Below are 243,793 nucleotides of genomic sequence, written 5' to 3'. Positions count from 1 at the left end.
AGTCATTTTGACCCAAATCCAGCATAAACAGCTTTTCACCAATTCCTACTTAAGACAACTAAAATTTACAATCATGTGGCAGTATAAATTTTTAAATTACAATTCGTACAACTTGACAATCAATGTAAGTCTGAAGTACAAAAAGTAAATTGCCCTTTGGCTGAATTACCTTTTAAAACTATTAGGCCTGCTAATGTAATCTAAATTAAACAAAACAAAACAAAACCCCCAAGCCCCCTATTTCCAGGTGTTCTTTAAATATCGCTGTGGATGCCACCTGCCAGTAAACGGCATACGCAGGTTCCTAAGAAGAATTTCCCAGCTACTCAGGACATTCAACAGAGCTCTTCCGAAGGAAATGGTAAGGAAACCCCAACAGGTTCTGTAGGACGTGCTGACTTTTGCATGGGTGTGTTTTTCCCTTTGTTTCAGATATGAGGCACAGACTTCTGAATTTAAGCTCTGTAAGGCATAGTATAAACTTCCAATTTACAAAGAGGAATTGTCTGTGGGTGGGGACTGCCGCATCACACACAGAAGGGAGACATCATCTGTAAACGGCACACTGCGATGTGCTGAGTGACTCATGAGATGGCTGCTTGCCTTGGTATGCTGAGGAAAGGTGTCTGCGGTCTGTGTTTTGCTTCTGAATAAGACATACCCAAGTCACCAGAACACTCACCACAAGCCTCCATTATCTAGATAGAGCATCAGCAACAGAAGTCAGCGGCACAGCTTAGAACGCTTGCAATCACAATAGAAGAGAAAGCAAGAGTAAACTTTGTTTTTGTACAAAACTGAGAAGCCCTTCCCGCCCCTCACCCCTTCAATAAAACCCCAAACAAGAAAACAACAGAAGTATTTTTAGCTTCGTTGACTAGTGTGGATACAATTGGGTATCTAGGCATCACTGTGGCTAGGGTGATCAATGTTTTCCTCTCTCAAAAGAAGGGATCCTGTCATGCACCCCAGGATGCACAGTGAAGCCACAAACTTCAATTCTGCATAGCAAGTTCCATCCTCAAGTCATAAAGACAATGTGGTGACCTCTCCCTGCCTTGCTCAGCAGCTCTGAGCTTGAGAACAGGATGACTCAACTACGTCTACTACAGCTCTATTAAATAGAATAGCTCGGTTCCTTAGGATTCTTAACACTTATAATCCTGTGATGAGGTTTTCTCTATACATTGTAGGCCATCAAATGTTACTTTTTTCTTCTTTTTTTGTCTTTTTCTTTTTTTTTTTTTTCCTTTTTTTTGTTTGTTTTTGTTTTTTTTTTTTTTGTTGTTTTGCTGCACCAAATTTAAGGTCGCCCTTTCAGGCGAGCAGTGGTCTCTAGCTGATAAAACATTTCCTTAGTGGGTCACAATAGCTTCTAAAACTGCCTTTCTAATAAAGGCCACCAGAGAGGTAATGCTAAACTGTGCATTTGCCAAATAAGAATATGAATCGTATAAAAGCTCATATTCCAACCCCAGATCAAATGGCAAAAGGTCTACAAAGTTGGTCTCCGTGTTTGTATAAAAGCTCTGACAGATGTTGTGTATTTGCTATGAAATTACCTTTGGGTCTTAGGTCAGCACACCTCTACTCAGGAATGTGCAAATGATTTTAGACAGCACGATGCTAGTACCGCTCTGTACGATAGTAAGGGTTTTTTTTTTTCTCTTCTTTTCTAAATGGAAAAAAAATATCCCTAGTCAGAAATAAACTGACAAATTTACATTCTCCTCTCTTAAAAAAGTAAATAAAATAACATTATTCAAAAATGTGAATTAGCTATAAGACATACAATACAATTACATAGATACATATCAATACAGCACATTCAATCTGCCAAAAAATTAATGATTACAAAGCCAGTATGGATGCTGCAATATCAAGAGAGATGTATGTACAACGATCAGAGCATTCATAATTGCACTATACCTACAGGCAGTCTGTTAATTAAATTACAGGTGTTTTCGAGAGCAAGGGATAAAAAAGTAAGCTGTGTTGTCTGAGGCCAGGAGAGGAAAGCGTGAGAACACTTCATTACGAGTCAGTGACTGCAGCACTCACATGGCGAGCTGTTCACTCTCCACCTCCTCTGTTACTCAGCCTAGTCCCAAGCACTAATGAGACTAGCATTGTGGACTAACTTCCCGGCAGCCTTACAGCAATCACCCTCTACTTAAGTCACACATGATGCAGGCTGCTCAGCGGGCTCACTCACACACGGTCGGCATTGTTTGCCTCTGCTGACAGACTGCACATGAGAATTCCAAACATCTCTCCTAGTATGATCACCACTTAAGTACATGCTTGACAGAGCGCTAAGCGGTGACTTCTGAGTAAGCCCACACATCTTCCTTAAGTTCAAGTGACCAGTTCAAGAAGGTCCTGGAGGAGGTAAAGCCAGCTCACTTGTGTTTTTTTCCAAATCAAAGGTTTCAGGATTAATACTATCAGCCAGTGTTCTTGGCAGGCTCACTTGAACTTAAAGAACATAACACTGGTACCAGTAAAGAGAGATGGACAGATCTCACACACCACACAGGGCACTTTTCTACACTGCTCATCTGGACACTGGCACTGACTTTAAGGGCAAAGAAAAGAACGGACCATGAGAAGCGGTTCAGTTAGCAACTGTTTGGCAATGTGTATTTCCGGTTCACACCCAAGCTGTCACCCCCTCACTGTCTTAATGCTTACATTGTGAGACGCTGGCTTTTACTGTTTAAATTCTTAATTTATTTTGTCTTATAAAAATCTGGCTTTGGCAACACATATCCATAATAAAAATTATTTTAAAATTATGGCCCAAACGCAAAGTGGGGAAGGAAGTGGGAAACAGAGAGAAGACGAAGAAGCTACCGAGGGCTCTGGCAGCGGCTGCTGGGGAACTGTAGTGTCTGTTGGCAGATCATTTGGCATCTGTGGCTTAAAGAGAGGGTGAAAAACCTAAAGAGAAATAAAAAGAAGCCAAGAAGAGAAGAAGGACGTGGCCCATGAGGTGGAGAAGCGAGGACCCCTTCACAGCCTGTGCCCCCGTACTTGGACTTGCATACATTTCTCTGAACAAGCAGCTATGGCTGAAGGTCTGCACCCAAAACATGCCTCTTAACCATCAATGGGCACCCCCTGTCCTGGTCCCAGTGAGACAAGACAATATATATATATATATTATATATTATACATATGTGTGTATGCATGTGCTGAGAAAGAAATACTAGATGTGATGTGAACCATAGTAGTAATGCACACACGCCTTCATCAGAAGCACTGCGACATGAAGCTTACGTACGATGGCGTCAAGCACATGACACTGTCCTGACTGTATCACCCGAGAGAGAAACTTGACCAAAAAAGGAACTATGGTAAAGACCATTGTCATATGAGGAAAAATGAAATCAGCAGGGAGGTATGGAAGAAGAAGAAGAAGAAGAAGAAGAAGAAGAAGAAGAAGAAGAAGAAGAAAGAAGAAGAAGAAGAAGAAGAGAAGAAGAAGAGAAGAAGAAGAAGAAGAAAAGAAGAAGAAGAAGAAGAAGAAGAAGAAGACGAGAAGAAAGAAGAAGAAAGAAGAAGAAGAAGAAGAAGAAGAAGAAGAAGAAGAAGAAGAAGAAGAAGAAGAAGAAGAAGAAGAAGAAGAAGAAGAAGAAGAAGGAAATTCAGCTTTGTTTTGGTCAATAAGAAAGGGGAGGAGAGAGAAGGGAAAGACTGGGAGAGGAATGGGGACCAGAGAGGAGGGGAGGGGAGGGGAGGGGAGGGGAGAGAGAGAGAACACAGATGACAGGAGTGCTTTTGTATTATGAGTGAATGACCGAAAATTTAAAACACACCGAGTCGCAAGGTTTGCCTAAAACAAAAACAAAAACAAAAACAAAAAAAAAAAAAAAAAAACAAAAAAAAAAAAAAAAAGAAAAGAAAAGAAAAAGAGGAAATGTGCTGGGACCGTACTTCAGCATCCTGCTTCCTCTGAATAGTTTAAATAAAATCATAATATTTACTACAGCTCTGTGGACACACTCACAGAGTCCAGGACGGCAATAAATTAGTATTATGCAAATTGTTTTCCACAGAAATACAGTCCCTCTTGTTTATATCTTCAACAGCCCACAAGGAAAGGAGGAACGGTTTCTGGAGGCACGGTCAGACCAGATTGTACTCCTTCAGGTTCAGCTGCAGGATGGTGTCCTTGACGGCGGCGAAGACGAAGCGGATGTTCTCGGTGTCTGTGGCGCACGTGAAGTGGGAGTAGATGATCTTGTCACTGTCAGGGTTCAGGTCCACGAACATCTTCAAGATGAATTCTCGAGCTGCCTGGGCATCTCTCTGGGGTCCTGTTTGCCAAGCGAGAGGAGAAGCAACATTTGTTTTGTGATTCACTACATGTTTGTTTGTCTGTTCAATCAGCACATGTTGTGTCACGGTGTCACGCCCTATGAAGACTAATCTACATCCCATATCTGTGTTAAATTCACTATGTGAAGATATGCAGTGGTTTGCATTTTCTTGTACTTCTTGCATGGTGTTATTTATACCTCATATGCTGTCCCAAGATATATTTTATTTGGCACAATTAGAAACTGGTGATGGTTCAGTTTTAAATGTCAAGTTGCCACGGTCTAGAATCACCTGAGAAAGGAGTCTCAGTTGAGGGGTCATCTAGATCTGGGTAGCCGGCAGGTGTGTCTGTGGAGGATTGGTAACTGATGTAGGGGGACCCAGCCCATTGTTGGGGCACCATTCCTTAGGCGGGGGATCCTGAGCTATGTCCCAAAGAACGTGCGATGCAGCAAGCAAGGATGCATGAATTCTTTTGAGCCTTGCCTGTGGGTGCAATGTGACTATCCGCCTGAGCTCCTGTACCGATTTCCCCCAGAGGTGAACTGTAACCTGGGACTTGGAAGCAAAACAACCAGTTTTCTGTCCACAGTGTGCTGGGCCCTGTGTCAATCATTCATCAAGAAAATGTCCTCCGAGCTTGCCTACCAATGCCATTCTGATGGAGGCATTTCCTCAACTGAGGGCCCCCTTTTCAAGATGACCCTAGCATGTGTTAAGATGACAAAAAAACTAACAGGCATACTTGCATAATCATCCTGTAGTTGATGCTTAGATACAACCGCAACGCACAAGCAGTAAAAGAAAAAGCTGAACTTATCAGAACTGAAAAACTTTTGCTGCTAGGCATGGTGGCACATGCCTGTAATCCCAGCACTCAGGGAGGCAGGGGCAGGCGGATCTCTTTGAGTTTGAAGCCAGCCTGGTCTATAAAGTGAGTGTGAGTCCAGGACAGCTAAGGCAACACAGAGAAGCTCTGTTTCAAAAAGCCAAACTAAACCAAAACTTCTGTTATCAAAGTACATTATCAAATGAAAAATCAATAAAATTCATATACATGATAAGGATTTAGCACCTAGAATATATAAAGATCATACACACACACACACACACACACAAACAAAAAAGTAAACTGATTAAAATTGGACAAAAGACTTGAAATGCTTTTCAAAAGAAGGTATACAAATACCAATGAGCATACAAGACGGGAATGCCAAGTAAAATCATGAGTGCTCTTCCCACCTATTGGCCTGATATCATTTAAAAAGGGATAAAACAACCCTTGGCAACAGGTGATGTGTGCACCTGTGTCGGCCAGTGGTACATGCACAATGGTATAGCAACTATTAAAAACAGTTCAGTGGTTCCTCTGAAAGCTAAGATAAAATTCCCATATAACCTAGCAATTCATCTAGTAGGCCAGGGTACTCCAACTGAATTGAAAGAAGGGCCTTTTATGGGGAAGGCACAGTGTCATTTGTCACAACAGCTAGTAGGACATATATATAAACACTGTGATGTGACTTTCAGGCTGTAATTGCTTAGCTGGAGTGGTGGAAACATAGGTATTAGGTGCAGAGTATCATAAATGTAATTAATATCATGAGATTACATGTTTAAATTATAATTTAAATGTTCTGTATGACAGTTTAATGTGACATGCCCTGGGCCAGTACTAACTGTGTGCAGGGTCAATCAAGAGGTTTAACACTTACACAGATTCTGGCAAGTGTGAACTTGGAACTTCTAAATTACTAGCATCAACACAGCGCCACGTTTCAGGTACTGAGCAGGTGTACTGTGCACTGTGCCACGGCATGCCTGCTTCTCTCACTACTGCAAGCTAGCTCTAGCCCAGTAAAGGGATGAATTGCTTACTCTCTCCTGGGCAAGACCTCCCAGGATTCACAATGTGGGTTTGTTCTATGCCAGAGAACACTGATGAGGCCTAACCAATTCCAAGGACATTCATCCTCAGTCCCAGGCAGACGCCTTGGAAACTTTCACAGACCTGGCCTCATCCCTACATCCCACAGTGCCAGAAGCTGCAGGAAGGAGTATGAAGCACAGTCTTCTCATTTGTGCAAGTAATAGCAGGAATACTTTGAGCCAGTGACTAAGGCTGCCAGCGTGAAAAATCAAAGTGTGCCATTATTAAGGTGTTACATTCAGGGAACAGTGCTCTGTCTTTAGCAGTGTTAACTTACTGGGTCTTGTGTGGCACCAAACACTTGAAAGGAAGACTAAGAGACTGGCAGTGTGTGATAAGCCCGTCATTTGCTTAACTATTATTCTTACTCTGTTTGGGAAGGAAAAGACTCCAACTTTCTATGTGTGTATTTGTTTTATAGATTATCAGAAATGGATTTGAGTTCTCTGAAGCGCACTTGAAGTATGCTATGTTTTAAGCATAAATTATGTTATTTGAACACCCAGGACTACAAAGAAACCAGTACAGCCATCACAGCAGGCACAGACTTCCAAGGTCTCTAGGAACAATTTGCAGTTCCAGTCCATGTGGACATAGTAATTTCCTTTCCTTAAGAGAAAACACAGAGATGATTAAGCCCTCGAAAGGAAGGCATGTGCAGCCGTGGACTGCTAATACTATAAATAATCTTATTACCAAAGCTATCAGTATAGCTGACTAAGAGTTTTCTCAGTCTTAGCTCATCTTCCAAGGGCTTTGGAGTTCAGGAAATGACAACTTTGTTTTCTTGAGAACAAAACCGTTGCCTTGTTAACTTAGCTGTGGACATATTTCCTTTGGACATCTTATGTACATTTACAATAAGCTCCTGTTGGAAGGAAATCTTTAGAGTTACAAGGGCTCAGGAAGATACTGTAGAAAGCGGCAGTTGTGCAAAGACCTGTCCCAGAACACCTTGAAATGCAGTGCGGCCAGCCATCACGTGGCGGCAGATGAGTAGCTTGCTCAGGGGCTTCTACTCTGTGGCTGCACACTGCTGTCTGTCTGTATGGAAGCAGGAAAACAGGGCCCCTGCTGTGTGTGGCATAGTCATTTTCTGTTCACTGTCCACAGGCTCTGACCAACTCTGGAGAGAATCACAGGCTTTCTGGGTGTACAAGCGAGAACGCATGCTTAGGTCTGTGGCAGGTGGTTCTTGTTCCTGTTCTCAGACTGCGTGCTTACAGGCTCGGCCTGCTATTGAGGGGGGAGCAGGTACACCTTATATACTCATTTCCTTCCACAGCTTCCTCAGGAGCACTGAGGCATTTACCATTTGCTTCTGAGTTAGTGAGAAAATGAAGGAGCAAAGAGAAATTACTGTTTAGGTTTAGACAGTATTTTCTCTCTTAAAACAGTCAAAAAACCAGGAAAATTTACTTGGAGAGATGTGAACATGCTGAAAAAACAAAACAAAGACAAAAACAACAACAAAAACAAAAGCAAAGTCCCTGTCTGGCTGCACACCCAACTGTACATATGTATTTGAGATGCAAACCTCAGCTGTCCACCATGCCACATTTCCCTTCCTTGAGCCAGCACCACACCTAAAGCATACAGAGCAAAAAGGCACCTGAGGCTTCAGGGAAAGAAAGTAACCCTCGATGTCCAAGGAGGTACTTTTCTTAGGGAGTTTTTGAAGGGACAAAACTACTTAGATCTCCTTTGTTGATGATGTCATTTTGTAGTTGTTACATTCACCCTATAAGCATTTTGGGATGAGGCCCTACTTTGTGGTGGGTGATATGCTAAGTCATTTACCCACAATTCCATCAGTCCTTATGAATGGAGGAATACTGTCTAGACTATGGCTTGGTCAGCTTGGTAAAGGTCCAGAGACTAAGCATTTAGGCTTAGCAGGTCATTTAATGTCTGTCAACACTACTCCTGTTGTGGTGGGGAGAACACAGGCCTAAGAAAATGTATGGTTGCAATGATCACTTCATAACAGCAGGAGGCAGCCTCGGGTCAGTCTGCCCACTGCCCATTAAGCTTTACAGAGCACTGGGGCCTTTGAGACCCTGGGAGGCAGGCTGTGGATACAATTAGTCAGCAAGGTTTCCTTAGCATGGTGATATCCTACTCCTCAGGGCTACACAGCACAGCTGGAAGAGCCACTTTTTAATGGTGAAAACAGTGCAAATCCATGCTCAAGAGAGTGCTGCAGCAAGTGTACTTAAAGAAGTCACCATCACTAAGGGCTGTGGGCCTTCCCTCTCCCAGCTATGGTGGTCCATTTAGATAAACACCAGTGAACTTCTCCCACAGTAAATGCTGTAAGTAGCACACTGGTCACACATTTGTTTTCTATTACCCTATAAAGCAGATCTCATAGCTCTGGCTTGAAGGACCAGGAAAATCAAGTGACTCTAAATGTAATTGGAAGGCCTGGACTAGAACTTGAACCTCAGTGTATGCAGTGGCTTGAAGGAGAACAGCCTTCATAGACAGATATTTCAACTATGGCCCCCAATTGGTGGTGCTGGCTAGGGGAGCTTCGGAGTTGTGGCTTGTGGAGAAACTGAGTCACAGGGGGTGGGCTTTGAGCATTTGTAGTCAGTCTTACCTCACGTCTGGTTCTTTCTGCTTTGGCACGCACTTTAAAGATGTGATCTCTCAGCCCCCCCTCTGGCCACCACGCCTGAAGCTGGCTGCCATGCCTCCCACCATGGTGGACTCTTTCCCCCTCTGGAACTATACTCTGCATTCTCTAAGGTCGTCAGTCATGGCCAACAACAGACAGTAAATCTTCAGTAACCAACGTCAGAGAGAGACAGAGTGGGTAACAACACGAAAGGGAGAGAAGCTGGAAATTACAATGGCTGGTGGAAAATCTACTAAATTATTCTCTGAGCTGGCTATTCTGAAACATTGGAGAACTTGTTGCTTTCCCCATAACTGTTAACATTAGGTATAAAATGTTTTATGTCATTACAAGCCAGGGAACAGTAACTTGTACTCTAGCATGCATGCCCTCATGAACCCTGGGGCTCCAGGCATTGCACCATGCTGTCCTTAGCCCCCCTAGGCTCATGGTTCGAGGCATGCACCATGCTGCCCTTAGCCCCATAAACTCACGGCTCCAGGCACTACACCATGCTGCTCTTAGCCCCCATAGACTCATGGCTCCGGGCACTGCACTGTGCTGCCTCCTGCACTAGTGCTAACAGCACAAGTCTTTCTTAGCTGCGAGGCTGGCAGAAAGTACCCACTTACCATCATATTCTGGGAAGTAGTCGACTAGATGGGAATACATAATTTTCTCCTCTAGAAGATCTTTCTTGTTTAAGAACAGAATAACAGAGGAGTTCTGGAACCAGGGATATGTGATAATTGTTCTAAAGAGTGCTTTGCTCTCCTCCATTCGGTTCTGGGGAAAAAGAAAAATCAGAAAAAGAAGGAGTGAATTACTGATTATATACTTGCTGAACTGGCTTTAGGCCCAATTCATCTTCTGTGTGCTTTCGACTTTTAAAGCCTGAGTTGTCAGGACGGCGCACATCGATTGTTTTCATTATGCCAACTGTCAGGTCAGAGAGCAGAAGGTACAGTAATAAAAATACCTGCTGAAATAACTTCTTAGGTTTGAAAAGAAAGTAATCAGGGCCTGGACGAGGTTATCTGACATACTGTAATACATTCCCACAAAAAATATTCATTTGTAACCAAATACTTAAGATATGAGTGAAACACAAAATGCCAGGCTTCACTTTGTATTTTCTAAACTACATTTCTTTGGTGCTTCACTATGTTTTAAGCATGCAAATCAAAGTTACACAGCTGCCCCTAAGCATATCTATAATGCCCTGTGTCAGTAGGTCCCTGGGGTCACCAGTGTGCTCTCTGGTTCACTCTTTCTCTTTGGTTCACTGTATGCACACCTGCACTATGGATAAAACAAGGCAACAACTTGGAGATAAAATTCTAGCTTTTGCTTGTTTTAAAGACATGGTCTCACTGTGCAACCCTGGCTGGCCTGGAAGTTATTATGTAGACTGCACTGGCCTCAAACTCATAGAGATCTACCTGCTTTTGTTTCCCTAGTGTTGGATTTAAAGGTGTGCATCACCCTGCCTGGCAAAACATACTTCGTCCTCAGCACTTGTAAGTGTGCTTACCCAGGGCAAGACTTTCAGGCTTACTCTGGTGGCAGAAAACCCTATAGTGTCTCAAGATATTAAGCTAGCATATTTTCATACATGAAGATGCTAATTGAGGGCACATCTAAGTCAAGTTTCTCCTAATACTCAGCAGCAAAACAGCAGAGCCCACAGCTTCTTCCTCAGTGTGTGTGTGTGTGTGTGTGTGTGTGTGTGTGTGTGTGTGTGTGTGTGCGCGTGCTCACGTTCACATGCTATAGCACAGCATAGTCAGAGAATGACTCTTTACGTCATGCGGTGGAAAGGCTTGGTGGCAAACACCCTTTATCCTCTGAGCTGTCTCATCAGCCCACCTAATAAGTAAATTAATTTAGGGTTTCCTCCCCCTCCTCCTTTTTTTTGTTTTTTTTTCCTTTTAAGGAAAGGGTCTCTCTACTATGTTGGCCTGAAACATAAGTAGAACAGACTGATCTCGAACTCAGAGCTCCACCTGACTCCATGATCCTGGAGCTGAGGTTAAAGGAATGCAGCAGCCGGGCGTGGTGGCACACACCTTAAATCCTAGCACTTGGGAGGCAGAGGCAGGCGGATCCCTGTGAATTTGAAGCTAGCCTGGTCCACAAAGTGAGTTCAGGACAGCCAAGGCTACACAAAGAACCCCTGTCTTGAAAAACCAAAAACCAAAACCAAACAAACAAAAAGAATACAGTACCATAGCCAACCAAATTAAACAATTTTAGAAACATTACCTTACAGCTCAAGCAAGAGAGTTTATTTCACCACACACATTTTCTCTTTCACATAAATGACATGCATGCATGCCTTTAAATGCATTTTATTGTCTACATGCCTTTTACTATTTAACACTGCCAGTTGTAAATTTTATTTTGTTATTTTCTAGAGAGGCTTGCTGTGAAGTACAGGCTGGCCTCAAACGCAGGATCCTCCTGCTTCAGCGTCCTCAGTGCTGGGACTGCAAGCATACACCACTGCGCTGGCTTAAATTTTAATAGCTGAGGTTATATTCTGAGACATGAGGACTTTCCTGAAGCTTCAGATTCTATAGACTGAGAATCTCAAGACTGGAGAAAAGTAGCCCCAAGCACTGAAAGGGCAGAGAAGAGACTACACAGGGCTGAGGAGTGAGCAGTGCCTAGATGTGAGATTATCTGTAGAAAAGCCCTAAGACGCTGTATGTGGCTTTTAAAGGTTTAACCACCACCACCACCACCACCACCACCAACAACAACAACAACAACAAAAAGGTAAAGGTTTAACCACCATTCTAAAGCATGGTAAGAGCCCAGAGAGTGGATTAAGCTCATTTGTTAGACAAACTCACTTCCGTCTGCAGAAGGGGCTGCTGAGATCCTAGAGAAGAGCATGTCTTTTCCACTTAGCATCCCTTAGAGACAGGTAGATAGACTTTGGGCAGACAGGAAGCACAAGGTGCCTCCTGCCTCTGTGGTTAAATTCAAGTGTGAATTGAACCTCCGGGTTCCAGTGGGATCTCTGGGGAGAGAGTCCCATACCAAACCTACAGGAGGGCTGTCAGGACAAGCGTTCCCAAGCCCAGCACCGGGTCCCCAACATGACCTACTTAGTAGAGCTGCCACTGTAATCAGGTCTACTGCTGCTGGGCCACACTGATGGCAGTGACTGCTGGAGAACTGTCCTTCTGAGCCTCTAGCAGGGGAGACCATTTGTGACTGATCTAGCTTGAACAGTGGGAGGGTAGCCCCTGACAACAGAGGAAGGAACACTGTGCTGACTCACGATTAGAAAAGAGCTGTACCACACTTTCACTACATGTGCCTGTCAATAATAGTCCAACTGTCTAGCTCTATTCTTCTTCTCTTCCCCAAGAGGTAAGGGGTTTAATTTCAGGATTTTACTCCTCAAGGAAAATTCCTACACATCTGGTCACCAGGAGAAAAGTATTTACAAACCAATGTGCTTTGTCGTGAAGCAGAGCTAAATCCTACGCGCACTGCTGCCATTCTCACAAGCCTCCCTCGCAAGGCAGGACAGGTGCAGTGTGAGGAACAGTCAGTTGGCTTTGCTCAGAAACCGAGCTTGGAGGAAACAGTAATGTCTGAGGAGGCATGTCTCTGGGTCTTACTCCCTTTTCCATCTGGTACAATTTGTGCCTGTGACACAGCCCCTGCTCCTGGAGTTGAAGAAGACAACTTGCTTTCTGTAGTTTGTAAGGACAGGAAGGATCAAGGAGAAAAAGAAAAGGTGTGACCAATGATGGAAATGTTGACTTTTTGTTCACTCTGAAGACAAGGCAGCCTGTGGGGAGGCATAATCTCACAGCCCTCTTTTCTTAGGTCTTTAATAGAAAATATCCAAGAGGCTCAGGGAGGATCCAGTAGAGGCTTCATCATGCCAGGCAGCAGCATTCTACGGACTGGCTGAACTGCCTCCATCTAGCCACAAGGAACTTCTGCATTGCTTGTAACTCAACTACTACATTTGAACCCAGGCATGTAGCTTTGAATGCTGTAATGGGGCAGAAGAGATGGAAGGTGCCTGCTAGGGTGGGGTCTGCCTGGTCCGTTCTTCCTTTTCAGGTCACAGAGAAAGGCCATGTGTTCAACCACAGGTCTCTAGGCTCTATGAAGCCACCACGTACATGGAAAATGAGCTTTCCCAGCTCACACTGTAGTATTCAGCTGCCCAGGCCCTGGCTGTTTGTAATTGTAGCAGGATAGTATGACCAGGAGTCTCTCTCCTTCCTGTGTTTGAGCCCTGTTGAAGGACACAGGAGAGTTCTTACCCCTCATCATTTCTCTAATTGTACTGCTTTGTAATGCAATCTCCTAATACACAACTGGCTAATGCTAGCTACAGGCTAAAGCACTTACCAGTTGGAGCCTGGTTCATACCTTGACGATGTCTGATTCACATATATTCCCAATCTGAGCTTCTCCACAAATGCTCTCCTCCATATAACAAGATCCTATGTCACTGTCAGCACACAGGGTGACTGCACTTTCTTGACTCAAGACCCATAGCAGCTCCAACTCCTAATCCTTCAGGCCCAGGTCATATGGCCTTCCCCACACCATCTTTCTGTGTCTCTGGGTCTTACTCCCTTTTCTGCCTGGTACAATTGTGCCGGTGACACAGCCCCTGCTCCTGGAGTTGAAGAAGACAACTGTACTACTGCAGGACTCATGATCCACATGAAAGATGAAGTCACATGGGAAGGAAGGGTGTGATGGGAGTGAGTCAGAGCAGTATCAAGGACAAAGCTGTTTTGAGTTGATGCTTGACAGGATAAAAGACTGTAAAGAGCAAAAGTGAGGTGAGGAAAATGCAAGCTCAGAAGTATGAAGGGGTGTGCTGTGATCGAACCATTCCCCAGGGCTTCTGACTTCAGGAACTTGTGCATTAAATAAGAAAACTCTCTGTTTTGGGTACAGGAGATATTTCCTCCTTATCTGCATTGAGTACTGTGGTAAGGATGGCACAGATGTAGTAGGTTCTATGAAGAACACACAATTCTCTAAGGCTGTGACTGTAGCCTGCATGGCTCCAACACTGGGGATGCCATGCAACCAATTAGGCGCAGCGCATCAGGAAGCCTTCCTTTGACTTGGGTGCAGACACCCTTCTTTACCCAGGAAAACGCTAGGGCATGTTCACAGGGCCCCAGGCTCCACTTGGAAGCCAGTTCTCTGCAGGTTGGAGTCTGGTCCAAGTCTGCATAGAAAGTTATTGAAGGGCGTAACATGATATATAATGTCTGTCCAGGTTGTGGCTCCACTGCTCATACCAAAGGCTGAATATTCCTATTCCTCTTCAACAAGTTGGTTCTTCTCTCTGTCCAGTCAACATAACTAAAGGTTTGAACAATTTCAATAGACTTTCCACCTCATTGTTCTGTCAGTTATTCAACAGAACAAAACAAAACAGAACAAAACAAAACAAAAAAAACTAAAACCAAAGGACTAGTTGACAAAAAGATCCTTAACTCTTTTACATGACAAAACTCTGAGGGAAGAGACTATAGTTCAGAGTGAATGTGTGTTGACATGGGCCATGCCAAGGACCCCAATGACTACTCTCTATGGTAGTGGCAAAGTCTTCCTCATCTCAGAGGGATGACAATGACAGTTCCTTCCTTGGATCTTAGGGAGAATGTTGACAGCATGTGGAGAAAATGCCCACCTTAGCTTTCTCCTCCTGGATGTTTGCCTCAAGACAGCTCCTACAAAGATTAGCTAAACTCGCCTCCTTGTTCAGCTGCATGCAATAACCCAAGCGCCCGGTTCAACTGTGTATCATAAACAGAGCTGCTGGGCATCAGTCACTCCCGTATCACTGGATTCATGAATTCTAGCTTTTCTGTGTATCTCTGTGTTTACCTTTCCTTCCTTTCCTTGCAGCCCCAGTCAGGTCAAACCTAAATAAAGCTTCTAGGATACACCGATGCTCCCACACTATCTGGAAACCATGGAGGGTAAGTGGTCCACAGTGTCACCTCCTGATGCCAGAAGCACATGGATAACTGTTTCCTGTGCTTTTCCTTATAAAAGAACACCAGGGCCTTCTAAAAGAACAAGGGCAGACAGACAAGCAGATGTACAGACAGAGAACCCACACAGGAAGGTGCTCACAAAGCAGACTGAGCATAGCACAAGGGTAAGGCAGCTTATGATGCTTTACAGAATTTGTTAACTCAGACCTTCAGAGGCTAAAAAATTCGCCAGCCACATACGCACACTCACTGTCTGCTTGGCTATGGGTGTCCTACATGAACAGAACATAATAGAAAAGCCACACAAGGTACCATTTTAAGTTTGAGCCAGTCTATTTAAGAAATTGGAAAAACTCATCAAAATAAACATGATTTGGTCACTCATGTCCCAGTGGCCCTCAGCCTCAGTCACAGCCTGACCTTGCTCCTTGACTTGGCAAAAATGTCCAGGCCTAGAGACTGAGCGGTACATCGAATCCCTGATTGCTCATTTCCAAAGTACAGTGGGAAGGATGGCAACAGCTGTCAACTCTCCAAAACTGAGTTCTATGTCTTCATGGACACAGAGCTGGCCGCCTTCACGAAGAACCAGAAGGACCTTGACCACATGATGAGGAAGCTGGACCTCAACAGTGATGGGCAGCTAGATTTCCAAGAGTTTCCCACCTTTATTGGCGTCTTAGCTATAGCATGCCATGAGTCCTTCCTTCAGGCTTCTCAGGAGTGTATCTAACCATCTCATTTGCCTTCCAGCCACCAAGTCATCAGTTCCTCCACCATCTGCACCTGCACTGAGCCCACCACACCCACCACATGGAGCCCACACCTGCTGGCAGAAACAAAACAATACCATTTTTCAAAAATGTAAAAAAAAAAAAAATTAAAAAAGAGAATTTTATGAGCCGGGTGGTGGTGGCGCACAGCTTTAATCCCAGCACTCAGGAGACAGAGGCAGGTGGATCACTGCGAGTTCGAGGCCAGCTTGGTCTACAAAACAAGTCCAGGACAGCCAAGGCAAAACAGAGAGACCCTGTTTCGAAAAACCAAGAAAGGATTTTATGCTTTGGAATCCAAGACAACACTGTAAGCACTGTTAACTTCTAATTGCTTCCACAGGCTTAGTTCTTTCTTTTCATACATACTGAAGAATTCCTCATAAATTTTATTCATTCATTCAATTATTCATTCATTTATTTATTCTTTGAGGATTTGATGCAAATTTTTTTTATTATATTCCCTCTCTATTCTTCCCAACTCCTTCCAGATCCCCCTGCATTTTTCTACCTATCCCTCCTTCCCTCACCCCTGCCCCCAACATCTCTGTTTTTGTTTTCAAAATAATTCAGCAAGCCCAGTTTGTGCTGCCCATGTCCGCATGGCTGTGGCCATTCCCTGCAGTGCAGTGGACTTACTGGAGCCAAAGCCTTCAGGAAAGCTAACAAGGCTTATTATTTTCAAAGAGAAGAACTAAATTATTTACTTCTCCTTACTTACTGTATGTAATAACTCAGGATAATATAAATTCTGAACCAAGATTGCTATCATTTGCAGCACATCAAACAGCGAATAATTTAAGAACTCAATTCTCCAACAAGGAACCATGAGGTCACCCGTTTGGTATTTGTTTCATTTCAAACATCTACCGTCTAGTCTACTACATCAACTCAAAAGACCATTCAAAGCCGCATAAATGCGACCTGCCGGAGAGATCTGTGCATTTCTTTCCTCCCCTGATTACTGAGGCTAAAGCTTGGCTGTTTGATGACGACGCATCTCCAGCAGAGCCACACTGTTGGGGATGGAGCAGGAAACCGTCCAGGAATTCCTAAGAATTTGCAGATTGCTGAGGCAGCACTGAAAGGGCAGGACGGGGAGCTGTGTCCTTTGGTTTAAGAATGACTCTGTTGCAAATATTCTACACAGTTTTCGCCTATTTCCTGGAGTTTGTGAGTATAAATGAGGTGTAGGACCTAGCTGTGATCCAGTCACACAGGCAGCCATGATACTGTCAACCTCATGGTGAGCCATTTATTTACCTTAACTGCTTGGCTCAAAAGGAGCCAGTGAGATCTTTCCATTCTCTAGACCTGTGCATGCTTATCTACCTGTGAACCTGGATCCAGGCACACGGGACTGCTAAGAATTGGAAATCACCTGTACGTCTTACCACTGAGCCCAGACAGAGAAAGGATGGTTTTCAGACTCTCCACATGTTAAAGTGGGTATCTTCAAAATCTCAGAGAATGCTCAACTCCCAAACCAGACAAAACCAAGAAGACAACAGATGCAGGACTTCAGTGAATACATCAGGACAAAAGAATAATTACTTCCTTAGTCACGCCCCTTTCTGCTACCCAAATCAGAAAAGAGGAATAGAAAGGACAGGAACACCAAACCCAGCTGGACACACATTGCTTCCTCAATGATTTCCCTGGTCTTTGCAAATCCCTGTAAGCAACTATTTGAGATCAAATTAGGTATGCAATCCAAGCCTGAAGACAGCTCCAGAAAGTTTTCATACGATGGCTTTGTATACATGTCAGCACATTCTGCTGCCCAGGATGTGTAGAGAGGCAATGGGACGGGACACATTTGCCTATTACCCCAAGGTCTAAGGTTTTAGGCCGAGATGAGGTCACAGATGGGGCCCCCATGAAGGGTAGCACGCCAGTGTAGAACAGAAGCAGGGGGAGGAAGGGTAAGAGGAAGGAGCTGGGGGAGACAGACAGGTCAAGGAGGGACAAAAGAGAGCAGAAGGACATGACAGAAAAAAACAGAAAACACAACACTTTCTCTGATATAGACGTGCAGTCCTGGAACTTGGAGGCCGAGACCACTTCTTTTACTATTTTCTGGAATTCTAGTTCAGTCACATGATCAAACAACAGCCTCTTTTCAAAGTCTATTTTACAACACATTGTTCTTTCAATTTAGCAATCATATATCCAACTATTTAGGCTGACATGTCAGTGAGCTACAGCCTATCTTTAATTTCTATACGAAACTCCCCTCTTCTCAGAACACTCTTTACTTGAGCAGGTGGCTTCAGACCTTGACATCCCTCCTAACCATGCTACTGGCTTTTCAATTCATCGACCTTCCCTCTAGTCATCCTGTTTTCCACCCAACCTACTGTTCTGTGCCACCATCTTGGGACAATTTCATTGGCAATTACAGAGGGACCACTCCTTCCTTTATCTCTAATGTAGTTGTGTTTCATAACCCAAACAACTATCCCCTACTACCTTTAAAACACCCTTTTGTCATGCTTCAAATTTAAATCCTGGGTACTATCTCATCAGTGTAATGTTTTTATTCCACTACATATGCAGGAGCCTGTCGTCTCCTGACCAGTACTGGGTGCTTCTTTTATTCTACTTTTAATGATGGCCACAGTGTTCTATTTTCAAGCCCCTGAGCTGACAGCCATAGTTTCTGTTCCCAGGAGCACTAATGTAGACAGACAGACCTCCAGAGTTTAGTCAACATTCCAACCTCCCTGAAATTCCTTGGGTCTCTCTTCATATAGGATACTTCAGCAAGTGCCTAAGGATGCTACACTGAGCCAGTCAAGAACCAAAGGGACAACTATGGACCTGCACAATGAGGTCACTTGAAGAGGTGGACTCTAATCTTGGAGCACAGTAGACCCATTAGTACTGACGGTGCCACGAGACCACAGGCTGATGTGGCTGAAAAGTAGCCACTGCCATTTCATCCTAGAGCACTGGTTCTCAATCTAGGGGTTGTAACTCCTTTGGGTGTCGACCCCTTTTTACAGGGATCACATATCAGATATTTATGATGTAACAGTAGAAAAATTACAATTATGAAATAGCAATGAAAATAATCTTATGGTTGGGGTTGCCACAATATGAGGCTTTGTATTAAAGAGGTTGGCAGAGTTAGGAAGGTTGAGATTCACTGTCTCAGAGGACCTGTCTGAAAAGCATCTCACTTGCTGTACCTCTTTGCTAGATTTAGATCGCGCCATACTGAAATGAACTCAAAACAGACAACAAGGAAGAAAATACAGGTCTCTGGAGATTTCATGAACATGAGGGAGACAAAATGCAGGCACCAGGGCACCAGCCAGCGACACACCCCGCTGACGGCCCACCCCACTGGAACTGTGCCGAACAACAAGCAGAGGAACTGACAGAGTGGCAGGTTTAAACTGAAATAAATGACTATTAAACTACAACAGCACATCTCCAAGCTCTTGATTAGGACTACTCATGGCTTTCTCCAAGAGGTAAAGCAGCTTACATGCCCTAGGCATGTGCAAGCATGTTCAGTGCACCAACTCCTCTAGGACTTCCAGCCAATCTGTCCTTTCCAAATCTTTTTCCTGTCAAAGTATACTTGGTGTGCAATGCCACAGCAGGCGACACGCACAGTGAAAACCCAACAACTCGCTGTGCATTTCAGAATTTCTTTCAGCAACAGCCAGGTTTACGGCTCTAACAGACTGGCTCACCTGCAGGCCTGTCTTTTTGCGAACTGTCTGCTAAGCTCTGCGGGTTTTGCTCTTTTTGCTGGATCTAGCATTACTAGTTTGCTAGAGTCACCCTACTTTTCTTATTAGTTCCTCATTTGCATGTTAGGTATTACATTATTTAGAGAAGTCTTAAAAGTAAGATTGAAGCACGTAACCTCAGCATTGCTAGGCCCTCTAACTAGAAAGCAGCCCTACTTTATAGTAAAACTTTCTGTTTGCTAATGGGTCTCCCTCAAAGTCAGCTCAGTTTCCTCTCCTGGTTAGCTTGGGTACCCAGCCAGGGCAGACTAACAGATTGTGCAGCTGTGATCCCTGCATGGGTGCTGTCGGCCAGGAGTAATGTGCACCAGCTTCACCGCTTTGGTTTTTTTTGTTTTTGTTTTTTGTTTTTTTGCTGATTCTATAGGTGATGAACAGTAATTTGGCTAAATTGAGACTTTGCACGGAGGGAGATAGAAACAGGCTTTGGGAATATGCAAACAAAGGATTAGAGAGAACAGGCTTGAGCCAGAAATTCTGGGTACCCTGAAAAGGACAACCATAAGTAAGTATCAGAACTTCAGACTGAACCTGACACTTTTTTTTTTTTTTTACATTCCTGGTTTACTGGCCTGGGACAGTCTAAGTCAGGGGGAAAAAAGGCTGGAAGTAATTTAGTACAGTATTTGTTTTATTGTCTCAAAATGCTTTTATGAATAGGTCATGGTTCAGAAATGTGGCTGGCTGGTTCTTTTGCTAACAGGATGGGGTGATATCAGTGGGGTGAGAATTTCACTTGCCTTGTGTCCAAAGAGATAAATCTTAAGAATTTATATGATGACATCTTTGTGTGTATGCACATTCCTGTGTGTGAATGTGGGTGTACGTGTGGCAGTCGGGGGACAACCTTGGGGGAGTCAGCCATTGCCTAGGGGGCTCTCCTGTCTCTGCCTCCCATTTCCCTTTAGGAGTGCTGAGATTACAGACAGGAGCTGCCACATCCAGCTTTATGTGGGCCTGGCATTTGAACCCTTCCACATGCTGTTGCAGCACATACCCTATCTAATAAGCATTCCCTGGGGCTGTGAGTAACATTTTTTGACCCCTGCTCACTCAGGTAGCACTGGGCCAGGTTCTTGAAGTCCTCTCTGTTCACTCTGGCCCCGCTTGCTCTTTCTTATACTCTGACACACCGCATGACTGCAACTTCCACTGAAGAACAGATAGTAAGTAAAAAATGATACATAAGGTAAGGAATGAGAATAAATTTGGCATTGAAATTTGGGGGTCTGGGGCAGATAAATAGATCAAACAAGAGCACTAAGAAAGGAGGTCGTATAACCTATTGGCTTACAAGGTTTTTCAAAAGAATAAATAAAATATGCTAACTATAAGTCTTTTTAAATGAGTTTGACATGTTATAGTCCTAAGGCTATATTTATGCATAATAATGACTTGATGTAATAGGATCCATACAATTATGGGTGGGGCTGGATTTGTCCTGGAGGGTGGGGCATAGACCACTAACCCTTGTTATATACGTAACAACAGGGAATTTCCCTTTTAAAGATTTATTTGCTTTGATGTTTTATATATATATATATATATATATATATATATATATATGGCTGTTTTGCCTGAATGTGTATCTGTGCACTACATGCATGCAGTGCCTGGTTAGTCCTCTGGGACTGGGGCTACAGAGAGCTGTAAACTGCCATGCAGGTACTGGGAACTGACCCTGGGTCCTCTACTAGAGCAACCAACACTCTGAACTGTGAAGCCGTATCTCTCCAGCCTGAATGAAGTGCCATGAATGTTCACACTAATTTTCCTGGTGAAAAGACAGATAAAGAGCAAATTAAGAAATACCTATTGGGCCAGAGAAATGGCTTAATGGGTAATGAGCTTGCTGCTAAGCCTGACATCCTGAATTTGATCCCAAGCATCCACATGATGGAGAAAGAAAAATGACTCCTACAAGTTGTCATTGACCTCCACACACTTGTCATGATCCACTTGAGCATGGTAAATAAACAAATATGAAAAGAGACAAACATGCTTAGTAGAAAAGTATTTTCTGGTCATATTAATTTGGAATTATTTACTGACAATTCATGCTTAGAAGGTTTATGATGAGTAACAAAGCACAGGCAGATAGAAAAAAGCTAAAATAAAGCCTCTGTATACACGTCACAAAACTTCTGAGCTTAAACTTTACTGTCTTTTGTCTTACAATTCTCCCACAGAGTTTCTAATTTTCTTTTTCTTTGAGGGGGAAAAAAAGCTTCTATTTTCTTTAGAAGAGTTTTAAATCATTTGTTTAATATTTAATCTCAGGGCACTGTATTTATTCAGGTGTTGCAGACACATAAAAAAAAAAAAAAAGCTTTCCAGTTGTGTTAACCCACACCTGTGGCATTAAAATCAATAAAAGTACTGTGAAACAGTCCTTCTATAAAGATGGAGACATACTTTTCATGTCACCTGAGGCTACTTTTAAAAAGTTATGCTTGGGTTGGAGTGGGTAAAGTGCCTGCCATGGACATGTGAAGACCTGAGTTCAAAATCCCAGAACCCATGGGAAGCTAGGCATGGTCTCACCATTCTGTGCATGATGCCATATAGCCCACATACATACACACACCACATGCTCTCACATGCACACAGCAACTCCACACCCTTCTCAGTTAATGGGAGGCTGACTAGTAATAATCTATGTGCGACTCACTCTGTCCCCACTCAACTTCCCTATTTCTGATCCACTGGCCAACAGAATCAAGGGGCCAGGGAAACCTTACAACTCAAGCCACTTAGTGTGACTGGAGTCCTGCAGCGCCCGCTGACCTGCAGCGATTTCCACCCAACTCTGTCAGTGTTGTTATTCTGACAGTGCCAAGGCCTGGCATTAGTAACCACACTCACCAACTGTCTAAAAAGTCAGGCTCTTTAACTTCACTTATGTGCAGCTTTAAAAAAACATTATCCGAAAACTCCAGTGTTCCACTACGTTCTGCATTAACAAACTTTGAGAAGCAGTGCACATTTTCTTTAAATTCCAGATAATATATAATGTCCACATGGCAGTAATTAATATGAAAGGTGGAAACGGTATTACAAATGTTATGAGACAAATACACCCACAAAAAGTTAAGAGCTTACTATAAAGTGTTACTTTTTATAATTTAAATATTTTTTCAGAGTTGCTTTTACTTTTTTATCATGAGAAAAATTTACTCAGTGATTATTTTTCAAGATTTTAAATAAAATAGTTTATTTTATTTAGTAGTAAGGCTAAAGGGCCTTATTACTCAAATTGGGCAGTCAGACAAAAATGAAACAAAGTAAAAGCAACAATAAGACCCAACAAATCTAGAATATTAATGCTCTACTTGGCACAAGACATGTGCTCTGGATGATCCAAAGGAGTGAAGAGCTTTGTGAAGCTAGGAGGTCCAAGATAATGCACTGCAAATAGCACCGGTAGATATAGCCAACAGACACAAAAAACTGCACAAAACCAGGTCCTCCAGCCCTGGAATGGAGGAGCAGGTATCATGAAGAAAGGTTTGAGGGAAAGCATCAGTACACAAGCAAACACCAGTGATTTACCTGGGAAACACCTGGGCAAAAGATCAGAGGGGGCAGTTAGCTCAGTGACAGCTTGTACAGGCCCTGGCTGCAATCAGTATCAGTGTACAACACACACACACACACACACACACACACACACACACACACACCTCTCGACACCAAAACCAAACCAAAACAAAAGCCAATGTACAGATGGGCGTGGTGGTACACACCTTTAATCCCAGTACTCGGGAGGCAGAGTCAGGCGGATTGCTGTGAGTTCTAGGCCAGCCTGGTCTACAAAGCCAGTTCAAGACAGACAGGGCTACACAGAGAGACCCTGGTTTCGAAAAAACAAAACAAAACAAAAGCCAATGTACAATCTCTGACCATATTAAGCACCATTACAGGTAGCCAGTAAGTGCATGGTTTAATAGCTATGCAAGAACCTATAAGATTGTAAATCTCTGGGGCTAGGGCTGAGGAAATGGCTCAGCATTTCAGAGCATTTGCTGCTTTTGCAGAGATCTGAGATGTTGCTTTCCATTACTCAGGTCTGACAACTCACAACTGCCTGTAACTCCAGCTCCAGGGATTCAACATCCTCTCTTGGCCTGTCTGAGTACCAGCATTCCCCACCCCCATGGGATAAAGTAACTGTGAAGGTCTGCAGACAATATAAATGGGTGGAGAAATATCTTAACTTGTAATTATGGATATGCTAGAAACTATAGTATTTCTACAATAGGGCTAAATGATCAAGAAAACATATAGCAGAAGTTCCAAAGAAATATTAAATGAAACTTTCTTATAATTAAATCTTTATGCTGAAGTTGCCATGATTGTTGGCGTTGTGTATATGTTTCAGTGCGTTTGAGGGAGTGGTAGTGGTGGGAGATCGGCTGTGTCACAAACTATCATTCTTTGTCAGAATTACCAGATTAAATAACATCGCAAAACCTTCCACAGAAAACAAGCCCGGTATAGTGAACAGAAGAACCATGAATCCTGAAATGCCTTCATAATGTCTTATATCTGAAAATGCTATACCCAACCTAACTATCAACTAAGTGTGAGGACAGAATATATATGGTTACACATGGATGGGATTTCAAAGCTTGCAAAGGCCTTTTGGAACTTTCTTTGCTCAGGAAACTACAGGATACAACAAGACTGAAATGAAAACATTAAATAAAAAAGAGTAATAATATAGGATCCAAGAATTGTGAACTCAACACAGGAAAAAGGTTGAATGAATTTTAAGGATGATGATGAAGTGATGGCTCAGGATGACAGCTTGTAGGGTGGAGCCTTAGGTCTGAAATTACATAGCTTTAAAGTCAATATTATTTTTTCCCTCTACTTAGCCATGGTGACGGTATCAACCCTCAAAGGATTAAGAAAATGTTACCATTCAAAATATAGGGAGTAAGTGAAGACCAGAGTGAATGTGTGTTGACAGAAGCATGGTCTCAGTGCCGTTAAAGTGGCAAAACCTTGCCCAGGTGAGGCTCAGAGGGATGGCACAGCCTTTCTCTGGTCCAAGTGGGTATGTTGAAACTGTGTGCAAAAAGTGACCACCTCAGCTATCTTCCTCAGCTATTCAAGGTTAATGAAGACTGCTCCTCTCCAGAGCCTGCTCTTACCTTGATTAGCTAAACCTGCCTCCTTGTTCAGGTGCATAAAGTAACAGTACATTCCTGCTGAACTATACCTAATAAAAAACTGAGCTTCTGGGGTTGTGGCTTCTCCAGCCCAGAGCCCAGATCACCAGATTCAATATTTTCTGTGGGCCTGGGTGTTTGTCTTTATTTTCTTGCTACCCTGTCATGTTCTTGAGGCACAAAATATGCAATGCTAGTGAGCATGCCTTAAGCTTAGATGGAGCAGGACCACGTGGCACAATGAAAGGCGCTTAGGGACATCCTGGTTGTTAATCTTTCCTGATTAAGAGTCTCATTCCACTTCACTATAAGATGAAAGACAATCCAGTGACAGATGGACTAACAAGAGTCAGTGTCTTCAGCTGTGTTTTTTTAACAGAATAATTCAGTACTCACCTTTTCACTCAAACCTGCAACTCACTGCGACTGAAGTCGCTTTTTTTTTTTTTTTTCTCTAAAGCTGTCATTTCAAGGGACTGACGATCTAAATCTTAGGCAATGAAAACACAGTCAACGGCTCAGGCTTTCCTAAACTGACCGTGAATGTGCTCATGGATTCACCATTGTTCTGGGAAATGGAGATAGCATTTTAATGCTCACTCTCCCAGTGAGCTTTTAAGGGAGAGATGGAAGTTTGGAGAGCCTTATTCCTAAAGTATGCCCTACAGTAAATGTGAGGCATAAACTGCTTCCCATTAAAACATCATAGAGGGTGACAGGAGAGAGCTATGAAGGATGAGGCATTTCACCGCAGGCATTCCTGGCTACAAACTCCCTTTCTGGGTAATGGAGCACTTTTGGAGTAAACAGGATCTCTTTTTTCATTGTTTAGTATCTTCCAGGAAGGTACCAAGATCTGTGAATGCTCGGAACTAGATAAAATGCTGCAATAGCTTTCATCTAGCCTGCACATCCACACATTTGAAATAGTCCCTAGAACAACTGTATCAGTTAATACAACACAAATGCTGAGCAGTCACTGAAGGAATAACAGCAACAACAGGCTTGTGTGCGAAGACCCTTTTCATTACTAAACATTTTCCATCTGGGCTGGGTGATTGTGGCTAAGAAACCTGGGGTATAGAAGGCTGAATGTATTTACATGGTAAATGATAATATTTTTCTTTTGTCACTGGGACAGGTCTTCTAGGCCAACAGCTGTTGGTGCAACTGCACTGAATACAATCCAAACACATGCATTGGCAACTCTCTAAAATAGTGTTTTCCAAACAACTGATTATAGTAAAACAACAGTTTAGATAGCAACCTGGACTAGTCACTGACAGAAACAAACCAGCACACAAATGGAATTAGTTTCACAAAAACAATACTTGTCTGCACAATATGATACACATTCTATTCTACTCAACGTCTTTTGTTCCCCACAGATAATCCAGCCTTCTGCACGGAAAGGCTTATTTAGCAAGATTCATTAAATTGACCTCAAGCCAGGGATGGTGGTACATGACTTTAATCCCAGTCCTGAGAAGGCTGAGGCAGAACGACAGGGCAAGGTCAGTCTAGGCCACAGTCTACATGTAGCAAGCCCTAGCAGGGCAAAAAAAACAAAAACAAACCTGTCAATTCTTTCTTTTCTATCCACTTAAAAAGAGCCCCAACAACCTCAATTACACTGGCTCTTGTATTTATTATAAGATTAAATGAAATATGGATTTGATACGCAACCTTTTAAACCTATAAAATATAAAAACCAACGAAGCAAACTTAATCTGCCTTTTTCCTGAAGTTTTAATCCTAGTTCAATTTTAACTTAACTAGTATATGGAGAAGTCATAATAAGAAAAAAAAAATCATCAAGAGAGCTTGGCCATTACAGTACAACCTTGTAGTCATTTTCATGCTACCATCTTTAGATAAAGAAACTATGAATCAGTCAGTCCAGGTCATTTCCAAGAGGGCATAAAAAACTAACCCCATCACCCTTATTCTGCCTGAGAATGTCTGTAATTTTCTTTATTGTCTCTACCTTTCTTGAAGCCTTCCCAGGCACCAAGCTGGAACAACAATCCGTTCCTCCTCTGAAATGCTGACCATGACAGCCCTCGTAACATTAGCCTCTATGCAGGGGTCCTTGGCGTGTGAGTTAGTTCTCTTACTTATGACTCCCAGCACCCAATCAGCCTTGTGGTGGAGTGAAGAATATTTTTTTGGCTGAGTGAATAAACACTTTCAGAAGGGGAAATGGACATGTATCTAAATAACCGGAGGTGTTGCGGCTCTTGCTTGCACAGTGATTCAGCAGTGGCCTGAGTGGAGCTTTCACAGTGCTTTGGCTGTGCACATTCTTCTTGCTTACTGCACTCCTTTTTGATGGTTTTAAGAGGGATGCCTGTGTATAGACAATAGAGTCTTGCTTAGTGATCGCAAGTGAGCCAGCAGTATCGCCAGTATCAGCCTAGCACGGGGTCAGTGACAGCCTACTTTCCTCAAACTTCTGCTAACACTGTACTTCTGGAAGACCTCCCTAGCTCTCTGTGGTTTGGTCCATAATATGCACTAGTTTCTCATCTTATGTCAACATCAGAAATGCCCTAGGCTGGTGTGGTGATTTGGCTGAGTGGAGTCCCCGCAGGTACATATATTTGAATACTTGGTCCCCAGTGGGTGAAACTGTTTGGGAAGTATAGTAAGGTGGCTTTGCTAGGGGGAGGGTTCTGTCACTGGGGGTGGGCTTTGGGGTTTTAAAAGTTGACCACAATCCCAGTGTCTCCCTATCTCCTGCTTGTGGGTCAGATGTGAGAGCCCAGCTTGCTGCCATGCTTTCCCCACAGTGATGACTCTCAACTCTTTGGAATCCTCAGCCAAATAAACTTTTCCTTCTGTAAGTTGTCTTAGCCGTGGTGTTTGACCACAGCAATAGGAAAGTGAGGCCATTCTGCTACACTAACAGACTGTGCTCAGTAGATGGAAACAAGTAGAGAAACTCACAACTAGACAACGTGTGATGCCACCATCACATCCCTCAGGGATGAGGGACCTGTGTGGAAGACGAGGCAGAAAGATTGTAAGAGAGAGAGAGGGAATGGAGGGCACCAAGGAAACAAGGCCTTCTGAATATATGAATGTATTCATGGAGACTAGGGCCTGCACAGGGTCCCAATGTTGAGAGGGGGGAGTGGATACAAGCCCACTCTAACTCAGAAGCTATCTCCAATTGATAACCTAATGGTTTTTTCCAATGGAATCTTACTGGGTACAAGCCATACTTAAAGGTAGGGCTCATACCCCGTAATAGATGGCCAACACAAAATGAACTCAATGGTATTTTGCAGGTTTTCTATTTCAAAATGCTTTGTCTGGAAAACAACAACAACAACAACAACAACAACACCTGCAGATCTTTTGCTTTTATAGTATGGTCTTTGGTTTTGTGTTTTTATGGGATTTTTGTGTGGGCGAAACTGCATGTTTCTACATCTATGTCTTTCATGTGCTTTCAATTTGTCTTTTTTCCTTTTTGTTTGTTTTGTCATCTATCTATCTATCTATCTATCTATCTATCTATCTATCTATCAATCATTAGAGATGCCTATTTTCTAATGAGAGACAGAAAAGGTGCAGAACTGGGTGGACGGGGAGGTAGGAAGGATCTAGGAGGAATTATGGGAGGGAGAAACCATGTTCAGAATATATTATATGAAAAAATCTTTGATAAAGTAACTACGATATGAAAACTCAACATATGTCCGTTGTGTAAATAGTAAAATGAAAAAGTAGGTGTTATAATCCTATGTAAGCAGCACACATGCTTAAGATAGCTGAGTCTGTTTCAGAGAATGCAGTGAAGAAATGACCTGAGTAACTGGTTAGCCAGGATAGGCAGAAAGTTATCATGGGAGTAGCAGGCATTTGGGGGTGGTCAAGCTGAGGCAGCCCGCAAAGCTCTGCTGCCCCCCTGTGGACACAAGCAGTAGACTCTGTATGGGATGGCAGCTTGGTAATAATAATAAAAAAGACCTTTTACTTCCTGCAATTTCAGGTTGATGGCTGTTGCTAGGACAACTAAGCAATACAGCAAGGAACAGGGGCTTCAGAAGAAATCCTCCAACCAATCGACAACAACAACAGCAGCAGCAGCCCAGATCCCCTAGCTAAATTTATTATATCCACTCTGTCAGAACCTGTGTTCTGCCAAGGGAAATGCACAAATTAATGTGAAAGGAGGAACCCAGTCCTTAACGTGCTGGCTGCAGTGTTCAGGCTGAAATAGACCCATCTCCTACAGAAAGCTTGGCAATGCCATCCTGGAAACTGCCTGACCAAAGGACCAAAGTCTCAGAATACACGAAGAAATACAAACACCAATTAAACAAACAACCCACTCACACAACCAACCAACCAACCAAACAAGCAAACAAAACCCGAATCCAATGCCTGTGTGTCAGCCTGGTAGGTATTTCTGTGTGGAGCTGACTTGTCAAGCAGCTAACAAAGACGAACATGGAAAGGTCTCTGGGTGAGACTACAGCTAAGGTCCTGGGTACAGAGGGCAAGAGCACTCAAATTTCCCCTCATAAGGAAAGCCTGATGGTCTGAGGAGATTCAGGTGAGACCCTGAGGGTCTCTAACCATCAAGGAGCACTCATTCCTGTCTGGATGGAGCCACAGACACTCGGTAAATACTAACTAAATGATTGCAGATGCCAGGTTGGGAGGGTTTCACGCAACTGACCTAACAGAGCTATTGGTTCCCAGCCAAGCACCTAGGGTTGGAGCTGGCTGGAAGGCTGAGTGTGCACAGATGTAACCTGTTCGCAGCAAACCCACCTGCAGCCTGCAGAGGCCATAGCAGAGCTCGCTCCCAAACCCACATGGGTGTTTGGTGACGCTAAAGCTAGAACTCAGTTTCTCTCCCTGGCGCTTAGGCTTTTTGTTTCCTTGTTATGTTGTATCTGTTGTCTCTCATTAGCCCTATAGTTCTGACATACTTCTGGAAACTCACTGAATTTTGTCTTTTAAATTAAAGGTGATTTAAAGTTTTGGCATATTTTAATATTTGCATTCTTTTAGGGGAGGAGTTGGTTGTTTTGATGGAGGGCTTTTGTAGATGAGTAGTTGAGACCACGTGATCTTGAAGTCATACTGCTCAGGTATATTCTAGTTTTTCTGTACAGCTGCGGTTGCTACACTATCGCCCACAACATACACATCTGTCGGGAGCCGCTCCGCCATTCTTCACAAAAGCCCTTATGGCCAGTGCGCATGCGCAAGCACGTTACGCAGGCGGTATGCTAATTAGGTATTCTCTAGAGCACCAATCACGAGAAGACACGTCCCTCCACGCCTCCATAGTTCCTATATAAGCCGGGGATTTTACGGGGAGAGGGTCCTTCCCCATCTGCTATCAAGAAGAGCTGTAACAATAAAAATCGCTGCCAGAAGAATCCTGAGTTGCCGCGTCTCCTTTATCGGCGAAAGGTGCGCGCGACAAGTGGTGCCGAAACCCGGGACCTGCCGACCCCTGGGTGAAGGAACGACTTGAAGGACCCCTGACTGCTCGTCGGAAGAGGATTCAGAACTGACGGCGTGAGAAGCCTAGGCACTTTTCTGCAAGGTATGATTTCTTTTGTGTGGTACGGTCCGCTCTTGCTGTGTTGCCTTTGTCTTATAAAAGATGAAAGATACAGAGAGACAGTTAGCGAGGGACAAAAGGCTTTGGCCGACCACCAAGGTAGTCTATCAGAAGCAGAAAAGGAAAGAGGTTTAAAGAAAAGGAAGAAACCTCAATCAAAAAGATCCGAATTAAAAGGGAAACTGAAGGAGGGAGAGAAAGAGAAAGCCAGTGGGCTGTATCCCGTCTTAGATGAATTTAAAAATCTTAAAGTAGAATCTTCCGCCTCTGAGGAGACGTCTTCAGAGGACGGGGACTTGGGATCTGCCTCAGAGGAGGACGAGTTAGATCCTGAGGAGCAAATAGAACTGGATGAGGAGGCTGCTAAATATGAGTCAGAGAGATATGGGGTTGATCCGCCATTCGCCCCTAGGTGTAGACCATCAGCACCTCCTCTAGAGGAGAAGGTGATGTTGGTAGAAAATAAAAGGATGACAACGAGACCTAAGACAGCTAGCTCCTTGATTCCAATGGAAAGATGTAATTGATAACAAATGGAAAGGCCCGGATCCAATATTAATAAGATCCGGGGGAGCTGTTTGTGTTTTTCCACAGGACCAAGAAAATCCAATTTGGGTGCCGGTGCGGCTGACCAGGATAGTGAAGAAGGACGAGAAGGATGGAGACCCCGCTGCTGGTTCTTCTGAATCTGCTGATACTGAGCCCGGTGTTGAAGACACAAGAGATCCGATGGGGAATCTTGTCAGTCTTTCCCGTACCGTTGCCAGTGAGAATGGGAACCTTCTTTAATCCCAATTTGATACAATTATGAGAAATTTGAGACTTTCCATAATTCATGTCAATTCCACCCGCATAGACCCTTCACTAGCCAATAATCTTTCTTCTTGGTTGAATAGAGCTGTATCTTTTGTTAAAGAATGGATGGGGATGGGGTCATTTGGCCTTATGTTGGCGGCGGGACTAGTTTTCTGTCTTTGGTTGCTCTGCAAATTTAGAAAACAACAACAACGTGACAGAGTTGTGCTTGCGCAGGCTATGCTTGCTGTAAAACAAGGGGCATCTCCCCAGATTTGGCTTAACATGCTCAAACACTGAGACACTATCTTGGTTCTAGCATTCCTGACGGGCACAGGTTCCCATTGCACCAGGATGCTACAGGATAGACCTGTACACCTCCCAGGGCTCGAGTTCCCATTGCACGGGACTTCAGGTGTACAGGGTCTCCGTCCATGTGCCCACCTTGATCGCTCCCTACTGATGAAGTGGAGAGCTGGATCGGTCAATTCATGGCTTCAGTTTGGCATTTTAATTTGAAAATTAAGGGGGAGATGTCGGGAGCCGCTCCGCCATTCTTCACAAAAGCCCTTATGGCCAGTGCGCATGCGCAAGCACGTTACGCAGGCGGTATGCTAATTAGGTATTCTCTAGAGCACCAATCACGAGAAGACACGTCCCTCCACGCCTCCATAGTTCCTATATAAGCCGGGGATTTTACGGGGAGAGGGTCCTTCCCCATCTGCTATCAAGAAGAGCTGTAACAATAAAAATCGCTGCCAGAAGAATCCTGAGTTGCCGCGTCTCCTTTATCGGCGAAAGGTGCGCGCGACACACATCCACTGAGACAGACACCCGCACACATGTACACATTTACACCCTGTATAATGTCAACAACAGAAGGCATGATAGACATTATTGAAACATCAATGTAACCGAATGATTAGAAAACTCATCAGACAGTGAGATTTTTAACAATATTAAATTGCCTTGCAGACTTACTGAATGGAGCTACAATTTCCTAATTTGAAGCAACAAAATTAAAAAAAAAAAAACTTAAAAACTCTTGTCATGATTTTACCTTAAAAATCACCTTCTTCTTAGCTATTGGGATTTAATGTCAGAGTGAAGGAAAATTTTTCTTTTGAAAGCAAACTCTTATCTTTTCCTGAGACCCCAATGGATACAGAATTGTGGATTGGCCAAGTTAAAGGGGGCATTCATTCAGGAGAGAATGCTAGCGGCTTGCTGCTAGGGGTGGAGCCTGGACAGCTGGCTGTTTTTCAGCATTGACCTTACTGCTATGGAAATGCTTTACTGACCAGGGCAGTCAGTTACCAAGTGTCTCTCTGAGGGAGCCAGAGCTTCTCCAGGGTGGGGTGGTGCCTCATGCATGGAGCGTGACATTTGACAGCCAACAGTCCCCGGGGTTGCTCCTGCCATGGTTCTTGGAATAACAGGTGTTTCGCATGAAATCAGCTCATCTAATACTCGAAATCCTCTCAACTTTTAGCCACGTGTTTCTTTTAACGATCCCAGTAAGAAGAGCAAAAAGGCTGAGCTGCTCCTGTGCGCCTTCAAAATTGCGCTGCCAGCCGTGTAACACATTAGCAAGATTTTGGTGGCAGATACAACATGGTCTGGATCCAGGGGCAAAAGAGCTCTTTACAGGAAAATGTGGACAACACACTGTAGAGTTTTGAGAAGCTGAACTTAGATGGCAACCTGGAAAGAATTCTCACTAACCTCCATAGCGGGCTATTCACTGTCTAAATGTGTTAATCCCCCGGTATATAACACAACAGTCATTTTTGACCTGTTCTAAGAAGTTCCTTGATGTCTTAATCCTCACACAGTACAAACCCTGTAGAACCTCTCCCTCAAAGAAACTGTGTAATTCTTAATTAGAAAAAGTGAAATCTGAAATGATTCAAATTATGAAACACTGAGTATTGACATAATCGGAAAATTCCACTTATGACCTCTTGAGAAACATTGTAGTCAAAATTTAATAGATAGGTTGTATCAAATTGACTTTATGCTAAGTATATATGCGTATACACTGTAAATAAAATTCATGATTAGGTTTGGATCTTATTTTCAGATATCTTATATATAAGCAAATATTCTAAAGTCCTTAAAAACAGTAACTGCTAACCGAGTGCCAGAAGTAGCACAGTGGCAGACAGAGCATTTGCAGGCACAGAGCTCCCGGCTGGGTCCCAGTGCTGCAACAACAAAACAAAAAACCTAAGGACCACTGCCAACAAAATCCAAAATGGGGACTAGAGACTTGGCTCAGCAGTTAAAAGCACCTGTTGCTTTTGCAGAAGACCCAGGTTCAATTCCCAGCACCCACATGGTGCTGAGGGCACTGCATATACACAGTGCACATGCATACACGCAGGCAAAAGTACTCCCCCGCATGAAATAAATCCAAGAAAGAATTAAAAATAAACCTCAAACAGACAAGACTAAGATTCCTGAAATGTAAGACCCTGATAGCCCCAGCACTTGTGATAAGGAACACCCAACCTGCACGTATGCAACAATGCTAATATACAACTTATAGACCCCACCGAGTGAGACATTAAAGAGAACAATAGGTTAACAGAATGACTGTGGCAACAACCTAACTAAAACATGAGTTGCTTTATTTATGAAGAGTCTTTTTTTTTTTTTTTTTTTTTTTTTTTTTTTGCACCACAGATAAGAGCAAGTAACTAAAACCCGAGAAAGAAAATCACTGCTAAAAGAGAGTCGCTATCATGGATCCTCCAGGTGTCATTTGGAAACACTCTGGAGAGGCTTCGGATCAGCTGATGGTGCTTTTACCAATGCAGGACGAGCTGCATGCAGCCAAGACCAAGGGAAAGGGGAGCAGGGAAGTGATGCCGAGGCCCAGTGCTTCCTTAAGAGAGAAGCCATTCCCAGCTCTTCAAGGAGCTCTGCTTTGGGATTCATGGTTCTAGCAGCCGAACTTTCCTTCCCAGGTAATAAATCCTCCAAGGAAAACTCTGCTCAGGAAGGGGAAGGGATGATGGCCTCATTTCCACTCTACAGTTCTGAACTTCAAGGTTCCCTATCTGTGCAAAGAGACAGGGAACTGAAACCCTGACTCTCTCGCTCAGCTTTACTCTCCTTCCCAAGAGATCTATGCAGCTCTACCCTCATGAGCACGCCATTTCCGCTGGTTCACGCTGTGCCCTCTCAAAGCTACTCCCCCCATAGCTTGCCGCTTTCTGACGGCAGCTGGCTAACTGCTTTGGTCTCTTCACCAACCAGAGGTTAAAGACTAAGATGTAAGTGCTGAGCGCATGCCTGCAAACTCATGTGCCAGCCTGAGTTGACTGGAATTTGAGAAAACAGAGAGTCGCCATACGACTAACTGTTCCTGTGAAATGCAACCTAAGAGTTAAGACTTGTCAGCACTTCAGCAAGCACACTGGGAATACGCTACACTCTTCCTTCAGCAGGCGAGGATCTCTCATCACAGGCACAAGAAACAAGGTGTTAGCTCTTCTTATTTTTATTTCTTAATTTACTTGTTCTTCAAAGTGGATTTAAATGTCCACTACTGTGGCACACATTTAAGGTCTCAGGCTCAGTTCTGTTCCCCTGCCATCGCTGACACCTGCGGCCAGCATGGCCACTCTTCCCATCACTGGCTAGTGCTTCAAGTCCAGAACAAGCCGACTGGACTCACGCACACCCCTCCTTCAGTACCCCGCCCAGGAAACCATGCCCTTAGCCGCAGGACGACTGCGCAAAGGCCAGGCATTTTGTTGATACCAGAAGACTGAAACGGAGGAAAGGTGAGTGTCAGAGGCACTGGCTGGACGGGTGCAGGAGGACACGACCAGCAGAGCTCAGACTGCAGTGTGTGTGTGCTGAGTTGGGGAGCTCAGAAAAGGGAAGTGGGGCTTTGGCCTGCGCTGTCTTTCTTAATTACCATGCACTGTGGTAACAGCATACTCGTGAGTCTTCAGTTGCCTATACCCCAGGTCCTCTCCTGTGAGACCATGCCTTTCCTTGTGACTATGCTAACCGACACACTTTCTAGGAGGGCGAGAGATTACCATAGTAGGACCAAACATGGAAAGATGCCAGTTACATGCAGTGCAAGCTGGTTGACTTTTACAGAGTTCTCACCTGTCTCCCCTAACTCAGCTGCACTCCATCCCCAGGGTTATTCCTTTCACCCACTAGATCTGTCTGTGTGTTGGACCATAACTAGGTCCTGTTCAGTTTCATTTGCTGTGCACTAGTTTCCATCTATTTTATGATTAAAAAAAAAAAAAAAAAAAAAAAGGAAATAGAGGATACTCCGAAACACGATAGGCTGAGGTGAGTCAAGTTTCAAGCTTTAGGCAGGAGTTCATATTTAATGTGTCATTCCAACATTAACGGGAAACTTGTTGAAAACTTGATTTCCTAATCTGTATTTAATGATCTTTCAAAACGGCGGCCATAGGGTGAGCACCCTGCATGTGTCTGCAGCTTCCTTTCTCGAGAGACAGTGCTACCTCATGTCTGCAGTGTCCCCAGACTCGCCAGCAGTGGCAGCATGGGTAGGTGCCAGAAGCACGGATCAGGTGCCAGAAGGAAGCAAAAGCCTTGGCCAGACTACTATCAGCAGTGGGAGGACAGAAAGAGACAGCAGCTCACAGCCTCAGGGGCAATTTCTACACATGTGTCTACTCTGCTCAAATAAACATAACTGGCTTATCTGTTTGAATCAGTTTTGGAGGAGGGTGGGGGTGGAACAGGCATGGAATTTATCTTTAGAGTTTTATGATACCATTTGATGCTGCAGTTAGAGCACCACCTAGTGGACATTTGTGTGACCTAACTAATGGCCGGGTAGTAAGAGGTTACCATCACAGGCGTGGCCATTTATTAAAAAGAAGCAAAACCCAAAGGTCACTTCATACGGTGTTTTTTTTTTTTTTTTTTCTTTCTTTTTAACTGTATCTGATAGCTGCTAAGTCTACTGGCTGCTCCCCTGTAAAGCTGGTGTATTTTCACAGTGGAGTAGGATTCAATTTCACACCGGAGTGAGATGCAAACGCAGATACAGCGTACATAGTCTATGCATACCATGAGTCGTGAACAAACCGTGAAGTAAAATAAGCCAGTCAGAAGAACAGTCCTGAAACTCGGGATAGTCACATGCACAGATAAAGAGGGAAGGTGAACTCATGGTGAATGCCTGTAGGGGTTCGGTGTGGGAAGATGCAGAAGACCTAGATAGTGGTGGCAACAGCCAACAGCAACGGGCATGCTCACCACACTCCTGACCTCCACACTACAAGCCAAAGTGGACAGAAGAGTAAGTTTCACTTGTGCGAACTGTAAAGATACTTAGCAGTGTGAAGCCTTTCTCTTAAGTTTGTGTGTGTGCTTGTGTGAGGTATGGGCACATGTGTACAGAGGCTGGAGGTTGATGGTAGATGCCATCTTCTATCTTTCTCAGTGTTTTCTAGTTCACATGCATCATTAGTTTATATATAAGACACACAACTCAGAGTACATTGCTCTTGGTAACTACGGAGGTGCCCTCAAAGGGCTAATGTCTACTTACAAGAAGCGTGGAGAAAATAAGTAACACTGTGGTCCTTCGCAGTTTTACACTAATAAGGTACATGTGGTGGTGGTGGGCACAGTCTGCTTTCCTTTGAGTCTCTCATCTCCAGATGAGAGAAATGTGCTGATTTCTTATGCAAAAGCCCAGCTTGGTGGGCTGTGGATATGAATGCTAAGATGTTCAGATGCTGGGATGGTTATAAATTGCTCTGTGGCCACCAGCAGTTGCCCAAGTACGTCTCACAAAATAACACCCGGAAATGTCATACACAGAGGGAGAGAAATGAGTTATTGCTTCAAGTAAGTGCACTTTGCTCTTGTTTGCAGCAAGTTACACATCAAGTCCCTCTGAGGGTCTACAGGAGGCATGGCTCAGCAACCGAGAGTAACACAGCTACTCTGTCCTGCCCAGTGCCCTTCTTTTCCAAAGGCTCTCTGCTCTCAAGCCCTATAGAAAGTTTAATGTTCAAAAATCTAATTTTTAGTTTTCTCCATGAGGCTTGTAGTACAGCCTGCTAAAATTGGATGAGAATATTGACATGTCAAGCAAAGCATTTCTTTTCTGTTTTTAATATAAAAAGAAAAATCCAAGATGACATAGTTGCCTAAAGGTGAAGGAACAATTTCTATGACAAAGTGGTCTGTTTTCATCGAGTTTTCTTTATGTTTTAGCGTAGCCTAATACCCATGAAGTCATTTGGTCCACTTACTGTACCGTCTCTCCCTCCTGCATGGGACCCTGGACAGAATTCCTACCTGTGGGAATCCACTGAGTTCTAATGCTTTAAAGTTGGGGTTGTATGTTTGGGTTCTGGATAAACAGCATAATTGCAGTTATCTCTAACTGCAGTTGCAGGGGACCTGATCTCCTCTTACGGCTTCCACAGACAATGCATGCACATGGTATACACATACGCATGCAGGTAAAACACCCATACACATGAAAATAAATAAAATCACAAAAATATATTTAAAAAGAAGTAGCAAACATTTTATTAATGAGTAGTTGCATCTTAATAGTCATGTTGTTTTTAATAGTTTCTATTTTTTTTTTTTTTTGTATTTTTGTACCTTCTCTCCTGTTAGCTTGAAAGGAATTTTCTGAGATGAACGCTTTCATGTTTTCAGCCTCCATACTGCTTCTCATACTTGAATCTTATTTAATAAACAATGATTAAATCTATTCGATTGAGAGCTCTCTTTCTCTTTCTCTCTCTCTCTTTTTTCCTTTTGGTTTTTCGAGACAGGGTCTCTCTGTGTAGCCTTGGCTGTCCTGGACTCACTTTGTAGACCAGGCTGACCTCGAACTCACAGAGATCTGTCTGCCTCTGCCTCCCGAGTGCTGGGATTAAAGGCATGAGGCACCATGCCCGGCAAGAGGGCTTTCTTAAAACCAAACTAGCAAGCCATGTTTTCGGATGGAAGTTATATTTACTTGATATTTGTGTGTTCTAGGCAGTTCACACATTATCCATCTCAGATTCCTCACAATACCAACAACATGGCTGCTCCCCTCACAGGTTCATGTTTTGAATTCCCAGCTGCCAGCTTGTGATCCTATTTTGAAGAGAGTGGGCATTTAAGAAGTGAGGTCTGAAGCTGGGTGTGGTGGCACACGCCTTTAATCCCAGCACTTGAGAGGCAGAGGCAGGCGGATCACTGTGAGTTTGAGGCCAGCTTGATCTACAAACTGAGTCCAGGACAGCCAAGGCCATACAGAGAAACCCTATCTTGAAAAAACAAAACAAAGGAGAGAGATCTGGGTGGTGGAAGTGAACCTCTGCATCCTGTTCCTGCCTACTTCTGTTTCTCTGGTCTGGTGCCATATGGAGTCTGCCACATGTTCCCCCCACCCGAATATGAACCCCACTACACCTTCTGCCCTCTGAAACCACGAGGCCTCCAAAAACCTCCATCCTTTAGTTGTTTTTGCAATGCATTCTTTCCCAGAAATGAGAAAAATACCCAATAGTTTAAGCATTTACGTTAAAAGGGTTGGCACCCCGCGACAGCAACTGTGCAAGATCACTCAGCTTGTGGGTGGGCCTGCGACTCAAGCAGGGCAGCTGGCTTCATTCTACTTCATTGTTTCTTAGGGACAGCTCAGAAACATGACGTCATAACTGTCCAATATTCCAGGAAATAAATTCTTGTCTTACTGGTGTGTGTGTGTGTGCGCGTGCGCGCGTGCGCGCTGCATGCACGTGAGTGTACAGGTGTGGTGACCCAATGGCACATGTGGAAGTTAGAGCAGGATGTGCAGAATCTCCGTCATTTTTTCCCTACTGCCCTGTGACAGCGTCTGTCACTGCATGCTCACTGTTTAGACCAGGCTGATGGCAGGAGTGCTGACCCCCACACACCGCCATTACAGGTATGCACACCCACACCTGGGCTTTGTTTGTAGATGCTGGTGAGCTGAACTCAGGTCTTCATGCTCACGGCTCTCGTGCTTGCTCTCACCTACTGAGCCGTCTCCTTCATTATTCCTTAATATGTGTGTGTTTTTAAGTGACACCTCAGATTGTATTATTTAGAAATAAAAAGCAAAACCCATAACCCTGTTACTTTCCTTTATAGATAATGTTATTGTAGCATATTCAATCAAGGTGACAGAAGAAACCCTAAAAACGGCAGTTACGTCATACAGGCCTGTGTCACCCAGTCTCTGAGGGGGGCACTTCAGGCAGCCTGGACATACACACACATGTGCTATTGTTGTAGAGAAGGGAATAAGCAGCAGCTTTACGTTTTATAGAATATGGATTTCCTGTTATAAGTTCTTCTTTCAAACAAAAGGGAGAAGCAGATGGTACTGAAGACTCCATCTGGTAATCTAGATTCCGGCAGGTTGGGACCCGTAGCATTTCATTGGGAAATCTGTACTACTGGGCTGAAACTCTTTGAACTTGTCCCACCTAAGATGGACAAACAAGTGCTGGGAGAAATCCTGCACTCATCAAACTGTCTCTCTACTCCAAACAACTCCTCAGTAGGCATCATTTTACTTGTTTATTCATTTATTTATATATGGGTATAGCTGTTTTGCCTGCATATGTGTGTGCGCGCCGCATGTGTACAGTGCCGTGGAAGGCCAGAAGGCACTGGATCCCAAGCACCGGATCCCCTGAGACTAGAATTACAGACCACCAAGTTGTAAGCCACCATGGCTGCTTGGACTTGAACCCGGGTCCTCTAGAAGAGAAGTCGGTGCTCTTAACTGCTGAACCATCTCTCCAGCCCCATTATTTTTAAGGTGTTTTGAAGACAATTCCATATACTCAGCTTCAACCAGATATCTGTATTACTTTCCACATTCATGTGTATCTCTGTGTTTTCTTGTTGAAAACAATTAGAAAAACTCAAAACTGCCTTACAGGATTATTTTTATTTAACCATTTTAATGGATAACTCTAAAAATATTTCAATTTAAAAATTTCAATCATATGGTTAATCTATGCAGTGTATTTTTCATAGAAAATTATAAATGTAAATGAGAAAAATGAATAAAACATAAAACAAAAAATAACCAAACTCCAGCTACTCAGAGATAATACCTGTTAATAATTTTGAATCTTCAATATCATCTATAATACAGAGCATACATATCAATTCTATATAATAAATACCTGCAATCAGGGTTGTGGCTCTTCCTGCTTAGGAGATGGCAGGGAAAATCATTATGAATTACCTCAGGTGTTGTTGAGAACTAAACCATCAGAACTTAAAACTACTGAGGCTTTATCAGGGCCTAATCGGCCTGGGGTGGACGATGAAAACCAGCTTCGCCCAGCTCCAGCCTTCCATGTGGACAGAGAGAAGTGGTTATGGGTGATTTTATGGAGTGAATGCAGTCTGACAACTGTCTGGCTAGGCAATTTCTGTGTTGTACAATCAACAGCATACACCTCCATGAACCTGGATGGCACAGTCTACCACATACACCTGCTGTGGGGGACAGCACAGCTAGCTCTGAGAGTATAAAGCCAGCATTTAACTGTAGACTATGGGGAGATTAACACTATGACAACTATTTGTCTATCTAAACACAGAAAAATACTAGGTGACAAGAATTTTTCAGCATCATTAGCAATAGTATTGGAATATCGTCGTATGTTCAGTTTTCTCCTGGTGGTAGAGTGTGAAGCAAGGGCCATGCCTGTGTCAGACAAATGTTCGACCACTGGCTATATCCCTAGCCCCACAAGAAATATTAAGATGTTCTTTCCCCCTTTCTTTTATATATAAAAATGTATTCTTAGCTAGGCATGGTGGTGCACACTGGGAACCCAAGCACTTGGGAGGCAGAGGTAGGAGACTCACTACAAGCTAGGGGCCACCTGATCTACATAGTGATCTTTGTAGTCTGTATATGTGTGTATATTCTACATTTAAATAAGCAAAAATAAGTTAGTGGATAAATGATACAAGTCTAGGCCTCTGGCTCAAGGTCATATAAACAGTGACCAGAAATGTCTTTCTAGGTTGGGCATGCTGCTCGGTGGTAAACGCTGGCTGGCACAAGGCTCTGGGTTCTGCTTATTAAAAAAAGAGAAGCAAGAACAGAGATTGAGAGGGAGAACAAAAATGAGGAAATAGAAAAGCTCAGAAGTTGAAGGGGTGGAGAATGAGGATAAACAACAGACAAGAGACTAAAAATGACAAAAAATGAGAGCTGTGAGGTTTGACACTAGAAGTGATGCACCTTTCAGGAATACCCTTGTTTCTCAGTTATGAATCAAGCTCAGTGAACAAAGCACATGATCTTATTAAGAAAAAAAAAAAAAAAAAAGCTGGGCATGGTGGCACAGGCCTGTAATCCCAACACTTGCGGGGGCAGAGGCAGGTGGAGCGCTGTGAGTTGGAGGCCAGCCTGGTCTCCAAAGTGAGTCTAGGACAGTCAAAGCTACACAAAGAAACCCTGTCTCAAAAAACAAACAAAACAAAAAAACCAAACAACAACAAAAACAAAACAAAACAAAAAAACAATAAAAAGGTTAAAACCACCAACCTAATTTGTGAGACCATACTTTTAAACACTTCTAAGTCTTTCCTTCATGTCTTTCCTCTAGAATTAGGATTTCTTTTGAATATTTAGTCACTATTTCCTACAAAGCAAAGTGTCATTTGAAAATTACCAAAAACCTATTCAGAATATTCAGAGAAGGAAAAAAAAGTATAATGTTCACACACACACACACACACACACACACACACACACACACACACACACACACAAACCAAATGCATATCCTTGATTGTTTAAGAGTTCAAGATCTAATGAACATAGAAACATTCTGAATTGTTGGGGCAGGTCCTGTGTTTGCCCAGCATTGTCTATGAAGGTGACGAGAGCTCAGAGGTCCAGGGGAGGTAGTTCAATGTCTTGACAGGAGAAGTTTCACTCTGCTTCCATGCTCTTCGCAGTGACAGGCCTTTTGCTCTTTCTTTGTGTTGTAAACCCAGAGGGGGGTGTCTTGGCCAGAGTCATAATCCTTGTCATAATGCACCCTAGGTAACAGCTTTTAAAGAGGGATGAATGTAATTGTATTAAAATAATCTGCTCTGTCTTTTTCCTTATCAACTGACAAGTGCAGAGTCAGCTTGAAGGATTAGTGTCTATGAGGACCAATGCTGGGAAATCCATCTTGAACAAAGGAAGGCCTGGGTTGGGTGGGGTTACCTTGATACTAAAAACAAAATAAAACAGTTTAAAATAACTTGTCATGACCAAGTCAGAAGGACTAATCAGTTGGACGTGCACATTAAGAAGAATCGTGGAAGCTGGGAGTGGTACAACACGCCTGTAATCCCAGCACTCAGGGAGGCAGAGGCAGGCAGGTCTCTTTGAGTTTGAGGCCAGTCTGGTCTACCAAGTAAGTCCAGGACAGCCAAAACTACACACAGAGAAACCCTGTCTCGAAAAACAAACAAACAAACAAACAAACACAAAACAAAAAAGAAGGCTAACGGAGAAGGCAGCATGCTCATTCATGGACCAGAAAGCTAGAGATACAAGACTGAAAGCCTCGTTTGAACACACAATGACACAACTGGCTACCTTCTTGTTCTGGGCTTTTAGGGGCTCTGAAACAGTGTGTCTCTGAAAGGATTACAGCAGAATAGTTGGCTGCATGCTGGTATGTTAACACGGGGAAAATAGGAGAGAAAAGAGGAGGCAGAAAGCAGTGCAGCACTACAACCTTGGTGTCTAGCCCTCTGGTTCATGTTTATTTCCTTATATGGAGACAACGGAGAAGAGGAGAAGACATTTATTCGCCAAACAATAGGAAGGCTGAGTCTCTGCACAGACAAAAACAGATCTGTGTAAAATTGCAGAGATTAATACACAATGTTTGCAAATAACTAAAATACAACTAAAAGGAAATCATCTGGAACATTTCTCTGTGTGTGCTCCTGTATTTGTATGTATTTGTGCCTTTGCCATCTAGCTTTTTTTTTTTTTTTTTTTGAGGGGGAGATAGGTTCTCTCACAGGCCTAGAGCTTGCCAAATAGCCTTGGCTGGCTGGCTAGAAAGCCCCAGGGATCTGCTGGTGTCTACTTTCTCAGAATTGGGATTACAAGCATGTGTTACCATGCCCATCTTTATACATGGGTTCTCGGGACTGAACTGAGGTCTTCATTAGCTCCCCAGCCTCTACAATGTCTTAGCTGCTTAACTTGTGGTCTACAGTACATTTTCCAAAGTTCTGCAGGATAGAAAGAAAGGCTATCAGAATTTACTCCCAGGTTTCTCTCAAATATATACCAAGGGAGGCACAATCAAGTCTGCTTTGAATTACAGTTATAAGCATCACACTTTAAGCCCAAGAGCACACTGTTGGGAGTTTATTTTTGTTTTGTCTCACCCAAACCAGGAAGCTTGAATTCCAGAATTCTGTAGTTCTGAATTACTTTAGTGGTTTAAAAAGCTGGAGGCAATGACATTGCATGTCTTACTACAACTGAAAATAAAATAGATCACTCCAACATGAGCACATGTTTCTAGGAATGTGCCCTACTCAAGGGGGCTGGCTATGGGCAGTGCTGTTACACTTGAGGATCAGCTCCAATGCTACCAGCAGACTTGATGAAGGGCTGGGGAAAAGCTCCGAAGTGGGTGTAACTTACCTCACAGAATTAAGAGCTCTAAAAGAGAAATGGACAACGTGTGCAGGTTACATTTTTGTCAACTTGACACAAGCTCTGATCATCTGGGAAAAGGGAATTTCCACTGAGAAAATGCCTTCATCATATTGGCCTGTGGGCACTTTCTTGATTAATGATTGATGTGGGAAGGCACAGCCCACCGTGGGTGATTCCACCCCTGGGTAGGCGGTCCTCAGTGGCTTAGGAAAGCAGGCTGAGCAAGCCACAGAGGAGGACAAGTCAGTAAGCAGCCAGCCACAGAGGAGGACAAGTCAGTAAGCAGCCAGCCACAGAGGAGGACAAGTCAGTAAGCAGCGCCCCTCCACAGTCTCTGCTTCAGCTCCCGACCGCAAGCTCAGGCCCTGGCTCCCTTTCATGATGGACTATCAACTGTAACATGAAATAAACTCTTTCTTCCCCAAGTTGCTGGTGGTTGTAGTGTTTGTCATAGCAATAGAAAGCAACCAAGGACACAGTTTTATCATCTTAATCTGTGGTATCACCTTATGAACCAAAGCCATGCTTTTGCAGTGAACACCTACCTACATACTGAATGACAACTTACTGGTAGAAATTTGAGGATGTTTGATGAAAAATGTCACTGAACTAATATACTTTTATACCAACCAACCAATAAGTACAGATTTCTATTATAACATCAGGTGAAATCTGTAATGACCAAATAAACAAAAAGCCTGCCTGTTGTGCTAGATTCAGTGGGCAAGTTAAAAGTGGCAAGTTGATTGTCATTACATTATAACATGCAGTCCTTTATAGATAGAAGATATTTATTGGACATAAAATCTGCATTGGTAGGTATTTATTTTACCCTTGCTAGTATGTAAGCATAAGTACAAAATTACATGTTTTTTTCTATCTTCTGTGTTGGCGACATTTGTAAAATTTATTTTAGTGGATAACAAACTGATTATAAGAAATAAAGATCCACATAGCAAAAGTCTCACTGTCTTTGATCCATGTGCCTTATTCTGACAAAAAATAAAAAATAAAAAGCAAGTGTACTTTTTAAGCTTCTTTAGGGCAAAGTTAATTTTTTTCCAATTTTGTATCTGCTTTGTTATGCTGGTACCTACAACATAGTCATGAAACCATAGGCATTTTATGATGTCAAAAGTATGCAATCTATTCAAATTTAGTTGCCAAGAACCACAGACCAATACATGGGCACAAGTACAGATTATGAAAGATAAACAGATATAATAGTAACAATTCCCAATGCAATTGCCAGCTCACATTTTGATAGTTGATGGTTATATATTTTACCATGCCTGTAGCCACTCTGCATTTCAGCTCAGGGGCCAGTGGCTGACTAATAGGCCTCAGCTCACTGGTTAATGAAAACCCCTGCATACTGGGTAGAAACTGTACTGAGAGTATTAACACCAGCCAAAAGATAAGCTATCTTTAAAAAGACCAAGAAACCAGGAATTCTTATATACCTTAAAAAAAAAAAAAATGCTAAAGTACATTCTGACGTGCCAGCTATTAGTTTAAGCAACTGTTGGGGATTTCTCTCTTCCTTCTACCTTTGCTCAACAGTCGCTGGCCTAGCCACCTATCAGCTCTGACAGGATTATTAATGGAATCTCCATTCAGACACAAATACTTTGAACTCAACGGCTCAAAGACTGTCTCCTACACCCCTTAATTATCCTCCCTACAGTCAACTCTGATTCATCAAATCCATATTTGCACCCATTAACTTTCCCTGCAGCACAGAAGAGGTCATGATTCAAAACCAGCTCTCCAGACAGAGGTATGGGGTACAGCTGCCCAATCGCTCCCTGCTTAGTAGACTAAATTACACAACAGCGAAACAGTAGCAGCAGACCGGTTGTGTTACCAAGGCACTACATGGCTCCACAGTGAACTGATTTTGAACCCAGCTACAAAGTTATTCATACCTGCCAAGCGAAGAAGGTTCTGCATATCCACCCGTCATGCAGACAGTGTTTTAAACAAAGGGAAAGCAAAACAAAACAGGCTGATTCACTCAGCACTCCCAGGTCTATCTGCAAGGGAGGCTATGAAAGGATCCTGTGATTGGCCTAGGGGTTTCCATATTTTCATTTTCAGAGCCTCTGCATAATGTGAAAAAGCATCAAACTGGCTCTAATTAGACCCGAGCACACTGACCTCTTCATATTCCTGAAAGAAAAGCCTGCCATTGTGAGTGTACTATGGGTTGGTTTTACAGGGCTATTTATGATTATTTAAAATCATCCAGATCAGTAAGGTAGCTTGGTGAGTGGAGGGGCTTGGAGGCAAGCTTTAGAACCTGAGTGCCATCCCGAGGACCCACTCCACAGGCTGTCCTCTGATGTCCACATGTGCAGCACTGTTATGTGTATGCACACACAAAGTTTAAATGCATTCATGAATTATGAGCTAAAGACACGAGTTAAAAAAAAAAAAAGATCCTGAAATAGTGGTAAAGAAAGTAATGACGTCAACTCACTTCGTCATTTCTATCAGGTAATAAAATGATAAATCACTGTCTATCCAAAGAGCACTTACCTCATTGTCTGACTCCACAAGAACTTGATCGTATTCGCTAAGCGCTACTAGAAACATGATCGAGGTGACATTTTCAAAGCAGTGTATCCATTTTCTTCTCTCTGACCTTTGGCCCCCTACATCGACCATTCTGTAAAGTTAACAATATTCATATTAACAACACAAAGAAAAACATAAGGATGTCAATATAAATATTACTTACAAACTAGGGAAAATTAACTACTTGAAAGACAATGGCATCCGACCTAATTAGTGCTTACTATCTACTAATTCTCTGATATCTGAAAGAAATACGGCATGGTAGGTGATAAACCACTGTGGTTACTGGGAAGTTACTAGAGATGTATGAAAAAGTTCCTTATCTGTGCCAAGCCAAGCAAAATAATATTTTATTAAATTACACACTGCAAAAGCAAACGCAGTGTTTTTATGTGAAGCCCAACTAACAGACAATAAATTTCACTTTCATTTCCTAGATGTCAGAGTGAAGGCCCTCATATGTTACTTGAGGATGCCTGGAATAATCATGGATACATTTAAAGGGTACAAGACGCCACACATTTACATACAAGGAGGGCACTGAATGTAAACATGGCCCCGCTTATGCTTCCTCCTGTAGGGTAAGAATTTGAGCCTTTTTCCTCTCTTTTAATATCGGCAATAATTCAGAACATGACTAATGTTATCAGGTAACAACGGAGCAAAAGCCTTGTACTCGAACCAGCTGGCCACCTTGCTAGACATTAAGTGTGGTAAAGCCATCAAAATGCTATGCACTGCCACACAGGGCCATCATCTGAGCCATTTCCTGGGTCCGTTCTTAATGTCCACTCTGTACTTGGCCGTCCTCAGATGCCAGTGCTGGCACCAAGAACGCAGTGGAGATGTGTTTATGCACGTATCTAGCAGCTCTTCCAAATGTTTGAACCCAAATCTTGACTAATGCACCCAACATTCAGATGAAAGAAGTCTCAGAAAATGAGAAAATTTGGTATGAAAGGAAGAGCAGTGCTCTTTAAGAATACCGTGCCTCACTTGTTGTTTTCCTGATTCTCCACATTAAATCTATAGGAAAAACTTGAACTTCTGCTTTTTGTTTTTTTATGTGTTTCTGTGTGTGCATATATAGGGTGTGTGTGTGTGTGTGTGTGTGTGTGTGTGTGTGTGTGTGTGTGTGTGTGTGTGTGTGTGTGTAGGACAGAGAGAAATGGCCATCAGGAGTCTCCCTCTGGTCCTTTTTACCTTGTTTTTTGAGATAAAGTCTCTCACTGAACCTGAAGCTCATCAACTGGCTGCACTAGATGCCCCCAAAGCCCCGGAGGCCTTTCTGTCTTTGCCCCTTCTACTCTCTGTACCTTAGGCTAAGGGCACGTGACACCATACCTGGGTTTTTATGTGGATCATGGGGATCCACAGGGAAAGTGCTTGATTGACTGAGCCACCTCTCCAGCCCAGAAATCAAGGATCATTCTCACTCCTACTTCTACATGGCTTAAAAGGTACAGAAGTAAGGTCAAAGGGCAAAAAAGTGGGCCTGCGAGATCTGTTAGCTTAGGGCATCGAAGGTGTAGCTTTTAGGAGTCAAAGGTATTCGGATGCTGGCTCTGCCTCAGGGCCACTGTGTGGAAATGTGCTACTCATTTACATGGACCTTCTGCTCCAAGGACCCAGGGCTATGCATCTGAAGACAACAGGAAACTAGACAATGAAGTCATTCTTCCATTGTAGTGGCAAAAGTATCCTTCAATACTAGTGGAGAAAGTGTTGTCAAGAATAAAACGAAATACTGATCAGTTTTTGAAATTTTTCTGTAAGATGATTATAAAAGTAAGTCTGGACATCCAGATGTTGTAAACTCAAAATACAGAATGCTGTCCCCAGGACTTTGGTGATTGTTTACCCTACCCACTATAGATTAAAAAGCCAGAGGCTCACAAGTATTTTCAAAGTCGTACCTACTTCACAGCTATGTGCTTTTGAGCAGTATGTGGTGGTAGGATTACACCACAGGTGCAGAGAATGAATAGAGTTTAAAAGAAAAAGTGGTGCTTTGGCAAGAAACAGCATAGCACATGTGAAGCTGAGCCTCACAGCAGAGGCATGAGGCAGGGGGCACATGAAGGCACAGCCCGTCCTGAGTGAGTGGGCTCCCTGGATAGTCAGCTCAATGCTCCAGGCAGAGACATCCAAAGCTCCAAGTGGCTCGCACTCCAACTAAAAGTGCAATTAAGTGACTGTGAAACAGTAAAGTGAAAATGTACCACTGCGGCTTTTCTCATCTTAAAAAGTGTTTCAGCTGATGTATTAATACAAACAGCAGCAGTGAACAGGGAAATAATAAATTTCCACTCTGCCTTGCCTATTAATTTATATGAAGTTAATTACCCTACTTTTAAAATCATAAATTCTAAAAACTCTTAAGCATTTTATCGTATAAAACAAAACAGCACACCTTTTTATTGCTGCTGAGACATTCTGCATTGGTACCAGACAACATGGAGAAATTATCACTATGGAAGTTCTCAATAGCAGGCATGATGGTTCCTGCCTATAATCCCAGCAACTGGAAGGCTAAGACAGGAGGACTCCAAGGCCAGTCTGGGATACAGAGTGAGACCCTTTCCCTTTCTCAAAAAACAAAACAAGTTTCTAAAAAAAAAAAAATATATATATATATATATAATTGCTATTACTGATAGAATTATATGACCATTTGTATCTTACAAAATTCTAAAAATACATTCAGTGTCCTCAGATAAAATTGTGTGTGTGTGTTTATGTATGTATTGAAGACCATTGTTTGAGTAACTGTGTCTTACCACCAGCAACTAAGATTTCACTAACTGTTGGGAGATTTACACTGAAATGAAAGTTCCAGACTATGGTTTTTTTTTTGCTTCTTTTTCATTGATACATTATTTTAGTTGTGTATCCAATGATGATGATCCATACATAGCTGCCTGCGTTAAAGCCCTGTATGAAGGTGTTAATGGATTCAGTTACTACCTGAAAATGACACTTTGTAAGTCAAAAGGGTATTCGATGATCCCTGTGGTGGGGACTCGAACTCTAAGCACATCTTGCTGTGTAGGCAGATAGGAAGGGTCGGCTACACGGTCCAAGTCATTCAGATAGCTAGAAGAGGAAGACACGAGAATGTCAGTTACCATCACTCCAAACCCACGGAAGGGAAAGGGTAAAATGAGCCACAGGGAAAATATATCAGAGTCAGGCTAGGAACCAGATAAGGTCAAGCTCCTCACCCACTGTTGCCTACTCACCGTAGACCCACTTCCTCATCAGCTGGAACCCACACAAAAGTAAGGAAGTGCTGGTAAAAAATTCAAGTTAGTCTCCTACCCTCTATTTGTTTAGTAGGCTTGGCTGGTGAATCAAAAGTTAAAGAATGTTTTAAATTATTTATACAAAGTAAATTTGCATAAGCAACCATATAATCAAGCTGAGTGTAAGGTCAGGGTTCATCCTCTCCTCTCTCTGCAGAACATCAGTTTTTTCCTGGAATGAAGCATCCTCATGCCCTGAGGGAGGACAGGCAACATCACGCCATGTCTTTAATTATGCCAAGCCCAGGTCATGTTATTTATGCAAAGCCATGAGGCTTTAGGTTATAATGACAATAGAGCCACCACCCAAACTGCCAATGTATCTTGCCATGATGCCTACACAAGCAAACATTCAGAAGAAACTTCAATTTATCACAGAGAATTTCTTGTATAAACCCTTTCTCTTAATGATAGAATCCTATGTATCTGTATTATATTAACAAAATCAGAAATCTGACCTTATCAAAATCAGAATACTCATGATATTATTTATAAAAATACAGACCTTAGTTATATGTACACATATCTTGCATGTGAGTGTGCATGTTTGTGGTACATACTCTATGAGATTTTGCCACATATAGATATCTGTGTAGTCACCACGACACTCAGGGCACGGAACTTTCCACAAGTTTTTATCAGTGCTGGCTCTAGCCCCTGGCAATTCTACACATTCAGTATGCGTATGGTTCTATTCCATTCACTTTCTTACCCTCTTAAAGTGTAGGACATAAGTTGTAATGTCACAAATGACATAATTTGACTGAACTGATGACAGCCAGATGGAAATGACTGTTCTGAGAAGCACTGTTATGATTTCCAAGAGAACTAAACTCTCCTCTGCCCTGGAAATGATGAGACAGAAAAATGGCTTCAAAATACATGGCTACAAACTGTATGCACAAAGAGACTAACCTTTGAGTAAGAGGCAGAAAAAGTTGGAGCCATTAACAGAACAGGAAGGAGCCAGATCTTCGGCTATAATGACCTCAACAAGGTACAGTGCACTCGAATGTTTGCTGTCCACGGGAGTTACAGCTTAGCAATTACAGAAAAACAGGTCTCAAGACACCTTTACTTCTGCTTTTGTGCCAAGAAAGCAGACTGAGCCACTCTTTGTTGGATGGATGGGCTTCGTATACAAAGTCTTAGTCTGAACACTAAAGCTTTTAGCGTTTAATTCTTATTCCTGGAGTTTCTTTATGAGTGAAATGCAAATATGAAACTGACTGCTACAAGGAAACAGTATGCTGAAGTCTGTACAATGGACTCACAGCAGCAGTGAAGTCTGACTTTAATAAAGAAGTAAAGTCACTGTCTCATTGGAAGCGTATCCGTCTTTCAAGGCAAGAGCAGCCCAGAATTCCTACAGCAGAGCAGCTAGTTCATACTCCAGGGCCTTATTCCAGACACATCAACGCCTTTGTAGCCAGCCATTAGCTCTCTGCTGACTAGTAAGAGCTCGCTTCATACCCCTAATTACTGTAAACCTGGCTAGAGGACAAAGCAGGGTGCTGAGAGAGCATAAACGTAAAGCTATACGTTAGTGGATCTTGGCATAGCCCAGGAGACCCCTGATGGGATTAATAAGTCCATGTTCTGGGAACTGACTGTATCTCATCTACAGAGGAAGTGGCTCATATCAGACAAAAAAGCAACAAGCTACTCTGTGCAAATACAACTTTCTAATTTACCAGATTCTTGATTTCAAAATTTCAAGCATACATGCTAAGATCTACATGATCACCATTTATATACAAGAACTCGAAAATTTCAGAGAAATCAAGGAACTGTCACTCTAGTTCTCTCTCTCTCTCTCTCTCTCTCTCTCTCTCTCTCTCACACACACACACACACACACACACACACACATACACAGGCACACACAGGTTACAACAATGGACTGTTAATTCTTGTGTGCATGGTGTTGCAGCAGTCCAGAGGGGAAGCGAAACTGTGGTTTTGTTTCCTAAAGATGAACCAAGAGTACCCAATGCTGCTAGCACCATTTTCAAGCACAGATTTGTTTGCCAGGGATGACATTTAAGAATCAGTACACGAAGTGGGAATTTATCTGTCCAACTCTGCTGCAGGAATGCTAACAGCATCTCTCCAATCAGGAAAAGTGCACTGAGCTACCTAAAATAATGTGTGTGACCTGGAGTCAGGGAACATACCTGCAACAGCTCAGCAGCCATCCTACAAAAATGTCAGAGGCATATCTCTGTGTATGTAGGGTACCACTAAGCTGTCTCCAGACACACTGTGAGGACTCTCTTTCCTCTTCATCCTTCCTACAGCTCGTGTAGAGTAACAACCACTCACACTGTCTCCATCATGACAAGGAAACAGTCTTAAAATGTCCCATACAGACTACAGACAATGATAAGGCAGAGGATTGGGTTCAGTTCTCAGCACCCACACAGCAGCTCACAACTACCTTAACTCCTGTTCCAGAGGAGCCAATGCCCTCTTCTGGCCTCTGTCATCGCCAGGCATGTACGTGGTACACAGATATACAGGCAGACAAAACGCTCCTACATTTAAAAAAAAAATGTTCCACAGATTTTTGATTAAGTTAAAAGTAAGGACAGTCTTGCTGGACAGTCTTGCTTTGCCTCCACTGGATGGTGTAGGGAAAGGCTCACTTCATTTGGGGCAGAAAAGCTACATCAGTGTAGTTTAGCAAAAGGCTGAACAGTTTCAACATACACCACCTGATGCACCCTCAAATAAACAAACAAGAACCAAAACAACCTCAACGGCCAAGCAAAAGATGTGCAATCTGTCTATATAATGAACTTTCTACTGAGTGGCCCTGAAAGTACAAAACTGAAGACACAATCTGTGGAGCGGAAAAGGAAAGGCAACCAAGAACTGCATCTCCCACCAGCCTGTCCCTGCAGCGCCCCAGCTCTCCTGCCCTACCATGGCCCGGCAAGCAGGCCTCAGAGGGAAAACCTCACAGCATGCTCTGCATTTCACCTTAGCTTCAGAGGGAAAAGTTACTTTGTATCCCTAGAAGTGGGTTCTGCTGTATTAAGTATATCCTCCTCAGTTATGCCTGCCACATTTTGAGAGGATGCAATACAGTAATCTCTAGTCTCTATATTTTCCATTGAAATATTTCATATTCTCAGCAAAACTGATGGAAAAGGGGGTGGGTTCCTGTTGTATTAGTCCATCCATTTAACCTTTTCAAAAGAAACACCAGGGCCTGAACAAATTTATATTACAGAGTAAATTCAGAGAGTTAATTATAGCCATAATTTGTTTTGTAAGGCTGATTCTGAGTGGCTGCTGAGGTCATTCTCAGTGTTGCTATGGTGACGGCACAGGTACACTGCCAAGGCAATGCATGTGTAAAGGGTAGCTAGCAGAAGCTCTTTCCTTGATGTCAGGGGAGGAAGAAGTCATGGTATACATGGGACTAAATTATCTGGGAGATAAACCACACCAAAGAGTGTTTTAGAAAAAGTAGGTTTGGCTGTTTAAGTTCTCTTTACTCCCATCCATTATAGGCCTTCAATGACTTTCTGTTACACTGAGATACTGAATAGTTTGATACTTGTTAATTTAAAATATTTAGTCTTCTTCCACATACTTCCAAAGTCAGTGGTCAGGGTCCATGACTGGGTTGGCCGTGGCTGTATTACCAACACTTGGCTGAGAGCCTGGGTCACCTAACAGATGCTCAATGTGTCACTCAAATTAAAATGATTCTATGGGAAATGTTGCAATAGTTGGGCAAATTTTACTCCTTAGGAAGAAGCATAGGAGCCAGAGGGCTGTTAGCTACCCACCTGCAGGTAATTATATTTCTGGGATATGGCTGGCCTGTACTATGTAAAAACTAAATTCTGAATTAAAATGCCTCTGACAAGTTTACAGCAGAGGAAGGAAGGGCACCATTGGTTTAACTTCATTTAGGAGATATGCTTCCTGCGCTTAAGTCCTGGCCACTGGATGACGTAATTGGCTTAAGCACACTCATCTGTGTACAGCTTACAGGCTTTTGAATTCTACCCAATCCAGTGAAAATGGAGGAGACTGAATCTATCAGCAGGCATGTCTGACATAGTGTCTTTAACTGAACAAAATTCTACAGATTTTTGTTGGTTTTCAGTAAAAAGTGTGGCAGCATAAGAGGTATGCTTAGTAATCCAACAGTTCCTTTACCACAGCAAAGCTACCTGGAGTTTGACATCATACTGGGCTTGTAGCATTATGGCAGAAGCTAAGGACATGAAAATTCTTGGATGAAATTCATGGGCTATGCATACAAGGAGCTTGCCTAGGGTTTTTATTTGGATTCAGTCATCTTCTGGGAACCTGTCACAAAATTTCAAGTGATAACCCATAAACACCTTCCTACAGTATGTGTGAAGCCCACGGAAGCATGAGGGCAGCCATGTCCGTTAGTTTCTTAGTGACCACTGCATTCTTTTCACAATTAACCTACGGATCATCTCTGGCTGCATTAAGTTTGGAAAAAAGGCAATATAACAATACTTTGAATTATTAAAAGAGTAAAGCTGAAACATCACTAAAATAACATGACCAAATTAAATTTCATAAGTTTTTTTTTTTTTTTTTTTCTGTTTGGGATATGATTCTAACTGATCATTAAACCAGAAGGGTAACTTTAAACAACAACAAAACCTCAAGTGCCCTCCCCCTTTAAATGTAAGCAGCCCAGAATAAGATTTGGCGATACATGAGTAAAGTATATCAAGATAGTTGGTATTTTTTAAAAATAAAAGTTGGAGACATACAAACCCTACCAATTATACTACTGAGAAAAAAAAAAACAATCTGTGGGTAATACGGATGCAAAGAAGTTTCTGCATGTGGTGCAAACCCAGCTAAACACAATAAACCAGATTAAACACTGTCATGGACCACTGACAGCATGCTCTTAGGTGTGTTTGGGACTGGGGTTTTGACCCTTCTAAGTGTCTCCATTGCATGGCTGCCAAGTAACATATTTGTACTTCAATTTCCATATGAAGTTAGAACTGTGGCACAGAAAAGTGATTCTGGGTAGGTTTTATGTTTTTAATTATTAAAAAGAAGGTTACAAAAACTAGGTCGCCTTCATTAAAAAAAAATTAACAAGACCTCATTGTGAGAGGATCAGTCTTTTGGGAGTAGAAAGCTAGATCACTGTCAAAAAGGAGTGAAGGCGAGGGAGAACCACACAGCTCTGTGCAGAACACAAAATTCCAGAGAAAGGGAGGTTAAAAAAACAAAACACCAAAATATTGTTAGAGTGACCATTTAAAAAATGGCTCAGTGACAGTTCTGAAAACCACTACCCTGAGTAAAGGTTCAAAGGGAGGCTTGGGGCCAGCTCCTACAAGGCCCCTCCCTCTTCTGGTCTGAGTTGGCCAGGAGTCTGGTTCAGCCTGTCAGCTGACTGAGGTTACTCATTGCACAAGCGTGTCCATCTCTGATGAGCTCACTGGGTAGAAGGAAAACTAACATTCCTCATGGTTAGTGTTCAGTGACGGGTAGCATTTATGACAGGTTGTTGTGTGCAGGGTTATGACCCAGGTCCTTGAGAACTTATCTCAAGGAAGGGTACTCTCTGCAGCAAAGAGAAACCAGAGGGCTAATACACCCTGACTTTCTTTAACCAAAGAGTTACAACAGTTCACAAGTATCTTTTTTTCCCCTTAAAAGAGTCTTGAGTATGCTGAAAAGAAAACTTATCACTGCATCTAGGAAAGAGATTCAGATTCTTAATTTTATATAATCAGACAGCTGTTCAAAATGGTTATTAAAAAGAGACTCCCAATGAACAGCGAGACCAAGCAACTCTGTGTGTGCCAGGCAGACTCCAGTTTCACTGCCAGGACGTGGCCAACAGCAATAGATTCACAACTATATTGCACAAGCGAACAGATAAGGCTTGTAATTTAGACATACACACAGCCAGGTGAAACAGTGCATACCTTACAGCCCTCACTACTCAGGAGCCTGGGTAGGACTGTTTGCTCTAAGGCGCCAGAGGCAGCTGTGCAACACAAGCATACTGTCTCTTAAATGTGAAACAAAAGGAAACAACAAAATCCAAAGAAAGAGACAAAGGAAGGCAAAAAACGCCAGTCTCAATCTGCATATTGGGTTTTTCTAATTTATTTCCTTCTAAGTCAGCTTTCAAGAGTCTTATTAATTCTGACACAATTCTGAAACACGAAGAAATATTAGGAGGATGCTTCTTGATCTGACTTGCTGTGCAACTGCAGTGCTTAATTCAGATAATATATACCTGTTTAATGAGAATCTATTACATCAAATTCTAATTCAGTATGGGTTTGATGGGGATGGGGGTGGAGGGCTGGCACAAGGAGCTGGTATGAAGATACGTTAAAATATATTTTTTTCCCTTAGGGATGTCAGACTACCTGGGAAGCAAAGATAGTACAGATGAATCAATTAAGAAACAATTAAGTGCCAAATTGTAAGCTGCTAACTAAGAATGCAATAAGAAAGGATAGATGATTAGGAACGTCAGTCCCTAAAGAATAATGTGCAAGGGAAAAAAAAAAAAAAAAAGGCTGGGGGATGCTATAGGCAGAAAAGAGAGTGAATAAGAGTGAAGAAATCAGAAATGGCACAGAATTTTCTTAGTCTTTAAAGTAGTACCTTTTAATGAAAGTCCACAGTAAACCAGACAGTAACTTCAACAGCGGGACTGAGGCGAAAGGTAAAAGACCCAAATCCTCTCCTGAACGGGGTGGTGCTCGAGCAATGACGACTGCAGCTGTACTGCAGGTAACACTGATGATGCGGACACGTGGACCTTAGGCTTGTTCTGTAGCACAAGGCCCAGACATTCAAATACAATGATCATGTCTGGAGATTGAGGGAGCATCCTAATTTGACTTAACATACCACAGGACAACATTAAACCTATTACTTTATCCATTTTATGTATAAGTGTTTTGCCTGTGCACCAGGAGAGGGCACTGGATCCCCAGGGCCTGAAGTTACACGCTGTTGTGAGCCACCACATGGGAAACTTAACCTGGGTCCTCCGCAAGAGCTCTAAGTGCTGTTAACCACTGAACAATGCCACTAGCCTTTAAACTTATTGTTTTAAAACTGAAAAGGTAAAGCGATAACAACCAGCCAGTCAGGTCCAAAGGCTGCTCAATAGGCAGTAAGCCAAAAAGGACGGAGGGTGGGGGGTGGGTGGGGGGAGAGGCCCAAAGTCTTAAAGAAAGCAAGGCTCCTGGGCTCATCTGTGGCTGGAGGTGAGGCTGTCACTAGTTGGGGACAAGTTTTAATCTGGCCCCTGTCTTTTCTACTGAATGTTAATTAGTTAGTCTTCCCAGGCACCTTCAGCCAAGCACTAGGCATAAAGATGGAACAGAAAATAGTTCTCCTTCTCAGAGGCCAAATAAACTGCTGAACACTTCTGGTCTTTTGCATCACCTTTAGCACTGGATGCTCTGTGCTGCTGGTACAGGCATTGCTGGGGGCAGGGGTGGGGCATTCAATTCGGAGCTCCGTGACTCACTCTGATCAGGCCTTGGGGTGCCATGCAATGTTTCCGGACAAAGATGAAGGAACGAAAGCCAACTATTTTCGCAACACTCTAAAGCTTCTTTCTGTGTCAGTTCAGAATACCAGCCTTCAGCAACACTTCTTCTGCTGGCTATCCATCAACATTCACTGATCTATAGGAGGAATTTCAAACTATGTGTGGATATGTGAGCACTTTGGGCTTTGTGATCCATATGGCCAGTGTTTTAATGACCTGACTCTGCCAATTGGGTACCAAAGCAAATGCATACATGAATGTGTACAGCTGAGCTCCAATCAAACTATAAAAATAGAAAGTCAGATGAGTTTTACCGTGGGCTGTTCATCCCCATTGTACAGTGGCAACACTAAGATATTAGCTAAGAACATCATCTTTCTGAGTAAAAAAAATCTATGGAGGAGACGGTGTGTAAATGCAGCTATTTAAGAGGCAGTGAAGTGAGAGCAAGTAGCCAGTCTGCAGTGTAATAGAATCAAAGACACTCAAATATTAAAATGAATTTAAGCATTGAATATCACCTACCATGCCCAAGGAGAGTGAGGCTTAACTTACTACTTCATGCTCCAGAAGTGACGAGCAATGGTCGGAACTGCATCTACAGGTGGATGTTTGCCCAAGAGTCACATCATACCATGTTGTTTCCTATTTCTGAAATTCCTTTTGCATTGTAAAATCAACATAATAGCATGTGATGTGTTGGTTCAGGGTCACAATCAAAGCAAATTCCAATGCTGATGAGTGTCAAAGAGGGCGCTTCTTTATGTACATATGGCTCTGGACTACATGGCAGCTTTCAAAGTTGTCTGTCCTCTGTGGAGGGGAGGTATACCCTGTCTCTACAATTAAGGCAAACCCAGATACCACAGTCTTCAGCCTAAGGCCGTAGCACAGGGGCTTTTTTTTCACTGTACTTCAGTGTGAATGAGATCTGTGTTTTGTGGCTAGTGTCAGGGACTTTTGGTACTGTAGGCAATGAACTCATTTGACCTGACGTCTCACTATTAAAGCAGATGGTGAACACCAGAAAAAAGAAAAAATAAAAAAAAGAAAGAAGAAAAACGTACAGCCATCTGTTTATTGTGTTCATTTTCTCTTTAGAAAAAGAGCCTTCAGCCTTTTAAATCAATAATGAAAAAGTCAGTAAAATAATCTATAAAATTCTTCAGAATCTTAGAGTGCTTTTAATTGTCTTGTTCTATAGAACTGAAGAATGCCCCAAGTTAATGCCATTTGCAACCCTATCTAAAGTGTTTGCATTTTCTGAATTTCCTCACCTCTTCATTCCTCCAACTGCTATTTGTCCTTGGAGCTGTAACTGTTTACTATGATAACTTTTATGGCATGCTTAATCAGCTCCTGTAAAAGTGATTGAGAGGGATGGAAGATGAGGTCTGAGGAAAGGGGTTAAGAGTGTAGACTAAGCCAGCGGTGGTGGTACATGCCTTTAATCCCAGCACTCAGGAAGCAGAGGAAGCTGTCTGAGCTCAAGGCCAGACTGGTTTATAGAAAGAGTTCTGGGAAAGCCATATTTACACAGAGGAATTGTTAAAAACAAAACAAAACAAAACAAAGAACCCACCAACAAAGAGTGTAATTAAAACTTATACCTAATCTTTCTGAATTATCCCTAACTCAGACTTAGTCCATGCTAGCATGAACAAGTGCTTAGTGAAACATGACTCTGTTTTAATGATAATGACCCAAATCCTCAGGGTTCATTTTCTAGTAAGTTTGATGCATTTCTTCCTATTATGAAACTACTTGAGACATCAATAAACATCAATAATTTGTATCACACGGAGTGACTTTAACACCCAAAGATACTTATCTAGTAGCATAGGAACTCTACATGTGCCTAATTGAACAAGGGTCGAGTGCCTGTCTGTACACTATCTTCCACGCATCCTTCCACCCATCCCCTGTGAAGCTGTATTTCATAATGGCTCTGTGCTACGGAACAAGCAAATCTGATTTCAACTCTGGTTCCTACCATTTATTACAGTGTGACCCTTAGCAGGTTTCTCAGTCTTCCTAGGACCTCAGTTTTTTCTTTATAAGAATACAATAAGAAATACCTGTAACTTCACTGTGGGCAGCTTTGAGGACTAGACGGAACAATATACATGAAAGAACTAAGCACAGGGGTTACAGACCAAGTGTCTAGTAAACAGTAGCTACTGCTGTTTTAATCAGAGCCTTTGAGGTCTTAGAACTTGAAAAACAACAAGGGAAAAAAAAAAAAAAGACATGTCTTTAGCCCTTAATCTTCTAAGTCCACCAGTAATTGCCAGAGAGAGCATTAAAGTAGTTAAAAACAAAAATTGTACATCTATATTTTCATGGAGCAATCAGCTGTGATGGCCAAACATTAGCAGTCACTATTAGGTACTGGAAATACAGGTGGATGTTCTAAGAAACACAGAAATATGTACAGCGTGCTAAGACAGATGACATGGTGACTATCTTTGGTATTGGGTCAGACGTTCAGAATCAGTGACTCCTAATTGGGTCTTCTAGGGTGGATATATGAGTTCATCAGACAGAAAAAAGAAGAGTCATGCTTAGCTTCTGCTTCCAGTATTTTTGGCATGTGGCTCGCATGGTGTCTCACATGCAGCAGGACTCTATGAGGAAGGTGGTTAGGTCCCAGCCTCTAAGCAAATGTTTCTGACAGATCCTAATTCCTCACATAACTTGAAATCTGAGATCTACTTATCTTCTAACAGAAGAATGGCCAATATACAGATAAAAGCAAAAGCCCACCTAAAGGAAAAGGAGGCAAGATCCAGGAGAAACATACACCAAAGAAGAAAAAGGGAATGGCGACCTCAAGTACAGAAGAAGACAGGGGGCTTCTTAGATTCTATGGAAAGAAGTTCACAGCAGAGTATTAGGGAGAATACTGTATGGGACCTGCAACCTTGTGGGTGCTAGCACAACACCATGATGTGGTGTTTAACAGCCTATCTCTTTTAGAAAGGTTACCTGACTAAAAAAAAGAAGAGGGGGAAAAAAAGGAAAAAAAAAAAAAAAAAAAGAAAAAGAAAAAAGGGGAAAATTGTCCAGACATAGATGAAGAAAAAGTTGGCATGAAATCCCACTACCCGCCCCCCAGGCAGGATGAGGCAGATCACCCAGCTACCTAGATACTGGTCCAGCAATAATCCTACAATACAATACAAGATTAGAACACACAGCTTTCCATTATGAAATATATTTCATAGTAACCAAAAGCATCAGTTGAGTAGAAAAGAAACCTCAGAGAAGAAGACCAACACAGAGCAAGTGACACATGTAGTAAGTAGGCTAGGCATGGTAACACATGACTTTAACCCCAAGAGGAAGAGGAAGGCTAATCTCTAAGAGCTGGAGACCAGCCTGATCTGTAGAGGAAGATCCAAGCCAACCAGAACCTGCCTCAACAATAACAACTTCCGTTACTGTTACTGTTGTTACTACCACTACATTATAAATTATACTGAGATTATTTATCAACAAGAGTTATACACTGAAATAAAAGGATTAAGTGAAAAGCTGACAGGGTGAGAATACAATATAATTTAAAACACATTTTAGGCACACTGCTCACCTTGAATCTAAGTCTTAACTTCCAGTGTATAATAAATCCTTGTGAGAAAGAAGCAAGCTAAATTGCACAAAGGCTCAATCAGGAAATCAGGCCACTTTCTTCAGCATACCAGTGAAATATAAAACAGGTCTCTCTACCAGGGTAGAAGAGTCTTAAGAGACAGAGCTGCCAGATGCAATGTGTGCTTCTAAAATTAACCACATCTGAAAGACATTTTAGAAGAACCCAAGGAATCTGAACACGAACTTATTATTGGCTTTAGGTATAATTCATACTCCATTATTAACTATATAGAAAAATATCCATTTTTACAAAGATATACACAATAAAATGTCTAAGAGTATACAAGATGCTATAATTTCTATATTATTTCCACAGAAACATCGTCTAAAAGAACTAGGTATATGCACTCACATAAATGCAACTTATCCCCAAACTCACTATAGAAAAGTAGCAACATGTGAAGATTAACCAGTTAGGGGACTAAATCAGCTTGTGCCAGGGAGCCCATATCAGTATCAGCTCTGTCCAACCAGCAGGTCATTTTCTATGCTCGACTCAGCTTATACTGGCAGAGTACTGAGGTGGAGAAAACTGCCCAGGACAGCTCTTTGGCCTACAACAAACATTACAGCAATATGCAAATCCCCCAATAAGTAATGGGTACAAGTCTCAAAATCTACAAAGCTCACTGGGAAAGTATCATGAGAGAGTTTATCTATGGATATCAACAGTTCATGCAAAAGGAACATTTTCAGTGGTCTACCCCAGGGGAGAGGGCAAACAGTCATGACCCTGGTGGACACATAACTATCAGATACAGAACTTCTAACTCCCTGGTAGCAAGACCTCTCTATAGGCAGAATATTTATAGGTGATGGGTGAGTAAAAAAAGAGGTATAATATAAAGTAAGCATAAGCAGAGGTTGGCTTGGGCTCAGTAGTAGGGCACTTGTTGAGCATGCAGAAGGTTCTAGGTTCAATCTGTAGTACTGGAAAAGGAAAGGAGGAAGGAGAAGAGGGAGGGAAAGAGGAGAGAGGACAGGGAGGAGTCATGGAGCATTACTTGGAGACAGGATCCTGCTAGCAGAGTGAGGCCAGAAGGGAGTTAGGGAGAAGCAGGGAATCAGAATGAGGGTGGAGGAGTAAACAACAGGAGGGTGAGACATGCTGAACAGGACAGGGGAGGGTGGGTAAACACAGCAGCAACACAGGGAGGCTGGCGATATTTGAAATGGCGAAGGAAACAGAAGGACAGAGGAGGCAGGAAGTAAAAGACAGCTGGTCAAAGGTAGAATGTGGAACAACAAGAAAGGGAAGCATGCTTTCTGTCTGTGCGGTCAACTCACAGAAACTCGCACAATGGGAACAAAGAGGGCAGAGCAGGTGGAAGGGTGAGGAGAGGTCGGCAGAAAGTAACAGACCCAGGACCCGAAGGGTGGCGTGGAAGGACAGACAGGAACAGCACAAGTCAGAGGAGTGCATGTTAAACAGGGCAGACAGGATGCTGCTGTCAGTCTAGAATTACATGACTCAAACTGAGCAGATAATATGAACGTACTTTATTTGGGTGTCATTTCTATGTCTGATGTGGACCATAACTTATGCAAGTATCTGGAAAGGCAGAAATGTAACTTCATTGTAAAAAGAATGTGTAACCCCTGGGCCTTCCAAGCACTGCTGAGGGGCATCAATCAGCCACCTGGGCCCCTCAGTTTGCTCTAATGCCTACTCTTATCCACTGGGTCACTCTATAACAGAGACTAGCTTAAGGCTGGAATATTTCCTACTCTTTCTGTGCCTAACCAGAACAAAAATAAGAGGGGAATGGCATATTAACATAATTAATGTAGACAGAAACTACATTAGATAACTAAAAGAAATCCAAAACCAACAACCCACATTTTCCCCCTGGATCTTAGCTATCCAGATTGCTGGCTATGTTGATTATATTAACCTCATGCTGAACTTCATTTCTGTTATGCACATTTGAAGACTGAGAATTAAGAGGTCTCTCCTGGATGCAAATCTTTCCCAGGACACATGAAATTGACTGGCACATTCTAGAATGTCTGCAAGATTAAAAACTCACTCAGTTTTCCTGAAAGAGAGAACCCAATCAATAATAGTTCTTTAAAAGCAGGGTCTGAGAATTGGAAACTACAAAGTCTTATGTTTTGGGAAGCCATGATCAGACACATTTTTATTTATAACTTCTAATTTATTCAAGTGTTCTGTTGCCCAATACTAAGATCAGAATTTTTATTTAGAAAAAATATTGCAAGATTTCAAGACACAATGTGTCTTTGTTTGTGTTCTACTGCTGTCATAATGACCATGGCCAAAATGCAACTTGAGAGGGAAAGGGCTTATTTCATCTTACATTTTCAGGTTAATAGTCCCTCACTGAGTGGTGGAAACTCAAGCAATGCAGGAACCTGGGGGCAGGAAGTATATCAAGGCAACAGAGGAACACTGCTTACTGGGTTGTTCTCCACAGCTTGCTCACCCTGCCTTCCTTTAGCACCGAAAACCACCGTTCCAGGGGTGGCACTGCCTATATGGGCTGGGCCCTCCCACATCAGCCACTAATTAAGAAAATGCTTTTTCATAGGGTTCCCTATAGGCCAATGCAATGGAGGTGTTTACGTAGTTGAAGTACCCAGGCTTGTGTCAAGTTGGCTCCCCTCCCCCAGATCTACCCAAGGCACAATGGTGCATAGATCTGTGGGTCATTGGCTTGCAATTTGTGGGAGAAAACAGAGTAATGAAAATCAGATCGCTAGGGTCTTCCTTTTATTTTGTTTTGTTCTTGTTGTTTTTAAGTAAGACTCAGTGAAAGAAATACTCTTAGATCTAAGGATGTAGAGCTCAATTGGTAGAATACTTGCCTACCATGAATGAAGTTCTAAGTCTGAGCCTTAGGATATCTTAATTGGCATGGTGACACACACCTATAGTTCCAGTACTCCAGAGTTGAAGATAGGAGTGCTGGGAGTTCAAAGCCAGCCTGAGCTCCTTGAGACTTGTCTCCAAAAAAGAAGCAAAACAAAACAAACCCAAAACGCCAGAACTATTGTCCCTCATATGACCTCAGTACTTTATGATTAAGCCTACATTTAGGAGTCTGACACTCAAATATGAGCCTAATGTCTATACCACATAGGTTCAATTACCACACACACACACACAGCACAGACTGCACTGTCACAAATATCACAGAGCAGATTCTTCTAAGGTAAAGCAGCAGGAGGTTTCTCAGGGCCCACAGTGCAGATACTCACTATTTGGTAGAGTCAGACAACTGGTATTCCCGCCGTCTGTCGTAGCACTCCTGGACTCCAGGGTCATTCCACAAGCTCTTTATTGCATCGACATACGGATTCTCAAAGGCAGACACCTTTTCCACATCGACCTCTCGAACCAGCTGTGCATGAGCCTGTCGAGGAAACCAAACAGCCACAGTCTGAACACTCGCCATTGCTCTACTTAGTCCTGATTCACACTTGATTCCCAAACAATTTTAGAGAGATTTTCCATAGACTGACTTTCCAATGGCTCATAATAATGTATCTTCATACTTTCTTCCTTAGAGAGAATTTAGCCCCAAACCATCACCTCTGGAAGAAACCTCAAGCTAAAGTTAATTAGAAGGAACAGGACACCAGGACAGCAGGGGTGCCCTCTATAGAGGCCAGTGTGTTAAGTGATTATCACAACCCCAAAGCAGCTGACAGTTACTACACATCCACCCTCACAATTTGTTCTAGGCACATGCATGTTGCCCTCTAAGAACTGTTACCAGCAGCAGCTCAGAGCCCTCAGTAACACTGGTCCCTACAGGTCACTTTCAAATGGGGCATAAAAATCACCAAAAGAACAGTTTACTGCTTTAACTGCAGTGCTTCTTCTCCAGCCCAGCATTCCCCACCTTCCAAAATACTGCTATCTGCCATCTCTACATTATCCAGTTGAGGAACCCGTTCTAGTTTTCTAACAACCAAGTAGAACTTTGCTTTTTTCATTATAGTACACCTAGCAAGAAAAAGACAGAAATTTAAAAATTTCAACACTGTTAAGTAACAGTTCTATATTTCAATTACAAATTCATTTGTTTTCAAAGCAGCCAGAACACTACTGTTTAAGAACACCAATCAAAATAGGCTTCACTAAATATGATATGTGCAAATTAGACATACATAACAATTACACAAACAAATATAATAACTAATTTGGAAATTGGATAATTATTGAAACAATTCTGATTTTGTACAAAAAAAAAATCTAAAAACGGTTAGTAAATGGCTGTCATGATTACATCATGGCCAATTAATTATTCCTTTCATCTGGTATTAGGCACGAACAATGTTAAGAAATGCAATCCATGTTGTGCCCTGTCTGAACCTGAGCCTTCACGTAGGAAAAGCTTTTTTTTTTTTCTATGCTTAATTTTGACCTAAGATCTTACGAAGTTCAGCAAAGACCTAAATGCCCTTTGTTATCAGCTCGCTTTGACCAAAACAACTGGATCTAGTCACTGAAAAGCCCTAGCTCCAGTGTGTCTCTCAGCTGTGGAAATGGATCTCTGCAGTTCAGTTTCTATCTTCCGCCCCTGTTTAGGCAATCTGCCTTGTAAACTACCAGCGCCTTCATCAGCTTGGGTTCCTGAGCCTGAATCCGATCCCAGGTGGAGCCCGCCTCACCCAGATCCTTCCTGGGGCTCATCTTTCTATCTAGAAGGCCCTTCTGACTCATCTCTGAACTTGTAAACAAGAGCATGTGATCAGGGGCTGTGCCACATGCCATCACTTACAGCAGTGGTTCTCAATCTTCCTAAGGCCGCGACCTCATGCTGTGGTGACCCACAACCAGGAAATTAGTTTGTTATGACTTCATAAGTGTAATGTTGCTGCTGTTATCAAGTGCAACGTAAATGTCTGTGTTTTCTGATGGTCTTAGGCTGACCCCTGTGAGAGGGGTAGCAATCTACAGGTTGAGAACCACTGACTTTACGGGGTGGCCATTCTGAGTTTCGTCTCCAAACACTGTGGGTTTTGTGTACTTTGACCCCTGGACTTTCATCACTTTGCTCCACGCTGAGTGTCATGCCTTAGCTTATCTTAACTCTAGACTACATAGTAACGAAAGGAACTGTGACCGTAAAGATCTCATTCCTCCAGGGCTCAGCACGGAATGAACAGACAATAAATATTTAATTGCATTTAGTATGCATAGTCACACACACACACACACACACACACACACACAAAAGCCATAATTTCAAGGCAATCTGCCATCCTCACCCAGTTTCTCAGAATGATAACACGGTACAGTTAGTATGAGTGTTAGTATCTTTTCCGCATAAAATAAAAAGTCAAATCACAGACAGGCTCGGCACTGTAGTGTCACAGCTCGCTAGGGTGCTGATGCTTAGTAGAAGTCCTAGAAGTACTTACTTGCCCATTGAACTAACACATGGATGCGCAGGAGAGCAGAAATTAAATAGTGCTGCAAATCAAAACAGGTAACTTCTGGCTCTAGCTTTAGTCACAGGACCCTACCCGCAGCAGAAACTACTTTTGCCCTTTAAAACTAATCTTCCTTGTCCATAAGGCAAGACAATTCGGCCACATCAACAAGGGTCTCCTCTAGGCATGAACAGTATGACTATAAATATACCATAACACATAAACATTAAAGGATTGACACTGACCCTGTTTAAAAAAAAAATACTATATTTACTTTATGTTATGTGTAAGGGTATTTTGTTTACATCTTGGTTGTATCACATGCATACCTGCTGTTCACATAGGCTAGAAGATGGTATTGAATCCCCTGGCACTGAAGTTACAGGCAACCATGAGCCATTAGTGGGTTCTCTTAAGAGCAGCAGAAGTTTTCAACTGTTGAGCCATCTCTTCAGCCCCAACACTGTCCCTTTTTTAGCATAACCGTCAGTAAAACAGAGTTTACTATTTTAACCAACAACCGAAGGAAGTCTGTACATGAGCAAGGAAATGCAGTGTGGACAGAGAGGACAAAGGAGGTATCAAAGAGATGAGCGGTGTCTGTTGGCAGGAGAAGGTGAAGCATGTGGTATCTGAGGAGGAAGGTGAACAAAAGCCTAACAGATAAAACATGTCTCTTTCAACTGCAGAAACAGATCCATTCAAACAAATCTCTATCTGGAAAGTCTTGAGACTTGTCGCCATCATGAACCCACAAACTCAGAAGTCACTTTGCAACATTTTCAAAAGAATATCACCTCCAAACACACACCAATCCCCATGCTGCCTTCATGAAGAATAGGATTTCTAAGTTACTTTATTGTATTCCAAGTTCAGAATTCTATCCTTGCTGCTTTAGAAAATGATTAAAATATAATCAAGTATAATTTGCATTTATGTAAAAGTTTGTGATGAAAGTTTTCTAAGTTATTTAAAAGTATGATGACATTTTACAAATTACACATAGAATTAAAATTGTTGATATAGATGTTCCATTGCAAATGTAATCCTCATTATTTTTTTAATTCAACATAGGGATGTTTTTACTATGTTACAACAGAAAGATAAGTTTGAACCTTTATTCTATTTGCCCATGTAAAATAGTAAAAACTGTAAATAATGATGCTAAATTAAACAATTATTAATTTTAAAAGGCTATTATGAAAAGGAAAGAAGTCACTTAATAATAATATAATAAACAAGAAGTTAAATTAGAGTTGACGTGTCTATTTTGAAAACTGCATAGAAAAGAAAAGTCAGTTCACTTATGTAAACAAAATGTAAGATTCAATCTGTTATATTTTAAGATAGAGTTGAGCACACTGAGTGGAAATGTTTAAGAATGGATGTTAGTGTTCAGATTCTTAGCAGGCTGGTGGCAAGTGTGAGCAGCACACTGTGAGAAGCAGTTAGCTACTTTCAGGGCCCATGGCAGAATTCTAGGCAACCACAAGATGCTCAGGCAAATCTTGTGTGTTGACATTTCTCTGGTTTGTCTGCAGAGGTAAAGTGGAACTGAGGACCCACCACAGTAGGTCTCACTCTACCCACTGAAGGCAAGTGTTCAGATTAAATAAATAGGGTCTCGTGCTCAATGCTGGAAGGATTTTCAAAAAGTCATTCTGAGTGCCAGAGAGCCTCAGAGTATCCTAGTTCCTATACTCCAGGAGTGGAAAATCAAAAGGTAACTTCCACATTTGCTGAGAGCCTTCAGACACAAATATTGAGGTTTGTTTGAAGAGACTCCCACTACAAATAGGTACTCTGAATCACAAATAGCAGGACCTCAGTCAAACAGAGTCCACTTTAATTCTCAACTGAGGCTCACACAGCCTTCATTTCCCCCTTGTTGATGATTTCCTTTGGCATTTCAGCCTTTAAAGCACATGCACAACACACCTGCAAACAAAATGTGTCCTGGTGATGTCTTGGTTGTTTAGTTTTTCTGCTCAAAGGAAACAGTATCATGACAGCTTATGCTACTGGGTACCAGTTGAGAATGACCTTGTACAAGCTGCTAAACATCTTCCAACCCTGCTTCCAGATCCCCCAGTCTCCATGACGCTACTCAGGAATAATGTTCCCAGCTGCTGCTCTAAAGGCTAAAGAGTCATAGAACTCTCGGGCAAGGCTCTCGCCTGAAGCTACTAAGTGAATTCCAAGGTTAAAGGAAAGGAAATGTAGGATCAACACCATGAACCATGGCACATGCATGTCCATGAGCCTCTGTGACCTCAGGTCAAGACATTTAAGTCTCATTTGGCTCAGATGAAAACCGTTCTTGAAGCTCACTGCATACTAGGTCTCTGAGGGCTCAACGTTTGCAAACACCCTGAAGAAAGCCTGGCTGCAAGTTCATTATCAAGAAGCTTCACCTTCTGGCTGTGCAGCTACAGAGCTGACCGTCTTTAGGGAGTGCTGCACATACAACTGCTGCTGCGTCTTTTTAGGAGTATTACTAGTCCAGTGACAGAAAAGTCACCCTGAGCCACTGCTGGCTAAGGTCATGCCATGAATGACTCATTCACATAGAACCACTTCCCTGTGCTTTAGATTCAACTATCGGCCCAGCAAAACTACAAGTTACTGTAAGACCAGGCTCTTGAAGCACCCAGTGAAGGTTATAGACCCCTAGTGTGAAATCCTTCTGTGGCAGATTACCTGCTCTTCTAAGCACAGCTACTGCGCCCTTCCTAACCTTGATATTAGGTGCAGACTACTGAGTATCTCCCCAGAGTGTTTAAGGATCAACAGTAGCAAAAAGAAAGAACATGAGTAACACCCCGAGATCAAACTGGGCTGCAACATATCTCTTTCAAATACAGCCTTATGCCCAAGGGTAGGTAGGTTACTCAACCTTCCTCAAGTCTAGTGCTCTCATCTATAATGGGGCGATTTGCTCTGGGGCTATCAGAAAAAGAGGTGTCATGAAATAAGATGCCTGCTACAAGTATTAGAATGGTTATGAAATGTTACAACACTTAAAAACTATCACTAACAATTATTTTTTTTTCAATATATATTTGTCTCTCACATGTCAGTCAACGTACTAAGGACTGGTAGAGTGGAAAATTTATGCTGTATGTTATACAAATGTTCTGACAATGCTATGGCACACGCATTATGAACACTACCTTCAGAGTTTACACAAAGCCACAGAAATAAAGAAGTTGGAAAAGGAAACTTTTGAGGATAAGTACATTCATTAAGATTCAAAATAATTAGGCTATGGCTATATGGTTGCTTTTAAAGAATATTCATGAACAATACTTGCTGGAGTTTTAACAACTACCTGACAAATGTATTCTGAAGTGAGGAAGAGTGCTAGTCATGGTCACTGGAAGCTGAGCAGAATTTGTGACACAAAACTTACAAACTCCACGGAATTAACACTTTTGCAAATTCAGTGTTTAAGGTTTGGAGATACGGCACGCTTCCCAATTTGGATTGGCTGGAGATGTTCTTCTTCCTTCAGGTTACTGACAGGCTGCAGCACTAGTGGTTCACACCTGGAAGGCAGGGACTGGTGACAACCCCTCAAGAAGGAAGTGGGAACACTTTTACACAGATGAACAGCCCCTCCCTGTTTGGGCATAGAGGCTAGTGCTGCTTCAGGATGTACACCTTGTCATTCCCAAGATTACATATGACATGCGGTTCATTTCTTAAATATTAGGTTTTTTAAAAATCTAATCACTTTAGCCATTGTAATGTTTGTGTTCCTAAAATCTTATTAGCCAGCCAAGCATGTTATTGTTGGCTTGGGAATCTTATTTTCTTGACAACAGAAAGAAAAAACAGACAAAAAAAAATATTCCCCTGAACAAAGCCTCCCCTATTAAAACACAAACAAACAAACAAACAACAAAGCTGGAAACAATGAAAACCTTACTGAACCCCTGTCTCACCCCCCAAGGATCCTAAACCCCTGTGGAGGGTCTAGAATGTTTTTTTAAATTTTCCATGTGAAATACGGCCATTGATTTCAGTTAAGAAACTATTTGAAGAACTGAAAGTGGATGGCTCACTCTCGCAGATCTGGGCAAAGAAGAAGCCATTTGGAACAGAGTGTTCCTCGTGGCCCACTAGCTGGAAGAACAAGACACTGCTCCATCAGTGAACATGTGACGAGAAACAAGGAGCCTGCGCGTCTCTGCCGCACAGAGAGCGATGAGTCTGAGCAGCAAGAAGGAAATCAGGGAACTCTCACTTCACCCCAGCACGTTTTAAACACAAGTGAGTTACACAACCTGTCACTCTAAGAATCCAAATTTCAAAAACATTAGTGAAGAGTCAGCTGTTAGAAGCTACTCTACTCTTCTATAGAGAATATGGTGATAGTTTATCGTCTATACTGTGACACTTGAGTGGTATATAGCTGGAGGATTTACTGACTGATTGACCAAAAGGTAACTTTTATTTTACTAATATGATTTAAGAAAAATGCATATACTTGAAGAAATATTCAAATCAGGCCATGTCTTTAAAAGTACAAGTCCCGTCCCCCTCCCCCCCCCCCCGTAATGGCTAATCTTCACAGGGAGCTTGATTGGATTAATAAATATCACTTTGTAAAATATCAAAAGAGAGGGAAGACGATGAGGCAGCAAGGCTGTGTTAAGATCTACTGAGCAAAGTACACTTAACTCTGGTAAATAACACAGCATCCTAAACTGCACACAACATCAAAGGATCCCTCTCTCTCCAGAGGGTTACCGGCAAAGGACAGGACATACTATTGCACCTTTCCTTAGGAGTTAATCCAAACAAGCCTATCCATGGCTTGGAAGGAAAATGCCTTGCAGGAATGCGGTTTGTTGTAGAGACTAGAAGAGAAAAAAAATGCATCAAGTCTGTCTCAACATGTGGGATAGCAGAGTGGTCTCTCTGGCCATTGTCTCCATTCAGTGTGTGAGAGTGCTGTCATCTGCAACAGCACCTCTGGTCACTGTCCACTCTCATCTTACCATTCTGAAAGAAAACTCTGTCCTATACACTGTTGTACCATCTCACTGGGAGAATACACTGACTGGAGAGCTGACAGGAGCCAAAGCAAAAGCCTGGCATTGCTTTAACTACTTGATCACGTGGTTCTTAGGTCTTGTTTGACTTGCTTGTGGGAAAACATGCAACATCTGGAGCTGAGTATAGCAGAGAAGCCCTAGAATGTTCCAAGCAGAGCTTAGGGGCCATTCTGATGGGAGCGTGGAAGAACTGAATGCTGATAGAGATGCAGACATTAAAGGCCCAGTTACAATGTTTCAGAAGGGAACAAGGTCTATACCATGAACTAGACTATAGGTGATGGTAACTGGCTACTAGATTTAGACAGATTTACAGTGAGAAAGAGCTAAAACAAGGGGGAAATGTGCTCGTTGGGGAGGAAGGACTGTGAAGCTGGCCAGCTAACGTTGTGGTGTCAGAAAGTGACTATTTGTTAAGCTTAGACTTGGCACTGAGACAACGGGAAGGTTCTCTGAGAATAAGACACCCCTTCATCCGTGGTCACAATGCAAATCCATTTGGAGAGGAGAATGCCTAAGAAGGCAGAGCCTGCTGGAAAATGGTGCCTAGGAAGGTGCTTTCCCAATCACAGTCACAAAGGCACACAGAATACAGTGGAATTGCGGTCCAAGGAGCCCAGACTGTAGCCGGTATCAGAATTTGGCAGTGTTATATACTTGGCGCTTATTTTGCAGGCATACAAGTTACAGGAGTAAGAGAGTTATGGATGCTTGTGCCAAGGTTCCAGAAAGCTGCTGAGGCAAGCAATGTGAAACAGAATTGGAATCCTAGTAAGGAGACTCCAAGAGGTCCCCTGCATGGAGCTAGGATGTAAAAGCTCAGTGGAGACCCTAGGATATTAGAGATCATAGGACTGTGGAAGGCATGCCAAGAAAATCTGCGAGCACATCTAAGGAATGCTTCATTAAAAATGAAAAACTAGGACTAACTATCTGTACAGCAGCAAATGGGGACTTATCAACCTGTGTATGGAGGACTCGGGCTGGGCAACCAGAAACCTAGAAGGGAAAGTACAAATACTTGAGCTACAGTTTTTAAATCATCAACATCTAAAATTCAGGGCTTTTATAGGAACATTCCCCAACCACACCCATAAAAAAGATGCAATATTAATAAACTCCAAGACTCAATAACACTTCGTATTCCAAGAGGATAAGGGGCTGTTTGTATGGTATGCTAAACCAAGAACAATGGGAGAAGACACAGAAACAAAACAAACCAAAACCAAACCAAAACAAAACAAAATGTTGTACACAAACTGACCAGTTTCAGGTCACTTCCTTAACCCCTGTCTAATTGCCAGCCCCCCTGCTGGGCTGGTATAATTTTTGTCTTCTTTGTGTGATAAGTAAGCTTGTGTGCACTCCAGAATCTTGGCCCTGGCTCCTGCTAAGAGACATTTTCTGTTTTTTTGGTACACATACATGTTTGCCTGTTTTTTTATGCTCAATTCTCATTTGAAAGTTCATAAGATAATTAAGTGCCATTGGTAGTTACTTTAGTTAGACTTATTTTTTTTAACTGAAGCTTCTTGATTTACAGTGAACCCCCCCCCAAAAAAGGGGGGAAATAGGTGTTTTTCTTTTCTACAGAAAAGTACAAAGCTTACTGGTAGGATTCATGCTTTCAAAACACACAAAGCCTCCAGCACAGTCAACACCTGTTGAAGACCCCAGATAGAGGCTCATGAAGTCTTAGAGGTATTACACACAGGTGCTCTTTGCCTTCAATTCTATGAGCTTCCATGGAAAGCTAAAGTGATTGGTGATGCAGCCCTGATCATGAAGGACAACAGTTATACCTACCTGCATGAGACTCCAACAACGGACTGAAGGACACAGATACTTCATGCGCTCTATGTTTGTTTTTGAAAAGATTACAGGGCAATTTAGCTCCTTCCTAAAAAGCAGCTGATCTTCCTACCATGCTGCCTGTCTGCCACGTGTTTCTGGTGGCATTCCATCCTCACTGCAATGAGCCCAGATAGAAACTGTTCTCAGTAAGGCTTGATAACCTACAGCGTATAAAGGACAGCACATAAGCAGGGCTTCTTGCCCTTCTCCAGGTCCTAAGGGCATAATTTACATGCATTTTAAATATTTTTAATTCCCTTGGCTTGGTGGTAGTAAAATACCAGCCTTCCTATACACCATCAACTTCTGGTATTAAGCCAGTCTCTTTTAGAAAACAGCAGAAAATGGAATAAATTAATCTCTTTTGACAAAGACAGAAGACTCAGGAAAAAAAGAAAAACAAGAATAAAGAGTAAGGACAGCATTATTAAGTGAGTATGAGGCTTAAAACTGCATCATAAAGATAAAATTCCCAGCTGCTGACCTAGGTTATTTCCATTCTATGAAAAAACTCTTCCCTTTAATTTCCCATTCACGGACTTAAGATTTAGGACAGATTAATTGTATAGAGATTTTTTTTTTTAATGAAGGCAAAAATGTCAATATATTTAAAGATTCAGAAAGAAACATCCTTCTACCTCACTGTTCATGTTTGTCTGTGCAGATTTCAACCATGCTGAAAAATTCTTTAGGACAGAGACTATTTAATATGCCCTGTATTTGGGGACAATGTGTGTGTGTGTGTGTGTGTGTGTGTGTGTGTGTGTGTGTGTTTACAACAAAACTGAAGTGTCTACTTTTCTGATCTAGTTGTCAAAAAAATGTCATCTAACAAGACTGAAGAAGCTACAATGGTGAGTGCCAGACAGAAGGAAATATTCCTGACCCAGAAATGGAGCCTGCTAGGCTGCTAGTGCCATGTGAAGCTAGTCTCACAACGTCCCAGGCTGAGCTGACGTTTATAACTTGGTAACTGAGTTCAATAGTGGCTGAGCATTAAAGCATATGTCAGAGTAAAATGCTAACTGACGGTAGGCACAGGCGTGAAAGACATACATCAGACACACACTGGGTTTTCATCCAGTGATTTCAGGAACCCTGATCCTATTCAAAAAATATGGGGCAGCGGCTACGAGAATGCAATTTTGATTTTGAAAAGAAAAATTAACATTGGTATTATATCATTAATTCCTAAATGCTAAATACCAACTCATCCTATATGTAGTAATTAGTAGTCATAAAGCTATTAATCCTTATCAAAAGGTATTGTACCTACATGGATGTCAAAAACTGCAACAGAGTTGAGAGATAAGACATGGTAGAAATTCTCACCCATACTACCAATTGAATAGTCCTTGTGAGGTCTTTTCTTTTGAGGTGGCTATTTTGTATCTGGGATTCTCCACTTCAGTGTTAGTTCATCTTACATGAAGAGCCCCAAATACTCTTAATGTTTCCAGTTTTGATCAATAAGCATTAAGGCCAAGAGCACATCTAACTTCTGTCTTCATTTCAGCAAAAAATTTTCCCTACCATGCAAAGAAGTACCTGGAATTTGTAGCCCTCTCAATACAGCTGAAGCTCCATATCCCACGAGCAACCTGGAGTCCAACAGAAATAGCAGAGAGGAGCGATGTCTCAATGAAGTCAGATGGTGAAGGCCACTGTTGGCAGGCTCCTCAGGCTCACTAACAGGGCAGTTAGGCTTCACACTATGGCCAGTGGATGGGGACTTCCAGTTAACAAAATGGCCAGTGATCTATATGGACACTGATATTCAGGAAAGGCAATGGTGCGTGAACAAATGCCAGAGACATCATACCTTTGGAGATTTTTAAATTAAGTGTCATATGACATGATTAATACAAATTTGTTCCTTTGATACAAGGTCTTACTATATAGCTTTGGGTGCCCCAGAGCTTACTACATAGACTAGGCTGGCATCTAACACAGAGATTGCCTGCCTCTGCTTCCCAAGTGCTGGGGTGCAAGTGTGCATCAACATGCCCTGCACCTCAACACTGTAATGCTCTCCTAGTGATCTACACATAGACTTGATGACTAGATCCATGCTGAGCAGCAAAAAGCAATTTAAGAAAAAAAAAATCTATGTGTTTTATTTTCAAATGAGAAAAAATATTAAATATTGTCCCATTTAGTATGTGGAACAGCTATGGCATGATTACCGCTTGACAGCTTGATGCCAGCCAGGATCCAGTGGGAAGAGCAGCAGAGTCCTCCCAGCTAGGGGACACACGGAATCTACTACCTAACACCATGCCTCCTGGTGTCGGGTGGTGACTGGAAGGAAAGGCATCCCACACACAGTGAGGCAACAAGCTTTCCAGTCACGAAACAAACAACTTCTAGCCTAGAATAACATGTTCCAAACACACTGGCCTCTCTGCACACGTGTGCTGAGACAAGGTGCTGAGAAACAGCCTGTGTAAAGGTAGATGGACGTTCAATCCCTTCAAGACCAAACTTGAAGTCTGAAAAGGGGTTTGAAAGGTACTTGAATGTTTCCCTTGTGATGGGATTTTGCTGTCGAAACTGCAGGAAAGGATAGTAGGGGGAAAACCAAGCCAGCTATAAAAATGTGGACAGTAAATCCTTTGGCAACGTTTTAACCCATGTAACACACACAAGGCAACACCTTTCAATGAGTTGAAGGGACAGGCTCATCATCATGAGCAGCAACGACAGAACTTTATTACAAGTTTGAATTAAAAACCTGAGCAGGGTCTGCAGGGACCCAGGCAGCTCACAATCATCCGTTATTTTATTTCTAGGGGATCTGGTGCCTTCTTCTGGCCTCCTCGTGCACCCGACACGCACATGGTGCACAGGCATACATGCAGATGAGACACCCATACATATAAACTAATAACTTAAAAACATATTATATGTTATTTGTAAAGAAACCTGTGTGCAAATGGTGACAGAATAAACAGGAGTAACAGTATTTAGTAGGCACAGCCAACTGACATGGTTCTGTCCTTCCTGTTTCGTCTCAGCTATGTATCTCCTGTGAGGTCCTTTTATTATATATTAAATTGTCTTAAGCTGAACCAGACTACATAATTACTTTCATAGGAATTAATAATTTAGTCAGTACAGTGCTTACCTTGATAGCACAAGACCTAATCAATCCTCAGAAGCCATTAAAAAAACAAAAAAAAACAAAAAAACAAAAACCAAAAAAACGGTTGGAGTAGTAGTGTCAATATCCTGGCTGGGAAGGTAGAGTCAGGCACTGCAGGCACTGGCTAGCCTAGACTACTTGGGAAGTTCTAGGCCACTGAGTTCTAGGCCACTTCAGTACATCTCTCCCACCTGCCACCTGCCACCTGCCACATACAGACACTCTTTTTTTTTTTTAAGAAGGCTGCTGGCTTAGCTGTAATTTGAGGGTCTGGGCAGTGGGAAAAGGACAAGCTGAATAGCTAGACTAGGTGACTCTTTGTGCTTTAGGCTCAGCAGGAGTCCCTGCCTCAGGAAATAAAGTAGAAAGCAACTGATAAAGACTCAATAAGTCCAGCTTTAGCTTCCACAGGCATGGGCAGAAAAATCTGCATAGATGCATATGCATGCAGCCACACGCATACATATGCAGAGACACTTATAATCAAAACAGCGCTTATCACAAAGACTGAAAAATTTATCAGACATACTTAAGGACATTTATGAATGTGCACATGATTTAAAGAAAGTCCGGACTATTCCTCGTTGACAGTCTACCCAGGCAGCCAGGAGACTTGGCAGTATGCCACTCTAAAGTCAGAAATCAATTGAGAGGAGAAGAAATTGTTCTCCTTACGGTTGGTAAGAGATGAGGTAGTGGTCTGTAAGGGGCAAGTAAGGAAAAATTGGGAATTCTGTTTTTAGGGAGTTATGAAGAACCTTCTGGAATTCTCACATAGAGATTTTCATGGAAATCAAAAGCATCAAGGTTTAATTGCTTTAGTAGTCAAGTAGATATTTCAACAATTCAAAGAGCAAAGGGAGATATTTCACCTCAAGTTTTTAATTCTCCTCTCTCTCTCTCTCATACTGCAGTCCTTACACAGAAGCCACAAAAGACACGTAATCAAAGCCCAGCACAATCTCTGTACTCTATCAGCGGTATATATTAGCAGGACCCACTTTCACTAACGGAGTATAGAGTCACACATGTGTCTTTGATAATGCTTCCCAATATGATATCTATTCTGTTCAGTCACCAGGAAGTGGAAAAATATTAATTGATGTCACTGTATTATAAAAAGCCTCGGTCAAAAATAGCACAGTGGAAAACTACTAAACAATGTTCTAGGCACCAGAAGACACCCACTCACAATATGTGAGAATTACAGACTCTCAGATCATGATTACTATATGATTTTGTTGCTGAAGTTGAACACCTTGATTTTCATGGGCCTATGGAAATACTTGTGTGAGAGTGGGAATCAGTATAGGAGATGACATTTGATGGCAGGAACAGTACCAACTCTTAAAGGCAAAACTTCAAGGAAACGAGTTGTAGGTGATGCATATTCTCGACATCTTTACCAATACCTTTGCTCTAGCTTTCAAAGACTGTCAGGGTCTCATGTGACTTAAACTAGTTGTATGTAATTGCTCTCGCCAGCTCATCTCTCAGAATGCATTATCCAGCAAAAGAATTCTCCCCTGGCTCCAGATCACGTGCTCTCCAACCTGCGGTGCCTCTGCTCAGGGTAAGTGAGGATAGAGCACATGTAGGTCAGAGCCATCCTCTGGAGACTTCAACTCACCCCACGCCTGGGTAGCGGTTAGAGTACTTTTACTCCCCTACCCTCAGGCAGATGATCACCTATAATACCTTGCCACTTTTTATATATGCGGCACAAAATTTTGAATTAAAATTCAAAAAAGTAAAAGGCCAAAGGTTCTCTAGGCCATATTTCTTTCATACAATTGTTGGACTCAGTTTACTGCTGTCTTGTTTCCTGCTTGCTGAATAGCAATAAACAAACAAAGTAAGCCGGCCAGCCAGCCAGGCAGTCCAGGTTAATACACACAGACCAGCATATTTTAATTTTCTTTAAATCCAGATGACCAGGCGCAAAGCTCTTGCTTCAATTACTCATAAAGTGATGTGCTTTGAAGTCATAGCACAGACCAGCTTTCTACCTCTGCAGGGCTATGTATACTATCCTAGGGCGCTGCTCCACTGGGTGGGGAAAAGTTGGCATGGTACACCCAGAACAATTAGGAGGGCCTACTTGAAGTCAGAGTATGTGGTAGCATAGGATGGACCACAAACACTAATGTGTGTCTTCAGATGCAGCTATCTTTAAAATGTGTATCCAGAAAATCATGAGCGCATACAGCATGCTCTTGAAAGGACAACAGTCAAACTGTCCTAGATCCACTTTATGTTAATATTGACTATGTAGAGACTAGTTTTCTTCTGTTATTTCTACTATCATTTGTTGAATGTTGTGTGTAAAATACTTGATACTAATCCACATCTACCTAAGCACAGTACTGTGACATGCAGATTAGGAGACATATTCATATGCAAGTAGTTAAAATACAGTGAGAGACAAAGAAAGAGACAGACAGACAGACAGACAGACACACACACACACACACACACACACACACACACACTGGGCATGATGGTACAATCCTGCAATTTCAGAACTCAGCAGGCTGAGGCAGAAGGATCATTTCTGAGTTGAAAGAAAATACTGAAATAAGGCCAGTCTTTGCTACACAGAAAGACCGTGTCTGAAACAACAGAACACCATTACAAATATAACAAAAGGAAGGACCGTGGAGAACAGGTCGAAGAAGGTATCCTAAAGTACAAATACATACAAATTTCCTTGGGAGCTAGTTACATGTCCATTAAACAGTTAAATCCCAGATACGAAAATTGGGTGAGATTGCCTTGTACAGTACTGGTTATGCCCTGCATTAGGAGAATAGGGACTGAGTCCTGGCTGCCAGCCAGGCACAAGGCATACAAGACTGTTGTATGCACTGCCAGGATGGCTTTCTGTTTTCAGACACAGGCAGTGTGCAGAGTAGGCAGGGTCTGCCCAAAATGCACCAAGAGAATCATTTCAGAGACATAGCCTGCTCTGAGCAGTATTTGCTATACTGCAGGACGGTTAATGATTTACCTAAAAAAAAAAAAAAAAAAATCTGCTAAGAGATAGTAAGTCCCCCCCCCCTCCCTGGAGCACTTCAATTCCCAATAGGACCCCACTTGTTGGTTCTCAAGTCCTACATTTCTTTCAGTTCAGAAGTACAAAGCCAGTAACTGGCGGGGTGATACCTGGCCGCCATACCACAACAATAAAAAACAAAGCTGTGAGGTGTTCAATCTTCAGTCAATTCAGAAAAGAGCTACTAATAAATCTGGTACCTATTAAATATTAGTATGCATTTAGACTTACATATACAGTTTACATATGCTCCTACTATAAATTTTATGTTTGAACTAATTGTAAACTCTTTATAGAATAAAAAATTGCAGAAATTATGTTTCTAGAATGCATTGTTATTCATTCTAATTACTTAAAAATAATACTAACTTCACACTGAGAAAACAGATAAAGGACAGAAAACTCCTAAAATATTTTTGATGTTCTATTTTTCATGTCAGTAAATAAGTAGATGGAGTTGCAAATTAAAATGCATAAACTTGAGGAATTACAGTCTCGAAGCAATATTTTCTATGATCATTTACTTTTAGTTGTAGGAAAACATGTTAAGAACTAAGCTCTTTGGTGGAAAAGTAGACACATCTAGGACACAGCCTTTTCTTTAGTATCTCCTTACCTACTTCCCCTACTCGAGGGAACACAGTAGGACAGGTAGCTTCTGTAAAGACAAGTGTCATTTTTACCCCCCTGTTCATCTGCAGCGACGCTCACTAAGTGGTGGTGACAGGATTCTACGGGGCTTCCAAGATTTGTTTGTAATGACTAACTTCTTTTTATGTATCATTTTTTTAAATGAGTAAAACCATTATATTGAAAAATCTTTTAATTTCCACATAATTAGTGACATGAAAAGATACTAAAAGTTAAACATTGGACTCAAAACATTAGTTCTAAATCAATATCATTTAAAAATTTTTAAATGTATATTCATAGGCTAAATTCCTCTCAAAATCAGCAAAATAGTTTGATTCTAAATAGCCAAAGCCATCTTAATCAAACCAATAACAACAAAAAACCCAAACAACAACAACAACAACAACAACAACTGTTGTTACAACAGAAAAAACAAAAAACAGGAGAGAGCCAGGCATGCCATCACCTGTATCATTAAATAAATGCTATACTTAGTGAAATATTAGTATGTTTAATTTTTTTTGTAATGTTTAATTTTTAAGATGAGTTTTGTCTGGGTCAAAATTTTACCATATAGCCCAGGGTGACCTAGAACTCAACAGTCCCCCTGACTCAGCCTCTAGAATAACATGGTAACATCTGTGCATCAGCATACCCAACTCTTCTAAATTGATCTTTTCTAGCATTTTCTGACTCATCTCCAAAGTGCTGCATTACTTGTATAATTTAAAATCAATCAATAAAAACGCATGTTGAAAACAGAACCCCCAAATTTTACTGGGATAAAGCTGAGACTTAATGGAAATTCTCCATGAACATATCCTGAGACAGCACACTGGAAGTCAGTACAAAGGTTTCTCTAAGAACAGACAAGAGAAGCCATATATGACCCAAGCATAGCATCTTGGGTATATATACTTGAAGAACTGTAAATCTGAATACTACAGAGACACTACACATGTCCATGTTTACTGCTGTTCTAGTCACAGCAGCTAACAAATGGAACTGGCCTAGACATATGTCAATGAATGGGTGAATAAACAATATGTGGTATAAATACATGATGAAATTTTATGCAGCCATCAAGAAAAATGAAGTCAAGTATTTTTAGGAAGATAGAATTGGAAATCACCATGTTAAGCCAAACAGATGCATAAAGGCAAAGCCCCACTTTCTCCCATCTGCAGAATATAGCTTCAAAATCACATAACCTTATCATATAGCAATATATGTATAAAATATGTATATGTACACATTAACATATATACATATATATATTCATGAAACCAGAAAAATAGATCACAAGATGGGTAGAAACAATCGTTAAGAGGTGAACAGGCACAGTTGGGAGCATGGTAGGAGAGGTGAACATATGTATGAAAATGCAGATCAAAACTCATTACTTTGTATGTTAAATTTTTTAAAGTAAGAGAATTATACTAAAATTACAGTGCACCCTCTCCCAAGATAGACATGGGTTGCACACTGCTCCTTTCCTTTCCTAAGATGCACAATGCTCCCTGTACTCCTCTGCTGCTCCAAAGCCTTCATTTCTAGTTGTGGGGCTATCCACTTTTTTCTTGCAAGACCCCTGGAGATCAGCAGTATTGTACTAGCTTCTAGGACAGCTCACAAATAACAACAGGTCTTTTTGAGCCATGTGTTAAGCACAAGCAGAAGTCAGGCTTGACTGATCATTTTTATAGTAACACAGTGCTTTATTTCACATAATCCTTCATTAGCACAGAAGGGCTGCTGTGTTAGTGAGAGTCTTTTCACTACAGCAAGTTGCCCACGAAAAACAAATTTTAATTTTGCTTCTTAAGGTTTGAGAGAGCCCATGGTGGGATGGCCCCTTGCTGAAGAAGGAAGAGGAGGGTCATAAATCCCACAGCCCCCTTTGTCCCACGGCCTCCCACTGCTACCCTGGCCTTGAGACACACTGAAGATCCTAGTTACAGTTAATGTAATAATTTCTGTCCAACTTTATCCAGAGGGAATGAGCTACCAGGTGCACAAAGTCCTGGGCAAGCATGCAAGAGAGAGAAGGACAAAGAACGAGATAGTTTAAAACTACAGTTTAAGCTACTTTGGTTCAAAATTCTTTACTTCAGCCTGGTATGTGGGCACATGCCTTTAATCCTAGCACTGAGGAGACAGAGGCAGGAAGATCTCTATGACTTCTTGAGACTAGCCTAGTCTACATAGGGAATTCCAGGACAGCCAGAACTACATCGTTGAGACCCTGTTTGAAAGAAGAAACAAAACAAACAGACATTCTTCACAGAATTTATCCATTCTTCATATGTATCCCATACCCACAGGCAAATTTAAACAAAAATTTAATTTTATGGCATGAGGAAAATAAATGAAACCAGAGATCATCATGTTGGACATGATGTTGGACAAGCCAGTCTGAGAAAGACAAATATTCTGTGTCTTTTTCATCATGCTATCTACATTTAAATACATATGTATCCATGGAGATGAAAGCAGAAGGGGGACTGTTACGGGGAAGCGTCTAAGGGGGAACAAAAAGGCAATATGAAAAAAGAAATAGAAAACATTACAAATTTTCTCTCACATGTGGAATCTAAATTTAATTATTATATAAGGTACGAGTGCAGAACGTGGCTAATGGGGATGGGGCAAGAGGGGAAGAGACAGGGAATGAAAAGGGTGTGAGCAAAGGAAAATATCATTTACCATGCTAACTAAACATTAGTAAAGCGAAATAAAGACACTTAGTTAAAGAGGTTTATGATATGAAAATTTTACACTTGTGACTCTTTGTTAATACTCATAAAATTTCATATTTCAGAGCATTTTGGATTTCAGTTCTCTGGATTACCGGTTTTCCTAAAGGGGTCACACTTTACTTCCCACTGCCTGCTGCCCTGGGATGCAGTAACACAGCACACTCCTACGTGCCCCACCCAAAGCGTCTTTACTTCTGCTCCAACTTGAGAGAAGCTCCATGAGCTGGAGAGACCCACGCGGTAGTGAGACACGGTGCGGGTGGCTAGGCGGTGCTACTTACTTGTGGGAAAGGCGTGGTTAGATGTGGAAGTAGCACTTTACTATTTAAGAATAACTACTGCTGGTTGTAGCGGTAAATAACTTTAATCCCAGTACTTGGGAGACAGATAGGGAGAAACTGTTATTTGGGGCCAACCTTAGCTACAGAATGAGACATGGGCCAGCCTGGACTATATAGTTATGCTCTAAGTCAAATCAAAAGCAACCAAAACGTTCCTTGTTGTAGAATGGTTAAAAACTTAGCTTTCTGGTAAGATGGCTAAAAAAGACAGAAGCTCTCTCAGGAGCTCACTGCCTCTCAGAGCCCACAGCTACAGTGGCAGTCTGTGTCCCGACACAGAGATCTCTGAGAAGGCCAACTTTGCCTTTTATTTTCTTCACCAGCAACTGGAGAGTATAACCTTTCCAAATGACTCAGCGACTCATCTTTAATTCATTTTTCCTGTCTGGGAATGTGGACAGTTTTCTCTGCAAATGCTCAAATGATCTACGCTGCATTTTTTTTTTTTTTTTAATTCTACATTTATCCATGAGCTATTCTGGATATACTAGTGCACTCAGGAATGGGTTCTGAAAAATTACTTTAAAAGACAGACTGTAGAGGTATAAAAGAATTCATATTAATACACAGAATTCCTTTCTTTTAAGAAGGAAGTCAGCATGTAAGTAGGTAAGTGGGTACACACGATTGACTATGCTTTAATTTTTGGATGCATGTTCAGTGCAGATAATGTACTGACATTGAGATAGTCTTATGTATGAGTGACAAAACTCTGAAGCTGAGATGTAGCTCACTGCACTCGGGAGGCTGAGCGAGAGGAACTGTTGTAATTCTTAGGACAGCCTCGGTTAGTCCATTCCAGGCTACCTGAACTATAAAGTTGGGTGCATTTCAGTGTTCATCACTTAAGAAGATTAAAAAGGTAAATTACTAGCCTTCCACCAGTGACTTTACAGCCTACCTAGCAAATGTCCTAGGCTTTAGGGCATATGTTATCTGGACTGACCTTAGAGTTGGCACAGACACTTTCTTTGTCTTTTAGCTCTAGGTCATAATTCATATTCTTCCTTTCCCTCTATGGAAAGCACCAGAGAGAACATGAGGAAAGCAGGAAAGGAGCAGACTGGATACTGAGCACATTAGCATAAACTGCTCTGGGGAGAGAGGAGGACAGGTCTCCTTCTGTCAGTGGCTAGGCCTATAGCACTGCATATAGGCCCAGGCAACATGCTTCCTGCACTCATACCTTAACACATGCATGTGCATGCACACAGACACACACAGGCACACACACACACGGCCAGTAATATTTTCCCCCTGTGGGAGTTGATATGCTGGCTTATAAGGAAAAATAAATTGAGGGAGGGGCAAACCACAACTTTACAACACAGCACACAGCTTAGAGAACCTTGACTCCTCTGGGATGAGAGGCTGGCATTAAAGAAGATGCTGGATGCCTTCAAATAAAAAATTACCCAACACCTCAGTCAGTCAGATTCTGCACTGACATGCCCTGCTAGGGGAAATGGGAAGAAAGACGAAGGCTCTCAACTTATATTTAAAACAGCATGGTCACACTAAAGTGACTGGCAACAGAACAATAATCTTTCTGCAATTTTCACACACAAAACGTGGCAAAATCACTGCAATTTGCTATAAATGTTCCTTTGAGGTATATTTCCTGGAGTAGGCATTATGTTTTATTCTAACATCTTTGCCCTCTTTGCCTGCAACTTAGTTGCATGCTTACACTCCAGAGTCTATAATAGTCATTACACTTCTTTGCTCTAGACATATGAAGGTTGTGCCCATTGATGAATTAGTATTTTAAAAAATTAAACATATAAACAAAATAAGTGAAATAAATAATATGTAAACGGTGCTATCTTTTAAAAGGAGCTTGGCATTTCTTCTGACACATGTCACAACTTTTATTATATGAAACACTCTGACCCGCACTATCCTATACACAAGGGCAAACTGAGTCATTAGTAAACTTCTGGCAGGAATGCTCAGTGCTTTCTTGGTCAGGCAAAAAGTACTCAGTGTCTTTTCAAGTTGGCAGTGCCCTCTACTGCCACGGCCTGTCCTGTTATCAGAAGCTCTGTCTAAAATGCCATGTTGCTAACAGGAGAATGTCCTTCTCTCCAATCTGCTGCTGTATAGTGCAGAGTCATTCAGCAGCTATGTGGCCTGGAGGGTTTAACTTTCAATAAACCACACTCCCCTCACAAGACATTGTACTGAGCTGAGCTTCTGTTGTCTTCCTAGTCATGGAGAGGTGTCATACCACTAAGTACCCCAGATATCCTCAGTTCTACCCACAGTTGTTTTTAGGGAGATAGCAAAAATCTTTACTCTCCTTGCTGGGGGACAGGATTTGCAGCCCACACTACAGGCTCTAACAGCTGGGAGAGCTGAGCTGAGCCATCAGTGAACCCCCTTTCCAATCCCTGTAGTCTGATACAATCATAAAGAACAGGATCAACACATAACACTCCTGGACTGAGAAAATGAATCCAGTTTTCATGAAACCAGGTTAGGCGGGCTTCTGGGTAGAGTGCAGAAGGAACCCCAGAGAATATTAGTGGATAGAAGTAAGCTTTCAGAGAAAAGAGATATGTTAATTCTTATTTCTCATGGTTGTTTTGGAGGATGCTTTGCTGAACTTCATGGAGAGACCAAAGATTAACAGAAGACACCACATATAGCAATGTGCTTTCTGAGGCTCTGTGTCTCAGAGTTTTCTGTCTTGGCAGGACAGCCCTTCTCCAGCACTGAAGACCTCTGGACACACAGCCCCAGGCTGAGCTGGCTTTTGGAATCCTGGGATGCTCTCATGAGTATCCACACCTTCAGTTTTCCCAGAATTCCAGGTAAAAGTACAATTCATTACCAGTGGTTTCATTCTGACCTTTGACCCCACTCCTTCCAATCCTAGCCCTCCACTCCTACTGAATGAGGTCAACTAACAGACCCTGAAATATCCAAGTGCAAAACTTTTACTATGGATATCTGCAGAAAGAAATATGCAAAATAAAACACACAGTATGTGTGATACACTTATATTTTTCTACGCTACTGGAATTTTAATAATACAACTCAAAAGAGTTAAAAACTGGCTTTTACTAATGTTCGATTCATATTACCCAAGATCAATATAACTCTACCCTTAAACATCAGCGTGGCAATGAAACAACACATGAGATCCTTTTCCCTCTCTCAAGCGGGAGGAGAGTTACTGATATCTGGGGGAGTGGTGTTCTAAGGAAGACAGACGGAGCATCAGGAGGGAGGGGGACAAGACTGTTCTAGGAACAGAGGAGAAGAGGCTATGGAGGCTGGAGCCAAATACTGGAGCTTTAGGCTGAGAGCTACAGGCCCTAACACAGCTAGCTCAGTTTCACTGTGATTTCAAAGCCATTTAAATGGTGTTTGTTTTCCTTATGGGGATCCAACCCACTGATTCCCAAGTAACCGAGTGGTGGTTTAACTGTTGAGAGGAAACTGCTCTAAATCGTGCTAGAAATGGCTCAGAGGGGGCTGTTGAGCTGAGCAGTGTGGGGTGGAGATGGACCTTTGGCCTGTGGCCATCTGCTCCATCTGCTCTGTGAGGTCAAAGCACATCCTGACGTTGATAGCTTGTGGTATCTTGACATTGGTTTTCCCAAGTGCAAGATGAAGATGGTCTATAAGGACCTCACAGTATTCTGAGTAGATACTGAACACACACTGTACAGATGAACTTCCAGGCCACAGTGTAGATTCTTTTCCACACAGACTGAACAGCCATTTATGGACATGCTTCATGAATAAGGCTGTGCAATGGCTTAGTCACCAGACTGAAGCCACCTAACACCCAGAACTCTTTGTTCACAGCTTCACCTCAGACCCATTACCTGAGGGTCTAGATGACTCTGTGGTGATGGGCTCTCTGGGTGTGGCTTCTTTATCACACCAGGCCCAGTCTCCATAGCCTCCTCTCTGTGCCTGGAACAGTTAAGCCACTCTCCCCTACCAGATGCTCTGCCTGTCTTCCTTGGACCACCATTCCCCCAGATAACTGCAACTCTCACTCGTTCTTTTGCTTCAAGGGGGAAAGTGATTTCATGATTTGTTTCAGTGCTGCACCAATGTTTAAGGATAAGGTTATATTGATCTTAGACAATAGGATTGAACGTTATCACAAAAGGACCATCCCATAACTTAAAAACAAAAAGTAAAGCAACAACAACAACAACAAAAACCCCTTGTACTTTATGTCAAATACAACTGGTTCCAAATCATTCTTGAAACCTACCCCCAAAGCACACCAACTGCAGGCTACTGTAGTGGCCTATCCCTAAGGATGTCATGTGTACTGAGAGCATCCTTACAGCTACGAGTGGCAGGGAATAATGCCAAGTAGCCAAAGCTGACCCTCTAAGACTGTGACCTCACTGCTGGGCAAAAGGATACAATGAAAGACAATAAAGGGACTCCCTGTTCTTCTGGACCACCCCAACCACGGTAGAGCATTAAAGCCAAACATATAGGTTAAAAAGTGCATCTTCAACTAAATGGATCTATCATGTTTTGTAGTATGTACTTTATATGATAAACAGATCCCTCATATTCAGAAAATCACAAATTGTGGGAAAAATTAGAAATGGGAGATGTGCATTAGAATGTGAATATACCACATTATTTGTGTAACCTTGGATATGCTATTTAATACTGTTGAATATTTATTCTAAGGTATAAAGAGTTTCGAAACTTATTTCTTAATATTATTAATATGCGATATAATAATACTGCTATATAAGAAAATATTTCTGAACTGTAAGGAACTTTTCTAACATAGAACTACAGTCTTCAGATTTGGGGGGGGGGGCAAGAGTTCTTGGTTCCATTATTTGTCAAAAGATCTGAAGTGGTGTTTCATTTCCCCTTCTCCTGTTAATGTCTGGCTGGTATGTGTCAGAGCAATTGCTGAACATAAGCTCACATTAGGACTTTCTTTTTTAAAACAAAACTCCCAGGTGAGTTCTTTCAGTGTACTGTTTCATTATAAACTTGAGATAGAAGAGTGAAATTTCCTTAAATCCATCTGACATCATGAAGAAATGCAAGCTAGGGTGGTAATACATAAAGATGTTTAGAAGCCTATGAATTCCTGTGTCTTTAAAACCCAATATCCTCTGAGTTGGGCTACATCCTCACATGACCCCTCAAAGTGATGAGAAAGGGGATAATTTCAAATCCACTGGGTAATTGTATGTGTTATATCCATCCCACTTGCATAGCCTCATTGTCATATATTAAGGCTGAGATGGACCAACTACTCAACCAGAAACACTAGAAGAAACCCGACACCTATTGTATGGTTTTACAAGGTATGAGTAACTTGGAATAAAGGGTGAGTGAGTAGCAACATGGAGAGCCTGGCTGGCACAAGGATCCTGAGAGGAGTAAAGCTCTAAACTGGTTTAGATAAGAGGGTCCTAAAATGTCCCTGTCCGCTAAAAAGTGAGCTGTGTGCTTGGAGGAAGATCTCTGTTAGGGCAGATAAATGGGGGCGGGGCATGTGGTTTAGTGACACTACAGAGCAGAGCAGGACAGGAACATCCCTACATCAGTGGAGCACTACATGGGTGTGCACCCTGCTTCAGGACACCATCTGAAGGACCAGCTGCGCTACCAAACGCCTTTTGGCAATACTTTATTCCTCGAGTATTATTTCAAAAATAATGAAGTAACTTCCAATACTAAATGGGAGTATTTCCTATTAAAATTTTTATCTGTGGTTTCTCCTGAAAACAACAACAACAACAACAACACTAAATCAGGAGACACAGGACAAATCACCCCTCGCAGGTGAAAGCTGACAGGACCAATGACAGCAACCCTCTGCCCAGGGACACACACCCTCTAGTCTGTTGCACGTCCATCATTCCTTTGTGCTGATCTAGACTGTTTTTACCCAGGAAGAAGAGCAAACTTTCTATGAAAAGTTGAGAGGTGAGTATGAGCACGCAGGAGCAAATCTGCACAGTGATGAGGTGAGAAGCTGCAGGTGTGCAAAATGTCCAAAGCAGCCCAGGCAGCTCTGGACAGGCAGAGGAAACCTCTAAAAGTATCACACAATGATGTAAAGGGCACGAACAGGGCAGGAAAAGAGGTAAAGTGTTTATCACCTTGTTTTCTCCCTTTAGGGGGAAAGGCTGAAGCAAAACAAAAGTATGTGCCTTTCAACCTAAGTGAACAAGATTTTCCCCCACTTGGTTAAGCCTCACAAGGAGAATGGCATCCTTACAGCCTAATTACTATAAATAACATTTTCATGACGTTTTCAACTTATGCATATGTTCTTTCATCTAACCCTCAACCACAGTTCTATAAGCAAGTCCACTTTCTCTTAGGTTCAGAAGCTGAGGCCAAGGAACACTGAAGGAATGGAATTCAGACAGGACTAGACTTGATCTTGCCAGTGTAATCTGTGGCCTCTCCACCCCTCAGCAAGGACCTACCCTGCCTTGAAACGATGTCACATGGCTTCGGCCTTCTTGATACCAACAGTGCCAGACTAGTGACTTAGAAGCTTTTCTACCTTACTAGGATAGTACTTTCCTGAGCAAATTATGCTGAAAGCCTCAGGCAGCCAGGCATTTGCTCAGCCTGAGAGGCTGTGGTCAGTTTTGTCTATAAACTCCCTTATTTGTTCACGAAAGCCCTGCAAATATTTTGGCAAATAAATGCAGAAAGCCGGAAACACTAATTATTAAGCAGAGACAAACCCACAGTAATAAAATAAACAACAAAGTGCCTTTTCAGCGCAGCTATTCAATGTGTCTTCCTGTTACCAGTGCCATGAAAAACAAGACGGGAATGGCCTGCAGGAGACAGGAGGAAATGACTCCCTTACAGACCACGTCCTGTGGGCAGAGTGTGGCTTAGGATCTGCTACAACAGATATCTAAAAGGAAGGGTGGGCAATGAAATTTGCAGGGAGAAACAAGTGATTAGGAAAAAATGGAGTTCCTTAGAACACTGTTAAGGCTGGGCACTTGCAATTAGTTTTTTAATCATCAACTTAAAAAAAAAAAAGAAAAATGCCAAGATTTTTAAACGGTGGTGGTGGTTTACTGAACTAGTTGCCAGGACCTGTAAACTTACTAGTCCACTCACAAGACAAACACTTGTGTGGGTTTGAGCCTCCATGTGTGGCTGCGTATTTTGTGCCTTGTATAAAAGGTATGTGCATACTGGAGTTCACCCCCGGGACCTGCGACAGTGTCAGCATTCTGCATACCAAGCTCATCAGGTAGGGAGGAGTCATGTTTGTGTAACTTGCCTGCCCATGAGCCTGAGATGCCTCTTCTTTACCTGCACAAAGGCACTCTCTGTGCTAATAGCAGTCCAGAACTAAGAAGGTTGTGGTGTCTAGCACTTCAAGCTGTGCCACTGTATGCATGGGGGTAAATGTGGCTAAGCTTACTGCCCGAGATTTGAGAGCCAGCCATGTAGGACTCAGGCAAATCAATGGATTTTCTAGTTCACTTGGTCTTTAACAATGAGAACAGCCCATCTGCCTGTCCATCTCCTTGCAGCCATTAGATGCCACTGCCAAAAAGTCTGGTCATGATTCTTCCTCTGATGTGATTTCGGTACTTTCTGCAATGCCTTCATGTACATTAACAACACATTCTTCTTGTTTGTGTAAGCTGAAGGTAAAGGATAAAGATTATGAATGTCAGGGACAAGCTAAGAGGTCAAGCATTTCCCAAACAAGTGTACGCACTTTCCTGTGTCTGATCCACTCTCATGGATCACTGAGCCATTTGACTGCAGGCTTACAGGGCAACTAGCTTAGCAAGCGGCTGAGTGCTGGCCTCTCTGAGGCAGCATTTCAAACCCCAAATTGGTTTGTTTCCTCTGACAGACTGCTAGGATGCAGATTCCTAGTCAACTGCAGAAAAGCTGGCAGCTCTTTACCTTGTCCAGAGTCAGTATGGCCAGGGCAATGGCAGAGCAACTAGTCCCCCTGCCTTCTAGGGTGACAGTTAGTGGGAGAACAAGGAGCACTCTATCCAACAGTGAGCCGATCCTTTGCTCTCTGAGGTTGCGGCAGAGCCGGTGCCTGCACCACAAACTGCACTGGGAATGGCTTCTGGCTTTCCTTAGCAGTCTGGACAGAGTCTGAGGGAAAAGACCTTCCAAGGGCTTTAATGGGGGAAAAAAAGAACTCAGCAACTTTAATGAGCCAGCAGGAAATGAGATGATCAACAGTAAAACTCATTGATGATGGGAGTTCTAGGCATAATACAAGAAGGAAGAAGGCATGCTTCATTGAGAAGTGTCTCCAAGCATGGCACAGAGAGAAATGTGTGGTAACAGAAATCCAACCCCATTGATGAAAATTCAAGCTTAGTGACATGTCCAGTGTGCTTTATTGGGTACAAGTGCCGAGCGCACTGCTTCACATAGTGTGAACGAGAACTCATGAGTCACAGGACAGCGCCTCCCTCTCTCTAGCTGACAGCAAAAGACACCACTTAACTGCAGGAGAGATGACTGATGGCTCCTAAAGTTTTTCCAGAAGAGAAAATAATATCTCACTGCAGGAATAGGTGAATTAAAACATGATGCTCAAAACAAACATCCTAAAACTGGTCTAGGAATTTGTCTGTCGGGGCTGGAGAGATGGCTCAGTGGTTAAGAGTATTCACTGCTCTGCCGAAGGTCCTGAGTTCAATTCCCAGCACCGACATGGCAGCTCACAACTGTCTGATGACATATTCTTGTGTGTAGGTGTTTATGTAGACAAAGTATCCACATACATGAAATTATTAATTAATTAATCTTTTTTAAAAAAAGAGTATGTCTGTCAAAGATTACATGTACTCCATAATATGCCACTTCTCTCCGGCTACAAGTACAGTCTTAATATGGCAGTTGGCCAGAGTCTTAGTTTCTCTCTGTGCCCTAACTAGGAACCATTCTTCCACTGCCTACTTGCCCTTGTCTCACTGTTTCCCTACTGTCTTCTTGGCCATTGCTTTCAACCTTGGAACTCTTACTACTATGTAGATGGCAGCAACAGATTCTATAATCATTATCTTGCAGCAAGAAAATCTTTCAAATCTGTTCTCCACGCTGCCACAGGATGATTTCCACTGAACATAAATCGAATCATCTGTAAAAGCCGTCCCAATGCTCCCTGATCCACAGGATAGTATCTCTGACACGAACCTCTTGGCTGGCTCCCAACTCGCTCCTCACTTCTTGGGTTTAAACTTCCTTTCAGTTCTACAGACTGGTTAAGCCTATTCAGATTTCCGTGCTTTTGGTCTCCAAGGTTCTCTTTATCTTGCAAAGGCCCTCAGAGCAGCCACACGTTCTTCATGACCCAACTCAATAGCTTCGGAGTCACCTCGTCCCCTTCTCAGACACGGTCATTCATGTCTCTCTCTCCCCCACAGCACCCTGGGCATCTTCAGTCCCACATCCACCTCATTAGAGCCCATGACTTCGCTGGGAACAGGGATCACTAGTTTTCTTTTCTCTCTTCTCAAGCCCCCTACTCAAGTTGCTTAGCACCTCGTAAATAATAAATGTTTAAATGGGACGGAAACAGAAGATGTCATCTTGGCCTTGGTCATCACAGACACGTACAACTTCATATTCTGTCTTTCAAGTATGCTTATCCATTATGTACCTATTTAATCGAGCAAAAGCATGTATGTCTACAGCATGGAAGGAGAATTATTCTTTATGTACAACTGCCCTACAATCATAAGAGGAGACTGAGAGTGCTGGGTTGTTCATCATGTACGATGTGTCTTCTTCCCCTACCACGGAACTGAAAATGTTAGATCTTAAGTCTGATGTTGGTCATTTATCAGATTCTGGTAAATGTTTGAGAAGACAGTCTGTAGGTCTCTAGAAAACAGAGGTGGAATCAGGTGGGGTGACAATAAATTTATTAGCTCAGCACTGACAGCCCAAGGCAGAAGGGCAGGAAGACAATTCAAGGCCAGTCTGGGCTACTCAAGAAAGCAGGAAGGAAGTAAAAAGGGAAGGAGAGAGGGGCTGGACTCAAATTCCATGCTATAGGTAAACGGCATGAAGAGTGTTTTAGTACCACCCTCCTATTATTCTACCTAGTCAGTTATGACTTCTCTAGTAACTAAGTCCTTGCTGGGCCCTGCCTGGTCCACCCTGGCCCTGCTGACAAATGCTGAGCGCTGCATGGTGGGAAGTGTGCTCTGTCTGCTTCCTTCTGCGGCTCTGTTCTAACTGCTCTAATCACACCTTTCTCCCAGCTCCTTCAATGTGCAGCCTTCTGTAATGTGCACTCCAGCACCAACGGAGCCAGAATCTCTGCTTCAATGGATTCTTTCAGAGGACACTGCCCCCCTCCCTTTTCTTGAAAGGTTTTTCTCTCCCAGCTTGTTTTTTTTTTTTTTTAAAGGCAGATTAGACTCCTGTTCTTATCAACTGAGTACTTAAGGAAGCAGAGCACTGTCAAAGTCAATGGAATACAGAAAACAAGATTTTGTTGTAGATGTCTGAAATGGGGATTGACTACTGACAGAGCCAGAAGTTTACATTTTGAAAGAGAATATGAAAGAAGAAGGTGTCCGAATGCCCAAACTTGGGAGCAGGGATGGCTTGCCTACATCCAAGTAGTAAGGTGACAGGAACAGTCGTGCTGTGTCAGCTACCACAACTCTATTCTGCCCCTCACCAGTGCACCCACAGTCCCTTCCTGGCCTAAATGCAAGAGTTGTCAGGTACAAGTGCTTCAGCAAAGCAAGCAGCAAGAGGATAGAGCCAGAGGTGGTGGGAGAACCATCAGACAACGCACACACTGTCTGTTTTGCCTGCCCAGACTCCAGAGTGCCAGATCTGCAGCAAAGCCTTTCACAGCCTGAAGGACTAACACTGGCTATAGTAAGAGTTAAAAGGTGGTTCCCAACCTGCCCATCCCCCTATTTCCAGATCACGTGGCCTAACTACGGGGTGCTGGGGTGACCCCTAGTAAAGTGCACTTTCTTAGGCTCTTCACTTTTGTGGCTTGAAAAATGATTTGATGCTACATAGGAAAATCAGCATCTGGTGAGATAGTCTCATCATTTTTATTTGCCACATTACCCCTGGTCTCATACTTAAAACTTTTGGGGTGAGAGGGAGGACGCAGTCAGCAGAGTGACTGATGCATGAGCATGGGGACCTGAGTTTGGATGCCCAGCACCCACACAAAGCCCTGCGTGTGGCAGTATGCTGGCAAGCCCAGCACATGGGTATGCAGAGACAGGATGATCCTGGAGCTCGCTGTCCACATACTCCAGCAAATCAGTGAGATCCAGGCTCAGCGTAAAACCCTGTTTTAAAAATAAGGTGTGAAGAGAGAGGAAGAAACATCTGACATGGATCTCTGGCCTCCACAATCACACATACACATGTGCACCCAGGGGTGTGTGTGTGTGTGTCTTACACACACACACACACACACACACACACTTCTTTCTCTAAGGAGATGAAATACTTGACACAAATACCCCATTAGTACTTGGATGGCAGGGCACAGATAACTTCATTTTACCACTGAGAAAAAAGACTAAGGTTGAGAAACCATGGCAGTCTGAGGCAAGACACACTGCCCAAGAGTCACTACTGTAACACACTTTCAAGCTTGGACAGATGAATTAAAGATAGTTGATATCATCTTTATTCTCCCTATAAAAGTAAAAGGATAGTTTTGAAAAGGAAAGTAGACAAATGTGGATTAAAAACTGTTTTCACCAACACCATGTCAAGGGCTGGTGAGAGACCTCAGTGAGTAAAGACACTCGCAGCTTAGCCCAAAAATGTGAGTTTAATCCCACAATCCCGAATCCTGAGTTTCTTATGACCCACACATGTACTGTGGCAGGGATAACTGATTGAAAACACACACACACACACACACACACACACACACACACACACACACACTTTGTCAAATAGGGAAAAAAGTTCAGAAAGAGTATGCTATATGTCAATTTCCTGTTTTCTGCATCTTTCAATAAAGGGTCAGATCTGAGCTAGTCTTACATACGTGACTCTTGGGAACTATTATGAGATTCTAAGTCCTTGCCTGAAAATGGAGAATTAATAGTTGTCATCTGAAGGGTTCGGTTGGTACTGACAGGACCTAGTGAAAGGCAAATGTCTCCGTGTCTGACAGCACGCTTGACACTCTGGCCTCATGTCAATGTTCAGCTTCTGGCTTTGGGTTCTGCATATTTTTTATTTCCAAAACCATTTATCATGAGAATAACCACAGAAACCATGCTCTTCCTTAAGAACAACACAGCCTTCCTAAGACTACCAACAAATCAACAGCATCATAGTAATTCTTGGTTTTGTGCAAGCCCTGAGCAATCTTTTCATCAAAAAAGAAGTGGAAAAGTAAACTATGATGTAAATCCACTGTTCAGAGCCACAGACACAGTGGGCATAATACAGAACAATGGAGTCCTACGTGTTCATTAGTCCATTAAATTTTAATTTAGGACTTTTTAAAATTACTCTGAAAGAAAAAAGCAATTACCTTATATCCACTCTGTCCTATTTCTAAGAATCTTTCCGTTATTACATAAACCACCCAAATGAACTTTAGAACGCCTGCAGGCAAGAGGACAGAGTTACTACACCTGTTGGCATGATTAGAAGAAGCCACTGATACATAAAAGGTGAGTACAGCTTTCTACAGCTGTTATTAAAGGGAAAAATGATTTATGAGTTCAAAAGATACTTGAAATTTCTTGAAGCCTCAAATGTATGACTATTATTTTGCACACGTTACGTCTTTCTTGGATCTTGTATATTTTTATAACTTTAAAATGCACTCATAGGGCTGGAGAGATGGCTTAGCTGTTAAAAGCACCGACTGTTCTTCCAGAGGACCCAGGTTCAATTCCCAGTGCCCATATGGCCGCTTAAAACTGTCTATAACTCTAGTTCTAGAGGATCAGACACCCTCACACAGACACACATGCAGGCAAAACAACAATGCACATGAAGTCAAAATAAATAAATAAATAAATAAATAAATAAATAAATAAATAAATAAATAAATGTTCTCATGGTGCAAAGTACAGAGGATTGTGGAGTTTGCGACTTAAAAGTCCCAAGTTCCATATTTTTCCAGTTACTTTTAGTGCGGAGATTGATAATGGCTAATGCTTAATGTCTCTTCATCTCATGTCCCTTAATACCATGGTAACGAATGAACACTACACGTCACAGCCCCTGATAAAAGGGCCAGTGAACACTCCTTTGTGCCCCTTGATATAGCAGCCAATGAATACTGCCTCAAAAGGAATAAGAACTGATCAGCTTCAGGGTGAGACTGACATTCCAACTTCTACTTGTTTCTTGTGGTTACACACACACACACACACACACACACACACACACACACACACACACACACACGTCTACTTATAAACACGTGGAAGCCAGGGCAACCTCACTTGCTTCTCAGAAACCTTACACCTTGTCTGTTGAGACAGGGTCTCTTGCTGGCCTGGAGCTCAAAGATTAGGCACGACTGGCTGGCAGCAAACCCCAGGGACCTGCCCATCTCTCTATACCTCAGCCCTGGGGTTACATGTGCAGACTACAAGTAGCTTTTATGTGGGCAATGGGGATAAAATGTATCCAGCACTTTACTGACTGAGTCATCTCCCAAGAGTTCACCAACTTCTTAAAAACTGAAGATCACATCCTCTTTTGAAACACATGCTAATAAAATTCTCAGAAATAGGACGAGCATTGTATCACATGCCTTTAATCCCTGCTTTTATGAGGCACAGGCAGGTGGATGAGGCCAGCCTGGTGAGAAACCCTGCTTCAAAAACAACAACAACAATAACACTATCTATCTTTTATTAATTAATTAATTAACCAATCTATTAGTTAATTGAAACAGGTGTGAGAGCAGGCCACACTGAGCTAAGTGCAGGCTAAGTGGCATTGCTGTACATGCTGGTGCAGCTATCTGCTCATTAAGTTCTTCCGGCTTCATTTGCTGGTGCTTACTTTTTCCTTTTAAATGGCCCCTGAAAACGAAACCAACCAACACACTGTGAAGACGTCCATTTCTCGGCACCACAACTAATACAATAAGTCACAAAATTGAAACTCTGCTGGAGTAATATGCCCAGTAGTTGTGTGCCATGGACAGCAGTGGTTCTCAACCTGTGGGTCGCAACCCCGGAATGACCTAAAAGACCTTTCTACGGGAGTCATATATTAGACAAAACTGTATATCAGATATTTTTATTATGATTCATAACAGTAGAAAAATTACAGTTATGAAGTAGCAACAAAATAACTTTATGATTGGAGTTAGCACAACATGAGCAACTGTGTCAAAGGGTCACAGCCTTAGGCAGGCTGAGAACTGCTGATCTGCAGTGACTAGGCACAGACAGTTAAAGTCACAGCTTAGTGTGGTAGACAAGACCATGCTCTGCTAGTCAGAGAACGTAAGCGCATATCTAGAATTTGCTGTGTGGTACACAGAAAAGACTACTTTTATAGAGACTCCCTACGTTTTCATGAAACATTTCTCCTCCCAGTCTTTCTGGGAAATGGGCCGCGTGTGGTAGCGCTCTCCTTTAATCCCAGCACTTGGGAGGCAGAGGCAGGCGGATCACTGTGAGTTCTAGGTCAGCCTGGTCTACAAAGTGAGTCCAGGACAGCCAAGGGTAACACAGAGGAAACTCTGTCTCGAAAAACAACAACAACAACAACAACAACAACAGAAGAAAATGTTTGCTAATGTTTTGTTCATAGCTTTTTTGATTGGTGGCTATTTTCTTTGTCTCAGAAATGACTTCAGTGGCATGTGAAAATATCAGTGCCCTGTATCAGTGTAAAGAAATCACACTATTTGCTATTACAAGAACGGCCAGGTGGTATTCCAACACACAATTTACCTAAAGACATATTAGAATATTAGAAAGAACCAAAAGAGGAAAATTGGTGTAATGTAGGAAAACGGAGACAAGGTGGAATAATGTAAAATGAAAGCAACTACAGAAGACACAATCAATCACAAGAAAAAGATCCTAACGATCAATGAATGATTTTTAACTTAAAAAAAAAAAACTCTCAGTTTTATAATGGACAAACAACCATCAATAAAGGTGAACAGCTGTATCCATGGCTCCCTGATAGAATATAAGACATATTTTTATGGCACAACTCCCTCAAAGAATAACTTCTCAGGCTCACCCTATGAGTAAATCTATTCTACTAGATCATTAGCTCATTCTTTTTTTTTTTTTTTTTTAATCTCTTTGAGCTCTCTCAATGATGCTGTCTTCAGAAACACACAGATCATATCTATCATCAGTGGATATGAATGTGATTAATCAGGTGAAGGAAATGTGTATACAGGAAGAACATAGGCTATGTGTAACAATACTACCAACAAATAAATATATTATTAGCTTAACCTCTCTCTTAACAAGCTGGGGAAATCTGGAATTTGTTTCCCGGAGTAAGTAAATACTATTGGTATTTCAGAAAGAACTTTCTAATGAAGAACAACTTAGAGATTCTAGAATTCATGTTATTTTTACCCAGACTTCAGAAACACAAACTAACCTCTTTGAACATGACAAGAGAAAAGGTGGGAAACAATTAGCTCCCAAATTTAAAGATACAGTTTGATGTAATTGCTTTTAAAGCTACCCTTGTGACGTATGACCTTTGTAGTCCCTAAATGAGTTTGCTCAACAGGCATTAAGAATTACTTTAGGAACTAGTCACACGCATATCCATGTCACACGCATACCCATGTCACACCCATGCAGCCTGCCTTACCTTTTCATGGTTTAACCTTGCAAGAACAATGACATGCCACACACGACTAAGTAAACACGGCCCCATTTCAGCAGTCCTTTCCAATATTCCTTTGTAGTTCAAAGGCTGCTTTCTTTGTGAAGGGTGGAAACAGTCTGCAGAATTGGAGGCGTTAGTACTGACTGAACCCTCCTCCCTTCCAAAGCGCCATGGCTGTGCCCTGGCCTCCTCCTGACGGAAAGCCAGAGCTGACCTTGTGTGTCACCACCTCCAACACCACAGGAAAGCCTTACGTCCAGCAGTACATGCTGAGCAAGAAAGGGAAGGGCTATTCTGGCTCATTAGAGCTCAAGCCATGAACACAAAACAAAACAAACAAACAAACAAAACATAGAATTCACAGGACAGTTTTCTTGACACTGGCATCAGCATCCTGCTACCTCAGGCCCTCTTCTTTACCAAACATGGAATGTTCTGTTGAGAAACTCAGTCACTTTCAAAAGACATCTGCAGTTTGCCCCCTCATTTTTTGGTGTTGTAAAGTTGATGGTATACAGTTAAAGCCTAAAATATTGCAATTCTCATACAGATCCCTGTAACCTGCGTGGACCCAGACGATGAGTATCAGCCAGAGGGAAAGATGGGAGAGGACTGAGGGAGAAAGCATAAGGCTGCTGCTACCCAAATCTCTGCCCTGAATGTTAATAATGAAAAACAAAGTCCTGTACGCTCTAAAAATCCACTTTCTTTCCTTCTGTTTAGCTTAGTGAGAAAACAATTTACAGGTAGAGCATGCCGAGATGACAATAAAGGTTCTTTAAGCCAAGTTTTGAAACGAGGTTACATGTTTCACATAGCGCTGGGTTTCGTTTTATTTCCTTACAAATTCCTCCAAAGCTTTTTTAAACAGAGCTGTCAGCTCTGTTTGTCCCAGGTCCTGATTTACAAAGAGCCTGTGAATGGGAGAAAGTAGCAAGTAGGAAAGTTACTGCATTTTCATTACAAACCTGCTTTCACTTCAGCCTTCAGGCGCTCAGTGGCTGAGCTCTCGGCTCACTTCAGCCCATGCAGGGCTGGAAAGTGTGGGACTGAAGGCCCAGCTGGCAGTGGAGATAGTTTTTTAGCTCTGGCCCAAGCATGAGGCTGAGCCTCCTGCCAAAGCAGAGGTGTGGGTAGTTTTATCTTTCAATACTGGGATTCTCGACCCAGAGGCAGAACTCAGGACTGTATAACCCAGAGATACATTCACTACACAGCACAGGCCTGCTGGGGACCATTGCCCTATACCCAGAGGAGAGAGAGAGAGAGAGAGAGAGAGAGAGAGAGAGAGAGAGAGAGAGAGAGAGAGAGAGAGAGAGAGAGAGAGAGAGAGAGTTAGTTAAAGAAAGCTCCCTCAGCCATTTGGGACTATCACTGCCCTCCTTCTACTAGCAGATGGGAGGCTGACATCTTAACTGCTGAAGCAGCTCTTGGGTGGGCACAGACCCTCCTGGGCATTTTTCTGAGTCTTCACCTCCTGCCATACATGAGTCACTTCTTTCTTAAAGGAGAACTGCTTGGTTCTCCTCCAGCCACTCCAGCTGTGCCTCTTCCTTTCCCTTGGCTCATCCCTCCCTCCCTCTCTCTCCCTCTCTCTCTCTCTCTCTCTCTCTCTGAACCTCTTTCTGCAATCATTCCTCCAGGGCTGTGTGTCTCTTCTTTAACACCCTGGCTGCTCTCTGAGCTGCAGCTAATGCTGAATGCATGTAACAATTGAGTCTCCTGCTCCTCTGGCCCACTCCCTCCTCAAAGCGTCTGAATCCGCTCTGTATGACTCTGTGGGCACTGCAAGGCTATGTTCTGTTGGCCTCCTCCTGGCTTCTCTATTTCTGTTACTGTCTTTCCTTCTCTGTAGTTTGGTTCCAGCAACCAGCCATGTGTCTCCACTCCATTTTTTTTTTCCATTTGTCCTATACAACTACCATAGCAGCACAGTCCTAGCTCAAAAAATTTTGAATAGAGTCTCAAAAATGGTTCCCCATAGTGATGTCACTGCTGTGGGCACTAATACCTGCCTGAACACACTAAAAATTCTCATTTGAACCAGGCATCCCTCTCCTGCCACTGCAGCATGGTCATATGCATCACTGATACATAACAGAATGAACCCGGGAAGTTAAAAAGCTAATGAATATGCATGCCTGCAGCATGTTTAAAAGCATCTCTCCACTTACTCCCTTAATATGTCTTCATTTTGGTTTCCTAGAAGGTAGAATGAATGATAAGCTGATGTACTGATTAGCTTCATTAGATCAGCACCATATCTTGACAGATGCCTATCAAGTTTATTAAGCCATTAGTACAAAACCTGAAAACACGATTTAAATAATTCACCCCATCTATGCGAGTCTTTTCTTTGATGTGGAGAAACAGCCGTGACCTTTAAACACAAGGATGCAAACTCTCAGACCTGCAAATAAGCACAGGCACAAATACAGAGAACCCACAGCCCCACAAACATCCTCTCCATTTGGTGTCCATTTGCATGTGGATAATCTGTGCAACAGTACTTATTAACCGAAGTCCTAGGTTATAAGTGCCCTCTGCAGCTAGACCCAGTCACAGAGTCTGAGCAGGAGGAAGAATAATCCCAGGAACCTGCTTTGCAGCTATCTGAGGCTTTTAAAGAAGAAAGCTTGCACTGGCCTCCGCACACTATTTGTGAGCGAGCAAAATTTAACTTTCTGTTCTGGATTTAGTTTTTTTTTTAAAAAGGTATTATTAGAAACATCTAACTTTCTGAGCGGAGAAAAACTAAACAAATGTAAAAGCATCTATCAGGAATTACAGAAAAATAGTAAGTGTACACAATTTTTCAAAGGAAGCGAACTTTCTAGTTTTGCCCGTTTGACAGGAGATCAAGGCTTCCTACAAAGGCTCCCCTAGCACAGGGCCAGTATTCTCAGTAGCACAGTCCAGGGAGACTGCAGGCCAGGTATGTGGGGTTACAGGCAGGGCATGTGGTGAGGCAAAAAGCTACGGCAACTCCATTGAAAGGTCCCTATCAAAGAACCTGTGCTGTGATGTTTCTGGATGCATGTCAACATAAGAGAAGGCACTGCCTGGAGAAACCTTTGGGGGTTTCATTAAGCAACTCCATCACGCAGGCTGGGGAGAGGTGGAGACAGTGGGAAAACTTGAGGAAACACTGCTGTCCGTGTGAGCAAATTTAAACGTTTTCATAATGAGCAGTATGTAGGTAACAAATGTAGTCATTTAAGAAATGCTTTACTAAATACAAAAAGGAGGACGAATGCACGTTGAAATGTGAAACAAGAGTATGCTTCTCTTGTCCTGCTTTTGGACTCAGTTATGAACAGCCCACCTGCACTGACACTCAGAAACAACGTACTGAGTCCTGTGGTCTTCAGAGAGTCAAGATTTTCAACGGAGGTAGGTGTCACAGTGTATCTTTAATCCCAGCACTCTAAGGACTAAGGCAAGAGAGCCGGATCTCCAAAGCCCACAGACTGGCTACAGTCTCTTCCTGTGTGTGATAAATTCAGCATGCTCCTGCTGGTCCCTTCTCCTCCCTCTTTTGGAAGCTCAAGGCTGTCTGTTGTGCGCTCCTCTTGGGAGACCGAGACACTTAGCACGGTGTGCTCCCTTGCAGTTTCACTTTCTGTGCTTTTGGTTAGTTAATAACCATAGTCCAACAGGTTAAAGCTTTATTCACAAGTTTCCCCTCTGTTCTAAGCATCGTAACAGAATACAGCCCCATCCTGCCTGGAATGAGCACTGTCTCTTTGCCTTGTGTATCCACGCTGTATACACTACCTGCCCACATTGACTCTGGTACTCCAGTCCCCAGGCACCTAGGAAAGAACAGTCAATGCACGGTGCAATAGTGCCTCTGCTTCGGGGATCCACTAGACATCTTAGAACAAACCGTCTTTGAATTCAGAAAGATGACTGTTATTTCTCTGGCTCCTTCCATGTGACACCACCTCAGGCTGTCATGTCCCTAACTGCAGCTGTGGCTCTGCTTAATGCAAGAGAATATTCATCTCTTACTGTGGTAGGCAGACAGTGGCCCCTCAAAGACATCCAAGTTCAAAGAACCTGTCTAACAAGTTACTTTATAAGGCAAGGAAAATTAGGTTTTAAAACTGGGAGATGACCCTGGGTCAGCTGGTGGCCCTAATGTAACCAGGAAGGTTCTCACAGCTGAAAGGATAGGAGGAAGAGGCTGGAGTGATGCAGTGTGAGAACCTGACCCTTGACCTCTACTGCCACCTGTGAAGGAAGGATCAAAAGTTGGGGTATAAACCTGATTTTCTGGCACAGCCTGCAGAGGAATGCAGCCCTGTTGGCACCATGGACTGGTCGGTCTGACCCAGTTCAGTCCTGTGACTACCAGAAGTCCCAGTGTGGCTTTAACCTCCTGGGTTTGTGGTTACTCGGATTCGGATTCATATCAGCAACAGAGATTACACTCTTTTCCAGCTCTGCTAATGGTCCCAATGCAGGGAGAGGGGAGACAACAGAATCTGTTACTCCCACCTGGCTAAGTCATCTTGCTGGTTCCTCTGGGCCAATATCCTTTGGGCCACTATCCTTGTAAGTGGTTTTTATATATAAACACTGCTACTGGGAGGCACTTGGAGTACCCTCGCTGGAACTCAGAATCACATATCCCCTACCACCCCCACCTTATTATTCATCTTCTTTTTCCCCTAGTGAGAGAAAACTCTTTTTACGCAAAGCTGCAAATGTAAAGTTTATGTAAACACCTTCACGTTTGTCAGCAATCTGGTAATGTGCTTCTTTTAACTGCTATCCCATTCCTTTCAGTACCTCAAAGGTCACTGGGGTTGTTAATCAAGAGTCAGAACAGGGGCTAAGAGTGGAGAGGACCATCGTACAGCCAGGCCAGTATGACAGTTCCAAAATAACATTCAGTACATAACCTCTCAAAATGTCCTTCCAAGGTGCTGGGAATAACTAACTCATGATATCATGAAATAAAAGATCATTTCTCTCATCCTCACCTACATGTTTTTGTAAAACTATTGAACTTGGGAAGGTTTTCATCATATGACCTGCAGTGTGAAACTTCAAAAACATTCTAGCCACATTAGATGTCAGCTCTGGCATTCCAGAGCAACCCAGTGAGATGTTGTAAGTACTAAGGAGCCAAAGCTAGACATGTTTAAAGTAGCATGACCAACCACATGACACACAAACTGTGGGAGAGATGGCTGAATGCGTGCTACAGGCAGTTGCAAGGGAGCTTATGGGAACAAGGTGTCTAGCCCTGCCAGCTGCTAGCTTTGTGTTCTTAAACAACTCACTTCCCTCTCAGATCTCAACTCAGGCAGGGCATTGTCTTGTTGCTGACTGGTTCAGACTGGAACACGGTTTTTGTATATTAAAGAGCTGGTGGCCGAGGTCTGGGCAGGAAGGGGCAGAAAATACAGGGAGTGGGGGGGGGGCGGCAGGGGAGGGACACTTCTGGGCAGAAAGTGAAAATAGGCAGGAGAATCCAAAAGATGGCAGAGAGAGAGACACACACACAGAGAAGCAGCATAAGGGATAGAACGCAGCTGTAAGCAGGTAGTGAGAACCATGCAGGGAGAGGAGATGGTGGAGACGTTAGGATAAGTGTAGATAAGGCAGCTGAGTGACTGGCCCAGCTAAAGGCCAACAGCTTTGAACTACACAGAAGTCCTGTGACGTATTTAAACCGCAAGCGGGTCCCTGAAAACTCCACAATATGAAAGAATAGTATGCATCCTGAATTTACTTCCTAATTAATACACTCTTTAAAATACATTGTGATTATGTATCAATAAAATAAAAGTCACCCACTGCACTTTACCTTAAACTAAAATTTAAGAGATTTCTGTGTGAGTTTTAAACATGTAACTTATAAAGCTTGGAGAACAGCCCAGTAGAGCTCAGTGCAGGAGAGAGAGGACTCGGTTACTCTCAGTGTGAGAGAAAGGAACAAAAGGAAAGAAAGAAGGGGGAAGTTCTTAGTGAAAACAGTGTGCTTGGGAGCCTTGTCCTCTTCTCTCACCTGTGCAGACATTAACCCTTCCATACCACCCCATGCAGGTCCAGTTCAAGTCCTACTACCTCTTTGGTAACCTATGATCTGAGCCTTGTCATTCCAGGAAACTAGTCTAGGCTTAGAGGGCACTTGTCATCTGGGCCAGCCACATCAGGATGTCTGCCCACCATTTAATTACTCATTTCTACTTCTTTAACTAATTGAAAAGCTCCACAGAAGTCAGCACCAACTTCAAAACTGTTTGCATCATGAGTATTGTTTTCTTTTTCTAACCTCTGGAACAACTTGCAGGAACAAAAGGCTGGTGCTACAGGCTTAAGGCACTGATCAGCAATACAAAGAAAGCATCTCTATGTGCAATCAGCAGAGCCAATTTCACTTGAGGGTGGAAACCAGTTACGCAGGACCAGTGCACAGACCTCCTCCTTAGTCACGGTGTGGTGAGGAGGATCATCAGCAGGTACCATTAGGATGTTCTTGGACTTCATCAGCATCACATACAATATATGAACATAGCACATCTGTGTGCACAGTAGAAGTAGGCTCAATAATAGAAAAGATAGCAACTCATGTAACAGACTTAGCCTGATGACACGAAAGGTCTATAGCTACACATTTTCAAAATAGACTGTGTTCAAACCAAACATTCTTGGCGCTTAATGTTGGTGGCCACATTTGTACACCTGCAAAACGCTTTTTAGACAAAAGTAAACCCTCCTTGAAATAGAACAAAACTAACAAATTATGAGTCTGAGGAGAGGTAAACTATATCCTTAATGATGGTAAGTCTATTGATCAAAAGAGATCACAGATCACAGGGTTTCATCTTGCATCATGACATTTCCCAAATACTGGTACTAAACACCAGGAGACAGGCTGTACTCACAGACCTGATCCATATATTTTATATTATGAACAACAATTTCCACTGTCTCCTTACTGCCGCTGTTAATAGTTCTTAATGTAAATGAATACTGTTTCTAAATAAATTAGTGTATGAACAATTATTCACTATCATTTCAAATGGGAAAATAAAACAGACAAGTGACATTCTGGAGAGGAAATTTAGTTACGTAATTTGTAGGACAAACTTGATTAAATAAATTCAGAAAAGAATGTTTCCTACTCCTCAATGTGAAAGCATGTTTGTTTACAGTAGGGAAAGACTAGTCCCAATCTCTGATCCCCTAAGATGGTAACACCGAAGAACAAAGGATACAACTAATAGGCCATAGTTTTCTGGGCTTATTTCAACATTTCAGAGATAGCTAAAATTCTCACAAAGTGTGATCAGCTTACAGAGAATTCTGTATTACTCTTTCTTGGGATAATTTAGTCAACTGATAAACAATCATATTTGCTAAATATAAATGCAAAAATAAAGGCAGGAACGAAGGCTTAGATACCATTCTATTGTGTATGTCCGTTTGGGCATGTGCGTACACATGTGCATGTATATATATGCCTGTATGTAGAAGCCAAATGTCAATACTATGTATCGTTCTCTGTTGTTCTCCATTGTTTCTTTCCTATGAGAAGAAAGAAAGAGAGGCTGTCTCTGGCTAGCCAGTGCGCTCCAGGGACCTGCTGTCTCCAGCCCAGTGCTAGAGTTACATGTGTGTCACTATGCTCGTCTGTTATGTGTGCTGGGGAGGCAAACTCAAGTCTTCACGCTTGCACAGCAGCCATCTTGCAAACTGAACCATCTCCATAGCTCCTTCAGATACTATTCAAGAACGTCACTGCTCTGGCGAAACATTTGTAATAGCTTCCAAGTGCTTCTGGGAAGAATCCAAACTTCAGAATGTCACCTACAGAACATTGCTGAATTTGGCCACTCCCTACTGTGTCTTTTGAGGCCTTTGTATCACCTACAATTAAAAATTAAGTAGAAGAACTAGATAAGTACATTTCCTGAATGTGGTTCTTTTCCAACAGTCTATTTAAAGTATCTTGCTACTATAAGAGTTTTAAGGGCAGAATGAAAAATAAATAAATGAAATCAACTTAGAGTTAGGATAGATGAGTTGAGTTTAATCAGCTACTGAGGCTTATTTTGATCATTTCCTTTGCGGATAATCAAACTGTGTGATATTGACAAACACATTTGCTTTACATATGTGAGGTCAGAGATGAGTTTACATCTTTTCTAGGTGCTAGTATTCTTGTACTCTGGCGATGCTCCCTGGAGAGAAACACTGCCAAAAATTACAAGAAAAATGTCATAATGAAGCCCACTGTTTTATACAATTAATATATGCCAATTAAAAAAAAACATGAATTCAAATGCCCACCAAAAGCTGAATGAGCAAATTCTATTATACACTAAACAGAAAACTAAGATACAACCAAAAAGTATGTGTATGGGAGAAACCCACCGATACACATGAGCATGCAGAAAACCCCTGGAGAATTTTAATGTCACACATTAATCATAAATGATGGTGTTAATGTAGAAGACTAAACATAAATGATACATATAGCAAAATTCTATTCCCAAGGAATCCAAGAATAGATAAAATGATTCTAGTCACAGAAGCCAAAAGTAGTTGTCAAGGAGGAAGGAGACTAATGCCATAGCCAGGGGACACAGAGACGGAAATGTTCACACATTGATGGCATGGGTGGGCACACTGCATAACCATTGGCCTTAATACTACACTATGTACAAGGGATATGAGGACATGTATTTAACAGCACATTATTTCTTCAATAAATTATGTTTAAAAACATTTTCAATTTTAGCTGTGACTCTGTCGGCAACATATGCTGAAAGCTAAAGAGAATAGCTAAAGAACTAAATGCTAGTTAACAAAGAATTCTGTTTTTTTTTTCCATAATATTGGTTTATTAAGGCAGCCCTAAATGGCATCACACTCTTTACCAACCTCTGAATTCACAACTTTTATTTACTATCTATATAAGTTATACACTTAAAATCCAAAAGCCTTAAATCTGAAGTGCTCAAAATCTGAAAACTTCCAGCATGCACATCATAGTGGGAAATGCCACAACATGAAACATCATTTCATGAGGAAACATTGTTTTTAAAGTTAAAATATCTTCAGAGTGTGTGTGTGTGTGTCTAAGATACACATAAGCATAAATAAATTTTTATATAAACTTGGGCCTCATCCCAGGATAACTCACGTATATGTAAACATTTCAAAATCTGGAAAAAAAAAAAAAAAAAAAAAGATCCAAAATGTGGTCCCTGAGCAGCAGTTCATATATAGGATATTCTCTATGAATCCCATTTGTGTATTAGGGATGAACATAACCATCTCTATGATTAGATGGGTTAAATGTTCAGTTCAGAAATGCCACTGGGGGGGTGGGGCGTTAAATGGCTCAGCACAGGCATTTGCCACTAAGCCTCCAACCCAGATGGAGATAGTAGAAGGAGAAGTGCAGTTTTATTCTGCATGTGCACCTTGACAGGTACACACACGCACACAACTCATACTCACACATAAAACAAAAATGTAATTATTTTTAAAACAGCTAGGTGACTTACTTCTCTGCTTCTGACAATTACAAATGGGGTTTGTGCTTTGTTTTGTTTTGTTGGGGGAGGGGCTAGATTACTCTACGATGGAATCTCAGAGGGGTCTTCAACAGCCATGGGCATTGCCTTTTAGTGTCTTCTTAGGCAAGGTATTCAAGTGATGCTTCTCATCCATTCTCTGCCCGTATCAAGAGAAGGACACGTCAGCTGGTCAGTTTGTTATAAATTTACTCGTCTTGATGCTGTCTATTCAGACAACTTTACAACTGCACGACTGTGGCCAAATATGAAACTAATGGTACCTAAAACACAGAGATCAACTGACATAGAGGAAAAGATTCTTCTATAGGATAACAAGTTTTGGGTCTTTTTTTTTTTTTTTTTTTTTCCTTCCAACCTAAGCAGTGCTGAGCTTTCCCCAGGGTGTTATGTGCATTGCCATAAATGGCCATATGCAAGAGAGCAACTGGAACCTTGGACAAAACATTGCCTATGCCCCAAATGATCTCATGTACACTGAGTTTAGTGCTTATTTTATTCCAGGACTAATAAGGAACAAGTTTTAGTAATTCATTCAAATCAAAATAATAGGTGACATGGATATCCAAGATTTCCTGAGTAGTGAACACTATTATTTGTTTGTCAATCTTTAAATTCCTGCTCGACTTCAGATTAAGGCTTCTCAAGCGCCCACTCAGCACCAAGTGGAGTGACTCCAACTTCAGGACATGGAAAGAAATCAGACTACGGTATAGCTTTAAATCCAGTACCCAGAAATTACATATGGTCAACATTATCCATAAAAATTCCCAAAACCACTGTCAAATTACCATGAAATTACTAGGATCTCTGTGAAGCTTAAGAACTTTGTTTCATGTCAGTATTTCAGCTGCAACTTGACTTGCCTGGAGGAGTACAAGCCAAGACTTAGCTTCAGAGGGAACATCATGTGTATAAATGGAATCTGCCATATGCTAAATGTGCATACGACACAGCTCTACCCATAGAAGAAGCTGTTCTTCATTTTAGGAAACTCATACTGCAAACACATAATTTGTTATGAGGTATAGAATAAGCTGATTTTAATATTTTTGACACATTTAGTTTTTGACGACAAATATGTTTGAGTGGCAGATTATCTAACTATCCACTGTTGCACGAACAGGAACACCACACCAAAGCCGAGAGGAAGAGCGACAATGGCCAAGATAGCACTCAAAAAGATTGTTAAGGGGGTTGGAGAGATGGTTCAGGGCTTTAGAGCACTTGTTAATCTTGCAGAGCAGCCAGGTTTGATTCCCAGCGCCCACACGGAGGCTTACAACCATCTGTTAATCCAGTTCTAGGGGACCTAACACCTCCTTCTGACCTCTACAGCATTAGGCACTCACGTGGTACATGCTGGAGAAACATGGATGCCTATAAAATAAGTCTAAACCGCGGAGAAGTGCTTTTAAAAGACTTACGGTTTGGGGAGCTATTTTAAACAGCAACCTGCCTCTGTAGAGATTCATTCAATACATGGATTCGTGTGAGAGGGAATTTAGGAATAAGACCAGGTGACACTATACTTGAAAGGTTTGCAGACTGACTACATTCTCTCAGGGGCGAAGGCTAACATGAAAAGAACAGAGACTCTAAGGTGGAGTCTGCAGAGGGAAGATGTGGAAGAGGATATTCCAGGTCATGAGGACATTCTCGTAAAGACACTGGAAGGAGGGACCAGCTAGCGGAATCTGCCCCCAGGGAAGACGATGTGTATTGGAAAGTGCAACAGAGCAGGGTTTGTACTCTTCCCGCCAGTTTAATCTTGAGAATGTTGCAAACCCCACTGAGGCCAGCCAGTTAAAGGACAGGAACAATTTCAACATGAACTATCTACTTGTTTTCATAGTCAAGGCATAGCAGCTAATACTTCCAGGGTAGATGGGCTCCTCAAGGAAAAAACCTTATTGCACTAATTATCCTTTTTGGAGGTTGGCTTTAACACTAAGGGAAATAATATTATGTATTCCTTAACAGGGTTAATAGCAGAAATGCACATTTATTTTATATTAATTTGTAGTGACCCTAGGAGTTAAAACACTTCACCCAAATGAAAGCAATGTTGGATATAATTGTTAAGTTACTTAGTGCAAACAAGAGTTTAGAGCTAATTTGTTGGCAGGCATTTTTGTTTCAGGAGCATTGCAGACTCCTGAGAGTAAAGATGGGTGGAGGCTGGGAGAGGGGTAAGAAGAAATAACGTGTACAGAATGACAGTGGACATCAGCCACAAGGCTGCTTTTGGCCCTGATGCCAAAAGAAAGCCAGATATCTAAAGCAGAGCTGTGGCTAGACACTAAGTAAACTAGGGACATAAACCAACATTTTTTGTATTTATGCCCGCAGCTCATGATCACAGTGGTTATCATGAAATACCTAGTGCCATCTGCCATGCTTTTTTTTTTTTTTTTCTCCTCAAAAATAGCAAACAGCCATGCTGCGAGGGGCACTTGACACAGCCATCAGTCTCTGACTGGCCTCAGGTAAGTTGACAAACAAGGTGAAAAATGAGTCTTTCTACCTGGTCTACTTTCTCTGAAATCTACCACCTGCTGTTGTTTTGGGTGAGAGACAATGGCTCAGGTTCCAGGACATTCTCACGCTATCTTCTCCTACTTTCTACCCCATCTCTACATACGGCTCTTTATCCCACCAGCCTGGAGGTGTGAGGATAATAAAATTAAATGTTGGGTATGTTAAAATAAAGAGACAGTGCTTAAGAGCAGTGGCTTCTCTTCCAAAAGGTTCAGGCTCAATTTCCAGCACGCACATAGGAGCTCTTGATAATCTGTAACTCCAATTCCAGGGGATATGACGCCCTCTTCTGGCCGCCTTGGATACTACACACATGTGATACATATAGACACATGCAGGCAACATGCCCACACAATAAAATACTGTTTTCCCCTTTTTGAGGCAAGAAAAAGGGACTGTTTATTTCAACCGGTGTTGAGAGAGCCAATGAAGTATATGCCTTTATCCTTGAACATGAGTTATACTTCTTTAGACGTGCATGGTAGGGGTGCTAAGCAATACATCTAAACTCTAAAATAACCTCATTGGAAAATGTAAAACAACCATGGGAGAAGAAGGGAAAACGACACAGTTGGTTCCATATGATCATCTGACCCAGTGAGGTGGGTGACGAAACATTTAATTTTCTGCTCGAGCTGGAGTAAATTGCTCACTACTGCCAAGGAGAGACGGAATGGCTTTCCTGTTGCTCTGTAAGTAACTTCTTCACATTCTGAGATACATAAATGCTCTGTACCCTACTAGATGCTGCCAGATTGCACCTTCTCCACAGCACAGCCTATGAGTCCAGAAAGAAGTACACATAATTATAACCCAAGTCTACACGAGGCACAGCCACAGCCCACTGAGTCCACTGTCCCCACAGACCTCTGACAGAAGCCACCACCCAGGCAGATAAACTGCTAAGCGGAGAGCCTGGATGGGCTCCACAGCAGTTCACTGACTCATCTGCTAATTACTTTATGGGTTTGTATCCCTCAAATATGACCTCCATGGAGCTTGGGAACAGGCAAACACCTTGGGAAACACTCACCCTTACAGACCAGAGCCGAGTATGATGCAGAGAAAGAGCTTCAGAAGCTGTGCTCAGAAACCAGCCTACTTCCCCCAGAAGCCAGGAGACTCAGAGAAGCCACATACTGAATGGCACTCCTCAGCCTTGCACATGATGAAACCTCTCAAGAGGAAGCCCTTGCTGAATGCCAGAGTGGATGGGAGTTAGCGCAAAGTCGGAGCTGGTATACTCACGTCAGCTCACTGTTGGTGCTCTTCAGCAGAGGAGAAGAGGAAGCAGAGGCCTACACATTGAGCAGAACACAGTATGCAGCAGGATTTCTGAACATCCAGTTAACCACAGGCCAGCTGCCACCTCAAGATCACTGTTTTGTGGTTTTAAAACTTCAGGTGGTATGGCTAGAAATATAAAACAAATACTTGCCCTCTGTGCCTATCAATAAACATCAAACAGTAACTACTGGTTTCTGTTTTTATTTTGTTTCATTTTTACTGCCCTTGAAATATTAGGGACACTGGGATGAGGACTTGGCAGGAAGGTTGGGGCCTTTCCGGTTCCTTCGGAAGAAGAACCTGCTCTTCCCCTGGGAGCAGGAAAGCAGGCAGTGTGCAGAGCTTCTTTTCCTACAGGGAGTGACAGGACTGACTAAGAAGCCAACTTTCTCCAATCAGGAACTGAAGGTATTGTGCTGAACCCCTCTAGCAGAATGACAACGCAGGTTCCCTTTTTATAGTTGTAAAACACTAGTGAAATAAAGTGCTTAGAACTTTAACTGAGCCAATAAAAGAGGTCTATCATAACTGCCATAGCTGCTGTTATAGATCTAAATGATGGTTAAACAAACATACTGTACCTCCTCTCTAAGACTGCCTTGAACCCACTCCTCTACACACTGGTTTCCAGCCAGTGTTTCTGAAGGGCTTTGCTAACTGGGTGTGAGCCTTTATGCTAAGTACTGGCTATTAACTCTTGCTTGATCTTTATCTCTTAAGAGTTTCCCAATAACCCAATAAGGCAAGTATTATTAGTTTTTCTACTTCACTGAAGAAGTGGGGCTTGCCCCAGGTCATTCAGTCATAAATCAATGAGCTGGCTTTAACTTCTGTCTCTAAAAAAGCAATTAAAGACTGAGAAGCAGCAAGCACGTGAGCTGCTATCACAGCCTTACTCTCTACCTGACTTTCACCACTTCTTAACCACAAAGCAGAACCTTACAAGGAAAAAATTCTCCATACAGAGTAATTGAGGGAGGGGGGCAGGGGAGATCAATTACCACAGAATTTTTCACAATATAGTAAATGTTACAAGTCTTTTCAACTAGATTAACTTTTTACATGTGAGCCCAAAAGCTCATATTAAAAGCAGAGGAGACGGCCAGGGATCAACACTGACATTCCAAACAGGCAAGTCCCACAAGCAAGTAGGTAGCTGCAATTACGCAGCACCATGTCACACAGCTCAGGCTTTCTCTAACGAGTGCGGCCTAGTCTGCGCCCTTGTACAAGGGTCTTATACTTCTTGAATACTACATGGCCTGACAATGTAATGGTTTTTATCACTACTGGGTACACATGAAATTAGCATCACAAATGCCATACATAACGGTCTCAGAAACAGCCATGTTAGTGTCCTATATGGTGGGCAGAGCAGGGAAAGACCATCAGTTCCTTTTCACGGGACATGGGACACTGGGACAGAACTGTTAGCTGGCAAGTTCATGTATTCCCACTTACTAGGGCTGCTGCATTATTTTCAAGTTGGGGGACTGGCCAAGTAGGGAAAAGATAAATAGGTATTCTATGTTTCCTTTTTCTCAAATAAAGTTGGAATTTTAGAAGAGGTGACAAAACTATAATACTTTAATAATTTTCACACAGAACTATTATGATTCTGCTCCGTACTTAAAACAGCAACATGGTGAGATTACGATTGGTTCCTCTGCTCTCTTATTGGGTATAGTTAACAGAAATAACCTGCTTTTATTGAGAAGAAGGTAAAAAAAAAAAAGGGTTTAGTTACATCTCACTACAAACAGCACAGGCTCAGTAGGGTGCGGTGGTCTATAGTTATCCCAGTTCTTGGAAGTCAGGGGCACATGGGTTACCACAAGTGTGAGTCTAACCTGGTCTATTTAGTGAGGTTTGGACTAAAAAGAGCTAAATTGGGAAAACTATGCAATAAGCAACAACAAAGGGCATCTGCAATGCCCATTTCCTTCGTTACTCAGATTATTTCCTACTCCAAGTTTAAGGCCTCCAGTGTAATCCCAATGCATTTTTAGTGCATTCTCTGCCAAAGCTTAATTCTGACCCCCCTTCTTCCTTACTCACTTGTCCATCACACCTTTCACCCCCTTGCGCTTTCTTTCCACCAGCCTGTCTATCCATGATAGAAGCAAGTTGACACTGATCCTGCAGCTTACTTCAGCACTCTTTTAGAAGTGCTAGGTTTAAAAAGTAACTGGGCTCTCACTGGCTGTGGCACTCTGGAGAGCAGGCCCCATCTCTCACTGGCTGCAGCACTTGGGAGAGTGGGACCTGCACACAGTAGAGCTGTGGCATGGGTGGGGGTGAGCCGGCCCCAAGGGTATGCTATGGCATTCCTCTGCCTCAAGGACCTCTCTAGCACATCGTGCCAGGTTTGTCACAGGGGGCATCCTGCTTTACTATCTTCTCCTGGAAGTTTTGGCCCAAATATTAATCATGTCAGAGAGATAAAAATATTCTTTCTCTTCATATCTAAAACATCCCATTCCTTTTATGTTTCTATTATGTTCCCACAACATGTGTTTTTTCCTAAGATACTATACAAATTATTGTTAGTATGGAGCCCTCTCTTCATTTGCTCATACACACCTACACAGAAGTACACACAATGGATAGGGCTGCTCTCCGACCTCCCCACTGGCATGTAGTGGGGGCTCAAACACTGCTGGGTGGATGCATTTACGGCATCTGTGTAACTGACACTTTTGTTTAAACTGCTGGCTGACCCTCTTGGTCACAGCCTGGGTATTGTCTAATTATTGTTTGCACTGGGTTTTTGGACAGTAATCAAAGGTGTAGAGTGGACTCGTGCTGTCAAAACTGCTGCTGACAATCAGTTACCAAGAATTCTCTTAAGGGGTATTGTGGGTTTACTGCCAAGTTTTTACACTTCATACCACACATTTTTAAAAAGCCTAGTGAGAATGAGTCATTTTAGGTTTATTTTTTCTTTTTTAGAGTATTGGGGGGGGGGGACACAAAAACTAGAAGAGAACTGCTGTTCAGATCATAGAGTCTTAAACAGAACTAGAAGCCTAGAGGAAGAACCCATACCAAGGGCAGTATGGTCAAAGTTTTGACCCAACAAATGATACTTCCAAGCAACTTATTTAAAGTATAGAAAGGTAGCACTCAAACGAGGGCACAAGGTTTTCCAGAATGTCACTGAAGCACTGCTTATACATTTGACACCAGAAATCATCCAAATGCCAACAGGCTGGTCTGCCTAGACAAGCTGCCAGACCATGGTGAGGCCCACAGAGCTAGTGGATGCAGCCGGATGGCACGACAAGGTGTTCCACATGGGTGTTCATGAAAATGATGTGCTGAGACCCAACGTAGGGTGAGACAGAGACAGTTTCTGTGGTACTTCACACTGCAATGATCCTATCAGTGGGTGACACTTAATGGAAATTCTCCTTCCTCTTTGCCTGTCTGTATTTTAATACATACCAAAAAAAATAAAAATAAAAAAAGGCAACTTTTAAAGTGCCTTTGCATAGGAGATGCCAGGAATGTGATACAGACTTAGAGTGAAATTACCCAAAGACTTAATTCCACACCAGTGAGTCTATTGTTCTTGGCATGAAACTACCATGTGCTGAGTACCTGAGGGAAAAAAACAAAAAACAAATAAACCAATGAGTTCTTAAATTAAGAAGGCAAACATTTCACTTCAGACCTTACAAACCCAAGACACTATTTTACACAAGAACAGTAATGATCAGTACAATAACTTATTTTTTAAAGTGCCTAGAAAAACAAAGTAGCCAGAATATAAGGAGGGACACATCTTTCCCTTCAGAATTCTGTTAGATAAAACACAATTATTATCCTTATCCCTACCTATCTCTTCAGTAAATCACTTAGTCTTTACCCTATTATTTCCACAATTATACCCCCAGCCAGCCAAGCCTCTGCCACAGGTCCAGGAACATCATGCTATGAGGAGGCTAGAGTAATTACAGCAACACTCCCCAAGATGTGGACACCTCACTTCCCAGGCACGCTCACTGCCTGGTACAAGGGAACAAAAGGCTGGGCAGAGTGTTTTTCTAGGTAGGCAGCAGAAGACTAATTGCTCTCAGATTGGGGGTAAAAAAGGAAACCATTCTGTTCGAAGCTTGGTGTGTACATATCTTTTTCCAGGGGTGGATTCATGGGATATCTTGTCCTGGCTGACCTCAAACTTGAGCTCAGGTAATTTTCCTCCTCAGCCTTCTGAGTAGCTAGAACTATCACACTACTCGTGGTTATGATTTGGGTTTTAATATTTCTGCTTCTGGACTGAGTCCTGGGCAACTTGTGGACCAGGAACAGAATAGTTTACGAAAACACTGCTTGCTTCCTCCATTAACTCTTACGTCAACTTGCCCAGTTTTGCTCTCTACCTGCCCCCTCCAAAATAATTACATCAAAGTAGCTACAGCAGTGATTAGCAAACTAAATGAGGATGCCGTGGTTCCGAGCAATAAGGTAAGATGCTATGTTCAAAACTGAATCTGAATAGTACTTGAGTGATAATCTTTGAAAACTATAAAGTTCTCTGAAACTGTCAGGTTTTTTTTAGATTCTCCTCTAGTTCTCTGTGACTGCAGGAGACTCTAAGATCCTCAACGTTTTGGTGCTGACAGAAATGTCAGTAAGTGAAAATATCTCTTTGGCCTAGCAATGTGCTCTCTGAGAGACGTGGACTGCAATCTGCTGACACAGCTCTGAATGGTAGCTGCTCCCAGTAAGCTGCCTATGTAGCCAGGGAACGAAGGAGCATCATCAAACGGCATCCCTTCAGCTTCAGAAACACTGCCTAGGCGGGAACATTCCCTCTGCTAACTGTGTAGGTGACTCCGCTAGCACTTGTTTCTGGCAAGTCCTATGGGGTGTGAAGCCTTTTTCACATCCAATCTGCCTTGGAGTGAGCTGCCTGTGGACAGCTCTGTGCCAGCTACGCTTGTCAGTCTGCTGGCCATTTTGCTCAAGTTCTCTATTCTGCTCTATCTCGGAAGAAGAAGAAAGACAAATGATTAGGGAGCTCCAGGGTCTGTCTTCAAGTGGAGAGGACAGAATGAGAGAAAATAATGAATGCTGTTGTCCTTGTGGTGAATAAGTAGTTAAGAACATGAGTTCTCCCTTCTGAGATGCAGAACATGTCATGTTCCTCAGACCATCTCCCCAGCCAACCTGAGGCTGCAATCCTAGCCCAGAGCTACAGTTCTGATCTCTCTGACCCTCAGCCCAAACAGCCATGGCTTCCGACAGCACCTCAGGAACATCCTTGCTTGCTAGGAAAGTGCCACAACCTCAAAGGCACTGAAGTTACGACCAGGGTCAGAAATTCCTAGCAGAGCTTCTGCTTCTGTTTTTGGGGTGATTGCTTTTGAAGAGGACGGCTGCTCTGTTGTTTGTGACTGTTCTGAAATGCAGTTCTTAAAGAATGATGACTACGAAGATTCCTCAAAATTAGAGCCAGAAATAGCCTCTGCCTCTTAACACTGGCTGCAGTTTCTTCTATCTTTTGGTTCTAGTTTCTTTAAGGGCAAAAGACTGCAGTTGCTATCTGTTCCCTATGTTGCTTAGGGGGTGGGGGTGGGGTGGGGAACCAACTCTTTCTAGGAAGAAAGTTTTCTAAATTCAAGGAATTCAATAAAGTTTTCTGTCCAAGTGTTTTAGCTTTGAATTCTCTGAAGGTCTGCACTCGGACACCACACTCAAGCTAAACACGCTCAGAAGGGAGAGGAAGAAGACAAATGGGCTGTTTCTCTATAAGAAAAAGATGCTACATTCACTAGTGAGAGATGAATGCAGTGATGTCAAAGCCTCGAGTTTTACAAGTTGGCCTTTAATTACCAAGGTCGTCAGCTGCACCTAGTCACATGCCTGGAGATCTTCGCCTGTACCTAGCCACATGACTAGAGGAAAGTGTTCCATTCCTTAGGACATTAGCTCTCCAGATTGCTGTAGCAATTAGATCGCTTCCTGAAGGGCTTGAGGACTCCCATTCCTCAGTGTTCCAGTCAACAGCGGCATACAAAATCCTGGAAGGATAATTTGGAAAGCATTGCTACAGTGCAGCTTCAAACACTGGCCCCATCTACCTTAACCATACACCATTAAAGCAGAATCGGCAGGTGACGTGTGAAAGAGCCTGCTCTTATCTAATCAGAAACACACCTGGCAGATGACATTTAGGTTCTGGCAAGGAAAAGCTTCTTCACTGACCATCCTTGACATCTTGCAAGTAACCTCTGATCCAGAAGTACAGCTGCAAACCAGGATCACACAGCTGTAGGACAGATACTCTCCCACTCACACCAGCTGTAGGAGAGATCTGTCCTACTCACACCAGCTGTAGGAGAGGTTCTGTCCCACTCACACCAGCTGTAGATGTTCTGTCCCACTCACACCAGCTGGAGAGGTTCTGTCCTACCCACACCAGCTGTAGGAGAGATTCTGTCCTACTCACACCAGCTGTAGGAGAGGTTCTGTCCCACTCACACCAGCTGTAGGAGATGTTCTGTCCCACTCACACCAGCTGGAGGAGAGGTTCTGTCCTACCCACACCAGCTGTAGGAGAGATCTGTCCTACTCACACCAGCTGTAGGAGAGGTTCTGTCCCACTCACACCAGCTGTAGGAGATGTTCTGTCCCACTCACACCAGCTGTAGGAGAGGTTCTGTCCTACTCACACCAGCTGTGGGAGAGGTTCTGTCCTACTCGCACCAGCTGTAGGAGAGGTCCTGTCCTACTCACACCAGCTGTGGGAGAAGTTCTGTCCTACTCACACCAGCTGTAGGAGAAGTTCTGTCCTATTCACACCAGCTGTAGAAGAGGTTCTGTCCTACTCACACCAGCTGTAGGAGAGGTTCTGTCCTACTCACACCAGCTGTAGGAGAGGTTCTGTCCTACTCACACTAGCTGTAGGAAAGGTTCTGTCCTACCCACACCAGCTGTAGGAGAGGTTCTGTCCTACTCACACCAGCTGTAGAAGAGGTTCTGTCCTACTCACACCAGCTGTAGGAGAGGTTCTGTCCTACTCATACCAGCTGTAGGAGAGGTTCTGTCCTACTCATACCAGCTTGAGAAGAGGCTCTGTCCTACTCACACCAGCTGTAGGAGAGGTTCTGTCCTACTCACACCAGCTGGAGGAGAGGTTCTGTCCTACCCACACCAGCTGTAGGAGAGATCTGTCCTACTCACACCAGCTGTAGGAGAGGTTCTGTCCCACTCACACCAGCTGTAGGAGATGTTCTGTCCCACTCACACCAGCTGTAGGAGAGGTTCTGTCCTACTCACACCAGCTGTGGGAGAGGTTCTGTCCTACTCGCACCAGCTGTAGGAGAGGTCCTGTCCTACTCACACCAGCTGTGGGAGAAGTTCTGTCCCACTCACACCAGCTGTAGGAGAGGTTCTGTCCTACTCACACCAGCTGTGGGAGAGGTTCTGTCCTACTCGCACCAGCTGTAGGAGAGGTCCTGTCCTACTCACACCAGCTGTGGGAGAAGTTCTGTCCTACTCACACCAGCTGTAGGAGAAGTTCTGTCCTATTCACACCAGCTGTAGAAGAGGTTCTGTCCTACTCACACCAGCTGTAGGAGAGGTTCTGTCCTACTCACACCAGCTGTAGGAGAGGTTCTGTCCTACTCACACTAGCTGTAGGAAAGGTTCTGTCCTACCCACACCAGCTGTAGGAGAGGTTCTGTCCTACTCACACCAGCTGTAGAAGAGGTTCTGTCCTACTCACACCAGCTGTAGGAGAGGTTCTGTCCTACTCATACCAGCTGTAGGAGAGGTTCTGTCCTACTCATACCAGCTTGAGAAGAGGCTCTGTCCTACTCACACCAGCTGTAGGAGAGGTTCTGTCCTACTCACACCAGCTGTAGGAGAGATTTTGTCCCGCTCACTCCTGTTCTCCATTCTTTCTTTTTCCCTAACTAAGCTCTCAAATGTTGAAATCTCTTCCTGGAAAACAGATTGAAAGCTTTAAAACAGGCAAATTTTGATTAGAATCTCTCTCCACCATTTACCAGCACTGCTTCTTAGACAAGCTTATTTACCTGTGAGGTTTGACTTCTTTAATTACAAAACTGATAGAGTAATATTCTGTAATAGACGTTTTGTGCATAAAATAACTGGCTTGCTACTTAGCATAAGACAAACCCTAATAGAGACACTGGCCATCTAACTTTCCCTTTTCCTTGGAGGGACTGGTGAAGAACTTGATCCTCCAATAATGTGGTAGCTATAGGACAACCTGGTCGCTGGAAAGCTAAATCTCAAACCAGAGGCCTTGATACTTGTGTCCGGGCGCATTTAATATCCTGTTTTTCTAAACACAATGCCTCAGTTGGCCTTCTCCTGACAATCTTTGTTTTACTGTGATGTCCAGAAGCAAGTCCCTCAGGGTAAGTATGAAAGAGGAAGTAAGTCTAATGTTGAGAATAAATTAATTCAATAAATGCTGGCATTCAAAGATCATAAAAATCTTATCCGCCAAGGTTTGTTTTGATAGAATTCGGTAGTCTATCAAAGTGCTTGAAACAATATTTTCAAGATTCAAGAAGACTGGTGACACCATTTGCTAATTTGTAAAATAAAGCTGAAGATTCAAAAAAATACTTTTTACAAAACCGTATTAAAAGTTGGAATTTTTAAATGGTGACTATGTGTTTCATAAAAAAAAGCAAAATGCATTTGACTGGCTGATCTACATTCTAACCATTTCTCTCAGAAAGCCGAAGCATGAATTGCTACAGCTTAGGAAATGTCCCAGAGGCTCTTAAATTCTTTTTAAGAAATGGATTCTACTGGATGAAAACAAAGAACCAAACAAAACAAAACAAAACACCACCTCCAATTAGTGGAACACTCACATTCCTATCATCTCATGATTACAACCTGATTTTTGTCTGTAGCTTAACAGCACACACACACACACACACACTACACAACTGCTAGAAACCTGACTTAATCTAGGGATAAAGTTTGGGGGAATCAGATATTTTCAAAAGACACAAAGAAGGACGAGTGCTAGGAAAGCTGAGTGAGATGTCATACATTTTGGAAAAACTCCCAAAAAGTGTATTTGCCTAACTGGAGGACTCCATCTTGCCCACCAGCGACCATGCAGTGTTGGTCTTCATACACGCCATCGGACCACTCAACTGCTTGATTTATTCTCAAAGGAAATAGAAAGAGTCTTCAGTACCACATAAAGTTTTGTGCCCATGGACATTAATAAGGAACACCAGCTAACTGGGGAACATTTTGATGAATTATATGGCTTGTCTATTTCTACATGCCAAACCTAGAGATCAGAAAATACTAATCATGAAACCCTAAATGCTCTTATTCTTCTTTACATTATATATATTCTTAATAACATTGATATACAATAAAACTACAAAGTGGTACAATATTTAGTCACTATGAATATCTTCACAATCTTACTATATAAATATAAACTATACACATTTATAATTTAGCATAATTTCTGTAAATACATAATAGTATAATATAGTAATACACTACTATAGGCATTATATAACTATGCCTCATATGTACATATATATATATATATATGCTCTGTGTATATCTGTTTATTAAAATACAACATATACATATTTGATATTATTGCCCAGGACTTATCATTTCAGCCACACCCTTTTAAAAGTACTTATTAAATGTACTGTTCATGTAACAATCCTATTTCCTAGCTATTACTCTCCATTAGGAGTTTTGAAGGTGAGATGGATTGTCCCTGGGGACTGCCAAAAGCTTTACGAGGCTGTGGGTATCCCGTTTACTTTCAAACTAAGATATCCTAAGCCACTGTCGTAGCATCGTGGTGATGCAGGAGCTTTCTACAGACTCCGTGTGATGATGCCATGGTTCTGAAAGGCTTCTGAAATGGATACTTGTTTACGACTGTTTTGGTGAAGTTTCCATTTTAATTCTAATATATAGACATGGTCCACATGAACAAAAGGAAGCACTGACCGTCACAACAGTTTTAAGAGTCTCAAGAGACGCTAAGATTAAGACGCACCCAGCTGTAGATTCCTCCAGCTTTTGCATGGATTCCAGAGGATGCAGGAAGCATCTGGAACATTGAATTTAAAAAGCATGGCGAGGACAGCTCTGCTCAACTCCTGGGACGTGAAGTCAGGGGAAACAATGGCTAACTGCAAAAGTGAAAACATTCAAAAATGTATTCCATGTCATCCCTTCATCCTCTAGCACAAAATGAATCTCTGTAACAAAAAAAGTACTTATTTGAAATTATCTCATGTTTGGGGCCTTGACTATCTTGAAAAAAAAAGTATTCTAAGTCTATAAAAAGTATTGCTGAATTTGTTCTGTACACTGTGACACATGCTAAGAAGAATATGAGCTCTCAGAAAGAAGTGCATGGCTGGCTGTGCAAGAAGGAAGAGAAGACAGTGGTTCCTGCCCTGAAGGTGGGACTAGCAGAGGTCTAACACATCTAACGATGGTGATTCTCTCACAGAGCGGAAAATAGGTGAAGATCAGAAGAGAATCCAATTCCAGTGTTAATTCTGGAATAACACTGAAAAGTGGAAACAATTCTATGTCCTCCAAGCCTGGACCCCTTAGTAATTCAATATTCCTTATGTTTTCTTTGCCTTTGAAAAAGCACATATGAGCAATTAAACACACTGAATTACTTCCACTTTCCTTATTCAAGCTATAGCTACTGAATTAAATACAAAATTGCTCAATCCTGTTTGAGCTTCCAAGTAAGAGTGCTTTTAGCTCTGAGCCTCTGGAGCAGCTTGCCTTTGTCTGTAAATGTGACATCCTGGGGTCGTTCCAGGAGGACCAGAGTCCAGTACTGATCCTTTCTGTGTACTGCAGTTCTTAGACCCTTGACAACAGACTGAAATAGGCACGCGATGTTTTCTTTTCTCTTTATTACCAAAGTCTCTAATGACTCCATCTTGGCTGGTGTCTCTGTCAACAGAGTATGCTAACCATCGCTCTATCAGTTAATTGTCTATTCCAAAATCTTGTTACCGTAGGCTAGAAATCTTAATAAGTTATCATTTCATCTAATCTAAAAAGATGATCACTGGAATAATTTTCTAGTTATAGAAGAATGGTTCTTTTTTTCAAAGTCAATTTATACTAATTTTACATGAAGAAATTCTTTTTTAAATTTAATTAATTTATTCAGATTACATCTCAATTGTTATCTGAAAAAATTCTTAAGATACCAAATCATACAGATTAAACCAAAACAAACAAATTTGTCTAACTGGTTATTTCTTTGCCTATTTACATGCATAACACATAAAGACTACTTGTCCAGACTTGTGTTTGTTTAGAGGAATTATACTTTACCATGATTTTTCAATTACAATTTGTATCTAAACTACAAAAGCACATATGAGTTATGATGTATCTTAATTCTGCTAAAATAATGCATCTTCATCTTGTTCCCAATTCAGCTGACTACTTTCATTATCAGAAAAACTTTTCTCGCCTTTATTTTTAATTAATTACTTTATTTATTTTTGGTTTTTTTCTAGGCAGGGTTTCTCTGTGTGGCCCTGGCTGTCCTGGAACTCACTCTGTAGACCAGGCTAGCCTTGAACTCACAGAGATATGCCTGCCTTTGCCTCTCAAGTACTGGGACGGAAGGTGTGCACCACTACTGCTCATCCCTCCTTTTCTTCTTTTTTTTCCCTCTTCTCTTCTTTTTAAACATCTCCTTTACATAAAAATCATCTCTACATTTTTTTAACAGTCATCTGGTCTCACTAATTTACCTGTGCAATTCTACAATTACTTCAGCAACAAAACTGACATTTGAAACAGGAAAAAAAATAAACAGAAATGTTGGAAAATTATAAAGTCAATGAATAATGAAAACCATGGCATAAAACATCACCAATAGACTTGACCAAACAGAAGAGAGAACATCAGCCGTGGAAGATGAGGTCAAGGAGACACGGCATTCAAGCATTAACAAGGAAAAACAATAGGCAAGACCACCACACTCAATAACTCTGGGAAATGATTAAGAAACCAAACCCAAGAAATATCTGAGACTAAAACACACACACACACACATACACATCTAAAACCTAAATTTATTCAATGAAACTACAGCAGAAAACTTGTGAAATCTAGGGAAAGAAACTGACATCTAAGCATAGGAGGCATTTTGAATTCAGAAGATATGATCATAGAAGGCTGTTTCCACAACACTGAAGATGTCCAAAATATAAAACTAAGAGGTATAAGAGGAAAAGCACCACATACAAAAGCAATAGTAAAATAACAAAAGATCACTTGACAGAAACCCTAAAAAACTAAGCACAGACGGATCTATTTGCCACTCTGAAAACTACCAAGCAAGTCTGCTCTGTACAGCAAAGTGACTGTTTAAAACTGATGAGCACGTTTAAAGACAAGCACAAACTAAAGCAAGTTATGAGTACCCAGTCAGCAGCACTGCAGAAGATACTTAAGTTCTAGATACAGAGGATAAGGAAAGACTAAATCAGAGATCACAGAGATTATATATGCACAGGGGAGCGCTAGGAAGGAATGCCCCATGTATAACAATGTAAACCAGTAAACACCTAAAAAGATTAAGGAAGAAAAAAGGGAAGCAAAAAGACAAAGCAATAGTTTAACCTACCAGAAAAACAACCTACAAAACTACAGGTATTAGCAAACTTCACCTCATAATTATAAATGATCTTAACTTTAACTCCAAGATGTAGATTTGGTGGCTGTATTGAAACATAAAAATTAAACTATTTATTGTCTCCAAAAACACACCTCAATGGTAAAGACACTGATACAAATAATGAAAGGCTAGAAATTAACAAGCAAAAGAAGCTGGATTTGTTTAGTCTTGTAGAATTCTCCAGGAATCCTGGTCCTGGGCTTTCAGATAAATGATACAGTAGACTTCAGATCAAAATTAGTCAAGAGTTGCAACAATAGAAAGCCATTACAAAATTCCTAGAATCAAATGAAAATGATAGTACACAAACAGGAAGAGGTATTTCTAAGAGGAAAGGTCATGGCTGTAAGAGCTTCTATCAAATGATACAGCTGAAGGCCTTAGGGAACAAAACCAAGACGAAACCCCCAATCAGCTGACAGAAGTAAATAATTAAAAACCAGGGCAATAACGGACAAAGTAGAGACTTGAAGAATAAGAATCAACAAAATGAATAATTGATCTCTTTTTAAAATTTATTTAATTTTATTTTATGTGCATTGGTGTTTAGCCTGCATGTATGTCTGTATGAGGGTGTCGTGTGGGTGCTGGGAATTAAACCCAGGTCCTCTGGAAGAGCAGACAGTGCTCTTAACCATTGAGCCATCTCTCCTGCCCCAAGAATTGATCTCTTTATGAAATAATCAGGATCAATAAACCCAAAATCAATCTAGAAGAGAAGACCCAAGTGAATATAATTAAAAATGAAAAGGAGACATTTCAATAAATACTGATGTGATCCATAGGATGAACAGAAAATCTCACTCCAAAAAGCTGAAAAATCTAGACGAAATTGATCAAATCTAAGAGACATAGGACAGACACAGCTAAATTAAGAGGATATGTACAACTTACACAGATCTACAAGGTTCAATGAGACTGTGGCAGTGGTAAAGCCTTATAATAAAGAAAGCCCAGAACCAACCAAATTCCTGGAGAATTCTACAAGAACTTTATAAATGCTCCTCAAACTGTTCCACAGAAGAGAAACCCGAGCAAATGCATCCTACGGAGCCAACAGAGTATCCTATACCAGAAGCCGACAAGGACACACTAGGAAACATACACAAGCCAATACATCTCATCCAGCATATATGCAGACGTAATAGAACTCACCAGATCATTATGTGGGGCATGGGGGATGGGGGAGGGTTTGACAAAATTCAATATTCCTTCATGGTAAAAGTTCTGAAGAAACGAGGAATAGGAGGAACATACTAACACAAGGCTACACTCATCGGATCTATAGCCAACATTATACTAAGTACTAAATGTAAGAAGAATGCAAGCATTACTTTAAGGAACAAGACAAGCATGTCTACCATCTCCGTTCTCAGGCAAACACAATGTTTCAAGTCCTAGCTAGAGTAATAAGACTTGAGAAAGATTAAAAAGATACAATAGGAAAGCAGGAAGCTAAAGTATCAGTAATTAAGAACACTTGCTGCTCTTGTACACAGTGTTCAGTTCCCAGCTTCAACACAGAGGCTCACAAGCAAATACATATATTTTCTAAAGTCCTAACACCAACAGTAACGTCTTAAAAATTGATGCACACTTTCAGCAAAGTAACAGGATCCAAAAATCAACAGCCTTCCCAAACACCAATAAGAAATTTGCTGAAGAAAAAAAAAATGAGGAATAAATATGCATTCACAATAGTTTGAAAGTAATAAAATACCTAGGTATAAACCTTGCCAAGAATATGAACGATTCCAACAATAAAATTTTTAAAATAAAATAAAGAAGCTGAGGGACACACAGACAGATGGAGTATGTTCAGAGGCTGATAGAGTTTATATTGTGAAAATGGCTGTGTTACCATAACTGAACTGCAGTCAATATAGTCTCTACCAAAATTCCAATAGCAGTCTTCAGAGAAGCAGAAAAAGAACATTAAAATTCATGCAGAAGCACAAAAGACTCCTCCAAACCAAAGCAGTCCTTAACAGAAAGAGCACTGTTGAAGTATCAGAACACCTGATCTCAATACAGTCCACAGAACTGTGGGGCAAAATAGCATGCTATCTGCACCCAAACAGACCTGTTGATCAATGGGATAAAACAGAGGGCCAAAAATAAACCTACATAACTAAAACCAATAGTGCCGGAAAATAGTATACCCATAAATAGAACAAAAACAGACCATATCCCTCGATTCAAAATGGATCAAATACTTTTATGTAACTCTCCAAACTGCTAGAGAAAAACAGGAGGAAATGTTGCAAAATACAGACACAGGCAAGGACTCTGAACCAGACTGTAAAAGCACAGGAAATCACTTCAAGAACTGACAAATGGGATTGAATTAAATTAAAAGGCTTCTGTGCAGCTTTAAAAAAAAAAAAAAAAAAAAATGTATCAGCGGAGTGAAGAGATCCCTACAAAATGGAAGAAAAGCTTTGCCAGCTACATATCTGACAGGAGATTAATATCTTGACTCTATTAAAAACAAAATAAAACTCCAGAGTTAAATACACACACACACACACACACACACACACACACACACACGGAATCATCCAATCAATAAAAGAGTAAATGAACTGAACAGACGTCTCAAATGAAAAAGCCATCAAAGAAATGCAAATTAAAGTTTCAATGAGATTACATATCATACCAGCTAAAATGTCTCTTATCAAGGGAACAAATACAGCAAACACTGGGAAGGATTTTGGGGGGAGGGGAACAACCCTTACTGTTGGTGGGAGTGTAAACTGATTCAGACACTGAAGAAAAGTCAGTATGGAAGGTTCTCAAAAGTCTGAGAGCAGAAGAACTACCGTATGACCCAGCAGCATCACTTCTGGGTACATTTATAAAGGCCTTTAAATCAGAACAACCGAGATACTTGCACATCAACCGTGTTTACTGCTGCACTATTCGCTATGGCTACACTATGGAATCAGCTGAAAGCCCATTAACAGATGACGGAAAATTCTGTAAGTAAGCACAAACGTGCATTCATGCGTGTGTGTGTGCCCGCGCGCGCGCGCGCACACACATACACACACACACACACACACATACACACACCAGACAGCTAAAGGGTGATTATGTGAGTGGGATAAAAGGAACAGCATGATGACAGGAGGAGAAGGAACAAATGAGAGAAGTAAAAGGTACGTATTTACATAACAGTAATCCCATTATGTTATACGCTAAGAATTATTAAGAAAATGAACTCATAAAAAATAAAATAGAATGCTTTCATTCTACATCTGTCCCTTAATTTATCTGTCCTTGTTTCAGAGCTTAACTTTCAAATTCATTAATACACAATATCCAGAGATAAAAATGCAGATTTAAATCAGCATGCCAGTAATAAGGAGCAGCTTCAGTTTTCTCTATTTTGATGACTTTGCTGCAAGCACTTTGCTCTTTGCCTTGCACACATTCTCATGCAGTTACTCTCAGGTCCCTAGCTCTGCCTGTCTCCTGGAACTATTTGTAGCAGCAGTCCTTACCTTTTCTCTGTGAGTTTAGTTTCCAAATATGGTGGATTCTTTCCCACCCAGCACAAGTTGGGGAGGGAGGCACAGAAGACTGGGGAATGATTATTCAGATTAAACTTTATTGTGTAACAATTTATTCACTTGGCTCCAATTTACACATTTGGGGAGAATTCATTGTTTATTTTGCAAACTCTCATGATAGAGCACCACTGCCCATCTTGATGTGAATATGAATACGGTGTATGAGAGCCACCTGCCTGCCTTTATCCACACCCTGGACCCATGGGCCAGACATTTTCCTTCCTCTGTGCTGCCTGACTGGACACCGAGAATGAAGCTGTGAGCAATCTAGGCTCATAATCCACGAGAATCAAACACTTCCAAATGCCCTTCCTTCAGCACTCAGCACACACCCTGCCCACTTTGAAGCACATTTTCAATTCTGCATAACGAACAAACACTTCTGAGCAAGAGCTCTGAAATGAGTTCATTGCCCTGAGCATAAGACTCCATCAGAAATAACGCTCCACCTACAAATTTCACCAAAATCCTGCCCATTCTGAGAAGCTAAGATTCTGTATCCAGAAATCTCTTGCTTTTGCTGGCTAATATGTCTTGTGTGGTAAATTATCTTATTACTTAAATGTGTACTAGATTCCAGTGTTGCTTGTGGGAGTTACTGTGGATTTACAGATATTGTCATTAGTAGTAGTGATTGTGTGTGTGTGTGTGTGTGTGTGTGTGTGTGTGTGTGCCACTTGTACAAGTCACTGCATACGATTGAAGGCCAGCAACAGCTTTGCAGAGTTATATTTTTTTCCTTCCACTGTTAAATGGATTCCAGGCGAACACACCAAATGCCTCTGTTCCCTGAACCATCTTGCTAGCTTGGCATCTGAGGATTCTTAAGTTCACTGGTTCTTTAGAGTGCCATCTGTCCCGCTCAAGGCCTCTGTCCATACTTCAGTTTCAGAAACAGGGTCTCTAGCTCCTATCTCCACCATGAAGGATGCGGTGGACACACTTTACCACAGCCCACAGCTCTGCCTATGTACAAACGTGAAGTACACGTAGAAGGACGTACGCTCTCACAGACTCAGCACTGGCTTATATCACATTCACGACAGTGTTGTCTAAGTCAAATTCAAGTGTCTGCACACAAAGCTCAAAGGATGATATTCTAGCTTATAACAGTAGATGTCAGTGAAAACAGTCGTGAGAGCAGCTGATGAGCATTACTGAATGCCAACATGACCTGGGCTAACTCTGTGGCATTTACTGACATAGAAAAATCAAACATATGCTACTCATTCTTACTAGTCTAATGCTTCACTCACAGGGGAAAGATAAGACTCTGAGATTAAAAGCCCTAAATGATCCCTTTTAGAAATCAGTTAAAAAAAAAAAAAAACAGCTAATTATAAGGGAGTGAGGGGTGGGGGTGGGTACAGAGTTTTTATTCTGTGTTGTTAAATAACTATACTTCTTCAGAAGCAGTACAATTAAGGAGTAGTTAGCATGTTTGAATGTTCTATATTAAGTACACACCATTGAAATATCAAATTCCTGTCCAATTCCTAATTATTTGAAGGTAAAATCCCACTTTGCAAATAATCTTGAGGCTTGGAGATTTCAATATGCTCAAGGTGGGACACAGAAAAAGTACATTTTGAAGGTAAGAGACAAATAAGTGGGTCCCACACGTACTTGAAGTTCAAGTGTCAGGCAAATATATTGCCTCTTCTCTATTTGACTTCAAAGAAAAGTAGGACCACCGCACTGTTCTACCCCAGGGACAAGTGTGGTAGCTGCTCTCCAGGCAGGGGCTTGGGTCTAAAGCCTGCTCTTCCTTCTCCCTTCTCAGGGTAACTTGCTCAGCACATCCATACATACCAAAGGCTGTGTCAGAATTTTTTTTCATTTTCCTGATCTTCAGGACAGCCCTTCAGAGGTGGTATCTGAGCCTAGGCTTAGGGAAATGGCAGCCTAGAGAAACAAACTAAATACAGCAAATGGCATCAATTCCAGCCCAAGCCGGTCTAGCTTCTTAGCTCTTAGTCTTTCCAGAATGTGAGGCCAGCCATTCTCCGTGCTAACTGGGCCACACAGGGAAAGGTGTTATACCATATACATGCACATGAGTGTACGTACATACACACACACACACACACACACACACACACACACAGCCATTCTCCGTGCTAACTGGGCCACACAGGGAAAGGTGTTATACCATATACATGCACATGAGTGTACGTACATACACACACACACACACACACACACACACACACACACACACACACACGCTTAAATAATTAAAAAAAAAACAAGTATATAATAGCACTCAGGAGAGGCTGAGGCAGGGGTCTTGCAATGAATTTGAGGCTAATGAGGGTTATATATAACGATCCTATCTCACAACGAACAAACAAACAAACAAACAAACAACAAATCGAAAGCAAGCCCTAACAAAACATAACACAAATGGGAAGAGGCAGCACTTCCAGCAGGAATCTTAAAGGATTACCAAGGATAAATCTAAGTCTCTATTAAGATGGGGAGAATTAAGTAGCACCTTTAATTCTCCAGATGCATCCATCTATGTAATGAAATTAAGAAGACCGTCATCCACGCCTCAGTGCAGTGGGGGTTTGTCTTGGCTTAGAAGCAAAACTAAGGCTCTTCACATGCTATAGAATCACACTGGACCACCAAGCTAAAGCCCAAGCCTAGTGAGTTTTATTTGTTTTTAAATAATATAACACGCAATTGGAGGAGGAGCAACAAACACTTAACACTTTGTACAAACGCACTCATAACTGTTTCGTAAATAAACATTCTTTCATTACTCCTCACTCTGTGATTCAGCAATTTATTCTCATCATTCCCCTTTCACAAAATGGGGAAGTAAAGCATAAAATAAAGTGGATAGTTAGTGATGGGGCTAGATCCTGGAGAATGGCACCAACACTCAAGTAACAACACACTGTTCACATGGAGCTGAGCACTGAAGTGGCTACACACTAGAGGCATGTTCCTTGGTCTGCAGCAGGTACAGCTCCCGGAGGCGCATAGGTCCGACAAGGAACAAAAGGAGGAAACTGCATTCATACATTTGGTTTATACATTTGGTTACAGGCGGCAGGAGGCACACTGCTCAGACTTTATGCACAGAAATGTCCTGGCAGGATTATGGAATTTATGTAGTTAATCTAACATTCCCATTTTTAAAAGCAGGAATTTATGACCGAACATCCTTAGTTATAATACTTGCAACTTATGTAATAAATTTTTTCTGGAGAATTCTGTTGCCTCAAAACATTTATCATGCAAAAGCTCCAATACATATAAACTTTGGAGAATGCTGAACCAAACACCCAATAAATTGTGGCAATCATGAAGCTCTTCCCAGCCTAAGCACCCTAACAGGCATCACTAATCAGACTCCTATAAGCTTCAACTTGCATCTTTACGGTTTACGGGTGCTTTCAGATACAACACACAATGCTATCATCATGCCTAACAAAACTAAGAATAATTCCTTAGCATCCCACCTGGCTTATTCTTAAATTCCACTGACTATCTAAAGGTTATCTTTTTTTTTTTTTTTTAACTTGGCTTTTATTCAAATCAGAATCCAAACAAAGGAAGCAGGTGCATCTCCTCTGGGTTTTATCTAAGTCAATGCTTCTCTAACTCATTCCTTCCATCGTACCATCAACTCAAAGAGGAAATCAGTCCACACACACCATATCCAGTGACACCACCGGCCAGGTTATTTATCACTGCATGCACCAGAAGGCACTGTGCATGACTGATACAGTCCACTCTGAGAGTAAGCCTTGTGGTTCCCTTACTGTTCTGTCTTCAAACATGAAACATACAATGTATGGCAGGGCGGCTGTACTCTCTCGTCCAGAAGTCGTCTATGTTACCAGGGGCTAAATACATCTGTTATTACAATGACACTTAATTACAAGGGAAAGCAACTGAACTCTTCTTTGAGAGACTGCTAGGAACTCAGCCAACCCCTCTGCACCCCATCACAGCAGAGGCACCCAGGCCAAACCTGGGTAATTCTCTCCAGAACAGAGCTGGCCATTGTTAATTATGGAGTTCGGGGAATTAGCAGGATAACAGACCACTGTGAGGCAGGGAAAAATCAGTTTACTGGATCACAGAATGTGCTCGGCTCATTTTCTTTGCCAGGGATTTTTATTTATGATGACGCTCCGCTGCCTGTTTCGTAATAATGAAGTCTTAGCAACATGAAACCTCTTAGCAGCAGGGCCTATCTTGGGAAGGTTGCGGGACGGGAAGGGACTTGCAGGGGCTACCATATCTTTGGATGAGAATGTTAAGAATTAGCAATCTCCAAATGTCAAAACCAGGGCAGCAACAAGAGCCTGGGCTGGACATTTGTTCATGGACCACAGTGCCTACTCTGCACTCATTCAAGTGGCTATTAGGTGCTGGGCTTTTGCCAAGGGCTGATGAACCCAGAATGGTCCGGGCACAGCTTCCTGTGGGTATGCCTCAGAGATTCTCACTGGGACCCTTTCCTGTTTACACTCTGGCTTGTACTGATGAGCTGAAACACTGCACAGTGAGTACACGGAAGCCTCTGGGAACCTGAGCAGCCACTGCAAAAGCCCAGCATGCTGGTCCACTCTGTGACGCTGGAGGCAGGACCTTCGCTGGCCCACGCCCCAGGAGCCTGTTCATTTACTCAGACCCGTTATATTACTTTAGGAAGCACTGTCACTAAAAATATTAGAGCAAACCATTTAAAAGACTTTCTCTGGGAAAGGAAAACAATGCAAAGGATCCTGCATTTAGATAAAGACAATGCACCACAAGAGTGATCCAAAACTTACCGGGAGGACGTTTATTCACATTACCACACGCCCTTCACCTGTGAGCTGTGCCAACCTTGTAAGGCACAGCCACTGTGTGAAGCCTACAGCCCCCTCACAGAAGGGTCCAGGCCTTATCTCACACACTGTGCATTACTATTGTTTAATGCTAACATAAAGGGCAGGAAAAAAAAAAAAAAAAAAAAAACCAGCATGACAAACTTGCTATCGTTCCTGTCACGTAGCTTATATGTTCGTGGGGAATAGGAACTGTGCTTCAACCAGCCCAGGACTTTGCAAATACGAAGCACTTAATAAACAGTGTCTTTAGCAAAGAAGCAAGTTCTAGGGAGCCTCCTTGTCCCTGTCCTTCCCAGGTGTGTGATTCGCCACACTGTATTATAAATTCCCATGTACCTAACTAGATCCCTGGCTAGTGCTAAGAACACAGGCACATAGTTACGGAATAAATGGGAGAGGTAAGTAAACAGCACAGAGAATGAAGTTTACAGACAGAGAAGCCACATCAAACAAATGACCCTCAGTCACGGTTCTATCGCTGTGAAGAAACAACATGACCAAGGCAACGCTGGAAGCAGTTAACTGGGGGCTTGCTTACTTTCAGAGGTTGGTCCATTACCATCAGGTCCTGTGGCGTGGCAGCACACACAGCACTGGAGAAGTATCTGAGGGGTTTACCTCCTCACCAGCAGGAAGGCAAAGAGAGACTGGAGACCTACTATGGGCTTTTTGAAACCCTGAGGCTCATCTCCAATGACACATCTCCTCCAACAAGGCCACACCTCCTAATCTTACTCCAGCATTCTACCGCCAATGAGAAACTAGACATTCAAATATAGGAGCCTATGGGGGCCAGTCTCATTCAGACCAACACAGACACACAAAAGCAAAGCTGTTGGTCCCACATCTCAGAAGCAAACTAAAGTTTCCTGTTGAGTCTGCTATGTTTTCCAGTTTACGAATATTTAAGTGAGCATCTTGAATGTCTTTTATTTCTTAAAAAAGGATTATATTATGCATAATGCTACAATATTCTTGCACTGTATACATATAAGTATATAATTCCACTTCATTGTTTATTTCAACTACACAGAATTCCTGAGTATCTATATTACATTTGAACTATTTTCTTATTCATCTGGTTAATTTCTATGTTTTCAATATTATAAACCATGCTAAACCAAACACTACTAGCTCTTTTCCTCTCCTCCCACTCCCACCTCTCTCACTGTATTTAGTATTATTTAAAGAATCACACTACTTTATACAAGCATAGCATGGGATAATTTAAACGAAGGATCCTATAGAAGCAATTCGTGAAAGAATGGAAAGGTAAGTGGTATATGCAAGTCCTCTGGTAGAAGGAGAGAGCAGAGCCCGGCAGGCTAATGTGAAAGAATACCGTGCTGGATGATGCTTCTGCACTTTAGTGAACTCTTCTGTCACACCTTCACTAAATAGATACACACTAAGCCCCTATTAGGTGCACAACGCTGCGCAAAGTGTTGCTGGTAGCTTGGGCAAGAACAAAGAATGAGTGCTGCAGTCTCAGATGTCTCGGTCTCATGAGCAGGATCTGTAGGGTAGGCTTGCTACAGATTCCAGCTGTGTGCTGCTGCCCTTCTGCCCACCTCAGGGCATGTTCTGACCCATCAGGTCAGAACTCTTTCACCATGCTGACAGACCCCTCGAAGCTACTTCTTCACTGACTCAGGATTCCTTGGCCAAGCCTAGTTCTTTACTAATCAGCCTGATCCTGGAGTCTGTGACATGTCCACAGTTAGTGGGCTGCGGTGGTTTAAAGTTTACTCTACCGCAGGATTAAACTGTATGTATAAACATCAAGGTCAAAACTGACCTGACGGTTCATTATAGGACAATAAGATTTCGGGAACAGAAGCATATTGTTAGAATGAGTTAGATCTATCGGGATTTCTAATTATGCATGCTATACCTGTTTCCTATTATTGTGGAAACTGGGATGAGGATATGGTGTCTTACTACCCTGGAAATAGCTAGTTAGATGTACCTGTGGCCACAGCCCCACTCAGCACCTCTGCTTCATCTCGGCTTCACATCCTGTCTCTAACTCCCAATTACTATCTCCCACTAAGTTATCCCTCCATTTCCCCACTATCCTGACCCTCATGCTCACCCCTCTCTTTCTTGGCCAATCCCACCCACCACTTCAGAGAAGACTGATGAGGGCTCCCTGTTTAAAACTGTCTTCTTTACTTCCAACCATTTTTGCCTCAAATTCGCCATGCAGCCAAGGCTGAGGCTGGCCTTGAACCCCGGCTTCTGTCTTCTTCTGGGGTGTTGGGAGTGCGCCACTATGCAAGACTTCCACTTGGACTTTTTAACAGCCGCGATTTGTATTCAACAATTTCACAGTTATAGATGTCCTGCTTTTCCAGAGCACTTTTATTTTTATGCTTTCTTTAGTAGTGTCAAGAGTTTCCTGCTTTACCAGAAAATCACCACCTACTGACAAATGCATTTGAGACTTCAAGTGAAAAATATGCCAATCAAAATAAGGCTGTGGTAATCCTGTTTCTGGCTTCCCCCTCAAGCTACTGCTTCTCTTCCACTCTGTCTCTCCTTAATGTGGCTCCTGTTCTGGCTGGGCTCCTCCTTCTGCCTCCCAGTTCCACACAGCACCATCTGCAATAGCCCTGCACCACCTCTAGGAACACAAACTCCTAAAAACCACCACCTTTTCCTGGCCAATGGGTCTCATGGAAATTACAACCCACCATGGTAGATGGAATCTGTTTTTTCCTACACTACACCTTTACCCCTTAACTCTCTCCATAAATCTGTCCCACCTTGCTGGCTCCCATCTCCCGAAATTTTCAACTTCCAAGGAATTGCCCTGTACTCTGCTACTCTCCTCCCTCCACTGACACTCAGCTGCCTGAACACATTGTCATCACAGGACCAGTAGGCAGGATACAGCAGAGCTTGTCTTGCCTCACCTTCCATCAGGGCTGCTATGGCTTCCTCCAAACCCAAAATGAGAAGACTGCCCTTTCTTCCACTGGAGCCTTAAGAGCAGCCACTGCTGTGGCTACCTGTGAAACCCTGGCTTACGCCATGCAGCCATTTCCTCTATTTCAGTCTAGTTGTCAGTCCACTGCTCTAATAAAACACCATAAACTGAAAATTTATAAACAACTAACAGTTATAGTTCCAGAGCCTGTGAAGTGTAAACTACAACAGCCAGCAAATTCACTGTGTGGTGGGGACCTGCTTTCTGGTTTATAAACAACAACTTCTCAAGACTGGGAGCGCACACGGTGGAGGAGGTGAACAATCTCCCCTGGGTCTTTTCACTAAGGCACAAATACCATTCATAAGGATTCTACCACCTTCACGGTGTGATTGCTTCCCAAAGGCCCCACCCCATAATATAATCACCCTTGGGGTCAGGACTTCAACTTATGAATCAGGGAGTATATAGCGACTACAGGAAGTAGTGTAGGTTTCCCAAGTCTTTCTTAGCAGTAAACAGGGACAACAACATGTACCTTTTAGCATTCAGTGCATTATAAGTTCACTGAATGGGGCAAAAGCCATAAAGCCTTCTGCACTCCTTGACGTATCCAGAACATCTATGTCTGGAGGTGGGGAGGCTGCTCAGCAGGACATGCTCTCTAACTACCTCAAGGTCCTGGGTTAAAGCCTAGGCCACCAAGAAAAAAAAAAAAAATCGGAAAAATACTTATTGGGTGGATATGTGGGTGCATGTGCATGGAGAGGCCAGGTCAGCCACCACAGATGTTGTTTCTCCAGAGCCATCCATCTTTTTGGTTTTTTTGTTTTTGTTTGTTTGTTGTTTGTTTTGTTTTTGAGACAGTCTCCTCCTTTGGCATGAAGTTTGCCAAGCAGGCTAAACTTTGGCTTGTGAGCACCAGAGATCTGCTGTCTTCAGACCACTGAGATTACAAATACCACCACACCTGGCTCCGGTTTTTTTAATTGGGTCCTAGGGACTGAACTCAGGTTCTCATGCCTGCATGACAATGACATCACTGATGGAACTACCTCTTTGGCCCTGAAAACGTATCTTCCAGGAAGTTGGTGGCTTTCTACTTGCCATTATTATAATTAATTTCCAAATACACTGCAAGTGAAAAAATACATTGCTTCTTCATTCTTGGTATGTATGCCTAAGGTTCCTGTTCAATGCTATGGATATTAACTTCAATACTCTCTTCACACTAATGGCAATCTTACAGCTGACTTTTGTGATAACAACTTTACTGTCCAGAATTGAGAGCAATTCTTTAATAGGCTCTGACATTAAAAAACTGAGATATTTATTCTGACATGACACATCATCAAATACAATGTTTATTTTCAATAGGAAAGCACAACTGTTAAAATAATAAAGAAAAAGACTAAAATGGATTTAATAAATCAATAAATCTACAAAATGTACCAATGACAAGTTCAGATCACACATTAAGAACACGGTTTACGAAACACAAAAGGTGGACACTGAGAGATGAGTGTGCACTGACGGGTGTGGGGTGTGGGTCGTCAACACAGACTGAAAACTTTCACCCAGGCTAGTCCCTGTTCGCCCTAGAGGGTGTATGAATGCTTCCCAATTTGCCAGCCTATTTCCTCAGCAGAGGCCAGGTTAGTTTAGTTAAACTACTCCATAGGCTTTTGCACTGTGGCCCACAACCCCCACAGGGGGAGCAAAGTCAGCAGTTATCAGTCTTCCGACATGCATCGTGGTTTGCAGATGGAAACAAGGAGTGCAAAATCTCAGTTAATCAGAACAAGGGCTGGAAGGTACCACGAGTTGTGAGGTTCAGGTCTCACATTGACATGTCAATGCTGAGTGGCAGGTCAAAGAATTAATGGATGAGAAGCAGACTACACAAAATGATGGTTGCAGACCCTGAGTGCAACTCCATGTAACACAGCCCCAGAACTCAGCCTGCAAACAGCCCCAGTGGCCAAGCAAGCCAGTGAAATCCTGTGCCCTAGACCCCACAGACACTGCACACCCACCTGCCACCTAAATATTATTTCACGGGGTACAGCCTGTGTACTTTTTACAAAAGGCAGACGACAGTAGCAGGAAGCAATGATGGGCAATGGATGCTTACGGGAAGCTCCTGGGGCAGGGGTTTTGCCAATCTGGTACCTACTAGAGACAAGCAACCTCAATATAGTGAAGCTTTAAAGTGATAGTTACCCTCCTTTCCCCCTAGGCCTAAGATGGCCAGGCTCTCTATACCTGCTTTACAGGTAAGGAAGTGACACAGGCCCAAAGAGGTTGGAGGTAACAAGCAAAGTAACTTCTTACGATAGCTTTTCTGGTCTAACTTATCATTAAAGCATATGTAACTGTACTTTATAATTCTTAATTAAAAGAGGGAGAGAAGTGTCTAAAAGTAAATTGTCAGCTTCCTCATCAATTCCCATGTTCTGTGGAATCTGAGAGGTTACTGAGAAACTGGTCTCTGCTTCCTCATGCCTATGGTCCATGTTATACACGTGTCAAATGTGTATAGGAAAAGTTAAAACAAAACACAAAATCCCACTAAACATCAATGCCCTTACCAAAGACAGAAGTGGGTACAGCTTTGGCCTTCCACGATGATGTGGATAAATGAACCTTTCCATAATCAGGTCAGACATTCTGACCAAAGATGGAGCTGAGCCCACTGCCCTCCAGGGGAAGACATTACTAGAACGTTTCAGAGAGAGCAGGTACAGGAATGGGAAGCCGGGAATAATTTGGCCTTCTATTTAGGAAACAGGTAACTAATGATCTTGTCAATGGAAGTGATGGAACGTTTTAAGAACAAGATGCACAATCAGTAGTGCTTAGAGTTAATACTGAGCCATCTTTATGAATGGTCCAAGATAAATGACAAAATGATGCAGCTGTTTCTTCTCCAGTGGTCACATGTGTGGCTGCCATAGAGTTGACAGTGTCTTTCTCACAGTGAGGCACTAAGTGATTTTTACTTTCTTCTTGTTTTTCTGTGTTATCAGAACTTTATTTTGTAATGAGCAACTGACCTTGATATTTATAAAATCCAACAGTATTTCAATTTTGGAAAAAGAAGAAAAGGATCAAGCTCTAATAAAAATAACTGGGTTTCCAAAATTTATCCTGCCTACAAGATGTGCAGAGATAAAGACAGAGTGGAAACTGAGGGAACAATCAACCAATGCCTGTCCCAACTTGATTCCCACCCCATGGGAGAGAGAGCCAACCCCTGACACCACTGAGGACACTCTGCTATTTTTACAGACAGGAGCCTAACTTAAGCATTCTCTGAGAGGCACCACCCAGCAGCTGATTGAATCAGATGCTAAGACTCACAACCAAGCATTAGGTGGAGCTCAAGGAGTCCTGTGGAAAAATGGGAGGGATGGATAGAAGGATCTGGGGGGACAAGAACACTGTAAGAAGATCAACAGAGTCAACTAACATAGACTCATTGTGGCTTAGAGACAGAAACACGAAGAGCATGCATGGACTAGACCTAGGCCCCTCACATATGTAGCCGATGGGCAGTTTGGTCTTCTTGTGGGTCCCTTAGTAAGTTGAGCTGGTAGTGTTTATGACATGGACTCCTTTGCCTGCTTTCAATCACTTCGCCCTAACCAGGCTGCCTTACCTGGCTTCAGTGGATGAGGAGGAGCTCAGTCCTGTTGTGACTTGATGTGCTGGGGTGGGCTCCCCTTTTCTGAGGACCAGAGGGGGATAGGATATGAGCGAGGGACTGGGGGGAGGGCAGGGAGGGGTGCCACAACTGGGTTGTAAAATGAATATACAAATTTTTTTAAATGGGTTTCTTAATTTCATATAGTAAAGTGTGTGCCTTTTAACTCATACCCAAGAGTTTTTCTGCCACATAAGCCTTTCAATGACTGATGGTTTGTGACTAAGTTATTCAGAGCGTGTCATTTATAGTTGACATCAAGCCCAGCAGTGACTCAAGTCTGCAACAGTAGCTCAGGTGCTTGCCCTGGATCCTCACCAGATCTGTTAAAAAGAAACCCAGAATCCAACACTGCCAGATATAACAATTCATTTACCAATCCAGAATAGCAGCAAAGAGGGTAAGAAAAGGGACTTACCCAGAATATATGAATATATATATGTTGCCATGCAGAAAATTTTGCCAGGTATGTTGAAAATTAATTAATCTTGTTGCATAGCTTGCCTCCACAGAGACTGCATGTTCCCCTAAGAGAGCTATGTCTTACACTCCTTTGGCTCAAGAGACAAGAGAAGTTTTTAGTTTTCCTTTAATTACTTAATGTTGAATGCAGAGATAATCTGAAAATATAAAGATGAAATAAAAGGAAATGTAGCCTATGTGAGATGGGTGTTGACGCAACAATTGCAGTGTCACATGACTAGCTCCCTTTGAGTGAGTTGTGTTTCATTCATCTGTGACATCTACTGAACCCAACTGTGAGTCAGGTGCTGTAAACCCTGAGTCTGCTGCTACCAGCACGGGTGATTCAGCTGTCTCAGGATCTGATGGTGAGAAGTGGCGGGAGACCACTGTTGGGACTGCAGGTGATCCCACTTTCTCTCACAAGGAAATCACATATGAGAATCCTAGTCAAAGGCATTTGTGAAGTCAAGGGAGGAGCTGCATTTTAGCTCTAATTGTCCAATTATACTTTATAACCTACACATTCAGTAACTTAGGGCATTTTAGGCATTTTTATGTACAAAACTAGAATGCTATCTGCCTAGCACTTTTGAGCGAGTTAGGTGAAAAGCCTGTGGCTGGGTTGGGTCCAGAAGTTTCTGAAAGGCTGCCTCACTTCCTCACTTCTTCTGATTGGTCTAGCTGCCCTTCTGTCCTTGTAAACACCCTGTCCTGAGGAGGACCAGCCACACTGACTACCAGGGAATGTCAGTGTGCTGGCAGCATCTACATCCTCTGGCCCTTTAGGATTCACTCATCTACATGACACATGCTGGGTCGAGCCAGAGGCCGGGCAGCTGCCTACAAGAAATCATTGCTGTTGCTGATAACGGAGCCTACATCTAGTTCTTAGGTCAAAGACTCCTCTGGATCTTTAAGCAGTCAACATTTTTTCCCTCAAAACCTCTGGATTCTTCTATTATGCCTCTCTCTCCTAACACAGACCCTTCTAGAAAGAATTTAACAACTATTTACTTAGTATCCACTTACTATGTACTAATGTCACTATAGTCTCTAGCTCTACTCTCTCATTAGTGCTCATATCAACCGCAGTGACCCCACCATCATCATCTCACTTTCTAGACGAGGTCATACTGCTCAGAGTTAAGTCGTTAGTTAACATCCCACGGCTAAAATCCTACTGACGTACACGCTATGGGGTGCTTTCTCTAACGTTGGCCCCTAGTGTTTTCACACTGCCCGACGGCAGAGCCAGAGTTCTGTGCCTAAGATGACTGAAGCAACATCACCATCACCTGGGAGCTTGTCAGAAAAGCAGAGCCACAGGCCCACCCTAGACCCACTCCATGTCTACCCCAGGTCCACTGAAATACAAATGTGCAACAATGCTTCAGACGTGCAGCCTTAGAACTCAAAATCACATTCCCAACCCAACACTTGGGTGACTGGACAGTGCCTCATCCTCAGTGCATAGTGGTTGCCCGAATTACAGATGTGTTCACAGCTTGGGAGGTTGTAGCCAACAATGTGGCATGTCCTCCACTTACCAAAGACAGGAAAAGGGGGGTGGTGTTTGGCACACTGCCACAGGATCGTCTAAAAGAAGGAGGTGGCTGGGAAACACTGCAGTCTTCTCCAGCAATAAACATCCTGGGCCAGGAGGAGAACGGCCTTAAAATAAGAGCACCTGGAGGAGATCCTACTGGTGCCCTATGTCTGGCACTGTCTCTGGTAATCATGGGGTTGGGGAGGGACTTTCAGCGCATGTGCTCTTCCACAGCAGTATGACGTCAGTGAGAAACATTGACGTGGCACACTGCTGACGGTCAGCAAAGTGTGTTGTTAGCATGGTGTATTTTATAAGTTTCCTGACTGTAGGCAGGGACATCGGCGAAAGGCCGGGATGCAAGCTATCTTCAGAGCACGGAGGGCTCCACAGCCTGATATAGCTCTTCACGTTTTGAGAGGTAAGTTTGACACAAATGGTCTGGGTCTTTGTTCCATAGGGAGAACAGAAATAATGACTACACCCTAACCCTGCACCTTATGTTATCTGGGTGTAGACGGTTTCTGTAATGACTGAGATATTAATTAGTCCCAGAATGAAGAGTAACCAGGAGCTTGACTGCTAAGAATTTACTTACTCCCTCATTTTCAGTTTCCCATACTCTCAGGTCATTGTCTTCCTCATGGTCTCCCTCTCAACATGCAGGCGCGTTAGCATCCTCGCCTTAGCTCAGGATCAGGATCACGGGGAAAGAGGTAACAAGGTAGCTCCTGGTGGAACTGCCAGCTGTGAATGCCATAGACACCACGAGCTTCATATCCTTAGTGACCAAAGAGAGGTGCTGCTGACACGGGGCCCAGGCCCCGGGCTGTGGGGCAGCCACGGCAGCAGGTCCGCCACAGCACACTAGCCAAAAAGCACAATTTTTCACACAGAGGACCTTGTCAAGAGTCAGCCTGCTCTGTCAGTCAGCAGTTTAGAGAGAAATTTGCTAAAAGCAGAATCTTCTCATGTGTTCAGATATTTCAAACCCATTCCTTAAGGAACTCACTGTTTTCTTTTTGAAATTAGTCTGAATGGTTTCTGTTGCTGTGCGGATGGGAAGTACTTGGTATACGCTGCTGAATAGCTAAATGAAAGATCAACCCTCCTAACAGTGGGCAACATGTTCAGCTTTTTCATGGACTATTATACAATTGATTCTCATAATACACTGCTAAATAGAAATTATAATAACCACTATTTGTCAATAAGAAAACTGGAAGATTACTTTGCTCAATATCAGAAGGCAATTGTAGTCAGTTTCAAAGGAAGCTGTGCTCGACTCTACCAACTGTATTCTTTAAAGGTATACCGCACAGTAGTGCATTAAAACTTTTCATGGGGGTGCTGGAGAGATGGTTCAGTGGTTAAGAACATTGACTGCCCTTCCAAGGGACTGGGGTTCAATTCCCAGCACCCATGTGGCAGCTCACAACTGTCTGTAACTCCAATTCCAAGGGATCTGATGCCCTCACACAGACACACATGCAGACAAACACTAACGCACATAAAGTTAAAACCAAAAACCAAACCAAAACAAAACTTATCATGGTAAACAAATGCCCATGCATTCATTCACTTCATTCTTTCAGCAAAGCCAATTTTTGTGCTAAATACTGTGTTAGCCTTAAATATCAAAAGCCCAATCTCTGTCCTCTAGTGTTAATGTTCTAGTCAGGGCAATTTTAAAATTTTTGTTTCTTTTTTTTCTTGTTTGGGGTGTGTGTGTGTGTGTGTGTGTGTGTATGTGTGTGTGTGTGTGTGTGTGTGTGTGTGTGTGTGTGTTGTCTACATACATGTACTTGTGTCTGATACCTGTGGACATCAGGAGAGGGTACCTGGTCATACTATTTTAAGCAACAAGGATTAGCTCAAGCTGACCTGAGATATGAACTCGGGAAACATGGATAGGCTGAGAGAAGTCATAATGTAGACAGACCCCAAATTAAATGTTGAGAAAACATTACACAAGGCAGCCATTATTTATGTGCAACACAGGAAGAATTCTGGTCTGTCTTTAGCTTTATTCCCATGTAAATAAACAGTGTACATATAAACTAGTTAGGCACCAATGTGTGCACATGCATATTCCCACGTGAATAAACAGTGTACATATAAACTAGTTAGGCACTAATGTGTGCACATGCATATTCCCACGTGAATAAACAGTGTACATATAAACTAGTTAGGCACTAATGTGTGCACATGCATATTCCCACGTGAATAAACAGTGTACATATAAACTAGTTAGGCACTAATGTGTGCACATGCATATTCCCACGTGAATAAGCAGTGAACACATGGGCTGGTTAGGCACCAATGTGTGCACATACATATTCCCACGTGAATAAGCAGTATACACACAGGCTGGCTAGGCACCAATGTGTGCACATGCATATTCCCATGTGAGTAAACAGTACACACTTGGGCTGGCTGGGCGCAAGTGTGCATATAAAGAATATGTAGAGTTTTCCTGCTGCAGTCAATGAGGACCACACTGGCTTAAATCTCCTGTGGCTGTTTGAGTACAAGTGCCACCAAAAGCTCTGCCATTTTCATACATGGTCCCCAGCTGGTGGCACTGTTTAAGGACAGTTTTGATGATTTAAAAACTTGCCATTTTGAGTTTGTTCTCTGCTTCCGATTTGTATTTCAGGGTGTAAGGTCCACTGCAGCATCAGTGTCATGGCTACCTGCCCTGCTGCCACAGTCCTCTGCCATGACAGTGATGGCCACTCATCCCCCTGGAACCATAAGCCCAAAATAAGCCCTTCCTTCTACAAGCTGCACCAGTCATGGTGTTTTTACCACAGCATTAGAACAGTAACAAACACACCTCATCTCAAATATCAAAAACCAACTAAACAACATCTAGGCTTTCTTTTTGTTTTGTTAACTATTCATAAAAACAAGTTGTTTCACAGTTTACAAATAATAAGTTTAAAAACCAGATCAAAACACTATAGTTAACAAGCTGCCAAGACAGTTCTCACTACTGCCTTCTCACTTAACCTAAGGTTTTACACTGAGCTACAGAAAATGGTCTAGTTCCACAAAAGCTAGAGATCACACAACAAAGAAAAAAATACAGACAAACCTGATCAATGCAAGTGGTGTGGACACTGAAGGCAGGAAACAGGAAAGGACTCTGCTAACACATCAGCTAATTTGGGTGCTGCATAGGAAATGTCACCCCAAAAGACACTGTTGGAAAGGGAAATTGGTCTCCACTGCATTGAGCCCAGCTTCTCCTCTTTAAAAAAAAAAAAAAAAAATGCCAAAAAGGACAAAGAACTTGGCCCCATGAATACTAATGAAGCAACCACGCAAGTTACATCAACCTTCAGAAGTGACGTAGCTGCTTTTTTTTTTAAGTGGCATGTTATTAATCTGGGAAAAATAAAGGACCTTGTACTCAGCTGCACGTTAATACAAGCTGAACAGCAGACATGCAGAGGCCTCAGGAAGAGGAAGATGCTGCCTTATAGGGAGTAAACTATAACAACCTAGGAAGCCAAAGTAGCTAAAGAAATTTTTTTCCTGGAAAAGAAGAGCAAAATCAAAAATCCTTTAAATATAAGGGAATTGACTCAGCTTTGGTGCAGTCTCAGAGAGGAAAGTCAAAGCTGAATGACTAACCCTGTGCCATATTAAAACTCACTATAGAGCCTAAACAACACAGCCTGACAGAAAGACACACAAAGCAAACAAATGTCTCATAACAGTCCATTGGAACCAACTGCATGTACATAATCAGGTGATCTGTGACAAAGGTGACCCTGCAATGCCCTGGACGATGTCTCTGATGAATGAGCTGGGTTAGTAAGATAGCAAATTAAAATATGGCTTCTTATTTAATATTTTAGATCTAAATGTGAAAAGCAAAAATACAGAATTTAGAAAAGGTCCAAGTTATTTACATCAATTTAAAGGAAGCAAAGATTACCGTATTTTCCACCATAGAAGATGACCCCCAACTTTTAACTTTTCCAGGTAAAACATAAGAGTTTGCAGCCCAAGTCTGTTGCGCAGAGTGTGGGTTGGAAGAGGAGTAGCCTTATACAGTGAGTATATTCCAACCTCTATATTTTACCTGGAAAAGTTAAAGTTAAAGTTGGGAGTCACCTCATATGCCAGAAAATACAGTGCTATAAAAGAACTAATTAGAGGGAGGAAAATGGCTAACTGGACAATTAAGAACTTTCCCTGGAGAAACCAGCAAGAAAATAAAAAAGTAAGCCACAAAGTAAAGAAGATATTTGCAATTGCATTTACTAAGGAGAGACCTGTATCCTTAATATATAAAAGACCTTCTACAAAGCAATAATAAATCAGATAATCCAACAGAGAAAAGGTAAAAGTTTGTGTTTTTGTTAAAAATAAACAGCCAAAAAACATGAAAAGGTAGTCAGCAATGTTATCAAGGAAATGAAAATGGAAACAATGCAAACATGCTAATTAGCCCCCAGATTTAAAAAAAAAACCAAGTGCTGTAATTCTTACAGATAAGGGCCATATAAATTAGTATGTTCTAAAAAAAAAAAAAAAAACACTTTTTGGCAATATGTATACACTGGAATTAACTACATATATACTTTCTAACTTTACACTGTAAATCTCAAGTATCTACTACTCTGTGTTTATCAAATAAGTTTCAAGAGTGGCTGTATTTGTACTAGTTGTGATGGTCAGAAACACTCCCATTCTTTTTTTTAATATTTTATTAATTTATTCATATTACATCTCAATCGTTAGCCCATCCCTCGTATCCTCCCATTCCTCCCTCCCTCCCGCTTTTCCCCTACTCCCCTCCCCTATGTCTGTGACTGAGGGGGACCACTCCCCCTGTATATGCTCATAGGGAATCAAGTCTCTTCTTGGTAGCCTGCTATCCTGGTCAAATATGGGGCACCAGAGTACGTGTGAAAGTCAGTCCCCACTCGATACTCGACTATGGAGAATGTCCCGTCCATTGGCTAGATCTGGATATGGGTTCGAAGTTTACTGCCCATATTGTCCTTGTTCATAGTGGCCTTATTCATAATAGCCAGAACTTGGAAACAGCCTAAGGGTCCCTCAGTAGAAGGATGGATAAAGAAACTGTGGTACATTTACACTATGGAATACTACTCAGCTATTAAAATCAAGGAATTCCCGAAATGTGTGGACAAATGGATTGAACTAGAAATGATTATAATGAGTGAGTTCACCCAGAAGCAGAAAGAGTCCAATGGTATATACTTACTTATATCTAGACACTAGTCCAAGGGGCATGTCCCATGAAAAACTTTACTTACCAAGAAAGTGGGTCAGGGAGGAGGACATCCTATTGGGACTCTAGGTGAGAGAAGCATGGGAGAATGGGGAAATAGAAGGATCCAGAGGGTCCTAGAAACCTACAAGAAGAACATTATGATGGGCAGATCTGGGCCCAGGGGTCCCGTTCAAACTATAACACTCACATTCTTAAGGAAACATATACCAAAAAAGCAGAAACAAAAAACAAACAAAAAAACTTGTAAAATAGTTATAAAACTAGATGTTATACAAATGTGATTATCTATTGGACAAAACATAAAAACTATTTTCATCACCAGGCAAAACTCTATGGGACACCAAAGATCATACAGTGTGTGCCTTCATTCATACAGGTTGAAACACTGGAAAAACTGTATGTCCTTAGACATCAAGGAGGTGACACCCTGTGGATGGTAGATTTCTCTAGAATAAGGGGTAATGAGCCTAAGGTGCTGGTTATGTTGATTCAGACCAAGGGCTTCAGGAACAAACATAGTCGAGATGGTGATATTCGAGACTCACTACAGAGAACACACATGGATCTTCTGTATGTGAGCTGTGTTTCAGTAAGAATACAGAAGGACCAGGCATGGTGGCATAGGCCTTTAATCCCAGCACTTGGGAAGCAGAGGCAGGCAGATCGCTGTGAGTTTGAGACCAGCCTGGTCTACAAAGTGAGTCTCAGACAGCCAGGGCTACACAAGAGAAACTCTGTCTTGAAAAAAAATTAAAAAATAAAATAAAAACAAAACAAAACAAAACAAAAAATACAGAAGGGAGAAAAGGCAGCATCAGTCTACTGCTGAGTTCTTTCTCCACTTCAGTTTTCTCTCCTGTTAGTTTTAAAACAGAGGGATCAGCATGAGGCAAGTATTAGAATAGATTTCAGGTTTTCTAGTCCATCACTTGCTTTCATTTAGGAAAATTGCCTTAGAAAATTTCACTTTAAAAATCCATTCTATTTTGAACCCATCCAGATCAGGAGCGCTCTGTGCCTCCCTTGGCATCCCATTCCAGTGGCCATCACTCTGAGGATGGCTATTCCATGGGTACCTCCTAAACTCATGCTGCCTAAGACACACGGATGGAAGGTCATCAGAATCTATTCTCTCCACAATGGCAGTTCCTTTTAGACCACACTGATACTACTGAAACTGTAAAGGGCATTTCACATCCATTATCTTTTGAACTTTGACTATGAAGAAATTAAGATTTCATAAGAAATGTGAAAACCTCAAGATTACTTGGCTTTTCTGTGCTGGGACTCAAATGCCTATCTGTCACCACAGATAGCTGTTACTAAGCCACTGGCCCCTTTGAGCCCCTTCCTATCATGTAATCTAGAGTAAGTCCCGAATAGGAAATTTTATTTTAGGGTAAATGCCAAGTAAACTTGGAGGACTTACATCTACAGAGAATTCACATGTCATTTCATGTTATAAATCGACTGTGTGCTTTGCAGTAGAGATCTGTAAGCTGGGCCAGAGTCCTTCTCCTTCTTCCACTAGCAGTACCCAGACTTCCCCCAGGGACTGTCAATCACATCAACCAGACTTCCTTCCCCTGTCTAAAGAACCAGCAAAGAAGCCAGGCTGGGCCAATCCAACACTTTTTCCCAGGAATCTGAGTCTGAAGTGAGTGATGAAAGATTGAAATTGGCTGGAGTTCACCTCCCCCAAGCACAGCCCTTCAGCTTCTCAGGCCTCCAGTGAGCTCACACCCCAAAAGTTTTCTTCTTACTTCCTCAGCCAGTTGTTGGCTTCTGCAGGCTGCAAATCTGACTCATCTGTCTTTTCAACAGACAGACCAAAACACACGTCTCTCAGTTCTGTTTATTATGCAGGTAGAAACTCCTCAGTGAAATCAGCTCATGGACAGTCTCTTGAACTAAGAAATTCCCTTATGGTTTTTGTTCTGTTTTTAAGTAACAATTTTTTATTCAACTGAACAAAGACAGGAATAAGGTAATACAGCCTTCAGAATTTTGGCCTTTTTTTTCTTGGAAAATAGTTTTGAGGATCTTTTAGGAAATAAAAATTTCAGAATAATTTATGTGTATTTAATGTGCACTTTGCATTTTTAACAAATGTTTGTGTCTAGGTGTGGGTATATATGCACATTCACAAGAGTGTGAAGGCCAGAAGACAAGCCTGGTACCATTCTCATTAACCTCACGGTTAGTGAGACCAATTAGGCTGACTGGCTGGCTAATGGACCTTCAGGATGCTCCTGTCTGCGTCTCCAGCACTGGGATTACACACCCATGTGACAATGCCTCAGCATTTCCACCTGGATTCTGAGGAAAGCACTTAGCTCTTCACTCTTGCAAGGCAAGTGCTTTACTGATTGAATCACCTCCCAACCCTAAGGAGGTACCTTCCTGTGAGGTGTCCTTATTTCTTCTAAGCAGACCCTGTAGCACTGCTCCTCCTAGCACCCCTATACCCCAAGTGAAAGGGAAAGACAGGTGTGAGCTATCTGGGCAAAGGGGGCTAAAGAATAGTTGCTGCATGAGCCTGGTCATCAGAACCTGGGAGACTAAACTTAGAAACTAGGTAACACATGCATACATACACAGTATCTGTGAGATCGGGCTTAAATCTAAAAAAAAAAGTCATTTATTTTTCATGTTCATGATATGCACATAACCTGGTAGTAATTTTACTCAGAACTTTTTGTAATTTTACGGAATTTACATGAGGTAGAGGGAGAAACTGATTCCTGCAAACTATCCTTTGCTCTCCACATGAGCACCATAGCATTTGAGATCTTAGATTTTTCAGATCAGGGATGCTTAAACTATAGAACAAAAGGAAAGGTGGAACTGTAGCACAGGCTGAATCCTCAATAGCGTTTCTTTTCATGTAACAGCAGCACACTGAGGTGTTTTTCTCTTGCAGAGACTGGCAACAGGACAGACTATCGACACTTTTACACTGGATCTCTGACTTGAGAGTTTACAGAAATCACAAATCAGCTGCAAAGGGATACAAGGCTCCCTCCCTATCTGTTCTACTTAATGAGAAAAAGCTTCTGCTTTGTTCCTGGCATGCTGAGGGGTGGGAATAATACCAAAGTGCATGCTTGCTTCCTGCAAGGTACCCTGCAATCTAATCTTGCTGAGAAGATAACGCATACACATAAGAAACAACTACAACAGGGATACAGCAAGAACACCAACTGCCAAATGCAGACCTTCTTCCCCAAGCTGTAATTCCAAACAGCTTCCTAGCTGCGCTAACACAGAGGCACTGGACTGCTTCCTTTTCATTAATAACCGAGTCTGGGTCTCAGCAGAGAATGTAACCAGAAGAGTACATCTATAAGATGATGGAAATTCACCTTTTAGAAAACACTAAATAATGAAGTAATCTCATGGTTGGTCGTACACTTAACCCAGGCAGGTTTTACTAAAGGACAATCTCTTTTATCATTAGCTATGAACAGTTGTATTAAGAGAAAAAACAAGATGGCATTTATAAATAAACAAATAGTAGATCACTGTATGTTTAAAAGAAATCCTAAGGCATGTGTTCCCTCAACTTGGGGTGGGTCGAAGCAGCTCACCAATATATAAACATGCTTGTTCAGTAAAGAACTCCCAGGGACAAGATAATGGATACCTACACTCAAGGAAAAATTAATCTTGGTTTGGTAAAACTGTAGAACTTACTGCAATTTATTACAAGCTACTTTCTTAGTTTGAAATCCTTAGAAAAGAGTGGGGCTTCTAAAAAGACACGCAGTTCATGCCCTCCTGCTCTACAGCTCCCTCCATAGGCAGTGAAACTTCTCACTCAATGAAGTAACACAAGCAATATTAAAGGAAATTCTAGTGTTGCTGTAGCATTCCAAAAGTTAGGACTAATTCTACAACGGTGAACAATTTCCTAGTGTGAAACAGGCCAGATGATGCTGCAGCTATCTTTTGCTTTGTAATATGCACCAGCCAATAAGGTCAGGAGTGAAAGGCGAGGACACTCAAGCATGGAACTCTGGCCTCCACAGGTAAGCACCTATGTCCTCCTGCATACACAGAGGAGACGGGAGGAGAGGAGGGGGCAGAAGGGAAAGAAATGTGGGGAGGGGAGACAATGGGATGAGAGAAGAAGGGAAAGAGTGCATTCCAAACGCCTACTGTCCATTCTAGAAGTGCTACCGCACCGTTCTGCTGAGTGTGCCAACACGTCCACCTACCTTATTGTGTTCATACTTGTACGGGATCTTGAGAGTGTCCATTGCTCTGATCATGGCCTGCATGGCTGTGAAGATGTTCTGATACACCAGTTTGGTAAAACCCCTCTTGTCTTCATCAGAATATCCCGACCCATGGATGATCCTCATCTGCTTAATGAAGGTGCTCTTGCCGCTCTCTCCTGTCCCTGGAACAGAAATGCCAAAAGCAGCACATTAGATCACGACTCTTTGTTGTGACAGCAAAAACAGACCTTGGCCTGGATTTCACAGACCCCAAAAGACCTGCTGAGAGAAGCAACATACAAAGTCAAAATGCCACCTACAAAGGACACTTAGAAAATTAGACAAGTCATAGTCCCTTTTAAAAGGAATGAGCTCAAAATCTATTCACATCTTAGGAAGCCCCTGAGCATAGATAGATCAAACACCGACTTGTAACCCTGTAACTCGGAGAAACAAATACAATGGCATCATGGAAAGGAAGTGAAACCTGATGAAGCCCTCCCCCTAAGGCACGTTTAAATGCATCCTGCACTCTGGAAATGGCAATTCCCTTATGCTGATACATTTCCGGAATAAACAAGAGGAAAAGGCCTAAAAACCTAAGAGAGTTTTCGCCAGCCTGGCACTCGGGTGAAAGCAGACAACGAATTCCTTGTAGACCAGAGCCCAGGTTATGTTCTGAACCATAGCACCCACAGTGTTTATTTCCAGGGCCTGGTTGATTGACGTTATTTCTCTGTCATTCATGAGAAACAACACAACCCAGAAACTTACTGTTAGTAGCTGCTTTTCTCCTAATTTTCCTATCTTCACCATCTTTAACTTACATTTCTAAATCTAAAAACTTCATAAGTCCAGGTGCCTTTTTTTATATTCGCTTCCACTTTCCAACAATGTAAAGAACACATACACACACACACACACACACACACACACACAAATGTAAATATGAAAGAACAAAATAAGAATGATGACCTTCCTCCCAGCAAGTTTTCTGAGAACAGGATGAGAAGGAAGGGGAAATGGGAGAGAGGAAGGGAGGGGAGGGAAGGAGGGAGGGAGACTAAGAACTAGAACTGCAAGTCACTCTCATGCCGTTCTGCTTTTCAGATGTTTGGATTTCATTGCTGTCTTCATAAACAATCTGCTTTTCAGATGTTTGGATTTCATTGCTGTCTTCATAAACAATCGTGGACATTCAAATAATTTTTACCGAAGTATCTTAACAGTCAAGCAATATAAACCCTCAGACGTTAACAATAAAAAGTGATTACGGACCCAGTGTTCTACTGCAGGTGGTTAGTTAGTTTATTTATTTGTTACTTGTACGTGTGTGAGTACATGCATACACACGTGCAGATGCAGACCCAAGGTAGATGTCACCATATTCATCGAGGCAGGCTCTTTCAATCGAACCCAGAGTTCACTGATTTCACTAATACAACTAGCCAGATCCCTTCTCACTTTTGGGAAGTTGGAATTCCATGCGCACACTTACAAGGGGTGGGGAACTGAAATGAATTCCTGTCCTCACACTTGTGCAGTTCAAGCTTTATACGCGGAGCCATTTCCTCCGCTTGCCCTATGGCTTTTAATTAGGTGATATACAACACCTTGAAATGTAATACCAAAACGTGAATGCTAATTCACATTTAATGGGGTTAATTTGAAAGTTATAATGATCATTCTACAATCCCCACCATGACTACCAGATATCTGAAAATGTCTATTTCCAATAGAAAGGTGGCCACACATTAGTAATCATTATTAACCAATAATTTACTCTCTTAAGCAATTAAGATGTAAGAAAAAAGTTTAGATTGTTGCTTTTTATTACTATCTTCATCCAGGAACAGACTGTAGACATGACTGTCATACCTCTGCCAGTCCTTTATACTACAAAAGCAGCAAAGATTTTACTTTAGGGGGAAAAAAAGCACATGGATGTGCTGAGTATCACTTATGTTCATGTGAATGCAGGTGTCCATAGAGACCAGACGTATAGGATCCTCCCAGATCTTTACTAGATTTTAATTTTTAATGATGTGTTTATGTGTGTTGGTGAGGGAAGCATCTGTGTGTGGGTATGAACCATGGGTGCAGATGTCCAAGGAGGCCAGATGAGGGAGCTAGATCCTGTGGACCTGTAATATAAGCAATTGTGAGCCACCTGACATGGGTGCCGGGAACCAAGAGTTGGCATGTGCTCTTACCCACTGAACTACCTCTCCAGCCCCAAGAGATGTTAATTTGTAAAGTTAATAGGAAAAAAAAAAAAAAAAGCAAAGAGTCGGGCAATAGGGCCCCTTTTCTTCTGGTCATCTGGGAGGAAAAATCTTTACGTAGACAACACATCAAGTGTGAGCTATGCTGGCTTTCATTTCTTTACATCACTTTAGGCATGAGCAGTCAACACTTGCCAACTCTTTAGGTATATTCCTGGAGCCCTTTTAAAAAAAATTTTTTTTCCTGTTTCCAGAACCAGGGCTGCTTTCTCCCCACTCCCATCCTGCTGCGTGCTGCCCAGAAAGCATAGAGGTACAGGTTTCATCAACACCTTGGCCTTTGCCTATACTCACAGCTAAGCCACAGTCAGAAGAGGCAGCAGTAACAACAGCTACCAAGATGTGCTATGTCCTCAAACTCCTGCTGAGTAGGCCCTCCCTACGGCTTTCCTCGCTGAGTCCTTGACTCTTACCAGCCCTTACTACCTCCATCTGGTCCACACTCCCGTACATTGCTCCACAGTCACCCAGTGGAAGTATGTCAAGTGTTTCTGGCCAGAATTGACAACTACAAAACCTAAAGCAAAACAGAGGACAACTAGGTGATGAACAGGAAAGGAAAGGGAATGGAGACCACTACTATCTCTTCCTCCTGTGCACTGTGCTCCGTTAGCTTTTCTTTGAGCTGATCTCTAGTTTGTCAAGCACATCACTTTCAGTACCTCTCTCTTAAGACACTCTTCTGGAGGCCAACTGTGATAAAGAAACAGCTAAACAAAACATAAAGAATCTCAAGCCAGAAGTCTGGGCTGTGAATCTGCCCTCAGTACTAAGAAACACAGTAATTCATTAAACCTATTATAGAGAGGTTGTGTGCATCTGTGCACAGAGCCTCCCACTCTCCCACCTCTGTGTGTGTGTGTGCGCGCGCGTGCGTGTGCGCGTGCGTTTGTGCGCACAGTGATTTGTGGTTTCTGGTACCTCTTTTGTAAACAAAGGAATCTGTACACACCCTTCATACCTTAGCAAGCCTTTGAGATAGTATGTTGTCCTGTGAGAAGTCAGTGGTACGGATGTCTGCATCATCATCCTCCGGGCCTCTCACTACACTGAACACGTCTCCCATCAAATCATTTAATAACACTGAACAAGAAAGTTAAATGGGAAGTCGGCTTTCTCCTTCAGTAATTCATTATGAACTTGTATGGCTAGAAAATGTCTCTAGAAAATGTTTCTTGTATCTTTAGAAACATACTCTGCATTCTTACAGCAGCTCCTCAAAGCACTGAGGCTTCAGAACCATGCTGTCTATTAAAAGGCCACTTCACCTAACATTTACAGTTGGCAATAAAGAACACTGCTCTTTCTTCCCTACTCCGAATCTGGTTGAAGGACAGAGTAATCCGTACTTTACTCGGCATCACGCTCCATCAGAACAAACACTGAACATACATTTAACACCCTGCAATGGAGTACGTGGCTTGGGAGGCTGGCAGACTACACACACGCGCGCACACACACACACACACACACGCGCACACGCACACACACACGCGCACACGCACGTTTTCTTTGTCAAGATCTTTTCAACACAACTAAATCCTACATATGGAGCCTGCCACAAATTCATATTATTTTAATCCAACTCACAGGAAGCATCCATATACTTATCCTAATTATTCTGCCAATTTGCATGATGTGATCCAAATGGTTCTGTCAAACACGACTTTCAAATCCAATCACACATTATCTTAAGGGTCATGAATTAGCATTTATTACTGAAAGCAATCATACATTTAGTGGTTTGCTCTTTAATTAGCATTTTTGTTGACGTTTTGTCTCTCACATTCAAAATACCTTCTTGGACTACTCTCTTATTAAAAGAGCTGGCAATGGACAATGCACAAGCATCTCAATGCTGGGCTACTATTCTACTACTACTACACTACTACTACAAGCACACTACTACTGCTGCACTACCACCATTACTACTACTACTACATACAGTCACACCAGCACCACCACCACCACTACTACACTACCATTATTACTATTACTATACTACTACCATTACTACTACTACACTACTATTATTACTATTGCTATACTACTACTATTACTACACTACTATTATTACTATACTACTACTACTATCACTACAACACTACCATTATTACTATTACTATACTACTACCATTACTACTACTACACTACTATTATTACTATTACTATACTACTACTATTACTACACTACTATTATTACTATACTACTACTACTATTACTGCTACTACACTACTATTACTACTATTACTACACTACTATTATTGCTATACTACTACTACTATTACTACTATTATTACTATTACTACACTACTATTATTACTATGCTACTACTACTACTATTACTACTACTACACTACTATTATTACTATACTACTACTACTATTATTACTATACTACTACTACTACTATTGCTACTACTACACTACTATTATTACTATTACTACTATTACTACTCTACTATTATTACTATTACTACACTGCTATTATTACCATTACTATACTACTACTATTACTACTGTTGCTACACTATTATTACTATTACTATACTACTACTATTGCTACTACACTACTATTACTATACTACAATGCAGCTACTACTGTGCCTGCTCTAAAGAACTCTGGTGCCCCACACACACAAGGATCCAGCAAAACAAACACTGACATTACCATGAATCCTAACAGTCCACCTATTTGTCCTCTTTATCCTCAAGAGAAAAGCAGAAAACACACCTAGGAAGACCCCCTCACAGGCTAAAAGCCATCCACACCACTTCTAGGTGTTTTTACGGTCTGTAAATAAAGAGATATTCCAAATACAGTCAAGACTATAGTACTGAAGACATACAATGAATATATTCATTTCATCCTGCCATTTCATAACTGTATTTGGAGAATCTGAAGTATATATCCTAATCCCTTAATGAATATAAACGCTGAGACCAAATGCCCTAAAACCCCATCCTCCTGGTTGGCCAGCTCTCAGATAAATGGAGAAAAATAAAACTCGGGGCTCAAGAAGCTGAGTTACAAGTCAGGTGACTTGTTTTAGATTCACTGGGTTCAGGCAGGAATATAAAGCATGAAATCTCAGGCCCAGCAGGCTGAATGTTAGCCTCTTCCACATAACCTTGGCTAAAGTAGAGCCAGATACTTCAAGGGTGGATTTTTAGCAAGGAGTGTATCATCCACCCACAACCTGCAAAGAATTAACAGTAAGCAGTGAGATAAATGTGGTCAGACTCTAAGTTCAATGCGATTCATGTGTTGTCCACCCTCCAGGTAAGCTTTTCAAGTGCACAGACTGCCTTCCATGTTTCCTTCCACTGGCATAGGGAACCTGCATGATACTAGGCAGCTCTGACACCAAAGTCAAACTTTCTCTTTTTCACAAAATGTCCTTCAAGGCCAAGAACTGGATATATTTAATCATCTAGTCCCAGTACTGTCTGATAACAGATACTAGACAGTTTTTTTTTTTTTAATATAGAAGAAAAAAAAAACTGAATTTGGTATTGTCAATTATAAGTAAAAAACGGACCAGGAAGTTTAGTCATAGCTAATCTAATCCAGTTAAGCTGTTTTCAAGAAAAAGACAGACAATAAATTTTAAATAGCTAATTTAAAATCTAGCTATTTACTGGAAGGATTTTGGACATTGTCTGGCCCTAAGTTTCCCAAAGAAGTTAAAGCCTGGAGGAAAGTTATCTGATAGCCAGTATAAGGCTCACCAAAGTGTGTGTATGTCCTCAGGAGTGAGTGACTCTGCACACGCGCGCGCGCGTGTGTGTGTGTGTGTCAGACAGACACAGAGAGACAGAGACAGACAGATAGAGGGGGAAGGGAGGGGAGAGAGAGAGAGAAAGGGGGAAATGTAGGGGGAGAAAAGAGGGAAGGGAGGGGAGAGGGAGGAGAGGTAGGCAGGCAACAGGCAGAGAGAGCAAAATTCTTCAGGCATGTCCACATGTGCATATATAGGCCAATGGACAGCATCAGGCAGTGTTCCTCAGAAGTCCTCTACGTTTTCTGAGACTCTCTTGAGCTAGAATTTGCCAAGTAGGTGAATGTGGATGACCCAGGGATCAGCATAGACAAAGAACCAATGCTGGGCTGACAAGCACACAGGACAATTGGCTGGCTTTAATGTGGTTCTAGAGATGAGACTCAGGTCCTTGTGTCTGTAAGGTAAACACTGGCCTGTCTCCCCAGCCACAACACTCTTTCAGAGTATGGGTGCCCAAGGTGAGCTTCTGTCCATTAAAAAATAACCACCACCAAAAGCCAGGCATGCTAGGTACAGTGGCGCACGCCTGTAACCCCAGTACTCTGGAGGCAGAGGCAGGCAGATATCTGTGAGTTCAAGATATGCCAGCCTGGTCTACAGAGTATGTCCAGGACAGCCAGGGCTACACAGAGAAACCCTGTCTTGGGGGAGTGCAGGGAGTGGGGTGGGCAAAGCATGGCTGCCAGTGCCTGCAATCCAGCACATGGGAAGCAAAGGCTAGAAGAATACCCAAAGACCTGTTCTACAAAATGAGTTCTAGGCCAGCCTGGGCTGCCCAGCAAGACTGTCTCAAAGAAACAAAACTCAACCAAAAACAATAAAACTAGCACTGGTGTGTTACATGACTTTCTAAATATACTCAAAAACAACCCCTGAATGAACACATGGTTTAAATAGTAGATGAGCTGTAGCTAATTTTTAATTTAAAAAACTAGTTATAACTTGGGGAACAGAAAGTATATGTGACTCTTCCTGGTAAGGATCTTTGGGGAGTTCTTCATGCCCATCTGTTCACCTTCCCACCTGCCCTCCCTACAAGCCTATAGGCATTATTTCAGAGAAAATGTTCAAACCCAGAACTCACTGGCTTTACAAAGGAGGGAAGTGACTCATTCAAGGAATCTGTCAGTTAACATTTAATCAGGAAGAAGAGAGACTAGAGCCTACCACAGTCTCCTCGCTGTGAAAGGCTCCGATCATATACCCTTATCAACTTACCTCCTACTTATCAAAGTTATAAATACCCTAAGAAAATGCTTTTAAAAATAGGACATTTTAAATATTTCTTTCAAGTTTCTTTTTCTAGGTAAACAGGGTTTTATTGCTTTGGGTTGTTTTTTTTTTCCCCTGTTCTGGAACAATACCGTATTGTTTCTACTTACCATCTGTGGTAATTATTCCATGATACCAATTATGAGGGTTTTTGGAAATTATTAATAATTGTCTGAAAGGCGGTACGCAGCACTTAACAATTCCCCTGGCATAAGGCATTCTGAGTATTTCCAACTTTTGGACACACATAAAGAATGATCTGCGAGCATTCCTGAAGAAAACTATGGCTAATTCTACTTCTTAGAGGGGCAGCACGGATACCTACAAGAACGCAGCCTTTGGGATGGTGCTGGCCTCCTACAGCTGGACCCCGCCCACCCGCCTCTTGGTCCATCTCCAGCATTAAAATTTTAGATACCTAAGATTTAAAAAACAATAAATACATAAATAAATCTTATTTTCATTTTTATATTCATTATAAAAAACCCTATTATTCTCTATATTGATTCTTTGAACTTATCTTTACTTAAAATGGTATTTATTAGAGGAGTTGCTCTTTTGCGTCATCGAGTAGTTTTGTTTTGTTTTTGAGATTTATTTATTTATTATATATACAATATTCTGCCTGCATATGTGACTGCCTGTCAGAGGAGGAGGCTTGATCTCACCATCTACGATTACGAGCCACCATGTGGTTGCTGGGAATTGAACTCAGGACCTCTGGAAGAGCAGCCAGTGTTCTTAACCTTTGAGCCATCTCTCCAGCCCCCAAATAATTTTATTTTTAAGGTAATATTACTGTTTAGGTACAAGCATTTCCTCAATTTGACATTTTCTTTTACTTTATTGACTTAAAAACCAGTGCATAAACGTATATTTTACTGTTTACTCCTCTACTTTCTCTGATTTTTTTCATTTGTTTCTGTTACTAGTCTCAAACATGTAGATGTTATACTAGCTTTTATAAAAGGTTTACACTTTATACTTATCTCTCTTTATATTAATGTGTGATGTGTAATGTATTTTTATGCTTCAACAATTTTCCCCAAAATTCGCTCTACATCTTAAAGTCACATTGGCACAGAAGTACTTCCAACCAGCATGAAATGTCTAATCCGATGCGTACAGGGTTGTTGCACATCTCCTTATCTGCCTGCAAGTGTTCAGCAATAAAATACATGGGCCAGAGGCTGAGAATGTGCTTAGTTGGTGAAGTGTTCACTTCACATGCAGGAAGACCTACGCTTGTTTGATCCTTAGCACCACATTAAAAAGCATACAAACAAGCATGGGAACCCACACTATAGTCCCAGAACTTGAAAGGCAGAGTAGAGAGGATCAAGATTATCCTCAACTATTTACATTGGAAGCTACCCTGGGATATATGAGACCATGTTTCAAAATTAAATAAATTAACCAAATATACGGACTGTATTGAGTCTTCTCACAGTATCACTAGCAAATCCACTCTGGTCCTTTATTTTCTTCCCGGTAAACTTAGCAAATGACACTTCCATCACTGACTTTTGCTGACCACACATTTATATAATGATGAATTCTGAAGAAAGGACTGTAAAGAAAATATTCCAGAATATTAAAGATCCTAGTCTCTTCTCAGCTTTATAAAACTATCCCTAGGACAAGGTACCTACTGTGTATCTGTTAATGGATCTGAGACATGGTATATACTATGTATCCACTAACCACTCTGGTACATGGTATATACTATGTATCCATTAACTACTCTGGGACATGGTATATACTATGTATCCATTAACCACTCTGGGACATAATATGTACTAAGTATCCATTAACTACTTTGGGTCATGGTAAATACTATGTATCTGTTAACTACTCTGGCTCCTATAGAGAGAATATCATGTATACTGTATGGATCTAACACCTGTCAAAATAAATAAATAAATAAATAAATAAATAAATAAATAAATAAAACATTTGGCCTATAGAAAAGAATATACTAGAAGGTGGAACATCCAGTAGGCAGAAAGGATTCTGGGATAGAACCAGAGGTGGGGGATAGGCCTGGAAAGATGTGGAAGAACGTAGATTAGCATGAATGGTTTAAGTTATGAGCTAGTCAAAGAAGAGCCTAGCTATATGGTCTGGATACGTGTAAATATTTTGTGTCTCATGGGAGCTTGGGGCCAGGAGAAAAAACATGCACTCTACTACAGGTTCCTCCTATTGACAGCTTTAGGATTATAGGTTAAATTCACGCTCTGTGTAGTTCTGAACTCTCATGCAAACACCACAGTCCTCTCTGAGGTACAGCCCAAACTCCCACCCTACCCTCATGTTTGACAACAATTGCTATTGTCAAACTCCAATATGTAACTGTCTCCTTGCTGTAAACACATGAGTACATGCCTTTTGCCTCCTAGCTTAGCATTTATCACAGACTGTGACCATAAACTCACACTCCAAAGTGTGACAGCAAAACCAGCAGGCAAGATACATTCTTATTATAAATCTTAGCAACTTGAACATACAATTTTCTTCTTATAAGAATATTCCCTTAAAAGATGCTCTTTACAGCTTACATTTGGGATATGTGAACTGCCACTCTCACTACTCTTTTGCTTTAGAGGCATTATAAAATTAAGTAAGGTTACCTGAACACAAAAGTTTATTTTACTAGTCCATCAGATAATTTATTTTACTAGTCAATCAGATAACAAGGATAACAAGATGAAAACAGGATGATAGTATACACTGTGTGGATACATGGGACAAAGGTATGATTAGCATCACAAAGCAAGGGTAAAAGTGTGAGATTACATCCTGCTACTTTGAACAGAATGCAACTTAAAATATAAATTATTCATTTCTGGAATTCACAAATTAGTATGTTTAGGCCTCAAATAGCCATGAGTGCATTAAACTGCACAAAGAGAAATCCCAGATACACACAGAGACTACTGTCAGTTTTCAATTAAGTGAATCCATGTTTAAAGTGTCTGCTACATAAAAATAAAAAATAAAAAAAAATCAATATATACTAACTACCAAAAAGTATAATATAAAACAACAGAAAAACAAGAAAAGACTAATACAGGGCTGGTTAGAGTACCAAAAATCTCTGGGAAACATTATTTTAGTTAAGTATATTAAAAAGTCAAAACTGTCCAAAAAGATGTAGGAAGAACAAAATCAACATAGGACTACATAGTGCTGTGCTGAAATGTACTGTGAATGCAACTGGGGAGGGCTCTCAATTTTCATCCAGCAACTTCTCTCCTCACCACATCATAGCCCTGACCTAGGCATAAAGTCTCTACTCCCTAAAATAACAGATGTAACAATCCTCAGAACCTCAATATTAAACAGCTCAAATCATTCATTCTATTGAGTGGTGGCCTCACTGTCCAGGACTTGCTTTGTAGACCAGGCTGAAACTCACAGAGATCTGCCTGCATCTGCCTCCCTGAGTGCTGGGATTACAGGAGTGAGACACCATGCACCCAGCAGGAACGACTTTCTTAAAAGGTACATTTACACTAATATTTTAATATTCAAGGTCTCACCACAACATTATTAGGAACACCATTCCAGGCTATGAGGTGGCTGACGTAAGATCAGTGTGGGAAGGGGCTTAGTTATAAGGGTAAAGGGAAGGTAAGAGGGCTAGTGTAGCCAAGACAGATGTGGTGAGAAGGAAGAGGGAAGCCAAGGGAGAGACTTGGGTTGCAGAGGCAGGGCTCAAGGTCAAACGATGTTACAGCTCAGGAAACAAGTTGAAAAACAAAACCAAAAAATTTTAAGTATTCTACACAGCTTTGAAAGTCTTGAAAGATAAAGGACATGGTTTGCTGTGTTCAGAATGAGTGGTGAATCCAAGTTAGTAGGGTATCCCAGTTATCCAAGCCAAAACAAAAAACAAAAAAAAACAAAAACAAAAAAACAATGGAGATTTAGACCAAGATGGTAGGAGGATGGATGTGCAATTAATATTCTAGAATAGAGATAGATGAGATGTGGGTGGTGAGGGCTGGAATTAGGAGAAACCCAGAATTCTAGCTGGACAAAGATAATGCAGCCAAGAGAAGGCTAAGGCAGAGCCTGTGCAAAGAGTGCGTCCAGCCTGAACTATGAATTTGTTGCGATGAAAAGCCTCCTAAGCCTGTAAGGTCTGCAGCACAGATGTGGCAAGGTACCCAGGATGCAGAGAATGTAGTTTATGTCCGATGCTCTCTAACAAAGGCAAGGACATGGCTGTGACTGAGCTACTTCTGTTAATGGATGAGTCAGAGTGACTGCAAAGCCAGGGTTACAATTCCATTTCCTACAAGATAAATATACTTAGCTAAAGAAATTATTTTGATCTCTATGTTACATATACACCATTGCTACATATCCACTTCTTTGGAGAAAACAAGTAGTTCACTAACGTTATTTGGAATGCATGAAGAGATCATGAAAATAACAAGTCAAAATAATAACTACATTTTAAGAGAAGAAACCTCTTCCGACGATACCCCCCTGCAGAATTTAGCATTGACTTTTTTCATAAAATAAAAAACATGAATGAATTCCATCCGGATTTTCAGGTCAAAAAAATTACACACACACACACACACACACACACACACACACACACACACACTCTGAAGTGGGTAGAAAATGGGTTTAGAAAATTATGTACAGGCCTCAGTGAGCACTTCCTTAAGAGAGAAGGTTCATGTGGCCCTTCCTGAAGCTAGCAATCTATCTGCAGCAGGGAACAAGGCCCAAAATGGACCTACCATGCCAATTTCCATCTTAACAATCTTCAGATCAGCCATAAGTAAACATACAGCATAGACAGCTTCCACCTGAGCAGGAACCTTCCTGTCCCGACCCCTAACAATGACCCACAGGGTCTCTAGATGCTGACAGTGAGCAAATGAGGCTGAGAAACACCAAGGGTTCTCTCCAGCTTCAGGTTTTATTACTCCTCTTCTCTGCATGTTGTTTTACAACCTTAGAAACCACTAGTTATGTTTTTCTCATAAGGAAAGGTCAACCTATTATTTAATATACACTTAAAGAACTGAAAACTATAGTAGTCTTCTTTTAAGGTTACCATGTCCAATAAAAATATGAGTTACTTTGAGCCTATAAAAATAATTATCTTTTGAGGTAGGGGAATTATTAAGGTGCAAGAGGGAAAAGCCAATCCAACTAAGAAAGGCAGTGAGGATGTCTCAATAAATAGACAGGAGCTCGGATTATAGAATATGGCATGATGTGTGTGTGTGTGTATGTGTGCGCGCGCGTGTGTGTGTCTGTGTGTGTGAGTGTGTATGTGTGTGTGTCTGTGTGTGTGTCTGAGTGTGTGCGCACGCGCGTGTGTGTGTGTGCGCGTGTGTATCTATGTGTGTGTGCGTCTGTCTGTGTATGTGTCTGTGTGTGTGTCTGAGTGTGTGTGTGTCTGTGTGTATGCGTGTGCACGCGTGTGTTTGTCTGTGTGTGTGTGTCTGTGTATCTGTGTGTCTGTGTGTGTGTGTGTGTCTGTGTGTGTGTGTCCATGTGTGTGCACGTGTGTGTGTGTGTCTGTGTGTGTGTGTCTGTCTGTGTGTCTGTGTGTGTGTGTCTGTGTGTCTGTGTGTATGTGTGTGCGCGCGTGTGTGTGTCTGTGTGTGTGTGTCTGTGTATCTGTGTGTCTGTGTGTGTCTGTGTGTGTGCACGTGTGTGTGTGTCTGTGTGTGTCTGTGTGTGTGTCTGTGTGTGTGTGTCTGTGTGTACGTCTGTGTCTGTGTGTCTGTGTGTCTGTGTGTGTGTGTGAACCTCCATGATTTCAGAAGGACTTGAATGTGTTCCAAGACTGCCTTAGTAGAGATGTTATAGAATAATTTGGAAAAGAGAACATGTTATGGAAAAACAGAAATGCTAAATCTATTCCTATGCAGCAGTTATTGATGAACATTGTTCACATGCCATTTGAGAATAAAGTGAAAACTAATCTTAAATAGGACCTGGTAACAAAGACCTATAATCACGGCACTTGGAAGGCAGAGGCAGGAAGACTGAGGGTCCAGGGCCAGCCTGGAAGACAGGGGAGACTGTCTTGTAATCAAACAGGAGGCCGAGGAGATGACTCATCAGCAAAGTGATTGCTGCTCAAACATGAGGCCCTGCTGGATCCCCAACACCCACACAACACAAGCGGGGCGAACCACGGTGGCTACAATCCCAGTGCCAGGAAGGCAGAGACAGAAGAATAGGGGCTTCCTGGCCAGGCAGAATAGTCAAACTGATGAGCTCCAAGTGCAGTGAGAGACACTGCACAAAAATAAGGCAGAGAGCAACTGAGGAAGACGCCAGCATCTACCTCTGCACAGCCCCAGGGCATTTGTACTCTCCCCCCCACACACAGGTGCAGTGCAGGTACACATGAACAAACACCAAAGAAAACAACAACCCAAAGCAAACAAATACAGAAAATAAAGAAAAATGCTCCCTTTGCAAGGGATGAAGGGAGAACAGGGGACCCCCGAGGAGGCGACAAGATTGAATTTTAAAATTCCCTCTTGGAAGGGGAAGGATAATGTTGCCCAAAAATGAATACCCACTGAGACATTACTGGCACTAATTAATACCATCCAGCAAGGATTCTTGGCTGTACTGAACATTATTTGGAACACAAAGATATCCAAAGGTGAATTTCAGCGAGCCTAGTAACTACAGTGTGAAAAGATTCACTAGGATTCAATGGGTTCTCACTTCCTCTAGAACAGTGGTTGTCAACCTGTAGCCTGTGACCCCTCTAAGGGGTAAATGACTCTTTCACAGACGTTGTCTATCAGATATCCTATATATCGGATATTTACACTACAGTTCATAACAGCAACAAAATTAGTTATGAAGTAGCAACAAAAAATAATTTTATGGTTAGAGGTCAGCACAACATAAGAAATTGTATTGAAGGGTGGCAGCATTAGGAAGGTTGAAAACTGCTTCTCTAGAAAGGTACAACAAAAATAATATTTAAATTGAGCCTTTTGTATTTAACACTCAACTCTGAAGACAAACAAGCACACAAGATACTTCTGTTGATAGGTTTGAACCACCCCGAAGCCATCCAACCAGCCTCTTGTAAACTTAATTTGTGGTACCAAGAGAGAGGGTAATGTCAAGACAATTTCCCCAGCCATTTAAGAATTGTCCTATGACGAGCTTTCACAGAGCCAGAATGTGCCATGCAAGCATCCAAAGGAGGGGAAGCAACCAGCAGTCCTATCCAGCTATGGCATATATAAGCCTCAACAGGATGGCGGGATAACCCAAGGGCACAGCAGTGGGCGCACACCTTGACAATAACTGGCAGCTCTCTAGTTAGACGTAAGACCCACTTAAGAACCTGATACTGGAAACCAAGCTTGCCACTGAGTGCTAACGAAGTTGCTGATCTCGGAGGAGTACGTATAACCCCCACTTTACTAACCCAGCATCAACCCTACCTACAGTCTAAACACTTGTCCCTATGCCCAGAGATAAATGTAGTCCTCACCTCTTGCCGAGGAAATTTCTCTTTGCAAAAGATGAAAATCATTACAGAAAACCACAACCAATCAAAAAGCGGAGTTGTGGAGCCCCGGCCTGATGGATACATCTACAACAGGACTCCTGCAGCTTCGGCTTAAAAAGCACTGCAGAGGAGAGGGTAGAAAGATGTCATGAGCTAGAGCACAGGGGGCTTGGCTGTGAGACGGTATCCCTTAAGCACTGTTAGAAGCGACACCCATAGAAGCACACCAGTAACTACCCCAGCGGCAGCTCAGTAAGGGCGGTGACAGTCTGGCTGAAGTGGCAACTACGAAATGCTCAGAGTGGGAGAAACAGTCTTCCTCAGGGAAGAGCACACCAATTGGCTGCCCAATACCAAATAACCCTGAAAACATACATGCAAGTAACATTAGACAGACTGAGCAGGTTGCAGTCATGTATTTAGGAATGTACATGTATATAACAACAATTTAGTGAAAAACCGGAGGCCATGAATCTGAAAGAGAGCAAGGGGAGGTATATGGGAGGACCTGGAGGGAGTAAGGGAAAGGAGGAAACTATGCAATTACATGATAACCTCAAAAATAAATGATTTTTTAAATTATTCTATGATTTAAATTTAAATTCTGCCCTACACTTTGTTTTCCCTCATGGCCATGATTCTCCAGCAGCAGCAGCAGCAGATGACAGAATAATAAAGAACCAGGGTTTTCCCCAGTCAGTGTTTTCAGAAATATCAATGGTCAACCCAAGCCTCCAAATAAGGGCCTTTCCCTCACCCTAAGGAAACAACTGCACAAGGAAAAGCGCCTTCTTCCTGTCAGATAGCGCCTGTCACTCAGGATGCTCATACCTTGAAGTCTATAACCAGCAGGCAGAATGTAAGGAAGCACTCTCTTGCAGCCAGATTTTGTTACTTAGAAAAGAAAAGAAAAGGAAAGCACCTCAGTACATTTACTAGGTCTTTCACGTACCTGACTTCCTATCATCTGACTGGTGACAGAGCAAATGAGACCAAAGTCTTAATTTAAACTGCGCTTCTCCTCCAGCTCCACAATCAAACTCAGAATTAAAAAGAGAGACATTATAAACCAACATACGGCTCTTAGTAGAGGCCATAGGACCCACACACGCTGAATTAATTTTGTAATATATATTCAGGTGTGATGTCTTTATAAGCCAACCTATAACACATTAACTAACATTTGCCTTAGATAATGAAGGATGTATGAGCCAAATTGTAAAAACCAAGCAAACCAGCAAGAAGATAAGCAACTTGCATCCTCCCTTCCTTAAACTGTTTCTTCATAGACAGGGAGGGAGTGAAGTAGAAGGAATCTGAGGAAGCAGAGTATCACAAAACTATGCCCATCTCAACCAACAATAAAGTTGACAGAAGTTAAGTCAACTGAATGAAAAATACTTCAACAAAAAAACAGAAAAGACCACACCCACTAGGCCTTGCTAAGCTGCATACTTCTCAGCACTTGTAAAAAAAATCACACTATGTGCCCACGTTCTCCCCAGACTCGCAGCAGGACAGGGCTGAGGCAGGGCTGTCGCCTAACACTGACATTAGAACACTGTTATCAACTCACACCTTTCCCAGTTACATTCACCAGCACCTGCTTTTGAAGCCTGGAAATAGACTACATATTGAATGAAACAACTGATAATAAATATTGTAGCTATCCTGCAAAACTGTGCTGTGAATGTGGAGACAGGAGAGCTTTCCCTGACTGGGTAGTCTTTAAAACCTATTGCTCCTTAAGAGCAGGGAGAAATCAAGGAGAACCAGGAAACAGAGATGCTGTCTCAAGATGTGTGTGTATGTTCATGTTTAAGGTAAGTAAGGCATTGCCAACTGTATTGCATTATAATAAAATAAACTTTAAAATTAGCAGCATAGCCAGGTGTGGTGGCACACGTCTTTAATCCCAGCACTCAGGAGGCAGAGGCAGGTAGATCGATGTGAGTTCGAGGCCAGCTTGGTCTACAAAGTGAGTCCAGGACAGTCAAGACTAACACAGAGAAACCCTGCCTTGAAAAACCAAAACAAAACAAAACAAAACAAAAGAAGTTAGTACCGTAACTGAGACAATTCACAAACCACATGACTTACCCACTTTAAGCATAAACTTAATGCTAGTATATTCACAGGTATGTATAACCATCACCACAATTAACTTTGGAACACTCTCATCTGGGTAATAAAGGTTCTAATTAGTTATCAAACAACTAAGTACTAGAAATATCAGATCACTTAGTTATATAAGCTTGCTGCTACATGAATTTCCTTTCTACCATTTTTCTGCTTTAACACATTAAAAGTGAATGTAATTAACATTCTAGAAGGTACAGTTGGCCTGAATGGGCAGTTCAGTTTTCCAAGAAGTACCCACAAAAAAGAAATGAACCAAAAAAAAAAAAAAAAAAAAAAAAAAAAAAAGGTTCCTGTTGTAGTCCAGGCAGCATGTGTTGGTTTGAACTAACTATAGAGTGAAACAGGCAAGAATTAAGGTTCTAACACTGAAAAGGACAGACAGGCTGTGGCTGTGCTCTGTGGTGAAACAGCAAGGTGGGGGGGGGGGTGGGGGTGGAGAGGTACAGAAGGAAATCACAGCTCTGTAGCAGAAGTTTGGGGAAACAGTGGTAGCACCCTTAGTCCACCCCATTGGGGGATGCCAAAGAAAACCCTGGTTTGTTGGAAAGCATGTTGCTTTGGTAAATGCATTCACCTACAGAACAAAGAAGCTTGAGTGTGGCTCTAGAAACCTTTCTCCTGTGCCTATGTAAGAGAAACAATGCTAAGCATTGAGCCAGGAGCCAAAAGCACCTTGGACAGCTGCTGATGCAAGGCTAAGGATGATTAGAAGGAACAGTTGGGACAAAGTAGGTTCCACTGGAAAGGCCCACTGTCTGTTTGCACAAAGGAGAGGATAGGACAGAAGGGGCTGTGTGCAAGGACCTGCCCAGGATATCTTAAGACAGAGGAACAGATCAAGTGGATCCTGCCTCCTGAGGTCATGTACCCTCCCATACTGTTCTCTTGTATCAAGTGTGTCCCTATGCACTCCTAATGTTGTAAAAGAATGGTGAGGATGGTTCTAGAAATGCTAAAACTGTTATATGTGGTCTTTTATGGCACTGACCACTGGATATTGCCCCAGAAGCTCCACTGGGAGAGAAGTAAATTTCTAAACTCTGTTAATGCAAACAGTGGCTAGGAGTGAGTCATGTGCCTTCAGTTTGAGCAGAAAGTGTGCCCCTGCATCACAAAGAACAAAACATGTTTCTCCACACCTCCCAAGGAGGCTTAGTCATCTTTCAAGTTACTAAAGTTAACTAAAACTGTGGAAGGGCACAACTGATATCCCAAACTACTGTTGAGTGGAAACTCATGTGATTTTAGTACTTCGGGACAGTATAAACCATAAGTGACTCAAAACAGTAAATAAATCCACCCTCTTTCTTCTCTCAACTCGTCCCTAGAAACCCATAACCTAAACTACAAACCACTTGAAGGGGATCATTACAGAAATTTAATTTCAACCTAATTTTAAACTAATTAGACTGCCCTACAAAAATTGTTAAGTCTTCAAATATGCTGCATAAAAAGAACACTTTTAGTTGTATATTGGGTACTTTGAGACATGATTACTGAACTCTTATCTACATTAAGAATTGTAAGATCATGTGGCAAGCCTAAGCCCCTACTATTTTTTCCCAAGCAAATCAAATAAATTAACTCTGATTGTATTACTTCCCATTTAGAATGCCCTTCTACTTAAAAGATCAGGCAGGCCATATAATTTATTATTCCTAACAGATAACTTTTGAGAGTAAAAGGAATACTATTTAAATTTTTGCTAGAGCACTATGTATAAAGCATGGCAACACTAGTCAAACATGAGTGCCCTATTGATGGTATATCCTGGAATTAAAGACACCTGAAAGAGTGCACTGAGCAAAATCATAAAGCATATTTCACACATGTTATAGGATGGTAACCAATACGATCATTCAATGCAGTGTTCCTCAGATCCCTTAAGGTCTACACCACAAGACTAAAGGGCTAGAGGATCATACCACCCAGAAGTGACGTACATTTTACAGACCCTAGGCTGGCACCTTAAGTGTAAGAAAGGGAGATCGCTTCATTTAGTCTTTGTTTACTTTTAGGTAATACCTTATTATGTGACTATAAAACAAAAGTCAATAATGCTAAAAATTTAGAAAGGAAATTTAGTTATAAATTAGAAGATTGTATTGCTTTTCTCATTGCTGTGACCAAATTAATACTTGCCAAGAAGCAAGTTCTGGAAGAAATGGTTTGTTTTGGTTTGCAGGCCATCGTGGTGGCAATTACAGTGTGAGGCCACTGTCACACTGCTCATGCAATGAGGAAACACAAAGCAGACAGGAGGTACTGCCAGAGTATAAAAGCTGAAGGTCAGCCCCAAGGACTGGCTTCCTCCAGCATGGCTCTACCTCCTAAAGGTCCGATCGCTTCCGGAACTCTGGCTCCAGCTGGAGAGCAACAAGTATGACAGGTACTGAACCTGAGGAGGGCACTTCACAGCCACACCTCAGCAACGACTCATTAGGTAATTTTGTAAAAGTAACAGAGTCTACAGAAATGAGATGTCCCAAACTTAACCTTGTGTCAGCTCTTGTCATGGAGGAAATCTGAAAAGCATGTGAATGTGCACAACAGTATTTGCAACAGAATAAAAAGACTGGATAACAATGGAAGGGATAGAGGGATGGGGGAGGGAAAACAGATGTATAAAGCATTTGAAAATTACATTTTTAAAAAGGAGAAAGGGGCTGGGCTGGAGCTCCCATGGTAAGAGAGCTGGCCTTGCATCCAAAAAGCCCTGGGTGTGATCCCCAGGACTTCATGAACTAGGTGCAGTGCACAATTGTGATTCCAGCACTTAGAAAGCAGAGGCAGGAGAGTGAGAAGTTCAAGGCCACCTTGCCTACACAGCATGGATTATTTAAAACGTGTCTACTTTTTTTAAAAAGCCAGTAAGGAAAAATGCAATCAAAACAATTTTAATGACTAATTCAGAAATGTTATCCTCCTTAATAGTAAGATAACTAACTACAAGTCACGCAGTAGTAATGTGCTTTTCACTTGTTAAACTGGCAAAGACCTTTAGTTGTTTGGAGCCAGGACTGCACTACATACTGGCTATGGCTGAAACTGCAGCACGCGGCACTGCTGCCTGGATGGAGAACAGGCTGAAATGATGACACTCAGGATTCTGAACTCTAAGAACAAAGTGGCACTGTACTAGCAGAGAGAGAAGGGCAGCATCTACAATGCTCATCAGCGAATCGAAGGCACGGCTATGACACACTAAAATACTACACACTTCTGCATTAGTAATTCCACTCTAAGAAACTTTACACAAGGAAATATATAATTAGCAAATATTGGCTACAAGCTATGCGTCATACAGTTAATTAAAAACATTAAAAATTAAAACCTAAATATTCAATAACTGAGAAGAGTAAATGATAAAACTATGTGATAGGAGGTGATACAGCCATGGAAAATAGTATCTATTATATTTCACTGAATATAAGAGTGTAGATTCAAAGTCCTTATGTAAACATAGTGTGTGTATGTGTGTGTGTTTATATATAACACACACACACAACACTATATATATATATATATATATATATATATATATATATATATATATATATATATATCTAACACTACACAGAAAGGGGTGGGGTGAAAGGATTTCTGATCAAATGTTTGAATTATATCTATGTGGTAGAATAAGAAGTCTCTCATTTCCTTTGACTAACTTATATTTTCCCAGTTTAATAAATTTAAGGTATGAGTTTGTAAAATAAAATTGATTTTAAAAATGAAAAAGTCTACATTCTACCTCATTCAGAGACTTTACACTGTAGTGCGGCAGACACAGTAACAGAGCTAAAGACAGCAAAGATAATATGGTTTAGAATACTGATGACTTCCTAAGGCCCCATCTTGTGAAGATAAAAACGAGAGAAAACACACAAGAAAGCATCAAAGATGGTCAAGTACTCTAATGTATGACCCTATCAGCACACCATATGTAAGATGGCAGAAGGTGCACCACGTTGTTTATTACAGTTCCCTGTGGTTAACCCATGAGTAGACGCTATGAGCGCCATGACGCAGTTACAGAATGGCTGAGTACAGCATAAATGAGCCAGCATACACGCAGATTTAAAGCCTCAGTCCTCACATTACCAGCCACTTTCTGATCAAGAAAACAAAAATATCACATTCCCATGATGTTTCTTGTGAAATTCACCCAAAAGTAGGACGTGAGTAAATCTTCAGTAAATATGATACCTAATAGTCCTAGGTACCTCAGGACCTCGATTACAGGTGAGATTCAAAGAAAAGAAGTTGATCGTAATTATTAGCCTTCTCCACCCCCTAATTCATGCATGCAAAACTTTAAAAATAAAATAAAAAACACTTGAAAACAAACTTACTAAAATGTATCCAACAGCTTGAATTGTGAGAATACAAGTAATAAAGGCTTTTTAAATATTTTACAAGTTTTGAAGGAGTATTTATTTCATTTTAAACAATTTTTACAAATCCTAGAAATGTATATTACTACCCAACTGGTTCTGCATTGTGGACTGTGTGGTCACCAGAATTCCAGTTTCTTCTCCTCAGCAACAACAACAGCGCAGACATAGCACAAGGTTTCCCTGAGACTGTGGACCTTAGTGGGGGAGCAGGGTACACTCCTGGAGCCTGGTTTACAGGAGTCCTAGTTGCTGTAGGATTTGCTGTCAACAAGTACCGTGGATAAATAACCTCAAAGGCAGGGTCTGAAAGTGTAGAACCCACTTCTCCTTAAAGCTCTCAAACCAACACAAACCTGAAGGTTATTCTAACCCAGGAAACAAAGGAAAGGGCTCTCCTTTTTTAGGGGGTGGGGTAGAGGTTGCGGGGGGAGGCAAACCTAAACCTCATGATCATTTTTAACTCAATCTACAAATCACAAAATAAAGCAAGAAATGTTAACTACAGTGTCCACTGTCATGACCTCATTACGTCTTGACAAAAGGAAAAATATAATACATCATATTCTAGTGAAAGATGTGACAGCACGAGCAAAGAACTTTTCCTTTTTTTTTTTTTTTTTTTTTTTTTTTTTTTTTTTGGTTTTTCGAGACAGGGTTTCTCTGTGTAGCCTTGGCCATCCTGGACTCACTTTGTAGACCAGGCTGGCCTCGAACTCACAGCGATCCGCCTGCCTCTGCCTCCCGAGTGCTGGGATTAAAGGCTTGCGCCACCACGCCTGGCTTAAAGAACTTTTTCTAACGCTAAGAGTATGTAGTTTTGAGTTCAGCCTAACTGTGCACAATGTAACCCCAGCAACCAAGCAGCTGAGGCGGAAAGACTGAGTGTGTGAACTACATAGCAAGTTCTAGGCCAGGCTGTGCTACACAGGCAAAGTCTGTCCAACAAAAACAAAAACTCTGAGCAGCCACAAGTTAAAAGCCACAATTCCCTCATATATTCAATAAGCTGAGCTAATAAATTCAAACATCTTTCCTTTTCTACAATAATATAAATCTCTAGTATATACAAAGCCACCCATGATTAAAGTTTCATTTCATGTATATATTTTTTTATGAAAAATGAAGTACCTTGATGAAGAACAATCATCTCTTACTTTAAAGCTGTCCCAGACCATATTAAGAAAATATCAGAAAAAAATGCTTTATAAGAACATTAATTATACAGTAAAAGAGTATGTTCACTAATATAGAAGAGTAAAAAACAGTAAACAAAAACCTTAATATTCAAGGTGTTAATAGCACAAGAAGGTCTACACTGCAGTATTTTATAGGTCTTATAGCAGAGATCACAAATCTTTAGTCACACACAGTCACCTGTCTTTATCATGCAGGAATAAAGTGTCACCATCAAGCCACTTCATAAAGTTGTATGTGTAAGAGGCAGACTGTCCCTTCCCAGTCATCTGTGTGCCATCAAGGCACCACATCTTATATTAATTCCCCCCATACCCCGACACTAGATACAAAACTCACACTCCACCTCTGGAGCTTCACGGGCCCTAGTATAAGCCTTTCAATTGCCACCTCTTCTACTAGGTCCTGTTCCAACCTCACTCAGTGTAGTGCAAAAAGAAATCTGTCTGCTATTCTGACACCAACTTCATTTGCCCAACGCAGGAATAGCGATGAAGTGCAGCTAATCTTCATAGCAAATCGGCAATGAAGAGGACATATATCTCTTTAAAGCCACTACAAATGCAGGGCTTCCTACTGGTGACAGGTGAGACAAGAACATGTAAATAATTCCACTATCCAAAATCTAACCAAAAAAAAAAGCTCCATGGCACAAGTCTTCAATCCCAGAACTCAGGGAGGGCCTGAGGTGAGACTGTTAGTTCAAGGCCTATCTGGGCTGAAGACTGAGTTAAAGACCAGCATGGGCAAGTCAGTGAGACTTTGCCACTAAATAAAAATTAAAACAAGGGTTAGAAGGTTAGACTGTAGCTCAGTGTGGTAGCACTTAATTGATATGCTGCAGACCCTGGGTTCAATCCTGAGGGAGCAGTAAAAATTTTACTAAGCATTCAGTTATCCAGCTCCTGACAAGACAATCCTACTAAGTAGCTGGCTGTTCCTGAAAAGGCACTCCTCTAAGTATCCAGCAAGAGAAAAGAGAGAGATCCATTCCACACAGTTGAAATCTGCTAGCCCACAGTGGAGAGGGTGACAGCCTTCCACAGAGGAGAACTCAGCAAGGTACTTAGAGACAAGGTCTATTTATTAGTCAGCTTTCTGGTTCCTTCTGAGTCTGTTTTCACAGTGCAACTTCCTTACTTATTTACTTGAAGTATTGTAATTCCCAGAATATGAGGCACACCCATATTCCAATGTAAGCATAAAATACTACAAAGCCAAATATAAATTGTTTCATGAGGTATTCACTGGAAACCAGCCATCAAACAAGGCTGACTTTCTGTTATGCTAACACAGTACCTTCATAAAAGAAGAGAATCATTCTGTCTGTCTATTTTTGAGACAGAATCTTACTGCATAGCTCCAGCTAGTCTGATACTCAGCAAGCAGGTAATGTAAGCTGATACTGGACTCATGGCAATCCTCCTTGCTCAGTTCCCAAGGACTGGGATTACAAGGATGGACCACCACGCTTAGACTGATACAGGAATGTTTTAATGAAAATTTACTTACCAGCCTCACAAACTCAGCACTTAAAATAGACAAAGATACTATAAAGCTGCTTTATTCAAATTTTATTCCTTCTCGAGTCTCTGATGGGATTGAAGACTAGATAGTTACAGTTTCACAGTTAGGCTTAAGTTATTTAGGATTTAAGAAAATGTTTTAAGGTCTAGAGAGATTTTTTTTTAAGTTGATAAATACAAGATATGATGGAGAATGATTTAAGCACAGAACTTCAGGCTCACCTAGATAGGATATTCTTCAAGGTTGCCAAATACAAATGAGCTAAACATTTTCAATGTAACATTTACATATGGCTTTCCTGATTGTTTTATAACTGTTCTTATTGTATATAGTTTATTATAAATAAAGGCCATATACATTTGGGAAAAATCTGATAAATAAATGAGAAAAAAAAAAGCATATACCTTTTACCAAAAAAGGGAGGGAGAAGAAAGAGAGAGAGAAAGAGGAAAGTAAGAAAGAGAAAGAGGAAGGGAAGGGAAGGAAGGAAGGAAGGAAGGAAGGAAAGGCTTACTTCTTACTTTGTAAAATGTTTGACTACCTAGGTTAGAAGAAAGATGTAAACCCCAGAATGAAGGGGGGAAAAAACTCTTGAGGGAAAAAAGTGCTTGCCCTAATTATTCATGGATGATCTAATTAAACTGCCATTCACAATTCACTAAAGCTATTAATAAACTAGAAACTGGGAAATAGATAATATACACTTACAGGACTACTAAATCCTATTAAATATAAGGACATTTAAGAATTGATGGCAAAATTTCATTAAGAATGTGAACTTTAGGCTTCATCTAAAGGCTTGAGACCTACTTCTTCATTTATAAATGAGGAAACTGAGGTCTGCCACCAATGCCAGTGAATTGCCCAAGTTTGTACTCTCTAATTTCCCACCACTTAGGCAATTACCACACAGCCGTAACTACATGCATCAACTTATAGGCCAAGCAGAATATGCGAACAGGCTTCACTGCTATCAGTAGCGGAAGAGAGCAGAAGAGTCATCCCTTAACAGTTTACAGAACAAAATACCAGAGAAAAATCCAACTGGTGTGGAGAGAAGACCAATCTCTGACAACATTGCTAACTAAAGAATAACAACCCCACTGCTACTGGCACTGCCAGGATAGGGGCAACAGAAATGGAGAAAACAGAGCACCTTTGTGTCTGATGTATGGAGAAAAGGAAGTTCTGGAAATTTCAAGGGGAACAAAATATCCTTATTAGTAATCTACCTGAAGACAAACGAAGCTTTTAGCTGCACTAAGGTAGCACTGTACCATCAACCAGAACAGCAGAGTAACCACTACGTCAACACAAAATGGAAAATAAGAATTTTTTTCCAGGTGTCCTGGGAAAGACATGTTTTCTTAAGAGTCCAAGCTTCAAAAAGTACCACTTCACCAAATCAAAAACAGGCGAAGAAAACCTCATCAGAAACAGGTCATCAGTGCTGAGCACCACAGACTCAAGGACAAATAGGCAGGCAAGCCCAGGCCCATCCAACTGCTGAGGAAATCAGTCTTTTGGGGAAAAGCAAAGGTGAACACCTAAGCTAGGCTTCTCGGCATTGAGGTGGTTCTTCACTTTGTGGTGACAGTGTAGCTTCACAGCAGAATTGGGGGAGCAGCTGGAAAGTAGCGCCTGGCTCTATGGCTCAGGACAAAGAAGCTAGTTCGTCTCTGCAGCATCATCAGTCCCTAAGAATGCCTCCCTGAAACCCTCCGTTTGCAGGTGAAACAGGACTAAAGCTCTAACCAAGAATGCTGCCACACAGTAAAACTCTGTAACTGTAACTATGGTAAATAAAGCTTTGCACAATGTAACCTCATTTGCCCCTTTGGCCATACCCAACTTATCCCCAAAAGCAAGCCTGGCCCTTTCAGGTCCAGGACCCTTTTAGGTCCAGGGCCCTTTTTTCTGTTTCTTACTCCCTTTTATCCACATAGCCTCTCTGTCTAGCAACACCTCCCTCAGTCTTGTCCTTTAAGATGGCCAACTCACCTGAGGCCAGCTGGCTGCTCCTTCTATGTCTATTATATGATTACATTTGGATTAAATTACTTACTTAACAAGAAAGACATTTGTTTACTGGAATGGAGAGAGGGGCCAGGACCAAACTTGTCAATGCGTTTCCACCAGGAGGCAAGCAGTGAGCGAGGATTAGACTGTCCTCCCAAGGGAACAGGATTAGAATGCAGGGAGCAGCCTGAAAGGGGGAGACACAATGTGCAAAAAAGCAATGACAGGAACTGTGCAAACAATGTTCTCTGTCTTTTCTAAAGTGTGTCAAGCTCACAAAGCCAAATGCTACTGTATGTACACATGCACACACATAATGCAAGGAACAAGAGACAAAAGTGTGTGCAATAAGTCTGGGAACGAACATCTTCCCTGGTGTTCTGCTCCTCCTCTGTCAGAAAAACAGCTAGAGAAAGTTCTCAGTAGAGGGGTTTGGGGGAACAGAGGTGGTGGAGAGGTAGGAGTGAGCTCAAATATGAGAAATTTGCAAAATAGTAATAATTTTTAACTGCACACTGATGAGGTTACCGCTGTTTAAATGCCCACATGCACGCCACCACTCCTCCCACGCACACTAGCAAGATTCCAGGCCAGCAGCAAACAAATGGTAGGAGAGTGTTTCAGAGTGATGCTTCCCAAACTGGACTATGCAGTCGAATCGTTGGAGTATTACTGGAAGCCACATTCTGAGTCCACAGTTCATGGGTAGAGCCTGGGATTCTGAATGCCTGAGCAGCTGTCACATGATGTCAACACTGCATCATGAGAACAGGAAGGGCTGGGCACAAGCACTCTGAATTCACAGCCCAGCTCAGCTACAGAACAGGTAGGTGTGTGACCTTGAGCAGCCTACTAACTAGTCTCCAGATCTTTTCCCCCAGCTGTTTTTTTTTTTAAATAACAACAACAACAATAATAAATGAAATAAAAGACAGGCCCTGGACTCTCAAGAGACAGTGGCTCAAATGAGCCCCATCTGATTCAACCCGTAACCCCATCTGAGGCACCACACGGCAGCTTTCAGTGTGAAATTCACACTGGAAATGGACTATACCACCTACCAGAATGTCAAGAGTTGGCACACTTCTCCCAGATGATTACAATCTCTTGTAAGTGCCCAGAATCTCAAGACAACCCCACACCTCATAGTTTTTGATCCAGGCAGGATTGCAACTCAAAAAAGACTCTGCCTCTGCCTCTGCCTGGGTGTAGAGGCTGAAAGCCACGCACCACCACACCCAGCTCATAGTCTGCATTTTAGGTTAATCTCTAGATTTACTGAAGCAGTCGCTTTGTGGTAACATATTGAAAAAAATCACATTGCTTAAATAGAACATGGCTGCAGATACGGAGGGGTGAGTAACTTGCCTTAGCCCACAGATATCACCCATGGCAAAGCTACTGACTTGACCAGGAGGACTACAGGACCCTAAGACCCAGGCGTGTGCCCCACCCGACTAAAGAGCCGCAACTTTAGAGCTAGAAGCCAGGACACCTCGGCCTAGGCACGGAGGTGATGTCAAAGATCAGGGCTCCAGGGCCAAGAGCAGAAATGAAAAAGGAGTCATCATCATGGCTTTGCTCAAGAATGGGAAAAAGAAAAAGCAAAATTCAGATTCTGGGGCCTGCAAAACGATGTGGTGGCTCACACATTCCATCTCAGCACTCTGAGGCAGGGGCAGGCCGACTTCTGAGTCCCACACAAGCCAGGACTACATATAGTGAGTGAGGCCCTGTCTCAAAATAAGAGCATCATAAGCAATATCCAATTATTCCTTAATTGAAAACTTCATTAAGTTTAAAATATTTGCAAATGACTGTCTCAACAGTTAAGCAATAAAAATGCAGAAAAGTTTTATTAAATTAGGTCTGACTCTTATAAAAGTTATTCCTTTGGCTAGTGGTGGTGGTGATGGTGCTGGTGCAAGTCTTTAGTCCAAGCACTTGGGAGGCAGAGGCAGGCAGATCTCTGAGTTCTAGGCCAGCCTGGTCTACAGAGTGAGTTTCAGGGCAGCCAGGACTATACAGAGAAACCCTATCTTGGAGGGAAATGAGGATCATTCCTTAAAGTTTCAGACTTAAATGCAAAATAGCCATTGATTACTTAATATCTCTATCTAGTAATCCCAAGATTCCCTTTTCAACACTAAATCAGAAATCTGTGGCTTGGCAACTGAACTCAACATTAGTTTCGTTATGTGTATTGCTTAATAATATATGTGTCTAAGACCATTTATAAATATCATAAATAAAATAAATTTCATGTGAGTGAATAATATGAAAAGACAAAACTTAGGCCACTGAAATGGCTCATTGAGCCAAGGTACTGTTCACCAATCCTAATGACCTAACTTTGGTTCCCCAAGACTCACAGGTAGAAGAAGAGGTTGTCCTCTGAGCTCCACATGTGTGCTGTATTGAGTGCACATGCCTGTACAGACACACACACACTCAGTACATTTAAAATTTTTTAAATATGACTAAATTAAATAAGGAATATTGGGGGGAAAGGAGAAAACAGAGAAATATTGAATGTATTTTTGAGAACCTTGTGCAATTAAACAGCTGTTTTTAATTTATCTGTTTTGTTTTTGTTACAGTTTTGTTTTTCAAGACTGGGTTTCTCTGATAGACCTGGCTGTCCTGGACTCGCTTTGTAGACCAGGCTGGCCTTGATCTCACAGAGATCCGGCTGCCTCTGCCTCCAAGTGCTGGGATTACAGGCGTGCGTTACCACGCCTCACACACATTCATACACACACACACATACACACATACACACACAAGCATGCACGCGCACGCACACACGCATGCACACTCTCACACACACACTCAAGATTCATTCTCATACAGTCACACACTCACACTTACTCTCACATTCACTCACACATACACTTACACACATACACACTGGTCCTCATAATCTCACATGCACACTCATTCACATTCACTCTCACACACTCACTCTCAAACATACACACACATACACACTCACTTCCACACACTTAGACACCCACTCACTCTCAAACGCACACTCACACACACTTAGGCAAACACACACGGGCTTGTTGATGTAGTTTTTGTCAGCCTTATGAGGTTTACTTATCACAAAGGAGCCTAAGATGAAGAAATGAGGACACAGCAGCTTTGACATGTGTCTCAGAAGTACATGGTGCATGATAAAACTCAAGAACACCAAGACCGGTGAGGTAACACCATAGCAAAGCTTGGCCCTTGCTGCACAACTTGTAGTGGCTTAGAATTCAATCTGAATAAATTGGGATGAGATCTCGAGAAACGAAGATTCAGAACCCAAAAGACACAACTCAGTAGGATCCTTGAGCTAAGAGGGTCTTCACAAGCATAAACTGAGGCACAGAATGACTCAGAGGTTAGGCTCAATTCTTACAGCTGGCAGGTAGGAAGAGTTAAAACTGATAAAATGTCACCAGTCACCCTGTCTTGAACACAACACTATGACAAAGTTTCTGAGGAGGGTTCTGGTGCTCCCACAGAAACTCCCCTAACAGCACTCCCTGCCCCATAGCAGCTCATTCTCACTGCACGTAGTCCCCACCTTCACATCATTCCTAATAAATCAGATTGCCCCACAGCGATGCCTGAGTAAGAATCAGCTGGCCAGATGACAACACCAAGATACATTTGGGGCGATTTTGATTTTTCCTGAAATCAGGTCCTTATCCTGTAGCCAACCTATCTTGGACCTCATTCTCTCACCCAGGCTGGCCTGAATTCCACCCCAGTCCTCTGAGTCCTGGGACAGACAGATGTATGCTCTCATGCCCAACTGAAATAGTTTAAGGTGAGATTTTACTCCTTGGTAACACAGACTATTCAAACTACAGTAACTGTGGCAAGGTAAGGCAGAATTGAGAGGTTTTCCAGAACATTTATTGCATTCCATACTGAGGTATAAAACAACAATGAGAAAACTATGTAATTGCACTTAAGCACTCATATACATAACAATACACTTCTACTCATATGCAATAAACTAGAAGGAAAAAAATTTGGCAGACCACAACTTGGCTCATTAATTTTAGAAGATTAATTCATTTAAAGTTTTACGAGTATAAAAACGAAAAGGTTAAAACAAGTATTTAATTTGCCCACTTCAAACCACTTGATAAATGTATGCATTAATTCAAACCTACTTTATAGATTATAAACTTTTAGATTTATAGCACATTAAATCAGCTTCTCAGCCAGGTGTGATGGTGCACGTGCAATGCCAGCACTCAGCAGACAGAGGCAGCAGGATCATAATTCAAGGTGATTCTCAGAATGTGAGTTTGAGCCCAGCCTGATAGGTTATATGAGACCCTATCTTTAAAATTAAAAACAAAAACTAAAGCTAAGAGACCTAAAGGATGTTATAGCCTTGTCTAAAATATTCAGGGGGCATACTGGGTTTTAGATTTGCCTAAAATCTAATACACTGATGATGTGTGTTTCTACTGACCTAGAGGTTACATCTATTCCTCTAAGGATGGACCCTACCCAGTTTTTAATGTTATCTTCATTATTTGACACTAATAATAATAATTCTATTAAAGTACTTATTTGCCAGTCTTTGTTCTAAAGTTTGATATTACAAACTTTACCCTCCCGGGTACTTTTTAATATTATTTTCTCATTTTATCTAGAAATCCTGTATGATTCCTTCCTACATTTATTAGTTCCAAAATTTGCTGGTGGGAATTTAAAGTCCCAGGCCTCCAAGCTGTCAACCTGTAAGTCCCAGTCACTTATGCTACACAGCCCAGTTTCCTTCTTCATGTCATGAGAGCGAGGAGAGAACTGAAGAAGTGGTTTCTAACTCTGGAAGGTTACCCAGTTATGGAGTCTTAGCATCCAGGCTTGTCACTTCAGCCCCTCTTCAATGCTGAGCCAAGAGCCAAGCACGATCAGAAGGGAAATATGCTCCCATTCAACTCTCACGCAGGTGCAGGATGGAGGTAGAAGGCCCCATCTCTGTGTTATTATTCAGCAGTGAAGAATAATCCCCCATCTGTACAACTGGACCCCAATAGCACCACAGGAACTGCACTAGACATAAAAATGATGCAAAAATCCACAGGGAGGAAGATATCATTTATGCTGATTTTGAAACAGAAACGTGATTCAGTAACCTAGATGCATGAGCAAAAGCAATTGCATGGTGGATTCCACTCACACCGTGAACAGCTGGAAAGAGGGCTGTGGAGGAAGATGAAACCTAAGTGCCCACCCGAGGGTACTAGTGGAGACAGCACGATAAGTCAATGCTGACCATGTAAAACCAAATTGGTAATAATAATAATATCCACAACAGATATCCCTAGGGACATGCAACTGTTGGAACTGCATATGGACAGAAATACAATGGCTCTTGCTTAGGGAACGATTAAGGAGAAGTGTGGCAGAAAAGGGAAATCACTTGTCCTTTTCCAACTAGGACAGACTCAGAAACTGGGATTTCATTAAAAAAAAAAAAGTGAGTAAAAGAGTGGTCAAATATCTGTGTGCTATGTAAAGAAGGGTTGACTGCGGGTGCTGGGGAGGCCAATCTTATTTAGCAAGGTACTCAGCGGGCCTCTAGCATCTTTAGGATTAAGTGGGAATAGTTTAATCTGGGCCTGCTATAGGAAGGAGACTCTGAGAGCTCAAAGGCCAAGAGCCATCAGAATGAGAGATGGCAGAAGGTGTAGGCAGGTGCCTGTTACCATGAGAGTGTTTCTCCAGGCATGGTACCCTACATAGCCCATGCATTTTGGACAATTTACACGGTGTGGCATCTCACAGAAAAAACACATTTTACATGGACAGAATGTGAATGTCATTACAAGGTCAGACATCATTAGTCTATGGCTACCTTTTAATACTTGTAAAACAAACTGCCTTCATAAAGGTAATCTAGGTAATTTAATATTCTGAACATGTGTCCCTCATCTTTGTAACAGGAATAAAAAGACATTAACTGGTTAGGAAGGTCAAAAGCACAAATACAGCATGAGGATGATGTCCAGAACATGGGATATCATCAGCCAACAGCGGTTACTACTACTTCTTTTTAATAATTCTCAAGCTTTCTTCATGGTCTGGATCAGTGGTTCTCCACCTTCCTAATACTGCAGTCCTTTAAAACAGTTCCTCATGTTGTGGTGACGCACACACAGGCTGCTACTTCATAACTGTAATTTTGCTCTTTTGAAGCATAATGTAACTATCTGACATGCATCCCTTGTGGGGGTTCACAGTGTACAGGTTGGGAACTACTGGTCTAGATCTCCAAACTATGACTAGATCTGACTTTCTCACTGTATCCTACACAAATAAAGATTATATTTTAAATTGTCTACATACAACTAGAAAGTACATCTATACACTCAAGTCATAAGCACTGCTGAAAGGACAGTAAGTGGCTTTCAGATTGTGTGGTATTAAATTACTTTGGCCTATCCATTAATGTGCAATATTCATGTCTTCCTTTGGAGGATAGGGGCCTGAAAAAATACAAGAATGATTAATATAAGAATAATCATATGTACAACTAAGAGGGAAAACGTTTAAAGAACCAACTAGGGTGAAAATATTTGCTAAGGTTAAGAATATAATTTTTAACTGAGTCATCATTTTCTTGGCCAGTATATCTAAGGCCCCCTTCCTAAGGTTAATCACAATCATTAACAATTAGGCAAGTGAAACAAATGCAAGAAACCATATATCCAGTGCAGTATAGCAGGAAACAGTGAGACAGTGGTCAGTCAAATCTAGTACAGAGGAGGAAAGATCACCGGCTATCAAAAACAAAGTACATATGCTGTTCCAGCTCGTGTATGACCACCTTGACACAAGTTAAGGGTTATTTAGGAAAAGGGACTTTCAACTGAAAAAGTGCCTCCATGAGATTTGCCTATAGGCAAGTCTGTAGTACATTTTCTTAATGACTGATATGAGAGGAACCAGCCCACTGTGTGTCGTGCCGCCCTTACCAGGTGGTGGTCCTGCAGACTGAGGCAGCCAGGGAGGAGCAAGCCAGTAAGCAGCATTCCTCCACGACCTCTGCTTTAGTGCCTGCCCTGATCTCTCAATGACAGACTGTTACCTGGAAGTGTTAGCATTATCCCTTTCCAATTGGAGTTGCTTTTGCTTGTGTTTCATCAGATATAGAACGCTAATTAAGGCACTCACAGACTGATTTCAATGCAAAGAGCAGCCATTTGCAACCCCTCTAGATCCTTCAGTTGTTTTTCTCCCTTTGCCTAACTCAAAAGTACTCCAAAGATTATTAGTACTCAGTGTATAATGGGGAAAAAAAAAAAGAAGAATGAAAAGTTATTGTGCATGTAACATAAGTCTCAATGTCACTGTTCTTCAACGGTGTAGTACCCTTCAGAGGTATGATATACAAATGCCTACATTAGAATCATACTGTGCTAGGCTGAAACAAGCTAGAACCACTGCAGAGGAGGGAGTCTTACCTGAGAAAATGTCTTCTTGAGACGGGCTGTTGGCAAGCTTGTAGAGCATTTTCTTAATTAGGACTGAGTTGAGCAGGCTCACCCCATGGGAGGTGGGAACCACACCTGGGCTGGTGGTCCTGGATTCTTTGAGAAAGCATGCTGAGTAAGCTAGGAGGAATAAGCCAAGAAGCAACACCCCTCCATGGCCTCTGCAACAGTTCCTGCCTCCAGATTTCTGCCCTGACTTACACCTTTAATGGTGGAATAAGATGTGGAAGTGTAAGCCAAACAGAAAAAAACCTTTTCTTCCGCAACTTGCTTTTGGCCAAGGTGTTTCACCATAGCAACAGTAACCCTAACACGTACAGAGACAGAAGCTCAGAGAGTTCAACAGCTGAAAAGCTCCCCGGAAGATTATCCACACATCAGTGAGACACCCTCCTCCTTATTGTCTCCAAGTCTTTTGTCCCATTTAAATTTTCTGTTTCATTCTATAATAAAATATTTTCTTTCCTTCTGGCTATGACCTGATAAAGTATCGTTAGGGGGTTTCATCATGATTCAATCTCATTTTTATATACAACTTGTATGCTTTAGTTTATCCTTCCTACTTAAAGAATATAACATCAATGTGTTAAGTATGTGTTCAACAGAATATCTACAAAACACAAATCTTTAGATAAAAACTGACTACACGGCAACTCAGCATTTACAGAAACAGTTCTGAAATTAAGTTTTCTAAACCCTCATCTAAAAATCTTCAGGAAATAGCTCTAGTCAGTTTTAAATAATTTTATCAAAAACAGTATGGTACAGTGTGTTTCTTTCATCCACTGACTGATTCCTTTTTTTATTTATTTATTTATTTTTTTTTTATGATTACTGATAACCATGGGTTGTTTTCCGCTTCCTATGATGCACAGTATTCAGTGTTTCAAAGTATTCAAAGTATTTATATGTCAGGGTCTCCACATCAATATAGACATAACTATGCACCAATCTGTTTTCTTTGTGAAAATTTTCACGAAGGAAGGAAATCAAGATTCAGACTACAAGAAGCAGTGAACTTCTGCCACCAGCCAGCAGGATTCCAACTGAGGGCGGGTAGGCGGTCTCGGACTCTCATTCTCCTCTGCATCTCACCTCATCACCCAACCAGAACCTGGCCCAGACAAAGTTTCTCTGTTCAGTGAGTAGTAAGTACAGAGACTCATGACTGTTCAAGATGCTTAGATAAATGAGAATTGAGTCTTTAGCCTTAGACAAGGTATTTATTTATACCGCCCTTTCCTATAGCTAGAAAAGAGAACAGAAGAATATGAGCCAGAGGATGGAAGAGATGTGAAACGATGTATTCTGGGCATGACACACCACGACAAACTCACAGCGATTGCCTGGACTAGATTCTACATAATCCAAAGTCTGTCAACAGCCAATCATAGATCCTAGAGCAGCTATGGGACTGTGCAAGGCCACTGCTGAACTGTTGGCAGCTCTTAAACCATGCAAAGCAAAGAAGCACTGAAACATTCTACAACACAGATAAACTTTACAGTAAGTCAGTGGATCCCAACACAGAAAAACCATAGACTGTATGATTCTGATTAAATGAAAAGTCCAGAGCAGTCAAATCAGTCAGGCATTTAGGAGTTACCAACAAAGAAGGGGGCACGGCTGCTAATGTGTGTGATGTCTTTGTAGGACAGTGACATTCCAAACCTTCCAGACTGTACAACAATGATGGCTGCACAACTGTTAGGAACTTACCAAACACTAAACTGTGTACTACTATTACATTAAATTCTGTAGTTACTAGGACTAGAAAGTTTTATAATTTTAAGTGGTGATATAAATTATATCTCAATCTAAAAAAAATTAAGAAACTAAGCAGAAAAGCATAAACAAAGATATCAAAGATGCTATTTATTTAACATGGCAAATTTTAGAACTAATTCAGATGAAATTAAGTCCCCACAAGGTAAATGAACCACTATATTCAAAAGGTGACCTATACTCCTCTTTTATCCTTAAAGGAATCAAAAACTAAAGATTTCCTTTAAGTGTTTTCCAATTCTTAGCCAAATGATAATAAATGTGTCATGAAAACGCAAGTGCTCTTTTACGTAGGCTTTCTTTACTCTTGAACTACAAAGCCTGTCTGGAACAATCTAATACAACAGCAAAGAGAAAAAAAGTCATTTAAATTAGGCTATTAGACAGGCAGTGACATTCAACGTATTTAATGCATTTCACAGACGCTATCTCAATGCTTTCCATTTCCCAATCAACAACACTGCTCCAATCTAATAGGTCTGGCCATCAGATGTAATTGGCTTCCAATTACATTTCATTCTAAATTAATCTTCATAAATGTACCAAAGCAAAGGAAAGGCAATGCTGATTGCCAAAGCAGAGACACTAATATGCCTGGCCACTTTCTTAAAGAGAACTCTGGAAGAGCTACCAAGCCTGCATTCTCTGGCTGAGTAATCTCTAAACGTGGGGGTTTATAAGAAATCACCTTCTACAGGCAAGCTGATTCTGCTTCCAAGGAGCCTGGGGAAGTGATGCAACCAACATGAACACATCAGTCAACAGGCTCTAATAGACTGTGTCTTGCTCCCTGGCAACATGTTACTGCGTTCCGTGTGAAAATATTTTCTAAAAGCCATGGGAGGACTGTACTTCCTCACAGAAGAAATGCAATTTAGTCTTGGAAGCTCACTGATGGTCTGCATCAGCACTCAGGTCGGCCTCAGAGCTCGGCCAAGCAGTCAATTCCGTCTCATTCCACCCTTCCTCTGGCCTGGCCACCTGTATGTGGGAAACACAACTTCAACTCTTTTTGATGATTTCATGTTCCTGTGATTCCCTAACTCACCCGATTACCACCCAGGTTCCTGAAGCAACAATTTAAGAATTTCTCCTGGACTTGAAAGTTAATGTAACCCTCAAAGTTTCCAATTTAAACTTTTGGAGCAGCCTGCTTACCACCCAGGACCTGCCTTCCTACACAATTAGTCTGATGTACTCACAGTTAGATTAACCAAGTAAATGCCAGTGCTCCTCGCTCTGGTTTCTTTTGTCTACATCAGGGAGACAGTCCTTCTACGGTCTCAGGCTAAATTATCTTCTGGTCATTTTCGTTCAAAAATTCGTATTAGTAGGGCAAACGAGACCCTTACTTAGTTAATCTAATTGTGCTTTGCTCCGACAGTTGGGGCAGTCAGGGCATCCAAAGTATAGGCTCAGGGCTTATCAGCAGTTACTATTTCACACTCCTGTCTTTTTCACCAGGTAAGGTTATACTGTCCGCCCTAATAAGTAATACCAGGAAGAAGAAAGCAAATTTAGGAATAATACCTTTAAACTTGTTTAGTTTTTAAATTTTTAAATTAAGTTTTTCTATGTATGGGAGAAAGGTTTTAGTAAAATACAAGTATATAAAATGAATATGGAAAATTTCATCTTCACTTTCTAGAAAGAACTACCATTTGCAACTTGCTTTTTACCTTTCCAGGTTTTGGTTAGCTGGTTGTTATTTTATCTTCTAACCGAAGCTGCTGTTCACAAGAAGGGGACCAACTTGGAAAGAAAGGGGATTTGTGTATTTTGTCATATTTAGTTTCATAATTAAATATGCAACATTGTACTTGGGGAGATGGAGTGAGCTTACAGGGTTTAACTAAAGGTCAGTGGGTTGATGGGAAGTGGCAGAGCTGGGAGTTTTCAGTGCTTGTCCCTGTTTCAGAACCTTATGATCTAAATTTGCTAATATGGCAGCTGCCATACACATAACAAGCTATATCTTAATTAATTAAAATAAAATAAAGCAATAATTCGGTTTTGTGATTGAAATATTACATTGAATGTTTGCCTGAGTAGGCACATGTTCCAGCCTGGGTAAAACTGGAGAGGTAAAGACTGTGTCCAGGACAGTAGATACTTTTCCATGAGCAAGACAGAGCCCTGGGATCTGAGAATCCATGGTGCATTTTTAAAAGGCTGTCTGCTAGCACAACTAGCATATGTGTATGTTCTCGGTTTAGATAGGTACCTGTGTTCAAGGGACACAGCAAGCATGGTAACCAAAGTTAAAAATGAGTTACTGATCACGGTTTTAGCTTTGCCCTGAGATTAACTGTGGATGGTTTCAAAACAATTTGTGGTGAGATTTGGATGAATCTGCACAAGCCCAGAGCCAGAACAGTTTCCATTCTACTTCTTTTCCTTCCTTCCTTCCTTCCTTCCTTCCTTCCGAATTAGTCCTAAAATTTGCCATGTTAAATAAATAGCATCTTTGATATCTCGGATTATTCTATATTAATAGAATTAACCTATATACTTGGCACACTCATATTCAAAATATCAATAAAAATTATTTTTAGAAATAATAAATCGTTTGACAAACAATTCAAAGTTTCATGGGACAATCTACACGTGTGAAAATGGACAAGAATTTTTCTTTAAGGAAAACATCAGATGAATTGTTCCCAAAAAGTGATACTGTCATGCATGCCCCGTAGAGGTTGGCAGAGACCTGGTCTTCCTACCAACCCCAGAAGCCAGGGCATGTCGTCCCTGGCAGCCACTCACTTCAAAGTAACTATCCCAAAAAGCAGGCCTACTATGTGTAAGCAATGGCTGCCAATGCAAAGAGTAGCAATTCATTGGGAAGGGCTCAAAGATACTAGTGAAAATCCAGTCAACTGTTGATGGGATCATAGTAGAGAGAGTTGTGACAAGGTGAATTCATTTTCTTGGTTTTCATGCTCAGCACTCAGTAATGAATGTTCTAGATTCCCATGGAAACATAATTCATAATATATAGCGGCTACATTTCCTTTTTACTTCATCTTAATAGCACTTTAGACTACACTTATGCACTTGACCATATTCTCCCAGGGCTTCCCAAGTGGCTGAAAGCTTAGCATACACCAACAATGAGAAGCTGTATCAGACAATGAAATTCTAAGAGACTGAAGAACTTGCCACCTGCCAAAGACCAGGTGAGCTGCAAGTGAGGCTGGGTCTCAACCTCCAACAAGAGCCCCGCCCCTACCCCTCTGTATCCATCTCCACAATCACAGAGTGAAAAAGTCCAGAGTGCCCTGGGGTTATGAGCATCATCCCCCAAGAGTACAATCAGTTGTACTCTGCTCTGAACTTGCAGGCCACTGGCCCAAACCTGACCAGCCAGAGCTCTAGAGGTAAAAAGTAAAACACCTCATATTTACCATGGGCCGGGCACTGTTCCAAGAGTTTTAAGGAGCCCACTCACTATGACCTTCACAGTATGCCTTATGAGAAGACACTAAGACACCCACGCCCAAGTGACAGACGGCAAAGCTGAGGCACAGAAAGGGCCCCTAACTTCCTGAAGACCAAGAGGGGCATAAGCAAGAAAGCTCAGGACTCACACTTCCAATTGGGATGAGGCTGCCTGATGCCAAACCGACTCTATCCACGTATATCCCTAGGCCAGAAGATTCTCTGTGATGATGAAACACATGTAAGATGGCTCAACCTAAATTACGCATGGTAAGGCTTAATTAATACAAATTGCAAGCTAATTGCTCCAGTCTCTTACATTAAGTCATACAGAAGTACTCAGACCATATTCTCACTGTCCTTTGCTGCAGAAAATAAGACAGTCTTCTACAGTGTACGGGGTTATTCACACTGAAGACATAGCCCCAATATAATTCAAGGACCATTATCTGTGAAGTCTCGTTCAGTAGCCCACTGTATCAGCCCCTCTCTCAGCCATGGCCTTTCCCAGATGGTTCTTCAGAGTCTGCCCACAGAATTTTACGAAATATTTTTATATAGGTAACAATTCACTTTCTAGTAAGGAAAGATTATCTAACTGCAATGACATTTTGTATTGTGCCAAACAAAAATTATTTAAGTGCCCTTAAACAAATCTTGGACAATCATGTTTAAACCTCTTTGATAATTAAGTTCCTATTACTAAGAGGAAAAAAAGGAAATACTAACTTCTGATCATATATGAAAACTGTCAGCCTGGGAATTTTGTCCACACAAGAAACATTTTTTTTTTTAAAGTTCTGAATAGTAGTTTTAAAATTTTCAAATACTGAGTAACACTTAAAATACAAAATTGTACAATAAAGAAAACTGTTTGCTTTTCAGGAAAGCCTGTTCTCTACATATGGCAACATTCAAAGCTCAATGAGGCCTTCAATGAGCCATAAGAATTCTGTTGGCAGAGGCCCTGCCCAGTGTCACTAGACTAAAATCACCCACCTGAGTCCCAGAGGCACTTGACTTTACAAGCTCTGGACTAAATCAATTCTAAATACTAGATACGGTTACTAGACAGAAAATTTCAGCTCCTAGAGTATCCCCTTTAACCTTCTTTTATCTCAAAACACAGGGGGCTCTTTTAGTTTGTTTAATTAGGCCAGAGAGACAAAAAGAAAGATGGATAAACATTTGTAAACTCTAAGCCACAGTGCTTCCTTGAGCCACTGGCACTAAGCCATTGCTGCTGAGAGTCCCTTCCCACCCTGACTCCACTCAGACCAAATGACACAGCCAAGTCATTCTCTAAAGGCTCATCTCATCCCCACTGTGGCTCTTTCCTCATCCCCCACCTGGAGGCGCCATGAACAAAACTATGAGTGCTTCCCAAGGTCAAACCAAGTCAGTCTCCTTTGAAAAACAACTGCTGTAATCATTGTTTAACATACAGACATTTAGAATGTTCATACAGAAAAGTCTAAATTTCCCGTTTCAGGAAGTCCCTGGGAGGAAGTCAGTTCCCCAAAGCTCAGCCACTCCTCAGACCAGTGAAAACAAAAGTCACTCAAGCACCCATTCTCCATCCAGAAGGACCCAGCATTTCAGAACAGGAAGCAAGATCCTGGGTTCTGGGCTTCTAGGCAGGCGCTGGAGGAAGGCCTCTCTTTATTTGCTTGCTCCAAGGAAGGGTTATGGGTTATTTTGTTGTTGTTGTTGCTGCTGCTGCTGCTGCTGCTGCTGCTGTTAATTTCTTCTATGTAAAGATTTTGAAGCACTTTGACCAGGTCCCAATAATGAGACTAGTTGAATACCCAAATGGGAATGATAATGCAAGCTGTTTGCCACCCCAGTCCACTTTAGCATTACCTTAGGTCTTTGAAAGTAAAACCCTCCATTGCTGGTAACTGCAGCCTAGTAATAGCTATGATACAGCAGGGCTTTTGGGGAATTGGCAAAACACTGTTTTCATGTGCTATTTTTAAAGTAATGCATATAAAGTTAAGTTCTCCCAAAGAGAACCAACTCAGTAAGTGGAAAGTCAGCATCCACGGCCCTTCCTCTCATTTCCACTTCTTTCCACTTCCTTCCGTCATTATTGGCGTTGGTGTCTTTCTGTGCTTATCAGCTTAGTAAGAGGCTTACACCTCTTCACTGTAACCTCTGACGGTACTTACTGACTCACTGACTCACCGCCTCCCTGCACTGAACTCATTCACACTTCTCCTCCAATTCATATCTACTTTTATTTGACTGTACTATTTTTAGTTCTTCAATTGGTTAGCTGTTGCTCGTTTCAACAGCATTACCTAGTACTTCTGGACACCTCAACATAAAAGGGAAGGAAATTAGGATCCCCACATACCTCATACACTTCTCATCCTCCTGAAATCCACTATAGCTCTGTTGACCCTCTCCAAATTAGCAGCTTTAACACACTGAACTATTGGCGGGGGGGGGGGGGGGGGGGGCGTAATTATACCTTCTTTGTCTTTTGACACAACCAGCAAACTACCCATCCTAATTTGCAACATCATTTCTGCACAGCCAAAAAGGCACTGTTCAACTTCTAGAGAAAGAAACACAATCCTCCATCAGTAAATTTGGTTCAACGTCAAAGTCAATGGGTCTCTTTCCTTACACCCCATTAAATGCTCAAAAGTATACCACACTTTGGTTTTTTTGTTTGTTTGTTTGTTTAATTCTTGTTTTGGGAAACAGAAAACATGAAGCAACTATTTGATATGGCTATAAGCCATATTATCTTGGTACCATTTGGTCTCTACCTGTGCAAGTTATATTATCTTAGGACTACCAGGTATCTGCCTGCACTAGTTACGCTCACATTATCTCAGAACTATTAGGTAGGCATCCAGCTGCCCTAGTCATATTGTCTCAGGATATTCACATTGTTTCAGGACTATTTGGCATTGCTCTCTTTCAAGTAGGAAAGTGCACATTACTCCACAGGTACAAGGAACAGTTAATAAGCTAAACAGTGATGCTAACAAAAGAACCTCTAAGACCCACAGGTTCCGAAGTGTGTGCCTGACTGGCAGGGAGACAACATCAGATGAAGATATGGCTATTAGCTAGACTGGTCTTTTTGTCATCTCAGCTACCTGCTTTTAATCTTCATTTGTTTAAAGCTATATCCACATATAGATGAACAACTAAAGGATGTACATGCGCACAAGTGCGCGCACAAGTGTGCTCGCGCTCTCCCCTCCGCCCCCCCCCATCTTAAAATTACAGATTTAGCAATGTTACAAAACAGAGTAAGTCACAATTCCTATCAGAGAAAAAAGTTTTTTGTCTGTGGAAATAAGTTGATGAATGCTGAATTTAACCTTGGCTTCACACTGTTCTTTGTGATGTGAGCTTGGGCTTGGGCACTAGCAGTTAGTAGAGATCACTGGACATTTGTTTTCCAGCCATACAACAGACACACCACCTCTTTTGTTGGGTACTATAAAAACAAAATGAGAGAGCATGTACAAAGCAGCATCACAGTCTCAGACACACATTAATTTGTGCTGAGTAATACCAGATACCAGATCTTACAATTCTGGAATCAGCACATTGCACACTAGTTGTAACAACACAGAATGAGCAGAAAGGGCTTTATTCATGTCCCATGCAAAGGTTAAAATCTAATCACAAAACTAAAGACAATGTACAAAGGGGAGACAAGGTTGATACTACACAAAAATTCTACCAGAGGTAATATTACCACAAAACTGTTCTAAAAGTAAACTCTCGAATACCATTTCTGAGCTTTAAAAAAATACCCTTCTGGGGCTGGAGAGATGAGGTGGCTCAGTGGTTAAGAGCTCTGGTTGGTCTTCCATAGGACCCTGGTTTGATTCCCAGCACCCACTTGGCAGCTCACAACAGTCGTCTGTAATTCCAGTTCTGGGGAATCTGATGCCTTCGTCTAGATTCTGTAGGCACTGCACAGACATACTTGCAGGCAAAGCACCTGCACACATAAAATAAATAAACAGGCAGTTTAAAGAAGAAACCCTCCTATGACGAAGATGTACTCTCCCGGCATGCTATTTTGAAAACCACCTAACCAAAGATGATTACGAATTCCACACACACTACTTTACTAGTTTAAAACATTCCAAAATTCAGTTTGTCTGAATTTATGATATTAAAAAGCAAGAAAAAACTTTACATGAATCAGTTTATAAGCTAGATTCACAAAATCAATTCTAGAATTCCGGAAAAGGATCACTCCCACACTTAACACGTATCTAAGAAGCATGCACAGAAACACAGTGACATTAAAACTTCTTCCCCAAAACCATAGCAGTATTCCAAGCTCCACCTCTTGTTATATAAGCTGGAATCCAAACATCCTTGTCTTTCGTTTGCTGCCATTTGCTTAGCTCACCCTACACTAATGATTTAGACTTACAGTGGCTCTAAACAAAAGGATGTAACTAAGCTCTTAAATACTTGGCTCCTATTTGAAGGTCTAGTAAGGTGTTAAGATCTAGCCCATGTTTCAGTATAGGTAATTTCCCATGTTTATTTAACTTTATTAGTACACAATATTATTAAACATTCCTTTGCCCCCATTATTACAAGGGCCTTTCTTAGCTTCTCCATAAGGTTCATATTAAATGGGCTTCGTGTTCTATTCATGCCAAAATTCTGCCATGCAATGTAGTTCCTGTAATCAGTGAGGCCAAAAGGAAACTACTGGGCTTTTTACAATGCTCTCTTGGCTAGCGGTATTATTACTCAGTGTACAGTCTGTGAGACGCACAAATGAGGCCCTCCGTTCAATCCCAGAACCAAAAACCGTAATAAATGTTCTCTCTGTTCATCATCAAAAGAATAGGAAGGAGAAAGAAAATTAGTCCTTTTTTTTATGGTGGTGATAATCCCACCTAATTAGGAAATTCACTTCAGAGTACAAGCTACAGGCAATTCAAAGACACTGATTCCAAGATGCAGTCACGCTGGAGATGGAGATGGCTGCAGCCGTCAGGGAAAGTGGGAGTGGGAAGTGGAACCGCAGAGGCCCAGAAGCAGCACTCGCTGTGAACTGGCCACACCTACGAGGCACATTCTGATCTGTGTACAACTGAGGCCCGCCAGGCTGGGGTAACTGCAAATCAATGCACCCATTTTTGCTAACCTCGTCTTACCTATTTGATTTCTCACATCCACGGTCCTTTCTCATCTCCCCACACTGGAAGCTGCCACTCACTTCTCTCACCCACCAGTTCATCGTTGCTCCAGAACTCCTCTTCCCACTGCAGGAACTAAGGAGCTGGGCTGTCGCTCTGCTGCCCCAATCTCATGCCACTTCCACACTGCTAAGCATCTGCCAATGCCTGAGAGTGTCTACAAACTACAAACTGTGACTCTAGCAAGCAATGACCTCCACGGGTCTGGGGCCAGTGCTTGCTTCTCTGCCTTGCAGTAACAGTCTTGCTACAAAGCCCTGGCTAGTCTTGAACACTTCTTCCTGCCACCTCTACCATCCTCAGTGTTCAACTGTACTTTAATTTTTTTAATGTATGTGTGTACTAGTACATGTTTGTTTTCTTTCCTAGCCAGAGGGTGACATGAGGACTAGATGGTGTTGCCAGCACTTAAAACAGTCCTCCTTGCTAGCTCTATTCTTTGCCTGTAACTATGACATTGTAGCAACCAAACAGCACTACCACAATTCCATCTACAGCTTCATCTCCGTCATAGTGGAATTGTCATCAGCATGCAGCCGCATGCAGACCACAAGGTATCAATGGAACCCTCATGTCCCTCTAGGTCTGCACAATCAGTCCTCAGGGTGGCCTCGGGCTGTGGCCTTCAAAGACTCTGAAATGTTAGAGGTCAGGCTGGAAAAGGCCTCTGTAGCTGAAAATTAAGCATAAACTTTTGTCTTGACGAATACCATAGTAACACAATCTAAGTAAAACTAGAAATTCCAACATACTCTTCTGATATCATGCGAGGACTGAACAGTGGCAATCTGCAGAAGCAGCTAAAGGGTTTGCAAGGCAGTGGCACCGTGTCCTTGTGCGTCTCTCTTAGCAGAGCGCCTGCCTGACCAAGCCAGAATCCTAGCCATGCACTCACCTCATGCAGCCATCAGTATGGACTAAGTCCTGGATCAAGCCAAGCCTGTGTCTAGGTTTAGTAGCCTGTTGTACAGGGAGAGGTTTCAAGACCTCCAGTGGACGCCTGAAACTACAGACAGCACCTTACATGTGCTGTGGGTCTCCCAATAAATAAATATGTAAGCAAAAGTTTGGTTTTTTGTCAAACACAGTATGAGATAAGCAGTAACCAATAACAAATAAAACAATTATAACTTCTCACTGGGATAAATTTTATTTAAGACTCATGAGTTGTTTAGTTTTGGAAATTTCCATATAATATTTTAAAACTATAGTTGACTGTGAATAACGGAAATAAACATCTAAAGTAAAACATTAGATAAAGCACAGTGCTACGCCCGGAATCTAGAAATCCACAAAACAAGCAGAGCTTCTCAGGCAGCCTCCAGTAGGCAAGAGACACCTAACTGTACCAGGTGTGAAACACTGTACTGACCTAGGAAGGAAAAAATGTAACGCAATCAGTGAAGTGTCACTGTGACACTGAGGCAGTCATCAAAGAGATGAAGGAATGGGTAAACCAATTCATGGTGAAGGAAGCAGTCCAAGACAGACATGTCTTGGATTCCCTGAGCTACAGACAGGCTGAAAGGCTTAAAGGAACTCTATGAGGGATGGGACAGAGTGAAGTCAAGAGAAGGAAAAGCAGATGGCGATGGTGCCAGAGAACAGGAAGCACAGCAGAAAACAAGCAACCACACAGCCGCGACCGTTAGCGTCTACTCTCAGAGTGCAAATGATGAAGGAGTTATTACAGGGAAAGTCATTATAGACCCTAAGGCTGAATCAAACACACAAATGCCATAGAGCTGAGGATGTGACTCAATGTTAGAACATGAACTTTGCACACAAGAGGCCTGGGTCCAGTGTCCAGCACTGAAAAAGGATTCACACACCACAGATGAAGACAGATCACAATAGTGTTTCCCATTTACTCATTTCAACTCCCAACCCATGCACAGAAGAGACTCTCCTCAGTATCACATGACACTCTGAACATCAGCACTAGTCTGAATGCAACCACTCTGCTGTTACTTTGTGAGACTCAGCAAGGGTGGCAGTGGCTGCTCTAAGGACAACTCCTGGCTATCGGCTCAGAGCCCATCTTCATCAGGTGATGAAGAAAAGCAACATTCAATCTCAACTGTATACCAGAGACCATGTATGAATTCCTGGACAATTGCTCTGCTTGGGATTTTAAATGTTAAAGTCTTATTAGCAAAATAGAGTTTGCCATTACAGAACTGGAGTATGTTTATTTTCAAAAGTAAACTCCAGGGTCTGGGATGGGCAGGTCAAATGGTAGACCTCTTGCCTATGTGAAATGCATGGGAAAGATAAAAGGGCCACTCGGAAACAAATGTCCCATTTTGATAGACACATCTCCTTTTTAAAATCCACTCCTACCTATCATTTACAAAAACAAGTAGCAAGTGCCTCAGGCTGCATTGGAAACACACACTACCTTACTCCTTGCTAATGGAGCCCACCACACCTTGAACAATAGCAGTCCTGCTCTGGCTTAGGGAGTCCCTCAGACCCTAAGGGCATCACCGTAAACCCAATTTCCCTTTGGATATGACTCTAGATGTGAGATTCAAGGAAGAACTCAATACAGATTCTGGTTACGTTCAGGAGCTGGGCAAGCTCAGGGCAATTTTCCTTGCTCCTGGCAGAGAAACAACAGAAGAGAGACAGCATCTGTCTCTGCTTTTGATTCATCCGGCTGTGGAGCTGAAGCCCGGGGGGCAAGCTTGCTAAGGGGCTAAAAGGGGTCTGCAAGGAGAGGAAGACAACCACCAGGAAAGATTAGAGCCTTCCCTATCTCTGGACTGTTCTTCGTATGAAATTAATTTTCTCTTTGCTAAGGCCAATTAAAACTGGATGTTTCTACCAGCAGCCTGTTAGATTGCTGGTTTACCGGTGACTACTAATTGACTCTCAATCCTATATAATAGCTAAAATTTCACTTTGAAGAATGGCAACACATTGATGCAAATGATAGCCTTTCTCTTCTTATTTACTCCTTCGTTCTTATGTACAATATATATTCCCTTCTGAAAATCATTTTCCAACTTCATAAACAAACTTTGTAAAGACGAATTTTGAATTGATAATCATTCAACTTTTTATGTGTACTCTCTTTGGTGTTCACAAAGGCTGCCAACTTAGGCTCAAGAGAGAACAAGAAGGCAAAAAGGCTGACAGACAGCAGCTTGAGCTATGCACTTGTTGTGCCTCTGTAGGACTGCAGAAAAGGACTGCCTCTGGTTGAAAATCAGTCTTCTAATCAGGCAAAGGTAGCACATGCTTAAATCCCAGCACTTGGGAAGATGAGGCAGGAGGACCAAGGCCAGGTTTGGTACCTAGTTATGACCTTGTGTGACACACACACACACACACACACACACACACACACACTTTTACTCTATGGTAGAGCTGGGAGTCAACCCCATGTCATAGGATGCATATGTGTATATCTGTATTATATAAAATATTCAAGTACGCTTGTGTATGAAAACTTATATGTATGTGAACCTGATGTTAGCAGAAGCTCTTCTGCTGATAAAAGACTACGGGAGTGTCAGAATCCAAACACTGGCCTAGGTGGTGGTACAAGCCAATTGCTTTCTGCAGAAGGCATCATAGCTGAGTAGAGTGATTGACAGCATCCTGCAAACAGCAGCATTTCCTCCCTTGCAGCACACAGAGAAGATGTTATTTGCCTGCCCTCTTGGACACACATGATCTACAAATGCATTCCTTGCATAACTGCGTGGTGACCTTTCTTTATGTGTATAAAAGAAAATCTCCACTGAAATCACTCATCTTGATGCCATGTGAAATTCCATTAATTTCAGATTTCAAGACAACTTCATACTTAGCTTACATGTAGCAAATGCCTTCAGAAGCTAAACAGAATGAAACTATAAGTCCTGGTGACAAAATTGCACCTATCTGAGCCTAAGACTATTTGCCATCTGCAGCTGTCACATCATTTGTCCTCTCAGAAAATGCCTGAGAGTAAAACGTGTGGCCTCAAGTCAGATTAGCTCTCAGGTGGCCCAATACAAAGGCTGCATGTCTTTTCTTTCAATGATCTTTTTCTTTCTTCCTGTTTTTTCTTTATCTGAGACAAGATGTTACTCTGTAGCTAGGATGGCCTAAGACTTACTAGGTGGCATAAGCTGACCTTATACTCATGGCAATCATCCTGCCTCAACTTCCCCCAGATGCGGAGATCACAGTCAGAGCTCCAGCAAAGCAAAAGGTATACCATAGCATATAGAACACACTAAGAGGCAGAAGAATGCTATAAAATGACTGTTGGCACAAATACCAGAAAAGGCCTAAACTCAATCATATTTCAATAATAAATCCTTAATTAGCTCCCGTGCGCACCAAACACCAGGTTCAGGACCACCACCACCACACTTGCCCTCTACCAAAACACACATCACACTCCAGAGCCCTGTCAGTTACCCTCTGGTTCCTGATGGCTCTGAAAAATCCTCCCCACACTTCTATCATTTCCCTTTGGAAATCAGAATCGCATAGGAAACAACACTTAAAACTGGCCACTCAATTGATCACAAGTTCTGTGGTTAAAAAATGCAAAGTTCTCCATGGGCCTTCTGTGTTCACATTACATCTGAGCTAGCAGAGGCTGAGAAGGGAAGGTCACCAAGGCCAGGAGTGCCTTCTATACAGGAAAGGAGGAAAGAAACACTGACATTAGTTTGTGTTTTTGGACTTTTATATGGCAGAACGGTGATATAGCCAGACACAAAACTGTAAAAACAAACCTTAAAAAAAAAAAAAAAATAGTAGTAACTGCTTACAAGCTACCAGATTTGAATCAAATAAGATTTTTACATATAATTCATTTTTCTATTTTAATTTCAAAACTTTCCTATGTTAACACCAGCTACTTTAATGAGAACTTTTATATACAGCAGTGGTTTTTTTTTATTGGAAGCTCATTAACTTCAATGCAAATACATTTAACTCTAAATATATATGTTCTAAAGCTACAACCACAAAATTTACCAAAAAGGCATATTTGCTCTAATGGAAAGCTATTCCATTTTTAAACTAGCTGTCAGGGGAAAAAAAAAAAAAGAACAAATAGAAAGCAAACACAATCCTCACTGTGTGTCTAGGACTCATGGAAAAGGCAGTATACAAAAGTACAAGTCGATTTGTAATTATCAAGGTATTCGCCTTGTATTGTCTAAAATCTTTCAATGAAAGAAAAATGGTATTTCAAGACTACCTTCTATTGTGGAGACAATAAACATCAGAGTCAGATTTACACCCAGGCTAGATGACATAGGAGGAGCTCTTACCTCAGCCATCCAAACCCAGTTTGTGAATGTCTCAAGTGTAACAGTAACATGGAGACAGGCAGCCTCTGAATATTAACCACAGCCTCTAGTTTATATAATCATTTACATAAAATGTAAATTGGGTTTGAGGCCCTTCCACACTCAGCTTGAATGCCTGCCCACCCTGAGTCTCCATGGATTCTCGTGGGTTTAGATTTTATGTGACGTCCAGCTGAAACTTCCTGCTGCCACAGAAGTCTGTCTCCAGACACACCTTGCCTTCCACCTGGTTTGCCCTTTCAGCATCACAGCTTGGCCCCTGTGCCTCTCAGAGAACGGCTGTGGATGGATACAGGCAAGTGCTCGGCACACTATCTTTCTTTTGTATGGTCCAGAGCTGTACCAGCCTTATTCCTCAAGCAGGAAGCTGCTCTGCCAAATCAATAAACGTAGGCCTAATGAAGGAGTCTGTTGTGAAGGCTGGAAATGGCCTACATCCTCCTTTGAGACCCAGATTCTCAGTGTGATCATGCCAAACCATTAATCACAGGGCGCCATGTGAGCGGAAGAAGTCCCTGGGTTCCCGTGTCTAGTCCCAAAAGCCATCTCAAGAGAGCAGTTAGCAGAGTCTCATATGAATGATCATTATACTGTAAATAAATGTGGTTTGACTTGCTCAGAAAGAGAATAAACCATCAAGCAACTTAGGCAAAGAAACCCGCTTGAAGGAAGGAAGGGAGCGCTACAGTCTCCTGACTTGACGCACCAACAGTCAGCACAATCCCTCCATCCCTGGAGCTGCCTGGGTCTCAGCTCCCTCTCTTCCACCATCCCAGCACCCAGGCCCAAGCCTCCAATACGTATGCAGCACAAAACAGGAAGGGCAGGGTCAAGAAGCCTGGCTTCCTGCTGAAGGCTGCCCCAGGCGTTCCCATCAACTTCTAATGTCACCCGTAAGAGCAGCCACCAAATAAAGAGAATACAGTGACACTTCTCACTCTGCCTTTTGTGTCTACAGCACTTTTAAAATTTGCTCAGTATCCTAGTACCCTGGTACCCACTTTCACTATATATTTGAATTGAGAACTTGCTCCTACGAAAAGCACCAAACACAGACACAGAAACAGTTGACAAACACAAAATCGCTCCGTGATTCTTCCTAACACTACTCTAAACCAAGAAAAAGGTGACAAGGATATATTATCCCTGTTTCAACTTTACCTTTTACTTTTCACATCTGGACTGTGAGTGCAGACAGCTATCATTTCTGAATACACCTTTACAGAAAATACACACACCATTTCCTTTGTGGAAATGCCTTCATATCATTTGATGAATTCAGTTATTTAGAAGTAACTTCCTCCTGCATCAACACATGAGCAAAATGACAAACATCAGATAGAACCAATTAGTATTATTGAGATTCACAAGGCCAGTGCTGATAATGGTCTTTTTGTACTGTGTGATGCCAAAGACAAAGACGCTCATCAGCTGTATTTATGAACTATAAAGTAAGACTTGTGGGAAAAGATCTATCTGTGATAGAAGGCAATCCATCTGGTAGAAGTGCAGACTATCTGGAGATGTTTCAAATCATTCCTACTCTAATATGAAAAGAAAGCCAGCAAGCAAAATAATCTCAGTCTACAACAAAAGAATTACTCCATCCCGGAAATGAGGACCAGCCTGGACAGCTAGGAACACCACTTTTCTATAAATACTTCTGCTCTCTTTGCTAAACCATCTCTTTAGGTTTGATGAAAAAAATGTTTTCTGCATTTTTCTAAACACCAACTCGGTTCTTCACCAGCTGACAGAGAAATTCATTCACCCCGAGGAGTCAGCTGTCACAGAAAATGTTCTCCAATGGTGAAAAGATTACATAATGCCAATCTGTGTGAGAACTAAGAGACCAGGCCGCCACAGCAAAATCAGCATAAACACCTCACTCTTCTGCCAGGTGACTCGTCAAAACAAAGGCGAGTCTTTGGGACAGCAAATGTTGACTGACCACCTACACTGTGGCCTGCCATTGTGCTGAGAACCTAAGGTACACAGATGAAAAGGAGTAAGAAATGATTTGCTTTTACTGAAGAGCTAAGCCGACTCAAAATCAAACTTCTTGAGTATCCTACAGAGATCCACCACATATGGGAAACTGGAAGCCAACACAAACGAAACAGAGCAGCTTCCAGTAAGAAAGGATTAGTTCCCTCGTGGGGAACTATGTCAGTCTGCTTAGACAATACGAAAAGCGGCCCAGGCATGGTACTGGCTTTAATCCCAACACTCAGGAAGCAGAGGCAGTGGATCTCTGGTTTGACAAAGTTCCAGGCCAGCCAGGGATACACAGTGACACCTGTCTTTAAGACAACAACAGAGGAAACAAACATCAGCAGAGAAGCTTACTTGTGGAACAAGACACTTTTCTTAAAAGAAATCATCCGAGATACCTTCAAATACTACAGAGTATAAAGTATGGATAAAACCCAAGATAATATCTTAAATTAGGGGTGACAGTAGACGCTATCGGCATACACAATTCATTTTTCCCCTGTGGACTGAAAACTATAGGTTGACTTAAAGGGAAATCTAATGTACTTTTAAAAAAAAATTTTTTTTTATGACAGTAGGCTTAGGAAACAGCCCATGTACTAGGAAATCAGGCTTCAGATCCAGACAGTAACAACAGAAGCTTTGCTTGTCTCCCCTGCGTCATTAGGAGAGACGCTTCAGCGGACGCTGCATCACCCAAGTATAAGGGAAGGAAGGTCAGGAGAGCCAAACACAAGGGATGCTTTTTGTGTTGATCCTAGTCAAAGAGGTGACCACTAACATAACCATGCCTATAACAAAGAAAGCTAGTCTGGTGACACAGGCAGAGGACAGGAAGAGCAAAGCACAGAAACGCATAATTACATATCACCTAGCTGGCACAGACTACACCAACAGCCTAACAATTCTTTGAAGATCACCTATCAATAACTAAGCCTCCAATGTAGGACTAGCAATACAAAGTTTCACAACACTAATTTAAGATTATTTTAGAAAGCAACTGTAAACGCTTGCTCAGAGCGCAGTAAACAGGAAACCAGGAAATTTTTTTACTATTCATCTTTCAATTTGGTAGAACTAACAAATATAACCTTTTAGGCACATCCTAAAACACAGGGGAAAAAAACGGTTTAAGAGTATGTAATCAACACTGAGACTCAAAATAATTAATATCAAACACAATCACAACAAATGGAAGACTGAACACACAGAGAAGTCCGGTGTGGTACTGCACGCCTTTAATCCCAACTTGCTGGCGATTTCTGAATCCAGGCCAGCCAGCGCTGGCTGCAGTGACAGCCCATCTCAAACACACAAAAATCCAGGCCGGGGTATCTTGTTCAGTTGCAGGCTCATGCACAAGGTCATGGGTCCCATCCCTAGAGCTCAAAGCAAACTAGAACAACCCTATAGTAGCCACATAACAAGGGGCATCTTCCAGAACCATCTGTGTGCATTGACGACTAGTTCTGTTCAACAGGTCTTAGGGTTTGGGTGGGAAACAGAAAGCAGTGTTTGTTGACTGTATCAAGAAACATCACCAATAGCAGAGTGAACCCACTCTGTGCAGAGACCTGCTGCCCATACCCACAAGGCGCTGGGTCAATTAAATTATAAACATGAACACTGCTTTGAGTTCTCAAACCTTATATTTCTCCCCCCCCCCCCCGCCACGTCCCTTTTGTTTAAAGTTTAAAGATGGAATTTCTCCACTGGCCCCACTTTTATCACCTGGAGTACTGGGGACATTTACTGAGGCCCCTTGAGTCTTTATCACATATGGACTCTGCACCACAACCCACAAAAGCAAGTCACTATCCTTGGTTTACAAGTAGAGAGGCTAGGGCGTAACAGAGCTAACTGCAGCCACAGTGCCACAATGGATGCCTACTTCACAGTCATTCCCTATGTTCAAATGAAATCACACATGGAAGAGGATCATAAAACACGAAGGCTAGTGTATTTATAGAAGAAGAAATAAAAAGATGTCACATCAGGTCATTACTAAAAAGCAGCATCAATCTTCTAGTTGGCACTTCTCTTTGCATTCTTTTCCTTTCAGCAGTCAACCATTCCATACAGTACTACTCAGTAAATGAGAATAAAGCAGAGGAAGTCACAAATCCTCCTCCAGCAGCAATCTCTTATCACTTACTCCCTGAAGTAACATCCCAGAAAAAAAGCTATGGGCAGAGGGGACATCAGTTGTCTAAGGACAGATGACTCAAAGTCTAGAGGACTGTATAATAAGTGTTTTAAGTGTTTAAAATATTTACAGACCCAAGGAAGAGAATGCAGAAGGACCTGGCGGCTCAGGCATGTGGTGCCAGCTGCTTTGGATGCTGAAGCATGAAGATCCTTGAGTTCGAAGCCTGCCTGGGCATAGAGCTGAGTTCAGCATGAGTAATTTATAAAAACCCAAGCTCAGATTTTACAATGTAAAATGGACTGGGAGTGTAGATTAGTGACAGAATGCTTGCCTGGAGTGCTTTAAGAAGCCCTAAGTGCCAGGCATGGTGGATTGCTGTGAGTTCAAGACCAGCCTAGTTTACAAAGCGAGTCCAGGACAGCTAAAGCTTTCAAAAAAAACCCTGTCTCAAAATAAAAAGAAAAGAAAAAATAAAAAGAAACCCTAAACTTAATCTAGTCCCAAGCTAAAAAAAAAAAAAAAGAAAGAAAGAAAAAAAAGAAAAGAAAGAAAGAAAGAAAAGAAAAGAGGAAAAAAAAACTAAGAATGTTCATTTGGTTTCTGACTTTACAGCAGACAGTGTCACCCATTAACTGAAGGTTCTATCTAAACCCCAAACCAGACCTTGGAAACTGAGAAAAACATCAGCAAGCTCTGTAAGGATGATGTGAAGGCTGTAAAGGCTGTGCATTCTTTGCAATATCCCTAAGCCGCATCAAGACAACAATTCTGCACATAAATCAATTCCTGCACCTGGCAGTAATGATGCTTTTTAACTGGGAGTTTGAACCCACAACTTCTATACACTAATAGTAAGAGGGAATGCACAGCATTATGGCTGAAAGGGAAAAACTAGACATCGATGGTTAGCAAACGTAACTTTTTCCCCTCCTAATCTTTACCATATTGACTATCTTTCTTCTCTTCGATACTCACTGAGGACCGAGAATCTATTTCCATTAACCACAGCACTTATTACAGAAGTAGATACATAGGAGGTACCGAATAAGCATTCAATGGCTCCTTTCATAGAAGACATTGAGAAGAAGTTTCAAGTCCTGGGAGATTTGTGAAACACTGGACTTAATGATCAAAGAAAAAAGTGAAAGTTTAGAAAGTATATGAAAAATAAAAAGGGTCTTGGGACTGGGAAGAGCTCTGCCAGCAGGTGTTTGTCTGTGCAACATCTAGAAGCTGCATTAAAAAGCTGGGCAGAGAGGCGTAATCCAAGGTGGAAGCAGAGACAGTTAATCCCTGGGACTTGAAGGCCAGAGCCAACCAGCCTAGACTAGTTGGAGAGTTTCAGGCAAGCAGAAGGCCGGTTCAAAAACCAATGGAAGCAACACCTGAGGAACACCCGAGGTTGACCTCTGGCTTCCACACACATGCATGCACACACACACAGGAGCAGGGTTACACAGAGGGTCTCACATAGACCAGGCTGGGCTCCCACTTATACTGACCTTGAACTCCTGATGCTTCTGACTCAAGCTTTCCAAGGGATGGGATCACAAAGCATGCAACACCACACCCAACTGGTCTTAGACAGGGAGATTACAAATGGTGAGTGGGGAAGTAGAGTGCATAAGTGTGCTGGCACGTATTATAAAAACACTATAATGAAACCTGTTACTGTGTATGCTAACAAAATATTAATTTAAAAAAGGAAATTAATGGCAAATGAGAAAAAGAAGCTGAGAAAAAACAAAAACAAAAACAAAACAGAATTTGTGATGGGCTTTGAAAAATGGGTAGGGCTTGGGAAGGAGAAGTGGAGGCTTTCCAGGAACCAGAGCGAAGGGCAGAGCCAATTATGAGGATGAGATGAGGAAGAAACCCGAGGTTAGCAGCTGCCAGAAACAACAGGGAGAAATACAGTCAGAAAGGGAAGGTCAGATCTGACACTGCCTGACCAACAGATAAGAATCTCTAGCCTTTACTTTGCAAGTAATAGGAAGTAATGAAAATTTTCAATTGATGACATCCATAATCAATACAGTGCAAGAGGAGTAACCTCAGAGCAATGTGAAAAATGCAGGCATTTCTGCCCCTCCCTGGTAACTGTCACTCTTGTAAAACTCAGTCTATGATCACCGGCTCTGTGTGAGGGAGGGGCTAACACTCCCTGAAGAGTATACAACTGAGGTTTCTGTGTACAGGAAACACTGACCAGACCATATTACTTGGTGTTTTCAACACCTCATACACTCCTCCTAATACGCCTGTGACCATCACTGATCCCGAGCACTCCAGATAAACAAGGTGGAAACAGGCCTTCAGGAGGTGGGGTTGAGAGCCAGAAGAGCACCAGTGGGTTCACAGGAACTCAGCTTATAGTAGTATTCAGTTACAGCTACCATCATCATGCAAAGAGAACGGAGCCTGAGCAGAGTCTGACCAAAACCAGAGCCAAGTCTTAGCAGATCCCCACAAAGCATAGCCATACAAGATGCACACAATATCCCCACAATCACGTGTAACAGCTCATGCTCACCTCAGGCCTCTATGAGTCCAGGGTTTCTACAGGGGATTGGGCACAAATGCATTATCTAGCACCTAGCAGACCGCCAGACTCCCAAGAGGTCAGCAGAGGGTCAGTGCTAAGTGTATTGTTTGTCCCAGTCCAGGATGGGAACCACTCTTGGACGGCCCCCTCCCCCAGAGACCACCTCGCAGAGTAGGCTTGCTATGTGAGCTCTCTTGGGCACAGGGTCGAAATGGAATCTTAGAACTTAAGTTTCAATAATGTTCTGGATTAAGATGCCCAGGGCCTCTACCAGTCAGACTAGGTAGGTATTCTGGGAAGTCTAGGAAAGGTAGATGTGTGACTGCTTTTGTCTAGTAAATTTATTGTAATGTGTCAGCCAATTTCACAGCGTAATAAAACAGAACACAAATCCACTATGATTATAAAACATCAAACATGTACTACATACTTTACTATTTAATTATATCACTATAATCATTTAAGTAATTACATATTACTTATCTGGCTGCAATTATGTCAATAAAAAATATATTGTCCTCTGCCTCAGAAGATCTCATTTTAGAAGAACTGTCTTCTTCCACTAAGATATGGAGCCAAAAAAAAAAAAAAAAGCGTCCTTTATGAACACGTTCAAAAAACCAAACAATGCCTTTAATCCCAGCACTCAGGGAGGCAGAGGCAGGTAGATCTCTGTGAGTTCAAGGCCAGCCTACTCTATAAAGCGAGGCCAGGACAAACAAGGCTACACAGAGAAACCCTGGGGGAGGAGGGGGAGAGAAACGGTTCTCTGCCAGACAGTAAGGCACAAACCTGCTTCTGCTTTTTCTGTCTCCCACAGGTGTCTGGTGGGAACTGCCAGAGGTGTATTGTCCACAATCCTAGCAGTCTAAAAGGAGCTTTACATTTTCAGAGTAAATGAAGTTTATCTCCAATCTACCTCATCACACAGTCCTTAAAAAGGACAAACAGACTAATACAAGAAGGCTAATATTTGCCTCTTTAATTTTCAGCAGTAAAAGAACACTTGAAAACATGATGAAGAGCAATCCAAAAGTATTTTTGTTTGTTTTACAACAAAGGACATTTTGGAAAATGAAAACCTTTAAGCTAAAACATTTTAATAGAAGAAATATAATCTTATAAATACAGGTTCTGATGCCGATGAATATATTTGCTGTACTCGCCTACTCAAGCAAGCCACCCACTGGAAAACAGGGAAGACAAAAAAGAACCCAGCAGCCTCTGCACCGTCTGATCTTGCCAAGGGTTCTACAAATTCATATGCAAGAACATACAGAGGCTAGAGTCCACGCAGCCACGAACCTGTAATTTCAGCTGAGGGAGAAGGGTCAGTTGTCCAAAGTAAATGTCAGAAGAGCCAGCTACTTTATTGATCACTAGAATCACACTGCAGACTCCACCACTCCCCACCCTAGCTCTCCCAGAAGGGTAGCGATTTAGCTGCACACACACAGCACATTTTAAAACTCAGGTTTGGCTCCCAAAGGCAACCTCCAGAAAGTAATAAAAATATGTGTTAATCATAGCCAAATTATAAGAGTGGCCCATTGTAAAAGACACTCGTACAATTCTCATGGATATAAAAGGAAACAAAAGCAGGTTTGGGCATTTCAACTAGCTATAAAGAACAGGTCAGAAAAAACGTTTATATACAGCCAGGCACCTGAGTGTGCCCAAGCTCATCTGATCTGAGAAGCTAAGCAGAGAAGGGGCCTTGTTAGCACATGGATGTGAGAAAAGTGAACGTTCCAGAAGACCCACCATGATACGCTCAGATCTTCACAGACTCATCTTTTCTGTTACACTTTAGAAAAAAGCCATGTGGAAGGATAGCTAGTTACCAAGAAGAGACTTGATATTCTGAGAGCATATATAGGGGGAAGAGGTCTCCCTCGGTCACGGACATAGGGGAGGGGAGAAGGGGAGAAATGGGAGGGAGGGAAGAATGGGAGGAAACAGGGGAAGGGCTAACAATCGAGATGTAATATGAATAAATTAATTAAAAAAAAGATGAAAAGAAAATCTGAAAAAAAGAAAAAAGCAATGTCCTGGGCTGACCACTCTCCAGGAATCAGTATGTATCCACTGAGGAAAGGGTCATCTGTGTGGCCCATAACCACATGGGCTGGGTCAGCACCTGATTAAGGCAGCATCTGCTAAGAAACAGAGGTCAAGGGAGGTTAAAAGCTTAGTTATTTACTATCAGTTCCCCCCCTGCTACCATTCTCACCATCTCCAGGAAAATGAAATCTATTTTATACTAAATAATCATATATTCCTACACACACACACACACACACACACACACACACACTGAATGAAACAACTTTCACTCAACTATCCAATTTCCTAAATGTGATATTTAAACACTGACACCAGCTAATGTTAGTGCTAAAAATGTAGCATGGTGTGAAAATGTGTAAAGTATACAGTTGTAAACTGGCTTTCTCTCTTTTAAGAATCACATGCCTGGGGTTGGGTATGCAGACCAGAGAGCAGAGTGTTTGCCTAGGATGAACCTATGAACACAATGGCATAGACCTATACCCCATATACCCATAATCTCAGAACTTAAAATATGGGGTCAGGAGGAACACAAGTTCAAAATGTCTTGATTATCTGGTCAAACTAAGGTACACAAGGCTGAGATAGATAGATAGATAGATAGATAGATAGATAGATAGACAGACAGACGATAGATACATACAAAGAAAGAAAGAAAGAAAGAAAGAAAGAAAGAAAGAAAGAAAGAGCGAGTGAGCAAGCCTCATATGGGGGCATTATAACAATTTGACTAGAAAACAAATGGATAAATGTTTCTTCTTTAAACATTCCTTTTCTTCCACATGGAAACTACAATTCAAAGGAAGAGGGAGAGGAGGAAATTTTCTTCCTTCCTTAATATGGTCATTATGAAGTACTTGGCACTGTAAACTTCAGGATATAAGAGGCTGCATCCAGCAAGAGTGCTACACGGCAAGGCATGCTGCTGCCCACAGCCGCTGCCGCCCATAGCCGCTGCCGCCGCCACCACCACCACCACAATGTGCAAGGGGTCCAGTCAGACGGAGACAGATGATTGCCTCCTGTGACAAAGAGATCAGGCCATAGCCAAGGACAGGCAGGTATCCCTCCTCTTGATTTCTCTATTCCCTTTTCTACCTACTACAGAGCTCAAAACTCTTATGTCAAATTGTTAATACACTTTTGGCTTTATACACTCTAGGAAAGTAAAAAACAAACAAACAAAACAAAAAACCCTACATCCAAACTCTGAAATCAATTAAGTTCATACTGAACAGCAATCCTGAAGTCTCTATGTGTGTACATATGTAGGAGTGAACATGTGTATGGAAGGCAGAGGTCAGTCTTGGGTGTCAATCTTTGGGCACTGGCTCCAGGGATCTGCCCGTCTCCTTCTCCCCAACACAGGAATGAATGGCAAACACATGCCTGGCTTCTCACATGGACTCCCAGGGTCCTTGTGGTTGGCATGCTCCTGACCAACTGAGCCATCCTTCCCCAGACTTTGCTTAAGTGGCTTTTTATACCCCTGCATCCTGGGCACTAGGATTATAGGATCGCCTATATTGGCTGTCCTGAAATCTTTTACTTTTCCTAGTTTTCACAGAGGTATGAATAATAGGGTGGGGTTTTTTTTTGGGGGGGGGGGATCCACATGTAATTGTGAAACCTATCCTAATAGGCATGTCTACTTTCTTTTGGTAACGAACTGGATAGGATCATAAACACTAGAAATCTGGAGATAAAGCTTAAATGAACTTGATCCTGCATAAACAGTCCTACAGAATAAGAATAAAATTCACTACAAAAAAAAAGTGCTCTCAGGAATTGAGAAAAGGAAATAAATGCACGTGAATACAATGTAGGGAAATACAGAAAACTGTTTTATCATTCACAGATCACAAAGTAGACTAGGCAAGCAGAACTACAATGAGAAAAGCAAAATATGTATCAATAACCAGGACACCTTTTGCACTTGAAATTGCTATAAACTTCCTAAAATGAGTCATTTGGGAAAAAAGAAAAAAATGTAGAGTCACATGCATCTTAGTTCAGAGAATGATACAAAAGTAGTGAATACTCCAACTTTATCACACCTTATATTGTGTTATTTGCACACACAGGCATTTTTTTCATTTGAAGAAAAACTAAGGTAATCAAAGGCAAGCTTTGGTTTCTATTTCATGAGAAATGGTGGACAGAGCTCACGATATTGTATAAAGAAGTTCCAGGGAGCACCATGTGGCCAACTTCAATTATTAGGAAAATTAGGTATGTTCCAGTGAGTTCCAATCTACCTACTCTGGGGCATGGGGCCTGAAGCTAGTTACAAATAAATCCCAGATGGGTGTATGAAAGCTTTCTAGCAAACAGATAACTAAACACAATTAATCCCACTGCCTGTTTAAGGGGACAGACTAACACAAACTGAAGATATTATAGAGGTAACCCAAGTATGGGGTGCAAGTTCGGACTTTACAATACATTCCTAACAGTGATTCTGTAATTATAACTCTCTGGGAAGGATTCACATTTGTTAATTACAGTCATCAAGTCTCAGAGCAGACTTAAGATGGCACAGTGCTTTTAGATGCAAGTCTCCAGACTTATCATTACAAACTGCCATACTGAACCCCATATAAATGAACAAACATGATGTTCGCTAAAACTTTAGCAGGGCATTGAGAGTGAACTTTTTTTTTTAAAGATTTATTTATTTATTATGTATACAGTGCTCTGCCTGCATGTAAGGACTGCACACCAGAAAAGGGCACCAGATCTCATTATAGATGGTTGTGAGCCATCATGTGGTTGCTGGGATTTGAGCTCATGGCCTTTGGAAGAGCAGGCAGTGCTCTTAACCTCTGAGCCATCTCTTTAGCCCGGGAGTGCACATCTTTATTCCTAGCACTCTGAAGGCAGAGGCAGGAGGATCTCTCTGAGTTTGAGATCAGCCTGGTCTACATAGTGAGTTCTAGGGCAACCAGGGCGACATAATGAGACCCTGTCTTTCTGCCTCTCTTCTTTCTTTCCTACCTTCCTAGGGGAGAGGAGGGGCAACACCTTTCTATTCCTCAAAACAAATTAAAGAAGAAAAGGTAAGAAATCTTTACCTAAGTAAACAATAGCTTAGGACTTAGAGGCAGATCGTACAGTAGGCCTGGCAGTGTCTACACACTGTACTTCTACTCATAAAAACAATACTAAGGAAGAATCTCAAATCCCTGCTGTCCCCGCCCTGGAGTCTCCAATTCCTCCTATCCTAATTCGGGGAAGTGGTACTTAAGAAAGACTATAAAGTCCACCCACGCCAGTCTTCCCTCTGGGTTCACCCAACTCAGGAGCTGAGGTACAGAAGCAATCCTGCATTGGCAAAGGGTTTGTTTGATATGCCAACACCTACTCGCCACCACAGAACAAAGATCTTCCCAACAGCAAGGCTGTCTGAAACCATCTCTCAACAGATCTTGGCTCACCCAAACAGATGGAATTAGGGGAGGAGTCAACAACATAGGGAATCGAACCTCAAAGACTCACCCAGAGCTGGTGCTCCTCTTCACTCTGCTCTACTGAGAAAGGAGCTGAAAATAAAACACACACCATGATCTCCCACCAGTGACAGGGAAAAAACACGAACTCAGGCAGGACAAGTACAGAACCAGGTCAGTGAGACTCCGCCCTCCCACCCCCCATCCCCTGTGCCCTGTTCTTGAACAAACAAGCTGGACAAATTCTAGAACATTCCTAAAAGAAAATTAAGTCATGGTATAGAACACACACACACACACACACACACACACACACACGGAAACAATCTCCTGGATTCTAGAAACTTAAGACAAATCAACTGGCTCAGCTTTGTCTTATATGAGAAAAAATTAAGAAAATGTGCACTGCTGAAATAGGACACTAAAGAGATGGTACAACAGAAACTGGCAGAGAGTTGCAAAAGAGAATGAGAAAGAAAAACTTGCAAAAATTAAACATGAGTTTGGAGAGAATATGCAACAGGCACTTCATTCATTCAGCCCCACATTACTGGCACTTGCTCTTTTTATGCTAAGGCCTGCCAAGCCAGTGACACAGACAATGTGAGCAAATCTCACTGGAGGGAAGAGAGAAGCAATTCGAGAGAAGTTGACAGTGTGAGCGGAGAAGCTACAGAAACCCAGTGGTGAATGGCTAGTGTGATTAACTAAAGAAGAAAGTTACTATGTTAGTGTGAAAAGAAAAGCATACATTAGGGGAAATCCTTGAACTAGGGGTTAGTGTATATATGGAATGGGTTCAGAGTATTTAGGGACAAATAATAAGGGAAAAACAGAGAGGAGTGACCCGTTGATGTTGTTAAGCCCCGGTGTTATATAAACAAATCTGAAAAGGCAAATCACAAAGAAAAAATATTCAGACTGACTGACAGGGTCATCTACCATGTGACAATAATGTGGATATAAAAGAGATGTTATATATGCCTCCTATACTCAGGCAAATCAGTGTGAATTACTTCAGTCATGGACACTTTATTTTTTTTTAAATATACCTCAAGTCTGGGGGTGTCACTCAATAGAATGCCTGCCTAGCGTACACAAGATGCTGGGTTCAATCCCAGTACTGAGAGACAGACATGGTGAAAGAATATTCATTTAAACATAGAACTCATGCTAAATGTTTTAATACATACAAAACACATATAATAAAATTTTCAAAAGAAACAAAATAACAAGCAACCCATGTCCTACTACTTGGTGAAGTTCTTTAGACTTAACTTGCAATCATTTCTTGTGCTGATTGCAATATTCAATATGAAATCAAAAGAATTAAGGGGTTCTTAAAAACACTGTGAAAATATGAACCCTACCCTGTGGAACTTTAAAAAATTTTGTTCAATCATCTTCCAAACACTGAAGATAACACAGACTATGGGCAGGCTCAAATGCAGAGACCAGACAGACACCACTGAGGGAAGGGGGAGGCAGTAGCAGAGCAGTAAGCCAGGAAGTTTAGGACAGATGTGTCCGAACGGTCAGGCAGCTGTTCCCACGACAGAAGCAGAACGGAGGAAGCAAGGGTTAACTCTGTGGACAAGAGAAACAGTCCTGTAGAGCCTAGTGACAAATTCCGGTTATATTCAAACTAAGGTAATTCAGTTTTTTTCTACATTTAGCCACTGAGATCATGCATAAAACACAGACCTAGAAAAAAAAATGCCCTTAACAATTAACAGTTTTATAATATTCTTAGGCCGTTCATCATTCCACACACTTACTGCTGTCTTGAAAAGACTGCTACAGAAATAAAATATGTGTAAATTAAAATGTGTCACTGTTACCACTCACCAGTAAGATGCTGTACTGCCCACGTGTTTACAATAAACAAGAGAAATAAAATGTATAACACACAAAATAAAACACCAGGGAAAGCAGAGAACATTAGAAATAATTATCAGGGACCAGTAGGTTACAGCTAGAGTGTCTGTTTTCACAAAAAGAGGTTTATCTGAATATGCCCATAGCAACTTATTAGTATTTATGTCCTAGCTGGGTAGCTCCAACAGAGACCGAACGCCCTGGACAGCACACTGGACTCGAAGAGAACAGTATGCCCACTGCTGATTCAGATAAGCAAGGCTTCTACCTGCACGCGGCAGAAACATAATAGATACTTTCTTCTCTGACGCTGATAAGCTGAGAATAATGTGTGCACAGCGCTACGGAAAGCTATGGAAGGTCCCAAAATATTAAGATTAAAATTAAGTCTGCATAAGGTGGTGGGGTGGCCTTTAATCCCAGCACTCAGGAGGCAGACACTGGCGGATCTTTGTGAATTCGATGCCAGCCTGGTCTAGAGAATGAGTTCCAGGACAGTCGAGGCTACACAGAGAAACCCTGACTTGAAAGACCAAACAAGAATTAAAAAATAAAAAATAGACTGCATAGTCTAGAATGAGGTCACATATTTAATCCTGAGGCGGAGCAGGAAGATATCTGTGAGTTCCAGGCTAGTCTTGGCTACAAAGTAAAACTGTCTTAACAACAAAAAAGAAGAGGAGGAGAAAACAAAACAAAACAACTATCACTTTGAAATTATCAACACAGAAAAATACAACAGAAACCTAGTACAGGAGAGCAGCATGGTTCAGTGGGTTAAAGCACTTGCTGCCAAGCCTATTGAAACAAGTTCAAGAACAGCCTGGACTATACATCTGCAATGAGAATGTCCCAGAAAACCAAAAAGCAAAGAGGAAAGAGCACGTGATGGTGAATATCATAATTTTAGAATATCCACAAAAAGATAACAGGAAGAGAATGGAAAGCCTTCAACAGTTCTAATTTAAGTCAAGAAAATACTAAAGAACTGAAGGATTTTAATCAGTCAGAAAAAAAAGTACCACAGAATAATCCTAGAGCAAATACAACAAAAGGAAATGAGTAGGGAACATGACAAGAGCATCCAAGGGCCATGGATCCGCCTTCCCTCTGATGAAGTGCTGTGACACAGACGTCCACATTCAAAACAATAATTAGAAGTCAGGTTGTATGTAAAGGCTTCCCCTGCAATTCCAACACTTGGAAGCCTGAGGCAGGAGGATCAGGCAGGCATCCTGGGCTGTATGAGACAAGAAAACTGAAAAAGGGAAGGGAAGGGGATGAGAGGGGAAAGGAAAGAAGAGGGGAGGGAAGGGAAGTAAGGAAGAGAAAAAAGACAAAGAGTATGTTGCCGTGAAAAGCTTTAAGAACAGAAAAAAAGAAACACGCGTGCATGATAAAATCATAACTACAACAGAGGTTAGAGATGATTTTGAGGCCAGTTGAGCTACACAGCAAAATGGGGCCTATTTAGGATATAGTAAGGGGCTCTGTCACAAATACAAAACGAAAAGAAAAGAAAAGAAAAGAAGAAGAAGAAGAAGAAGAAGCAGCAGCAGCAGCAGCCAGAGCCCTACTTGATACCATATGCAAAGATCAAGTCAAACTGGACCAAACTGGACCAAAATCTTGCATGCAATATCTAAAACTATAAAACTCTAAGTACAGAGTTCATGACCCTGGATTTTAACCATGGTTTCTTAACATATGACACTGAAAATAGAAGTAACAAAGAAAACACTGATAAACAGGGCTTCAACATAACTAAAAACTTCTCTGTTTAGGACAATTTTACATATGGTTGGAGAGTCTGAGCAGCTCTCCCCATACACCATGGAGTTTTTGGCCTAGAGCATTCTTTCAAAGTTCTAGAAATACATTAATAATGTTCAAGTTTAAAGTGATGTTTAAGCCAATTGTGGTGGCACGCACCAGTAAGATGGGCTGAAGAGGTGGCAAACAACCCTAAAGGCCATTAGAAAACCCATATGGAAACCTACTATTATAATAGCTTCCCAAAAGACAGACATACATGAAAAGAACCTAAAATGGAGTCACCATATAATGGGGTAGACAGCGCCCCAACTAGACATCTTATGCCAGCAGTTAAAGCCTGTTAAATCAGAAACAAAGGGGTCCCATGGAACACCCCCCAAAAGTAAAAAAAACCACAGGCTATTGCCAAGACACTTAGTTATCTCCACAACCTGACAGTAAGGCCCTAGTGCGAAAGACAACACTTATTTATGTCACCAAATATAGAAGAGCCTCAACTGGTGCCTAACTAGAAGCCTCACCCTACTGACTAGTGCTCATCGTGCTGGAAGACAGCACACACACTACCACAGGATAAAAGCAGTCATCACTCTCCTCTCACTACAAGCCCTTAGACCTACAACAGTGACCTGGCTGCAAATTATACTAGTACAATAGCGGCACAAATGTTATGGGAATAACCAACCACTTTTTTAAAACTGAATTTAAGGCCCACTCCATGAGATGGAACCCATACCTGAAATTGCTAAAGCAGCCAAAACTTTGAGAATCTGTAAGTCATGGGCCTAGAGGAAAGCGTCCTACTGCTGTGCTACCAAATGGACGCAGCAATAAAATGACTCCTAATGACCTACTACTGTACCTACAGGCCAGCGCGTCAGTCAAACCTCATCAAAAAAAGCTCTCCGTTGCACTCGATGGGAATTAATACAGAGATCCACAACTACACAGTGTATAGAGAATGACAGGCTTCAAAACACTCAGTCCTAAATAGGATGCCTTCATCAAACTCCTCCCACGAAGGCTAAGGGCTCTGTGTAGAAGGGGGCAGTGGAAAGATGCTAAGAGCCAGAAGTGATCCATGACTCCAAGGAAGTAGTTTATTCTACACACAAAAGAAACAATGCACATAAAAATTAACAAAGACTGTGGCAGCAAACACAAAACTTATATAATATTAGCCAGATGGAGTCCCAACATTGAGTAAAGGAAACAGACATAGGGCCCCACACCTAATCAAGAAGCTATTTGTAATTGATACCTGTTGGCAAAAAAAAAAAAAAAAAAAAAAAAAAAGGAGTGTCGCTAGGTATATCAAGGACACATTTTGAGACGAGAAGTCCCAATCAGCTGGTCTTGTGGTTGGGTGCAACTCCATTTTCAGTGCTGGTCTCAATTAGAAACAGACACTGGGCACTCTTTAGAACGTTAGGGAAGGGGGATCAGGTGAAGAACACAGGCACAGCAAGCGCCTGGTCGCGGGCTCAATGCCCAGTGTGCAGGCCTACACTCAAAAATCTTTTTACAAGTCTACACTAGAGAACTGTAGAATGCAGGAAGCCCTGAATTGCAGGCCTGGGATCCATCCCCAGCACTACATTGAAGTGAGCATGCTGGCCCATGCCTATAAACCCAGCGCTTAATTTAGGAGGGAGAAGAATTTAAAAATAAACTTCAGCTACACAGTAAAGTTTGGCTACACAGTTAAGTTCAGGTACATAATGAATTCAAGACCAGCCTGAGCTACATGAAACTCTCGCCTTTAAAAAAAGAAAAAGAAAAAAAAAAAAAAGCCTACAATAGATTTGAAGGGGATGAGCCCCTTGATCAGGGCCTAGACTACAACTTCTCAGTTCTTTCTGCAAGACAGGCCTCTACCTGAGTATGATTCTTTCTGGCAAGAATAGCTCATGATACTGCTTATCTTCTCGTTGTTTTGGGCAACTGAAATGTGCTCCGCTACAGGAGAAGTGAGCTTAAAAAAAAAAAAAGCATTTCCTGGACAAGAATGGCTCATGACATACCCTTATAACCTACCACAGGAGAACAGGGTTCTCAGAACAGACACCTGAAAGAGGTGACAAAAAGCAAAAATCAGGAAAAGCCATGGTGCAGCCATGCTGCAAACTTTCTTTTTTAAAGTGGATGGTTCTTTGCAAGACTGCTGCACATGAGCTTTGTGCTGAGTACACCTAATCCTCAGGAAAGTGACTGCAACACAGTCCTCCCATTCAAGCCAAGCTTCCTTGACTGTGCATCACCCACTCACCAGACTCACCCTCTGAGAAAGGAAGGGCACTGTGGAGTGTGAAGGAAGATGGAGAGATGCAGTGGGGGAGACCTGGAGAGAGAAGCAGCACTGGCCTGCTCTCCACAGAGCAAATGCAAAGACACTTCTCCTTTAATCCCCTGCTGGTAGAGACACAGGCACAGCAGCATCCCCTCTGCCTTTCCACACCTTGGAACCCATCTCTAGCCTCTGCCTTGGGACTGTCCTTGCCCTAGCACTGTCCAACCACAAACCCATGAGCAAAGCCAAGAGCCTGATGTGACAGTAATGAGAAGACAGCAGCCCAAGGAAAGCAGGGCTTGGCGGTGTCAGTCACCAGCCTGGCACCTCTGGCAGAATCTGGTCCTTCTCAGTTTTCCAAAGACCTCAGTGAGAGTCCTGCTGTTGCTTGACCACAGCCCTTCTACAGATGCTGACAAAGGACACAGGAAGTTGCCTTCTTACGGGTCTTCTTCACTGTGTATATGCCAACTAGAATGGTGCAGAGGTCACAGCATCAAATCCATCTAAAACAGAATGTGGGAACATCTTTCTCTACAGATCCCTGCCACAGATAATTTCCTAGGTATACTGCAAAGCCCAAAAAGACAGGGCATAGTGATAGGATGATATGAACACAGATGCTCCTACTGTGGCGTCTTTCCTACTAGCTCCAAATACAAAAGAGCACAGTCCCCCTTCCCCCCCCCTCCAAGTCCCTCTTTGGAATGCGAACCCTTAAAGCCCACCTCACAAGCCCTATCAGTGATCACTCACAGAAAATGGGGAGCAGAGATTATTTGTAAACTAGTAGAAGCAATGCTTAACACCCAGTGAGACAACAACAAAAGGACCAAGTCAGAGGAAGCTGGCAAGGGAAGCGTTAAAAAGAAGAAGAGGAGGAGGAGGAGAATAAAAGAAAAGAAAAGACCCCTGCTTAAGCAGAGCACAGGCTTGGCCTCCCCAGCTCCGCCCCTGTGCCGCCCAGGATATCGCCTTTCCTGCAGGAAGCAAGAGACTCCTGCTGATATGACAGAAGGATTTTGATACCACTCCCTGTGAAGACACAGCTCCTATCAGCAGCATGCCAGGCAGCTGGACGGCCTCATTCTTAGGCCTTGCTCACTGGGCACGCTGTCTACCCCACCCACCATCACCACTAGCAGCAAGGGGAGAAAAGATCCAAGCCAGTCAGTAGGAGCCCACCAGACTGGCAACACTTTCTTGTAAAGCTCATGAAAGGAGAAGGGTGTCCTCCCCACCCCCACACACTCAGGCCCTTTGGCCACAGATGAAAGTAACTGAGGTTCAAAGTTACAAAACAGAAGGGAGCTTCTAAGTTTACACAGTCCTTGGAGATCTTTCTCATTTAATTTCTTCATTCTATGTCTCTATAGAAAACAAACAAACAAACAAACAAAACAAATAAACAGAATTACTCCCTAAGATCACTCTATAGGGGAGAAAAATAAAAATCAAGACACTAGGGCAGGAGCTGCCACAGCCTTTTACAGGTTGGAGTTTAATTATTTCACAAAGCCAACATGCCAGTTTCAAATCATTGTGTGACTTGTCAATCCTCAAAAACAATACCACCAGAGCTACAGAGTGAAGAGAGTTAAGCACTTAAGTACCCTGCAATTCTCTTAAGGGCAAACTATGAGCAAAAATTAAAGTCAGTCTGTATTATTAGAACAAGTTGCAGGAAATGGGTCATCTCTCTAGGACAAGAAGAAAATTGCATCTGCCATGTGCAGAAAGAGCACACACTCATTACAAGACAAAGCATTCAGTGACCCCCAACATATCAATTTATGTGTAAAAAAATACTATTGCATCTTCACCTTGAAACACACAGGGATACACACCTGCACCCCTAAAAGAGTGTATCCCTGGCTGAATGGGTATAACAAAAACACATCCTCCTTCATGATCTGTATGGAAATGCAATCAGAAAGAGATGCTATTAAGGCTCTCAAATAACTGAGAGCAGAGTGTTAAAAGCACTGCATAACGAAGATGTGCTGTTACTCCACACATGCCGACAGCCCACAAGGACCTTCCCCATTCCAGTAAACGCACGGCATCCTATCTGCAAACCCAGCAGCCCATTAGATTATCCTGCACTGGCTCACTAACTCTCTGCTGGCAATCATGAACCAACTCAAGTGCCTGCCCTCTAGAAAAAGAAGGAAGAAGTTTTGACATTTTGCTGGGTAATGTGTTTTGCTTTGCAGAACATAGTAAAAAGAGCAAAAGAAAGCTAATCGTCTCCTTTACTCCATCACAAACCCCCTTTCTTTTAACGTGTCAAAACACCTAACTTCCCTCACCAGCTCACTGCCATATGATGTGTGTGTGACAGAACTGGGAAGTCCTGTAAGTCTGAGAAAATCTGCATACAGGGACATGTAAGACCCTCACTAGCATGAAGAGGCAATAAACAGGTGGGTAGTGTTCATATGGGGTGAGGCACCCAAGGCTGTAAGCCTAAAGAAGAGCCGGGCAAATCACAAGCACCTCTACAGACAGTGGCAGCTACCAAGGAACAAGTGATGCCAGATAGACCAAAGGTAACGCTGCTGCCCCTACAGCAAGACAGTGTCAGAAATATTAAAAACAACAAAACATGTTTTTTAAAACACAAAAAAGAAATGAAAGAAATCATAATGACAAAACAAAGAAAGAAAGAAAGAGGTAAATTCTTGGAAGAAGCAATTCATTCATGTTTTCAGTTCTCCAAGGACTGTACATACTGAGTTCTAAACAAATGCTCACTTCCTATAGCAGAGCCAAAAACTTCACTCTACCTCTTTTTTCTTAATTTGTGGATCAATTATTGCTCCATTTTGTGAGGTTTCAGGAACGTAATGTCATTAATAACACCTCAGATCTCAACCGCACCACAATCCATTAAACACTTACTTGAAACTACTTTGTTTCTAAAGCAATCCAACTGGTCACAGTGCAAGATTAACCCTACCATAAATGTGCATGCGATCCTGAGATTTCAGAGGTCCTGTGTGTCTGACAACACTCCACCCCAACAGCTGCAGCTACTGCTTTTCACCCTGAAGCAATGTGACAAGGAAACATTCTCAGCAGAAAAAAAAACAAAAACCAAAAAACAAAACGAACCAGAAGCCAGGAGGCCACAAGCATTCCACCTCTAAAACACAAGGCCTCTTACCGTGTGTGGCCCTAGGTGGCCCACTACTCAACAAAGAGGAGTAGAAAATGGACACCATATGGATGACACCCATTAAAAAAAAACCAAGAAATTTTACATTCATTCCCTTCCACTACTCTGCTTTCTCTTGGGAACTCAGCTGCATCCACACCCCTAGTTACTGAAAATTAAGCCAGGGTATGATCAGCCAGTGACGCTGAGACACAAAGATCCAAGGGCCACCATCTTTGCCCTCCAGGACCTTCCATTTCCGGTAAGAAACAGAACAATGGCCATCAACAGTTTCTCAGTTACAAGGAAGAAATGGCCTGATTCAAGGAAGAGGACGCACTCACACTCAGGAATTCCCTTTCCCTGCCTGAGTGAATCCCAGAAAGGCCCCCTACAATGGTCTGCAATATGCTTTGCCTTTTCTTTTGTATGAAGCAGTAACAGAAAACCCAGACAGCAAGGCAACAACAACCCAGAAACAAGTCTGGAGGCTCGGTCCTTCCTGCTGGCACATAGCCAAGCAGCGTTTCACGTGATACATAAGTTTGCACACAGAAGTGCAGAACAGTTCTTCATGTGGACATCTGATAGGTGGCTATTATTTCTTAATATATGACTGGGAAGAAATTCTGGAGGAAAAGTTGGTTATTTCCAGTAATTGGCAGGTATTTGTTTAGTGTGAAATGTTCAAATTTTACTTATGGACAATACTGATTTTGCTCTTTAATAGTGAACTATAAAGAGGCTGGAGGTATAGCTCAGCAGTAGAGCACATGGTTGGCACACATGGGTCCCTGGGTTCAACCAATCCCCTACACCAAAAAATAAAGTCAGTGCTGACTTTAGACCTGACAGCTAGGTGTGAAGGCTAATCACAGGTCTAACTAGTATGGCAAATCCAGTGTGGAGCTCACAGTACCTTAACATCTGTTTACTTTTCTGTGTAATACAGACTCACAGCCTCTTTGGGTTTTAATTCATCTTGTCATTGTGTATATAACTCCCTTTGTCTTACTGCCACTCATTAGAAAAGAAATCAGACTTTAGGAGCTGGAGAGATGGCTCAGAGGTTAGGAGCACTGGCTGCTCTTCCAGAGGTCCTGAGTTCAATTCCCAGCAAACTACATGGTGGCTCAGCCATCTATAATGAGATCTAGTGTACTCTTCTGGCCTGCAGCTGTACATGCAGATACAGCATTCTATACATAATAAATAAATAAATATTAAAAAAAAAAGAAAGAAAGAAAGAAATCAGACTTCTACATATCAATGACATAGCAAATCAAATGTGATCACAGAACATCCTCTATGATATTACATTAGCAACAGCTGTTACAGGTCTGTGCAGGTCTGAGACTAGCTCTCCTTCATGTTACTCCAGTCAGCAAAACAAGAGAAAATGCTTTGTTTACTGGATAGTCCGTCACTGCCACAGACTTAATTACAAACAACCACACATCTTCTCTATTGCTATTTCACACTTTCCTAGGATTAATTCTGCACAAATCTTAATGATTACCTAAAAGCCACTGTAGAAGTTTCCCTTTGGAAATTGTCACTGCTTGCCTCTTCAGCCAGGAAATCAGAGTTTAAATCTGTGGCTACCAATACACACCCCCTTAACCCAGTACACCAGGTCTGCAGGAGACAGCCCCTCTCTGACTTCTTAAGGAGGAACCGTTCCCAACCTGGAGCTGGCTCCGCTCTTCCAACCCATCTCCCTCACTCCCTACGCCCAATACACACCCCCTTAACCCAGTACACCAGGTCTGCAGGAGACAGCCCCTCTCTGACTTCTTAAGGAGGAACCGTTCCCAACCTGGAGCTGGCTCCGCTCTTCCAACCCATCTCCCTCACTCCCTACGCTCCCTCTTCAACACCCAATCAACGCTCCACTAACATCAACAGTAACAGTTTCCTTCAAAGAAAAACTGATATGGCTGCTAGGAGCAAGATCATCCTGGAAAATCCTGCTCATTTTTCCTCCAATACAAAGCTTGTCTGGATCGTAAAAATCTTTTCCCTGCTAACTTTAGCAGAGTACACATAGCTCCATAGATATAAAAGCTGTTTCAAGTCCTTAAAAATTCATCTGAAATGAAAACCCTAACTATCTTTACCGAGTACTTCCGAAAACTGAACATAAGCCACCTTGTAAAGGGAAGTGGGCTGGTTCTTCTAAATAAAAAAGAAGGTACTAAATTTATTGTGGTAAACAAAACAGCTACTAGATTGTAGTTCTCTAGTTCTCTTTTTTAGCTCTACATACAAATGTTTGAACAGATTCATACTGAATCAAGTCTCAGAATAACCTTCAGCATGGCTTTAACCAAAGGTCTCTGATGAAGAATGGATCCGAGTCCAGGACTGACAGGTATATGACAGGTGGGGCTAAGCAAGCCACATAGCTCTATGAAGTCTTCCTCTGAAGGCTCTGTCACAGGCAGCACTACAGTATGGGTTTCTGAGGGATGTCCCATTTCAGCCTACAGATATAAATACTTTTATTTTTTTCTTTTTTCTTTTCAAAGGAGGAAATGCATCCAAATAAGTCTTGATATTTAGAAACATATTCAACACTTTAAAGATTAAAAGAAAACAAAAACTGGTCGGTCTTTAGAGCAACCTCATATTCTGGTATTTCCAAAATGTTTACATTCAAGGGTTCAGGGTAGCCAGCCAATCTTGACAGCTACTGAGGGGGAATTTGAGGGGTACTTAAATGTGCATGAAGAAACTCTCCCTAACTTAAGTTGGACCCACTCCCAGCCTCCCAGGTCTGTTCTTGCTTTACACCTGCAATTTTCAATAGAAATACCTGTTCCAGACAGTCTGTACTTAACCTGCTAAAGTCCCTCCGCGTCACTGTATGTATTAATCAGAACAATCAGTTTGATCAAAGAAGGACTGTTAAAATTTCAATATGATCAATGTATCAGGGGAGAAAAGCATACAGTAAAAATGTGAAAGCTTTAAACTAGCCTTTATCTAATAAACAATAATCAAAGTATAGAATGTACTGGGTTTTTTTTTTTTTTTAATTTACATTCTATAAGGATGACTGACCTGGGCCTAGTGGTACAGGCCTGCGATCTCAGCTGGCCAAGAGGATGAAGTGGGAGGACCCAAATTTGAAGCTTCCTTAGAGAACTTAATAAGACTTTGTCTCAAAAAGTAAAAAGGCTTCAGTGTTGGAGCACTTGCCTAGCAAGTGTGAGGAGCTAGGTTCGATTCCCAGTATGAAAAGCTCTTCCTATCCTAACATACCCAGCACAAAATACAACATGCTTGGGTGCATGTGTAGCGCACTGGCTCAAAGAACTACATGTGATTTTTTTCCCCCCAAGATCACAAAATCATCTATTCAGCAAATACTGATTAAGACCACTCTTACAGATACTGTCCTAGAAGCTAGAATTCAGTATTGCACAAAAGGAACACAATTCTACCCTCATGAGCTTGCTGAGTGGAACATATAAAAATATTGAAATGTGTAATTCCTTTCCAAAGCCAAATACATATATTCTTCCACGTAAGACTCACCTCAACTCCTTCTCAATAGGAGGAATCCATAAAAAGGGTTTGCCCATTTGATGACTAACATCTAGAGAGTAACGATATTAAACACATGTAAAAACAACAGCTCAGTAAGAGGTGGCATATCCAAGAAACTGAGTAAAACTTCACAGTGGATATCTATAGCCTAAAGCAGACAATCAGAGCCATTTGTTCCTCAGAGACTTGAAGACAAATCAATAATGAAATGCTGTGATCTATGTACCACCAGCAGCAGTATCTACTGAACAGTCATGACATTTCAACTATAAAGGCAAGGCAATGTACTTTACACCTAATTAACGTTAAGTGTCAAATGCCTTCTACTACATTCTATACGAAATACAAAGTTTTCTTTGAGGTGTCAAAGAAAACAAATGTTAGTATGAAAGAACTAAAGAGAAAAAGACAAAAGTTACTAAGTTAAAATGAAACTCTTGGCTGTGATGAAATGTCAAGAGGCCATTCTTCAAGAAGAATGAACTGTGTAAACGCTGTCGAAGAAATATGGAACACACTGGCATAGGTGCTAGGTAAGCACCCGAAAGAGACCAAATTTTACTGGCACACTTGACTATCTAGTCAGATAACCAGTTTTTTTTTTATATTGTTATATTATTAATAAGTAAATAATTAGGTGAACAATGCCTTGCACCCCTGCAGACCAAACCCTTTCCATGAGTGTCAGCCTTGAGCTAAAACTTTGAAAACAACTTTACACAGAACTTCATTGCAACACAAGGGTGATTCTTCCATGTAAATAACTGATCAGAGATGTAAGAAGAACTTTAAAATGTGATGAGATGTATTCTGTAATCTCCTCTGGATGGATGTTGGTAAAATGGACAGGCCTAGGAAACGAGGAGTGCTGGCAAAGCAGCAGACCAGGAAGGAGCCCCTCCCCCAAGTACCCCTGGTCCTCAGCTCCACACTCATTTCCCTTCTGAACTCATACCCACACGCACACAGGGAGATTTACACGTCGTGTCTACCATGACTTCACAAATAGCGTGGGTACCGCAGCAGGGAGAGAAGCCTATGTAGACTGAGAGCAGTAGTGATTGCTAGTGCCGTCCAGGGCTCCTGTTTCTGACAGAGAACTTGTGTGAGTTTTTTTAAATGCTGCTCATGAATGTAGGTGCTGAATAATCAGCAAATGTTCTACCATCTCCAACAGTCTGTCTTTGATGGGTGAGGTGGGGCTGTGTTGAACCCTACTCAAATATATATTAACTTGGGGGAGGGCTGCCACACACTTATCCCTACCACCTTTTTAGCAGTAGAACTGTGGGGGGTTTTCCCCTCGGGAAATCAATTCCACGTTCATTTTTTTTAAGTATGGCATATTATTAAAATACACAGTATGTAATTTAAGTATCTCCTTAAGTGTATTCGCCTCTCAGGCATTTAAACCTAGGCCCTCTGACAAACCTAACTCATAGCTGCTGGGAAACCTCGAGCTGTCAAATTTCAAGCAAATAAGTTCGGTTAACAAGACCTCAAATGCCCTGTTCCTCGCTAAACACAAACATACGAAGACTGTAAACAAAGGAAAATTAAAACCCAGGTCTCAGAGAAATCTCCAAAACACATGTTTTTCCTCTTAATTGTATACTGGAGCACTATGTATTTATTCCACTTGCCCTTGCTTTTCCCCTTCTCAATTTTTTAAAACAAGGAAAAGGCATTCTGTTTTCAGCCGTGAGAAGTAACAGGAATGGCAAGGGTGGACAAGTTTACCCAGTACTCCCATTCCCCTGGCCTCACTGGCCTGAAACCCACCTTTCCATTCAATTCCTTGCCTTCTGTTCTTTATAAATTCTGCATATTTATATATACACACATTTACCTCATTTGATTTCGATAGGAAGACCTAAGTTAAGGCCAGGAAACAACATTCGTAACCATTTTTGATTATGATATTTTGCTCCTGACTGTAAGCGATCCAGTACATAAGCAGTTCAGTCCCAAAGGTAATGGGTTCCTGGAGCCAGCAGATGGAATGCTCCAGATAACAAAGGGGGGGGGGGGAGTTGCTTCTCCAATGCGAACTAACAATGCAATATCCTTTTCTTACAGAACTGTTTGAGAAGCGTTCTTTTTACTCATACAAATAAACACAAGTGCAGACATTTTTCAGGCCTGTTCCTGCAAAGCCGTTCCTACCACAATAGCTTAGAGTTATGTCATGCTAGCTTGTGCGTGAACCCTGATCCCTTGATCTGACCGTTCTCTCGGAGATAATAATCAATATTAATTCCTATTTTAAAAGAGCATTTTTCCTGCTAACTTCATGTTAAAGCAGAATGCTGGATTGTCCTTTTTTTTTTTTTTTTTTAACGAGATTAAAGGGAAATTTTCTCGCACTCTTTCCGTTTTTTTTCTCGGAGCCCAGATGGCAAGATACTAAAATGTCCGTTTTAAACAAAAGGTTTCTGTTTGTTTCCAGGAGAGTAACTGAGAGGCGGTGCTGGTTTCCAGTAGAAACTGCTGTGAATTCAGGCATACATCTGGGTCGCCTCATTAAACAAAAGATACCCCATCCGCTGTCAACACCACACAGTACAACCCTCCTCGATCCTTCATCTTTATCTGGAAGGAATGGTGCAGAAGAGACGCCTGTCACCATCCACTGACCATACAATTCTTCTGGGGTCGCTCCTCTCAGTGGCCTAGTGGCTACAATAGAGCACATTTGGGCTAGCCTTCCCGCCCCGCCCCGTCCCTGCCCCAGTACATTAGCCGGGTTTCTTAGGAGCGCCATCCAAGGCGTCCACCACAGCACCTTTCCTAGCAGAATCCAGTCCTGAGTCTGCTCCCCGTTTCCACCCTTCCCTCGCCACCCTACAACGCGCCACAATGGACGCTGGCCGGCCACCACACTGCACGCCATAGCCCACCCGCGCCGCTCGCGCGAACGCTCAGCCGTCCCGCAGACGCGGGCGCACAGAGCACAGCCCTGGTTGACACCAAAGGCGCACGCCGCGGTTCCGCGCGGGGTAGCCCGGGCCCTCGGCCACTGTGTGCGCGCGCGCGCGCGGGTGCCGGCCGGGGACGCGCGCGGGGAGGGCAGCGGCGAGCCGGGGCGAGGGGCACCGGGGCCCAAGGGCCGCACTCACCCAGCAGCAGCAGCTTGAGCTCCCGGCGGGCGTCGCGCTTGTCCCTGCGCAGCTGCCGCTCGATCTCGTCGTTGATCCTCCGGGCTTCCTTGGCCTCCTCGCTCAGGCAACACGCCATGATGGACTCCAGAGTCATTCTTCCGAAGTGCTTCGCTGCAGCCCCGCCGGCGCCCTGCTCACACGCGCGCACACACGCCCTCCGCCCTCGCTCCCCCGAGGCAGCGGCGGCCGCGGAGCCCCGCCACCCGGGCGCGCGTCAGGGACGAGCTCAGGGGAGCCGCGGTGAGGACGGCGGCCGGGCCCGCAGCCCAGGCGGGCTGGGGACGAGCGGGGCCGGGGGCCTGGGGAGCGCGAGGAAAAGGCTGCCTCGCCCGGTCGCGCTCACACGCCGCCTTCCCGGGGAGCGCGCGGCCCTCCTGGCGCCGCCGCCGACGCTGCCCTAGGCTGTACGCCCAGCGGCCCGAGCTCATCCACCGAGGCGGCCCCGCAGAGAGCGACCGCCGACGGCTCCGCGCGCTCGGCGCGCCCGCTCTTCGCCGCCGCCTGACTCGGCTCCGGGCGCCCTCGGCCTGCCCGCGCCCACTCGGCTCGCGCGCAAACCGGGCAGCCGGCCGCCGCGCGCTCCCCGCCTCCGCCCCCGCCTCCGCTGGACGCCCACCCCGGCCCGATTGCGAGGCGCGCCGCGGCTGCTCAGTGCTCGCCCTCCCCCTCGCCACACACACACATTTTCTCCTTTCTCTGAACTGGAGCACAGATCCGGGAGGGAGGCGGCGCGGGGAGGGCGGGCGCAGGGGGCGGGCGCAGCGCAAGGGGCGGTGCCGCGGCCCCCTCCTTGGATGGCTCGCGCGCTTCTCGCCCCGCCCCCGGCCCCCGGGCTGCCGGTCCTGCTCGCCGGCCGCCTCGGTGCGAGCCCGGGCGCGGCGGTCACCGACCTTCGCCTGCCGCGGGCCGCCGGGGCGTGGTCGGAGGGAATATGGCGGACTCGGCCTGCCCTCCGGCCGCTGCCGCCCCGGGAGCCCTGCCGGGTGCCCCACGCGCTGCGCCTCGGGCCTCTCGGCCGCCCTGCCGCTTTTTTCTATCTCTGAAACGCCATTCGGCTAGAAGCTGCCTTGAGCGGCCTCTGGACCCTACACCCGTCTTAGAAAATGGGCTACTCTCTTCTAGGGAAGAGAAAGGATTGTCGCTGGCTTGCTGGGGGTTACCGAGAGATTTGTGGATGGAACTGTCCTCGGTATCTCCAGATAGAAATCTGAATCCTAAAGAGAAAAATGAAGCTGTCCAAGTTTCCAAGAGCCTCCCGATCGGTTCCAACTTTTCGGGTCACCGAGGTGGTTTCCATTTTCCTACCAGCACACTAGATTAAAACAGCCTGGTATATTATGGGATTGACCCTTCTACACCGTGACAGTTAAGGATGACTTCTGGGAGAATGCCAGGTAGAACAGAAAGAGAGGAAAGAGGCGGGTATGGTGGTTCAGGCCCATAAGCTCCTCACACTCAACATGCAGGAGGATTGATACCTGAGCAGTTTGAGACCTTGTATTGAAGAAAAGGGGGAGGGGAGAGAATAAAATGGGAAAAAGTGAAGAAACGGATATCTCTTGGAGCAAAATTCTATTTAGGTTTTACATTTCTCATTTGAGACAGTTTGCTAATAAATAGGGGGAAAAAAACCTTGTTCATTCAAGGTTGTATTTGGAAGGAAACTGTTCATTCAAATTCAGTGTGTCTCAAACAGCAAGAGGAAACTGATACTATTTTCCTGCGCGAACTGCTCCTGTTAATCCAGTCTGCAATGTAAGATCATAACCAAAGTCTTGCACTTTAAGGCCTTTCCTCTGGCTTCCTTTATTCTCCACCCCCTTGGTGCGTGCACGCTCTCACGCACTAAGCTAACTGGTGGAGTTGTGGGCATAAAATCTGTATGTTATGCTCTGCTGTTTAAAAAGATATCTACCACAGCTGGGCGGTGATGGCGCATGCCTTTAATCCCAGCACTCGGGAGGCAGAGGCAGGCGGGTTGCTGTGAGTTTTGAGGCCAGCCTGGTCTACAAAGGGAGTCTAGGATAGTCAGGGCTGCACAGAGAAAACTTGTCTCAAAAAGCCAAAAGGAAAAAAAAGATATATACCCAAGACAAACCTCTCACCCCTTTTATATGAATACCTTCAAAGAGGCAGTAGACTTGCTGTGAAAATGGATACTTAAATAACTAAAGATTCAAAGTAATAGAAATGTAAAATGGCTTGGGGGAGAATTGCAAGTAGCCCCTCCCCTCTCTCTCCCTCTTCCCCCCCCCCCTCATGTCTGTGAGTGTTTGTGTTTGGGTGTGCATGTAGGCTAGAAGGGCACAAAATGATAGAAAACAAAATCATCAGGAGCCTCTGAGACAAACTGTGCCATGACGGTGTCAGTAATATGTTTTGGCTTAATTGACCTTGGCACAGATATTTAAATTGATAAAACAATCAGTAGGAGAATGTATCACTCATCGGAAAGAAATCAGGAAGTAAGGACAGCAGCAAGGCACAGGTTAGAACTATATAAGGACATCAAGGAGGAAACAGGAAGAGAAAATTCCAAGCATGAGCCTAGGTCTATTCCAGAACCTTAGTGGGATCTGGAAAGCATTTACCAAGCAAAAACCCTGTAACCTAGATCAAACAAATGAAGCCCATACAGAAAAAAACTCATAGTGGTGCTGAGTGTGTTCCAGAAGAATAGACTCTAAGCTGTGCAACTAAACAGGGCTCATGTTACAAAACTCCAGTTCATTAAATCAACAAACATGGATTAACTGCCTGCTATGTGTAAATACAGCTAAGATGCAGAAAGGAGAACTCAGGCGCCTACAACACGGGTCCTTGCACGCCACAGGCATGTAGTCTTAAGGCATAGTGTGGCTCTGAATCAATACAGAAGAAAAAAAATAGAGTTAATTTGTATGAAAGTCGGGGTAAAGGTAATTAATAATCCTGTTTGGGAGAGTTGGAAAACATTACAGGAAAGAAGCATTTCCACGTGCCCAAAAGAATGTATAGACTTACCTCGGTAAGGAAGCACATAGCCTACATGGATACCAGTCAGCCCTACTGAAGGAGAGACCCTGTGGGGAGGAAGGAAACAAGAAAGGGAAGAAAAGAAAAAGAATGGAACAAAGAAAACATTTACCATAAATGTGTATATACACCACTTTATATAACAATTACAAATCAAAATCACCAGAGACAGACTGTGGGACAGATGATAAGGCATTCTGAGAATCCAAGGGTGATTGCCACAGACTAAAAGGCAAACCACAAAATCCTAGACGCTCCAAACTTCAGAGAAAACAGTCTGTTATCTCCCTTGTGGTATCCCAGGTCAGACACCTCCCATCCCCACACCCCAATTCATTGTCTAGCCTTTGGAGACTGGAGGAGAAAGAAAGAAAAATGATAAAGGCATATGGAAGTCTCATGGGGGAAATTGCAGAGCCCAAGAGATGATGCAAAAGACTGAAGGGGAATCCAGAAAGCAGACCACGGACAGTGCCTCTGTTCCCAGTCACTTAGCATGGCTGCTTCATAATATGCATCGTGTGTGTGTGTGTGTGTGTGTGTGTGTGTGTGTGTGTGTGTGTACATGTGTTCTCATGAGAGAGAGAGAGAGACTGTTTGAGAACAGGGACTTTCCTTGCTCTCAAGGACCTAAAAAAAAAAAACGTGCTTAGAACTGGGCCCTGGTTGGCCTGGAACTTGCCATGTACATAAGGCTAGCTTTCAACTCACAGAGATCCACCTTCTTCTAGAGTGATGAGATTAATAACATTCATCACCACATCCAGCCTAAACATATTATTTTTTAATTCCTGTTTACTTTTCGTGTACGTGTATTTTGCCTGCATGTATTTCTGTGTACCATGTGTGTGCCTGATGCCTGCAGAAGCCAGAAGGCAATGTCAGATGCCCCGGAACTGGAGTTACAAATGGTTGTGAGCCATCATGTACATGCTAAGAACTGAGCCCAGGTAGGTCCTCTGCAAACACAGCCAGTGTTCTTAATCTCTGAGCCATCTCTCCAGCCCAGGGACATATATTCCTTAGATGTTGAAAAAGCACAAGCGTGCCACCACCTACAGCACTGGCAAACACACTTGCAGACTGCCTGTCCGGCAGTATATTATGCCAGGGCCCTGAGGCATACAGAGCTCGGAAAGACTTTATAATACGTGTGGGTAGACAGTCCACACAGACAAAAGAATAAACAATACAAAATGAACAGCCCACATGCATAAGAGAATAAGCAATGCAGAATGAAAAGTATTATGTAACACTAACCAAACGTATCAAGGGTGAATTGCTAACACAGTTCAGTTCCCAGGTACCCTTAAAATCAACCAGGGAGCATGGGTAAGCAATGGCTGGGGAACCGAAAAGGCAAATTGGAAATAAGTCTGAGACACTGCTGATACCAGAACACCTGGGAAAGAGCTGCTCTGTGCAGAATTGCCAGCACCACTATCTGTCCGAGAAATAAAATAGGCTTACTCCGTAAGAAGGAAGTTGATCCAGTTCAAAAGAGAAAGCCGCCAACGGCGCCACCTGCAGGAATCTTCTTATAACCACAAAAAGAGTGTGATGAGCTGTCTAGCTGAAAAGCCTTTCAGGGTCAGCTTGAAAATGAAAAACCTGTCACAAAGCAGTATCTCCTGTGATAGAAAACACATATATTGCAAATCCAAAAGATATTCTAAGTGAAACAGAATACCTCTGACATCCTTATTTTGCCAAGCCTTGAACATGCATGCAGATCACCCACTAACCATGACCATACATGCATATATAATACATACACACACATACATAAGCTTATATATATATATATATATATATAAACTTATGCCTAAAGAAGTATACTTTTTCTGTAGACACGGTGTCATTGTGTTTCTCATACAGCCCTGGAACTCCTGGACTTAAGCAAGCCTCCTACCTCAGTTTCTTGAGAATCTGGGACTCTAGATGCTCACCACTGTGCCTAGCAGGGTTGTTTTCAACTCTGGTACTTACTAAATAAATAAATAAATAAAGCTAGATTCAATAACCGTAACATCAAGGGAGTAACATGGGACTGGGCATGCCGATAAGCTGGTAGAGTGCTTGCCTAGCATGCACGAAGCCCTAGGTTCAGTCCTCAGCACCTCATAAAGCAGACATGATAGCACATGTCTGTAACCCCAACACTTCAGAGGTAGAGACAGGAGGATTAAAATTTCAAGATCATCCTTGGCTACGTAGGTAGATGCCAGTCTGAGCTTCTGAAACACTGTCAGGGGTGGAGGGGTTTCACTTCCTAAGCAAGAACTTGGAACTCCAGGCCTATAGCTACAGTTCTGACCAGTGCAGTTCACACCGTGCTGTGCATCATTTGGACCAGTTTATAGTCCCTGTAGTACCTACTACTTGTAGGTATTGCACATGAGATGGTTAGTAGAAAGCAGACATTTTGAGTGAATGTGGCAGAGTGATCACAGTGTTTATTTGTTTCTCCTTATTTCCATAGTTCTAAATCAAATAATCATCTATCCCATCATCTTCATCTCCGTTAATGATTTTCATGTACAACTTTAAAAGGCTAACATTTTTGTCTGTTTTGTTTCCTCCTGAAACCAGCGCCTAGATAGCACTTGAGTTTAATTGATGCTTAAAAAATATTTATTTATTTATTAGAAGAATTAAGAGTAGATTTTTGTTGTTGTTTTTTAGTTTTGTTTGGGTTTTTGGGGTTTTTTGTTTGTTTGGTTGGTTTGGTTTGGTTTTAGTTGGGTTGGGTTTTGGTTTGGTTTTTGAGATAGAGTTTCTCTGTGTAGCCTTGGCTATCCTGGAACTCATTCCATGGACCAGGCTGGCCTCGAACTCCCAGAGATCCACCTGCCTCTGCCTCCATTAGTGCTAGAATCAAAGGTGTGAGCCACCACTGCCTGGTTAAGAGTAGATGTTTTAACCAAAGAAATTCTCTATTGGCCACATGGGCGATGGCCTCTCACTAACCTGCCCGCCCCACTTAGCCATTTGGTAACCGTCAGAGCTTGACTTTTTCTGTAAAACATTCCTCAGGAGACTTTGGCAAAACCTAGCCTCAAATGAGTTCACCGCGGAAAATCAACCATCATTAGGGAATTTTAAAAGCTATGCAAAACATTGTTGCTCAAACCCAGATGGAAATGTGCATTATTTCCAAGTCAACTTTATAAGAAAGTTGCTATTTTTGCCATGAACTCAGTTATACCTTGGATATCAAGACACAATATATGGTGGGGCGCGGTGGCATGTGGCTTTAATTCCGCCACTCAAGAGACAGAGACAGGCAGATCTCTGTGAGTTCCAGGCCAGCCTCGTCTCCAAATTGAGTCCAGGACAGCTAAGGCTACACAGAGAAACCCTGTCTCCAAAAACAAAACACAAATAAACAAAACACAATATGGTCAAAGTTGCTAATTGCTCAACGTGTGATAAATTAATGAGACCCAGAATATATTGACAGAAAACACATAAGTAATTAAGGTGCCTGCTATTCTGTCTTCTTCATGATTGAAATGGTCTTAATATTAACCTATCCATGGCTAGTATTCCTCTAAGTGTTTCAACCTGCCATGGTAATTGGGTTGAGATGTGATAGCTATTCAATTTTATTTATTTATTTATTTATTTATTTATTATTTTGGTTTTTCGAGATAGGGTTTTTCTGTGTAGCCTTGACTGCCCTGGACGCCCTTTGTAGACCAGGCTGGCCTCGAACTCACAGTGATCCACCTGCCTCTGCCCCCTGAGTGCTAGGATTAACCCTGTGCAACATTAAACTATTATTTGTCTTGATCATTCAGGCCTTGGGTACTTGAAATTATGTATCCAGAGCTAATTCCTGACCTCACCCTGTTCTTGATTTAAAGTTATTGGTCAGGGGCTGGAGGGATGACTCAGTAGTTTAGAGTACTTTCTATGCTTGCAGAGGACCCATGTGTGATCACCCACAACAGGCTTGGCTGCCTGTAACTCTAGTATCAGGGAATCCAACCCGCTCTGTTCTCCAAGGGCATACACACTCATATGCACATAAGCTCACACGGGCACACATGTTCCTTAAAGTTACCGGTGAATTGAAATAAGAGTGGGGAATTGTCATCATGATAGCACATGGAATAAGCTATTGAGGAGCGGCCTTCTATTCTTCACAGCTTTAAAATGTGTACGGTTGCTGCTTATGGAGCCAGAACAAAAGAGCAGGGCTGAGGGGTATGTGCAGATGGAAACAGTTCTGCACCGTCTCCAAAGCTACACGGGATTAAGGAAATAAAAGGAAAAGCACATGATGAGAACATGTAGAAAATAACAGGCTCACTACTTGGCTTCCATTAAGACTGACTGGGTGCAAGCATGCAGTTGGAACATCAACTGTACTCTAGCGCTGGAGAGATGGGACAATCAGGAACTCAAAGACACCTTTAGCTACTTGGTAAACTCATGGCCAGGCTATGCTACATAAGATGCTGTCAAGATATATGCATAAATACATAGTTAACCGCCAACAAAAACAAACAACAAAAAGCCAAAACCAACAGTAACAACTAAAATCAAGGACTAAGGTGTAGGAATGAAACTCAGTGATAGACAGCATTCTCTGTGGGTCTAGAACCCTGGATTAGATCCTGTGCCACAGGGAATGCCAACTAGAAGAGGAGGAGCCACAGGGGGATGGGCTGTACACTAGAAAGCTGAGAAGTGATGGGAATCCAGGAACAATTATAAACTCTGGACATTTTTCTTAAAAATAAAGTGTCGTAGAAAACCAGCCAGTCCTTACAGGGTTAAGGCAAAGCCTGCTGTCTGGAAGAGGGTTGCACTCTCTCCAGCAGCTTCACACTCTACCCTCAGGCCATCTTCAAAACCTCTGGGCTAATCAAATTGCCTGCTTTGCAGCCAGGTAGCTAAATTAACCTGGAGGGTTTTACAGCCAGGAAGTGACAGAGGCTGGGCTGAAATTCAAATTTTCTTACGATTTATTTTTCTGATGCTGCTTTCCTTTTTTAATATGATATTTTATTAATTATTTGAAGTTTTTGAAATTATATGAAAAAATATTTTCATTAACTCTTTAAAATGTTTGTTCTGTGTAATGGAAACAAATAGAGACCCACAGCCAGACATTATGTATAAAAATGAGAGAGCTTGGAACACTCATCCCTAAATTGGATGTCTCCATCAAATCCCTCCTGTCTGTCAGAGCTCTGGGAACCTGCAGAAGAGGAAGAAGAAGAAGAAGAAGAAGGCTAAAGAGCATAAGAGCCAGAGGGGTGGAGGCTACATCAAAGACAGGGTCTCTAACTGAAAACAAGCAAAGCTTGTATGACATCACAAAGTCCCGCAGCAGCAAGCACAGGGCCTGCGCTCTGCACCAGGTCCGCTCCGTATGTATTAGGGCTTCCAATTTAGTGTTCTTATGGAATTCCTGAGTGTGCAAACAAGTGGATCAGTCTCGTGTCTTCTCTCCCTTGTGTCTTTTCCTTCTTTTGGTTTGTCTTGCCCAACTTTGCTGTGATAGTTTTTTTGTTTTATCATTTTATATTCTATTTTTGCTATATTTTATTATCTCTTAGAAGCCTGTTCTTTTCTAATGAGAGACGGGAAGGGAGTGGATCTTGACCAGAGGGGAGTTAGGGAAGAACTGGGAGGAATAGGGGGAGGGGAAACTGTAATCAGGCCATGTAATGCGAGAAAGAACCTCTCTCTGTCTCTCTGTCTCTGTCTACACACACACACACACACACACACACACACACACACACACACACACACACACACTTTTTTTTTTTTTTTTTTTTTTTTTTGAGGCAGTCTTTCTGCACAGCCCTGGCTGTCCTGGAACTTGCTCTGTAAACTGGGCCCGCCTCAAACTCAGAGACTAGCCTGCTTCTGCTTCCCAAGTGCTGGGACAAAAAGTGTGTGCCACCGTATTCAGCTATGAATTTATTTTCAATAAAAAGAAAAAAAGTAAGTGCAATGTGTTTTGATCATATTCACTACAATTCCTCCTGGATCCATTTTTTCCAGCCTCCTCACTTCCCAACTTTATATCTCCCTTTAAAAATAATAGCTCATCAACTCCAATTTGTGCTGTCCATATTTTTCTATGTGGAGGGTCCATCCATTTAGAGCATAAGGGTGTGTCAGGAGCCACACCCTTAAAGAAAACTGAGCCTCTCTCCCCGAGAGGCCATTGTCTGCCCACACCTCTTCAGTTGGCAGACTGTGGACCCCTCATTATTATTATTGAGGTTCTAAGGGTTACTATATAATAAATATTATTCATTTTATTATTATATTATATATTACTATGGCTCATAAATATTATTATATATGATCTATAATGTATTATTGTATAGAATTATATATAATAAATATATTATTAAGGAGAAGTTAACTAAATGCTTTATTCTGTAATTTGTTCTTCTCCCTCACAATGTATTAAGGGCAGGTTCACCAAGCGCTAGTTTTCCAACACTATACGGTGTTCTGTCAGAGGTTCCCCCTCTTTCTCTTTTTGGGTGGATATTTGTTCCTAGAGAAGTGCTGTTTCTGTTACAAATATTTATGTACCTAGATTGTTGCTTTTCATTTATTATTGATGCTTTAAAAGTAATGTCAGTGCCTACTTGGTGTTTCACTGTTTAAATCTATAATCTGTTTAAATAGGACTGCATTTAACATTATGTTGCTCTCAATTTATTTTCATAGTGAATGATACTGGAAAAAAACCCTCCTAATATATATATATATATATATATATTGTTATATATATAACAAACTCCACAGAGGAGAAAATCAGTAGCAACATACAGAAAATGCTTTTTTCCATCTTAGCTAACTCTGAACTCTGGTCTTATGATAATGGGTGTGGCAGTTTGAATGAGAACGGTCTCCGTAGCCTCATGTATTTTGATTGCCTGGGGCCTGGTTTATGAAACTATCTGGGAGGAGTTAAGTGGTGGGGCCTTGTTGGAGGAAGTGTGTCTTTTAGGAGTGGGCTTTGAATTTTCAAAAGCCCTCAACATTGCCAGTTAGCTCCATCTGTCTGTCTGTCATTTACACCTCGATCTCCATCTCTATCCATTTCCATCTCCATCCATCTTCATATCTATCTATCTATCTATCTATCTATCTATCTATCTATCTATCTATCTATCTATCCATCTCCATCTCTCTTTAGCCCCAAGTCGCAGATAACATGTGTGCTCTCAGCTACTGTTCCGGCGGCATCACTGCCTGGCTGCTGCCATGCTCTCCGTTCGCCATGATGATCATGGACTCATCTTCCAACTCTGAAAGCTCCTGAGTCAAATGTTTCATTCTGTAAGTTGCCTTGGTCTTGATTCTTCTTCACTGCAATAGAAAAGTAATAGAAACAATGGGTTAGCCTAGGAACAAAATCATGAGGTTTTTCTTTATCACTGTAAGATATTTGGGTATTTTAATAACCAGAGATTTTTATAAACCTGTGCATTGCTCATAAATCATAGTCACTGAAGTTTTTACTAAATAAAAATTGGTATGCCCAAAGTTGAGATTAAGAAATCACAAATCATTTTATTTTATGGAGTTCTTATTAAAAAATAAAACAAAACAAAAAACCCTATCATTCACTGAAAAATCTTCCTGATGAATCTCCTAGAATGTTCCAGCTTTCCTTTTAACTCAAATCCACCAGACAACATGGTTGAAGAATATTCTTGTGTTTGTTTTTAGTTCTTTGTGGGGTTTTTTTTCTGTATGGATTTCCAAAACTTTATTCTGCCAATGCCAAACACCTTTTTAGCTCTCTGCATCTAGAAATAAAATTTCCCCAAAGCAAATAAAAAGTCTTCTGGTTAAGCCTTCGCTTTCATCCATAAGAAATTCAAAGGAAGGATCAGTTTATTTGGCTTCAAAAGGATTAGAGCTCAGCACGGATATGTTGCAGAGACCCATGGAAGAATGTCACCAATTAGTCAGAAAAAAATGTGCATCCCAGGAAGATGCAGAGTTCTGTTTACTTCCCTTCTTGCTGTGCCATGCGCTACCTACTCACTTGTGCTCATAGGGGACATTGAAAACTACAGCACCTTTGAATTGATTTTAAAATCAAGCTCCAGATTCAGCAAAAGAAAAGCAATTTCCCAGGATCCTTTCAACCCATTCCCTGCTTAAATCTTTCTAAAGTCATCACACACCGTTTCTTTTGAACTCCATGTTCTGCCAAACGATTAGCATCTCAAAGTCTGGAATCACTCAAAGGAACCTCACTCACACTTAGAATTAACCTGACCGCATGCCTTGCAAGGGTTTTTAGGAGGACCTGCTCGAAGAAGTCTGAGGCCTGTGGTGGAGTGGCAAGGAGACAGAAGACGGCTCAGATGCCTATGAGCTCTGAAATCCCATCTGAGCCATGTCACTGCAGCAAAAGCATTTACTTCAGGGTACATCCTTCCACAGGGATGAGCACGAGGCTGCCAGTTCCAGGCACCGTGGTCCCAGGTCCCAGGACCACAGAGTCCAAGACAAGAAGAGAATGTTCCATAACATTTTTTTTTCTCAATGATGAATATTACAGTGCTAAGGCTCATCTACTTTTTTTTTCCAATGTAAGAAAGTTACAGTTCTTGGGAAGCAGAAACAGGGGGATCTCTATGATTTCCAGGCCAGCTAGAGGTATATAATGAAACCCAGTCTCGAAAAAAGAAAAAGAAAGGAAGCAAGGAAGAAAAGAAGAGGAAAGATGGAAGAAAAATGAAAAACAAAGGAAGGAAGAAAGAGAGAAGGAACAGGTCCAGTATTCCTAAGTACTAATGTTATTTTGTACAGCTTAGGGTTTTGTTTTATGTTTTTAACTTATTTTCATTTTATGTGAATTGGCGTTTTGTCAAGTCCCCTGGAACTGGAGTTACAGACAGTTGTGAGCTGCCAAGTGGGTGCTGGGAATTGAACCCAAGTCCTCTAGAAGAGCAGCCAGTGCCCTTAACCACTGAGGCATCTTTCCAGCACCAACAGCTTAGCTTTTTAAAAATGAAATTTCTGGCTTGATGAGATGGTTCAGTGGGTAAAGAAACTTACTGCCAGGTCTGAAGACCTGAGTTCAATTCATAGAACCCACATGGTGGAAGGGGAGGACCAAGTCCCATAGGTTGTACATGTACACACACACACACACACACACACACACACACACACACACACACAGAGACACATGGTGTTATGTATTCAAATGTTAAATGCTGGCCCTCAAGAGCTGGTTTCAGTCCAGATGAGAGAACATTCTCATACACCAAGTGATGGTGTGTAACCCTTGCTCCCCAATTTAAAGTTAATAAAAATAGCTAGAAGCCTGTAACTGGCCAGAAGAGAAGCAGGTGGAGCTGGGGTTCTGTGTCTTGGAGTGAGATGGGGACCATGAAGAGGGGAGAAAGTGGCCATGAGGCAGTATGGACCGTGAACAAGTGGCCATGAGGGCTGGCCTGTTGGAGCAGAAGCCCACCAAAGTGAACACGTGGCAAGTAATATTGGAGTGCATGGCTGAGAAACAGCAAAACAGCTGAGAGGGTTGCTACGCCCAGCTCTAGATCTTTTAAGCTTATTATAAATCTAGAAACTCTCTGTGTCTTTTTTTTAGGGAACTAGATGGTCTAAAGTGGGATAGAAAACCCAAATCGTCATTTACAAGCAGGAAGGGGAAGCAGTGAACCCCCCAAAATATAATTATTACTATATGTGCCCTCACAATATACTTGTAAGTTTTTTCAATGAAATGTCATGGGGCCTGAGAAGTGACTCAGGAGTTATGAGTACACACTGCTGTAGCAGAGAAGTCAAGTCTGGTTGCTAGCTTCCACATCAGGCATCCCACAACCACCTCTAACTCCAGCTCCCTGGGTCCTGACACCCTCTTCTAGTCTGCACTCAGGCATACATACCTCCAACACAAACACAACTGAAAGCCTAACATTTAAAAATGAAATCTCAAAAGCATTAATAATCCTCCCAAAATTCTATTACACTTGTGCTCAGGAAAATATTTCTGGAACTTGGAATATTTTGTTCCACATGGTAATTAGAGTGTAAGGTTTTCTTAAATTTTCTTCTGAAGGGCTGAAGAGATGGCTCAGTGGTGAAGAGCACTTGATGCTCTTACAGAGGACCTGGGTTTGGTTTCCAGAACACACATGATAATTCTCAGTCATCTGTAACTCCAATTCCAGGGGAATCTGACTCCCTCTTCTGGCCTCTGAGGGCAGCAGGCACGTACATGGTGCACGTATGTACATGTAAGTAAAATACTCATACATATAAAAAATTTTTTAAAGTTTTTCTCTGAAAAGTGAAGCAAAAAACAAAAAGAAAGAATAAAAACTGCTGTGAAACTAATACCACACTCCACAGTGAAGACAAAGCAGTATGTTCCAAGGGCCAGTGTATGTTAACTTGAGGCTACATCCAAAGCAGAGACCATGTTTCTTATCATAGTTCAGTCCGCTGGTATATTATTCATGTACATGTGCATGTGTGTGCATGTGCATGCCGTGGCCCTCATATGTCAGTCGGAGACCAATACTGAAGAGTTGATTTTCCCTTCCACCATGCAGGGTCTGGAGATCAAACCCTGGCCCTCAGGTCTGACTACAGCTACTCTTACTCCCCTCACCGGGCCATCTTGTACAGCCTCATAAGAAAGACATTTGGCAGTAGTACATTAAAAAAAAGATAAGAAACAAAAAGAAGCTGGAAAGGTGTTCTTTAATCTAGTAATGATGTTTCTATAAATTTATATGAATGATATTATCAGGTTATAAAATATTTGTTTGTATAGTTATTTGTAACCAATTTACACAAAAATATGCAAACAAGCCAAGGCTTAAATATGGTGGAGCATGCTAGTAGGACATGTAGAGGGATTCTGAGAATTGGCTAACTATATTACATTATATTCACATGGAAATATGAAGTAACCATGTTGCATATAAACATCTAATAATAATGTGTTATAAAATAAGATTATTTGTTAAATGAAAAGGCAAGTATTAACAAATATGAATAATGATCCTTATAATGTTCTTGAATTTTCTTTCCTTTTTAAAGATATGATCTCACTATGTAGCCAGGTTGGCCTTGAACATTGAGAACTTCTTGACTCAGATATGAAGAATATGCACCATTGTGGAAGATTCAACCCTGTGTGTGTGTGTGTGTATGTGTGTGTGTGTGTGTGTGTGTGTGTGAGAGAGGGGGGGAGGAGAAGACAGAGAGAGAGACAGAGACACAGACACAGAGAGACAGAGAGAGACAGAGATAGAGACAAAGAGAGAAAGGAAGAGGTGGTTTTAGCTTGCTGTTGGTCATGTTGTATAAGGTGGGTTCCCATCATGTGGCTCAGGTTGGTCTTGAACTTCTTTAGAATCAGGTGACCCTCCACCTCTTAGACCCATGGAGCTATAACTACAAGTATATGCCACTGTGCCTGGAGGCCATTCTGTATTTTAGTTCAAAATGAAACTATTTAATTTATGAAAAAAGGCAATAATTAAAATATTTTAATTACATTAACTTTCTTTTATCTTATGCCCATGGGGTTGGATGGCACTGTCATGCCATGGCATGTGTGGGGGCCAGAGGACAACTTGCAATGCTGGGCATCCCCTTTCACCCTGTGGGGTCCAGGAATCAAACTCAGGTCATCAGGCTTGGGATGATGGGTCAGTCTGTAGGGTGCAAGTGTAGGGACTTTAGTTCAAATTCCCAGCACTTAATAGCTGGGCTGAGTGGCGCATGTCTGTATAGCCAG

The 243,793-nt window shown here is 42.1% G+C and overlaps 1 protein-coding gene, 1 long non-coding RNA gene and 1 pseudogene across 4 annotated transcripts; 2 read left to right on the top strand and 1 right to left on the bottom strand.

The window, feature by feature from the left end:
- Window positions 1–3,861: 3,861 nt before the first annotated feature.
- LOC127189402 (guanine nucleotide-binding protein G(q) subunit alpha) lies at window positions 3,862–229,188 on the bottom strand. The gene is made up of 7 exons (XM_051146207.1): window positions 228,952–229,188; window positions 151,555–151,739; window positions 64,015–64,169; window positions 49,249–49,377; window positions 46,243–46,372; window positions 9,512–9,665; window positions 3,862–4,322 (listed from the first exon to the last, which is right to left on the bottom strand). The coding sequence occupies exons 1-7, from the start codon at window positions 229,085–229,087 to the stop codon at window positions 4,132–4,134; spliced, it is 1,080 nt and encodes a 359-aa protein (XP_051002164.1). The 5' UTR covers window positions 229,088–229,188; the 3' UTR covers window positions 3,862–4,131.
- LOC127190133 (protein S100-A11-like) lies at window positions 14,860–15,617 on the top strand (annotated as a pseudogene).
- Window positions 118,721–120,053, top strand: LOC127189403 (uncharacterized). Of its 3 annotated transcripts, none has more exons than XR_007830647.1 (3): window positions 118,721–118,766; window positions 118,799–118,925; window positions 119,917–120,053. It is a non-coding gene; the product is annotated as an uncharacterized LOC127189403 (long non-coding RNA). The 3 variants fall into 3 exon arrangements; XR_007830648.1 differs by lacking the exon at window positions 119,917–120,053 and adding an exon at window positions 119,182–119,281; XR_007830646.1 differs by lacking the exon at window positions 118,721–118,766 and adding an exon at window positions 119,406–119,532 and having other exon boundaries at window positions 118,880–118,925.
- Window positions 229,189–243,793: the final 14,605 nt, after the last annotated feature.

Source organism: Acomys russatus, chromosome 5 (assembly GCF_903995435.1).
Source record: "Acomys russatus chromosome 5, mAcoRus1.1, whole genome shotgun sequence".
Taxonomy (NCBI): Eukaryota; Metazoa; Chordata; class Mammalia; order Rodentia; family Muridae; genus Acomys; species Acomys russatus.
This window is presented reverse-complemented; position numbering and strand designations above follow the sequence as displayed.

What these genes read in the sequence shown, in the direction of transcription:
- LOC127189402 (XM_051146207.1), bottom strand. Translation starts at nt 229,087, where the DNA reads ATGACTCTGGAGTCCATCATGGCGTGTTGCCTGAGCGAGGAGGCCAAG. An exon ending in GCTCAAGCTGCTGCTGCTGG is followed by an intron (nt 151,740 to 228,951) that starts GTGAGTGCGGCC and finishes TTTCTGTTCCAG; the next exon opens with GGACAGGAGAGAGCGGCAAG. An exon ending in TTGTGGAGTCAGACAATGAG is followed by an intron (nt 9,666 to 46,242) that starts GTAAGTGCTCTT and finishes CTTTTTCCCCAG; the next exon opens with AACCGAATGGAGGAGAGCAA.